The 288,358-nt window shown below is 37.7% G+C and overlaps 9 protein-coding genes and 1 long non-coding RNA gene across 20 annotated transcripts in view; 4 read left to right on the top strand and 6 right to left on the bottom strand.

Annotated features, from left to right (window-relative positions):
• The first annotated feature begins 63,143 nt into the window (after window positions 1-63,143).
• LOC122824498 (cadherin-20-like) lies at window positions 63,144-144,049 on the top strand. Of its 2 annotated transcripts, none has more exons than XM_044105224.1 (12): window positions 63,144-63,331; window positions 116,061-116,363; window positions 121,111-121,405; window positions 121,483-121,602; window positions 128,606-128,773; window positions 130,607-130,794; window positions 131,714-131,967; window positions 134,486-134,622; window positions 136,687-136,808; window positions 137,530-137,647; window positions 140,055-140,306; window positions 141,301-144,049. In XM_044105224.1, exons 2-12 carry the CDS (start codon window positions 116,142-116,144, stop codon window positions 141,822-141,824), a joined length of 2,400 nt encoding a protein of 799 aa, XP_043961159.1. In that variant the 5' UTR covers window positions 63,144-63,331; window positions 116,061-116,141; the 3' UTR covers window positions 141,825-144,049. The 2 variants fall into 2 exon arrangements, with proteins under 2 accessions (XP_043961159.1, XP_043961160.1); XM_044105225.1 differs by lacking the exon at window positions 63,144-63,331 and adding an exon at window positions 107,847-107,994.
• On the bottom strand, window positions 82,640-152,842 carry LOC122824499. 2 transcript variants are annotated; one of them, XR_006369519.1, is made up of 4 exons: window positions 152,588-152,842; window positions 131,774-131,948; window positions 87,936-88,028; window positions 82,640-87,853 (listed from the first exon to the last, which is right to left on the bottom strand). It is a non-coding gene; the product is annotated as an uncharacterized LOC122824499 (long non-coding RNA). The 2 variants fall into 2 exon arrangements; XR_006369518.1 differs by having other exon boundaries at window positions 82,640-88,028.
• Window positions 152,843-159,666: 6,824 nt separating this feature from the next.
• On the bottom strand, window positions 159,667-202,270 carry rnf152 (ring finger protein 152). 6 transcript variants are annotated; one of them, XM_044105186.1, is made up of 4 exons: window positions 185,995-186,131; window positions 179,856-180,019; window positions 179,712-179,779; window positions 160,815-161,714 (listed from the first exon to the last, which is right to left on the bottom strand). In XM_044105186.1, the coding sequence occupies exon 4, from the start codon at window positions 161,595-161,597 to the stop codon at window positions 160,947-160,949; it is 651 nt and encodes a 216-aa protein (XP_043961121.1). In that variant the 5' UTR covers window positions 161,598-161,714; window positions 179,712-179,779; window positions 179,856-180,019; window positions 185,995-186,131; the 3' UTR covers window positions 160,815-160,946. The 6 variants fall into 6 exon arrangements, 4 of the variants coding, with proteins under 4 accessions (XP_043961124.1, XP_043961121.1, XP_043961123.1 ...); XM_044105189.1 differs by lacking the exons at window positions 179,712-179,779; window positions 179,856-180,019; window positions 185,995-186,131 and adding an exon at window positions 201,843-202,270 and having other exon boundaries at window positions 159,667-161,714; XM_044105188.1 differs by lacking the exons at window positions 179,712-179,779; window positions 179,856-180,019; window positions 185,995-186,131 and adding an exon at window positions 169,486-169,505.
• Window positions 202,271-228,559: 26,289 nt separating this feature from the next.
• Window positions 228,560-233,706, bottom strand: LOC122824390. Of its 4 annotated transcripts, none has more exons than XM_044105023.1 (5): window positions 233,590-233,706; window positions 233,204-233,443; window positions 229,808-231,805; window positions 229,496-229,603; window positions 228,560-228,742 (listed from the first exon to the last, which is right to left on the bottom strand). In XM_044105023.1, exons 2-5 carry the CDS (start codon window positions 233,439-233,441, stop codon window positions 228,714-228,716), a joined length of 2,373 nt encoding a protein of 790 aa, XP_043960958.1. In that variant the 5' UTR covers window positions 233,442-233,443; window positions 233,590-233,706; the 3' UTR covers window positions 228,560-228,713. The 4 variants fall into 4 exon arrangements, with proteins under 4 accessions (XP_043960958.1, XP_043960956.1, XP_043960955.1 ...); XM_044105021.1 differs by having other exon boundaries at window positions 229,496-229,606; window positions 233,590-233,702; XM_044105020.1 differs by having other exon boundaries at window positions 229,496-229,606; window positions 233,511-233,622.
• A 2,912-nt stretch (window positions 233,707-236,618) lies between these two features.
• Window positions 236,619-239,470, bottom strand: buc (bucky ball). The gene is made up of 7 exons (XM_044105082.1): window positions 239,283-239,470; window positions 239,052-239,204; window positions 237,558-238,973; window positions 237,380-237,481; window positions 236,917-237,009; window positions 236,775-236,846; window positions 236,619-236,700 (listed from the first exon to the last, which is right to left on the bottom strand). The coding sequence occupies exons 1-6, from the start codon at window positions 239,293-239,295 to the stop codon at window positions 236,815-236,817; spliced, it is 1,809 nt and encodes a 602-aa protein (XP_043961017.1). The 5' UTR covers window positions 239,296-239,470; the 3' UTR covers window positions 236,619-236,700; window positions 236,775-236,814.
• Window positions 239,471-240,125: 655 nt separating this feature from the next.
• Window positions 240,126-250,070, top strand: kbtbd2 (kelch repeat and BTB (POZ) domain containing 2). Its single transcript, XM_044105079.1, has 4 exons — window positions 240,126-240,328; window positions 242,313-242,793; window positions 246,554-246,719; window positions 247,434-250,070. Exons 2-4 carry the CDS (start codon window positions 242,621-242,623, stop codon window positions 248,991-248,993), a joined length of 1,899 nt encoding a protein of 632 aa, XP_043961014.1. The 5' UTR covers window positions 240,126-240,328; window positions 242,313-242,620; the 3' UTR covers window positions 248,994-250,070.
• Window positions 250,071-252,165: 2,095 nt separating this feature from the next.
• avl9 (AVL9 homolog (S. cerevisiase)) lies at window positions 252,166-271,097 on the bottom strand. The gene is made up of 16 exons (XM_044105080.1): window positions 270,843-271,097; window positions 266,008-266,128; window positions 264,966-265,051; window positions 264,751-264,822; window positions 263,774-263,863; window positions 263,637-263,703; window positions 263,518-263,558; window positions 263,403-263,441; window positions 263,241-263,310; window positions 262,296-262,762; window positions 261,252-261,386; window positions 260,954-261,173; window positions 260,763-260,880; window positions 259,801-259,854; window positions 256,044-256,132; window positions 252,166-255,962 (listed from the first exon to the last, which is right to left on the bottom strand). Exons 1-16 carry the CDS (start codon window positions 270,924-270,926, stop codon window positions 255,835-255,837), a joined length of 1,881 nt encoding a protein of 626 aa, XP_043961015.1. The 5' UTR covers window positions 270,927-271,097; the 3' UTR covers window positions 252,166-255,834.
• Window positions 271,098-272,103: 1,006 nt separating this feature from the next.
• Window positions 272,104-273,724, top strand: lsm5 (LSM5 homolog, U6 small nuclear RNA and mRNA degradation associated). The gene is made up of 5 exons (XM_044105219.1): window positions 272,104-272,243; window positions 272,804-272,899; window positions 273,054-273,081; window positions 273,410-273,482; window positions 273,570-273,724. Exons 1-5 carry the CDS (start codon window positions 272,198-272,200, stop codon window positions 273,600-273,602), a joined length of 276 nt encoding a protein of 91 aa, XP_043961154.1. The 5' UTR covers window positions 272,104-272,197; the 3' UTR covers window positions 273,603-273,724.
• A 39-nt stretch (window positions 273,725-273,763) lies between these two features.
• psme2 (proteasome activator subunit 2) lies at window positions 273,764-279,643 on the bottom strand. Its single transcript, XM_044105183.1, has 11 exons — window positions 279,438-279,643; window positions 279,161-279,193; window positions 279,022-279,084; window positions 278,846-278,932; window positions 277,958-278,006; window positions 277,769-277,866; window positions 276,842-276,910; window positions 276,681-276,748; window positions 276,542-276,596; window positions 276,363-276,449; window positions 273,764-274,041 (listed from the first exon to the last, which is right to left on the bottom strand). The coding sequence occupies exons 1-11, from the start codon at window positions 279,483-279,485 to the stop codon at window positions 273,961-273,963; spliced, it is 738 nt and encodes a 245-aa protein (XP_043961118.1). The 5' UTR covers window positions 279,486-279,643; the 3' UTR covers window positions 273,764-273,960.
• Window positions 279,644-280,058: 415 nt separating this feature from the next.
• Window positions 280,059-288,358, top strand: part of LOC122824381 (E3 ubiquitin-protein ligase RNF31) — a 16,404-nt gene continuing 8,104 nt past the window's right edge. The window contains exons 1-12 of the mRNA XM_044104983.1: window positions 280,059-280,231; window positions 281,729-281,934; window positions 282,762-282,908; window positions 284,044-284,199; window positions 284,294-284,350; window positions 284,423-284,549; window positions 285,143-285,304; window positions 285,379-285,523; window positions 285,596-285,741; window positions 286,810-286,931; window positions 287,153-287,425; window positions 287,532-287,846. Of these exons, the coding sequence (XP_043960918.1) occupies window positions 281,731-281,934; window positions 282,762-282,908; window positions 284,044-284,199; window positions 284,294-284,350; window positions 284,423-284,549; window positions 285,143-285,304; window positions 285,379-285,523; window positions 285,596-285,741; window positions 286,810-286,931; window positions 287,153-287,425; window positions 287,532-287,846 (1,854 nt within the window). The 5' untranslated portion in view covers window positions 280,059-280,231; window positions 281,729-281,730. The remainder of the gene's footprint in view (window positions 280,232-281,728; window positions 281,935-282,761; window positions 282,909-284,043; window positions 284,200-284,293; window positions 284,351-284,422; window positions 284,550-285,142; window positions 285,305-285,378; window positions 285,524-285,595; window positions 285,742-286,809; window positions 286,932-287,152; window positions 287,426-287,531; window positions 287,847-288,358) is intronic.

Below are 288,358 nucleotides of genomic sequence, written 5' to 3'. Positions count from 1 at the left end.
TCTGCAGAGTAAGCACTTCTGCAGGTTGGAGCTAAAAACATTTAAATCATTACAGCTGCCTGTTGGTGGAAATTACTCCGAAATCATCCACCCTGAGTTGGTGCTTTGGACCAAAAACAAAAAATCATACCAACTATTTTTCTGTAGTTTCTACTGTGAATCTATTAATACACTGGAAATAAGACAAAACTAACTTTGTTAGCAAGATATGGAAGCTTGTTTTAAGTTAATATTTCAAAAGTTTGAGTTACAGATTATTTAAAATCTTACAGATTAAATAATCTGCTAGTGGAATAAATACATTTCATTAAGGAAGGAAATGAAGTATTGACCCAAGTTAAAACAAGCTCCTACATCCTGCTGGAAACTTTACAGGTTATTCTTGTCTTCACTGAGATATTTGCAGTAGAAACTGGAGAAAACTAGTTGTAAGATTTAGTTTTTGCAGTGCAGATTTACAAACTTCTGTTCTGCAAAAACACAAAACCTCACCAAGTATTTTCACTCCGGTTTCTAGATGTATTGTATAAAAAGAGAAAAGAAACATTTTTATTCTTTGTTTGGTTTTAAACGAGAGTGATTTTATTTTCTGATGGATTATAAACTTTTATGTGTTTTAATTTAATTAAAGGTTAATTCTTTTTATTTTTTTTATGCGATGTAGTTCTTGATTTCATTCAGTTACGTCAGGAAAAAGGTAAAGAGCTCTTCTGACAGACATTTTGTTTTTATCACAGGAAGAGACTCGGCAATGGGAATATTAAATTAATTATTAAAAAGCTGGAGGTGATTGTTTTTTTGTTTTTTTAAAGGAAGACGAAGGCGGGTTTCAGCACATGGGACGGAGAGAGCTGAAGGCCGTGTTCTTTATAAATATCCAGTGATATTTGAAAAGCTTCCCACAGGTTGATTGCTTGTTAAATGTCAAGAGAGAGACATCGTCTCAGGGGACCAAACGGTTTTCCTCTTGAATTTATAATTACAATCAGCCTCTCTCAAAAGACCCACGTTCTTCACTCTGGAAATTGGCTATTTTTCTTCTGAAACTTAATGTGTGTAATTCCTCCTGAAGACCAGATTAAACCCATTTGGATTCATCATTGTTTGGTGAGAAAACATTCATACAACTATAGTAATTCTAGTAATTTTCATCAGTGCAAAGTTACATAAATCCAGTGTAAAAGTTTAAGCTTTTTCAAAGTTTTGCTGAACTTCAGTTCTGGGTTGCTAATTGTCGATAGAAGTATTAAAGGTAATGTCATTTCCATTCAGTTGAGTCTGAAAAATAAATATGCATCAAGACCTCTTGAGGTCCCGCTTTACTCCAATTAACCGAAGAGGAGGCCATAAGCCGTGAACAGAGAAATAATTAAAACGGTCAGTGGGAAATGTAATGATTAGAGCAGCAACATGTGACGACATAATAACGGTCATTAATCAAAACTCTACACGGCTCATCGACCCAAACCATGGATTTCATCTAGGCGGCCATTTTCCCACCAGAAACTAAGCCTACTTCCTGTCAAGTGCTGGTAGAGTTGATTTCAAAGAGTTTAATACAAACACCGGATGGACAAAATTAACCCAACAGGATTTCAGCAAACATGTAGATTCCAGGTGTTTGTTTCTGTTATTAATATTTTCTTTGCTGTTTGCATGGTAACACATTTTAACCGTTTGTCCATTTTGGTTTGGAAGAGTGAAAAAGTTCACTACACTGCAAAAATACAAAAACTTAGCAAGTATTTTTGGTCTGGTAGGTTTGAGGAAACTAAATTACAAGTAACTTTTTAGCAAGAAATGTGAGCTTGTTTTAAGTCAAGAATTAATATTGATATTTTTAAAAGTACTAGTTTCATTGTTATATATTTTTTTCTCTTATAATAAGAGACTTTCCATGTTATAAGTGAAATAATCTGCCAATAGAACAAATACTTTTATAAATCAATATTAAGAAATTATTGACTTAAAACAAGCTCATATTTCTTGCTGAAAAGTTACTAAAACTAAGTTAGTTTTGTCTTATTTTAAGTGAACTGAAATATTTGCACAATAAACTAAACCAAAAATACTTGGTAAGATGTTGTGTTTTTGCAGTGTTTTATCTTATTTTTGTTTTTATTTCTGAAAATAAACTGATTTATTGACTGATACGACCTCATCACATCACCCAGCAGATGCAAATTGAGATAATTTCTTTATCTTTAATTATGGCAAACATATTAAAATCTTCTTACAATAGAGATTGTTGGGTATCAAACATAGTATTAGTATATTAATACCTATTTTTTTCCCCTTTTCTGTTATTTTATACTAGAAAAAGCTCATCTATCCAGTGACTTTCACTCTTGTTGCTAAAAATTGACAACATTTGTTTCTGTGTTTAAACCCAGAGGGTTAAAAGTCTCTGTGATGCTGTCAGGATGGTGGTTTTACCAGCAGGGGGTATCCGACAGGAATCCGATTAATTTTATTCATTTATTCTGCAGGTAAGCATGACGGATCTTTACAAACTCTTTAACAAAACTTTGAGAGTTCAAAACTCAAAAATCTCCAGATCTCTGCACAAGAGACTCTTTAATAATCACGGTTTCATTGCAAATCACTTGAAAGATTTGAATGTAACTGTAATTCGAAAACATGAAAACAAGTTTTTCCAGAATCCTGACGTCTCATATCTTACACTGACTTCACCTCATACAGTCAGATGTTGGGTTTTTGGCTGAAAAAGGGCAAAAATGCATCAAATCCTTAAAAATCTGCAACAGAAAAATTAGGTTGACTAAATTTTAAGGTTTGGAAAGTTTCTTTTCAAATATAAACCTGAGATAAGATGATTTTTATCATCTTTAATTATGGCATTTTTATGTCGTGAAGAAGGAAGTTGCACTCGAAAGGTTTTTATGTTGTTTCCTTCAGTGGTTCTTGGTGGAGCGCCCCCACAGGTGAGGAGGGGAACAGGCTTCTCAAAGGGCAGCAGCTGAAAATGTAACAAATGTGGCAAATCGAACCAAATCTACTTGACTAGATTTGGTTGGACTGGAGGAACATCCGACATGATTGTCAGAAAATGTCTGGATTATTTTTATTTTAGCAGTTGGACCGCTTCTAGAAGCTGAGCAGACCCAAACGAAGTGAAAAAACATGCAAAAAATTTAGAATTTTCATAAAAGCTCCCTTTTTAAAAATGCATGTATGATCAACTCCATCCTGTAAAAGTACAGCCAGAAAGGAAAGCAAATATTTTAAAATGAATCCAAATTGTTCAGTGATTCTTAGTGCAGCACCCCCACAGGTCAGGAGGGGAACAGTGTTTTGAAGAGTTGTTTGACAGAGATGAAAATGTAACAAATATTGCAGCTTTGGTGCCGAATTGAAGAGAATCTTCTGGATTATCAGGTGGAGAAACATCCTAAATCTAAATGATTGTCAGAACATTGGGATTGTTTCTAGAAGCAATTAAAAAAGAAATAAAATCAACTCCACCATTTAAAATAGCAATCAGTAAAACCCTTCCAAAAAATTCAAAATGAATCCAAATTCTTCAGTGGTTCTTGGTGCAGCGCCCCCATAGGCAAGGAGGGGAACAGTCTTTTCAAGAGTGGTTTGACACAGCGAACAGCTGCAGCTGAAAATGTAACAAATATTGCAACTTTGGTCCCAATTCAAACCGAATCTTCCAGACTATCCCGTATGAAAACACCTTCAAACTCATCTAAACATTAAAATCTTTGGTTTTTGCTCTGAGTAGCGTCCCCATACCTGAAGGTATTTTCTCCAATCAACCCCCCGAAACAAGAAGACAGACTTCACAACGTCTACATTTGATTATTCCTGCTCCTAATCAAGCCGGCGATCCGTTCCTGCTATAACAGCAGCGGAGCCCACTCCAGACGCGCTTGATGCGGACGCACGCTGTTATTAATTTGTCTAAAAACAGACCTCATCCAGAGGTGAGCGCCTTTGATATTCAGCCTGCAGGGCGGCAGCAGGCGTGTCAGAGTGCATCATGTCCAGCGTCCTGCAGAGAGGATCCACGTCAGACGCCCAGCTGTAATGGCCTGTAATTAGAGAGCTGATTAGCAGAACTAACGACCCGGGAAGCGATCGCCTCTCTATGTCTTTGGGATGACGCTTGGGCGGCGATGGCGATGGAGACGGCGGCGACTGTTCTCGTTAACCGAGTGAACAGAAACCCAGGTGGATGGGAGGTGTAGGTGGGTTTCTGTATGCAGCGCCGGCCGCCGCAGGCCACAGGGTAATAGGTGGCTCTGGGCGCATCAGATGGAGAATAACAGTGGTGATTATCTTCTCTACCTCCTTGAAGTAATAGATGAAAGTCTCACCATCCCGTAATAGGCTACTTAAGTCTGTCAAGGCAGGAGAAATTTTCAGCCTGTCCTTACTCGCCCGGCTGCTTTCTCCATTTTTTGTGGTTAAATATGTTTTGTCTGAATGACCCTGATCATCAGTCGCTCTCTTCCTTCTCTGACATGAAGATAATCATTAAAAAAAAAGAAAAGAAAAACACACAGGAAATGTGCTTTTAGTTCCCTTCAGGCTAAATCCCAGCAATCAGGAGTCATTTAGGATATGCCAGGCGGGAATAATCACAGTGATATCCACACTATGACATCACTAATGAGGCGGAAGAGAGGGACAAACCCCGAGGTGAACGAGGCGGATAAACGGGTTTGTTCTGCACAGAGACGGCATGGCGGATGTTTTCTGCAAATCACTTAGCATCAAAGCTGCAATTCTGGAGGAGAGGAGGCTAGTTGTTAGCAGCAATGACAGCCTGCGGAGTGCCAGGCAAAACTAATCGCACCCCGATAAAACGACGACGCTTTCCTGTCACAATGAAAACACAAACTACTTTATTTAAAAAGGATCTAATGACATAAATTAGCTAAAAGTTGAGCTGGTCTCATGTTGCTTCTTTAAGTTAAATTCAGTTTTTGGTGTTTTGTGGAGCAAAGATTTTTATTTGTGTCGCTATGGTTTTAAAAATATCAGTAAATCTTTCCAGAGGTCATCAAAGGTCAATCAACAGTGCTGAAATAATTTAGCAATACAAATGAAAAAAGAGGGAAATTAGTAATAAATTGATTCAGCTGAAATTTGGTACGTCTCGATTTTTATTCATGTTATTTTTTGGTGATTTTTCTGCCAATTTTTGAAATGTCTATTATTATTTTTCACAAACCTAATTTTATTTTTTGTTTTATCATTTTTCTACTTGTGATGTTGTGATTATTGTAACTTGCTTTTGTCAGCTGATGTTTTAAATACATAACACACATAAAACCTTGACAACCTTCAAAAAATAATAATTTAAATCAATTATATCAACATCAACATTTTTGTTTGCAATGTTACCATTTCAAAAATATTACATTAAGTTGTCCAAACTTTTTGTAAAATTGTTAACTGAAGAATACTCACTGTCCAAAAAATAAAACAATTTTTGGATACTAAATTCACAAAAAGATTTACAGAAAATCTTTTTTTTCTGCTCAACAACAAACTTAAGCATGAAATATTTTAAATAAACAAAGAAATGTTTTTTTTGTAGTAAAGGAATGTGTTAATCATTGTAGATCTAAAATGTTAGAATAGTTTTGCATTTTTCTGTTATTGAAAGAAAGGATACTACTTAGCTAATTTAGTTTGTTGTTGATGAAAGAAAACCAAAAAATTGAGTCCATTCTCAAGAATAAAAACATGATTGAGGTTTCTCTTTATTTGAAGAAGTTTTAAGAATGTAATTAGAAGCGGATTTGGGTGGATCAAAGTCTGCCTTAGTGTTCAAATCGTTTCCGATCTCAATTAAAAGATAAATACTTTGTGCTGTTTATGCCAGGAGATTTTAATTTGTGGAATAAAGTTTTGTCCTAATTGGAAAAAAAGTCTCCATCTTTTTATGTATCATAACACAAAGTCCATTCAGGGGCCACAAACGGCCCCCAGACCTCATTTTGGACACCTCTGTTTCATGATTTGGCCTCTTTGGAGCCGACCTTGTTGGACTAAATGGTGCAGAAATCAAATAAAGATTACAGCCATGCAACAATCAACTCAAACTTTATCATCCTGCAGCTTCTGCACGAAACCTTGTTCTAAATCAACACATCCCACTGAGGCGCCATTTCTTTTTAACTAAGAACCGCGCTCAACCAGACACAACCTATTATCCCGTTATTGGCTCAGGAGGGGCTGTTAGCCGGGTGAAATGTGCCCCCAGGAGTCATTTCTTTTTTCTGGATTTTCTCCATCGCAGCTTGTTTTCCCAACAGCGCCTGGGTGAAAGTAATCTTCAGTACTGCAGTTAAAACTGAGGGGTTCCCCGATCAGATCCAACACCTGAACCAAACGGTTTCATTAACTCCTCAGCATGTTAGCAGGTTCTACGGTGAGCTGGTAATGAGTTATTTATCTGATTCAGGTGACCTGAAGTAGAAAAACACAAAAACATGGCAGTGTGTAACCGCTGGATTATATTTTAATCTTAAACAACAGACTGACCCTCTGCAGGTGATGTCACACTCCATCATGGCGGACGTCAAAACTCTAGTACAGCTAGCAAAAACCAGACAGTTGGTCGCTTTATTTTGCTTTTATTTTGTTGACTTCACTGTAAAAATGATCATAGCTGCAAAACAGACGAAGATGCAAACCAAACTTATCATTTTATTGTAAAGTGTTGTGTACCAGGCCAAAATACACTAGTAGTTAGATGCTAGCTAGCGCGAAGCTAGCATGCTAGCACTGAAATGCCTCTTTAGCAGGGATTAGGCTGTTACAGTTTAGCAGTTAGCTTCAAAGTTAGCGGGGCAACTAGCATGCTAGCCCCAAATGCTAACACAGCAGAACATTTATTAACTCAAAATATGGAGTAAATAATTATTAGTCTAAATATTGTTAGACTGATAATAAAAACTTTATGGGAATCATCTCCATGTGCTCAGTGGATGCTAACAATTTGGAATTTAAGTATTTTTTTCTATTATGCTACTTTAATTTTATAATATTGCAAAGCATCTTTAAGTACTTAGAAAAGGGCTGCACATAAATTATTATTATTATCACTATTATTGTTCTGTGTTGATCAAAAATGGTAAAAAAATGAATTTTGTTGTTTCTCGTGTGACAAATTGTTAAAAAATGAAGAGATGTCAATACTTTAGAAAGGTGCTGTATGAGAAAGGTTGTAAAACATCTTTTAATAACTATTATTCTCTGTAAAATGGTGATTTATGCATAACATTTCATTACCTCTGCAGTTTCTCAGAATTTATTACTAAAATTGGGTTTGTTTTTGTATTTTCCTCCAGAATTTGGAAGCTTTCATCAAGATGTAAGAAATAACCTAAAGAAATATGGTTCCACAATACTCCACACCATAACAACCCGGGTTTAAAATGCAGTTTTTCCACTTTGTTGAGTGTCACTGCGGGGGGAAAAATGCTTGCCTTTTGCTCCAGGACAAAGAGAAACAGCATCAACCGCCCACAACAACTCCAGATCCACATGCAGCAAAGCAAGTCGCTGTGTGAAATAAAGCATGCGTCTCCGGCTGACACGCTACCTTGCTACAACAGTCAGGTATTACAGCCTGCAGACAAATCACACTGAAGTTTATTATTGGCTTCCTACAAAGTGGATTCAAAAGAGGCGAGTTTCAGTTTTCAGTAAATTGTATACATATTACTTTAGTTTTTAATATTTATACAAACCCACATACCTATGATGACAGTATGGTCATGGTAAAAAGATGTTGGTTTTTGACCAGTTTACAGCAGCATGGAAGATCATGCAGGGGTTTTTTAACGTTTCAGATCATCCAATACGTTTTTTCATTTCAGCCAAAGATGACCTGAGTAAATATAAAAAGTTGTTTGTTTTTATCCAAACGGACGTAGGTCGATATAAAAAAATCACACACCCTCTAAAATCATGAATTCATTGAGATTAGACACATTTTTGCATTATATATATTTTTTCCCCTCCAGGGTTTTTTTTTGTGGGCTCTAGTGTCCCTCATATGACAGTAGGCTGACAGGAAAGGGGGGAAGACATGCGGCAAATGTCGGTCGGCTCCGGGAATCGAACCCGCGACAGCCGCGTCGAGGACTCAAGGCCTCCAAATGTGGGTTGCGCTATCCCCTACGCCACCACAGCACGCCCCACATTTTTACCTTTTTACTGCCTCACCTTTATAATCAATAAATTACTTAAACAGAACCTGTGAGGCATCATGAAGTAGACCAATAGATCTGACCTGAGGAGAGAAACAAAGTCAAACTAATAGTCTGGAAAGGGTTTAAAAAATCTTTCTACTCAGTTTAATGAATCCAATATTCCCATTTCTACTAATTGCATAGTATTTTTAGGTTATATTTATTCTTTATTTGCTAAATTGTAGGCTGAATATACTTTGGGGAACAGAAGGAATAATGTGTTGTCCTTCCTGTTAATGTTGCAGCATCTTGATGTTGCTCAAGAATTTTGGAAAAATATTCTGTGGATTGATGTCGTAGAAGTTAAACTTTTTGAATTTAGTGGGTGGAATGTTATATCTGATGTAATTCAGCTCTCCAACACAAATTCCTGAGTGGAGAACATGAATGCATGAATTGGTAACTAAAAGCTGACAAATACTTGAGTTATCCAGCAAAAACAACAATTCAGAATTAGTAAATATCTTAGTACACTTAAAATAAGACAAAACTAACTTTTCAGCAAGATATCAGAGCGTGTTTTAAGTCAATATTTCCTTAATATTGATGGAAATGATTTAGTTCAACTGGCAGATTATTTCACTTATAGCATGAGAAAATATCTTGGTACGAGTGAAGTTATCAGCCAACAAAACTAAAACTCTTACTGAATTAACACAGCTTTTATTTCTTGGAGAAAAGTTACTTTTAGCTTAGTTTTGTCTTATTTCAAGAATACTAAGATATTTACACTAGAAACTAGACCAAAAATACTTGGGAAGAGTCAGTTTGTTGCAGTGCAACTGCTTAAAAAAGGAATTAAATTCAGGTTTTAGGGTGGCCTAGTCAAAGTCTGGGCTTAAATCTAAAATAAAAGTGTTGGCATTATCCTAAACAGCCTGTCAATTCAAGTCACAGCGATCTACAAGAAACACTGCTAGTCGTCGTTAAATTAAAAATGACTCTTTCATATTAGCGCAGGATTTTCCCTTAATAAAATGAAAACAGACGTTTGATGATCTGAAACATTTAAATGTCATAAATTAAATTTAAAAAACCCCCAGAAGAAATCTGATGCTTTTCCAGCAGGTACTTTGAAGCTCAGCCATTTCAAAAATGATGCCCATTAAGCATCAGAAACCTCGTTTTATACATTACCTGTTATTAGCTTTTATTCAGCTGCAGGGTAATCAACACGTACAGGAAGTGGCGCTGAAAGCATAAATCATCTCTAATGTCATAATCTGGCATTAAGGCCTTGTTATCTTCTATTGTAAGCCAGTGACTGCTGCGGTGCATTATTATGTGTGGACAATTACAAGAATTAAACTCAACATAAGGACGGTAATTTGTGAAACTGTGGCTCGTTTGGTGAACACACCAGCAGCCTCTCAGAAGTCTGTAATCTAGACAGAGTGACCTACAGAAGCATAGTGAAAGCCATTAGAGGAAACTTTGATCGACCTGCTCTGTGAATCATATGAGTGTGTTTTCACCACGGCTGACGAGAGGCAGGGAAACGGCGGAGCGGCGAGGCGTGGACATGACGACTGCAGAGGTAAACACAGATTAATCCTTAATCCAGATTACAGCTGATGGCAGCTGAAGAAAGAGGAAGAGACTCCACTTTTTTACTGTGCTGCATTTTCAAAATAAAGCTAATTTTGTCTGTTACTCCAGGTGAAAGAGCCACATGGTAACGATATTTTCAGGCCATTTCCAAGTCCCTAACTTTTTTTTTTTTTCCCCTTTTGTTGTTTTGTTTAAAAGTAAATCTTCTTGACAAAATCCAATCCAATTTAAGCGCTTTATAACAGCCACAGAAGAAACAAAGTGCTGCACTAGGCTTCAAGCTACAAACGTAGCATGAAACGACGAAGGATTAACCACCATAACACCTGGAAAAACAAACTAGGTCAAAATAATTCTTACTGGAAATAAAAGCTAAAAAGTAAGTTTTTTTCCCACACCTAATAGTCCGGTTGGCTCGTTGGATGGGGAACAAAAGTTGCAACATTTGGTACATTTTCACTTTCACAATGGACTGAGTAAACCAAACTAAACACCTTAAGGAACCTGTATCCCTCCTCACCAGTGGGGGCGCTGCACTGAGAGCCATTCAACAAAATGACTCAAAAACCTCTGAAAAACACACTGATTTCAACTTCCTTCGTAATGAAATGTAAACAAAATTGGTGTAGCGTCAAATTTTAGTGGTTGGACGATTTCTCTTTTGTTGTTGGTAAAAAAACAATGAGTCATTTCTCCGGCTAGCGCTGGTCTAGGGTGCTTGTTTTGGTTGTATTTACCCAGAATGCCCTACGCTGTAGTCCACTTCCTGCTTTTGGAGCTGTATCAAGTCTGCTTGGTGTTCACATATGAATTCAAACCGCACCAGAGTTCACTTTAATCGAACCGAGACCAAGAGTTGGGATTTTCAGAGTTTTATTACGCATTCACACAACACCCAAACAAACCGGACTGTGTAGATAAATGGACTTAAGTTGGATTAAATCACACCAGTCCTGACTAAACAGTACTGGTGTGATTGGAACATAAAAAATAAACCCAAATACGGTTGGAGGGGGAAAATCAACTCTGAAACGCAGCGGCAAAGTTAAACGAATGAGGCAGAGAGAGATGCATTCAGCCTCAACTTGAGTTTTACTGAATGAAATGAATAAAGACGGCTTTTGTTTCCATCTATTGTTTGAGAGCAGGAAATTACCACTACATGTTTCTACTTAAATCCCAACTTTAAAGATATTTTCATATTGTAGTTGGAAGCTTTTCCATGAATTTCACCCAAAAGCCAAATTTAAAACACATTTACTGAAACATAACACTCTTCTATTTGACAGTTAGTGTGGCATGTTTCAGTATTGAAAGCTTTATAGTTCCATTCTAAATCTGGTATTTTCTGCATATCTTCTATTCTGCAGCTACTGGCCATTTTCTACTGGTAATCTGCAGAAAACAGGAAAGTATGAGGACTTTTTTACAGACATTTAAAAAGGAAAGCGATATCTTCAAACTTCACTAAAGGTGATCTAAAATAAATTAATGAATGCCACTATTTCCTTCTCTGTGAATTTAATCATTACTTTGAGTTATATTAAAATGTGATATAACCACGTTTTGTTGCTTGGTCTGTGTGGACGGTGACGAAAAGAGCAAAGTATTATTATTTTTTTTATTGCATTTAGGTTGAAATGTGCATCCCTGTGAATAATGAAATGTTTTCAGTATAACGGTAATGAGAGCGAAAACTAGCTGTGACTAAATTCAAAAGATAAATTAGTACTAATTAAGTTCCTCCAAAAGCCGGAGACTCCCTGATGAGTGGGACCTCTCCAGGTCAGACCACTGCTGTGCAAAATTCAAGAATTAAATGAGATTTACATGCAGGTAGAAGCTCAAGTCGGGAAAGTTTGAGCAAAACTGAACATTTAACATGTTTGTAAATCACAAACAGGAATCAAATGTTTATTCTAATGTTTCCCCTCCACATGCACTGAAGCCGTTTAGACCGTCAGATAAATTGATAATGGAAATTTAGGGCAGGAAGGACTGACGTTTCATTATTTTAATTTCTTTATGGGTCGCCTCAAGCATGCAGTCAAATTGCATTTATTTGTGGCCAGATGAGATTGTTACACAAATAAATCCAACCGTTTTATTACATGGTCCGCTGGGAATTAAATTATAAACTGAAAATGGGCTCCATAAAACCATCGTCATCATCATCTGAATATGAAATCAATAAATCATAAAGCTGCTCTAAAACAGTAATTTCATGCTGCATTTTTGTCGACAGTGTTAATTACAACAAAGAAGGATTGGATCTTTAATTTCCCAGCACATATAAAGATATGGACCAAGAAATTACAAACCTTCAACGGTTAAAGGAATAGTGTTTAGTATGAGTAACCAGAATTTTACATTAATATCCTGGATTTGAATTAAATTTTTGTAATAGTTTATTATAACAACTAGCACAAGGTTTTGTTTTCAGCCTGCAGAAAACAAAATATCTTATCCCAGTTACTCACATTACAAAGAGTAGAAAAATAATCAATACATTGCAAAAATATAAAATATTACCAAGTACTTTGATCTAGTTTCTAGTGCAAATTTCTAAGTACACTTGAAATGAAACATCCATCCATTCATCCATTTTCTTACACCCTTCGTCCCTAATGGGGTCAGGAGGGTTGCTGGTTCCTCTCCAGCTGCGTTCCGGGCGAGAGGCGGGGTCACCCTGGACAGGTCACCAGTCTGTCGCAGGGCAACTAAAGACACACAAGACACACAACCATTCACACACACTCACACATAGGGAGAATTTAGAGAAACCAATTAACCTGACAGTCATGTTTTTGGACTGTGGGAGGAAACCGGAGAACCTGGAGAGAACCCACCATGCACAGGGAGAACATGTAAACTCCATGCAGAAAGACCCCGGGCCGGGAATCGAACCCAGGACCTTCTTGCTGCAAGGCAACAGCTCTACCAACTGCACCACTGTGCAGCCCTGAAATGAAACAAAACTAACTTAAAAGTAAATTTTCAGCAAGATATAGGAGCTTATTTTAAGTCAATAGTTTCTTAAAATTCAGTGCTACTTCCACAGATAAATCCACTTATAATAAAACATTTTTAATCAATATTAAGAAATGAATGACTTGAAATAAGTTTTTACGTCTTGCCGAAAGATTATCTTTGCAGTAGAAACTTTACAAAAACACTTGTTAATATTTAGTGTTTTGCTGTGAACAGGATTTTAAATGATTTCAATCAGGGACAAATTCTGTAGTGGAGTATAAACACTCATATTTTCACTGCATAACTACATTGTGAAGGAATGTGACAACAGCAACATTTCAAACTACCTTCTTTTGTTTTTAATTGGACTTTTGAGAGCCGTGCAAACATTTTCCCATGGTCCTGGTCTTCAGAGTCAAGGATGCTGACTTATTTTCCTCATCTCTGTGCTTTTATATCACCAGTGGATTTAAAAGATGACCCAAGTTTAACAGCAAACAAATCCTTCAACTTTCCCCTTTTTATTCTCTGCTTGTTTGTAGAGTGAAAAACTATTTTCTGTTCTGGCTTTTGATTAGACGCGACCAAAGGGATGTTGAACAAATTGAAGACCTGATTCTTTTTCAAGTCCCTCATTTAGCAAAAAAATACTCTGACTTCACTTTATACCCAGCTGCAAATCAACCAGAGAAGCAAAGAGTTAGGAGATGAAAAACAAATTAAGGCGTGACAGTCGTGTTTTTCTTTCTGTCAAATGTCACAGTGAGCATGTTTTTTTTTTTTAGAGATGGCGGCGAATGCTGGATTTGAAAAAGGAGGAGGAGGAGGAGTGCTTTATTTCTGCAAATCTAAACACGAATCAAAATGAATACCTTGGAGCATTTTCACCATAAATACTTTCTGACGCCAAGTAGCAAAATTATCATGCAGGAAAATATGCTCCATTTTGTCTGAAATTGCACTGAAGGGACTCAAAATCACAGACTTTCTTAGATGGAGGCAAGTTTATCTCAAAAGAAGAAGAAAAGGTTCAATGGGAAATTGGCTGGCAGGAAGAAAACATCATTCTGATGATTTGCATTTATACTGTTAAGAAAAGTGTCGTCAGACCTGCTGATACTTACTATCAGTTTATAGATTGTAAGTTTGTAGATGCAGGAAAACGAAATTCAGCACCTTGAAAATGTGTTCTAAACAACACAGACTAGTTAAATTTGGTCATTTTCTTTACAATAACTGTTTTATTGCATGCTGTTAGTTTTATGAAATTATTCTGTGCCACATTGCAAAAACAAATCTAGCATTTTTGGTCTAGTTTCTAGTGCAATTATCTTAGCACACTTAAAATAAGGCAAAACCTACTAATAGATAACATTTCAGCAAGATATAGGAGATTGTTTTAAGTCAATAATTGCCAAATATTGATGAAAACGTTGTAGCTCCGTTGGCGGATTATTTCCCTTCTAACATGGGAAAACTATCTTGTCATAAGTAAATTAATCTGCCAGTGGAACTAGAACATTTTCTTCAATATTTGGAAATTACTGACTTAAAGCAAGCTCCTATTTCTCACTGAAAGGTTAGAAGACTATCAGGCTGGAAACTCAACCAAAAATAGTTGTTAAGTTCTTGTTTTTTGCACTGCAATAAATTTAAGAGATATTCGTCCTATAGGGCTGGCCACAAATGCCACATCATGCTGTGTGAATGATTTATTTTACCTGCTCTTGTTCAGGGGTGGAAGGACTAACAGGACTGGCACAAACAGGAAATGCATGCCAAGAAAAGTGGCCAACGTTATAAAACACATGTAGTTGAGAATTAACTACAGTTAAAGCTGCAGTATGTGACTTTTACAAAAAGAAATGTTAAAAACCGTCAGTCCTGAGCGTTTAATTTGAGAGATATAATCTGTGAAAAGATCAATGTTCTCCACCTCCTCCCAGAGCTAGTAATGCTGTTTTGAAGAAATGCACCAAAAACAACCAATCAGAGCCACGAGGAGGGGCTTAGCGCTGTCAAACAACCTCATGAACGCACTGCTAAATGTGCTAATGACAGAGAAACAACACAGTGCAGTGAGAAAGCAAACCATAGGAGCTGAAATTGTAAAAAATTCTTACATTTTGATCCCTAATCAAACCGAGTTTGCAGGACTATCAGTTGGGAAACCATCCTAAATGTTTGCCAGGAAATAGCTGGATGTTTTTTTTAGTGATTTGAAGCACATAGAAGCACAAATGAAAGTACAAAAAAAATGCAAAAAAGTAAATTCTACATAATACATCCATTAAAATCAACTACCTTTAAAAATAGTCTAATTTAATACATTTTTATGCTTGTTGTGAAAACCTTGACTGTAGGTTAAAACATGAAGCTGTCATCAATCAGCATGACATAAAAGTTGTAGAAAACGATTATCTCCTGAAATACATAAAGTAAAAAGAACTGAAGGAAGAAGCGGCATTATGCCGGAGAGCTCTTCTTCCCTCAGAGGGGATATAAGGACTAAAACCATCCAGATCTTCATAAGTACTTTCCATTGCAGCAGTGAAGCTGTGTGACCCTCTCAGCTCCAATTAGACATCAAGCCTCTTGCTGAGAATCCCACCCAGCTCACCTAAGATGTTATGTTTGATCTTCATTGGCTCAGAGAGAAATGTTTGTCCCTGGAGGGCCTTCCTCCATCTTTGCTAATTACCCCTTGTCTTCATCTCACATTCCAGAAAGGCTCGTTTCTCCTCGAGTAGAGACGAGGAGAACAAAAGTCTGAATGCTGAAGTGAGCAAATGTTTCCCATAGTTCACCTGTTACCTCTAAACTGGCTACTTGCTTTGTTTTAGCTATTTTGTTTTTAGCACTCTGATGGTCCTGAAAAAAAAAACAATTGAAAAAAGTGTTACTTTTTTATTTCTAAAGAGTAGAGGTACAAATAAAACATCTTATTGTTATTTGCAATTAAGTTGTAAAGGCATCCCTGCAGATCCCTCATATGCTGGATATGAACTGTTTAAACTGAAACTGATTTTCACTTTGCACTTTCAATTCAGCTATAAGTATGAAATAAATTTAATATTTCTGCTTTAAATCAGGAACAAATTGAACACTCAAGAGAATCTGGGTCGATTTACACTGCAAAAACACAAAATCTTACCAAGTAATTTTGGTCTAGTTTATAGTGCAAAAACATCAGTACACTTGAAAAGAGACCAAATTAACTTAGAAGTAACTTTCAGAAAATCATAAGTGCTTGTTCTAAGTCAATAATTCTTTAATATTGATAGTTGCAGTCTTTCAATTACAACATTTGAAAAATGTCTTTATAGCTGTACTAAAATCTTCCCTCAAGAAAATAGTCACAACAATTTGTTTTCGCAGTGCATGTGTTGTGAATTTTTATTTTTGTTTCTCTTTTCTAGTAATTTGGCTAAATTCTCTGCATTTCAATAAAAATAAAAATAAAAAAATCAAGGAAAAACAAAATTTTCCTGCTTAAAATTGTTTTACAAGTCCAGTTTGATTGTTCAGTGATTTGAAGTGTTCACGGCTAATTTGGTGCAGTGAAAATGTTCTTAACATTTTTTCTCTCACTGAGGAATCCTGCACTCGACTGTATTGTGAAGTATGAAATGTCCTGGCCAGAAACAGCTTTCTTGGTGCTGGTGGAATATATTCCCTTGAATTTCAGAACCGACACTGTTCTCTCCCACTGATAAATGATGCAGAGCCATTCCTCACATAGTTCCAGGAATTACATTACTAAAAAATCACCTTTTTGTTCTGCAAACTCGAGCCTTTAGGTTCTCAATCATTAACCTGAAAGCTGAACTGAATTTGTTCTCTTCTGGTGAATATTCATGACACATAACTCAGTTTATATACATAGTTTCCAGTTAGAACCAGGCCGGTTCTGATGTGTTTTATGATCAAACTGGACCCACTTCAAGGCCTGAACATGAAGATACAGTAAATTTGTGTTCAGTCGGCTGCTGTAAACTTTTATTCTCTCCATCTCCAGAGAGAGATTCACAGCTAATTATTTGGCTTTTTTTTTCTGCTTCTTCTTTCGGTTCACCAAAAAGAAATAAATTACCTCTTGGGCTGTAAACTTTGAACAAACCTGAGCCTTCAGGCTGCAAAGCCTCACCCTGGAGACTCTGGTAGATTTGTTATCTGCTGTGAATTTCTATTCTTCCAGTTCGTGTGTATCAGGGTTTCTACGCAGTGTGGAGATTTTCCAGGTCTGGATAACTGGAAAAAAAAATAATATGGAAAAAGTTTGAATTTCCAGACTTCATTATGTTAAATTTAAAGAATAAGAAGCATTTTAGATTGAATTAAAGTTAAATATTTTGGTTTAGTTTTGGTTTAAATCATTTTAGCTTTTATGTTATTAACAAATAAATCAGTCTACTACTCTAAAATATTATTTTTTAAGGATTTTTTTGGCACAGGTGGCCTTTACTAAACAGTAACTTGACAGACAAAATGGAGCAAACAGGTTCACATAAATATAAAAGTACATACATATATAAAAACCATAATCAAGAATAAAGTACTGTTCTATGAGAAAAAGACTATATTGAAATATTGTGCAAATCAACATACTCGAATGTGCAACTGATTTAAAAAATACAAAATTAATTTTTGATATATTAATAATTTATCAAAGACAAACAAAAAAAAGCATCTTCCTCCAAATACTTTCTGTCGTCTTCTTTGTCGTTTCTGCCAGTAGTAAGACATCATGGGACTAGCGTGATGCAAAAAAATTTATTTCAAAATTTCCATTAATCAAATTTATGTTTGTAATTTTAATTTGCACAATTTTATGATTAATTGAATCACAGCTATAGATTATAATGGGTTTAAATGTGTCCAGTTTCCAAACAAACACTGAAATGTCTCTTTACCTCAGTGCTGAATATAACTTCACCGCCAGTCTGTGGGATAAACTGACTCATGTTCGAATCATTGTCTAAGAAAGTTTGGAGATTTAAAGAGTAAATATTCTAGGAGTTTAGCTGTATTAATAAATGAATTCAATAATTTGCAGTTTAACCTAATTTGTGAATTTTTCAGTGGAATCTGACTAAAAATGATCCTATTTGTGGGTTTTTCATGTAGCATATCTAAAATATTCCCCTTGGAAACTGAAAATAAGATGTCAGCTAACAGCTGAAACGCGATTGGTTGGAGTTTTCAAAGCAGCCAATCCAGAAAGGTCATTCATTTTCACTGGCACTGATTGGCTACGCTAAGATAAGGAAGACCTTGAATGTTAGCTTCTGTGCTAATAAGGTTTCCTGATGCATATTTAGTGATTAAATGAATAAAACAGGTAGTAGAAGTGTTTTAAAGATGGTCTCAGCAAACTGAGAATGAAAAATGTAATTAAACTCCAGTCAATTCCTTGAAATGCAGAATTTAATTTTCATTTGAATACCTTTCCATACAAATAGCGACCCCAACATTATTCCTATGAAATTAGAAAAACAAACAATCTCTGCTGACCTCCAGTAGGAACCGTTTAAGGAGAGAAAGATACCAGAGAAAATAACAGATATATATAAAAGATTTTGAAATGTCCGCCAAAATTCCCCTCATGTCTTTCTTTATTATCATAATTTATTTTTAAAATCTTAATATGTAAGTGTAATTAAAGGTGCAGTATGTAACTTTTATAAAAAAAAATGTTTTTTACATTTGTTAAAACTGTCAACATGTTGTGATAGTTTATGAGACAAATAATCTATGAAAAGATCGATTTCACCTCCTCCCTGCGCTGCTATCAACATTGATGACCAGATATTTGCTTTACACGCCTCCTGTGAAAAGATCAACTTGCATAATCCCATTGGTGCGGCTTATTCTTAGTATTCAACACAGGTTGGATATGCTCTGCTAATCATGTGTCTGACAGCTTTATTATGAAAATTTGCTTTCATCTCTTTTTAGAGAGCTAATTTTATTAATGAGCCTTTGGCTGGGTAATAATTGACAACTGCCAAAGACCAGGTGTTTTCCTGCATTTGAATTTCAAAACGGCGCTGGATGGATGTTTGCTTAGGCTGTGTATTCAAATGCTGAGTGTGTCAAGATGAAGGACCAGTTCTGGCACCAGCTGCCTGGCACCACTGACACCCTGATTACAGCACCGGGGGCGACGGGTTGGCCCGAACCGCTCCGGGTTAGCATGTTCTGTCGGTAAATACCCCAACCGGATCAGGACTGTGTTCGGTTTGGAAAGAAGCAAGGCGGATAAATAATGGGGTTCGTGAGGAGACGGTGAGACGGCTGGCTGCTTTTGCTCTCATCTTTTCCCTGACAGCTCCGTGGATGCGCCGCTTTCCTTCTTTTAAGGCTCTACCCTGCAGAGGGACAATTAAAAACAGCCCATGCTCTCTTCTTGACTCGCCGGATGATTATGGAATACTGATGAGAGGTGAAACCGGGCCGATCCGAACAGCAGAGTCCTGCATTGATTTGTTTCTGACTGGATGCAAAAGCCTCCAGAAACTGTGAAAACACACAGACTGATGAGCGGGAGGGGTGGGGGAAATATAAAAAATAAAGTTCAGGGAGGTTTAGTACTGGAAGCAAAACACATTATGGGATTTCTACACTTGAATTTCCCAACTGTTTTACTGCTACCGTGCTGTTTACCTGATGTGTGTCCATTAGAACTGGGAACAAACTCTGCAAAACTCGACATTCAGTGGCTGAAAATCAGTATCTGCTTATTAAACCACTGAGAATTGATTAGAGCCTAAACTTTGACATTTTGGTTCTTTGAAGGGGCAGTATTATGTCAAATTGACTTTTTTGAGCTTTATATCATGTTGTATTATTATTCTTACATCCAGTGGCATCTAAACACTCAGTTCCTCCAGACTAGTGGCTGCAGCATGTTTTCAATAAACATGAAATTGAAATTTGTTTATTTCTCACGATTATAAATGAAAATGAAATCCTTTTTTTTCTATCACACGAGTCACAAGATCACCAACCAAATGTTTCTACTGGCAAAAACAACGAAGACGACAACAAGAAGTGTTAAGAGGATGATGGTGCTGCAAGCTTTTCATTGAGTCGTTGTGTGAGCTTATTCACGTCCGATTTCAGTTGCTTTTCTCATTTAATGGAAACACGGCAGTTGCATAACGGCGGTTTTCCGACATTGTCGGAACACTGACGAAGTTTTGGAAACAAACATTTGTGATGGAAGCTAAACTCTAACATCAATTCCTGAAAGTTTTGGAACTGCCTTGTTGCAAAGAATGTGCTGTACTTTGATTGATTGATTGATTGATTGATTGATTGATTGATTGAATGGACCAGATATTTGCTCGGTGTTGAATTATCTTCCTGCTCAGGGTGTGCTTGGAAGCGTTATTCCTCAAATTAGCAGGGTTTCTGTTATTTTTGAGACACTAAACTGTGACAGCAGAGAAATTCCTAACACCTCTTTCACAACTCAACCGGCTTTAGAAACTTTCTTGACTTTCCTTCCAGCTATTTTCTCTCATCTCCTTTTTCTTCCCCAACAAACTTTGGGAACTTTGTGAGCCTTGGCCTGTCTCACTCCACATGAGCCCAGACAGAATGGGCTTGTCAAAAAACAAACAAAAACCGTGGTTGGACTTCAGCTGCTCTGGATTTACGGTAAACCCTTCCTCCAGTTACGAAACATCCAGTGACACATGGAAACCTCGTCAGCTTGCAGAAACTTTTCAGATTTCAACTTCTGTTTATGAAAAACCAATTAACCAGAGGGGAGCTGTCCTGATTTGGTCATTGAACAAATGTCTCCATTGTTGTTTTTAATGATATGCTTCTCATCTAATCTACACAGAAGCACAAGAGTGTCGTGCTGATTACGGTTGACCCTAAAAGTAATTGGCAGGCTGCTTGCCAAAGCAGGGAATTAATCTAATGTTTCAGAGCGATGATGAATCAAAAGCATTCAGGATATAAATCACAAGAGGCCCAACAAACAAATGAGAGACTGTAATTATCTAGAGGGCTTTGCTTTGTAGCTTCACCTAAGAACACAGAAGTGAAAGAAAGACGATAGCGCTCGTTGAGGATGCAGTCTCAGCAGACCGCCAGGCTGTTTGCAGAAGTCGATGCCTCGCAATTACTTTTCAGCGTCAACCACAATCGACTCAACACTCCAGGCGAGGCGGCAGATTACAGGCGACTGCTTAGAGGGGAGAGCAGGACGGTTGATGGTTCATCATGGAACCACAGCAACATCCAAGGCCCTTGAGCAAGGCAACAGATGTGGTAGAAAAGCTACGACAGAGTATTAGGGTCAAGGTAAAAAAAGAAAGAAAGAAAGAAACTAAATTGAGATTAAGCTTGTAATATTACAAGAATATAGTTGTACAAGAATAAAATTACAGAAGTAATACCAGAATAAGATAAATAACACAAAATATAACAAAACAACACAAGAATAAAGTCATAATATTTCAAGAGTAGTCATAATGCTACCAGAAAAAAGCCGTAGCAGTAATATACCAATAAAGTTATTATATTTCTGGAATAAAGTCATAGTAAAAAATGCAAATAAAGCCAAAATAACACAAGAAAAAAGTCAGAATATTATGAAAATAAAGTTATAATATTACCAGTATAAAGATTATTATCAGTAGAAGGATGCAGCCTGCTGCTGATAATCTGATGTACTAAACTTTCACAGCATTTACATATTTGTAAAAGCAATATAGCTTCACAAGATGCTCAAATTCCTCATTTTACTGCAGTTGTAAGCTTTTTCATGTTGGAGTACTCATAATGTCCCCACATTATTCTCATACGCCTATAGAGTGAAACAAAATCAACCTAATCTCACCTGAGTTGCTAATCTGGGTGACAAAAAAATCCTCCAGAGTTGATCATCCTGTCATGTTTGGTGAAGTTGGAACAGGACCAAACTGCAGACACGAGTTAGAGAGCAACATGGTGGGTTTGGTTAATAAAAACAAAACTCACAGCAACAACAAGACCAGACTTTACAGTCAATATAATTTCTGTTGCAGCTGTGCCTCATACACTGTCTACCATTAGTATGCTGATCTGACACAATGCTAACCTTTAGCACAACTTCTGTATGGTTGCATAAAAGTCTATTTTTATTATAAAAAATTGAAATGAAGCAACTTTTACAGCTTATTGTTCAGGCTGATGGATTACTTTTTTAATGCCCTGCAGAAACTTTGCACCAAATATATGATGTGTCCAGAAAACATTATTACAAAAGTCCTGGCCTGCATGTTTTCCTTAGAGGACATAAAATATTTGTTGCGATAACACAGGGATGTAATTGCATCTTAACATCTTCCAAAGGTCAAATAGTGATATTTCATGGTTTCTGAAGACTTCTTTTAGCCTCCTGCTCTGCTTTTAGGGCAAACTTACCATCTACTGTCTGAATTGTTTGGTTTTGGTAGCTATTTAAAAGATATTTTGGTGAAATCCTGCTTTGGAGATTCACATTTTCTTATTCTGCTGGGGTTTTATTATGATAACTTGACAGTAGAAGAACCCAAGATGAAGAAACAAACAAAAATCCTGCATTTCATCTCCAGATTAAAATTCCTTCTCGATCCGAGACCACATTATCTACTTTCCATGGTGACACTTTAATAAAAGGGTCATGAATTTGTAGCTAATTGGAGCTGTTTCTCGTGTCGACCTGCAGCAGTAAAATGCGACTCCTTGGAAACAAACCAATAATTAATAGTTAAAAGAAATTGTGAAAACAGCGTCTTTGTCCTCGATCACGCAGACAAAGGTCAACAGGAACACGTTTGATGATTTTGTATCTCCCTTTGCCATTTTTTAACATAATCAGAGCCATTTTTCAGAGGTTGTATTTTCTCTGGAGAGTCATCATCAGTTGTAGAATGCAAATTAGATTTCGCTGAATGAATGTAAAAATCAAACAAAATAATCTTTGAATTACAATCATGGCTGGCAAATCAAGAATATTCAGGCAGACAAATGCTTCAAAACAAACGTTTTGATTGATGAGATGCAGTTTGATCTCTGCCAACATGTTTTGCTAAAGGTAGAAGATTTCTTTTATAGGTACATTTGTGGGGGTATTTCTGAGCAAATGGAAACTGGTCACAAAACAGTCAATTGTTGGATGATATTTGGCTGCGAATCGGGAGGGGGCAACGAGGAAAAGATGAGGCGAAGGGAAGAAAAGCCAAATGAGGATGGCAGCCAACACTTTCATGTCCCTCCAGTCCTCTCCTTCACATAAGGGTTTACTCAGAGAAATCTGCTGCCTGTGGTTCTTCATAAGGCTCTGAATTGGCCCTATTGGTTGGATTTGTTAGCATAAAAGAGAGACATTTGGAGAGGGATTATCAGAGGGCCAGACCTCCATGTCTCATCAAAGTGAAAAAACCTGCCAAACAGGCTCATGTAATTCTGACTGTATGCAGGGCGATACGTGCATAGAGACCTTGGGCTCAGCCCGTTTCCATACACCCATATTCTGAATGACCCAATGGCCCCAACTCCAACAGGACCTTGAAAAAGTATATATATGGCTTAATCTGTTTGGGTTTTTTATCTCTTTATAAAAACATATGTCTGCACTGAACTTTCTAGGGCTTTTATTTGAAACACCATCATAAAGTTGTGCATAATTTAAAATTTTAAACGTATATATTTTTAGGTTGTTTTCCAGTAGATTGGAGACCAAAACTGTAACATTTGTTACATTTATCTGCAAACCCTTTAATAAACCTGTTCCCCTCGTCTCCTTTGGGGGAGCTGCACCAACAACCACTGAAGGAAACAACAAAAACCTCTGAAGAAGACACAAAATGTACACTGAAGTGGAGTGGCGTCTGACTTTAGCATTTAGAGAATTTCTCTTTTGACTTAGGTAAAAGACCTAAGACATGGCTAACGCTAGCCCTAGCATTAGCCTTTATTTTTGAGTTAAGCATTTCCTATAACTTCTGTCAAACAAAATAGTGGGAGTTTCATGTTTAAATCTCAAGTAAAGATTAAATATTTTCATACAGAGCAAAAATCTGTATTCATTTGAGAATTTTTGGGAACCAAAGTTGCAACATTTGTTACATTTTCAGCTGCTGTGGTTGTCTTTCGTACTGCACTGTGAAACAAACCAAACCCTTTGAAAAACCTGTTCCCCTCCTCACCTGTGGGGGCGCTGCACCAAGAACTGCTGAAGGAAACGACACAAATGTCATGAACAGATATTCACTGTTTTCACCACAAAAGGTTTGCCTACTCATCAGTGATCACTTTGATTTTCCTCCTCTATATTTCAAATAAAATCAACGGGTAACGGGAGTAATTAACATCTTATATCGTTCTGAATAGAGTCTATTTCAATTAAAATACTAATGATTTATACACATATCACTAATCTCTACTAACTAGCTTTATTTTGCAAAAACCACTCACTATTGGCTGTCTTCTGTGTACCCGTTAGCTAGAATAGCCGCTAATCAGGTATTAGCTAAATAACATACTGACTGTTGGTGCTATCTTTGTTACCGTTGTTTGATTGAGTCAGTGGAAATTGGTAGCTTGAATAAAATTAGCTTGTGTAGCGTATTAGCAGTTGTAAGTTAAAAATCATTGCTATTCTCTCCACTTATAACTATTTGAATGATTAGATCATACAACTAAATCTCTTTAAAAAGTAGTAATTATGCAGCTTTCTCTTAAAACGTATTGTTATTGTTGCACTGTTGAGCTGTTTTACATTATTCTCCACTTATTATCCGAGGCAGCTGGCTTTGAAGTGGTTTGGTTATGTTACAGTTCTTTCAGCTTGTTGTTAGTATAGCTGTAGAGTATCGTTGTTGGCCAGTGTAAACATAAAGTCGTCCTGAGATTATTTTTTATGTCAAGGACCAAATGCTATGTGCGGCTGCTGAACCCCAGAAAGCCTACAGCAGCGGAGTCTGGAGGACGGATGTTTCTGGGTTATATTGCGCTTTTGGAGGAAAAACCTTGAGGGCCCTGGAGCAGCTGAAGCGAAGGCGGTGGGTTAAGCTCTTTAGTTCATGAATGAAAGTAATTACATTCAGTCTGAGCTCCATAACAACACTCTTGTGATTGCTGTTTTTATATTTCTTGTGATGAGGCCTACAAGTTGCTGCTAAGGGACTGCATGGCCGTTTTCTGTGTGGAGCAGATCCTTCACCACTCCATGTTCACACTGACAGAAAAACCCCCCAAAAAATTATGCTTATGACTAATTTTATTACCTTTAAATTAATTTGTAGCATTCCAATATGCATTTTTTGTTTGCCAACTAGAGGTACTGTTATATAGCTGCAAAAGGAATCTATAAAACGTAGGTGTTTATTAACCAACAAGCTCCTTTAATTGGAATATTAGTGCATTTTTGCAGTTCTCCCAACCATCTGGTGTTTATTATGAAGTGTGCAGCTCAGACAAAACAAGATGATTAAAGAAAATGTGGCAAACAGAGCCACAGGCCATAAGCACAGAAGTGCAGCTGTTTATCCAGCTGCAGAAATGCAGAAATATAGCGAGTACTTTGTAGAGGAATCTTTAACCCTTGAACTTTTCATATTTATTACAACCATAAACTTCATTACTGGGCATTTGTGTGACAGAGCGACACAAAGTGGTGCATAATTGTGAAGCGGGGATTTCTCTGCCAGCGTCTTACACCTAGAGACGGAAATGTTTTATCATTCTTTACTAACTTGGATGGAGACCATCTGTGAACACCGGTTTTTCTCATCTTGGCACAGATTATGGACTTTAACTGGGCCATTAAAACAAATGTATAAGCCTTGATGTGAGCTCTGGCTGGATGTTTATGGTCATTACTTGAGTCTTTCAAGTCTTTTTTTAATCTACATTTTAAGCCACTGCAGTTTGCTTTCACACTGCACTGTCAAAAAATCCAAACTAATTAAAAAACCTGTTCCCCTCCTTACCAATGGAGGCGCTGCAGCAAGAACCACTTAAGGAAATGACACAAAAACCTCTGAAGAAGACAACGCAACGTCCTGCTTACTGAGATGTAAACAAAAATAGAGTAGTGCCAAATTTCAGTTGTAGGATTCATCTTTTGTCATTGGTAAAAGACCACGAGCCATTTCTCATGCTATCGTTAGCATTAGCATTGTTTTGGTTGTTTTTACCCAGAATGCCCTGCGTTGCCGTCCATTTTCTGCTTTTAAAGTGGCCTCTGGTTGCATCTGAGTTTTGTAGGCGGACCAGAGTTCCTTTTTTTGGTCCGATTAGTTTCACACTTCCCCCAACCAATTTGGACTTTAAAAAAAATTTTTATTTTTTTTTTTCCCTCCAGGGGGTTGTTTTGTGGGCTCTAGTGTCCCTTATATGACAGTAGGCTGACAGGAAAGGGGGGAAGAAATGCGGCAAACGTCCGCCGGGTCCGGGAATCAAACCCGTGACCGCCGCGTCGAGGACTCAAGGCCTCCAAATGTGAGTTGTGATATCCTCTACGCCACCACAGCACACCCCACCAATTTGGACTTTCTATACAAACTGGACTTTGATTAAAGTGGACCAAACAGGGCTGATGTGAATGAATCCTTAATGTTTTCAGATTTACAATCTGAAAAAGAAAACTATTTACATCAAACTGCTTGGATGTGTTATCAGTGGAAACAACTCAGCAGCATCGTATAGTCCTGTTAAAGATCTCCAAACCTAAAATCTGCAGCTGCAAATAAAAATAAACAGGCTCAATTCTTGGATTCTTTCTGGTTGGAAACAAAAGAAAGAAGCATTAGATCTGGTGAAGGCACCCAGAAGTGGCTTTGCTGCCCTTTTCTTCAGATTTCACCCTTTCTAATGCTCCACTTCATCTCCTCCTCCTCACCCGCGTCTCGCTGTTCCAGTTCTGAGCACCACCATTGTGCTCATAATGGCCTCAGATGCACAAAAACAGATTTAAAAACACATAAGAGGAGGGGTGGAGAGGGAAGAGAAAGAGGCTCCAGAGGTGGCTCTGGTTGCAGTGGCATATTTTTGTTAAGCTTCTTTGCAGCGTGCCCCACAGATATACAAGAGGAGACGCAGCGACACGGAGAATATGCTCGCCTCATTAAAACGACACTCTTAGAGAGGTGAGCGCCAACTAGGAGACAATAGGGATCATAGAAAAAGCCTGCAGCCCTTCACATATTCAAATGAGGGGAATACATGTAGATTTTCAGTTCATTATATGAAAACGTTTGTCGATGCTCAGATAAACAACAAGCAGCCATCAGGATTAAATAAGCAGTGAGGAAGAAAAAGGATCGATTCGGTGAGAGCCATTAGTCTCCAGACAATTAGCACTCATGTAGTCTGCAAGTTGGGTCCAATATGAAAGCAGCAGCTAAAAGGGGAATTAATTAATCAGCTAATTAATCAGCAGCTTTTCCCTGACTTACAAGCAAATGTGTAGAACCACGAGGTTTTCTTGGGTTTATTTTGCCCAAACTTTAATGTTTCGAATGAAACTTTTTTTTTAATTTGCTCAAAGATAATCTGATGTTGACTTCAATAATTATCAGAAAACATTCACACCTCAAAAAAGCAAAATCGTACCAAGTATTTTTAGTTAAGATATTTTCACTAGAAACTAAAAACATTTGAAATCAGACAAAACTAATTTACAAATAACCTTTCAGCAACAGAAATAGAAGCTTGTTCTTAGTAAATAATTACTTAATATTGATGAAAAAGTTCTAGTTCAACTGGCAAGTTATTTAACTTAATATGAGGCCATTTTCACCAATGAAACTAGAACATTTTCATCAATATCAAGGTATTATTTACTTAAAACAATTTCTTATAGCTGTTTTTTAATTTAATTTTAGCTATATTAAGATATTTGTACAAAAAAAGGGGGTCAAAAACACTTGGTAAGATTTGGAGTTTTGCAGTGCATCCAAACCAATCAGGTTGCAGACGCATCAATCCGATATTAATATCTGTATCGGTCCGATATTTAAACTAATTCTAGTGAGAATCTGGCTGATCCATAAGGTCAGATCTATGCAATGCAATTCTAAGCTTTGTGCTAAGAACAACCTGTATTATTTAATTTACATTATATTTTCAGAAAGTATTTGTCAGTTTCTTTATTATTTATTTTTATTGGTTGTTATACTCCCAATTGCAGTAACTGAACAAAGTAACGGTTTTTTTTTTTTGGTTTTTTTTTACTTTTTTGACCAAGCAAAATGTGCTGTACAGGTACAAACTTATCAAATAAATTTGTAATTCAGTACATTTATGTCTATATTTAAAAAAAAATAAACATTTCAAGTGAATTTATTGTTGTTTTTCTGTATCCGATAGGCCCATACTAAAACATCAGATATTGGTACTGGTATTGGAAGTGAAAAAAGTGAATCGGTGCAAAGTAGTCTAACAATTGAAGACGTCAAATTTAGTCTTTTTCACTGCACTTTTGATCCCTTTATGTAGAAAAATTAATACCATCTACAGGAAAAACACATAATTGATATTACACAAATCCTTAAAGGAAACTTTATTACTTGTAACTTCAGAAACACGAGAAGCAAAACGTTACGTTGAAATACCAGCCAAAAAGAGGAATTGTCCAGATCCACATAATTATCCCCTTACATTACAACGTACCAACTGTGCTGCTGGTTTGAACACTTCAACCTTTTCATGCTGATAACAGTTTGTGTCAAAGAAACTAAAAGTAGAGCGTCCGAAGTGATAGAAAAACAACTTGTTTCTATTTAAATGTGGAATCTACGCCGTGGTTTCATAATTTAATATTTGCAGATGGAATATTGTGAAATTCTTCTGGTATGTTTATTGTTTTGTGACAGTAATGAGGAGCGGTGAATTGCTCTCACATCCTGTCACCAGAACACGTCCTATAGAGTAATAATATGGCGAGCTAACACTTATCTCAACACAATAAATTGGTTACAGTGCATCTGAGAAACATCACACTTCTGCAGGCTCAGTCCTTACTGAACTCACTGGATTGCTTTATGCAGACTTTATTCCAAACACACCATTCTTACAGCGCTAATTAGGTAAACATTTCTTCCTTTGAAACACTTATCAAACTCCAAATTAGCCCGTCTGTCAGTCCAGAATTACTGTCATGTTTTTATTTTTATTTTGTTCTCTTGCGTTTGTAATTTAGCATCTCAGAGTTAATCCTTTTGATGTAAACGTGACAAGAACTGGAAAAGTACGATGAGCAACCAGAAACCTGAAGTTATGGATGGAAAAACGTCACCAGTTAAAGGTGACGTTTTATCTCAAGGTAAAGTAATTTAAACACACTCAGATCTAAGGGGAATTTAGAGACACAAATTAACCTCAAGTGGAAGGAAGTCAGAGTACCCAGAAAAACTACAAATGAGCACTGCAAAAACACAAAACCTGACTTTATAGGACAAATATGTTAGAAATAACTGACAACCAGAGCTGGCTAGCAACTAGCTACATTTAAACAATTACATTAACTTGAGTAACTTTTTTCAAAACATATACTTTTAGGAGTATTTTTTACTTTTACTTGAGTAATTTTTATTATAAAGTATTTCTACTTAAATAAAATGTCTGAATTTTCTACCCACTGAGAATCAAACATGTTTTAACCAAAAATCCACCAGAAAGAAACTGATTTAGATTTTTTTTTTCTTTTTCCTGTTTTTGTCATTTTTTGTTACTTATTTGAATTATTGTCATTTTGTCTTTAAGATACCAACATTTCCACTTAACTTCATATTTTGTTCCATCTGATTATGTAATTGTTATTTATTAAATGATTAATAATTTGATCATTTGAGTAGTAAAAATTACATAATCAGTTGGACCAAATATAAAGTTAAGTGGAAATTTTGGTATTTTAAAGATCAAAATATTTTTTTATATATATATATATATAAACTACAAAATAACAAACTCAGGCAAAAGAAAAACATTTCCAAACGAATTTCTTTCAATATAAAACTCAGAAAACTTAAAAAAAAAAAACACAACAAAACACTGTAATTCTATGTCATAATAAAATGACTCAAGTAAAAGCAAAATATAGACAATATAGTAAAAACACCTGTAAAAGTAATTATTTTTCCCAAAATGTTACTCTAGTAAATGTAACTACCCAACTCTGGAACCAATCTTCCAGAAACGTGTTATATTATAAATACCTGTTTTAGTCTTTGTTTTATATTTTTATCTATTTAAAAATGTCATTGCTGTCAATTTTCTAATTGATTCGATTAGTTGGCTTATTTCTAAATTCTACTTTCTCCCAGTGTTTTGCACATTTTAATCAAATCCAAGTCTCTTTTTCCTGTTCTTGAATATTCCTTCTTCTTCTGTGGTGGCCGAGTTGCAGCCATGTTTGATCCAGATTCACCTTTAAATCCCTTTTGAAAGCGCTTGCTTCCCGTTTATTTCTGCTGGCGTTTGGTTACACAACGGGGGGAAGAAAGTCAAATTTGTTTAGTTATGCTTATGTTGTGACTACAAAGCATCAGAAACATATTGGAATATATAATAGGACTCCACTCAGTATGCAAATTCCTCCACAGCAGGTCTTCAAGGCAATCACAGAAACACTCAGCCGCTGCTCTTTGCTTTCCTGGACATGCTCTATTTTTGCACTGAATGGATAAAAAAAAAGTGTTTATTTTCAGAATTATTTGCTGTTGCTGGCTCCAGCTTACAGTTTCAAAGCGGAGGAAATGAAAGCACTCTCTCCTGGCAGACAAACCCCAACAGGAATTTAAATATTGTCGGATCATAATTTAATTATATCTCTGCCAAATTTCACTTTAACCCAATTCTGACGGCTTTTATTCTTGCTTTTGTTGGAGAAAACTAAAACGGGAGGAGCAACATGTGCTTTTCGCTCCTTAGAGGTTGTGACAGTCCTCTCAACACCCCACCGGTAATGGAGGAGTTGCACTGAGGGGGTCATTAGACTGATGAGAGCAATCTGAGTAGATCCAAAGCTTTCTTTGTACACAATTAAGGAAAATTATCCGTCTGCATTTTGGCAGTGCAGCAGACTAATGAAAATGTGTTGCGGTCAGACTTACTGTAAAGAGGAGGAGAAGCTGCATCTCGGGTCACCTGATGTCTTAAATGGAGACTTTTCCACTGAATTATGGGCTCCATCTGCAGATAACGGTTTGAGTTTCTGATATAAAACCTAATTTAGAGAAGATGTCTTCATTAATTATGAATTCAAAGCATGAGAAGAGATGCAGACGGACTGTAATGTCGATGAGAGACGTGTTGCACCAGTCTCTACCGCATGAAAAGGATCACAGGTGAATGAAGGGGTGTGAATAAAACAGATGTGTAACATCTGTCTGTCTCTAAGTGCACAGAATGTCTCTACAGATCTCCATTCTCTTCAGATTTTGATCAAAAAGTGTATGAAATGTAGAGATTACGAACTAATTAGGGACAGCAAAAGATTCTTAAAGGGGCAAAATTGACTTTTTACTGTATAATCAAGAGACTACCTCGACATCAGTTTTTATAAAAAATACTTTAAAAATCAAATATCACTGAAAATTGACTTCCTGATTTAATGTCTCTTTAAGAAGCTCCACCTCCAGGATGTGATCACAACATGGCTCCTCTTTTAAGCCGTTAGCACCGTTTTTACCACTAAGTAGTAGCTCCAATAATGAGCTCAGCGGTTCCACCAGATGTTTGCTAATTGCTGCTGGCTAGTCTGAAGGAGCTGAGTGGGGGAGGAGCTGCGTCTTGAAGGCGGGGCTATGTCCAACCAGGCGTTTTGGACACTTGAATGGTTGCCATGGAGACTAAAGGATTTCTCAAACATGCATGAAAGAATCAAAGAAACACTTTAACTATGTTTTGGATGAGGGAATAACAATATAACATGATACAAATCTCAAAAAAGTAAATTTTACATAGCATTGCCTTTAATAGGGTTAATTTACTTTTTTATTTTATTGTTCATTTGAAAGGGAGAGATCATATGTCATTCAAACACTGGTTCCTAGAAGAGATATAAAATCTACTGATTCAAAACTATTTTGATATTTAAAAACGAGTACAATTCTGGTTCATCTTCAGTCAATTTTAAAGCCTTGAAAATAATATTTTAATGTCAGTTACAGTCTTAAAATCAGATGGTAATGAGCTGCTAATAGAGTCCAAAGGTTGTCCTTCGAATTGGTTCTTCACAGTCAGAAAAAGAAGAATTTAAATCAAAATGAAGTCAAACCACGGCACCAGATGAGTTCTGGGTAGAAAACATTTACAGAAAAAAGCTTTTTTTTTTTATTATAAATGCAAAATGTATGTGAATTATGCCCAGTTTTGACTTAATTACTGCTATCACAAAGTTTTACAGAAATGATCTGTTTTGAGTCTGCTCCAGTTAAAGTATCTGACAATTATTTAAATAATTGATTAATCTCATTATTCGTTTCAGCCCTACTTGTAACCAATGTATTCACAACTGCAGTCAAAGTCTACCTTCTTCAGGGTTTATTAGCAGGCGGAGACGTCAAAGCCCATCAGTGCAACGCCGGTCCTTGCAGGATGTTCTCTACATGGTATCCTAGAAAGCTGACAGAGCCAAACACCAAACAGACAGTGCATACCACCAGTCCCCCCCTCTGCTCTCACGCAGGCGTCGCGTCGTCTCAAATTAGGCCTCCTGCACAGACACAAAGATGTGCGTGTGTCCAACCAGCCTGGAGTCTCCGGGAATCCGGCTTCAAATGTGGCCAGTTTTCATCAGCAGAGTCAGAGCTGCAGGCGAACGCTGCACCTCCTCTGAATCAGTCAGTTAGACACGCACATCGCTTCAGAACAGGTGATATCGCTCCCGAGATCCTTCTGTCACGTTTTCTCCTCATTCGCCATTTGAAAGGCTCCTCAATTTACAGCAGGGACAAGAGTTACGTTTTTTTACACCGTAAATAAAGTTGATTTACGGTTATTTACCGTAGGCTGTAAAAAAATGGCGCAATAAGCATTTTGCAAAGTGAAAGTGAAAAAAATAAATCCTTCTGCAGGTAAAGATTCCTCTGGTTGTTGACTGGTTATATTTTAAACAAAAGTTCTTTACATCTGTTCGGTTACTGAATACGGCAAAATATACAACCAGGAACGGGTTAATTACCAGCATCGAGGTAAACGACTGTTTTAAAACACAACCCTTTCAAAAACTCCCTTTATAGCGCTCTAACAATTTACATTTCTTTAAATAAAAAGACATAAAAAATGCAAGAGGTTAAGTCTTTCCATTGTCACCTACTGCAGCCTGAAAGATGGCTACTATATTTTATTTCTTGTGTCCAAATAAGAAAGAAAACTGAATATATATATATGTCTGGTTGTGAAAACAAGCAACTTTTAAGGGAACATCATTTTAACACTTCATTTGGGAAGCTAAAATGTGTGTTTTTCAATAGTTTTACCCAGATTCAGTAATATTACATTATTAGTTCAGCTATTTTGGTATTAGTAGGAATAATTGTTGGTTTTTGGTTCCAAGTTCAAACATTTAGACCATGTTGGCTGTAAATATTTATGCAAATACAGTGAAACTTTACTCAATGTTACCAGATTGTGTCAACCTCACTCCTCCACACGACTAAGTATGAGTTTAAAATGAAAAGTTCAACAGATTAAATGTTACAAAGAAATGATAATTTTGTTTAAATAAACATCAACATTAAATAGAAAAATAATAAGAAACAGAACAGTTCTTTACAAATTATAGTATTTCTGAATAAGTTTTAAAATTTTCCACTAAAGTATGTTATAGATTGAAATTTCTCAATATTTTGGTTAGCTCTGGGAATTAAAACAATTTTTTCTGTATTTGTTAACATCCTACCTGGCAAGAACACCAAAAACTAATATGAATCCTAATCTGAAGGGAAGAATTGCTCGGTTAATGATTTAATAAGAATAAAACCAGGAACATCTGTGCTGCTAAGCTAACCGCTATGCTAACGATTAACTGGAGGCAACTATTTGGGGCTGTTAACAACATACAGGGCAACACAAAAACCCAATCCAAATCTTGATCTGTAACTTAACAGTGAATAATTTCCCTGTTAATAATTTAATATGTGTCTGTAACATCAATAAAACCAAAAACATTTGTGGTGCTAAGCTAACTTCTATGCTGCTAGTTATTTGAAGGTTGCATTGAGAGACTATCAGCATTTTAAATGAGAGAAAATGCTAATAATAATCAATTTAGAACATTATATTTAGGCTACATTGTCAATTAAATCTCTGTAAATATGAATTAATATGTGAATTCAGGAAAAAAAAAAAGTTGTGTTGTAAGTCAAGCACTGGAAGCGTTTATAGTTGTAGCAAACATTACAGAAAAGATTAGGTTACAAAATTTGAAGAAAATAGTGTCAATTGTTTTTTTAGAAACCGACTGATAAACCGTCAAATAATTTTATTTGTCCAGCTCAAGAATTCAAGGTTTGCGTTATATTTTAATTTTTTGTGATTTACACTTTAGTTTGAGATAACATGTCACAGTAAAATGAAAAAACAAAAAAAACAATGAAAAAGTACAATAAATCAGGTGCACTGTTCCTCATTTAAACCTAACAGTTAAAAGAAATACAATGTTGACTTTGGATTCTCTTGTTTTTACTGAACAAAATCAAAAAGAAAAAAGTGGGAGTAACTAATTTAACATTGGAAAATTGAAGAAACTGTCAAATAAAAGCTAAAAAACAATAAAAATAACAACTTATCTCACCCTCTGGCACTCTGCATCCAGTAATTAGAGAAAACAGCTTCTTGTCTGGAAAATTGATCTGTCAAAGTTGAAGCCAAAAGAAAGATCTTATTTGATGAGGGCGGCTTAGTGTGAATAAATCTCCTTGGCTGTCAAAGTCTTGATCAAAGTTACACTTGTTAAGTTGTATTCAATCATAAACTGTTATTGATCTTGTTCTGAGAACATCCCTGCAGTGCATTGTCTGAGATGATTAAGTGGAACATCTTCGCTCATTTTTCATGTTTCAAATCCATCGCAGTGAAAATAACTGTAGGGTCCAGAACAAGAGCAAATCATGCAATCCTGAAGCTGTTGCCCTGTAATAAAACCTGAAGATTGAAACCAAATAAATCATGACCTGATAAAAGAACAGCTGACCAAAGCTAGACAGGCACAAAGGAACATAATCATCAATCTGAAAGTCTAAACAAAACCCACACAGGTGTCTGGTGTTTCAAAATAAAACAATTGTTCACTCATGGAGAGATCGTCAGCTTTGTGAACAACCTTCCTCTCTGTAGAAGATTAATGGAAATAATTATTACCATTAATAATATACACATGTAATATAAGTAAATAGGTAGGCAGGTACATTGATAGGCAGGCAGTTAAGTGGGTAGGTAAGAAGCTAGGTCGGTAATTTGGTAGGTAGGTGTGTAGATAGGTAGGTAGGTAAGGAGGTAGATAGTTTGGTAGCAGTGACGTGCGGTCAGGGAAGGCGTGGAAAAAATATATATAATGATAAAATAATTTATATTGCTATTTTCACCCTGTAGTTTCTATTATAAAATACTTATTTTTCATTTATCTTAACCAATTCTGATTATATTTTCTTCAAAATCGCTGAATTTTCGCAGTTTCCCATTCAGATGCTCGGAAGAGCAGCAGGTGAAGCAGCAGCTGGGCCTCACCTGGGATTGATCAACCTCTCACTAACTGCGCTGGCTGCCATTCTATGAGAGCATGCTCCTCCTGTCTGAACGTCGCCAATAAAATAATTAAAGTTTTAATCTATGAACTGATTTTTCATAATTTAGCTTATGTATATAATGTAGAATGTTTTTTGTCACCAACTATGTGTGTAACGTGTTTCGTGTGCGGAGAAGCGATCAGAAACGGCAGAGAACAGATTTGAGGCGAGGCAGGCAGTTCTCTTGCCTCATGGCAGGGGGCGCTCATGATCCCAGACATAAAGACTCTACAACTGCAGAGTAAGAGACAGTAACGGCGAGCTAGCCATGGAGCTAGTAAAGTGCAGCGATATATTTATAGTTTTCTCTTCTTACCACAGCAACCATGTATTAAAAATCTCTAAATAAACATTAAGCCTAAAACCATACTACAGCAACAGACTGAATGTTCTGCTCTTTGTGTGAGAAATATCCGAGTGATTTTTATTGTGCCGTTGTTGTCAGTTGCTATGGCAACGAGTCTGCGTAGCTGCGCCGATACAGAGAGCGAGAAAGAAGTGGTTTTGATTTCTTAACGGTTTACCCCTTTGCTGTGGAGTGCAGCATAAAATTAATAATATCTACATGTCCAAGTTTGATTGAGTTAGCGGGGTTATTCTACGGCGGCAGCGCGGCTATGGATCACATGTAAAAGAATTTTCTTTTTGCCCTCCGGAGTTGTCCGCATGCGCAAAATTTCCTCACGTAAACAATAATATGCAGGGGTCTGTATTTACAAATTTGATTATGATTAAGTCAGTGCCTCACCAGCTATGAACCTCACTGCACGTCACTGTTTGGTAGGTAGGTATTTAGGTAGGTAGGTTGGTTGGTAGGAAGGTAGCACGATAGTTAGGTTGGCAGGTCAGTAGGTAAGGCGGCAAGGTAATTAGGCTGCCAGGTAGATAAGAGGGGTTTGGGTAGGTGTGGATGTCGACAGGTAGCTAGGTAGCAATGTAGGTAGACAGACGTGTCATCCCTAAAACACGGACTATATTTGCTTCTATGAGCCTATGGCTAATTAAGACACAATGCCAATCATCACCAATTGACAGCAAGCTACCAAAACAATGACGACGATCAGTTGGTCAAGTGTTTTAATTTTTCTGCACCATGCAGCTGCTTTTCTTTTGAAATCTTCTGGACACAGTCAGGGTGTACTTACTTTCTCACACACAGTTTTTCCACAGTTGCTTTGTTTTTAATCGACAATGACAGTTTGTGTAAAAATTCAAATACTTTTAGAACTTGGTAAAAAAGATAACTGATTTCAAACACGTATGTGTTTGTTTAGGGATTTATTGTCTTTATTTTGGCTTTACAAGCCTCAGATATATAAAAACCCACATGTGCATTTGTTGAATTTTTTTCAGTTGCTGTTTGTCGGACAGTAAAAATCACCCAGACCGCGTTTTACCGCCTTCTGTCTCTGTCGCCCTGCTTTATTTCTCATTCTGCTCCCATCTCTGGGAAAACCCTCCCTCCCTCGCTTCCTCACCGTGTTTCACACAACATAAAGAGACAAAGTCTTTCATCCAGATCCACAAGCCGCTAAAACAAATATTTGTTTGTTGTTTTTGCTCATTTCCCACTCGCTGCTGCGACATGATGTGTGTGTGTGTTAATAAGTAAGACAAGTGTGCCTGTGTCTTCGTTTTTGTGCTTTTATGATGCATCTGCTGTGAATTGGGAACACGCGCCAAAGACAGGTCACAGCTCTCCTTGTATTTGCACATTAAAAAGCCTTGCTGTTTCCCCTCCTTATTATTATTCATTTTTATTCTGTATAACACCAGAAAAGGTCCCTGCAGATGTTCCTCTGGCTTACCGTCAAAAGTTATCTGACTGATATAAGGAAATGTCAGCCGAATCCAAAAGTAAAAACAAGCTGATTATTCCTTTCTGTGAAAGGTCACCTGTGACACTGTGTTTCAGGAAATGTAAGATAAATTTGTGCAACATGAGGTGTGCTCGGCCAAACCTAAGCTGCTCGTCTGCATCTATGCTCCCGCTCAGAAGAAAGACATCAGAGTTGTTCATTTGTTTATAAAATCTCTGGGAGTCTGATAAACTCTGTCACTCAGCGGCGGCTGCAGCTCATCTCAGGACTTTTTGGTGCGTCTGTTCGCCGTTTCGTAATCTCGTGTCTCCATCAGGCTGATTGTGCACATGCAGTCGTTTTGTGCTCTTTCACAGGTGAATGCTTTGCTCCTAACACTCAGAAAAAGTGCATAAAGATTGCTTTCTATGGAGCGCGTTCTGAGCGGCCGGGGAGGTTTGTTTACCTCAGGAAGGCGGTGACTCTCGCAGTAAGAACAAACATGTTGGAGATGTTTTACCTCATTGTGTGACTTTAAAATAAGGCTGTACGCAGCGCTGTGGGTAAACAGAGGTGATAATATGGTAAAAAACAAAATATTCACAGCGGTATAAAGGCAGTCAGACATTATCACCACCATGTTTGACTGGAGGTATGATGTTCTTTTCTGAAATGTTGTGTGAAGGGCTAAAAATACAGAGAAATTATTTCTGCAGGAACATATAAATGTTTTGTTTCAGTCATGCAGTTAATCTTGTTTCCATCCACCTCAGAACAAATCGTAACACTGCAGATGGTCTTTATTTTTGATTCCACAGGTGATCAGTCACCTGAATGAATAAACGTCTGTGCTGCAATTTATTTATTTTTTGTTATTATTTTAACTATCTTAGTATAAAAAAAGTCTCCAGAAGTCACACGAAATCAACTTGGCTTTAATCCTGTTGATTTTACAACTCAGAGCAGCTGATTAGCATCTCAAAAGCTTGAATGCGACTTATTATGCTTCCCTGATCAGGTTAAGATGGGTTTATAAACATGTTCAATATATTTTTTACACCAAATCATTATTTTAGTCTGGTCAATTCACTTCAGAATGAGCTGTTTTAGGGTCTCTGTCACTTTAAATCCAAATAAGCTGCCACTGGCCACGCCCCCATCTCAACGTTTACACTCGCACATGAGAATGGCTGCTAACAGATCCACAATTATACAACCATACATCTTTGAAAAGCAGACGTGGAGTCTCCTGCACAACCAACAAGAATGCAGCAAGTGGTTTCTATATGGCAAGTCAGCAAGAAAGCACTTGTCTTATCCAGCAGCCATTGTACAGCACATGTAGCGATAAAACACAGGTGTCAAACTCCAGTCCTCAAGGGCCGGTGTTCTGCAACTTTTAGATGTGCCTCTGCTGCACCACCTGAGTAGAACAGTTAGGTCATTAAGGCTCTGGAGAACTGATCTACACAAGAAGGAGGTTATTTAGCCATTTCATTCCAGGGTTTTGCACCTGTGGCACATCTAAAAACTGCAGGACAGCGGCCCTTGAGGCCTGGAGTTTGATAAAACAAGCTGACCAATTGTGCTGGGTTTCAGTTTGTGTTGCTAGGTAACGGGGCAGTGCCAACTGATTTGTCAAGTTACGTTCTGGAAGTTTTTGAAACCCCAGCAAATAACAGAAAAACTGTTGAAACACTCAAAACCACTCGTTGTTCTTTTTTCTCCCTCTCTGTGTTGGCTACGCTACGTAGACCCATAGCAACTGACTACGCCACCTTGTTTCAAGATTCAACATCAAAAAACACGCAAACATTTCCCACACAAAGAACAGAACATTCAGTTTGTTACAGTTTTATGGTTTTAGGCTTGATGTTTATTTTGCAATTGTTAAATGATCACTGTGGTAGATTAGCTATTGCTGCTATTAGCTAAGTTAGCATCGCAGTAGTTGATAAACTATCGCTACTATTAGCTAAGCTAATACAGCGGTGGCAGATTGGCTGATTTAAACACTTGCTATACTGACAATCTGTCAGAGTTGGTGTTTGTGTCGCGGTTTATTTTTTAACTAAACAAAAGGACAGAATTCCACAGCACATCTACATGTTAATAGTCATGCTAGCATAACTGACATAAGTCAAGCTTCTCTCTCCTTCGCATTTCTTTTTATAAATTAAAACTTTTCCCTCACCTTGTTACCTAGTTGTTGTCATGTTGACAATTAGTAGCAAAGCTCTGCTTCACTAAACATCACATGTACATTTAATATTTCTACGTTATATTGACAACTTTACAGCTAAGTCCAAGGCTAATTATTGTTAGCAAACAGCTTTTTGGGGGGTGGGATACTGTATGTAAGGTATTTTTGACCTGAATTGAATTGAAATGATTTCTTAATGCTGCAGGTTAGACAGTAACCTGTCCTGGTTGAAATTTATTTTGCATTTATAAATGAAAACATTTGTAAAAAAAAAAAACCTTCATCTACTCGGGTTATATTTGAGTTGAAACATGTAGGTGTGATAAAAACATATCTCTTTGGTTTACTGTTTTTGTAGAGCTTCTTAAATTGTGCTTTATTTCATTTATTTGTGCACATTTTGCCTCATTGAGAGCCTTTAACTTCCAGGTTACAAGTTTTTACAGAAAAAGTGAGGCAATGATACGGTGAAAAATCAAAACATACATTGGTGTTTCCCGCAGCTCCCTGCTGAGTGTCATGCAGATTTACGCTGCAAACCCGTGACAGTGAACACAGCGCAGCGTGAATTTCCCCCTTGCCTAATGATCCAAATTATTAAAACGCCTTTCCTTTCGCAACCTGTTTCATGCACTTTCTTCCAGAAATAATTGAAGAATCTTTTCATGTTTTCAATTAGTTACTTTTTTCCCTCCAGCCTTTGCCTCCCCGGCTCATATTCCTCCTAATTGCTGAAGATTCAGGGTTTGCCTGAATATTTTGTGGAGCATCGCAAATAACAGACTCTTTATTTTTCCTGTCAGTCTTCTACAATATAACAGAGAAGCAAGAGGGAGGTTATAAATAATCACTGAAAGAAAAACATTAATTTTTCCCCTTTCTGCCTCGGAAAAGATACACACTTATTCCTCACAGGGAGTAATTAAACAGAGTATTATTGACACAGCGCAGTTATTCTGGTGAAATTTGCTGCACTCGCACCTGATGCCCATAAAATTCCAGATACTTCAGGAAGTTATTCTGAATTAATTCTTGTTAGTGTTTCATTAATGAACTTTTAAGTGCTTGTGTTTCTGTTTCTGGTCCAGTGTTTGCTTCTCATCATGACTTCTAAGGATTTCCATATTGATCTTCCCAATATTGTATGAAAAATTCTAATAAATTATTTGTCTCAAATGTACAAACACAACAGATTCCACAGTGTCATTATTTATTAAGCAAAGACAAAGAGAAAACGCTGTGAGTGAAAAACTAATGAATCGATAAATTTAAGCAGAAATAATTCTGAGTCACTGGTTTCTCTTTTTGTAACGAACAACGTTCAGCCTGGTCTTCTTTATGTCGCTTCATTCATTTAGAGTTGGGAGTTTTTCTCAAGAGCTGCAACATCATCCTTGACTGCAGAATTGAAGTGCGACCATAAAAAAGCTTTATGTAAATTTCTCAGCCTTCCTTCACGTTTTCACCCAGTAAAAGTCTTAAAACAGCAGCTGAAGATGAACTAAAACTGTGGTTGAGCTCCTTCACTCCCACCACTTCAAAACCTTCACAATAAGAGCCTTAAACACGCCTTTTTGTATTTCAAGTTCATTAAAATAGCTGAAAGGAACTTCTCTGCTTGTGAAAACACAGCAGCCTCGATGCTGGATGGATCACATTAATCACTGCTGGTAAACACCAAAAACTCTGTACAGCAGCCATGAACTGCAAACCACATCAATAAATCATCAAGCACAACTACAGATTTAAAAAAATACAACATTAAGAAAACAGTAGGAAACCTGAGACAGCGCTGATTGGACGATTCCTCTTTTGAATTGGCTTTAATTTGCTGAAATATGAATATTACCAGTGCTTTACAAGAATATTTAGAGTTGGAATAAACTTCACCTTCATTCTTTTTACAGTTTGGCCATTGGGCAATAATGCTGCGTTTTCTTAATTTGCAGTTGTTCTAAGTTAATGCGTTCTTCAGTTTGTAGTTGTTTTTAGCAATTTATTGAAGTGGTTTGCACTTCAGGGCCATCATAAACACATACTTGATGCAACATGATGAAAACACTGCAGACAGAAAAGAAGCAGCTGCAGAGAAAAGTTCAACACATCAAATATTTAATAAATCGTAGGCTATCGCTGTTAAACAACGATCGCTTTAATCAGCGGAAAAGATTTTGTTTGCATCACAGAAATTAATAGTAAATATGATTTCCTGTCAAAAGATGCGTTGTAGTTGGAAGTACCGATTGCAGTTTTCTGGTCTTTCACTGATATTTTCTGCAAGTTGTGTTTAAAATACATAATACTAATTTACAAGAACATTTTTTAATATAAAGACTGATTGAAAGAGAGCATTTATAATTTATGAGAATCAAATTATAAATGGAAATAGAATGTTGTGTTTATTTTTGTTATTGTCTTTATTTATACACACGACCTGTTTTGTGTTTATTGATTTTTAGTTGCTTATGGTATAGGAAATTTACTTTTGAGAGAAAAAGTAGTTTTTCAACGTGTTACATGTTCATTTTAAAGTGTAAATTAATAAAATAAGCAAATGAATCTTTCTATTTGGCCCATGCCGATTCTTTTGTTTTGTTTGAAAAGTAGCAACACATTTGCTAAGTTGACAACAGTAGAATGACGATTATAAATTTAAAATGCATTTTAAAAAGACATTTTGAGTCACCATCAGGCTTTTCTTGGTTATATAATGCTGAAAGCATAAAATAATTGGTGCTATAAATCAGATTGATGAGGTTTTACAGATGAATTTCCTGCTGCTTTTCTTTTTAAATCTATCAAAAACAACAAGAGTGAAAGATTTAGAAGATTTAGAACATTGTAGCGACCAAATCCTTTTTTTTAATACTTTTATACTTCAAACTCTCTTTTCTTCCATTATTTTATCAAAACTGCTTGACAAAAGTAATAAACAGTTTTTCTAAAGTTTGCATAGTTCTCTTGTGTTAGTATTTTTCTAATAACCATATTGTGGTAATTTCTGCATAGATGTTTCTGATGGCTCACTCTAAATGTATATAAAAGTCCAAATGGCCCATCAGAACCGAGGAAGGCGCTACGTTAATGTTTATGGCTTCTACCTGCAGGCCTCTACGTTGATTTCCCCACTTTATTATGAATAAGTCGAAGCCGTTACCAAGCGTCCTCAGAGTGCAGTAAAATACCAGAGGTTGGTATATTGTTCTGTTTGGATTATGTTCAGCCTCCAGTGAGCCCAAACATTTCCTCACTCCACCAAGTTATGCGTCTCACAAAGAAAGATCTGGAGTTTCATTTATGTGTGCAACGATATCTGCAAACGCCGGGACAACTGATGCAAAAATCAAAACAGAAACAGAAGAAGGAGAAGAAGAAGAAGTGAGGTGGAAACTGCATGTTATATTCTAACTCTTTACAGACTAAAAGTGGGATTTATTGGTCCAGTTTAACCAAAAATAAACCAAATTAAGAACCACATTATGAGCTAGAGTCGGTTATTTACCAATTTTTAAATGAAAGTTATGCATCAACGATGATAAATGTGGGAATATATGGAGCAACACTTTCCACGCCCAATTCAAAAACATCAAATATTATTACAGCTGGGAAATAAATATTTTTTATTGACTCACCAAACTTTTGGGTTTTTGAAGATTTAACTTTAGGAAAATCTGGATTTTAATTTTAATTTTTACCAAGGCACTACTTGGGTTTAAATAGTTCAGAGGGCGGCCATCTTGTTTTACAGATTTTAATTCAGATCAACTCTATGGCAAAAAATTAGGACCAGACTAAGATTTTGTTTGTAAATATGAGACTAAAGTCATAACATTACCAGAATAAAGTTGGAATATTAGGAGAATAAAGCCATAATTCTATAAACTCGAACACAAAAAATACAAATCTTTAAACTTAGGAATGTTAAGCATCTTGTGAAGTTATACTTTGGTATATTTGAAAATTATTTTCAGTAATTTATGCAAACAACTGAGTTTATTTCAAAGGTAAATCTTGACAAACTCGTTAAAACAACTTTGTCCTCGTAGTTTAAGACATTTCTTCTGGGAAACTTTTATTTGCTAATAATATTATATTGTTGTAATTCAACAAACATTCTCATAGCCTGACCTTAAGGCTTCATCACACAACTCACAGAAAGGATGACTGAAATAAAATCCACTTTGTGAAAATATTTCCTGTAATTTATTTTCTTAGAAAAGAAAGTAAAAAACAAAAAAATGATTAAAATCAATTAGAGGCAAACATTCATGGAACAGACTACCAGCATATGTCAGAGAAAAATGACAATTTTTTAAAAAGAAACTGAAATATTTTCTGTCTGCTGCTTGTTTTAACATGATTATATGTACTTTGATTTTATTTTTTTTTTAACGTCTCTTAGGAAATAGGGTGAAATTTAGCTGCTGTGCTAATTCCTGCATATTGGTGGTAATGTTGATTAATGTGCACCGCTCTAATGAAATAGATTCAATCCGACATACTGCTGAATCTGTATTTGGGGAAAAAATATTAATGCAGTTTCTTTTTCTTTGTAAAGAAGCGAGTTTCTTTTTAACGGTCTCAGCTGAACGTCTTTTTATGTTGCTACAATGAGTCCGATTAAACTCCTGCCTGTTTTCAGGAAACATAAACTCCAGTAGCGAAGCTGCAATCTGAACAGGCTGCAGGTATTAAACCTCTGAGGCTCAGGAAAATTAAACAACAAGCTGGTTAAATTCTCTCTGCCCTTCTCACGACACAAATTACTAAAAAATAGTGAGGTTTGAATACTCAATCAGTAACAAACCAGATATAAGGTAGGAACTGGTTCCTGCAAAACTGGACTCTTAATTGGGTTTATTCCCTCGAGGGTCCTGGTTAGAGATCATCAGAGAAGGTGAATGTCATCCCCAGAAAAGCTGGTATTATTCTGGTTATATGCTAATCGGTTTTACCTCTGTCCCTCTGTGCTGCAGGGCGCCTTCAGGCAGGAACTTTCTCCCTTACGTACTGTGTTCATACATGTCTATTTTCCTGGTAAATGAAGGTGAGGAAGAGTTTTCCTGCACTACATATGACTATTCATTCACTAAAACATAAATTTTAATGTTTAACCATAAACCCAGCAGGAAGAAGGTTGAATTTAAACGTATTTGTTGCCCTTATGCATTATTTATGTACCAACAACTAAAAATGTGCAGCTCTTTAGATCATGCTGAAATTACAGCAAGCAACACTGATTACAGTTTACTTTTAATTGTAAATTTAATGTTGTTTTTAGTGCATTTTATGCTGTAATCATTATGTAAATATATAAAAAAATGAAATCATGGCTTTATTCGTCAGTTTGCAGACAGCAAAGATACTTTTTTGCTAACTAGGAATAGGGCTTGGCTGTTTTGTAAACTGAATAAATTTGAATAAAGTTCAACATCTGTTAAAATTTTGGTTCTCAGATGTAAATTAAAATATTTATATTCATGCTCTTATTTTGAAGTGACTGTAGGCAGTTTACACAGGAGTTTCATTTCCTCTCCACGTGTTATCTCTCTTTTTCCCCAAAAAAACAAGAAACATCAAGGAACAAAATGAAATAAAACATAAACAGTAGAGAACAAGATATAAACATGAATTCAATGTGTAAGGCAATATAGAATTTGTAATTTATGTCAAAATATGTCAGTATTGTGCTTTTCAGCACATCGCGCCATTTTTATAGCATAACCAACTAACTTTATTACAGTTAGTTGTAAAAATGATACATGTATCAGATATGACTTAAAAAAAATTTACTTTGTAATTTGAGGTCTTGAAATTAGGCCTCTGTCTCTTTAAGAAGCTCCTGCTCTTTCTAAAACGTCGCCTTCAGAAAGTCATCACAACATGGCTCCGCTATTAACCCTTTCACAATGTTTTTGTCAGTGTTTTACTATGAAGAAGCTCATATATGGGGCTCAGTAGATCCACCAGGTATTTGCTAACTGCTGCTGGCTAGTCTGAAGGAGCTCGGTGGAGGAGGAGCTGAGCCTTGAAGGCGGAGCTATGTCCACCCAAGTGTTTTGCATAGCTGAATGGTTGCCATGGAGCTTAAAGGATTTCTCAAACATGTTTACAAGATTGAAAGCAACACTCCAGATTTGTTTTTTTTTTTATGAGGGAATGACATTCGAACACGATGTAAAGGTCAAAAAAGTCAGTTTTACATAATACTGTCCCTTTAAAGTGCAGATATAATGAACTGAAGTTAGCAGTTTACCATTAGCTTCTGCTAACACTTTAGAAATAGCATGTTTACGATAATTGCTTTAGTTAGCGGTCCTCAACTTTGGCATTTTGTCCGGTTTTGAGCCAACAGTTGGTCGGCTAAATATGAATTTCTTCCTATATATTTGAGGAACTACAGAAAAAAATTGTGTGAAACTCCAATTTATTGCTTGAGCTGCTCCAATTTTTCACATCTTATAGAAGTATATGAGCGTGTGTATGTGTTACAGAGCAAAATCCTGTGCAGCTTGTAGAGAAGAGCTTTGTGAATGAGTGGGTAAACAACATTTTGAGTGGTAGAGTATCAAGACGCAGTGTCACATAAAAGTGCTAATCAAATAGTTAATTATTATCCTGTCTTTTCACACTTTCACTGGTCAAATTGCCCTCCAACATCAAATATCTTACAGAGCAATCAAAGAAAATATGTCCTTCACGGACTAAGAGCCAAAAAAAACCCATTTTTCTTTCAGCCAGTGCTACAAACTGGTCAAAACGACCTGCCATCACTCGAGGGTTAAGTAGACGTTTCATGCTTGACAATGTAATGCACTCAGCACTACAAAAATAAATGGTACATAAATTCTTTTAGGTTTTAAAGGCTGAACAGATTGGTGGTTCTGTCCTTCAGAGAGAACAGCAATTGTAGTTTGAAAATACGTCTGCTACAATGAAAGGTGCTTCAGTCACAAAACAGCAAAGGAGTGAAATCACTCCTGCTGCTTACCTGCGGGTTGTATTAGACGCTTTGGAAGAAACTGAAAACTCCTCACAGCAAGTGAGAGTGAGTATTGTACAGCAAATAGAATAAAATTCAAACTTATTTCTGCCACGACGGATCAAAAATGAGAATGGTGGGAAACAATCAGCCGAGGTAAATCAGAGTGTCAATAGTTAGCTTGGCTGGTCAACAGCCAGGACAAATTTTAGTCCAAATATTCTTCATTAAAACTAATAAAACTTTGTTGATATCTGGCCAATGTTGAACAAACACAACTGTTCACGCTTTAAGTCATAAAAAACATTCCTCCAACTACTTCCTGTGGTTCGTTTTTGTGGTTTCTGATGGAAGCAACATCCTGTTGATGACCATGTGACTCATGATGTTAAAAAAGCGTTCCCATTGCAGTTTTGCCAACTGACCCAATTTTGACAAAGCCAATGAACCGCCTCATCCTAGCGCCAAAACGTTTTAAGCTACAAACAAGAGCGTTTTTCAAAATTGCCCTGTTTCCATTAAGCAAATTTATTTCCAAAATACGCAGCTAGTAAAGAGTGATTAACAGTACAATTGTCCAAACTGTTCTTAATGAGTTACTGGTGAAAATTGGTTTGAATTTCACAGCATTTATCTTTGGTGTGGGACGCACTTTCTAAAAATGCTACAAATATTTAGAAAAAAAACTTTTATATTGTTTTATAGTCAGTGTTTAGTAATTACTACATTCATTTAGCATAAATGCTGCCTCATACCATCTGATTTTAGATGGCCTTTAGTGTATTATCACTTTAATTCCAGATAATACAGATTTTCATCAAAATCCCATTTTTTAATTATAAGAAAATATGGAATATTTTATATTAATCATATCAAATTTTACTTTATTCCCACTGTTCTTATGGTTTCTTGCTGCTGAATGGTTCCTTTGGTCTTTTCTTGTCAGGAACTTTTCCATTTACTAGTTATGCTAGCTTGAGGAGTAAAGTAGCATCGGAAAATAACATTTAAATACAATATTTTAACTTGTATGTGATTTTAAAAATTAAAAAGAAAAGATCTGCTTTTGTTGTATGAACCTTCCGCACCTCTCAAGTCTTCTGCTTCTGGTTTTAGTCTGGTCTGCATCCCCAGAACCAGAACCAGAACCAGAACCAAACATGGAGAAGCAGAATTCAACTTCTATGCACCACAAATCTGGAACAAACTTCCAGAAAACGGAAGAACTGCCGAAACACTGAGTTCCTTTAAATCAGTGGTAAAATCCCTACATGTTTAGAGTTAAATTAGAACCATAATTAATGGAATATTGACCAACATGTTGATGTTTAATGGCGATTTCAACAATGGAACTAGAAAAAATTTAATGTTTTTCACAACTGCTGACTGTAAGATGAGCATCAAGGAACTAAAATACGATACACAAATAAACTTGACTGATTGAAATCTCCAATTGTGCAGCTTCATTGTCAATAAAATTGAAAATTGGTTAAAAGTTGAAACTTGACTGGATCATAGATTGGATCTAATACCTTAAAAGAAACAATCAATAATCAGATTATAACATGAACTAGTTCATCCCCTCTGAGGAGAATTAACTTCCTGACTCCTGCAGCGAGGAGGTGAAGTTGAAACTAGGCTAACCTTTCTGGCCTTTTCCCCCCGTGGGAGACGGTGGCAGCTGTATCAAACCTCTGTTGCCCTCCCCAGCACATCTACAGCCCCAAAGCTCTGCAGGCTTCCCTCTCATGCTGCGCCAAAAAAGCCAAGCTGGAGTAATCCCAAGGGAGCTCAAGTTTAGCACCGGCTCTTGGGTCTGAAAATCCACAGAACATCCGCTCAGCCGGATCAGGTGAAGTCGTCCGTTTGCTTGTTTTGTTGTTTTCTGTTCTCATCCTGGTGGACGCGACGGTTTGCCATGACATTTAGGACGAAAACGCAGCACAAAACCTCAAATTCTTCACATTTCCTCCTCGAACCAGCAGGAAGTCACACACAGTTAGCAGCTAATACTAATCATCCGTGGAAAAAACAAGTGAAAACAGAATCAACTGAGACATTTTCTTCTATCACTCGAAGCATCCTGGAAGTACAACAATCACTTACAGACTAATCCCATAAAGCAACTAATCATGCTGCGAGGTTTGCCTTGAAACATGGACGCCAGAAGAGGCTGTAAAACAAACAGAGATGTGAATAAATCATCATCAGCAGAGTTGTTTTTCTGTTAAATCAAACTAATCCCGACCAAACTTTGCAGCACGTAGATTAAACGATTAAATAAAATATACTAAAATGAAACTTAAATAGTTTTTCAGTTCTTGATTAATCTAACTGACCGCTTCCAATTAAACTGTCAACTTATCGCAAGATTTCCGGAAAGCTGAGGCATGACTGAAATTAAAAATCACTAATTATTATAGTTTTACTTGATTGGAATAAAATCCTTCTTACAGCTCATATTCCCCTCCAGGCATGAGGAAAAACTGAAGGATTTCAATTCGTTCTTTATGAATAACTGCAGCGGAGATGTTCTGCGCTTATAAATTATTTATGCTTAATATCCAGAAACGATCTGTGAACTGATGGAGAGGACCGCCGGCGCCTCGTCCCCCAACTTTACCGTTCTGCTAAAAAGGTCAACATCTGCTCTCACCAGTTCATAACACAGTGGGAGGAAGAAGAGGACTGGAAATGAACTGGGGCTTGTTTTAACTGGACATTAGAGTTGGTTTACAACTAATAAACTCTAAATGTGAAGTGAAAAGTTTTACAGCCACGCTGTAATACAACTGAAAAAGTACATCACGATATAAACATTTCATATCAGTCGATATTGATAATTAATGAGTTATGTTTTTGCTTTAAATATCTAAAATATTGTGTGATCTTTTCTGTTTTCTCCACAATTTTCTTCGCATGCCTTCTTTTTATTTTTAAGCAGCTACTCTGGCAAAAGCTGAAACTGCTGCTGCACAAGTTACTCAGCAGGTCGTTGCTAGGTAACAAAAGAATGAGTGAGTTGCTAGGTAACCAAAGAGCGAGCGAGTTCCGTCAAAGCCACCAACATTGCTTTGCTAGTCTTGAGAGATTGAGGAACTACAATATTTCCTCTGCTTAAAAAACAGGAACAGAAAAGTTTTTCACTGTAAAGATGGTTTGTAGTTTGTTTTGCTGCAACCTGACATGTGAAATAAACTTCAGTGGAATTTAAAAACAAAATATGTGTGTAGGTTTATGTCTGGTTGAACGATGTGTGTGCCCAGTAGGGGTTGAACGACTACATATTTCTACATCATGATAATGCTTGATTTTTGATTTTTCTTTTTGGATAGTTACTATAGAGTCAAATTATCTCACTGACTACATGGTGCTTTTGGAACATCACAAGCCAAACTTGTTATGAACGGATCCCGCTTTGGTTACAGCTGAATTCAACAAAACCACTCTGGTATTATTAATTTAGTGCAGAGCGCCACAGCAGGAAGCTCTGCTGACTCAGCAGAAAAACATTGAACCATTTAAGATATTTTCTGTCAACGTCAACATGATAACATTATAACATGGTCGAAGTCGAAATATTGTTGACTAAGTTAAATAATCTGCCAATAGGAACTAAGACTACAAAGCTTTTTTATCAAAGTGAAGGAATTTTATTTACTTTGAAAAAATACGGCATCTTACACTGAACAGCAACAAGTGAAATTCAACTTCATTTAAGGGATAGTTTATGATAAATAATAAGTTGCTGGGAAACCAACATTTTGTCTTTGGAGTGATTGCAATCATTTTTAGATGGCAATTACCACAGATCTTTTATTTAATCAGCAACATAACATCATAATGTATTAGTTAGATCATCGTGACAAAGACAATTTGCTAAGTGACATCCTTAGCGAAGTTCTGATTCTGGTCCAGGTTAGACGGCTCGTGAACCTGAAGTTGACTGCAGCTGCAACTCCATCTCCTTTTAAAAACACTGTAAAACCACAAATATGCATCCATCTACATATCATTTAAACTAATGTATTAACTTATTTTTCTTGTGTCTTAGTGGACGAAATAATGTGCTGTCAGATCAGCACAGGCTGTCACCACCTGCAATCACATGTTTAAATTAGTCGACATGAAATGTAAAAACTTGACGTCTGCTGCTAGTCTTTTATGTCTCTGAGTCTCAGATTGGTTCAAACCCTAGTGCCCAGTTGATTTTTTTCTTTCTTTTTTGGGGGGGATTTTATTGTAATCCATAGGGGGAGCCAGAAAATCGTTGGGAACCTCTGACTTATGGGACGCAGTTTCCACTGTGCTTTTATTGCACGTTGTTGTTCACATCCGGACATTTCACTGGGGGGTGAAAAGACGGTTCTTTTACATGCTATCCATAGCTGTGCTGCCGCTTGAGAACGTCTCTGGTATTATTAATTTAGTGCAGAGCGCCACAGCAAAAAGAAAGATGACAGAGAAAAAACATTGAAGAACAAGTCCAAACAACTCGTCTTCTGTTTTTCTCGCTCTCTGTGTCTGTAGCATTATAACATGGGAAGGAAATATTGTTACAAGTTAAATAATCTGCCAAAGGAACTACGTACTACTTATGTTTTTATCAAAGTGAAGGAATTATTTACTTTGAAACAACCTCAGATATCTTGCTGAAAAGTTACTTGTTTATTCATTTTGTCTTCATTTAAGGTATTTGCAATAAAACCTAAAAAAATATTTGGGAAAATCTTTTGTCTTTGGAGTGATTGCAATCATTTCTAGGACAATTTAGCATTCAGCTAAACTTGTTTTTGTGGTAGGCCTAATTATGGGTAAAGTTTTGATCTTACTGACTTTAAATTGAAGGAAATTTGCTCACTGAACTTGGAAGTTCTGCTCTGGTCCAGGTTAGACGTCCAGTGAACCTGAAGTTACTCTGTCAAGTCTGTAATCCTGCTAACTGCAGGCCGTCTGTTGGGTTTATCGCTGTGCCTCTCAGCTTAAGATCCAATGATAACAGCCAATAATCGACTGTATTATTTACCATAAAAAACTTGTACTTGCACCACGACTTCGTTCTTTCTTCAAATGTTTAAATTAGTCGGTTCTGGATAAATGTAAACCAACAGTAGTTTCTGCTGGAAACTAATAATACAGACTCTGAGTCTCAGATGCTGGATTTAATTTGCATTTTCCTGTTAAACGTGGCATTTCAACATTTCTAATTTGGGAGGAAATACGGTAATCTCCAAAGTAAATGTTTATTTTTCTAACTAGTCCGCACACCAGCGTGATATAAATAAATACTCACAAACACACATCCTCTCAGTCGTGCTGAGAACCTCGGAGCAGACTGACAGTATTTGGCTCAGGAAGGAAAAAAAAAGAAAAGGCAATCTATATTTTTTACTTGATTTGTTGCTGACTGACAGGTTACTGCACACCAGGTTTGTGAGGCTGACAGCTGAACATCAGGTGAGAAAATGAAGAGTCGTGTTGTGATCAAACCCCAACTTCAGTTCGTATCACGTCAAGCGGGATCCTCCGAGTCGGCCGAGCCGTCATCGCTGGACCTCTGCGGCTCTCCGTCATAATTATTCATCATGCCAGCAGCACACAGGTACACAGCAGGCTGGAAGTCGGGAGAACGGCGATTAACCGTCAAAGAAAAGAAAACCGGCTGAGTCCTTTCTGTCCCCAAGTCCCCCGCTGGTTGGCAATGTTGAGAACGAGAAGAAAAGCATCAATCTTGCATTCGCTGTTGGTTTTGACCTTTCGCTGAACTCTTTTGCAGCTCAGTAAAGATTTGGTTTATCATTTGAATAATGCCCAACATTGGTAGGACTTTGGGAGTTTTAGCTAGAAAAACTAATTCTGCAAGAAAAAGTCTTATTTTTAATTCTAAGCCAGTGGTGTCAAAGTCAAATGGACGGAGGGCCAAATAAAAAAATTTGCTACAAGCCGAGGGCCAGTCTGATTTAATCAGTCTGATTAGATCAGACTGATTAAATCAGACCAGACTGATTTAATCAGATTTTTAAATCATTGATTTTTAAATCAATGATTTAAAAAAAATCATTGAAATTTTTTTAAATGACGCATATAGTCTAGTGAACCTAATTGAACCTACTGAAAACCTAACAAATATATTCCAATATGATCAGATAAATAAAGCAATATTTTCTTATGGCTCTGTCAGTAATCTTTAATTTTCAACAGACACAACTGAAATATTTTTAAAATATAATTGGATTGAAATACAATAAAATAAAGTGCAAAAATCTATTAATCAAAAACAACACTTTCATCAAGGAGAAGTAATATGCAGTGAAAACAAATATTAAACTTTAACTTTTAAACTTGAACTGAGTAAAAACTCTAAATATAAACTCTAAAGTTCTCAGTGTCCACCTTCCTTTTGCCATTTTTGATGGGTATCTGAAAGTTAATTTTACAGTTATGCTGGCGACTGCTGTGCTAATAACCCTTCTAGACCGGACGCTAGCTATGACACATCTAAATTTGCAGTACCGTAATTCCGCCACGTAGCGCTAAGTGGAAAAATTCCAACGGTTTCTGAAAGGGGCGTTGCACTTTCCAGCAAGTATCTGGTTAATACGGTAACCGCAGCTACCTGCAGAGAGTGTAATTAATCCGGGGGGCACTCGTTTAAATAGACGGTATATTTCGGCAATAACTTGGTGGATATTGAAAGTTCCGGTTGTTATGGATACATGGGTAAGTACATCATCTCACAGAACATTTAAAGAACTACTTACAGTTCAATTTAGGAAGATATTTTTTTCACTTGCTGCGGTCTGCGGGCGGTTCTAATAGTAAAAAATCTTCTCGGGCGGATGTGGCTGAAGCCTTGACTCTGACATATGTGTTCTAAGCGATGCGCTCTGGTTATCTTTAACTGATGTTAAAACTAGTTTAATGATCTGAAATGTGTGTGTGTGTGCGTGTGTGTGTGTGTGTGACGAACAGGAAAATGCAGCCAAAACTTAACCAAGCAAGTAAGTCATTTGGGTTTAATATCTTTTAATTGCCTTCTTTTCTGTTTCCCTCTGTAACCCCTTCAGATATGTAAAGCTTTTGATACAGAGGCTCATAATTTTATGTGGTAATAACTTTGAAAACTTGCACCTTGAAAACATCCTTGACGGACCTTTTTGATCAATGAAAATAAGCTCTTATCCCATTGACGGCGTCCCTGAACATTTAGAATACATTACTGCTGTTATGACCCTGAAACATTAAGGTCTCGTCTAAATGCCAGTGAATATTTGTAAAATGGTTTCTTAGTAAAATGATCCTATGTGGCTCTAATTAACGCTGCTTGGTTAACTTTACATAAAAATCGTCAATTCATCTGAAGATGGTTTTACTTCTTATTAAAGGAACTAATTCAGTGTTGGAAACCTTGAGATGAGATAGTACTTTATCCACAGTTATAGTATATTTTCCTGCTAATCTCTACAGTTTATAGAAAATGTTAATAATAATAATTTTAAAGGCCCTCTTGATGGCTCCATCTTTTTGTTTACTTCAAATGATGTTTGTTCAGATTTAGTGTGAAAATACTTGAAAAGTTTGTGACAACAACATCACGGGTTGTTTGTTACAAAACCAGGAAACGGACTACAGTGCAGGGAATTCTGGGTAGATACAACCAAAACGTTTGACGTTTCTGCTGCTAATCTTTTATGTCTCTGAGTCTCAGATGCTGGATTTAATTTGCATTTTTCCTGTGTGAAACGTGGCATTTCACACATTTCACGTCTGCGGAGGAGAGAGACGGTCCCCGCAGTGAGAGGCAGCAGCTTCTTCCACCAGTCCGCACACCAGCGTGATATAAATAAATACTCACAAACACACATCCTCTCAGTCGCGCTGAGAACCTCGGAGCAGACTGACAGTATATGGATCAGGAAGGAAAAAAAAGAAAAAGGCAATCTATATAACCAGGAAGCAGACTACAGTGCAGGGAGTTCTGGGTAGATGCAACCAAAACAAACGCACTAGTATGGAGTTAGCGGGAGAAATGGACTGTGATTCTTAACTTGTTCACTACATATTTAAGTTGATAGTTCAGTATTTAGCTTGTAGCTAAACATTTAGAAAGTAAGCTAAATATTTACCTCACAACTAAATAACTGGGAACCGAAGCTAAATATTTAGCTTGCTAACTAAATAATTAGGTTGCTAGCTCAATATTAGGCTTGCAACTAAATAATTAACAAGTAAGCCAAAGATTTAAAGCTAAAATATTTAAATTGCTAGCCAAACATTGGAAGCAATGAAAACATTGCGACCATCCTGACATATTTCCCATGTAATACGTCAGTATTTTTTCAATCTTTCTTCTGGAGTTGCTTGGAGTTACTTTTTTTAACGTCATCCTGGTTTAAATTTTATTTTGATAACTTTGAATCCCTCAATTTGAACCACTCTCACTTCAATGATTGTAAGGACACAAAACACTATTTTTAGGGTTTAAACATGTAAAAATCCCCTTCAAAATGCTGAGTGATTATATTCTAACACTGATGTAATTTCAGACAGCTGAAGAAGGAATAAATGTGATTTATTAATCACCAGGAACTGTTTTTAAACTGAAAAACCTTATTTCTTATCACTTTTCCATCATTGCTAATTTTATATGCTCCAAATGTGGCAAAAAAAACAACAACCAAACAAACAAACATGTTTTTGCTTTGATTTCTGTGTAAAGAGCGTTCACAAACACAAACTGTTGCTTGAAACAGTAATTTTATCAACGTCTGTTTCCTGGAATAACAAGACAAATCCCTTTTGAGGGAGAATCAAACATTTACTGGAAGAGGCATTTTAGATGACGTAATGATGTGGCTCTGGTTCTCTGCTGCATTTCTATAAAACATACAAGAAATTGTTTCAGAATTTGAAACTTTTTCCAATGTAATTGCCATTTTAATAAAATTAATGCACTTTTACAACTTGTGCTTTTTATTTCTTTATACTAGAAGCCTAAAAAGCCGAAGAGGACACTCAGTCCTGTCCTTGCAGAGGGATTTTTACTGTAACAGGAACCTAAATCATTAATCCAGCAGGCAGGACCAGCAGCCACTGCAGATGCTGATCACAAATGGCAGTCGGCTGTGCTGCAGCCCGAAAGTCAGGGACAAACATCCAGCTAAAACCGGCTGCTGTCACGACCAAACCTGACAATTAGGAAGCTGTCCGCATCTTTTCCCAACAAATTGCTCACATGCGATGTTGAGCAGCGGCCCAGTAACAGCCAAGATGACTTCAACCAGTTGTTCTGACTTTATTTACCTCCGGTTGATGCTTAACAGAAACTTTTAGCCACCTGTCAATCATAAACGTCAAGCTTTTTTCTAGGAAAGATTTGCAAGGAAAAAAATCCCTCAAATTTTCTAGAAGAAAATCCGAAATTACGGATTCAAAACCTCAACAAGAAAAAGAAACCTCAAAAATATTTAAAAGATTAATTTTTAGATCAATTTGACATATTCTCTCAAAATAAACTAGAAATGTTAGTTAAAAAAAAGAATTTCAAAACACATTTCAGTCCTCAATAAATTCACAATAAAAATGGAGTAAACTTCTATAAAAAACATGGAAATTTATGAGCTCCAAAGTGAAAAATATGCAAAAAACCCACAAAAAAACAAAACAGTTGAGATCAACTTCACATGCTTTCTAGAAAAAGCTTGAAGATTTCTGAGTTCCAAAGGTCAAACATTTGTGAGCTCAAAAATTTCTCTGTTTTTTATTTTAATTTTCTGGGAAAAACAACAAAGGAAAACAATTTCCTAGCCTGTGAACTTGTTCAATGAAACTCAGAAATGTTCTCATTTCACTTTTTTTTTTTCTCACAAATTTTCAACTCCAAAATTTTACATTTTTTCTACACAATTTCTGAAATTGATAACCCGCTTTTCTTGTTTTGTCATCAGAAATTTTGAACTTTTGGAACTTCAAAAGTGTCAAGTTTTTTGGGTGGAAATGTTCTAGTGCTTTTTCTTTTCTATCTACAATGCCGTTCATACGCCGTGACAGATATCAGTTAATCACGTTGACGCCGTTCTGTTTATTAAATTCCACCATTACTTCAACATTTTCCACATCTCATAAATCACAAGCCCCTAAAGACAAATACAAGTTGGGATTCGAACTCATAACCTTCTTATTGCAAAGCAGCAGTGGTACCACCTGCTGCGCCGCAGTGAATATGATGTTATTCAGCGGCACACAGCTTCTGTGTCACCCAAAAAATAAGAAAAAGAAGTCTTGAGTTTGAGTTGTATGCAATACGAGAATCTGTTTAAGAAAAATGTAAAACATACCATGACATGAATGTTAAAACTAAGACGTTAAAATTTGTTTTCCAGGAAAACAGGTCTGTCACTGTGCCTGCAAAATCCCAGTTTAGCGAGAAGTCGAGCAGCGGCCATGCATGGCTAATCACCAGGGCGCAGTGAGTGGGTTTCATATGGATAAGCAATAATGTATTCGTCATAATGGGATCCTGGATGGAGGCGGAAGCGTTGCCTGTGGGCAGTTTTTAATGACCTCACTGCAAACCCCAAAGCTGGCCCAGAGCCGGGAAGTAACAGAGCCGAAGGAGGCTTCCAGAGGAGCAGCGGTGAAAACGCCCGAGGAGGCAGAGCGCCGCGCCTGGAAACATGGACGCCATCGCTGCCGCCTCACACTACTCTGACAACGGCGGGGAAAGCCAGAATCCAGACCACACACCACCAAATTAATGAAAAAGAAAAAAGTCATTTGAAAAAAAATAAATTTATATATCTGAAAATAAGTTACTTTCCATTTTCTTACTTTCTCATTACCAGTTTTTAATATGAAATGTCAGTTTTATGTTCATCGATTGCAAACAGACTACATGAAACATGGAATCAGAGCATCTGCAAAAGCTACACTGAAGTCAATTAGGTAAAAGATTCAGGCAAAACACCTGTGAGTGCTCAAGTAATCAACTAAGACATCATTGAGAAAGGTTTTGAGGCACACTGGTTAAAGGGAGAGGAAACCCACCGAACCCCTGTTGTGTCGAGGCATAAAGAACAAATCAACAATGTTGAGAAGAAAGGAGACGTCTGAGGATATCAGTAAGAAGGTGGTGACAGCCCATCAGCCTGGGGAAAGCTACAAGACCATCACAAAAAGATTACAGCTTCATCCGTCCACTGTAATCATTTACAAATGGAGGACACTAGGCATCACCACAACTCTGCCTAGAAGTGGACGGCAGTCAAAACGTACAAAACAAAGAGTCAGAAAAATGAGAAAGCAGGTAAAGTCCAACCCACGAATCACCTCCAGAGAGTTGCAGACTCTCTGTCAGCATCTGGAATAAATGTACATGCTTCTACATTGCAAAATTGAATTGTTTGGCCACAATCACAGACGCCATGTTTGGAGAAAAGTCAACACTGCATGGTGGTGGAGATGTGAAAGTCTGGGCCTGCCTGTCAATTTGGACATATTTTCATAATATATCAACTCTTTTGCCAATTTTTGTAATTTTCCTTTCACTGTTGATCCATTATAAATCAAAACTTTTAGAATAATTTATAAATTTTAATAATAAAATGATTCCACATTTGTGCAGTTTTGTGATTGTTTTCCTTCAGATCCAAGCTTTATTTCTAAAAATGCGTGATATATTGGCATCAATATCAGTATCAGACGGTATTAGTCATTTTTATTAACATACAGATATCGGCCAGATAAATGAAACTAAGCCAATATGAACAACTGGCATTTAAAACGGATTTAAAACCCTAAAGAAACTGTTTCCCACATTTTCTGACGCTGTCTTTGTTGTTATTTATAGATCTATTTGTGTAGATCTTCATTTCCGCCTCTGCCTCCGCCAGGCTGTTCTAATTGTTTCTTCATCTCTCTCTCCGGGGACGTATTGGCACGGCCTTATTATCCCAGCAGATCGATGCTGTTTATCGGTTTACGGAGTGAGACATGCAGATTGTCTCATCTCTCAGGGAGAAACCTCAGAAATCAATCACAACCCCCCCGGCCGGTCGCTGTTTTCTCTCTTCAAACTGATGAACCAGGCTGTTTTTCTTCTTCTTAAACACTCAATTAAATCTCTAAAATGTAGGATTCATGGGAAAAATACTGATGATTGCCGTCTTGTCCTGCAGTAATGCTGATGAATGCCAAAATGCAAATGGCCGCCTAGTTAGCATAATCGTGTTAGCCCTCAAGAGGACGAGACGTTTCCACAAAGCTGAGCAGATAATTTACACAAACATCCGACGTCATTTTGTTTCAAAGATTCCTGTTTTTTTTATTGGAAATCAGCTGTTAGAGAAAACAGAGCAAAAAACAACAAAGCGACTGCAGACCTGCGCTTGTATTGATCCCAAACAAATGATTCGACCCCCCACCCACTGCCTGGATTATTGGATCTATTTTATCATTTTTGTTAAGAATAACATTCTTTTTTTAATTACAATTTGCATCTGTCATAGCTGCAATAACAGCAAGACCAAACAGAAACTGCAAAAATAAAAAAATTATTTTTGGTCTAATTTCTAGTGCAAATATCTTAGTAGACTAAATAATAATAAAACTAACTCACAAGTAACTTTTCAGCTCGTTTTAAGTCAATATTTTGTTAATATTTATGAAAAAGTAAAATTTCCACTAGCAGATTATTTCATTTTAAACATCGGAAAAATGTCTTGTTTTAAATTAAATAAACTGAAAAGTCTGTTAGTTTTGACTTATTCCAAATGTACTAAGATACTTGTGTCAATATTTTCAATAAAAGGATCAGAAATAACAAATTGTTTTAATTTAATGCAAACTGGTCTGAAATATGACATCCATGCATTTTACTAAGTTATGTATCAATACTTTTATATTTAACAAGTCGGTTCTGTATTTATTTCCAGTTTCAAAAACATTTCTGACATATCAAAATGATTATTTCTTTATTGTTCATATTTGGCATCATTCACAGTCCATAGAATATATATATTTTTAAAATAATTTCCCTTCTAAAATATGTTTGAAAAACAAAACAAACAAAAGAAAATAGTCTTAATCCCTCATATATTTCACTGAAATAAACCAGATTAGAGATAGAATCACAATAGAGAATCAGAATATTCTTTTAAATATCTAAAAGAAATACACACAAAATGAAATATTATGTCTCTTTTGAGCAGTTTATCTCTTTAATTCATGCTAAAACTGAAATTGTAGGTTTGTCCTGCTCTCTGGATGTAGTTTCCATATTGTGGCATGGCAACAAGATTTTAGGACATTTACAAAACCAGTGAACCCAGTTTCTGAATACGGACTTACGGAATGAAAACGACAGCGGAGATCAGCATATTTTTAAATTTTATTTCCAGTTTTCAAGAGGTATAGTTCTGATTATTTGGAGTTTTGTGGTAGGAAAATGATCGAATGACAGAGTTTCTGCCAAAACAAGAGAATGGAGTGGAAAGTTTCAGAGCGGCTGAGTCGATCTCCAGACGTGTTTATGTACCGGCTGAGGAGGAAACCAGATAGAAATCTCACAAAAAAACTGCAACTGAATTAAACTGCTGTTAAGAGACCATAAAAAGCCTCACAAAGGAAATCTGCACAGCTTTAACCATGTTACTATTTCTACAGGATTATTGCAGATATTACAAGTCAAGGATGGGCAACTTAAAAAAAAAGAAAGAATATTTCTCCCTTTACAAGTTGAATTATTTTAATTCCTCTTCTCACGAACAAAAACATGTTTGATATATAAATTAGAGGGAGAGAGTTGGGATGTTTAGCAACACAAACTGCAGCAGAGGCAGTGAAACCGGCGCACATAACTTAGGTAAAGACACAGAGACACAGATGTCTCATAAAACAATGTTTGGTGTGTTTTTTTGTTTTCTGTGAGGATTTATTTAAATTTATATTCCTGTGTTGCGCCATATTCGTCCTCAGGGAATCAAAAAGCAATTAAGAGTTCATAGATACTCAGATCGATTTCATAAAAAGAGCATAAAACTAAAAACTGTTTTCATTATGACTAGTTAACCAGCTGCATTAATGCACTCCAATTAAAGGTCGAGTTTCTCTAATCTATTTTTATTGCTGCATTTTTACACACCTGAACTCGCACAAGTATTCGAGTTGTTCCTGTCGCCTCAAACCTCATGGCAACTTGTTGGGATTTTACCAACACAAAGCATTATATAAATAAGAATTGGATGAAAAATGAAACAAATTCAGTTCTTTGTAGAGTTTTATATGCTTTGTATGTCTAAGGACTGGAATATTTGCCAATTTTCAGGAGTTCCCAGGTGGATTTAGGTCTGAGACATAGTTCGAGTTACATGTTTATGTGTGCCAAAGAAAAGGGGAATTTTTTAAATATATTTGATAAACCACAAGTCTTTTTATTTCCAGTCTAGGCTGAATAGAAAAAGGTTATGTAACGTTTATAAACGTTGGTTTAGAGTCGTTTTTGTTCAATAAGTTTGTGAAAAAAAAACAAAAACTTAATAAATATCGACTATAGGAAATATGTGGTCATTTTTAAAGTGTCACTCTTATTTTCGTCTTTAGGTCTTAAAATAAAGAAAAATATTGAACATTTACTAAATATTTTTCATCTATTGGATGCTGATGCTTGTGGAAAATGAAGTAGACAAAGAAAAGTACACAGTCATGTAGATTCAGATCAACTGGGGACCAAAATGTGAACATTTGTTACATTTTCAGTGGCTGTGGTTCACTTTCACACTGCACTGAGTCAAATGAATCAAACCCTTTGAAAAACCTGTTCCCCTCCTCACCTGTGGGGGCGCTGCACCAAGAATCACTAAAGGAAACAACACAAAAACCTCAGACGAAGACACTGGGCACAACTTTTTTCTTCGTCCGATTTTATTGGTAGTAGGATTTCTCTTTAGCCGGTGCTAAACTAGCATGTTTGTTTTGGTTGCATTTCACCCAGAATGCTCTGCGTTGTAGTTCACTTCCTGCTTTTGGAGCGGTCTGATTCGAACAGCACCAGAGTTCAAGAAAAGTACTGATACTTGTCATACATGTCATTTTGTTATGAACATTTTATACAAGATTTATTCATGCAAAAAAAGCTAAGATCTGCATTTTGTTATATCAATATTTTAAAAACTTGTTGGTTTTGCTGTTTTTTAGCAAAATTATTAAGAGCCACTAAAGATCCAAAGAGCCACAGGCTAGTTAAAATCCCAATAAAATTCAGAATAAAATACCAAAACATTATTTTTTACTACATTACCTCCTGTTCAACCAGTGTCTACTCTATCCTACCACTTCTAAAATAACCAATAAAACGGATAAAGAATGAGACTATGTGACATGTTAAACTTGTCTGAAACACTCCTGAGTGTTTTAATTAAGACCATTTAATTATTAACTAAGTCAGGGAATGGGGCAGTAAATATTTACTCATTAATCTTACACATTGCTGTTAGCCATGATTATTTTATAAACCAATTTCCCTATAGTGTGTGCTCACGTGTGAAGAATGCACAAGAGTAAAGGGAAAGTCCTTCAACCTGCACTGCAAAAACACAAAACCTTACCAAGTATTCTTGGTAAATATTCTGTTCTAGTTTCAAATGAAAATATCTTAGTAAATCTGAATTAAGATAAAACTAACTCATAAATTGAACAAATATATTTTCAGCAAGTTATAGGAGCTTGTTTAGGGCAATAATTCCTTCATATTGATGAAAAAGAAACTGTGAGTACAATAATCAATAATCGGAACCACCACACTCTCATCAATATGAAGGAATTATTGACTTAAAATAAACTACTATATCTTGCTGAAATGTCACTTTTAATTTAGTTTTGTCTTATTTAAAGTGCACTAAGATATTTGCATGAGAAACTAAGTAAATACTTGGTAACATTTAGTTTTGTGGAAAAGTTACTTGCAAGTTAATACACTTGAGACCAAAAATACGCAATAATATTATGTGGTTTTGCAGTGCAAGTACTTTCTGACAAGGGTTTTGTATATTTTAGCTGTACACTGCAAAAACAGAAAATCCTACAAGGTATCTTTGGTAGAAATATCTTAAGATAAAACAAACTTTTCAGCAAGACATAAGAGCTTGTTATAAGTCAATAACTCTTTAATATTGCTAAAATATATATTGCTAGTTCTACTGGCAGATTATTTCATTTATTCCTAGGTATTTTTCTCATGTTATCAGTAAAATAATCTGCAAGTGGAATTAGCCTTTTTCGTTGAAATTAAGGAATTATTGACTGAAATGGTCTTGCTGAAAAACTGCTTGTAAGTGAGTTTTGTCCCATTAAATATGCTAAGATATTTGCATTAGAAGATTTGATAAGATTGAGTGTTTTTGCAATGCAGAGCACAAAGTTAATAAACTATCGGTTAAAGGGAAGAGTGGGAGTGCTACCTATGCAGTGAAGAATTGTTGGATTTGTAGAGTTAATTCGTCTACAATCGCTGTGGCTGAGCATTGATGCGCGGTGCAGGGATGGGAGGGAGGGAAAGAGGAGGAGAGAGGGAGAGCCGCTGAGCGAGCTCGTCCACTTGGCTGTGAGCGCAGGGAAGAGGCGGAGGGAGAAGGGTCTGCCTTTTCACCTGAAGATTACTTTGTCTCACACTTCGCTCACCCAGAGCGCTGCAGAGAGGCAAGCCGATCGGACTTCTCTTACAGAAACCGCCGCCATCGGAGTCCCGACTGGGGAGAAAAAAAGTGCAACGAGAGGAGAAGAAGAAGTAGTTCTGGGTTTCCTCTTCAGAGGTAGGATTTCATTTACTTATTTACAACCTGCAAGGAGGTAAGTGAGCTCTGCGTCTGTCATGACTTTGACATTGGGAGGTGAAGAAGTTGAAGGGGAAATGTTGAGGAGTTTAGTTGGTGCTGGAGAGATTGGCGTTTGGCGGTGAGAGGAGAGTTGCTGTGAGTGATGGAGGAGTTGGGGGTAAAGAGGTGGCTGGCAGCCGACTGTGTAACCAAGGCAGCTGAGACGAGATAGAGCCAACAGGGGACACTGGGATTTCTATTTTTCACCCTCGCCGCGATGCGTTCGGGCGCTGCCAAGTCCCCTGCCTCATCCCCCGACGGACAAAGATTTCATTGTGCGCCGCTGTGACCGAATTCATTAAGCATCTACCCTTAACTCCCCCGTCTAACTACCCCCGACCTCTCTATTTGCCCTGTAATCAACTCAGCAAGCTGCAGCAACAGTTGAGTTTCTCCGAGCTCTGCGGGAAAAAAACCAACTGAGAGCTCCTGGAGGGACGGCGTCTACCCTGGACCCAAAAAAAGTTTATCAGTGAAACTCTCAGGACACCACATGGGGTCGCTGTAAATGCAAATGAGCGGTTGCAGGAAATTTATGTCATGGCAACTTGGCCAGTTTGCTGTTGCTTCTGGGAATTGGATTCCAGGGACATCCTGCTGGCTAAGGACAAATACAGCAGTAAATGTGGTGGAAAATATGCAGAACCTAAGGAGTATTTTCCAAAAGGCTGTACAGCTGTGGTTAAAAATCAATCATTTTGCATTGTTTATTGTTAATTTTGACTTGTTCTTATCCAGTTGTTTAAGTTTTTCTTCCAATTAATCTTAAACCGCAACTGATTCTTTTATATATTTTTTTTGGTTTTCATTTATAAGCACCCATTTTCTACAGAAATTCCAGCAATAAAGAGAACGGCAGAATCAGTAGGACTGAATGCAGTGTTGTCTCCAGCTATAAATTTCTATAAATGAGTAAATATGTTCATTAGAGTTCATTAGAGTATATCAGCAGAATCGAGGTGAATGCTAGTTTTATGCTTCTAGGTCGTTTTTAGGTGCCCTCTTGTGGACCAAATAAAAAACAAAACACTCTGGATAGTACAAGATTCTGTCGTCGCTTTTCTGAATCAGAACTGACATGATTTATTTTGTTCATTCAAGCAGGTTTGACTTAGGCAGAAAATTTGGCTGAAAGGGGTTTGACACAGTTTCTTTTTGAAAACACATTAAAACAATTGAATTCTTGGGTCTTCAATGGGATAAACAAGCCAAACCAGGAAGGGGAGAACAGGGCAAGCAAAACTGATGGATTTAGGTAGGAAGTTGACAGCCAGACCACTGAGGCATCTCCTGCTGAAAATGTGCTGTTTTATCAAGATCTTTGTTATTATATTAGTGATCTGTATCTGTAAGAGAATCTCTTAATAAATAATATTTACCCAAGCGAACCCAAGCTAATTAGCAGCAGTACCAGTTTATTTTCTGTCCATTGTGTCTGAGCCAAATGAAGGAGAGCGTGTTTGATTACAGCTGCTTTCTGACTACATATCATTATTTGATTTGGCTTTTTTTGGCCCAACAACATGCAGATGTGGGGACACTCGCTGCATGGCTACATTAGTGTAGCGCAGATAAACTCTCAAGACTAATTATGACAACAAAAGTAAGACCTGCAAATTACTGCATTAATAAATATTAAGGACTCGGAAAATCTAGCCTGGTAAAACCATCCTCTTGTTCTACGCTTATCGTCATACGAAGTGTCTGAACTCTCGGTTATTGAGAAGTGATTGGTTCTCAGATGCGTGGACTTTGTTTAGGCTAGCAATTTTACCCAATCACTTATTGTGATGTGTTTTGAGAATCAAAATACTTATAAATGTATCTGTCTGGGATTTGGTTATAAGTCTGATAACTAAGTGCTTCCAATACAACTATTGGTATGTGTTGAATGTGCATCAATCGGCAATAATGGCATATAGCACTAGGTCAGTGGTGTGGTGGCTCTAAGCTAATTCACAAAATTTGTTTAAAATGATTACACAATTATTCTGGATTCGTTGCCACAAGTTGTCCTATGCTATTACACTCTCCTAGCTTATGTATTTTTTATGAAAGTTGGAATTCAGCCTCTTTAGAGAAACCTTTTGAGCATAACAGAAGCTAAAGATTTGTTCTACATGTTCTCAAATTTAAAAAATCTGAGACTGCGCTGTGCTTTTTCTGGTTATTAATGACGTCTGCGTTAAATCCCTTTGGTCTTGGAAACACTACTGGTGATGTCCGTTTGTTTTACTGCCTTAGACTTACAGCTGTGCAATAAATCAGTAACAATATGTACATCACGATTGACACATGATCAGTATCGGTAGATATTACGTCCGAAATAAGTTGAATAACTTCACCAAACTCCAATCCAGAATCACACAGCATTCTGGGAGATGTAGGCAAAGAAAACACTTTCACCGCTCTAAACAAGATGGTACCACCTAACTTGGTCACTCTTTGGTTACCTAGCAACTCACCCATTCTGTGGTTACCTAGCAACAACCTGTTGAGTAACATGTGCAGTAGCAGTTTAAGGTTCTGCCACAGTGACTCAACTATTTAAAAATAAATATAAAAAACGGTTTAGAGCAAAAACTGTGGATAAGACAGGAGAGACCAGATATTTAAAACAAAAACTGTATTTAACTGTATATTTATGGATACTCAGTGATATGAAATGCTTATACCATGGTACATATTTCAGCCATACTGTCCAACCTTCCTTAACTTTCATAGTAATTGGACATAAACTGTTTTGAGATTTCAACGGCGTTTCGGCTGAAATTTGGAAAGTTTGTTCCAGATCATAACTGACTCTAAACAAAATAAACTGGAACATTTTCTTCTGGCCAACACATTTTTTTAAGAAGTAGCAACGACTGTGAAGATCAGTGAAAAGGCTGAATTCAAAAGGACTTTATGTGTTTTCGTTTTACACATCACTCTTTTCATGCCTCTCTTCACAGTAAAGCCGGAGTCATCACCCCTTTAGGTAAAAAGACTGGTACAGGCTTTTATGGGCTTCTTATTGTTTCCAAGATGTGAGACACAACCCTCGTGGTGAAATCAATAGCCCAGTAAATTCCTAATTGAATGACTGCGGGGCTCAGAGCCTGACGGGCTTTATGGGCTACCAGAAGGCGCCTTTGAGCGCGCGGAGAGCATCAAGCACCCTGCTGCCGTTGTTGTGGTCTGGGAAACAACGGCGCGTCAATCAGCGACTGCCTGGCAGGCGACAGTAGCGTTAGCGTTCGCACACCTGCCAAGATATGCTTCACGAGACGAAGAGGGGATCACGTTACTGACAATTAGTTTTTCTTCCTGCTGAACCCGGCCACCATAAAGCAGAGAGGACACCTGTGAGGCGGGTCGTAGGTGTCAGAAAGATGGAGCGGGAGCTTCGGGGTTTGAGCGCAGGAACACGATGAGACTTGTTCTTCGTTCGCCGGTATTGTGCATTGGAACAAATCCTTTTGTTTGAGCTGTAAGTCATCTGTCTGCACTGCTGATGAAGTGACTGACCTCAGGGCTTACGCTGCTGCTGCTTCAACACAAGGAAAAGACAGCAATATGTTGTTTGTGGAAATTTTTTAAATGTCACACCTTTTCGAACAATACACCATCCCTCCTGTTACTTTGTTGGGACGTAGACAATGGAAGGGGTGATGTTTATGAGTATCATGTAAAAGTTCCTCTAAACCTCAGGAAAAATCTAATATTTCCAGTAATATCTGATCAGATACCAAGTGACGAAACTTACAGGACGATAAAGACACAAGTTCACTATAAGAAAAACAATATCTTTTGTATCTTTGGTCTAATTTCTAGTGCAAATATCTTAGTACACTTCAAATAAGAAAAAACGAACCAACAAGAAATAGGAGCTTGTTTTAAGTCAGCAATTTTTTAATATTGATAAAAAAAAAGCTATAGTTTCACTGGCAGACAAATTCACATAAGAACATTTTTTAGTGGTTTTTCATTAATATTAACAAATTATTGACTCAAAACAACTATATCTTTCTGAAAGTTTCATCTTATTTCAAGTGTGCTGAAATGCTTGCACTTGAAACTAGACCAAAGTATTTGGTGAGTATTTTGTGTTTTGCGACATTAACCCTTCATTTTATTTTGACATGGCTTTACCAGACCATAAACTATCATTATAGACTTTGGGTGAGAAGTTTACTGTGTAGATTTATTTTAATTTTCCATTGTGAAATGACTATACAACCATCTTCAACAATGATTGAGCTGGCTGCACAATGCAGTCAAATTATTTAGGAAAACATAAAAACATAATAAATCACACAGTCAACAATTGTGAAAACCATCAATGTTTTATTTATTATGGTTCTAAAGCAACTCTAACTGTCTGTTTTTCAGTTTCCTGGAAGTTTGTTCCAGATTTGTGGTGCATAGAAGCTGAATGCTGCTTCTGCATGTTTGGTTCTGCTTGTGAGGATGCAGAGCAGAACCAGAAGACCTGAGTTGAGTCTGAAAATTTGATACAACAGCAGATCTTTAATGTATTTTGGTGCTAAACCGTTTAAGTGATTTATAAACTAACAGAAATAATTTAAAGTCTATTCTCTGAGCTACAGAGAGCCAGTGGAAGGACTAAAGTTAAAATCTTGCTGTGACATTAGTCCTATAATCCAGGAAATGTCCTTCAGGGGATAGAAGGCCAACTTTGTAACTGTCTTTATGTGACTCTGAATGTCCATGTCACATTTCAGCCTTATCTCCAGGTTCTAGCTGTAACAACTGAAGCTGCTCAGAACATGAGCTCATTGTTTCTCTTGTTGTTTTTAATGTTTCGCCAGGCGTAGCCTCCCAAACCAAAACTGCTCACTGAATTAAGTCTGAATCCACATTCATGGCTGTTGTTCATCTATTATATCAGAATATCGCTAGCTGACACTTTCCACACTGCAATGAGCCTTCACAGAAAGAGACAGCTGCTTGCTACAGCCTCTAAACGCAGACTGGAGATATTAAGACATCGATTTGCAGGGAAAATGAGACAAACACTGTAATCTGTGAAGATAATCTTTCTCCCTGGGCTGATGGTCCTCCACAATGATCCAGAATACAGCAGAGAGAGGAATTAAATACTATTGGAAAAGAGTTATCCAATGATGTGATGTTATGGCTGTGTGGCGTCTCTCTGTGTGCTTCTGCTTGGAGAGGGAGTTAAGAAGATTTTAGCACAAAAATGTTTTCAGTTATTTCAAACTACAAAAATATTAACACCCAAATGTTATAAAATATGTTTTTTAAATGTCTGTTGGAACTGTTTTTATGTCTGAGACTGATAATCTGTGAAAAGATCGATCTCCTTCAACCTCCACCCTGAGTTGCTATTGCCTTGTGAAGAAATGAAACCGCTGCCAGTCAAAAACAACCAATCAGAGCACGGCGGCGGGTCTTAGCGTTGTCAGTTACTTTTCAGAACGGGAAGCCAAGTGAGCCAATGGCGGAGAAACAACTCACCTTTACAGGAAAACCATTTATCTGCTGTCATATGAAGAAGCTGTAGTATACCAGAGAAAACTGAGGGGTGAGCATGATTGACAGCGCTGAGACCCGCCTCCTTGTTCTGACTGGTTAGATTGGGAGAAAACAGAGGAGCTTGATTTTTCACAGATTATTTGGCTCATACAAAACTGTCACAACATAGTGACAGTTTGTGGAAAAACATTTTTATCAAAGTGACATATTGCAGCCTTAATGTATTTTATGGGGCTATAATGTGAAAAGCCAACCAAAACATTTCACAAGTTAGAAATTAAATAATCTGGAAATCTCATTGACATTAATCAATATTAAGGAATTACTGACTCAAATCAAGTTTTTATTTCTTGCTGAAAAATATACTTTTAAGTTAGTTTTGTCGAATTTCAACTGTAGTAGGATATTTTCACTAGAAACCGGACAAAAACCCTTGGAAAAATTTTATGTTTTGCAGTGTAGTGATGGACTCCGACCTTAACATCTGGGGCCACATAAAGACAATTATGAAGTCGGCCTTCCTTCACCTGAAGAACATTTCCAGGATTAAAGGACTAATGTCTCTAAAAAATCTAGAGAAACTCATGCCTGCATTGACATTAAAAAGAATATATAAAGAATGTATGAAGTACTTAAACTGGAAGAATAGCCTTAAAATACTTCTGTGAGTTTATAAAGCACCACAAAACATTAAAGATCTGCTGCTGTTGTATCAATTTCTGGTTCCGTTCTGCTCTGAATCCCCAGAACCAGAACCAAACATGGAGAAGCAGCATTTTCTGGAAGAAAGAGTTTTCTTCTACAGATACTAAAAAAAAGTTGTCATTTGTTCTGAGTTGCTTTTGATTAATAATAAATGGAACACTGATTCACTGAAGTCTGGTTTTAACTGTCATCACTTCCCTGTACGTTGGCACTTCAGCGTTTTGCTTGTTTGTGTTTTATGTTTCATCAAATGAAGCACTTTGAACTGCTTTGACGATGGAATGAGCCAAACATATAAACTTGCTTTATGTTGTTTTAGGTGAAAGCAGGGAAGCTGGTCTGAGTTGCTGAGAAACTGGACAATCATGGGAGAAATAATGTTAAAAAGTGGAGTCCAATCTGACCAGAATCAATAAGTTTAAAGAGTTCGAACGCAACAAACAATTTTAATATTTGAATATTTTTTGAACATGCAGTATTTGGATAGAAAAGTGGGAATTTCTTTGAAAAAGAATCCTTGTAGACAAATTTTATGAAAGTTGCTGATATTTGTGGTCATTTGTACCAATTTTAATAATCAATAAGCATCATTAATAAAAGATAAATCCTTCCTCTTTTCCATTTTAGAAAGATTTCAACTTGTCAGTAAAAAAAACCCCAAAAAAAACCTGTGATAGCGGCACAAATATACAGGATGTTGCTCTCTGTCGTCATGGCAACGGTACTTTGGACGCTACTGTGTGTGAGACTAGAAGAGTCCCGAGGTGAAAGTTCACCTTCCCGAAGTACAATGACCCCAAACATACAGCCAGAGACGCAGTGGAATATTTTAGAGCAAAGCAAGTTCATTTATAAGAATGGCCTCAACCAGTGGTTTTCAAATTGGGGGCCGCAGTCCCTTAGGGTGACACCAGGGGGCGCTGTGAGGGCCTCAGAAAGTTAAAGGAAAGATGCTGAAAAAATATATCTTAAATTTTTCATCCTAATTTTTTTATTTTATCAGTCATTTTTAAAAATATAGGTTAAAATAATTTATTTAAATGCCATTTCTGATGCTCATTCTCTGATGCTCTTCAAGCTGGACAAAATGGAAACGTTTCTGACAAGAAAGACCAAAGGATTCTACTGGAAAAACTGTGGAAATTAAACAAAATGTAATAGGATAAATATAAAATATAACATATTTTTATAATCAAAACAAAGGATTCTATTCTCTGGTAATAAAGTCATAATATATTATCTGATAATAAAATTTTCCGCCTCGTAACTCATGGCAATCTAAAATCTGATGGTTTATGGAAGCAGTTATGCTAAATAAATGTAATAATTATTGAATATTGAATAAAAAACATTCTAAATGTTAATGTTTCTTTACATATTTTCTAGAATTGTCTGTAGGTTTGCAAAGGGGGACCCCAACCAAAGGTTAAGCCCAAAAATAAACCCTTGAAAATTGAGCTTCAAAGATGCTCTAAATGTTGCAGGTGAAATATTCTTTCCATTTCGTAGTTATTCGTAACGTGTGTTTGCTGATCTCATAAAAAATAAATAAAAAATACTTTGAGATTTGAGGTTAAATCAAATGTGAAAGAGTCCAGGGAGCAAAAATACTTTTGCAAGGCACTGAAAACTTACACAGTTTGGGGAATATAGTGAAGAATCCAAATTTCTTCAGCTCTTTGGGTCACATTTGGTTGAAATCAAAGAAAAAGCAGCATGAAATCTTTGCACACGAGGCTCACGTCTCGCTTCTGATATTGCGACAGAAGACAAACTCAGAATTTATCATAAACAGAAGCTGCCGTCTCTGTAATTGCTTTGTTTTTATAGAAGTTTTGTACAATAAACGTCTTCACTGGAGGCACAGTTTGAAACACAGAAGCATCCATTTAGCCCCGGTGGACAAATGTACCGAGGCAGCTGAAAGTACAGCTCTAATTTAAGCTGTCAGTACCAACACAACTAATACAACTCCAGGTAATAAGTTGGTTCCCCTGGGCTTCTGCTGCAGCCTAAATACACTGCAGTAAAGGTAAAAACTGTGCATGAAGTGGGAGAACGAGCTCTTAAATCCCCAAACTGATTCCACATAAGAAGATGCAGATTTTCATTTGATTAACTTATTAAATTATTCCAGTTTGAAAAATGCACCCTGAGATGACAAATCTATTAGAAGGAGAAGGACAGAAACACCTCTGCTCTACAAATTAAACAAATTCATATTTTTCTGCTTTCCTACCCGACAGGATTCATTATTTTCCTACTTCCTAACATTCGGGCCATTTTTGAAAAAAATTAAATAATAATAATAATAATAATTTATTTTTTTAAATTGAGCTGATCTGACATGTGAACCTTCTCCCTCGGTAGTCCTTCACAGCGCTGCGTGGAAACATACTGTTGGTTTTTAATGAACTGCTGGGGAGCTGCGCTTTATTATCCATTTGATTATTAGTGAAGCAGATCCAAACACTGCAGATAATGACGAGCGTGGCTCGTAAAATACATACTGCTCATAATAAACTGCGGCAGCCTGCTGAATTAAAAGCAGAAAATATTGGAGACCGGTCTATAAATGCTGCTGGGGACCCAGAAAAGAAACAAACACGGTTCAAAATCATTTTTTTTTAACGCCTCTCTACAGTCTGCAGAGATAGAAACTACTAGCTGACATCCAGGAGCCTCAAATGTGTTAGCCATTCTACCCGAAATTTAAATATTATCAATTATAAATGCACACAGATTCAGGAATAAGAACAAGAAACTTATTCCATCCTCTTCACTGCCAATTTCTGGAGCTAATCTTTAATAAAGGCAAACTTTGGCACCTTTAGATTGTTCCCAAGAGTGGAAATACCCGTTTGTCTCATCTTATCAGTCCTTTCCCACTGGTAATGTGATCAACTGGAATAAATTCACACACAATCACTGCACAAGACTCCACGGCTGAAGAAAAAGCATGTTCACGCTTGTTTAAAATTTGCTGCAGAAGATTGGGACAAGCCAGAAAAACACAGGAAAGAAACACTGAAGGTAACAACAAGAAAGCCACAGAAGAAGACACTTCAGTCTTTAAGAAATGAAAACAAGATTGGAGAGATGTCAGATTTTAGCGGTTGTAGAATTTGTCTTTGGTAAAACACCACTACTCTTTTCTTCTGCTAGCGCTAAACTGGCATATTTGTTTTGGTTGTATTTACCCAGAATGCCCTGCACACAGTGCCGTGATCCTGGTCTGCTTCGTGTTCATATATGCATTTGAGTTCACTTCAATCGAACCGAGGCCAAGGTTTTCAGGTGTTTTTTGTGGTCCATGTTTAGAGTTTGATTGCACATTCACACCTCACCAAACAAACCGGACTTTTTACACAAACGGACTGGAGTCGGATTAAAGCGGACCAAACAGGGCTGGTGTTCATTCACCCTTAATATCTCAATATTGAAACAAACCTCTCTTACTTTCTATGGTACATTTAATTGTCTGGTTGTTTGAATTGACTAAATTTTCTTGGGTTATGGGTTTGTGTAAATTTATATGGGTCATTTGTCTCTGTTTTATGTATTTTGTGAGTGAGAAACCCAATAAATTTGGTACTGTAACAGACAATAAAACAGCTACATATACCGCGTACGTCCTTTCATTGGACGGTCTTGACCCGAACACCCACAACCCAAATCACCATCGATCTGTTCAAACCTTCGTCCACTCTGTGGATTAAAACATCAGGAAAAAACACAAAATATTCATCTGATCTTTGAGCCGCAATTAACTCAAAATTAAACTTCCCCACACTCATCCATTATCTGAGACCAGGCTAAAAATAAGCAGCTCATCAACCTTCAGCGGAGGCCAAAACGATCATCACCATGAATAAGGAAAACAGATCGACCTTGGTGCTGGCAGACACTGATTATGTTTTATTGCTCCTCCCAACCAAAATGAGCCAAATACTCGCCAATGTACTCCGGCGGATAAAATGGAGCGAGACGGGGAATGAGTTATAGCGTCTGGAGCTGGCGTGCTCCAGTTAACTTTTTTCTATCCTATAGCAGAGCAGAGGATGAGCTGCCATAAATCTGACCCACACATCCATTAGGTTTCTATACTCTGCAGCTCTCAGCATGACGCCTCTCTCCGTTTATTTTAATGTGCTGGGGGTTTTTAACCGCGTATAGCATGTTCGCGTGTGCCAGTTTAGCTAATTAACTGTTTGGAGAAGTGTTTTGGTTTCAATCTGTGCATGAATTTGCTCTCCGAGAGAAATGACCCAAACTGAAGAGGATCCAAGGACAGTCAGTCAGATTCGATCCAAAAGCGGCTCCAGCTCTAATGGCAGCGCTTTAAATGACTAAAGAGACAGAACGCCAACATTAGAAGCAGCACCATGTGCATTCAAACACTGATTATCCTGTAGTCTGATGACAGGGAGAGCATTCAAACAATCTGCAAATTAAACATTTCACTTGTTGAATCCAACAACATAACTAACGCAGTGAGTCCGGCACATTCATCAGCGGCTCCTGAGTTACAACACAGTTTGTGAATCTGGAGAAACACCGCAGTTTCCATCTGGGTAGCGACAGAGTTTATCAATCATCCTTGTGACTCTCAGCTGGTGAGGCAGAGCCACAGTTTACTGCTTCATGTGTGTTAATGATTAACACTTGTTTTAATGGCCCAAATTAGAGATGCACCGATCCAATATCAATATCTGTATTGGTCCTGAAATTCGAAAAAGTTCTCCGCCATTTTTCTTTTCACCGGCGCACATTTCTCCATCTGTCAGCTGTACGGTCTATGGGCCGTACGAAACATGTTTAGCACAATTTTTGAACAAAATACTTGACACTTGTCTTTTCCAGCAGCCATTTTACAGAGCATACAACTAGAAAACCAGCTGAACAACAAAAGGTGTAGATTGGGTTTCGGAGACAATGTGCCCGATCCATAAGGGCAGATCTATTCAGTCTAATTCTACGTTTTGTGCTCTGAGCGACGTCTTGTTTTATTATTTATTTTGCATTACATTTAAAAGCAAACACCAAGTTGTGTTTGCAAAACAAGCCTGCATGCCAGGCTTGTTTTGGACCCGGTGCATATAGTTTATAACCTCAGAGAACAAATTTAATGCACCTGCATTTTCTTTTCTGCACCTGGCAGATTTATGGGCTGCATAGCAAGGAGTGACACGTACAGACTCGCCCAACCTTGTTTTGGTTCTTAAAAGGGCAGTATTATGTGTCATTTTAGAGCATAATCAAGTGACTGTTACCTTTAGTTGTTATTAAAATATTACAAATGTCAAATATGACTTAAAATAAATGTACTTTTTCATTTAACTTCTTGAAATCGGGCCTGTGTCTTTTTAAGAAAGTTCCATCTTTCTGAAGCTCCGCCTCTAAGTTGTCATCACAACATGGCTCCTCTATTGTCCCTTTACGATGGTTTTACCAGCGTTGTACTGAGAACTAGCTGCTACAATTGATGTGCAGCTCCAGCAGGTGTTTGCTGATTGCTGCTGGCTAGTCTGAAGGAGCTGAGTGGGGGAGGAGTTGCACCTCGAAGGCGGGGCTAGGTCCGCCCAGGCGTTTTTCACATCTGAAAGGTTGCCAGGGAGATTAAAGGATAGGCTTGTGAAGAAGGAATATCTTGATAAGCTGATGTAAAGCTAAAAATGTTGATTTTACAAAATACTGCCATTTTAAACATGAAAAAGGAAAATGATTTTACATCTACTTGGTCAGATTTGCAAGAAAAAGAAAACTTGATGCAAAACTTGCTACTACGGTGCAGCCTTGCTGGTGTGTACGTCTTTGTTCGTAACTTGTAAGCACATGTGTGTGTCGGGGCGTTTTTCCGTTGCGTGTGTGTGCTTGCATCAGCGCAGATTGCTCATGAAATGCGACCTCTGGAAAAGTTTCCTGTCCGCATTCTCCTCTTTGAACTCCAATCCATTATCTTCAGATATCAAATTCGCCCCAACAGGTGTATTGTGGTAGATGATACGGGCCCGTGGCAGCCTGCCACAGATGCAGGGGATGAAAGAGAAGATCCGGGTCTGTGCACACACCAACACACTCGCGTATCCACCTTGAGAGTTTGCAGAGAGCGCGGGCCTCATAATGCAGCTATCGCCGGGCTCATCAGCAGCTGTGAAGGAAGTGAATCTGTTTTTAAAGGACGTGTGAAGACGTCTATCTGGGTTCCTGTCGTCATTTTTCTTTCATACCCAGAGGCGTTCGATCGATAGCAAACAGAAACAAAGAAAGTCTCATGCTGTTTATGTGAGACAGAGAAGAGGTGAAACAATAAAACACTGGATTTAGTTGTTGCCTCACAAAGATGCTTTCAACCTCAGTTTTTACAAATTACCATCCTTTGGACCTGCTGCACATTCTGAAACTGTACCTGTACCAGTGGATGATATGAAAACAACTAAATGATGAGTGTAAAACGAGCATTTTGTAGAATGAGAGCCTTCCTGTGAACTTGGTGGAGAAGGAAAACAAAGATAAAAAAAGAAGAAACAACAACGAGCAGATGGTCAGAAACACAACTGTGTGCTAGATGTGTTGTTGAGCAGCTGTATGCCGACACGTTCAATTTAATAAGCTGCAAAAATGCCAGCACTGTTAACAGCTTGTTGCACAGCCCCCTCATGGACTGAAAAGACACTCGCTTGTTCATTATCATCACTATTTTTTACATAAAAGCAGAAAAATCCACTAAGGACTGCAAACTTTGATATATTCTACTGGGATTTAATGTGGTAAAGTAAACAAACTGGCCTATAACAGTGGAAATTATACATTAAAATGGTCTCTGTGGCATCGGCATCTTCATAAACAATCCAAAGAATATCCATTTCCATGTTTCTAAAAGGTGTTTCCAAAACTAAGAAATAGTCACACTGCACCATACAAGAACACGTGACCACCAATAACATACTTACTCCTTGATATTTGTTTAAAAAACTCAAAATGCGTCATTATGACGTGATTCTAAATGCATACAGATCTCAGAAGGTAAAATTTGTGAATGTGAGCGTGTTAAATCTGGATGTGGCTTTATGGCTTTGGGCTAATGCCTGTTTAATGTAGTGAAAGTTCGTCCATCTGGTTGAGATAAATATTGGTTATTCACCTCCAGTCCTGCTCAGAGCTTCTTTATGTTTATTTTATGGGCTTAATTTAGCCAATTTGAGGTTTTAGAGTTAACTTACTTTTACTAAAACCCGTCAAATTAAAAGAACTAAACAATCAACTAATCCTATGATAAATTAAAATGAGTTAAATAGTTTCCATTATGACGATTTTTCGAAGGGTGTGTTTGCTTATAGAGACACCATAATTCCTCATATTTATGCTCGTGGTTGTGTGTGTTTTTTATTATGTGAATTTTATTCATTGTTTTTGGTTGTTGTGTTTTAGTTTGGATACATAAAACATCTTTGACTTACAGTGTTTGATGTTCCTTACATAATTTAAGTTCATTAGTCGGCAAATTTGCATTAACATGCCATTATCAACATATTATTATATCATATTAACATATCAATTTAATGTTCTACAAAATGTGTGACAGGAAAAGCAGGAAGGAAAGAGAAAAAGAAAATAATTTTTTTATACAGTTTTCAATGATTTTTGGTGTTCCCATTCTTAGCTAGCCAAACAAAATGGTGAATTATCGCCACCTTGTGGCCATTGGCTGCTATTCAAAAACTAGATCCACATGTCAATTTCGACAGTCGAGTTTTCTAAAGTTCTTCCCCGGCTAAAAACATTTTAAAATAATATTTAATACAGTCATAAATTATAGACAGATGTGTATTTCAAATATGACTGATTAATTTAGATGCTAATCTTGTTATTGAACTAATGAGATTAGATCTGCAACGATTAATCAATTATTGAAATGAAGTCAATTAATTTAGTAATGGATTAATTGTTAACTAGACTATGGAACAGATTTTAAAAAGGCCACTTACTGTAAGGAACAACATATTCACAGGTGCAATTAAATCAAACTGTACAAACATTTCCCACTTACAATAAAAACAACTTCAGATGTAATCAAGTTTTATCCAAAACTCCTCAAGCAAAACAGTTTTAGCTTCACCCATTTCAGATTTACTAAAGGAACTCTGTTAGTGCATTTTAGGGAATAACATGTTTATTTTATTATGTACAAAAAGAGATGGAATTATTTGTTTTAAAGCACAAAGCATTTTAATGTATTTCTAATAAAAAGGTTTAAGTGGTTAAAAGAATCTGAAATGTAAAATTTTCTTACGCGATTAATCGATTAATCGTCAAAATAATTGATTAATCGTTTGCTAAAACAGTTAGTTGCAGCTCTAATTTCGATGTATATGTAAAGCACTCAGAACCACATAACTGCAGTTAAAAGAGAGATGTTCTAAACATAAACCGTGCTCTATTTCCAAACAAATACTCGACAAATGTTGTTTGTTTTGCTGAGCTCTTGAGAGTACACACAGCTTCAAATTCATCAGAGTTCCTGCTGTTTGATGCAGCCGACATCCCTGGCGCCTTGTTGCAGCAATAGGTGGGAGCGTCGGGGCCGAGCATCTCCCCACTTCCACACACTAACATGGATGAGCCGTTTGATCCCAGGGTTCAAAAGACATCAGCCATATTCTCTGCTCCCCCCACCCCGCTCTCCGTAGCCGATTCTCTCCTTTGAAATAACATTATCTGTGTCCTTTCTGTGAGCTCAGGAGTCTGCAGCAGCAGATGAGACAGAATAGAAAATGTAGAAAAGGAACTACGGCGTTTGTTATTGCCTCTACAATCAGTAGGGCGGATCAGTTATTCTCCCTGAGCTATCGAATGTCTCCTGTGAAGGTTTACCTAAACTGGTGGGAGAGCTTCTTAACAGTTTTTATGTCTTGTCGTTAAAAATTCCTACAGTTGTTTGAGATTTTAATGGATTAAATTGGTTTTAAAGTAGACGTCCTTGGGTTTCATCAAATTATTGGTTGGATTTCAGCTATTAGTGTGATAATCGAGTTTTGGGGTACTTACAACTAAAATGTAAAATCTCTTCACTCTTGGTGGTTCAGCCAATCAGCAACAAGGAAACTGAATGGCGCTCCTGGATTGGCTGCTTTGAAAAACACCATTCAGTCGCGTGTCAACTTCGTATTTCATCTTCCAAAACTACAATTTTGTTCCAAATATTTTAGAAATGATCTACAAAAAAATCTATGTGAATTTTTTCGCAAATAATTTACACCTACATTTCTTCAGAAAAATCTGCAAAAACTGAACCATGAATAGGTGATTAATCAAAAAAATTGGACAATTAATCAGACTTTTGAAAAGTGGCACATCCTGCTGATTTTTTATTTAGTTATTGAAGCATTTTCATGTAAAATTAGAAATACACAAATAACCGATTTGATTCCATCTTCAGATAAGAAAAACATTTTATTGGCTAAAATGCAGCAATACAGAAATCTATTATTGAACAACTGATCATTGTAGATTCATTGACTAAATTTTGCCTTAGTGACTAATAATCAAATAGCAAAACGCGGTTTTGTTTTTACAGTATTTGAACCAGGTGACACGAAAACTCGTTCTGGTTTGAATATATTATTGTTTTTTTATTTTAAATTAAAATGTTAATATTTTTGTACAGTTTCCACTTTATTACTGCTCTCAGTGTGTTGTTCTTTCAGCAAATAAAAAATGTTTCAGTGCCAGTTAACGATGAATCAATTACTAAATTAGTGGACGATCATTACAATAATCAATCATGATTAATTGTTTCAGTCCTACTAAAGTGTGAAAGGAATTATTGGAGATCTGAGACAATTTAAGTCAAATGAATTAAAAAGCCAAAACTATGAAAGGGGCATGAAAAAACATGGGGTTATCATCTTACTTATAGTCATATATTTAGTTGATTGACTGTAATTATTTTAATACCCATCAATAAAATGAAATTATTAACAATTAAGCCAAGCATTAAAGATTAAATTGTGTTAGCATAAGCCAATTAAATCTCTTAATGTAATATAACATTTTATTTTTATTTTGTGCATGATTATTTCATTAATATTATTAATATTTCTAACATAATTGCAGGATTTGTTCTTTAAATGTCAAACAAGTCCTTTCTGCTCGCGGTCTGGTTGTTTTACTCATTCACATCCCTTCGCTTTACCCAATTTCAGTCGTGCTCAGGAGGAATTAGGTCCCAATATTCCAAACATTGCTGTCTAAATGTAGAGAGCCCTGGTAGGAGATAGAAGATTCAGTCTGTGTAACAGAATGGACTTTAAATTACCAGATAGCATAGATAGCCACAACTGAGGGACACAACAAGCCTCTCAGGAATCAGAAAAACGTGGCAAGAGGGGGAGCAGGTCATCGTTAGAGTGGGTCTGAAAGCAGCAGATGTGGAAATACTCAAAATTAGGGATGAGAAGCTCAGGACATTAGGGTCAAAGATCAAAACTAAAAGTAAAGAAGTATAATGGTGTGCAAAATCCAAAGTTTTTACGTAAAAGAGTTGAGTTTTTCCTGTGGAGACAACAGTTGTTGCATGGTCGAGTGGACAGAGGTCTACGTGAGTGAAGATGTAATCATGGTTTGACAGCTGTGGAGGAGCTGAAGAGGCAGATGACAGAACAGCTGCAATTCACTTCAGCCACTTTTTTTTGTTTACTTCTTGTCAGTTTACCGACTTGCTCAGTGACAGGACTGCATATGAGGACAGAAGGATGCTTCTTTTTTTATATACACAACTTTACAGGACAAAAATACAACTTACTTACAAATATCTAAGGTGTTTTCTTTCTTCTTTATTGTGCAAATTGAAGGACTCAAATACTAAACTGGAACAACTGCCTAATTTCACTCTAAAAAAAACTGTACTGACCCAATAAATAAACATGGTGACTATATCAATATCCCACTGTTAAAGGATATATTTATATATAAAAAATCTTTTGTCGAAATCTTACCTCAGGTAACTATGAGTATATTTCAAGCTAAGAGCTTTCTGGAATAAAATACTACTTAAAATGCTAGCAGAGGCAGCTTAGCTTTTATAGCAGTTTGCTTTGATCACTGTTAGCTTAAGTAGTTTCTTATATTTTCCTGGACAAATGTTAGACTGAAAAGTTCAGAAAGTCTGAGCCTAATAAGTTTAAATAGATGTTAGCTTGAGTAAAAGGTACAGAGTACATCTGTTAGCTTTAATGGCTATTAGCTTAATGCCCTCATAGCTTGTTGGCTGGCATCTTAAAAAGACGCCAAATTATGTAATTTTAAAAGCTGCAATGTTGAGTAGCTATTTATTTTACATTCAATAATCAATTAATCAAGATTAATCTGTTTAATCGTTAATCAGATTAATCAAATTATCACAATCAGTCATTTCAGTCTCCCATTAGCTTTCTAACAAATGAACTTAAATTATTGATGAACCCATGAATCTTTAAACTTTAAAATATTCAATGTATGCTTAAGATTTACTAAAAGATTGTGAATTAAGTTTTGAATTTAAGTTTGAGTAAAATTAAATTCAAACGTAACTAAACTTTACTCAAGTTTAACAAAGTTTACTCAATTAAAATTTGAGTAAACTTTAATTCACATTAGAATCTGGATACTCTAGTTTGTAACCTATTGCTTAATTGTTCTCAATTAAAGACGATTAATCATTAATCTGAGTAACCAACGCTTCAGGATTAACCCGATTAGTCATTTCAGCCCTAAAAGGGTGAAGAATGCAACATTAACCTCAAGTAGCTTCCTAAACAAATGAACCAAAAATAGTGTTGAACCAACAAATCTTTAAACTTTAAGTTGTTCACTGTATGCTTAAGATTTACTGAAAGGATATTGAATGAAGTTTAAGTAGCAGAAAAAAGGAAAAAACCTTGGTGTTAAACTTTGGTTTGGCTAGTGCCAGTTCTGGCCGGGCAGATTCAGAGGTAATCCCTCTCTGCCATTAGGAAGCCAGAAGCCTGTGGTGAAGAGCATGTTTAACATCTCGACTCTTCCTACTCCACTATGAGAGGCTCGGTCTTGGCAGCACAGTGCTCTAAGATCAACACAAGGTTGGTGGCCATCTGGTTAACAGCAGAGAAACTCCTCACCAGGCCAAAGCCGGCCACAGCCTGGGCAGAGCCAACCAAACAAGATTATATCAACCGTTTCATGTGTGGGATGGTTTACGTCTTTAAACACAGAGGTGATGGGCTTTGTGGTCTTATTTATGGCAGCATTTATCTGTGGGAGAAACACAGTTTGTGAAGGCCAACAGTCTCCTTCATCAGAGGGAGTCGGGTTTGCGAGCCAGTCAAGGCTTTCCACGAGAAGCAGCTCACTCGAATGCCATCATTCTCCTTCGTTATAGTTGTAACATGCCCTCCCTGGATCATCATGTCCTCCAAAGTCGCTACAAATCATTTTTACGGCAACAGAAACATCTATTGTGATTGCATGCCCTTCTTTTGGCAAATGTCATCTTCATAATAACACCTGGGAGAGCTGGCTATGCTGTGAATATGAGCGCCACGCTGATGCGGCCAAATAATCGGCGCGAAGTACAACCTCGGGGGGCGGTTGACTTTTACACAGCGGTGACGAGTTCCTGAGTGCATAATGAAAAGATCCGAGTGCAAAAACAGGAGGAAATACTGAAAAAAAAAAAAAATATTACCAAGAATTTCTGATCTAGTTTAGAGTGGAAATATCACTTGAAATTAGACAAAACTCCAAGTTACATATCAGGAAGAAATAGGAGCTTGTTTTAAGTTAAATATTCCTTTATATAGATAAAAAACTAATAGTTCCACTGGCAATGTTTTTCATTTATAAAATGGAAAAAATGCCTTGTTATGAGTGAAATAATCTACCAATGAAACTAAAACTTTTTAAATCCATATTAAGGAATGTTTACTTATTTACTCAGTCTTACTTGTAAGTTAGTTTTGTCTTATTTCAAGTGTACTAAAAAACATGCGCTAGAATCTGGACCAAAAATACTTGGTAATATTGAGTTTTTGCAGTGTTGGTTATGCTGTTAGCTACAGTCAGGCTGACTTCTGCTTTGCTTCGCTGCTCAGTTTCATATTCATCAAATGAAGAACATCCATCATGCTTCCTCTGCATGCGTTCTTCGCCGCGCAGTGATAAACACGCGTCAGGATGCGGAGACGCATCAATACGATCGATCCGCTGATGGATCACACCGGGGGATGAATTACTCGCCGACAATTAGCTAAACAGGTAGCGGATTGATCTACGAGCGGGAACGGATCCTCGTTAAGGGAATGTGACGCCGGGCGGTGGCGAAGCTGGAGGAAGAGAAACGCCGCAGAGATGCATCGAGTGTAGTGAAGGGTGAAGGGGAGGCAGGAAGCCTCCCTCTGAGACGACATATCTGTAACTCAGGATGACGCTCCGCAGGCCCCGAACGAGAGCGTTCCTCGGAGCGCCTGTCAGTTTGTGTGCAGGATGAAGTTTGACTTGCAGGGTTTCTGGAACATATTGTTTACAAAGTGCTGCTGGAAGCTGTCTGCGCGCTGCACAACCCGGGAACATTTTGTCTCTTTGCATGCGACTTGCAGGATTTGCCTGTTTGTTGTGGCACATTGAACTTAGGCAAATAGCAGCTTTTATGTGCTTTAATCCCGCAGCACATAATAAGTGTAAGCAGAGAATTTACCAGACAAATATGAGTTGAGGTCAGAGACTGGAAAACAAAACAAAAAGAGTCCATCTCCAGACAAAGAGTGTCTCTCAATTGTAATTACATTGCTTTCTGAATTAATTAGCTTCCAACAGAATAATACTTTTTAAACTGCACAGCTGCATTATCACCTGTACTTGTTTCAAGTCAATAATTCCTTAATATTGATTTTTTTTTAAAGTACAGCTTCCACTGGCAAATTATAAATCGATATTAAGTAATTATTAACTTAAAACAAGCTCCTGTTTTTTGCTGACAAGTAACTTTTCAGTTCATTTTGTCTTATTTCAAGTGCATGAAGGTTTTTGCATTTGAAAATACAACAAAAATACTTGGTACTATTTTGTGTTTTTACAGTGTAAACACCGAAACCAAGATAACAACTAACAACATCACTAACTGCAAAAACAAAACCTCACCAAGCATTTCTGGTCTAAATTCTGGTATAAAAACCTCAGTACACTTAAGATACACTAAAAAACTTACTTACAAAATATATAAACTTCTTCAATATTGATTTTTAAAAAAAGATCTAGTTCCACTTAAAACTGGCGATGCACGATATATCGGCCCCAACATCGGTATCGATGTAAAAATGAACAACCAACATTTCTTTTCATCTCATCGCTGTTTATTTCTGGTACTTCTTTCCTCAAAGTGTTGAAACAGTGGTAAAATATATATAATAAAGATACATATCACTCATCAGCCATAAAAACAATATTAATATTGGTTATTGGTATTGGCCCAAACTTTTATATTGGTGCAGTTTTACTTAAAACGCCCTATTTCATCGATATTAGGGAATTATTGACTTAATAAAGAAAGAAAGGAATGGAGAAAGGATCCCTATATATGCAATGCAATGACACTACAAACTGTTGCTTAGACTTTAAATTAGTCCACTAGATTTATTTATCCAATTTAAAATAAATGTGATTTATATCAGTTTAAAATAGACTATAAGCATCTTTCATCAAGCACTATATTGTAAAAACTGTATAATTCTCATTTATAATTCAGAAAAAAAACCAGAAGTTTAAGGAGTTAAAGAAAATCAGCATCACAGTGTTTCATCAGCCTGGTGGGCTGTCAGGCTTTACTTGCCTCCCTGCCAGGGTGAGCATTGTCTGTTTAATAATTTCAGCATTTTTTTATATTTGTCTTTTTAAAAAACTTTATTGTTGTTGTTTAGGTATTGCTAATTACCTCTTCCAATTATCAAGTGACATTTTTAAATTTACTATCAAATGTTTTAAATTCTTTGACTGAAACTTGTCAGGGTGCTGGATGCCGTAACTCGGGGCTTAGCAGGTTTTCTGGGGGAAACTGCATCATTTGCAGCAGTAATCATGAGGCCTGTTGTGTTTCTGTAATGAAAGAAATCTAATTCTGGCAACAACGGCAGGTGGAGCGCCGCTCTCCTGACAGACATATGCAGCTATAGAAAACCTCAAATTGTCGCCACAAATCATTATGTGAGTAATGAAACAGCACGCCCCGCACTCTGCTTCTGTCTTGATGGAGATGAATTAGAAGAAGAAAGAAAAATTGGACGCCGGAAAAAGAAAAAGCTAAATAAAAAAAGAGAAAGCAGCAAGACAAGTGTGACAAGAGAGACGGCGGCGGCGGGTGAGGAGCTTCATCCATTTGGCTTGGTGGGCGAAGACACAAACACATTCAGTCTGAGGGGAGTAAAGTAGACTTCAATCAGCTAAAAGGTGATAAAACGTAATTAATTCAATCACCCACACACACCGAGGCGCTTCCTGCACGAACGCATTCACACATGGGAGTTAATGGGAAGCGACGCTCGCTCTCTTTCTAAGCCTTTCCTTGTTATTTATCAGCTGCTCGTCTGATTCTGTGGTATCACAATGGGAATCGGCGCCATTAAAGGGCTGGTAGGTCAAGGAAAGGCTAAAAGGAAGGAAGGAAGGAAGGAAAGATTGGGAAAAGGAGCCAAAGAAGGAAGGATTGTTAAAACACAGGCAGACAGAAAGAAATAATTATGTATTGTAAAAGTAAGAAAGGAAAAGCATAAAGAAGGAAGGATAGAAAATGAGTGAAGGAAGGATAGACCATTTGTTCTTAGTCAAAGGATTGATTGACGGAAGGAAAGATTGAAAAAGACTGAAAAAATAAAGATGCAGAATGGAATCAAAGAAAAACAGGAAGACGAGAGAAAAGGAAACATTTAGAAACTGAACTGCTGACGGCTGCCGCCATCTTTATGGTGCGCCTTCTCCACCATTGATCCACGCCGCGGCGGCCATTTTTTCTCCAAATCTGAGCATCTCCAGAACCCAGCAGAAAGAGAAAGAGTTTGACACTGGGAGAAAGTGCAAAGTGAGGATGTACCGACTCTAAATACGAGCCAACATCAGGCTTCTCCTTGTCAGGCAGGTGTGAAATATGCACCGGAAAAATTAGCTGTTTGTCTGTGAAGTTGATGCGCAGAGATCAGAGGAGTGTAATTTGACAACGGGAGGTTAAAAAGTCTCTGAGCTGGAGTGAGAGACTCCATGCTCATTTGTAGAAGGAAGTATATCCCTGAGAACTGTTTGTTTCCCACCGGAGCACGGTGTGAGGAATGAGAACAATGGCCGCCGAGAGCGGAGTCGTGTTTCCGTCTCCTATGACAACCAGCCGCTGCGCTCCAGGGAGCGGCTGGTGTTACAGGAAATGGTTTGTCCTCCCCAGAGTAACCAGTGGATCACTGTCACCAGAGAATCCAGCAAATTACTACAACAACCTGAGTGGTGACTACAGTGGCTCCGAAGGGTCAAACTGCAGGTTCAGATTTAAGACTTTTAAAAACATTTTTAATGGCATCAAATGTAATTTAAGACCCAAAAAACTAAATGTAGAGGATGATTGGAGAAGTTTATTGTATTACAATCGTGTATTTAAAACCGGGAACCTGGCTTTGGGCCACAATAAGGGCAAGGAAAGAAGGAAGAAAGGAAGAAAGGAAGGAAACAAGAATTGTAAAAACACAAAAAAGAAGGAAGGGACAGAGAAAAGAAGGAAGGAAAGATGGATAGAAAAAACCAAAGTAGAAAAGCAGAAAGGAAGGAAAGAAAGGACAAAATAAAGGAAGGAAAGGAAAAAGGATAGACTGAAAAAACAAAGGGAATGAAGAAAGTAGGGAAGAATTAAAAATCGAAGGTAGGAAAGAAGGACAGAATGAAGGAAGCATTATAAAAAGGAGCGAAGGAAAGCAGAAAGGACTGTAAAAAGGAAAATATGCCAACTGATTAAGCTGAAATTTAAGACTACAAATATAGAAAATGTTTGGAGAAGTTTATTGCATTATAATCAGGCTGATTAACAACTGTTTCCCTGGGATTGTGCCAACAATAGAGGCAAAGGAGCTAGCTAGCAATGGAATATTAGCAGCTAGCTAGCGATAGCCTCAATTGCTTCAAGTCACAGATTGCAATGAAGATGTTTCAAACTTCTTGTCTGACAGAAAAGTTCTGTATGAAATGAACATTAATTAGTCCTGATACAACAAAATCTAAGACCCCCAATTGATGTATTTAAGGCTAATTTACTTTTTTTGTATGGATTTAAGATATTTTAAGGCCTTATTTTTGTTTTACAAAGCAGCTGAGCTGTTTGGCTAAACCTCAATAGCGTAGAAAAAGACTGATGTTAGCTTCTGCAGTAGTGCTAATGGCTCCCTGTGTATATTAATACATGTTAAGGTGTATTTGGTATTTGAACTATTAAAATAGTTGTATGCAATTTGTAGAGGCAATATTTGTGGATTTTCACTATTTGCAGTTTCTCTCCAACCTGGACTGAATCATTGTGAACAAAATTCTTCTTCCCAGTGAAATATATTAATTACTGATTGTATGAATCTGTTATTTACTCTGTTTCTGTGTCCCTTTAGGGGAGGAATCGCTCAAACAATTATATTTTATTTCAAACATTAAAACATTCTCCACGTTTCTTACCATGTTTTCCATATTTGATTACTGCCAAAGTTGTTGAAATCAAGACGTTTTACCAGATGGTGAGGATGTTCAAAACAAATAAATTCAGAGAATGGCTTCGACAACACAACAACATTCAATGTGAGATTTTAAAGTTTCAATAAAGCAAAGAAATGAGTGGAAGGTTCTGAAGAATCAATGACATTTAACAGTGAAAGCCATTTAATGTGACCACATTAGATTGGGTGATTCAAATCTAAGCATTAAATAAACAAATACATTCAATATTCGGTGGAAATTAAAAGAGGAGCAAGGTTTTAGTTTTACCATCTAACATTATTTTAAAGAGAAAAATTATGTGACTTGGCATCAGTTCAATACAATAAGCTGCAATGTATTGCGGCTTTTCTGTCATCCAGCTAGTCTAAGAGTATCCAATATTTTTTAGTGTCTAAGATCTATTTAATGAGCGTAAATGAGATTAGATGGTAAAAACAATATTTATAATAACAGATTTTCCCTGAGATACAGCTCAGCTCTATTTCTGTGCAGCAGCTGCCGATTTTTGCTCTGGAACAAAATAAAAGCAAGCAGTGAGAAATATTGTGAAGAGCGCAGGTTTCTGTTTAAATGTGGATAATTACTTTACCACCTTTCTCCGGCAGTTGCGTTGCTTTAATGCTCATAATTAATTTCATTATTTCCCGCCTTGGCTGTTGAGCGCAGATTAGTTCTGTCTCCGAGTCTGGAGGATGAAAAAAAAATAAATTACAAATTAAAAAACGCAGTAATTGCTTATGACTCTCAGAGCTCACGTTAAATTATAGTAAAGCCAACGAATTAGAAAATATCCAATTGCCTTTAGTTAAATATAAAACTGGCTCTTGTTTCTGCTGGAGCTTTTTTTTTTTTGTACTTCGGCTATTCAGCTTTCTTCCCGTCTTGGTACTGAAAATGTGATTTTATCCAATCTAAATATAAAGAAGTGGGACAAAAGTAAGACATTTGGATGATGTATAGTAAGGAAAGCAAAGTTTATCGACTCTTTACTGTCCAGTTTCTTTATCCAACCAACATTTCAACCTTATTCCAACTGCAAGGTTTCTCTTCCAAGTTTGATTTCTGATTAAACTCCGATATGAAGATGGTTTACCTGGTTTTAAAATGTTCTGGTTTACATTGCTGTTAATAATAATATGTCCAACATGGTGCTTTAGTGCAATCCTCTATGCTTCCTGTTTTTGGGAGCTGTTGCTTGAAATATTGTGAAATGTTTCTTTTTGTTTTTAAAGCTTTTCTTCTTGAACAAAATCAGAAAGAGAATGGGACAATATCTAGCAAAGGTGTCAAGATTGGAAATTGAAACCAACATTATTCTAGCTAAATATTTGCAAAAAGTGATCATTTAACCTTCCTTTATGGCTTGAACCAGAGGTAAATAAAGTTTATCCTTCTTTCAGTCTGGAGAATGTTCAGATTTTATTTTATTTCAGTAACTAAATATTGTATCACTACAACGGTGTATTAGGTCCGTTATCAGCAGAAGGAAAAATGGGTAAATTTCCACATAAAAAAAATTCGGAAAATTTCAGAGATTAATTTCAGAAATTTTCAAGAAAAAGACTTGGAAATTTCTGAACTCAAAAAGTTGAAAATTTGAGAGAGAAAATTCAGAAATTTTTTGATGATTCTCAGAAAATTTTAAAGTAGTTTTTAGAAAATTTCTGAGTCTCAAAAGTCTAACTAAATTTTTGAGTTGTTTTCTATCAAATTTAAACTCAGATATTGCCAAGTTATTTTTGTTTAACAATTTTGCGAATAATCTCAAAATGTCCAAAATTTACTTTTTTTTTTTTCTACAATCTAATATGCTGTCGTACATCACGCGTTCAGAGTGAACAGAAAAAGTAAAAGTAGTAGTAAAGTGTTTTGACTATAATTAATGTATCCCAAAGTGAATGTAGTCATGAAATTAAAGATGTACGACGTGGAAGAAACATCACACTTTTTATTTTACATCTGAATCTCAAAAAGTGCTTTCTAGTTATTCTCCTGCTTGATAGAAAAGCTAAACATTGAACATTCAGGCTGAAGAACATTTCTGAACTGAAAAGTGTCAACGATTATTAACATATTTGACACTTAAAATACTCCGTCTCAAACCGCTTCATTACCTACAACTGTTGGAAGAGTCAATATTTGCTCATTTTGTTGACTAACTTATTTTTGGGGAACCATAAAAGAGGGTTGTTGTAAAAGTAAAACAAATGTGTTGTAGTGCCTCCCGATGGGGTTTTGTTCTTGCCCTCCTCCCTCAGTCCCTGGTTTGCTCTTACTACCTTAAAGTGATGGAGTGCAGGCAGCTGCTTGTTTATTTTATTGAAGTGTGCCAAGTTAGCCATTAGGCAGCCATTATGCAAATGTGTTTTATTGTGATGTTGGTAAGTAGAAGAACAAAACGTCTGATCTGCAAAGGGAAGAGTTTCAGTTTTCAACAGGCAGAAGGAGCTACTGCCTCTGATGTGGCAAAGTTCCCCGGAAATAAAACCAGGACATTTTATTCCCATTCGCTGTTTATATGTGGGGTTTTTTTTTACACAATTCACACATATTCACAGCAGATAAACTACATTTGGACATTGCTTTTGTTTGCTTAATTCTCCAAAAGTCTGACAATTGATAAAAAAAAAAACCAATAACTTATGAGTTCCACTGGCAGATTATTTTAGACATTTTGCCCACGTTATAAATGTTAATCAGTTTATATCTTACTGAAATGTTACTTGCAGTTCAGCTCTGTATTATTTGCAGTGTACCAAGATGTTTGACCATGAAACGAACGAAAATACTTGGTAAGATTGTGTTTTTGCAGTATAGTGATGAACTTCAGGGTCACATAAAATGGTCACAAAGTCGGCCTTCTATCACCTGAAGAACATTTCCAGGATTAATGTCCCGACCAAATCTGGAGAAGCGCATCCATTCGTTTACCTTTAGTCGCATATATCACTGTAAAAATTGTGAGATTTAATATGAAAGTTTTCTTTTCATGATTCAATATCATTACCATGATTAACTGCACAAAATCACAAAATCTTGCCAAGTATTTTTGGTCTAACGTCATGTGGAAATATCTTGGTACACTTGAAATAAGATAAAACTAATTTACAGACAACCTTTCAGCAACATACAGGAACTTGTTTTGAGTACTTAATTCCTTAATATTGTTTAAAAAAAGTTATAGTTCCACTGGTAGATTATTTCACTTACAACACTGAATAAATGTTTTGTTATAAGTTAATTTATCTGCCAGTAGAACTGGAACCTTTTCACCAATATTAAGGAAATTATTGACTTAAAATAAGCTCCCATTTCTTGCTGAAAAGACAAAACTAACTTACAGCTAACTTTTCAGAAAGCAATATGAGCGTGTTTTAAGTCAATAATTCCTTAATATTGATGAAAATGTTCTATTTCCATTGGCAGATTATTTCACTTATAACAAGACATTTTTCCCCATGTTGTAAGTGAAATAATTCTCTATACTATTATACTTTTTAATCAAAATTAAAGAATTATTTACAGAAAACAAGGTAAGATTTAGTGTTTTGCAGTGTATTGATTAAAATAGACTCCTCTTACCTCCAATCAAGCCATGCACAAAATGAATTGTCACAAAAATCTGACATCATTTGTTAAATTAATAATCTGAACAATTATTTTGTTGTTGAGCTGGCAAAAATATTCGCAATTTAATTTGTCACCACTGATGTGTCGCTGCTTTAGAAGCCCAGTAATTTGGAGCGCTTCTCTTTAAAGACATGTCCTGAACCCTAACATCACACTCTGTTGTGTGGCGACACTCCCTGGCTGGAGGCTCAGTATGCGGCGAGCTCGGTGTTCAAAGGAAGAAAAGAAGTAATCTGTCAGCGGCAGCAGAAAATCTACCTGAGCGGCACATCAGAGGACAGGTTGTTAAGAACGGGTCACAACTTCAGTAACAAGATCTCCACACAGCTCCATCAGGAAGGATGAGAGCGTTACACGGGCTTCTGATGATGGCTCTTTGTACGTATTCGGGTTTAAATGCGGCTCAGTGGAAAGGCAGCGTAACGAAGGGTGACCCAAATAGACGGATGAAAAGAAGAGCAAAGATCACAAACAAAAAAACATGCTTACTGATGTTTTCATCTTAAGTTTGGAGATTTGAAACAAAGTATTGCCTCTTAATAATGATGGCCTGACTTCTTAAAGGTGTGGCACCATGTAAAATCGACTTTTCCTGAGCTTTACATTGTGTTATAATGTTATTCTCTTGATTGCATTGATTCTTTCGTGAATGTTTGAGAAATCCTTTAATCTTTATGGCAACCATTCAACTGGATGGACCTAGCCCCGCCTTCAAGGCGCAGCTCCTCCCCCACTCAGCTCCTTCAGACTAGCCAACAGCAATTAGCAATCATCTAGTGAAACTGCGCATCTATAATAGGAGCTACTTCTCAGAGCAACGCTGGCAAAAATGCTGTTACAGGGTTAATAGAGGAGCCATGTTGGGATGACTTCCTGGAGGCGGAGCTTCAGAAAGAGCAGGAGTTTTTAAGGAGATAGAGATCCAATTTCAATGAGTTAACTTATGAAATCACATTTCTTTTAAGTCATACTCGATATGTATGTTATTTTTATAACAACTGACGGGACCATAGTTGCTTTAATGTGCTATAAAATGGCTCTATGTGCCTGGAAAACACAAAATACTGGCCATTTTTGTGACTTTTTCTGAGCATAAAAATAAAGGCTCATTATGTGACAACAAAACTAGAAAAGTTTCCATTTTAAATGACCCACATGCAACCTGTTCAGTTGTAGCTGACAATTTTTCCACCAAAAGCCTCTGATGTCCAATAGGAAACCAAATCTTTCTGCTTCACGAGTCTCTGGTGCTTCTGATACTTTTGTAATACGCAAAAAAAATCTGACTCATTTCAAAGTGAAAAAAACCCTAAATATTAATATAGTAAGAGGTTATATATTAGTTTCTACAAGTTTTCTCAACAAAAAATCACATTAGTGAAAGAGATGTGGAGATAAAATGCGGCAATGCGGCTCACTTACACTCTGGAGGATTAAATCTGTTTTGGTTGGTTATGCTCTTTTTAGGTTTTAATGTCTTTGAACAAAAAGTCCATCTGAATTTTGAGTTGTGATTGAAGACCAATCGCTTTAACTGTAGAGCATGCAGAACATGTAATCTTTCATCTATTTGTAGTTTATTTTATGAACTTTAGAGTTTCATGTCAACCGCCTGGGAGCTAAATGAGCTAATCACTGAAATAAATAAACCTTATGAACCTTGACAAGTTTACAGTCGATGGATTCAACATCTCATTAATATATTCCAGGTAAAAACTAAATCTCCATTTGCTGTCAAGTCCTTGTATATGAATGAGCACAAACCTAAAACATGGAGAGGTTCTTTTGGGATGTCTGCCACTACATCCAGTAGGATTACACAAGCTGCATATTTTCCTTTGAAGAGCAAAACAATATCTCAAGGTTTGGAAATGGAAAGATTTTGGTTTAACTCAACAGGAAGTTAAAACCTCATGGCTTTAACCATTATGAAAGAGAGGAAAATAGAAAGATGTTAAAAGAGTTCAGAGGTTTCTCTATGGTAAACGTTTAGAATTGGGCGACACAAGGTGGAGGCAGTATCATGATGCGGAGAGGTGTCTTCAAAGCAGGTTTAAGTTTTCATATATCCACTTTGTAGTTATTTTTTAAAAAGCTCCTTTTGACGTTTAAATCCTGACTTTGAAGGAATTTATCATATTGTGACAAATTTCTTACTGTGATAAGATTTGTGATTTATTATTGCCATGATAAATTCCTAATTTGGATGTTTTTTTAGAGGGGTCTCAAGTATTCACAGATTTTAGTTATTCCTGGTCTCTAGCTAACACTAATAAAATGGGTCCACTGTATTTGAAAACATGAAAAAAGGTGATTTTTGTGTTCTTTAATGCAGTTTTTGTGTAATGTTTGATATAAAAGTGCCGTGTTTTTGAGATTTGAATTCAAGGTCAGCATTTGTTTGTGAGGCCTTTTATACAAGCACATACAGTCACAGTCGTATAATTTATCTCTAAAAAGATATTGCATCTTAAAATACTTTTTATTGCAACTTTTTAAGTACTGTGATGCATAATCCTTCAATTAGTATACTCTAAGACGTTTAGGTCAGAATTAGTGCTAACCACTAAATTTATCCTTCATTATGGATATTAACGGCCGTAATGAAAATATACAAACCACCTAATTTATGTAAACTGACTCACCTTAAAGGTACAGTATGTAACTTTTGTAAAAAATATTTTTTCTACATATTTGGTGAAACTATCTTGACACTATGAGACAGAAAATCAAGCTCTACTGCTTTCTCCCAGTGCTAACTAGAGACAACCAATCAGAGCCAGGGGGCGGATCTTAGCACTGCCAATCATCCTCGTTCATCCTCTCCCCCTTCCTTTCTGCTACAATACAGCTTTTTCCCCAGTTGTGAATGCTAAGGCTAGTTAGCATGGCCATCTAAGAGTTGTTTCTCTGCCATTAGCACATTTAGCTGCGTGTTCACGAGGATGACTGACAGCGCTCAGACCCGACTTCTGGCTCTGATTGGTTGTTTTGGTGCATTTATTAAGACAGCAATAGTAGCTCAGGGAGGAAGTGGAGGATGTTATTTTGTTATCTTTGTCATATTGTGACATGGCAACAGTTCTAACTAAGAGTTAGTTTTGACCTATTTCAAGTGTACCAAGATATTTACACTAGAAACTGGACAAAAATACTTGGTAAGATTTTGTTTCCACCCAAACCTAAAATAAATAATGAACTGAAACTGACTAAAACAAAAACTTGACTACCTTTGACATGTAAACATTAATAACAAAAACCCTTCCTTTAAATGGTTCAGAAAGTGCAATTAATTCTGGATATAGTGTAAAATAAATAATAAAGCACAACGTCACTCAGAGCATAAAGTGTAGATTTACACTGAATAGATCTGCCCTTATGGATCAGGAACATTCGTCAACTGTTTACGACAACTGGCAATGAGTCTCTATGATCACTGTGACCCACTTTTCCTGAATTGTTGAATACCTGAGGGCTTTCACACCTCTTTAAAATCACATTAAAGCATCTCCTTTGGATTTAAATATATACTTTGACTGGGCCGCTCAAAGAACTTAATTTAGTTTTTTGAATTTGAGCTTAATATCATTCTTTTTTTTATTTTTGGAAAAGAAAGTAGGATCCAAGTTTCCCACACCATCAGTGTTTGAGCGAAGTTTGAGATTCTGAACTAAAAATATGTGTTTAATTACATATAATTAACGATTTAGCAAGAGGATGATAACTTTTTCATTTAGTATCAAGATTTTTGAATGCACTCAATTTGTTTGATTCAAACATTCAGATGCTGAAAACAAAGAACAGAGGAAATACATTTCCCCAGTTTTGCCTGTCTTTGTTGAAAAGGAAGCTTTTGATGGCGCTTTTGTTACATTTCTAATTAGCAGCATTGTGTTTGTTTTGTTCAGATGAGCGACCTTCGGTTTCTGTTCTTCTTTATATTTAAAGCCTGACCTAAGCAGCAGAGTCATTCTTCTTAATAAAAAAGATCTTTATCTTTCTGCACTTAAAAAAAAGGTAATTTAAAACAGAATTAAAGGCCAGCAAATTGAATTTAAGGTAGTAAAATGGCCAAATGCCGTCTGCTTCCTTCGGTGCGGTTGTGCCTGCCAGGAGCAGGTACGGAAACGCTGCGGTGGCGGCGGCTGCCACTGAGATCAGTGTCTGTCAAAGGAGAGGATACACGGCTAATATGCGGCTGTCTAATCCTATTATATATAAAGGCATGGCTATGATGCTGCAGCCCAGGAGATGCACTCCTCCATCTTTGGACCTGGTTTCTATATATGGACTTGACATCAAGCGACAGAGAAATTCAGATTTCTCCTTTAAACTGCGGTATGTAATATGTTTTTTACATGTTAGTTAGCAGCCTTACATTAGTATTTGTTCCTCTACAGATTTCTTCCTTCGTTGCTGTTTTATTACATGTAAATGTTTTAGATCACCAAGCAAACTTTAATATTGGATAATGACAATAGGGATGCACTGATACACTTTTTTCACTTCCGATGCCAAAACCGATATTTAGGTTTTAGTGTCGACTGAAGCAGAAAGTCGATGTCTCATAAATGTACTAAATTACAAATCTGATAACTCTGCACCTGTACAGCATACTTAAATACACCAGTAGCTTCACAATCTTGGTCAAACGCGTAAAAAAATTACAACACTGCAAAAAAGCCAATGTCTTCTCGAATGTTTTTTTCCAGTTTCTAGTGCAAATATTTTAGCACACTTGAAAAATGTTCCTCGTAAGTTACTTTAGTCTTTTCAACAAGAAAGAAGAGCTTGTTTTAAGTCAGCAATTCCTTAATATTGGGGAAAAGGTTCTTGTTCCACTGGCAGATAAATTCACTTAAAACAACACAGTTTTTCCATGTTGTAAGTGAAATAATCTAGCAGTGGAACTAGTACTTTTTTAAAAAAATCAACATTATTATTGACTTTGAACAGGCTCTTTTATCTTCTGAAAGGTTACATAAGAGTTAGCATCTTTTCAATGCAACAAAGCTCTCCAGTTACAGCAATGTTCTTCTGTTTTAAGCTTCATAATAATATCACGGGAGCAGAAAATGAATTCCTTCGTAGCTCGTAGTGATTTATGCTGCCTGACTGAGCAGGAGGAAATTTAGTTTCTTATTCAAGGACACTGCTGGAGCACATGTGGCAGTTGACGGACGTGAATCCAACCTGTGAGCAGGCGAGTTCTTTAAAAGGAAGAGCTGATGCAGAGGGGGAGATAATCTCATCAATGAAGGGAAAGGTCAGCCAAAAACGGAGCTGAGATGGATCACATTTCGTACCATTTACAAAGTTTGGAGACGTTTTTTTACTGTTTACTGGAGATTAACAACATTACTGCGACATCAAAGCTTCAAATAGTAAAGAAAGTTGAATTTCTGCAGCCATATTTCTATAATTTTGCTCGTTCTCTGGTTATTGGTACTGCTGTTTCAACCCCAATCCAATGATCTTCCCTACAGTAATCAAGTTTTTCTGTGTAGCACATTTCAGCAACAAGGCAATTTAAAGTGCTTTTTCTCATAAAAACACAAAAATAAAGTCATAAAAACATTGTACAGCCACCAATTGAGAAACCAGAAAAAAACATATTTTGTCAAGTGCCATAATGAAAATGATCAAAACACACCAAATACGCCGCAATCTCAAAACACAAAGTCTTACTAAGTATTTGGTCCAGTCTCTGGTGCAAATGTATTCATACACTTGACTTAACTTATGGCTAACTTTTCAGCAAGAAATTGGAGATTGTTTTAAGTAAATAATTTCTTAATATTGATGAAAAAGTTCTAGTTCTGCTGGCAGATCATTTCACTGATAACACTGTAAAAATGTCTTGTTATGAGTGAATTTATCTGGCAATGTAACAAGTACTTTTTCATCAATAATACGGACGAAATAAAAGTCTTAGCGCTGTCAATCATGCCCAGAAGAGCTCGTCATGAATGCTGAGGCTAGGTGGCATGACCACAGAGGATAAACGGTTTTCCTGTAACTGTAACTTGTTTCTCTGCCGTTAGCACATTTAGCACGAGGTTTACGAGGATGATTGACAGCGCTAAGGCCTGCCTCTTGATTCTGACTGGTTGTTTTTGTAGCATTTCGTCAGACAGCGATAATAGCTGATCAAAAAGGTCTCTACATGGTGATAGTTTTAACAAATATCTAAAAAACATGTTTTATTAAAGCCGCATACTGCAGCTTAAAGGTTGCTAACTGTCAACCAGACCAGATGACACTTTGCTTAAAGGCTCCAAACGCGCCGGTAGGTTAGGGTTCTTGCTCGTCTCCAAGATTTTCTTTCAATCAGAAGAAAGATTTCATCAGATAACTTGTCCAAACTAATCCAGGTCTTGGAGTCCCAACTCCATGGTGGAGTACATCTGGTTCACTTTGCATAAAAATACTCCTTCAGGTAGAAAATATCCCTCCTGGTCAGTTCTTCCAATTATGAAGTTTAAAACTGTCACATTCTGCTCCTAATACATAATGCCAAACTGACTCTCTGACTGTAGCATCTCTACTAAATTTGAAAATGTCACTTCGGTGAATGTGGATGTGTCACTTATTCCCAGGTTCTGCATAGAGGATGGATTCTGGATTAATTTTCCAGCAGATAATGCCCACATCAGTCCCAGAAGTGTCACATCTTCAAACACTTTGGCAATTACTCCCAACTTCAGGCGTCTTCAGCCCGCTTTGTTCAGAGTTCGTCGCTACCAAAAACATTTCCAAGAGTGTTGGGGTAGTCTTTGTCACTTCCATAAATGAGGTATTAAAATTCCTCTTTTCTCTCTGAAGCCGTCTATCCAGCGTAATAAAGTAAGGCTCTCCGTTTGGAAACGAGCAGCGGCGGCGTCGGAGGGAACAACGCCTCCGGATTCTGCAGCACTGAATTCTGCCTTGCCGCGGAGCCGAGCGCAGCGGCGGAGTCATTAGAGCAGTTGGGGAGATGATTTCAGATCAATCTGTCAGCGGCTCCCGCGTTGCTGCCCCAGTGTTGCATTAATGGGGACGTTATTAAATCAGCACGAGAAACAGGTGCCAAATTTTACTGGGAATCAAGCTGCCACTTAAACCTTTGTTTCATCCCACTCTCCCAATTTTACGAATATTTTTTCCTCTCATAGTTAAAACCCTACCAGCACTTGAAAAAGAAAATTTTATCATTTACTGAGATGGAAGATAAAAGGTTTGCACTTCAATACATGTGGAAAGAAAACAAACCGTTTCATCCTGAGATGTAATCTAAACATAAAAGCTTTATCTTTGTAACTTTTCTGAACTTTGTTCCTGAGGTAAAAAAGGGAGAAACAGAGAATCAGAGTCAGCTGAAAATGATACGTTACATCCTGATGGAACAATTTAACTGATTTCTGAACAAGCATCCAAATTATTAAACGGAAACAGGTTGATGTTTTTTTTGTGAGTTTGGATTACTCAGATAATGTCACAGTCTCAAAGTGTTTCAGCATGCTTTGTTATTGTTTTAAGACATTTATTGGTATTTCTCGTTTTTATAAAGTTACTCCTTGCAGTTTGTTGGATAATCTTGTAGTTTATTCGTAATTTTGCTCGTTTTGCACCGGGGCTTTTGTTTCACACCTGACTCATTTTCATGTTAATTCACTTTCAAGTAGTAATAAAAATCTTGTGCGTACAGCTTAGTAATTAACAAAATCATCAAAAGTTAATTCATTTCTGTAAGTAAATTAAAAATGTTTTATGTGGAAGAAGGAGCACGTGAAATTTTATCCAGGAGGCAATCAGTGATCTCATCCATGAGAAGCTCCTTTAATCAAGTATGATAATGGAAAGTTCAGTGGAAGGAAAAAGTGCGATGGAAATTTTTTACATAAATCAGGACAATGGCTTATTTTGGGAGGGAGCAGGGTAAACAAGCATTTTACTTAACATAAATACACAAATGTTTATGTAACCTTACATGTTAAACAATGGAGTTGCTAGGTAACAGGCAGAACTCTGCTGGGGTTGCTAGGTAACGGGTTGAAACTGCTAATTTTCTAGACACCAAAAACAAGCTAAGTGGTTTCTTTTAAGTACTTTGCTTTTAGGAGCACTTGGGACCCAAATGAAAGTAAAGAAAACATGCAAAATTCAACAGAACAGTAGTCTAACACAGTATTGTACTGATTGCAGAGTTTTTATGTTTCCTTTAGGACATTAAACAGTTTTCTGTTCCAAAAAACTGTGTAAACCAACGCGGTGGGATGCAGTTATGCGTTTTGGTGTTGAGTTGGATTTTAGGAAAACAATCTTTTCTTCTGCCTCCATCTCTCAGTTATCATTCAAGGTGTCGAACTTATTGCTCCCAAAACATGAAACAACCTGAGAAAAACAAAAACACCTACCCTCTATTCATCAGCAGCACCTTGTCAAAGGAAACATGAGGGTGGCCTTTCAGATAAAGTGCAACAATGAGAAAGTCGTGTTCTTTGGTAAAAGGGTTCACTGCATAAGTTTTACCTCTGGGTTGTGTGAGTCAAGCCACACTGTTCAGGATCTGAGAATGCAGGACCTTTGGAGGTGAGCAGGTCCTGTGAAGCTTTTAGTTGCCAGGTGACAGAGGAGTAAAATGATTCTCAGACCGAACGCGCTGCCGCAGACCTGCAGGTGGAAGGACGACCTCATAACTGTCCTAATTGATTTTTTCATGCTCCACTGGTTAACGAGGAGCCGGCCAAGATTGTGGGCGACAGCTCCATCTCCAGCGCAGCACATGTTTCACAGGAGGAATATAATGGCTGCTTGGATTCAGGGTTTTGGAGAGACAAGTTTTCATGCGTGCAGCTTCTAAATGAATCCTCGGTTCTGATAAGACAGGCTTGTTTTGGATTTGGACGCGTAGTTCCCCGTCTGATCACTGGATCAGAATTGAACTACCAAACAAAGGAGACGTTTATTCTTGATGTGTTTGTTTCTGGTTAACTCTGGCATCCGATGCATGTACCCCAACCGCATACCAAACATGCAACGCAGTGGGAACACTCCCCCTAATTGTTATTCTATTGATTCAGGGAAGTGGGGGTAGGGACTCAGTCAGACCTGATGATATGAGACACGTGCACGTACTGCTGAACAAAAGCCATCTCGCCGAGAGATACAAGATGGAAAAATGACTCTACATTTGAAAACAGTCGAATCAAAGGCCGATTTAACCCTTTCAGATCCCACATCCACTGGAACATTGGTATTTCTGGGCTTACGACAATAAAAAAAATAAAAATAAAAAATGGGGATTTTGTAATTTGAATTATTTTTACTGATTAGTTTCTCGTTGACCAACGACATAGTTCATTGTCGTCCAACAAGACAAGCTGAGCGTCCATTTTCCATCAAAAATCTAAATTAAAGTTCATTGGCAGTCTAATAATAAATTGCTCTTGTAATTTTAAATATTTCCAGAGATAGTATTTGAAGCTATTTTTAAAAGATTTTCCATCACTAAATTATAGGATTTTTTTCCCAAAGTTGAATGTCCAACCCAGTGGTCATCAGGACTTATGATCTATTAACTCTTTCTTCTTAGGGACAACAAAAAGTAAAAGCATAAAAAAATAAGACAATTTGAAATAAAGTTCAATTATTTAGTGTTACCATGCAAAGAGAAAAAATTATCAATAAGCATTTTGTAGCTTATTTTTGGTTTCACATTTTATTTTTTTTTTTTGCTTTTATGTTATTTATGTGTATAAAGTAATTTTTTCCTTTTATTTTAATGATGAAATGGAGGAAAAAGTAGTGTTTTTGCTTTGAAGGGGTTAAAACATGTAATCTTGGGATGCTAGTTTTCATTGTCAGAGACTTTAGTTGTTTTCGTTAGTTGCGTTTAAATAATGAAACGGGGCATAATTTACCAGACGGAAGAGTTTAATAATTCAAACATGTTTCGTGTTAATCTGTGTTTCTTGCTTGCATCAGTCACAACATTTGCGCTGCTTCAGAAGTTAATTCCCGTCTTTCATTTGGGATTCAGTTGAAGAGATGGGGGTCACAGGAGCAGAGCGGCGCAGCGGTTATAAGAAACGACAGAGCAGGGAGGGGTAAATATCAGAGCAAGATGTGCTGCTCCTTAGGTTTGTGGTCCTGCCGCTTCAAGGCACCACGTCTCCTCTGCTCCTGTCAGCTCACCAAGGCCACATCCCAGCCGATCCCCGCCGGAATACCGCATCAAACAGCCCGGGGAGCCTTTTATCCTAAACAGAACGCCGCCTCGTGTCAAGGCGCCGGCTCCTCCACCAGTCGCACGCAGATGGCGGAGTTTAATGCGGCGGAGAGAAAGTCAATAACTCTGCTGAGGTGGCGGAGCGCAAGACATGAGAGGGGAAACGGTGAAAAGGTCGGCAGGGTAAATGATATCCTGAACGTTGACATAGACAGAAGCGCAACTGGGGGACGGGTCAGACGAAGCCACGCTAAGCTAATGTCAAAGGTCACTCTTTTAAGGCAAAAAAACCCCACCAGAACTTGGGGTTGCGATAAAAAGGACTTTGACTCAGAGTTGCCAAGATTTCACGTGTCTAATTTTATCAAGAACCATAAAATATAAATTAATTTTCAGTGACAACATGTCAGGATCTTACCTGCTGTAGAAAACAGACCGACTTCAGTCCAAATGTTAGCTTAACTCTGTATGAAAGAGTTAAGCTAATAAGTAGAAACTTAAGCAAACCGCTCTTTGCCACTACATAGGTCAAACCAAAAACAAGCTAACTGCTACTCATATAGACAATTAGCAAACTATTCCCTAAACTAATTGTTACTGAAGCTAATTTTCACTTAAACTGCATGATTTAAGTGAACAACCGATCAACCTCATCATTATTCAAGCTAAAAGTTGACAAGCTAACATTTATTTAAGCTAATTGCTACTCAGGTTAACAGCTGCTAAAGCTAAAAGTTGACAAGCTAACATTTATTTAAGCTAATTGCTACTCAGGTTAACAGCTGCTGAAGCTAAAAGTTGACAGGCTAACATCTATTTAAGCTAATTGTTATTCAAGCTGACAGCTGCTTATACTGAAAGCTGGCAGGATTTACATTTACTTGAACTTATTGTTTTTTACGCTAACAGCTGCTAATGCAAAAAATTGACTGGTTAACACCTACATTCATTCATTCATAAAGGAAATACAAAGCTCACAAACAGTACTACAATCGCTAATATAAAGAACATATATTAAAAGATTTAAATTCTAGTTGAAGTTGTTACTCAACGTAACAGTTGCTAACGCAAAAAATCAACAAGCTAATGTCTAATTGATGCTAAAAGTCGACAGAATCACATCTACCTCAGCTAATTGTAACTCAAGCTAACTGTTGCTAAAACTAAAAGTTGACAGACCAATACCCATGACTTGGCCACCTTACCACCACTTTTTAAACCGTTTCACGCTGCATTAAACAACAATTGTACCCAAATATACCACAAACAGAGAACTTGAAGCCATGCTACTTAAATCCTTAGCCAACTCGTACTGCAGTCCAGGCAGTTCTCCCAGAAATAACCACTGCTTTAACAACAGATTTGGAACATATTGTGCTGCCCGAAAGTAAATTGTACAATTTTTCTAACCGAAGGTTCTTTGCCTGCACACAACAAAAATATATTTTGAGATTATATCAAGGCCAGAATGAGTCATAGCCAAGAGGCAGCAGTATATGCTCAGCAATGCAGAACAACAGGTATAGTTCAACTTTATGGCACAGATAACAGTTTTATAAGAAAGTAATGATGGCTAAAATACTTAAAACAACTCTCAGTAAACCACTTGAAGTTAGATCCAGCTATTTGTATGTTTTATACTTATTTCTTTAACAAACACTAACAGCATATAAAGCAATTCTTGAAATAGAAAACTGAACTATCAACAGTAGAACTACTTTATTTTTGTTCATGATTATATGAAACTATTTTCTTTTGTTTAAAGGTATGGTCAGATAAAGAGCACACTGTTGATGAGGATGCCCTTTGGATGCAACCGATTCTTCTTTTAAAGGTTATTAACCCCATGGAAGAAACATAAATTCTTGACAAATCGTCTGATGCTGAAGTGTTATTCTACCTTTGGAGATGAAATATCTCATCAGCCCCAACTTTAATGAGACAACGCCTATATGCATTGTTTTACATTAGTGCTCCAATTTGATTACAAATGCATTTGCATCTCTCAATTGCTTGAGAATTAAAAAAAAACAAAAAAAAAAAAACAAGTGCTTGCGTGGCCTGTGGCACTGCTGGTGTTTCACAATTAAGGCCAACCATGTTATATTTATCTTTTCACCAATTACTGTAAAGGTTACGGAAACTTTACTTGTTTTCTTTTGGGCTTTCCCATCAACAAAGATGCAATGACTTCCCAATCTAATTTTCCTTTGTTGCAACTCGCAGCCAAAAACACAGACATGAAAAGCCCGAACTGTGGATCCCAAAGACACAGAGTAGCTCTTTGTACCCCAGCTTGTTCTGCTGCATGCCATTTTTAATCTTGGGCAGAAGGGAAGAGAGCTGCTCCTCTTATCTTAGATGACATGGAGGCTTTGCTCCCAGTCTCTGGGGCTCTCTCGTCTTGCTCTTCTGAAACCTAACCCTCTTTTATGCTCTTCCCTCTTGGTGGTTTGGTGGCAAAGAGATACAGCGAATGAGACTGGCTAACTTTTGTTTAGCTTATTCCATCTGAAGTCTGTTACATGATACAGGGTGTGAAAAGGCCGGGTGTTGCCTTTCTGCGGTAAATTGTGTGCTTGCCAACTCCTGTTGATACTCTTAGCTCTTCTTTTATTGCCCAGGGCCAGTGGAAGCTTATTCAGCAGGTAAAGAGAAGTTATGATTTGGAAAATAAATTACTGCTCCTTATTCCACATCTCTGAAATGTTCCAAATTCATGCAGGTCCTGGCAATAAAGGAAGGTTTTATAGTGCTGTGAAAAGATTTTGATCCACAGACTACTTTGTCTTCTTACAAAATATCTGCCCCATTTTGATGAACAACTTACTGCACGACAAGAAAAACTTGATGACTTCATAAAATAGGCTAAAATATCTCAAAACCTGATATAAATCCCAAAATAGATGAGAAGTAAAGTTTATTTCCCATTACTAAATTGTGCAAAACTTTGTCAATATTCCATTAACGCCAAAAAAAAGCACATTTCGCAATTTCTATGTTTCCATTAAAGAAGAAACACAATTAAATCACACGCAAGTACATTTGTTTGCAACTTCCTATTTTCTTCTACTTTGTAGCTTGCACCAGTGGCAACATCCGGTTGTTGATCAGGTGACTCAAGTGTGATGCAAAAACAAGTGTTTCCATTGAAATTTTCCAAAATAAACCAAAAAAAAAAAAAAACCCACCTCATCCTAGTGACAAAACATTTTAACAAACAAAGGACGAGTGTTTTGTTTTTGTTTTTCAGAATTGGTGAAAAGCAGTTTATTTTTGAAATGTCAAGTTGGTCGATGGGAATCCAGCTAGTGATATCCATCACTCCAGAATACATTATATATTTCTAAAGTTTTGAAACTATACAGTGAACTAGTTATGTAAAGAATATGTTTTAAGTCAATATTGATGAAAAAGAACTTGTTCAATTGGCAAACGTCTTGTAACAAGTGAAAAACATCTGTCAGTGGAACTAGAATTTTCTATATCAAAAATAAGCTATTATTGTCTTAAAACAAGCTCCTATATCTTGTAGAAAAGTTAATTGTAAGACAGTTTTGTCTTACTTGGAGTATACTAAGTTATACTTGGTAGGTCTTTGTGTATTATTCTAATGTCAGACATATGAGGAAGTGGATGCAGATGTCATGAAATACTTCTTGTAAACCAATCACTACCTCTATGTAGGTCTAACAGGCATGTAATGTGCTTTTCTCTTGATTGTTGGGAGTTGCGATAAAATCTTCTTGTAGGTGTGGAAACAAGTTTGGCCTTTATAAACCGAGTTAAGAAGAGGCGTATTTGTGTCCCTAAAACATCCCGCCAAACCAAAGTCCAGAAACATGCAGAACACAAGTGTATCTAATCTATTTCTACGCCATATCCAAGCTTTTGTGCCGAGGCCTGGAGGGACTTGTTTTCCAAACGCCTGCAACTATAAAAGACTTAACTGACAGAGGCGCTTCCATGAGTCCAATGGGTTCAATTTGTTTTGCTAATCATTACCAGCTTCTCCGCCGCAGTAATGGGAGGTGTCGTTCAATGAGCTTCAATGCCACCCTGTGCATGGATGGTCCAGACAAAGAGGGAGCCCCCTGCCTTTATTTTTCTCTCTCTTTTTTTTAAAGGGGGGTCCAGTCAAGCATTCACAAACAGATTGGTAACCAGTCAGGTCTTCAAAGAGACAAAGAGAACGGGGTGGGCCGCAATGATGGGTGGGTGGGGCGATTGTGAAGAAGAATGACCTGCCAAATGAGAAAGAGGACTTATTGAAAGGGACAGAGTGGGAGAAAGGAAAAACATATTGAACCGATGGAGAAACTCAACCTTTTGACCATCTGCCTCAGTGGGTGACAACAGCCTTCATCTGTATTTTTAGAGCAGTGCAACACACCAAATTACTCTGTCAGAAAGATTAAGGAGAGTCAATGGGCTGTCGAGTGGAAAAACAGGGCAAAGTCATCCCAGTGTGGAAACTTTGCATGTTTGTGTCTGCAGCAACTTTATGGCGTCAAGGAAATAATTCTGAAAAATAAAAAAAAACAAAAGCCTGAGAAACAAATTGTGGAATAAAAATCTCATTTATGTTTAAACATGGTTGAGTACATCTCCAAAATGATTTCAATTTCATCATCCTTTTCCTCCTGTGGAGAAATTTGCAAAGGACATGACTGAAAACCCGTTTTTTGCTGCATTGATTCCATGATTGCTTTAAAGCATAAATGCTATTTTCTCCCTCTGAGCTAAACAAGAATTAGATCTCCATGACTAATCTCCCAGTGTGGGTATTGAGTTCTGGTCCGAACCTAATATTTGAGGCTTTTTCTGCAGATTTGGAAAACTAATTATGCTTTTTTCAGTAGTGAAGAGGCCGAAAATAATGCAGGTAAAAAGTACTCTCAAATTCACACAAGGCTTAAAGGTAGCGTAAAAGCTTTCCTTCTAGCCTTGGAAAAATCTGAAGAAAAGTCTGATCTAAAAGTAATTTTAATGTTGACTTAAGCTACTCAAGTAACATTTAGACAGCTAATAGGTATTCAGGTTAAATGTAATTAAACCAAACACTTAAATTTACTGCTAAAACCCTTACACAAGCTAACATGACCTTTAAAGGTTATTTAATGTAACAATTATGCAAGCTAACAATTGCTAAAGACAAATGTTATTCAAGCTAACTTTTACTCCAGCTAACAATTATGCAAGATCACAATTAGTGAAGTTAATGGCTATTCAAGCTAAAAGCAACTCAAACTATTGTTTACACAAGCTAAACATTACTTAAGCTAACAACTAATTAAGCCAAGATCTAAACCGGAAATAGATACACAAGATACGAAGTATTCAAATTAAAGGCTATTGAAGCTAACTACTACTGCTAATAGATGCACAACCCAACAAGCATATAAGCTTGAAGCTATTCAAGGTAATTTCAACTCAGCTAACAGTAGAGAAGTTGATGGCTATTCAAGCTAAATGCAACTCAAACTCAAGTTACCCAAGATTAAAGGTACTTAAGCTAAATTAAGCAAGTATTCAAATTAATGTCTACTCAAGCTACCTGCTACATAGGCTAACAGTTACACAACCCAACAGGTATAAAAGCATGAAGATTTTCAAGCTAATAAGTTCTCAAGCTAACAGTAACAGAAGTAAACAAACTAAAAGACAACTGAGTTTACGAAAGGATAGAGAATTAAAATTTCTTACTTGAATAAGCAAAACCGAGAACATAGTTCTTTCTGGGAGACATTTCACACTTTCAAAAAACTACATTTGTATGCAACAGTTATCAAATATCCCCTAGAAATAAGTTCTATGCAGATGATTTGACACAAACTGGCAAGAATTTCCAATCCAAAACCAAACCTCAATTATCGGTACAGCTGGATAATGTGGCTCAAAAACTTATCACAATACAATCATTTCATATCAGTCGATATCAACAACTGTTGATAATAACTGAATTGTTTTTAGTTTAAAATATCTGAATTAAAACTGGTGGTGTGACCTTTTGCACAGTTTTCACTCCACACCATGTTGTATTTTTTTTTAAGCAGTTATGACCCACGATGCCAAAACTTGAAACTGATGCTGCTCAAGTTACTCAACAGGTCGTTGCTAGGTAACCATAGAGAGAGTGAGAAATTTGTTATCAGATTTATTATTTATTACTGATATTTATTGTTATTGATTTATTGTCCAGCCTTAAACATGCTAAAAACAAACAGGATTAGACAAAGAAGAAGTCATAAAGAAACAAAAATGAACTATAATGAAAAACCAGAAACGATCATAACCCTGAGTACCACCTAGAGCTTCTTTCCTCTCATTCCTCCATCCCATCTTCGCCTGATTTTCAACCCCCATCCCTCCCCTCTCTGTAATTTCACCCCTGCCCTGCTGTCAATCCCACTCCCCTCCCTCCGCTCCATCTACTTTCTCCTCCTCTCCTCTTTCCGCTGCTCGTGGTGGGAGATTGGTGGATTACGCCGGAGTAGGGGGAGAGGTTGTCACGCTGATTGTAAAAGAGAGGGACAATAGGTCCTTTAGTCTGATTGGGTCCCCAGGTTGGCAACACCCGAGATGAGAGTGCACAGGAAGCCGCTATAGAGGCAGTATGAGAAAATGCACGTTTATTTATATGTAGATGGAGAAGAGGGGAAACTTTACTGAGAGGCTAACAAGGGAGAGCACGCACTCAAGGTGACTTTAAGAGAGATTTCATACCTTTAAGAAAAACATCAGGCAAAGGAAAAGGAAAGAAAAACTAGCAGAGGAGAAGGAGACAAGGCAGAAATAAATTTAAAAAAAGGTAAGCCACTGACTTATTGAGTTTTGTTTTCATTTTTTAATTTTTCACAGATGCTGATGAATTTGCTTTATATGATATTAAGTATCTGCAGATAAGTAAGAGGTTTGCATGCACTTTGGAAAGTTTGAGGTTTAAATTCTGAACACGTCTGCACTTTTGCCTCTTCAAACAAGCGACGGCATCTGCCTTTTACGGAGCGTCGTTTGGCATTCAGACCTCATTCCTCAGTCTGAGCCAAGGTTCTACTCTCCCAAAATGAGGACTCTCTTTTTTTCCCATTTTACTGTCAAACCCATTAAAGTACAGCCTGTCTTGTAAGGAAGAAAATAAGATACAAGATTGGCATGTGTACCCCGGCCAGAGCGTGGAGACGTTTCTTTGATATTATCATATCAGGGGAAGGCGGTGAAGACGGGCTTCGGGTTGAGATATCTTCACTGACATTTGCAGTGTTTGACAAAGAGCTTTAAGAGGACATGAACCTTTTTCTTTCTAAGGAGATCCAATGTCATGCTGTTTAATTAGTGACACAGATTGCAAACTTTTCCAGATGATGCTTATGAACGGTGACATCACTTCTATACACCAGTGGCTGGGATGAATGCCAGTTTGTGTGATTTAACTTATACACAAATGATGACAGTTTGTTATTTCTGAACTACAGAGGCTCTCTAAACTGTGGACCCTCCTCTTTTAAAGAGAGTTTAATGCAGAAAATTAAACATTGGTAAGCCATTTCTAAACTTTTTTCATCTTTAATATTTGATCTGCTGAAAACTAGAAACTGCAACTACCTAATTACATAAATGAGTACACAGTAAAACTAAGGGTCCATTCACACCAGCTCGGTTCAGTCTAATGAATCCAACTCCAGTCCGTTAGTCTAGAAAGTCCGGTTCGTTTGGGAAGGTGTGAACGCACAATCAGACCAAAAGAAACACGCATTGATCTCGATTGAGTCTGGTATGGTTCGAATGGTCTGGAGACGGTCCAAAAGCAGGAAGTGGACTACAGTGCAGGGCATTGTGGGTAAAAACAACCAAAATAAATGCGCTAGTGCTAGCAGGAGAAATAGCTACAACCGCTAAAATCCACTCCATTTTTATTTACATTTTGTAAAACCAGAAGTTGTGCTCAGTCTTCTTCAGAGGTTTTTGTATCATTTCCTTCAGTAGTTCTTAGTGCAGCGCCCCCACAGGCGAGGAGAGGAACAGGTTTTTGAATTAGTTTGGCTAATTTGACACCGCGCAGTTTGAAAATGAATCACAGCAGCTGAAAATGTAGCAACTTTGGTCCCTAATCAAACTGACTCTAATGGACTATCAGGTGGGAAAACATCATAAGATTTCATCAAAACAGATTTTGATTTAATTTTAACTTTGACTTTCTAGAGGATTTCGTTATCTACAGACGTTTTAATTAATGAGAAATTAAATTGATAATAAAGGATTACACTGCACAAAGATACCAGTCAGGACAAGAGAGAGAGAGAGAGAGCTAGATAAAGGTAGAGATAACTTGAGATTGAGAGATTGATCGCTAGGCAGAGTGAGATAGCTTGAAATAGAGATTGATAGCTGGAGAGAGCGATAGCAAGAGTTAGCTTGAAAGACAGAGGTAGACATAGACAGATACAGAGACAAAGCTTGAGAGAAAGAGATAGCTAAAGAGAGATATAAATAACTGGAGAGAGATAGCTAACTAGAGAGCCAAATCAATATATACAGACAGAGAGATGGAGAGAAATAGAAAGCAAGATAGACAAGACAGACATTTCTCCAGTTTCTTGTGTTCCTTTTTAGGAGTCTAAACCCAACCAAAAGATTATTCTACAAACTATTAATTTAAGGTGTGTAGCTTTAAATATCTCACTGAAGTTGAAGGACACTTTCCAGAAACATTTATCATGGTCTCCTGTTTTAGATCTACTATAAATGTACCCTAAAGAGGAGGGAAAGAAGGAAACAGATGTTTTAAACAGCAACACAGATGTTTAATTGGGCAAAATGTGAATCAGGTTTGCGGTTCAGAAACCCAACTGGTGCACAAATATTAGAAAAGGGGTAGATGAGAAGAGGAGGGAAGGCCGAGTAATTAGAAACACCTTGCAGTAAACGAACCGCAGGGAGGGGGACGAGGCTGCGGCGTGCACAGCTGCACGACACCATAACCCCGGGAGCCCGCCACAATTAAGAGAGGCCGGTTCAAAGCCAGCGCCTCGGTCCTGGGGGGGCAAGGATAAGAAGGCCGACACACAGAGCGAGGCACGTTCTGAACTCTGATTCAGACCAACACAAACAGGCGTGTGATGTTGGGAGAGTCTGGTCAGGATGCTCTCTGCCTTTGAAGGCTGCATTCCAGCCCTGAGAGCCAGATAAGAAACTGGGTCCTTCCTCCAGGCGCTGATGGGATGGACCTTTCACTTTAAAAACCACAGAACCTGCATGGCTTTCCCCAGACCAATCCACAAGCTGTGCTGCTCATTAAAATCTGGGAGAGCAACTGCACAATCAAACTTTAATTATGTTTCAGTTCGTAAACTGAAACGCTTCTGCATGGAGAACAAACATTGGACGGAATCATGGAACTAAAAAAACCAAAAAGGAATTCACAACAGAACACAGAATTTCACAAAATTACGCAATTTTACCAAACTGCATATTGTGGACATTAAGATTTAAGAAATTTCTGACTTTAACAAGTCAAACATTTTAAACTTTCTCCGCTGTAAACCAGGGATCTCCACAGTTTTGAGAGCCACTGCAGGTCAGAAATAAAGAACTGTCAACATTTGTATGTCAGTTTTTTTCTGGAAAATGTCTTAGGTCAAAAAAACTCTCTGAAACACCAACAGCTTTGCCAGAAAATTAATAAGTAACTCAAATTTTAGCGCAAAATTCAGTGCCACAAAGTTCTATGAAACGGGATAAAACTGTTTTGTACATTTTATGAGTAAACAGTTGATTGGAGGTGCAAAGATGTGACGCCCCTCAAAAACAAGGAAACGAGCAGCTGGTTACGTCTGCTAACTCTGGAACATTTAAGTAAATCACTAGAAGTGAGAGTTGAAGAAAAAAAGAAGCAAACTTTGCTAATTTTTGGCAAAGTAATACTTCAACAGAGATAAACAATGATCCTGATCATTATGGAAGTGTGAACAAGCTTTTACTTTCAATAGTTTTCATTTTCTCCATGTGATAATTATTTTGGTGTCAAGTTCAACTCTAAAACAGTTTTTTTAGAGATCCTTAGACTTCCACAAAATGTTTGAGTTCTTCCAAAACACAAAGTGGAAACACTTTAACATCTTATTAAGCCATTTGTCTGTTAAATCACAGCAGTCATAGCAGGAAACGTTGACTTCTAGTTAATTTTCTTTCATTCACACCATAATTACATATTACTTGGTTTAATAAATACGGTCAAAACAGCAGAATTTATTTTTTAAAAAGTGGAATTTGTGCATTTAGTTTTAGATCTATAGCTGTCTCTGCTCTGACCCCGTGCAAAATCAATTGTGGTTAACAAATTGGCCGTGACGTCTCACCCCACCATGATGGGCGGATCCAGTTTTTATGGACCCGCCCACTTTTTAGGGCGCTTTTTTCCACTGTGGGAGGCCTCTCTTTAAAAGCTGAGGTTAAGTAAAAGTAGACGTGGCCGGTGTGAAATCAACACTCCATCACGGTCCGGACCGACCCAAACAGACCTGAACCACACACAGAGGCTCCTCTGGATCAGCAGATCAAAGTTTGAAGGCTCACTCAACTTTACGAATCAGATAATTATTTCACATTTAAACTAACCCAACAAAATTAAACGTGAAAACGTATTAAACTTTAAAAATTCCCCATATCAAAACTTTATCTTATCTTATATTTTTAAAGAAGACTTTATAACTTATCCTGGCTCATCTATCCGAGACTTAACTAGTTTGCTTTCTTGTGTTTTTGTTGACATATTTTACGTTTTAAAGATAAATACAAACAAAACAGAAAAACTGCTAAAGAAACTAACAGTTTTTTAAATTAATATTAAGGCATTACTGACTTAAAGCAAGCTCCTATATCTTGCTGAAAGGCTATCAGAGTTAATTTTATCTTATTTCAAGTGTACTGACATACTTGCACTAGAAACTAGACCAAAAATACTTAGTGAGTTTTTGTGTTTTTACAGTGCAGCATCTGCAAACGCATCTCTACTTCATTATTTTTATAATTCTGTTGGAAAAACATGAATTATTAAAAACAATCTGAGCTTCTGATCCCTAAGCGGTCATCGTGGTGACTTCTCACGTTGCCAGCGTTTGATTTCTGATCAACCCGAGTTTCATGTGTGCAACCGCAGGGATGGCGCCGGTTTCGGCTCATTATTCCAACAGGTGGAGCGGGTCACATCCAGCTGAACCGTGCCGCTCGCTCGCCGTTTGTTTTTCTCCCTCAGTAGCAGAACTCACCTTTCTCCCTGGTGTCGCAGCGGTTTGATGTAGTCTGCTGTTGACAGATCGCAGTTAATGGAGCAGCAGGTGGACTCGGAGTACAATGATACAACAATATGGCCCGTCATTTTCTCACGCCAGCTGCTCCCCCCTGACAATCACAGCCTCCTCCGCCGTCACTCAAACTCTTCCTCCGTCTCGATAAACACCTCTGCCTTTCAGGGCTTTCTCATATTTCAAAACAAACGCACGACAAATTGGATGGCTCTGCGCCTCCTTTGCCACGGTGGCTTTTCTTACAGGGTTTTCTAGATAACAACTCGAGATTGGATTATTTTTTCTTCAGAATGCAGAAGGCAGGAGGGGAAAAACTCCTCTTAGTTGTAAACTTTTTCATATGACCGACTGTCCAGGGATTCCTGCACATGAAGAGGTTCAAAACTTTTCCAGATTCAACTTCCAGAGTGAGGTAGGAACCAAGAAGGAAACAAAATTAAGGCTACAAAGAAGGAAGGAGCGAAGGACATGAAAAAAGATGGAAAGACATGAAGGACGGAGGAAAGAAGGAAGGAAGGACTGGAGAAAGGATGCAAGGAAGGAAGGACAGAAAGACTGGAGTGCATGGGCAAGAAAGTCAAAAGGAGGGAGGAAAGAAGGAAGGACATAAGGAAGGAAGGATAAGAAAGTCATGCGGAAGGAAGTGAGGAATAAATGAACAAAGGAAGGAAAGAAGGAATGAAAATAGGACATAAGGACAGAAGGGAAGAAGGAAGGAAGGGCATGAAGGAGGGAGGAAAGAAGGAAGAAAGGGATGACATCAACTAGAAAATCATAAGGAAGAAAGTGAGAAATGAAGGAAAGAAATAAGAAAGGGAGGAAAAAAGGAAAGAAGCAAATAAGGAAGTAAGGGACAAAGGACATGAAAAGGTATTTATATGGAAAGAAATGAGGAAGAAAGAAAGGACTAAAAAAGGAAGGGAGTTCAGGCATGAGCAAGAAAAAAGGAAGTGAGGGTGATAGGACAAGAACACGGAAGTCAAGAGGACGGAAGGAAAGAAAATGCCACAATGGAGTATGCAAAAAAAAAGAAAGCTGGAAGTAGAGTTTTATTTACTTTCCTCCAGATTGAAACTCCTTTAGATTTTCTACAAGTGCAGCTGCTAAATCTATGGCAGCAAAAACTGTTTGCAGGCATCAAGATGTTCTGCTGGAGCCGTTTCCCCCATTTCTTGCTGAAAAGTTACTTGAAAGCTAGTTTTGTCTAATTTAAAGTGTACTAAGATATTTGCACTACAAACTATACCAAACTTACTTGGTAAGATTTTGTGTTCTTGCAGTGTAATAAGGCAAATACTCATTTATCTCAAGTGATATTGACTTTAACCAGCATGATAGCATGTTGCGTGTTTTCCTAGCATCACGCGCCCTTCGTAGGAACCCATTTATCCCTTCTGTCATCCGTCAGCAGCTTGTGAACCAGCTGCTTCCTTAAACAAGCGAGATACCATCACATTACCAGGAGAAAGGACTGTGAAATGTTTTATTTTGCACGTCGCCTCATTAAGCTCAACAAAACGGAGCAAAACGGCCTGGGTGAAGGTCGCGACCTTTCACTGGGCGTGGCTAGGAGCGGGGACTTCATAATGGAGACCAGGCGGCATGAATGGGCTGAAAACGAAGGGAGCAGCCGGGTCGAGGGTCAGTCGTCCTGCTAAGCTGAGTTTTCTTTAACAAACACACACCAACGCACACACACATTGGCCAGGCGCCCGCTCACAATGCAGCCAAGCCTCCCACTATTCGCTGCCTTTTGTGGCTCTACCACAATGATTAACTGGGTTTGGTGATTCAGAGAGTCTGCAGAAGCACAATGCTCTCTTTTACAACACATAATGGAGTCGGTCCATGAGTCAAACAGTCTGCTTTTCATTCCTTCCCTTTGGAGCACCAAATTTTCCTTTCTGCCCCCCGCTTGCTGCCTTTTCACGCCCCTTGTTCTGGTTTCTGCCGATAAATTCATCTATTTTTCCCCTCAAATTCATTAAAACAAGAAGCAGGCTGCCTTCTTATACATATAAACAAGAAGCATATGGAAATGTACAAAGTCAGGCTGCGACTAACAATCATTTTAGTGTCCAATTAATCGATAATCCGGACGATTAATCAATTGTTCTGATGATTAATCAATTAATCACATTTTTAAAAACTGGCATATTGCACAGATTTTTCATTTTACCACTTAAGCTTTGTATTATTTATACAAAATTAGGAAAACATTAAGAGATGCAAATGAACAATTGAATTCCTTTTTTAAATGAGACAACATGCAATAACATAACATGTTTCCATTAAGAAAATTTATTTTCGAAACATCAAATTGCGCAATTATGTGGTCAGTATAATGTTGGCGATTATCTCATTTATCAATTAATTGGGATTAATCCGATAAATTGTTTCAGCTCTAATGAGAAAGTACCGATCAATAAGTTCTCCTGGAAGAAAACCAGGAGAACCAGTGATGTCAGAGAGCTGACGTCACTGGTCTTAAATATTCCTTTGATTTGAGGAGAAATGTGGATGCGATGGCGTTCAGAGGCATGAAATCTCAAGCAGTCATAGGGGTTTCTTACAGCTGAGATACAGAGGGAACATTTGAGAAAACAGTAGCGTTCTTGTAATGAGCAGCGCGAAGCACTGAAGGGAGCTTGTAGAACATGGTGCGAGTGCAGCTGAACAGGAGTGTTGACAGAAACACAGCAATCTCAGAACATCACACCCCGGGCCAATTACACGAGGTGTGAAGGAGCGCACCTCTGCTGATGACAGGAAGGGGAGGAAGGAGGAAAGGAGTGAGGCTCCTTGTGAAGACTCACTGTCCAGAGCTGGAGGGAAGCAGCAGCAGCTTGGCGGGTTTTCTCCGGCTGTTAATGTATGCGTCATTAGAATTTGGGCAAACCGTTTTAAATTTTGAATTTTCTGGGAGGGACACTGGGAGAATTTAAAAATGAAGCAAGGTTTGGTGAAAACAGCCCTGAAGGCCGACTGGAGCACGTTCCCCCCTGCTGTTCGAGTAAACGTTGCCACTCCCGCTGATCAACTCAGATAAAATAAAACCTTCTGATCACAGAGTGGACGAAATCTGGTGGCGGTTTTTCTAACGTCAAAGTTTGTTTCACGTTGCCTGGAAAGGTTACCGAGTTCCTACAAAAATGTTTTAATGATTATTAAAGATAAATTCCCAACTGACTGGACATATAGAAAGTCGGATGGATGGATGGATGATCAATCAATAGATGAATGTATGTCCTGATATAAACTTGTATTTTTGACGTTTTTCCTTCTCGTACCTGAAGTAGAACTTTGTGAACACCAATCAGCCGGCTCCTTGCTAGCAACAGGTGAACGTTCTGGTCTCTTTGTGTCCTCTCCTCCATTCTGTGTGACTTTACTGGGCTCAACGGGATCCTTTCCTATTCAAACACACACAGGCAACCCAACAAAACCTCAGCAGTGGAGAAGTAATCTTGATGCTGAATAAAAGGACGGCAGCTTTATCCCCAGGTTTCCAAAAATAAAATGATGGAGACACTCATCTGTCCTCTCCTTTTCTTTTCTTTTCTTTTCTCAGAAAGTCTGCTGCGGGAATCAGAAAATAAGAGGAAATAACACGTGAACAGCACAAGTCTGTTCAGCATCGCTGCATTTCACAATGGGGGTCCAAGTGCATCTTCCAGCCACTGTGGGCAGCTTTTTGCTCCCTGTGACCCTTTGCATTTTGACCCTTCTGCCTCAAGGCATCCTGGGTAAATCAGGAGACGAGGAAAATACCAGAAGCTCTGCGCTGCTGCAGAGGGTGAAAAGAGGATGGGTGTGGAATCAATTTTTCGTCTTGGAGGAGTACACCGGACTGGAGCCACTTTACATTGGAAAGGTCGGTGCTGACTGCCAGCATGGCTGCACACACACACACACACAGTATATATATATATATATATATTTCCATACATATATGACAACATGAAGGTACAACCTGAGGAAACGCAAGGTGAACAACTTTTCAGTGTGACCTTTTCAGTCAGTGTTGCTGGTGTGAAGAGAAGCTCAGAGTAGGAGTAGCTAAGTTTCCAAACTTTCAACCAGAGCAGAGTAACAGATCTTCCAGAGAGCTCAGCAGCCTGAAGGAGGATGGATGATCAGACGAGAGGCAAAGGGCGGCTTCAAAGGTATAAAAAAAAAAAAATCCAGATTTAATCCTGAGGTCTTCAGGCCCTCAGCAGTGCTGTCGTTGGAGCTTTGACATACCCCCGACCAAAGAAACGGGCAAATAACATGCTCAAAATAGAAAGGTGAGAGGATTATTGTCTGATCTGGTTTCATTTGACCTGAGAGGGTATAAACAGGTAAAACGGGAAGTTTTAGCAGACTGTGTGAAACTTTAGGAAAGACTTACTGCTTGCAATTTAGAGGTTTTCATTGTTCATCCCCCTTGGAACTACATTGCTCTGTTCTAACCACATAACGCTGTTACAATTGTGCAAAGCTTCTGTATAATTACACAATGCTTCGTTATAATCATACAATCTGATTATAATTGCATGATTATAACCTATTGTAATCATGCAATGTTTTGTCATAATCATGCACCACTGCTTTCTAACTACATAGCATTCTGTCCTAGCAGCGTAACGCTCCGTTCTAACCACGTAACATTTCTTCGTCACATAACGCTCCGTTCTAACCACGTAACATTTCTTCGTCACATAACGCTCCGTTCTAACCACGTAACATTTCTTCGTCACATAACGCTCCGTTCTAACCACGTAACATTTCTTCGTCACATAACGCTCCGTTCTAACCACGTAACATTTCTTCGTCACATAACGCTCCGTTCTAACCACGTAACATTTCTTCGTCACATAACGCTCCGTTCTAACCACGTAACATTTCTTCGTCACATAACGCTCCGTTTTAACCACGTAACATTTCTTCGTCACATAATGCGCCGTTCTAACCACGTAACATTTCTTCGTCACATAACGCTCCGTTCTAACCACGTAACATTTCTTCGTCACATAACGCTCCGTTCTAACCATGTAACATTTCGTTATCATGTAGCGCTCCATTCCAATCACGCAATGCTTTTTTTCTAAACATGCAACGTTTCATTATTATGTAAGATAAACTGACCTAAAGAAATTTAGCAACCCGTGTGTTTTTCTCCTTTCCTACATAATACTTTTTATACTCACTTCTACTCTTTTTACATTGAATTACTTAACATTTTTAATAATGTTCTAATTAACTGAGATACACACATTCTTAAAATAAGTGCTTTACCGAGTAATATTTCATATCTGGTGGTTCAAACAGTTCAGTCACCAACAGAGGAAATAGAAAACATGAAAAATATATGGTATAGCCTCATCTTTTAGCATATTTCACCTCGATTCAAAGCTCCTCTGAGCTGTTGTTCAAAGCCTTTAGGTTGGGAGATGAAGCAGGTAACTAATACCCTAAGTTTTTAAAGCCCTAAAGGGATTAATGCAGGTGAAGGAAAGTCTAAAAGCAACAACACTGCTTTGATTAAAAAAATTCACCTGAGCCTGATGAGTTTGCAGGTTGGAGTGCAGGTGAGGATGAGGTCCAGAAACAGAAAGGGAACGCTGCATTGTCTGCTGCAGGGGAATGATAGGTGTTGCAAAGAGAGCTGGTGAAGCATCAGTGGCATAACAACAAGGAGCTGTTTTACAACCCTGTCTGGGTCTCTTCTTTCAGAGGCCACAGATGATGAAAGGCCAGAGCCAGCGTCTTGAAAGCAGTGTGTTTTCAGATAGAGTGCTGAGCCTGTGTGCTCGCCTGTTGATTGTATACGCTGCAGATACCAATGGAGGCATTGAATTTCACTCTGCCAACGTGATGGCAGTAAGTACTCGTCATCATACAGAGAGGCCCTCTTAGTACAAAGTAAAGGCTGATTGCACATCAACAGGCTGGCATTTGCACTTAGAGGCCACAAAAGGCTGCTGATTGCGCCACTGGGTCCATAGCAACAAACAGGGAGCGAGCTGTGATTACAGGTCTGCTGCCTGTTAACAGATTAAAGTTATGCATGTGACCACACACCACCCCTCTGGTCTATAACTGGACATGTACAGGACCTATCAGTTTTGGATTCAACAGACATGCTGCAGAATGACCTCACACATTCAAAAACTGCTGACAGACGATGACTACCATTGGTTTTAGCTGTCAAGTTGTCAACGTAACTTCAAATCTTAAATGTACGCATAATATAAAAGGAAAATGGATGCAGGGAGTCGATACGAATTCTCCAAACTACGACAACTAGATAATAAGGTCAGGAAAAGGTTTTAATCAAAACAGTGAGGGATATGGAAGTAGGCCAGTTATGCTAGCTTGACTTTGACAACCTTAACATGTAGATGTGCTGTGCAGTTCAGTTCGACCCACACTGCAACTCCAACAGCTCGTCGGTAGAGCAGGTGTTTAAATTTCTAATTTGCTAATCTGAAACCACATTGCTAATGTGCTGTTAATTAGCTAACACAGGCACAGCTAATCTAACACAGTGATTAATAATCCCAAAACAAACACCAAGCCTGAAAACATAAAACCGTAAAGGACTGAATGTTTTGTTCTATGTGTGGGAAATGTTTGCATATTTTTTGGTGTTGCATCCTGATACATTGTAGTCAGTCAGTTGCTATGGCGACAAGTGTGAGTATAGCATAACCGACACAGAGAGCAAGAAAAAATTTGAATACATATGGTTTCGAGTTGTTCAACCGTTTTTCTGTGGGTTTTTTCCCTTTGCTGTGGCGAACTGCACTAAATAATACCTACAACTCTGGGTTTTATTTTGTTAAAGGAGTTAAGTTCACATGCCACAGAAAGACATGTTGGAGATACTTCAGAAGAATGAATTTCAAATAGCTTTAATAATGTATTTGCAAGAAAAACAATTATACCAAATGTTTCTTCTTAATCCTATATGGCATTCTAAATGCCTAAAGCATGCCATTATATCACCACCATCCTAAACCAATGATAACAAGACGGGTCAATGTTTTCCTGTTGTTTACACCAAGTTCTGACTCAGCCGTTGAACTGTTGAAGCTAAAATTGAGACTTATTAGACCAGCCATCAATTGTTCTCCAATGTTGGGGAGGCTGTGTGAATTGTAGCCTCAGATTACTGTTATTGGCTGACAGGTGTGGGACCCAGTTTGATTTTCTGCTTCAAGCTGTTTTGTGTCCAGATGTGTTATTCAGCGCACCTTACAAGTAAACAAGTGGATGTTTGAGCTCCTTTTTCTACTTTGTCATCTTGCACCAGTCTGCTCATTTGTCCTCTAACATCAACAAGACCTTTTCAACCACATAACTGCCGCCCACTGGTTATTTTCTCTTTCTAGGACTACTTTTTGTAAAACAGAGATTTTTTTGTGCTAGAAAATATCAGTGGAGCAGCAGTTTCTGAAACGATAAAGTCACTGAAATCCACTTTCTTCCCTGTTCTGATGCTCACTTTGAACTTCACCAAGTTATCGTCACCACAGCTAGAATCCTGAATGAGTCTGCCATCGTGTGATTAGAAAATTCTATACTTTTGTTAACCAATAAGTGTAGCTGGCTGGTAGGTATATGTGTCAAAGAATGAGAGCAAAGAATTTTCTCAACGCATGAAAGTGAAAATGGCTGACAGTGGTGCCTGCTTCCTATCTCTTAAAATTGTTAATGAAGTGTAAGTTCTGGTATCTGATGAGCAACTAATTCAATTATACGAGAACTGCAGAAGGAAACGGTTAAATGACTTTGGTCTGTATTTTTTATGTATTTATATCACTTAAAAGAACAGTTGAAGGTCATCTGCATATGTTGTAAACTTTAAATTCAGTCATAAGCAGAGGAAATTTAGGCACATATTGTAAGTGTTGATGCATAAATTAGCATAATAAACCAACTTTTTGATTTCTGCTCACACTTGTCATTAATCTGAGTTTATCGCCACCTACTGGTTATTTATAGTTTCTGCTGTCTTGCCTGATCAGAGAATTTTGTTAAACATGAAAACCTTCCATTGCATTGTGATATCGTTACAAACATTCTTTCCAAGTTAGTGTTTCTTTACTTGGATGTTAGATTTCATACAACTTTCCCAGAAACTAACTTCATGAAGTTTGAATCTGAATTTATCTACATGCAATCATCCAATCTGGTCCAGCGCCAGCTTTAATTTGAAAGCTTTTATCAGCCAATACTGATAATGTGCTGATAATATTGTTAAGCCCACATTTCCACAAATAACTGCTGATTATTCTCTGTTTAAATCAGCTCATGTTTATCTCTGCAGGCATTTTTTTCCTCCAATCAGTCTGTTCTTCAGGGATTGAGGCACATGTTAACTTGGACAGAGATCATAAGGCTGATTTGGCCTGGAAAGTGATTTGGTTGTCTTATCTTCATGTTTAGCAGAGCAAGGCAGCTTTATTGTTGTAAAACTGGGAGATGTGACCCATTTGAATGCCCTCAAAAAACACATCGCCGCCCAAAATACTGAGCTTGTGGCTGAATTTAGAAGCATTCACTTGCAGATTGTTGGGATCAAATTGGTCATAAGAAGAGTTGAATTGTCTTAAAGTGTTGTTTTCCTGCAGCTCCACTCAGACATGGACAAAGGTGACGGCTCCATCAAGTACATTCTGACGGGTGAGGGGGCGGGTACCACCTTCACCATCGACGATAGCACCGGGGACATCCACGCCATCCAGAGGTTAGACAGGGAAGTGAAGTCGCAGTACGTTCTCCGTGCCCAGGCCCGAAACCGCCTCACAGACCGACCTCTGGAGCCTGAATCTGAGTTCATCGTCAAGATCCAGGACATCAATGACAACGAGCCAAAGTTCCTGGATGGTCCCTACCAGGCCACCGTTCCAGAAATGTCCAGAATAGGTAAGCAGAAGGGAAAAGTCATGGCAGCTCGAGTTGTAATATCCTCATCAAACCATCTCTTCTTCCAATTTGGTCAGGAACGTCTGTGATCCAGCTCACTGCCACAGACGCCGACGACCCCACGTATGGAAACAGCGCTCGTGTCGTCTACAGTATTCTGGAGGGGCAGCCATACTTCTCTGTGGACGCAAAAACTGGTACGACTGCAGACATGCTGCAAACCTTCCTGTTTGACTTTCAGCATCACGGAAGTTGCTTTTTTCACATTCTGGTTTACATATATTACAAAGTTAGAAATGTAGCTTTTCTACAAAGTTAAAGGAAAAGATCTGGAGCATTTAAGTTTCTACACGTGTAAATTATGGTTGCAAATTGTCCCAGACGTTATTGGTTGTTATTGCGATAATTGATAATATAGTTCTTTTCAGACCATTTTCAAGTAATACAATGGCAATAGCATAATAATCCAAGTACACATTCTCAAAGATTAATAAACTTTAAATTCTAATGAACTTCTAACACTGGAACTGGAAGACATTTTAAATATCCAAAATAAATACACAAAACAGAAACAACTAATAAAATGAATTATGGAGTCTCCTTTATCCAGTTTTTGATAGAAACAGAAAAGAGAAAAACAAAAAAATCATGCAAATTGAAATGACTGAGATCACTTTAATTTATCATGCAGTTAACTGATTCATTGCTTATTGCAACAGGCCTATATGCACATGATTTAAATTATGATTTAAAGTTGCAAGTTTAGCTTTCCTACAAACTTACAGAAATAAATCTGGAGGATTTAAGTTTCTATGTATTAAAAGTGGAATTTGTGTACAGAAAAATAATTTCTCAATTTAAAACTTGAAATAATGGCAGAAATGCATAGAAACATAATTTTATCTTAAGTGTCTATTTAAAAGCCACTCAGAAAACCTTTTGAACAATCCTATCCAGACATGTTCCAACTCCCAGATTAAAATTAGGCATTCAATCTGTATCTTTACACCTTGAAATGATTTGACAGTGATGATTTAAATCAAACTGTCCAATCAGACGGCAGATAATCAAGTCATTTCCTGCTCATCAGGTCCTTCATTTAAACAAACCTTACTTATTTCACCTCAATCATCAATCCAAATTCAATTTAAACCAAGGAGTGAGCAATTATTCAGCTTCATATTTCCCTTTATTCAACCTGCCTCATTTTAATCTAAGCTACACCACTGAAGAGAAGCTTAACCACTGATGCATATAAAACTACGTTCACACAGCATCCTTTGCTGAAACCAGATTTTTTTTATTTTTTTTTTGCATGGTCGTTCAAACTACTAATTAAATGTGGCCGCGGTTTACGACTCCAAAGCGACTGGCAGAAGAACAACGTATTTTTTCCAGGCCTGCATGTGTCCTTTCTGTCTTGTAACCCAAAGCTGTATGGAGCTATACGGAAAACAGAGAAGATTGTTGTCACTTTGGAAATTCCTGCAGGTCATTCGGTAATCTGTTTGCCTCTTGGTAGAACAGTTTCCATCTCATCTTTTCATACGTTTTGCATAACTTTCCAGTTTTTGTGATGTCCTTCTTGTCCCATGTTTCCTTTTATTGGTGACAGTTTAAACTTTGTACATTTACATTAAGGTGGAAATGTTTTGTACCCTTTTCCTGACTGATGCTCTTGAATCTGTTTTTTGGGAGATTTTACAAAACATGTGCCACAGTACAGGGAAAATCATTTAAAAATAACTTTTGCATTTAAATTTTTACAGGTTTGTCAACTTTTTGAAGCCACTTGTAAAGTAAAAACCTTCCTGCGGCTGCTGCTTTTTCCTCCTCTCTGTCACCGTTCTGAGATGCAGCTGCAGTGATTTCAGTGCTCGTGTTATGCCCCCTGTGTAAACCAACCAGCTCAAAATGTGGGGAGCTCAGCATGGCTCTGGTTGTTGCTACGAAACTACCCAACATGTTTCTTTTGTTGCTACATATAAAAGCTCACTCATGGCAGCTGACAAAGGAGACGTGTTAAGCTTAAAAGTGTGACTTTCCTGTTGATAATGAGGACAGAAGGCAGTCTGTAGTGTGGAAAGAGGCTTCCTTGAAAAAACTTTCAGCTTATAATTGAAATCTAGCCTCTTAGATGTGTTTTTTTAACCAAGCTGTGTTGGTTTGATTTCAGTTATTTGGCTCTTACTCTGTATTCTTGGCTACTGCAGGGTCAATTCTTCAGGCTCTGATCATTTCTATGAAACTGTAGTTTCATCTGGAGTGAATCTTTCCAAATGTAAACAGATTTTTGTTGGTATTTTTTTACAGAAAAATGTGAGTTTTATTTTCAGGTATCCACACGTAGATTGATTCAAAAGAAAACAAAGACAACATCTCTGTTTTTCAGTGACTCACCAAGAACTCTCAAAGGCTGCAAAAATAACTAGAAAACAGGAGGAAAAGATATTAAGCATAAAAATGAACTCCAGACCCGCATTATACCAGCAGAGGAGAAAATTGGAGGAAATCTGACCAAAACAAAAAAGCGCTTGGAAAAATATCACAAAATAAAATTTGTAATAAAGTCTTTGGGCAGCAGCCTTGGATTAGTTATTAAAAACCCGTTAGATGGGAATGCTTAGAGAAGCTGAAGCATCTCAAGTGGACATACAACAATTAACAGTAAGCTCAAGGCTGTTCTGGTTTTCTGTGGTGAAGAGAGAACTTGTCATTCACCAGTGAATGTACATTCCAGTTTACCACCATGGTGATACTGGGTTGGATCCACTTTTCCCAACAGAAGTGCTCTGTCTCCAGGAACAGACAAGGTCAACAACAAAACTCAGGTTGACTGCCTTTAAACGAGGCTCAGATCATCATAAGAAAATGTCTGCAAAATGAAGGCTGTGGCTGGAATCAAGGCTAATCAAACAAGGAATGTTTTTGTCATGTCATTTATGCGCAAGCTTTCAAAAAGTTGCCAAAAAGAGATAAAGAATGTGAGTTAGGTGTGTTTCTCTTTACTGGTTTGGAGAGAATCGACCAGGCGACAGGACATAATTTAATAAAATGTTGATGCTACGTATGGCTGCAACAAATAGGATGAAAAGGTTGCAAACTGGCACACATCTCAGAAAAATGTAGAGCCCTCCCCTCCAAGCTGGAGCTCTGAACTTTGAAATTTTCTGAGTTTTGTACTCTGGTAAGGGAAAGTTCTCCGCTTTAGAACTTATTCAGTAAATGTGTTTCCATCTCCCTTTTAGCACATTAACTCTTCCAGAAAAGCCTAAAACCACCTCAAGCAAGACCAAAAAAAATTTTCTGCTAAATTAAAGCTGCAGTAAGTAACTTTTATAAAAATATATTCTTTTTATAAATTAGTGAAAACCATTACTTTGTATTGACAGTATAGTATAAGACCGATAATCTATATAAAAAAATCAGTCTTCTTCCAGTGCTCCCAGTACTATAGCCAGGAGGAGGGTCTTAGCACTGTCAATCACCACTGTGTATGTGCTACTCATCTCCTCCCCCTTCCTCTCTGCTACGCTACAGCTTCTCCAGACAGCAGAGGCTATTATTAAACCTCAGGCTAGTTAGCATAGCCACTGATGGCAGCGAATAGTTTTCCTGTAACCAGAAGTTGTTTCTCTAGAATATTGAGCAGCATGTACACAAGATTAATTGACAGCGCTAAGATCTTCTTCCTGGCTCTGATTGGTTGGTTTGGACCTTGCGCATTTTTGCCATTAGTTACAGTAGCACAAGCAGGAACTGGAGGGGTTCAATTTTTCTCACAGATTATGTGTCTCATTCCAAACAACATGGTGACAATTTTAACAGAAAAAAATAATTTTCATGAGTAAAGTAGCTTTAAGGGATTTACTTTTGCCATCAACCTTTTCTAATGCTGAACTACTAAATATGCATTAAAAACACAACGCTTCAGTTTCCTGTTGTTAAGCTAACAGAAGAGGCACCTACAACCTTATTCAATGTTCAACCTGTTGTGTGACCAGAGATGCGTTCAGCACACCTTGCTTGTAAACGAGTAGATATTTGAGCTCCTGTGTCTACTTTCTATTCTCTTCTGACATCAACAAGGCGCTCTTCATCCACACACTGGATATTTTCTCTCGTTAGGTCGTATGGTTGTTGTCTGGCTGCAACAACCATGCCAAGTTCAAAGTCTCATAAATCTCTTTTCTTCTCCATTCTGATGCTCGCTTTGAACTTCAGCATCTCTTCAACACTTCGAGATGCAAAAGGCATTGAGTTGCTGCCATTTCATTGGTAGAATTGCTTATGTATTTGATAATTATGTGATTGAATAAAGAAATTAAATTAATGCACACTGTTAAAATTAGGATAAGTGGGAGATAAAATATTTCTTTTGATTGTGAATCTCATGAACTCGATTAATCAAGAGTGTAAGATTTATTTTAATCCCTGACAAAAATTAGTTTGACTTGATTAAATAAGAACCTTTGAGCAAAGGATACTAAAGCTCATGGGCATATACTGTGTTATTTATCATGATAAATTTAAAAAAGATTTAATTTAACATAGACATGATAAATTCCTAATTATGTTTTAAAAACCAAAACCATCTGTGATGTCAGGATTGTTATTTTTACTATTTTCTCCACTATTTGTGCAATGTGCATCAATAAATACCAATAAATTTGAAATTATGATTAAATGCAGTTAGACTGTGCAGTTTAGTGATACAAATCGCTCTTGTTTAAGTGACTGGTGTTCTGATGGTACCAAAAGTTCCACAATACTACCTCAGAATATTGTGATAAAACCTAAAGTCCTTATCGTCCACCCATAGTGCGGGATATAATCATTGCCCATCATGATCAACGGAAGAGAGAGTTTGAATTTCCTCCTTTTCAACCCGTCTGGCACTTGGGGTCAAAGTTTAGGTGTTATTTTGAGCTTTTGACCTTGTTGCCATGGTTACGAAGCACAACAACTGTTCTAAAATAAATTTTAAAAAAGTAAGAGCAAAAATCCTTCCAGTTGCACAGCATCCAGAACCGGGGGGAACAATTATCCAAACATGCAATTCATGTTGTTGCCAAATTCAAAACAATCATAAATTTGGCAAACAAAGCTAATTCCTAAAATTGTGCAACAGATCTCCAGGAAACACTCATACTGAGACATCTTGTTGAAAAACTAACTGTTCTCTTAACGACCTTCATGATTTAATGCTGGCATACAAAAACCTTTTAGTTTTCCTGTTTCATTTCATCCGACAGCTCCCCGTCAATAAAAACTCAGCATGGCTCTTGAGCAATGAATCAGCTTCCTGGGTTCCACTGTAAGTGCTGCCTTTAAGGCTTTTACTGATGTCAACACAATATAAAACTCAAAACTGGAGCAGAAGACATCATCAGCTGACCCAGACTTCTTGTTTTCTGCGTAGCTGTTGGTTTTTATGAAGACTACACTCTGGTGAAATAAGTGTGTCGAGTCACAGGGTGAAGGCCAGCCACATGCACTGAACTGTTTCTACTGTAAAACCTGAGAGACTTCACAAGTACATCCCACACAAACAGCACAGGTCTCTGCCAAAGCATCCACTGCTATTTGAAGCTTACAACCATCAGCTTTTATATATTTTATTGCCATTTCAACTCTTTTTTTTATTATGAATTTAATCTCAGTTGCTCTGTGAAGACCCAAGAGTTTTTTTAAAAGAACATTACAGAACAATTAGCTTTAATAAGAATCCACAGCACTGCAAAAAACAATATTTTACCAAGTATTTTTGTCTGGTTTCTAGTGCAAATTTCTCAGTACACTTGAAATAAGACTAAACGAACTTACAAGTAACTTTTCAGCAAAAAACAGAAGCTTGTTTAAGTCAGTAATTTCTTAATACTGATAAAGTACTCATTGCATTGACAGATAAATTTATTTTCTAACAAAATAAATTTCCGTGTTACATGGGTATATTTACACGAAGTACTCTGCTAATGGAACTAGTCATTTTTCATCAATGTTAAGGAATCATTAGCTGAAAACAAGCTCCTATTTCTTAATGAAATGTTATCTATAAGTTAGTTATTTTACTTAAAGTCTACCAAGATATTTACACTACAAACTAGACCAAAAATACTTGGTTAGATTTTGTGCTTTTGCAGTGAACGGAAAGGTTGGACAGGAAGTTATGGATTAATCAGAGTTAAGCAGAGAACCACAGTAACTCTGGAGTTAAACATGCAATAATCTGCTTTTAGAGGGAATCTAACACTGAAAACACCATCCTCATGGTGAAACACAGTGGTGACAGAATCATGCTGTGGGAATGCTATTCTTCCCATAGGACAGGGATGGTGGTCAGTTGATGGAGATAAACTGTCAACCAGAGCTACAAAGAAGCATAGATCAAATGATATCAATGTGTTAGATTGGCCTAGTTAAAGTTCAGACAATTTAATTGAAAACTGGTGATAAAAGGCCAACTTTAATCTGTAGAGATTCAGAGCTTGTAGATAATTACAATCAAGAATGGTCCTAAGAAATGTTGAATCAGTGGTGATAAATGTAAACGCATCCTATGGTTTTAATAATTTTTTATTGCCAAATACTTTGTTTTGATCTATTTCATAAAATAGCAATAAATAAGATTGCAGGGTTTGGTTGGCAAAATGTGGAAATGTTAAAAGTGTTAAACACTTTTTAAGGTTTTCCATGCATTCAATTTTTTTCTGTTTTAGTCCAAGTTCTGGTTTTCTTACTTTGTTTTTTTTTTTTCATCTTCTTGTTGTATGTTGTTTTTAATATTTTTTGTAGATTATTTTTGTAGGCATTTCTCCTGCACAAGTTTCAGGATGTCAAGTTTCATACCACTAAAATTTATAATCAAGCACTACATCTATTGTGAAAACACCCAAACCGTTAAGTTAGGTTTGTTTTCTTTGAATTGTCCCTGGCTGAAAGGTGCTTTATAAGTAAAGTTGCATGAATTTTATAGTGAAAGTCTATAAAATTCATGAATATGCGCCACCAAACATCCATTTATGTGCCATTACTACATTCAGTCATTAACTGATGAAAATAATGTAACCAGAAAATAAAATTAAAAAAATCTATTCTTCAAAAAACATGAAGGGGAACAATATTTCATGGACACACTCTGGAGCAACTCTCCTTCTCTGAGCTTTAATTGACCCCGTGACCTTTGGTTTCTGTTCCCAGGTGTGGTCCGGGTGTCCTTAGCGGACATGGATCGAGAGACCAGGGAGAACTACACCATCCTGATCCAGGCTAAAGACATGGGCGGACAGCTGGGGGGGCTGGCGGGGACCACCACCGTCAACATCACGCTGAGCGACGTCAACGACAACCCACCTGTGTTTGACCAGCGTAAGCAAAACACAGAGTGTGTTTACGATGCATCTTCACCACCATGACACACTTTATTACCTCTCCTCGAGTTTTTAACAGCTCATTTACTGTAAGCAAATGGCTGCATGCACAGCCTGCAGCTTTGAATATCTGAAGCTGCTGCAACAAACCTTTGTTTTTACAGAGAGATATGCTTTGAGCCTCCTACAAAATATAAAACAAAGCTCATTTTTAAATAATTTTATTTTACAGATATTGTGTTTAAAGGGGCAATACTTTGTAAAATTGAATTTTTCCAGCTTTTCATCATGCTGTAATGTTATCCCCTCACCAAAAACATTCCTGGAGTGTTTCTTTGATTCTTTCATTCATGTTTAAGAAATCCTATGATCTCCATGGTAACCATTCAGTTGCGCAAAACGCCCGGATGGATCTAACTCTGCCTTTGAAACATAGCTCCTCCCCGACTCCTTCAGACTAGCTAGAAGCAATTAGCAAACACTCGGTGAAACTGCACGTCTGCTGAGCTCATTATAGGAGCTACTTCTCAGTGAAACACTGGTAAAAACATTGTTAAAGGGTTTATAGAGGAGTCATGTTGGGATGACTTCCTGAAGTCGCAGTTTCAGAAAGGGCAGGAGTTTTAAAGAGACAGGGGCCCAACTTCAAGCAAGTACAACACAACGTCAAACTTTAAGTCATATTTGATATATATAGGAAGCATTTTTATAACTAAAGGTAACAGTGATTTGATTGAGCTATAAAATTTAATCATATTCCTGGAAAATACACAATACTGCCACTTTAAGGGGACATAACACCCTTTATCTGGGATGTGCTTCACTCCTTTTTGTTGAGACCGATTAGGAAATATTCATGGATCCAGAATTACATAAAACGTCTCAATTTTAGCCCAGTGCATATCTGAACCCCAAGCCAACCAGAGACTGCTCCAAAAACAGGAAGCAGACTTTGGTGCAGGGAATTCTGGGTAAATACAACCAAAACAAACCCACAAGTTTAGCATTAGCAGGAGAAATGGCTTGTGGTCGTTTACTGAAGACCAAAGAGAAATACTACAACCGCCAAAATGTCACGCTACTCTGCTTTTGTTTCCAGTTAGTGAAGAAGGAAGTTGAGCTCAGCATCTTCTTCAGAGGTTTTTGTGTCATTTCCTTCATTAGTTCTTGGTGGAGCGCTCCCACAGGCAAGAAGGGCAATAGGTTTTTCAATCAGCCTGGTTTAATCGACAACGCAGTGTGAAAGAGAACAACTGAAAATGTAACAAATGTTGCAACTTCGGCCCACAATTGAACCAAGCCTACCAGACTATGTCATGGGAAAACATCCTGTGATTCACTGCTAATGTTCTGAATAGATTGTGTTTTTATTCTTTATTCGGTGATGCGTTTCCTTCCCAAAAGGCATCCGGGTGCCGAGTCCTTCAGTCCAGCTCCATGTTTAACTCATGATAACTCCCCTTTAAAACCCGGGGTTGTCTCTCTCTCTCTTTGGTCATGTTTAGATGGCTGATTCATGGCTTCAGTCCCCAAGAAAAAAAAAACTCACCACCCACTTCCATCATAACTAATTAGCTCTGACCAATTAGCACTGTCACTTAGTGTAGGTTTGATCAGCTGCCTGATCACACCACTCTGGGCAGCTGTCACCTTTTCTTTGGCATTAGGCGGTAGATGAAGCCCTCGCCGGCCCATAAGGCACCGTTTCAGGAGTTTATGGAGCCATTTATGTTTCTCTGATGTAGAGTCAAGCTGCAGTTCCGATACAAGAAAGGTGTTTGGCTCCCTCTAGAGGACAAATGAGTGAAATGTGGCTGGTTTGTGTTGTCAGGGTTGTATCAGATGAGCGTGCCGGAGTCGGCCCCCGTGGGCTCGGTGGTGGGCCGGATCTGGGCTAAGGACAGGGACATTGGGGTCAACGCTGAGATGAAATACAGCATCATCGACGGAGACGGGAGGGACACGTTTGACATCAGCACGGACGCCACCAACCTCTTTGGCATCATCACCGTAAAAAAGGTAAATATTTCAGCGCAGATATTAACTGATTTCCTTAAAATAAGTGTTGATGTTTTGTATTTTGCTCATTTCTAAATCATATATAATCCTGAGAGGTAGCCATTGATGCCACAATTTACTGCATATTTGAAAAATTATTTGAAATATATTCAGTTAAATACCAATTCAAAAGTACATTTTTGCTTTTAGCTTCTCTGAAACAATTATTTTGCCTGTAAACCTCTTGATTTGCATTGCTCATTTGTTGTGTGCGTGGGTGTGTGCGTGTGTATATTATATGATTTTTTTTCCCTTTATAAACATTTGAAAATGTCAAAGTGGTGGCTTTCAAAGAAACAAGAAGTGTTTAATTATAAACAGACATATTATTGCTAATGGCAAAATATAGCATGTAAAGGTTTCTAATATTATCATTAATCATCGCAATAATTAATACAAATCATTGTTATTTATTACAACATAAAATGAAGCTTTTATACAAGTTATTTTTTTTAACGATTTAAACCAGTACAAATAAATAAAATATACATGATATGTCACAATTTAAATTTTATTTTGTTTCTACATTTATGTGTATTTTCACCTTTTATCTAACTAATAAAGCTTCTAAAAATTATTATATATGTAATTAATAGAATTATGCATGTCATTAAATTATGAAAATGTAAAAGGATAACAGCAGCAATATAACATAAGTTTAACAAGAAATGCTATTAAACTATTTTCCAAAAAGTTAATATACACAGTATAAATAATAAAAATAAATATACGTGCTTTTAATAAAAAATAACTTCTTAAGTTATCGACCCACTTACTGGCTTAAACTAATTTCTGCCTCATTTAGTTAGTGGCTTGAATGAAATGCGGCCATTTTGTAAATCAAACACCATAATCCAGATTACCTGCTTCTCTGTTCAAGCCTTTAGACTTTGAGAACAAGCCAAGCTACACCCTGAAGGTGGAGGGAGCCAACACCCACCTGGACCCGACCTTGCGGCACCGCGGCCCCTTCAAGGACGTCACCATCGTTCACGTGAGCGTGGAGGACGTGGACGAGCCCCCGCTGTTCGGCTCGCCGTCGTACTACATCCAGCTTCTGGAAGACGCCGAGGTCGGGACAGTGGTGAAGACGGTGTCGGCGCGAGATCCTGACGCTGCAAACAATACAGTGAGGTGAGAAGAAGTGGGAAAAACACGTTCACACAAAACAGTTTCTTATTTTCTCCTTTTACAAATTCAGTTTTTATTTGGGATTATTTCAGGCAGTATTTTTCTCAAGTTGATTTACGTCAGTTTCCCAAAACTACAAAAAATTTTTGGATTCATTTAGGGGGTTTTTTTAGATAAAGTTTACAAAAAATTTAATTTCACGTCATCTAAACATATGAATAAAATTAAAAAGTCGTTTTTCCAAAAGAAAATTTTTAATTCTCTTATTTTTGGCAAATACAAATAAAGAAAACACTCAAGATGCATTCAAATGCAAATGTCAAGGGGAAAAAACAAGATACAAACAAAGCGGTTTCGAACTTATTGCAACCGATTTCTATTTAAAAACAGAAAAATATTGAAACTAACAAGTATTTTTTTAAAGGTCAGAATTAAAACTTTTTATAGTCTAAGCAAATTAACCAGACTCTAAGTCTTCCAATCAGTTTCAAAGTATCCAAGGGCTTGAATTATATGTAATGTTACCTTTGCACCACCAGAGGGCAGAACTATGACACACATTAAAGCTGATCACAACTGAAGCCTCAAAGAAAAAACATACTGACCAATATGTGCTTTTAGCTGGTAAAAATAACCAGTTTGACCAGTTTGAAATCTAACCAGTACACAGCACTGACTTTTTGTGTTTTAAAAAAACAGATGTTGGTGTTCGGATTGAACCGTTCATAAACTGATTAGACAGGAAGGAATCTCAGCTACCCAATAAAACTTCAATTAGCTTCAATATTAAAATTTAATTATTTATCATACATTTTTTCTTAAATTAGTCATTTTTAACTTACCCATTTATTGCCTGTCGTTTTAATGTAAAGAGAGGAAAGGGTAGTAATTTTTAATTATTGTTCTTATACTAACATGAACATGTTTATGTTCAAATGTAATTAATGGGTTAGTATTTTAGTCAAAGTTTTTTATTTATTTTTTTACTCCAATTTTTTTAACTATTGTTCATATACTAAAATTTATTGTTTAAATGTAATTCACGGGCTAATATTTTGTGTTGTTGATTTAATATCTTTAAAAGTAAACATTTTTATAATTTTCCAATGCTCTTAATTAAAAATATCTAAACACCTACTAAAAATGTCAAATTAAGAATGTCAAATTAGTGGCATATTAAAACGTATTAGTGTTTTGATTTTTGTGGATTATTTTAGTTTAGTTTAAAAATATGAACTGATAATTTAATACAAACTTTTTACATTTTTGCTCTTAAACTTTGCAAAAGAAATATTAACAATAATCTCCATCACTGATTGATTGGACCGTGATTTTTTAAACAGTTTTGGCATAATTACACCAGTTTCATAATTTTTTTAAGGTTTGTGACTAAATTAAGAAAGTTTTCTTCATGGCTTCTTTATGTCAGTGTTCTGAAAAAAATAAAAAAATTCAGCACTGTTTTTCTGTATCGAATTGGTATCTGACGATATTAAACCTCAGATATCTGTATCGGTATCAAAAGTGTAAAAAGTGGATTGGTGCATCCCTGTGCATTTTAGTGTGCAGTAGTAGCGCAAGTTAACAAGTTAATTTGTAATTCAATAGATTTATGTCTGTGTTTAAAAAGAAACATTTTAAGTCAATTCAGCGCTGTTTTTCAATATTGGATCGTATCGGACGATACTAAACCTCAGATAACGTTAACAGTATTGGAATACTTAAAAATCCTCCACAGGAAAGGGTTAGTGAAATTTTTCTTTGTAGAAATTATCTCACTTTGAGAATCTCTCATATTCAGCTGTCAGCATCCTGCTCCTTCCTCTGGGTATCTTGCTTGAGCTCAGCTCACTCAGAGGAGCTGTTGTTGGAAATCGGCCCACAGTGACAGAAGATGAGCCAAAGCAGCTCTCTGCAGGTTTGTGTTTTCCTGCCGCCTGTTTGGCACGGGGAGCAGATACTCTGATTAAGCCTCCAATCAGGAACGGCGTCTCCTCGCTGCGCCTGCAGGAGCTGCCAGACGCCTTATCTCCCCGCCGCACACACGCATGCACACGCAGCATTGGATACGAGCGCGCGGCGGCCCTCAGATAGGATTACAACACCACAAAAAAAAAAAACACGCAGAAGCACACTTTATACAGCGCTGATGTGTTGATATCACTGCAAAAAGCAAATCTTATCAAGTATTTTTCATCTAGTTTCTAGTGAAAATATCCTAGCACACTTGACATAAAACAAAACTTAATAAAATTACTCAAGTAAAAGTAAAAAGTACAGCAGAGTAAAGATACTCCTAACATTAAATTTTTTCAAAAAAGGAAATGTAATTGAGTAAATGTAGCTAGTTACTACCCAAAACAGGACAATATTAAGTGAATTTTTCTGCCAATGAAACAAGTACTTTCTCATCAATATTAATGAGTTATTGACTTAAAACAACCACTAGACCAAAACTTCTTCATAAGACAGTTTATATGCAGTGTACCCATTGTTTGAGGTGTCATTTTTTGGTTTACAGGTACTCCATTGACAGGAGCAGCGACCCCGAAAAATTCTTCTACATTGAAATCACTTCCGGGGCGCTGATGACGGTGCGTTCGCTGGACAGAGAGGAGGTGGGATGGCACAACATCACAGTCCTGGCCATGGAGATGAGTGAGTAGAAAAAAACCTGGAGTAACTCCACCAAAATCAGAATACGACTCAATTTGTAGTAGAAATACTTCCTAAAGATCTGGAGCAGGCTTTCGCAGACTGTGGCCCCCTAGTGGTCTGCAAGGTACTGCATATAAACCACCCGTTTATTTGTCGTGATGTCATAGAGCGATGCCACAGCTAGCTTCCGAAAGATTGCATTTAAAAGTAAGAATGACTAAGTAAAAGTAAGAAAAACTGAAGTTACTGGTGGAAAGAAAACAACACCAGGATTTTACTTATATGACCAAAGGAAGTATTTATGTGTTATACACAAATTATTCGATTCTTTTGAACAGTTCTCATTCTATGCCATAAACGAGTCTCTGTTGGTGAGGATTTTTATTCTTTATTACTTTTTATGCTTAGTTATAATGCTCTGCTTGCACACCAACAGCTACTGTTTTTACTTAATTAAAAATGAATTCATTTGCAAATAAAATAGATAAATACAATTGATGGAAAAAGTTTTTCTTTTCTTCCAAAGCAACTTGAATCTATTTTTATTTTACTATTATTCTAAGTTACAAAAAGCCCTAAAATGTTGCTAATGCACACAACACAACTTCTTTTATTGATTTTCATGTGTTAGACATTATTGGAACGCTTAGAATCCACATTTTCATGTTCATGGTTTTGTCATGACCAGTCACATTCACAAAAAATCACCACACTTATCATTAAGATGAACAAAGAAGACTACAATAAAATGCGTTAATGCGGGGCAGTTTCAAGTTAGGCGAGTGTCTGTTAAAACTTTTTCAGTGGTCCTGAAAAAGTTTAACTCCTGTTGCGCAACAGCAGACGCACCAAGTCACCTTCATCCTTCATCCATTGGCTTTGTTTGTCTGGAAGAGTCTTTGTTTGCTCGACACACCTTAAATGAGGCGGTTATGGAATCACCGGCTGATTAAATAAGTTCTCACGTGGCGGCTAATTGAAAATGAGACGTTGAGGGCAGCAGTAGGAAGACCTGGTGAGGCAGAGCGTGGCAGGAAGGAGGAAACGATGAAGAGGCAGAACGAGAATCAACAGGAGAACAGAGGGGAGCCGAATGAGTTGGAGAGCAGACAAAATACAGTTACACACTTCCTCCAGTTTTACTCACAATGCAATAATAATCTAAGAAGTTGGATAAATATCTACGTTCACCAGTACATGATTATTATTCAATCAGAATATTAAAGCATAAATATAGGTAATAAGAATATTAAAGTAAGTAAGTAGGAATCTTTCATTTAAATAATTGATCAAAAACTTTACGTATATTAATATGTTAGATTTAGTTCTGGGCTTTGACTAGACCAATTACGACTGAGAATCCAGTCTGACTGAGCTTGGTGAAAATCTGTCCCAAAAAACTTCAAACGGTGATAAAAGGTGTAATAAATGGGTCTGATTTTAAAGATACTACAAAGCAAAACACTTCAAATCATCTATTAATTTCCTTTACAGTAACCCAACTGTTATGCACCTCTTTGTGTTTGTCTATCACATAAAATCCCAAATAAGTACATTGAAGGTTGAAGCTATGAAGACACAAAGTATAGGAAAGTTTAAAAATACTTTTTCAAACCAATGTAAGATGCATTTTTAGTCAAAAGAAAAAAAAATTTATTGCATCAGCAGCAAAATAAAAAAATGACAACTGAATTTTTTTCCTTTGAGAAGACATCAGTAAATGAAAGAAATGTTGACATTTAAAGTGGGCGGAGCAATCCCACTCTGTAGGTCAGACACTATTAGACCCGTGGAGCTTTGACCTCCAGAATCAAAGTCACATTGCTGACTGATCGATCGTGTGATGAAACCTGAGAAAGTAGTTACCGCCCTCTAATTGTATTTTTATAGCCCATTACACAGTTGGTTAAGGTATGCAAATCGCTGACTGTAATGAAGAGTAATAGAATTGTGATGGGAGCGTGAGAAGCGGTAATGTGCTGCGGGTTGGCAGTAAATGAGGGGAAGATTAAGCAAGTCCCACCGGGAGCTCAACACCTTACAGCATCTTCGTGTTTTTTGCAGATAACCCCACGCAGATCGCCAGCGTGTCTGTGGCTGTGAGGGTGCTGGACGTCAACGACAATCCACCGTCACTGTCGCATTACTTGGAGACGTTTGTGTGTGAAAACGCCAAAGCAGGACAGGTACGGAGACCAAAACTATAAATCTAACGGTTTGGTTTATTCACACTTACACAAGTGAGATTTGTGTTGAATGGGTGGCATCATGTGATTCTTAAAACATCAGTGGATGCAGTTTGAAAGGAGTCTTGCTATCTCCACCAGCTGCCCAACAGGTTTTTGGTGTTAAAGGTTGACAGCAAATTTTAAAATATGACTTTGTAATTATGTGTTATTGGAAAATATTATTGACAATATCAGCTGCAGTCCTAAAAAAGGTAAACAATAAAATAAAATCACCAATTTTTATGCACTTTAGTGGATCGTAAACAACCTGTGCAGTCCTGGTTACATTTAAAAGCCACTAATAGGCAGTAAGCAATAAATCAAATCATAAAACGAGGTCAATAATTTCCATTTGCATAATTTATTGTTTTTCTCTTTTCTTTCACTCTTTCTGCCAAAAACTAGATGGTAAAAGTCTTCAATATGGTGCTTTTATGAAGGAAGGTTTTGTTTACAGAGACTTCATATTTCACGTTATTTGTTGTCCTGTCTTTTGTTTGTTTTGGATATTTAAAATGTCTTCCAGTTCCATTAGAATTCACAGTTTGTTGATCTTTTAGAATATGCTACCGTTACTACTATATTACTGGAGAATGTTCTGCTATTTCATGATTATCCAGTAAAATCCAGTGAAACTCTGCGGTTCAGAGCAGTAATCACACCCGTCGCTGTGTTCCAGCTGATCCAGACCGTGACGGCGGTGGATCCAGACGAACCTCTGGGGGGCCAACGCTTCTACTACAGCCTGGCTCCGGAGGCCGCCAACAACCCCAACTTCACGCTGAGAGACAACCAAGGTAGATGATCTAAAACACTGAGTGTGGCGGCGTTAGCTGCATGGAGCCGATCCCAGCTGTCCCTGCCGCTGCCAGTAGAGGACAAACGAAGCTCCCACATGGAGCAGCAGCTCAGGCAGCTCTGCCTGAACGCCACACCGTTTACTGTATGAAGGCAACTGCAAAAAACTAAATATCACCAAGTAGTTTTGGTCCAGTTTCTAGTGCAAGTATCTTAGTACACTTGAAATAAGACAAAACAAATTTAAAAGTAACTTTTCAGCATGATAGAAGAGTTTGTTTTGAGTAAATAATTTCTTCATTTTTATGAAAAAGAGCTAGTTAACTGGCAAATATATTAGTACACTAGAAATAAGACAAAACTAACTTATAACTAACTTTTCATTAGGTGCAGAAACTTGTTTTAAATAAATAATTAATTAATATTGGTAAAGAAAAAAAAAAAGTTAGTTCCACTGGCAGATTATTTCACTTATAACAAAAAAAAATTTCCATGTCCCAACAAGAAATAAATTAATTGCATGATAAATAAAAATGAACTTGACCATTTTCATCCTAATGATTAATATTTTACAGCAATTTTATCTACAGATACAATCTATTTCATTTATTGTATTGATTGTGCGTTTATTTCTGGTTTTAATTATTGTAATTGGTCGTTTTATTTTTAATTGTTCCCGTGTTAAGTGCAATTAATTCAAGTTTACTGATCTTTGAGAGGGCAAACTTGCATTATTATGCCACTACTACCATTTTATTACTTACAAATGGTCTCAAAACAACAATATAATGGTTGTAATTTCTTTGCCAATTTATCGTCCAGCAAAATTTGTTATTGTGTCAAAATACTCCACATCCTGCTAAAAAGTTGCTTGTAAGTTAGTTTTGTCTTATTTCAAGTGCACTAGAAGCTACACGAAATACTTTGGAAGATTATGTGTTTTGTAGTAAACGTACAGCATTTTCAGTTTTTAGGTCTTAAGGAATTAAGTAACTCCCTTTAGTTTTTACCAAAAATTAGTGTTAAATTAGTTTTATAGATTCAATTTCTATCATAATAAAGTTCCAACAACTAACATTATCTAATCTCCTCCCTAACCAGCTGTAGTATGAGCATCTTATAAGTGTCGGTGGCCCTAATAGCTCTGGATGCAGTAGCTGCATCTACTGGATGTAAGTCTGGTGCTTAAATCTCCACAGCTGTAACATCCCTGAACAACCATCTGTGACTAATTACTATGAAAACTGCAGTTACTTCATCCCCACTGATTCTAGGGCTGCAACTAACGATTATTTTAGTAATAAATTAATCGGATGAAAAACTGGCACATTCTGCAGATATTTTATTTACCCACTTAAGCCTTTTTTTATACAATATTAGAACTACATTAAAAGTTGCACATAAACAATTTGATAAATCTTTTTAAGAAAAACATTTTAGGCAGTAAAATGTTTGCTAAACCTAATAAAAACTTCTGCTTGACTTATCAATGCAGTGTAGAGCTGATTTGTTGATTATTTTATGTCTATTAACCGATTAATAATCGGGCAGAACCATAATAGATAAAACATTGACCAAAAGTTTGATGTGTAACGATGGCCCTTGATAAAATGTAATGTTTACTGTGTGTGTAATGTGTTGTCTTTCATAACTTTGTAATTTTATCAATCATTCAATTATTTGTATAACACATTTCAGCAGCAAGGTGGTTCAAGGCTGTACATAATGAAAACAGAAAATTACAAAGTGATAAAGAAAACACCATACAGTCAACAACTGAACAAACATTACATTTTGATGAGTGCTGTCACACAAATTCATGCACATCAAATATGTTGGTCAATATTTCACTTATTATGGTTTCTATGACGTAAAGCTCTTTAAACTGCTTTGTTGCTGAAATGTGCTCTACAAATAAAGTTGGTTGACTGATTGAAAGCAAAAGATACTTAATAGATTTTTATTTTTTTACATAATTTAAACCTGGTGAAGCTAAATCTGAATCTGCCAGAACTGTTTCAGATAAATAAGTTTTATCTAAAACATATTTTCAGATAAAAAGGTTTATTTTATCTTAAATGCATTCTGTATGTATTTGCTTTAACTGTGTTGTTTTTCCAGCAAATTGACTTTTTTGAGTCTTGTCAATTGCAAAATAAGTCAACGATGATTTCAATAACTGATTAATCACGATTAATCGTTTCATCCCTAACAAATTCACAGTGAGTCTTGAGCTTCTTATGCTACATTACTGTGCAGAAATTATTATCCAACTCAGAAGGACTCCAGTAAGAAGAGATCTATTGATAAAGACGGTTTTAAAAATGTCCAGCGAATGCTGGATCAAGACTTTCACCTTCCCTACACTCAGCTGTCAGAGCTGAACCTTATCTCTGCTGTCTCCAGACAACACAGCGTGGATCCTGACGCGCCGCGGCGGCTGGTCCCAGCAGGACCAGACCGTCTTCTACCTGCCCATCTTCGTGTCCGATGGCGAGCAGCCAATGCAGACCAGCACCAGTACTTTAACCATCCGGGTGTGCAGCTGCGACCAGGAGGGAAACGTCATGTCGTGCAATGCCGAGGCCTACAGCCTGCCTGCCAGCCTCAGCAAAGGAGCGCTCATTGCTATTCTGGCCTGCATCTTTGTCCTGCTGGGTGAGTGAGCACCTGGCATTGCAACTTGTGCAAAAAAAACCTTCCAGAACAAGTTGTTTCTTGTGGTTTTCCTTGAACAAAGCCACCAGTGGCTCCTTGAATCTTCTCCACTGGCTCTTAATAACTTAGCTAAATATGAAAAAGAACCATTTATATTTATATACAGAAATTAACGCTGAGCAATTAATTGATTTCAACAATTATTCAAATTTTTGACGATTTAATTTGGAAAAAACCCAGATTTTCCAAAAATTTAATCTTTAAACACCAAAGATTTGAGTATTTCCCATTGTACTACAGTAGATTTTTGTTTAGTAAGGGATGACAGCTGTAATTCCAGTATAATGTGGTAGTACAAGTGTTAAAAATATAAAAAATGCATAGTACAAAAAGTTGTACATAAATATTCTTGTAAGGTTTTGTACTTGTTAGAAAAAATAATCTAGGTTCATTTACTTATGAGTTTAAGGTAATGTTTTCATATTATTATTCTGTGTGATATTTACTTAGCTTCTTACTTAGTTTATTTCCTTTGTAGTACATCATAAACTGTTTTAGGATGTTTGCCTGGAGGCTAGAATCATTTACACATTCCTGTGTCCTCAGCTGATTTGCTCAATTTACTATCTTTTTAACTACTGTGGTCCTTGGCTGATTGTTTTATCAGCTTCCTGTGAAACTGATTGGTAATGGTCAGCCTCGTGTCCTTGTAAGGGCATGTCAACAGAAGGTTCCAGATCATCCTGTAGTTAAGGTCTTTGATCCATTGTGTGAAAAAGCCAACCTCTTTCTTTGTAATCATAATAAAAGGCAGTTGGGGACTGAGAGCCAACGGAGTTGATCCCAGACAGTGTTTGACGACGGTTCTCCGTGTCTGGCTCAGCTTCCCTTTTCTGCAGAAAAGCAATTTGTGTCTCTGGTTGATTCCTTGCAGGTTAGGAACTAAAATAGACCCAACAGTACTGACGTCCACATTTTTTTTTCTTTTCACCAGTGATGATTCTCCTCATGCTTTCCCTGCGGACACATCGTAAAAAGCCCTACCTCTGCGACGAGGAGGAAAACGTGCACGAGAACATTGTACGCTACGACGACGAAGGCGGCGGTGAGGAGGACACCGAGGCCTTCGACATCGCCGCCATGTGGAACCCCAGGGAAGTGCACCACCCACTAGGCAAGATACGGCAGGACATGATGCCGGAGATCGAGAGCCTGTCGCGCTACGTCCCTCAGCCGTGCGTGATTGGCGTGGGCAGTGGCGAGGACAGCAACGTCCACGGTTATGTGCTGGCGAAGCTCCTGGAGGCCGACCTGGACCCCTGCGCACCGCCGTACGACTCCCTGCAGACATACGCTTACGAAGGCGAAGGCTCGGTGGCCGAGTCGCTCAGCTCACTGCAGTCGGGAACATCGAACGCCGACCATGAGTACGACTACCTGAATGACTGGGGGCCACGCTTTAAAAAACTGGCAGAGATGTACGGAGTGCTGGAGACAAACACGCCTCCCATGTGGTAGAAGGAGAAGAAAGGCAAAACACAAATGAGAAGACAAAGCTGGGACGCCGGTATTCTACATCCGAAGGCTGGATTAGCAGCAGCCTTGAAGGCCTTCACGCCTGCAGAGGCATTCTGAGCTGGGTTCAAATCTTCTTCAAAGATGGGCTGAATTTTGGGGCCTCATGGGGCCCGGTAGAGGAACAGCTTCAAAGCACATGTTAACCCCATCCTCGGGTCTGAAACACCTAGAGACGGAGCCCCTTTGGTTCAAAGTGTTTGAGCTGGAGATGAAAACTCCCTGCACCACAGAGATGTTTTCTTCTGACAGAAAGTCAGTGTTTTGATGTGTTTTTGGTCCTAATTTACTCCTTTGTTTCAACTTTTGTATTTATGTTTTAATTTATTTGGGTTCTTCAACTAGCACTGTGCGTAAACTTAAAAAACATCACATATGTTGTGACAGTAGACACCTTTGGTTTGCTAGGAAGGAGCTTTCAATGCTTCTAAAAGTCCCACCATTGGTATAAATTACCCTTTGATATAAATTACTGGGTTGGACATTGCATCACTATCGTGTCAGTGATATTTATATCCACTGAGTTGCAAATATCGGTTGGGAAAATGACACGATCACACAAAGAATTTTTAAAAAGAACACTATGTTTTGATAGGAAGTAGGTCAGTTATTCTAGCTTGACTTTAACCGCAACATTCCAATGTGTTTCGGTTCAACTATCGTTAAAATAAGGCAAGCCACGCACCATTCTGACAGATCATCAGTAGAGCAGCTGTGAAACAATGAAAACAAATGCTTTTGAGTTGTTTATCAGTGTTATCTGCACTGGTGCACTGCAGTTGCTGTAATTTCTAAAAGTTCAATGAACAACAGAAGCTGAACTAAATGCCTTGTTTGTTTGCAGAATGTCGCAATATTCATAACAATTATCAAAATGGATTAAATATTTCGTAAAGTATAGCAGCAATTATGTAAAATTAAACTATTGTCCAAGATAAAGGAGAAATTTGTTTATTCAGTCAAGATGCAGGAGAGGACTAGAGAAAAACCAAACTAAATCCAAATGTACATCTAGGGATAATACATACTGAACATAGTAATACATTTTCATAAAAATCAGATAAGAAATAAGGCCGTTTCAATTTCAAATGTGGGCTAAACTTCCTCAATGTTCTGCTAATGTCAAAAAACCCACAATTTTGCAACTGCGGTGTTTCCATTAAATACGAATTCAATTAACACAATTAAAATCACACATGACTAAGTTTGTTCACAGGAGAAGTCCTGAAAAATTATGCCATGCCATCATCATCCTCCTACTACTTCTTTGTTGTTTCTTTCTGGCAGTAGTAACATCCAGTTGTTGATCATGTGATTCCTGTGATGCGGAAAAAAAAGTGCTTCCATTGCAGTTTTGCAAAATAAACTAATTTCTATACAGCCAAAAAAATTCACTTGATGTTGGCGCAAAAACATTTTAATAAAAAAAAAAAAAAAAGTTCTCTTTTTTCCGTAATTGTCATGTTTCCATTAAGCAAATTCATGGAAACGCAGCTGGTACGGCTTGTGGACATGACTGCAGAGAAATGGCAACGCTACCTATACCGGCTAATAAGTGATGTCCAATCCAGTGATATACATCAATGGTAACGCTGTATTCTCATATGGGTCTTTGATGTGTTTATTGTGATATTGTCTGTTATTTTTCACCCTTTTGTATTAATTCCCAGTTTTCTTGAAAGCATAAAGATGTTGCCATGAGGCAGGGTGGAGGTTTATCTCAACAGAAATCTGAACGAGCACACGACCAAGTCGCCTTTCGTTTCCGATCCCACCGCCGTGCCAAACGGAGTCCGACAGCAGAGAGGCTCCAACCGTCACGTTGCTTTTCTCTGGTGGAACCCTCCAACCGATTGGGCTGCAGGGACACTTATCAACCTGCAATAAGTGCCAAATGTATAAAGAATAAAAAAGACTTTTAAGAAGAAAAAAAAAAAGAATCCAAGAGACGGAAAAACCAAAATATGAAATAAGGATTTTAGAAACTGAGAAAGATGTAAAAAGTGCTTTTTCATTATTGAATTGGGCAGATTTACTTGAATTCAATATGGTGAGTCATACTACACTGAGTGGTATGTGAATGTAGATATTTTTTGTATTCTTGTTAATAAAAGCTTTTTAAAAAAATGTTTGTTGTTGAACGATAATTAAGCCAAAGTTTAGAGTGAGCACCTCCATGAAAACACCACAAGCAAAGACATCAGCAGTGGTGTTAGGGCGAAACTGGGCAATTATTTGACGTTCAAAATGTACCCAGTCAAAAAATACTTCAATTATGCAAACAAGTAAAGAGGTATAAATTATTATTCCTTGAAAAGCTCTTGACTTATGGTTAGCACTCCTTTGCTAACCAACAAAAATGGAGTGGCGTTAGATTTTAGCGGTTGTAGGATTTATCTTTTGTTGTTGGTAAAAGAACACGATGTATTTTTCCCGTTAGTGCTAGACTCTTACATTTGTTTTGGATGTATCTACCCAGAATTCCCAGCGCTGTAGTTCATTTCCCGCTTTAGGAGTGGTCTCCAGTCTGTTTGGCGTTCACATAAGCATCCCAACTGCACCAGAATTCACTTCAACTGAATATAGACCTATGTTTGTAGGCAGATCAGAGATTGCTTTTTTGATTGATTATGCATTCAGACTTCCCCAAGCAAACAAGACTTTTTAATAAATTGCAAAGGAGTTGGATTAAAGCGGACCAAACAGGGCTGGTGTGAATGCCTATTAGGGTTAAGAGGTAACCAAAAACTTGGTTGGGTTTGTACTAGTCAAGAGATGCTGAGAACATTCAGAATAGGTCTGACCTTCAAACGTTTGACGACTGGATTTTGATGTAATTTCCTTGTTTTTGCTACTGTACCCCAATGACAATATGTGGAAAAGAAAGTTGAACTGTTTTATATTCTTTGAATGTCATTTTGTAGTTTCCCAAACTGTCAAAGATGAGAAGGAGAATCTGCACTGACTTCTACTGTATTCTCATCTCTTCAGCATACATCTCTTGTCATTTTTCAGCACACACAGCTCACAACCCAGAGCCCCTTTCCTCCTCACTGCCCTGCTCTGCACCATCCAGCAGTATAAATTAATCCCTTATATCCAGATGCAACACCACGGCATCCTCTCCTTCACATTTGCCCCGCTGTCGACTTCTCCCACAGCCATTTTCAGAAAAGAGCTTTGCCACCGAAAGGCTCTGTGGGGCTAATTTTGTCTTAAGCTCCACTGCTCTCCCTAACAGACAATGGAGCTCAAACGCTTCACAATAATAAGAAGCCTTGCAGCTCTAATCCTACTGAGGGTAAACCACGGCAAACCCACTGAATCATCCCCTAATGCCGAATAGAAAAACACTTCGCTCTGCTGGAAATTAGGGCGTGCAAAGAAAACTCCCAGGCTCTGGAGACAAGAGCAGGTCAAGCCAATCTGACACATGAAGAGTGAAACGTACATTTAAAGACATTTTTCCTCCAAATATTCTCTTCCTTCTAGCAAACATTGTATTAGTTCACACATCTCACAAAAACTGTCAAATATGCCAGTGGAGGGTTGATGATTTGAGCTGATTATGTATTCATAGGACAATGACAACTTGAGGTGTTTTCTCACCATTAGACTTGGTTCGATTGGGGGACCAAATTTTCAGCTGCTGCGGTTCTCTTCCACGCTGCCCTGAGTCATACCAACCAAACTAATTGAAAAAGCTGTTCTTCTCCTTGCCTCTGTGGGGCGCTGCATCAAGAGCCACTGAAGAAAACAACACAAAAACCTCTGAAGAAGACATTGACTGCAAGTTCCTTCTTCACGAAATGTTAACAAAAATGGAGTGGCGTCAGATTTAGTGATTGGAGGATTTCACATTTGTTTCCGGCAAAAGACCATTTGCCATTTCCTCCGCTAGCACTAAACTTGCATTTTTGTTTTGGTTGTATTCTCCCAAAATGACGACTAGTGACTTTATAGAGACATATTCTGTAATTATATTTAATTAATTAATTAAATACATAATAATAATTTTTTTCTTGGTTTGTTTTATTTTTGATTCTTTGGTTTTTTTGTGTTTTCCCCATAAATAATGTCAGTGGAAGCTCAAAATATAGTCTGACACATTTTCAGTCCTCACTAAACATTTAAATAACGTTTATCATCCATATATTTATAGAAATATAAATATCCTGTGATTTAGATTAGTTTATGAAATAAAAATAATATGCATATATATTCCTTTTGTTTACTTTTTGGTTTTGTTTTTCCCTAATATTGTTAGTTGTAGGTCAAAATAAAGATAGAAACATTTCTTTATTTCAGCCGTTTCAGTCCTCTGAATTCTGTAGATGACCAGATATAGATTTCCTATAAACGGCTTCAGTCTCTTCAGAGTTTGTCCTTGACATGTCTGCTCTGTCCTTCATCAGATCTGAGCAGGATATTGAGATAGAAATAAATGTCTGAGCAGCACAGCACCTTTTTGTAAAATTCTGAACTCCTGTGTTTTAGTTTGGGGGAAATATGAATATTTGATTCTGCTAAGGCAGTGCCCTGCAGCTATTTCACACAAATTAAAATCCCATTTCCTTTCATTACATGAGAACTTAATTCTATTAGTTCCACTGAAAAACATTTCAGCAGTCAGCGGCAGCCAGGTCTGAGGAGGCTTTAAGGGGCGAGAAGTCCTGATAAAGTGCTTCAGAGGTCAGTCGCCATCGCCGGGTGAAGGAGAGGGCAGAGGATTCGCCTCAGGCTACGCCATCAAACAGGAGGATGAAGAGCAGGAGCTGTCATCATCGGTCTGGGATTACAGGATTTCACAGGGGAGCTGCCAGCAGACATCACTCTGCATCCTCCAAGCACGTCACAGAAAACCAGCAGCTGCATGAAGCTGCTGTCCAAGATAAATCTTTATCTAAAGATTCACCTCATTCAAAAAGTGGAGTTTTATCGATTATGCATTCCAGTGTGAATCCAAACTGATCGGTAGAGCAATGATCTTCAGAAAATTAAACCTCAATGTTGGGACACAACTGGGTCTGCTTAGATAACAAAATAAATTGTTGCAGACGTTACTGTGATAAACTTTCATATTGTTGTTTTGAGGCCATTTTCAACTAGTTTAATAGTAATAATGGCATAATAAATCAAGAACACATTTTCACAGATCAATACATTTTAAATTGTAATAAATCTTTAATTTTCTGAGTTTCAAAACTCAAACTTTTCAATTTTTGGAGCTGAGAATTTTTCATGTTTTTTTCTAGAAAATTTTCTGATATTAATCTAAAAATTTCAGATTTTTTGACAGAAATTTACTCCTTTTTTTATATCTACAGTAACAATATTATTCCATTTTACATATGACATTTTCTGGCAATATGACTTTTTTTTCTTAGAATAGACTAACACTGACTCTGAATGTCCTGATTTATTTCATGTTACCTCTACAAGTAGCGTTAGGTAAGACTCCGTTTCAAAAGTTTCCTAAACAAAGATATTTGTCTTCAAAAAGATAAACTGAAACATGTCACGAAAATAAAATATTGTTAATTTTTTTTTTTTTAGAAAACTAGTGTAAACAGCTAAAATTATTTTTTTTTTTTTAATTCACAATCTATTTTGTCTTCCCCGTTCTTCTCAACAACTGATCTAAATGTTATGCTTTTGCAGCTTTCCCATCCTAAGATCCACTGAGACAGAGCAGCAGTTGCAACAGCTGGTTAAACATGCAGGTCTATCTGATGGATACGTCCATCCACTGAACTCCGGATAAAGCCGGATTTGGGGTCAGAAATTGCTTATCTAAACAGAGAGCTGCATGACACCTGCTCTGAGAATTACATATTTTTGTTGTGAGCGTAGCCTCCTTTAATCTGTCACGCCACCCATCCAGCCTCCATGGTGCGTTTATTAAGGCGTAAACAGATCAATGGCTCTCTGGGAGGCAGACATGGAGGCTCAGATGCTAGCAGTAGCAGCTTATACACAAATGTGAATCAGGTGTTGCTGACAGAACTGCAGAGAGACTGTAGCACCAGTAGGATCGTTTTACATCATGAGCTACATTCAGCGCAAGGGTATACTGATGACAAAAGGTGCAGAAAAAAATAATACATATACTAATGACATTTTTACATAAGTAAATGTGATTAAATTAAGGCTGCACAATCAGTGGGTTCAAAGACTTCTTGGAGAACAAAAATAATAGCTAGATAACATATTCTAAATGTCATAAACTTGCATTTTTCATGCTAATGTAATATTTAGCCAGTTGGACAGAGTCTTGTGGCAGATGTGCACACCAGACACTAATGACGTTACCCAAACTGCCAAAGGTCACAGAGTGATGGAAGCAGATGACAAACAGAGAAAAGAGGAAAATAGGCAACTACTGTCACCAATGCAAGATTTCTTGACACTGACGTTTATTCTATTAGTCACTTGGAAAAAATTTAACAAGTAAGGAAAAATTGCTTCCAACGGTGCAAGGAATCTACGGTACAATGCTGAAATTCGAAGTCCAGACAGGCAACAATGCTAATAGCTGCAAAAATGTGGAGTCCCCACAATAGTTTTGGAAAACAACAAGTGAAAACAATTTGGAAGAGAAACATTATCAAACAGAGGGGTATCATACAGACACGTTGACACATCCGGAAGTTTTTTGCATGTGCACAACGCTGCAGGACGAAAAGACAATTTTTTACAATCTCGTTAAAATAAAGCCTGGAGATGTATGTATTATTAATTTAAGAAGCACACAGCATATATGAATCATGACTAAGAGTCCAACAAAAAGAAAGTATATCGACACTCTTGACCAATGTTCAAGAGAAAGTTAAATCAACAAAATGGCTGTCAGGATCCCCCATATGAGACAAGATATTAAAAAAATGTTTAAGAATGTGGACAAGCTGCCTTCGATCTCATACAATAAAATAGTTCACTACTTGGTGAACACGAAGCGCACGTACACCATGGAGGAGCTTCAAGGCCTGAAATCCACTGACGCATATAATCAACGTTTAAACAGCTTTGTAAAGGACTACGAACTCTTTGTGTGAATAACAAGGTTCTGACTGGCAGAGCAAGTACAAGGCTACACGTCCGTCTTAGCTAGCAGATAAAAGCTACATCAGCTAAGTTAATTTTGCTAGTTCAGAAGTAAGTGCAACAGTAAATATTTTCTTATCTTAGAATTACACAGAGGTGGGTAGAATACTCAAAAATTGTAATCAAATAATAGTTATAATGTACTTAATTTGTTTTTAAGTTAGACAGGAATGAGGCAAGAGTCAGTTCTAAGCTTGTGGCTTGTTTCCTGTTGTCATAGCAACTATCATGACAGTTAGCTATGGCACCTACCAGTATGGCTCTCACCTACAAAGTTCCCAGAATTGTAACGTCACATGACAACTATATATGACTAGCAAAGCACTTCAATCCTATTTCTTGTATACATCATACGTACTTTTAAGATTTAGCATGTTATGTGGACAAGTTGACAGCTAAAACTAATAGTAGCTCTAAACAGCGAGAAACTTGTCTATATATTTCCACTGATAGCATCTGCATCTTCAGGTTGAAACACCCAAACTGGGTTAGTAATATTTGACAGATCTTTGGGAAATTCTCGCCTGCAGGAGGGAAAGATTTGCTTTTAAAGAATCCAAGGCTTCACCAAAGTGAGAAAACCAGACTTGAGTAAATGTTGGTGGGACAGATGTAGCGCTTGTCTGATGACTTTGATGGAAGGGGATTAAGTGGAAACGGCTGGCCCAGCGTTTTTACTCTATCTGATGGATTAGACAAGCCGAAGCAAAGGCTGTGTGAGGGAAAGCAGCGCGTTTCTCACAGAGCCAGTCTCACTCAACGCTTCATTTCAACAGGGGGCGAAGGAAACAAGTGTGGAGTATGTGCCAGAGGATGGAGGGATGCAGGTGTGTGTTTGTGTGTGTTGGTGCATAATTCTGCTTGTCTGCTTTTATGATTGTGAGCATAAAATATGCAGCGCCTGCAGAAAACGGCTTGCAGGCTTGTGTGATGATAGCACAATAAAGGTTTCTACAGTCGATATTCCAGTGTGGACCAATCATTTGTCTGTGGCCATGCATCGCTAGAAACCATTGCGATCAATATGGGCGTAAATAAATTGGAAGACCAAGGGGAAAACATCGCACGACTCTTCAAAATGTGAGGGATACTAAGAAAAAGGGAGCTATGCATCTCCACTAGATTGCTTCTTTACGTTGTTTAAAACACTTTATGATTAAAGAATATGTGTGATGGTTAAAAAAAAAAACAGTTTCCTGGTATAAAAAAATATTAATTTCTACCCATCACAACTGCATTAATTCTTCTTGTGTCACAGCTGGCGGTCAAAAATCTTATTTAGGTTAAACTTGATAGACAACAAAACACTTTTCATTGAGATCAGAGACTTGATACCGTTTCCAGTTCCAGCTCCAATTTGTGGAGAAAAATGTAGCTGGATGGATAAAATCTGAAAACAAACCCGGAATGATGTATAGAGCTCTGGAACCGACGTCACTGCGTATGTTACCGTCTCGCGCAGTCGCTCAGCGCCATCTTTAAAGGCCACAGACCAAAACAAACTTTATTCCGGCGTTTTCATTGCGTTACAAACCGCAGTGAAGTTGTTTTCAGGTTGGATATTAAATTTCCACGCTCCGTGGACTAAGGGGCATTTAGCTCAAGGTTGGTCCGATTTATGAGCGCTAATTCCAGCCAGCTGTTCTCTAGCGCTCCCTCCTCAAGCGCTTGGACATTCACTTGGGGACCATCAATTTCCGAACCAAACACTCCTGTAAATAATGCCTTGCGACCAACTGATACTGAAAAGTGGCAATTTATGCTACTACACGAGGCACACTATCCTCTCTTAAAATTTTAAGTAATATTCAATATTTTAAATAATTTTAATATTAAATATTATGTTTTTTTCAATAGCTTCCAAATCATGTGCTACATTAACTCAAAATAAATGTGAAATTGTTCTACTAGACTGTATAGATTAAGCACATTCATCTTTATTACATTTTGACCTCTTTTTTATTTTTTAACTAATTTTATATTTAAAAAATATTTTTAAAAGATTTAATAAAATGTATTACATCAGATGATCATCACATTTGTTAGCTGTAATGTTCAATTACATACAATTCTAGGACAGGATCTATTTCATTAAATGTTCACTTCTTACCTGAAATTTGTTAAATACAACAAATATTTACTTAAAGTGTGATCTATTTCATAATATTTACCTTTATTGTTTACTCTCAAATGTTTAATTACACATTAAATATTTACAGATGGGCTCTTTCATTCGGTTTGATTGTTTACATTAAATGTTTACTGCAAAATGTCTGATTATGTAATTGTTTACTTTAATCACATAAAATGTTTATTAAAATATAATATTTCATTACATGTATGTTTATTACCAGAAATATTTTAAATATTAAATTTTTACTTAAAATGTGATTCATTTCATCACCTGTTTACATGCAACTTGAAGAGCTTGAATCAAACATTTCATGAATGTTTACCAGATTAAATTATTAAATAAGAGAAAATTGCCACTTCCAACTGAACACATATTTCAACACAAATGGTTCATGTTCCTCTTCAGAGTGTGCAGCCTTGCTGAGCTCCTCTCCTGGGGTTTCCTCAGCCTCTCCAACTTGCTCCTCTTCTATAGCCTACGCTACTGTGTTTTATTTACCTCTTCTGGGGTAAATAATGAAAACAGAGTCTCTGTAACTTGCTCCCCCACTTGTTGATCCACAATGGTTTTACTGTATTGCCTCTTTAATTTACGTGCATGTTGGTCCAATGTTGTGGCCTTTACCTCGCAGTGACCCATATTCAGCGCTGGAACCCAGTCTGGATTGAGCTAATCGATTTCATACATCAGTTTGCCTTGAAGAGGACATATGGGAACACACATCAGCATTAATACTGCAAGTTTGACAACACTAGTAAAATAGTTTACTTCACAATAATGGAATAACCTCGATGTCCTCTGACAAAACTCAAACTATGCTACATAAAAAATATAACTTTGACCTAAACACGTTTGACCCACTTAAATTAACTTAACCTAACTGAACTTGAGTACACCCAGAAAAAATCATAGCAAAAAATTATGACACAACACCAACAAAGTGAATTTAGACACTCACCAGAATGGACATGTCTGGAGCAAACTTTGTAGATATCTTGGGATGTTGGAGAACGTAATATCAGGACGTCTCACCGCTGATACCCAGACCATTCATCTCCTTTTCGTTAGCGCCGATAGCTTTACCTCCTCGCAGTGAAACGAAAGTCCGTTTTACATCTTTTTACCGTTTCGGTCGCGTGATCGGACATTACACCCAATAACGCAGCAAGTTCGTACCATTGCTAAATAATTTTAAGTAGCTTAGATTCAAAAATATCTGTGAGACAGTTGTTTCTGTCGGTTATGTTATGTTTTTCCAGTTTCAAATCTTTTATTTTTTCCAACTCCAAAATTATTCTTCAATTTGATTTATTTAAATCAGTTTTGTTTGTTTTTTTTCATCAAACTTGATGACTCCAATTTAGCTCCATACATTTTAAAATGAAGCACATACAATATGTTAGTATTCAAAACAAGTGCAGCAAAACCAGCCCAAAATAATTGGGTGTTAAAAGTCGGGTTGACTCACCACTGCAGTTGAAATTCCTCCACATCCAGTCCTTAGGTCTTCAGAATAGGTTCGCCACATGTTGGTTTCTGTAGCTAAAATTAAAAAGCCATGTGTTTGGGAGTGGCGCCTTGGGTAAAGTAGTCAGGCGTCCCATGGTCAAAGACTAACAGACTGTCCTGAGCGCATTTACCACCCCGACCCATTTACAGCGTTTCTTCTCCTTTTAAACTGCCAAATAATCCCACAAGTGTCCGAAACACTTGTGGGATTGATATTTTCAACATTCTTCTTCTTCTTCTTGATTTTATTGGCGGTTGGCAACAAACTTTAAGCAGCATTACCGCCACCTACTGGTATGGAGTGTGGTTCGAAATGGACTATCAACTTATATAAGTATTTGTATCTTCCTACTCCTACCTTTAATATATAATTTAACTAAATTAATTTCCTATTTATATATACCTACATACTCTCATCCATTTTTATATATATCTTTATAATCCACCCCCCTAGATCATGCACCCATTCACACACACACCTATTTTAATCATATTCTTTGAAATAATTTAGTTTTCTTTAAATATCCCATAATTATTTGCATATGTTTACTCCCCGAATTCTTCCTCAAAATATCTATCAAATTAATCTTTTCCTTAATACATTCAAACTCTCCTTTCATACACCTTCTTTCTCTTATGGCATTCTAACATAACATGTTCTATCGTTTCATATCTGTCACAATAATCACATTTTCCATTATTATGTTTTTGTATTTTAAAAAGTGTATAATTAAGACCTGTATGCCCTAATCTTAATCTTGTTATCACCCTTCCCTCCTTTCTATTTCTTCTTTCATTTCTTTTCTCTCCTACTATCTTCTGTATTTTATAAAACCATCTTCCTGTTTTTTCTTTATCCCACCTTTTTTGCCATTTTTCCATCAGTTTTTCTTTAACCATACTCTTTCCCTCATATTTACTTGTTTTAACTTTAAAACTAATATTTATTTTCAACATTCCTGGAAGCTATTGAACATGAGTTAGCTTCTTCGCCCCTTCACCACTAATGGAAAGTTCCAGAATTCTCTGGAGCGCCGGGAAACGCCCATTGGCTGAAACTCGAGCTGTGATTGGTTGATCAAACTGCCTGTTGTTTGAATTACTTTGCAACGCTAGCTATCTAAATCACTTCTGAAAGTTTTTGTACGGAAGAGAGCTAGGTCAAATGAAAAAAGTAAAAAACCTAAAAAAAATCTGATCAGAAAAAAATTCCACCTTTTTGTGACTTGTTAGAAGAAAAAAGTAAGAAAAATGTAAGCCAACTGAAAAAAGTTAGTTTGAATTTGTTATTTTACTTTTAGTTAAAATGTTTTTGGTCGAGTTGTATTGCATGTTTGGACCATTTTTTCCTTTGGTTTGGATGTTATGTAGCAGGAAAGATTCCTGCTGTTACTTTCTCACTTTCAGACAATTGTTATAATGCATACCTGTGGCAACAAGGAACTGTTTTTACAACTGGGAGAGGAGCAAAGAGGAGCAACAAAAGCAAATGAGGTGGATTAGCAGTGCTTGTCAAAGATTTCATCATAGCAGCCTACTGAAAGAAATTTTCAGTTTGTTTTGAAGCAGACATATGCTTCTTCAATTTCCTGTGTATTCCCCCTTGAAAAATGAGGCTACAATTTATAGTTTACAAAGGTTAGCTTTGATATGAAAATTAGTTTGATGATAATTTTTACATATTTGATTTTAGCATTTTAAAGCAAAATCTGTCATTCAGTGGCTCTTTAGCCGACATATGTTGACTACTTGCGTTAATGTGTATGTAGTAGCAAATAACTACATTATACAGTCAATGTTTGAGTTGAAAGAGAAACGCTGCATCTTTGATACGTAACACTCTTACTGTCTGAACTGAACTACTAATTTTACATTTTTAGAGCCCTGTTGGTGTGGGGGTCCTAATCAGCCTTGGGCTGGTCTGTATGATAGATATCATTGCCACAACCTTGTCCTCTTAATGATAGGAATAGACAGATGGACAAAAAACTGAATTTAGTTGTGAAATATCAAGGTTGAAAAAGTCAAGATGTGTCATCTAGATTTCCAAAGCAGAAGGTGGAGGCTGTAAGGAGTTTGTGATCCTTTTACTCTAAACAATACTCCAGTAAAGGACTTAAGTTGAAGAGGCGAGGGCTTACTGCTGATATACTGAACCATCTGTTGTTTACACCCCGGCGTTACCTCATGGGCATCCTCTGTGAAGAAAATGAGACAAAAGCACAGGAGCTGATGAGTGCTCTCGAATTTAAAAGCCCTGGTTTTTATTCATTTAACATCCCCTGATGAGAGCCTGAGCTTTCCTCCCTGTGAGGTCTGCAGCGACTTAACCAAAGTCACAGAAAGTTTTAGACTAAAGATATGCAGTGAAATGGAGAAAACTGAAGATTAGCTGTGGCAAATGTCTTGGAGCAACATGTACATATTGTGTACGTACTTGGTTTTCAGGTTGGTTTCCACAATGGGTAGAAACAGTGAGGGAGAATATTGTTGATTATTGCTTCTGGAAGACAATAACCAAATGTTTTCTGACAAACAGCAGAGGAATGATTGGTCTTTTACTGAAAGGAATTAGTTCAATGGACTAAATTACATAAGAGTTTAAAACTGTTTGCATCTCAGTGAGTGGAATAAATGAGCTTGGTGGAGAAACTTTAAGTATTTCATGCAGCTGTTTACCAGTTTTGTACTTATCTCAGCAGGGATGTCAACCCACTCCTCCATATAAAACTTCTCTAAATGTTTTAGGGTTCAAGGCAGCCTCTTGGCAAATCAAATCACCATAAAAGATTAACACCTTGCTGCTCTAAACTGTGGAAGACACATTGAACATCCTGTGTCAATTTTGCCAGTAAGGCCCTTAAATGATTCAGAGAAGTTGTTGGGTGATTCTAAAACTTAGCTGGTTGGGAGAAAGGATGGTTGGTTGGCCTGTTGGAAGAATGGTTGGTTGGTTGGTTGGTTGGTTGGCTTATAGGATAGTTGATTGGTTGGTTTGAAGGATGGTTGGAAGGAAGGTTCATTTGATGGTTGGTTGGTTGGTTGGTTAGGAAGAAGGTTTGTTGGCTGAAAGTATGGTTGGCTGGTTAGTAGGTTGTCTGGAAAGATGATTGGTTGGTTTTTGTTTGGTTGGTTGGTAAGTTGCTAGTAGGTCAACAAGAAGGTTGTTTAGTTTTGGTTGGCTAGTTGGTTGGTTGTCTGGGAGGATGGTTGGTTGGTTTTTGGTTGGTTGAAATGATGGTTGTTTGAAAGGATGGTTAGTTGGAGAAATGTCTTTTTAATAAATGGTCATGTTGCTCCCAGTAATGTTTGAATAAATACTTGAAACTGTTGCCATTTTAGCAGTGTGACCTTTTAAACACCTCTTTAGCAAATAAAACATTAGAATCCATGAGAGTATCCAGCCGGGTGCTGAAATAACTTACAGCTTTTGTGTTACTGTTCAGGCTACAGTTCAACCTATGACAAACAAAGTTCTGTCATGTTTCCTTCAAGTTATGGAGGAAAAATGTTCTAATTTCCTCTGGTCTGATGGAAATTTTCGAACATGTAAACCTCTCATAAGCAGAGATTGACATGCTGTCAGGACGGAAATGAGCTCCTTTATACTCTGCCAACCCCACAACACCAACCATCAGTTACTGAGGGTCGCAGGTGAACAAATACAAGAACCTCACACACGCAGACTAATTAACCTGTCATTATATCCACACCTGAAGCACCAAAATTGCTTTTTCACATCTCTCACATTTAGCAGCTGCAGAGATTGGAGGTCATTCTTCTGAAGTTGCCATTTTTCAGTTTGATTGCATTCAGTTTGTGAAGCAGAAATGGTTGCACAAACACAGGAGAAAAATAATTATTTCTGTGGCCAACAGAAAAGCTATTTTAGACGCATTTTACCATTTTCATAATTCAAACTCCTCGTCTAGATGCTGATTGTTGGTTTGCTTCTCTTCATAACAATGGAGAACAAACAACAAAATCCATCAGAACGTGTTGCTCTATAGGAAATGGTGCTCTGTAATGTGCATTATTGATTGATTCTGCATTGTTTATGAAATTTTAAAACATAAACGTGAATTAGCCCATGTACTGCAAAGGGATTTTAGCAATAGCAGACAGAAAAACACAGCCCTCTTTGAGGATCTTTAGCTCAGCTACACTTTCAAGTGGAAATACCATTTAAAGTTTTAGGAAGTTATAGAAAGTTGGACTTTACCAGAAAAAACTAGTATTTAAATAAGTTTTATTGCTTTTATACAATCCCACTGTAAGTTTTATGTCGTTTTTCCTCTCAGAAGTTGATGATGTCACACTCTAGTTTTCAACCCTGTGAAGTATCCAGAAACCTTTTTGATCAAACCACTTTTATGTTCACAGTTTCTCCTCCACAGATACAATTTACATATCAAAACGTAAGCATTTCTCTCTGTTTTCACCCAGTGTACCTCTCTCTGGTTTAACAGATTCTGTTTTCTTTCAAATCCCACCAGAGTGCAGAGATCCCTCACACAAACTACAATTCACTCCCATCATATCAGCACTGAATTTTTCTTTCAAAGCTGGAATTGAACATTCTTCTTTTACCTGTAAAATGGTAAAGAAAGGTAAAAATGACTGTGTATGGCAACCAGAGGGTACGGCACACAGCAGCCTGAGAATTGTTTTAACTGACTTTTGGTTTTCAAACAGCAACTGTTTGTTTGAGACATTGATTTGTGTCTGTTTTGTTTGTTCTTCTCAACATAGTGGAATCACCAAAGCAACAAGTGATTTGACATTTTCTGTATCTGTGGTCTTTATGGCATTGATTTCATTCTTTTATATGTTATTCCTTCATAGTTGCCTTGTAACTGAGAGTAATTCTGCAGTACTCAGAATTAATACACATCCAGAAGAACTTTTAACTTGTACTTTCAGGATAAGGTTCACAAATACCCTTTAAAACTCATATGCCTAGCTGAAGGAAACTCTCTAGCCTGAATGTGGAAACTAACCTTTAATAAACACGGTGTTCTTGTTAAAGCAGCTTAAGTCACGAGTTCACACTCCTTTGAAACAGTTTTGAAACAGGTTTCCTGTCCTAACACATCACAGTTCGAGTTAACACACAACGCTTCCCTCCAATCTTTTCAAATATTTAGGTTTTAAGTTGTCAGAAACACTGTGCGGCAGTTCACTGAAAAATTTATATACCTATTTATTCACTCAGTTGCACACTGCCTCCTACAAATAGGAACCATCACTGTTTTTAACTCTCTTCCCCTTCCGCAGCATGAGGAAGCAGTCTGATCTTCTGCCGGGCTTAAAGGGATGACAACCTCTGCTCAGCTTATGTGGAAAATCCAGGATACATCCTCAGCAGAGCTCATATAACACAGTGACACAGGAAAACAGCTCCTCTGAAAAGCATTTACAGTAATGCTGTGTGTCAGAGATATGGAAAAAAACTAATTTTATAGCTCTAATATGAGAGAAATGCAAATGATCTACAGTGAAAGTGAGGGCTGGGAAACAGCGATGAGTTACGTTCAACTCTGAGGATGGGATGGTAGAAAATAAATCAGAATATTAGAAAGTAAAATTACCTCCAGACTCTCTACCAGTCTTTTTGTAGCAGCTGCTTCGGTATTGGTGCTATAAAGATAAACTGAATTGAATTAAATCATAAACTCTAATCTCTTCTTCAATTATTATTATAAAATATAAGTTAAAATAATTTCTTTAAATGTTTTTTAGCATGCTCATGTTTCCGATTGGCTGCTAAGCTACTTTGCTCCTCAAGCTAGGACAACAAGTGCAATATGGTTGAGGAAAAGACCTCATGTCCAATTAAAACCAAAAGGTATGAGGCGGCATTCATGCTAAACAAATGCAAAAATGATTTAAATAGGAAATAAAAGCGAGAAAAACTTGTTTCTTTACATATTTTGTACCATTTGTGGGTTTTGTAAGAGGTTACCCGGTCAGAAGCTAATCCTGTTTGGGTCATGTCCTGCAGAGGTTTGGGAACCCCAAGGGTATGTAAACTTCTGGTTTCACCTATATTCAAATGACTTTGTTCTCTAAATTTGGCTTAGTTTCTAATGCCAAAACCTACACTGAGCAAATTTGTTGCCTTGTAAAATATGAAAGTAAGCTACAACTTTGTTTTGCTGTTCACATTTTTTACAAATGATTTTTCAAACATCAGCTGTAAAAAAAACCCCTAAAAATCAATAATGTTGCTTAAACCAAAGTAACAGGAAACTCCAGGAACTCCTCTATCAACATTCTGAAAATGCAGATTTACGTATTTCAATGTTAAGCCTGGCAACCAGTGCTTTCACGTCCAGCTTAGCGGTGATTAGCACCAGTTGGAGGGGGTAACTTTTGTCAGTGTGAATGTGAACTAGTTTGTTTTCATAAATCATTTTCAGGTTTCTCCTTCATTGTGGATGGTGTGAGTTTTTGCATTTGTGTAAAACAAAAACTATAACTTTTTATTAAATTAGCTCAATGGGCTATAAAGTAGAACGAAAAGCTGCTTGATCATTTCAGTGTGATGTAAGTATTCATCTACAATGAAAATGAAAGGAAAAGTGAGAATCTTAGAAATTTTGTCCAGTCTTTAGGCACTTGGAGATAAACAAAACCCTTCAATGATCCTTAGAGTAAAGAAATAAACACCAAGCATGTGGAGCTCTTCATTAAGAAGCGCTGCTGCTGCTGGCTGTAGTTAACCGAAGTGGCATGCTGCAGAAAAGTTGGCCCCTGAGGAATGTTAATTACCTCTGTGACAATAAATCCATAAAGATTTGAAGAAAAAAGAGATTCCTGAGGATAAACAAAGAAAAGGAGTGAGCTATTAAGTTCAGTCAGCTGTGAAAAATAGGATTTCTGTTAGATAAAAACCGGAAACAATTGACTGATGCCAGAGAATGTAAAGTTTAAGAGATAAGAAGCATCCAAAGGTTGAAGGATAATAGCTCTCAAGGATATAACTGCTTGTTTGGCACAACCTAAAAGCCTAAATACACAAAAAACCCATTGAGATTTGTGAGGCTTGAACAAACAAATGTTTTTAATTAAAATATAAGTAAAGCAGTAAAAAGACTTCTATTGTCTGATTTAAACAAAAATTCACACTTTTACAATCCTAAAGCATCTCAGAGCTAGTTGTGTATAGTTCAGCTGTACAATATACTGCTCAACAATTCGGCCTATACAGGTTCTTTAACAGGAAAAAAAAAGAAAATCAAATGGGAAGGTGTGGATGTTGATTCCCACCGAATCCGAGAATAGTCCATGTTCTGGATTTTAACAGGGATCTATTATGCAAAATTTCCATTTTGCATGCTTTGACTCTTTCATTTAGGTATCAATTGCTCCTAAAACAGCACAAGCGCTTAAAAAAAATCCCAAGTTGATGTTTTTTGGTGTTTGAAAAATTAACCATTTTGAAACCTAGAATGTAACGTCACAAACCAAGCTGGGCTCCACGATGTTTGATCAGCTGGTTGCATCACTGTATCAGTACAATGGCTGCTGAAAAAGACAAAATGTTTAGTTGTTGACTTACCATTCAGAAACCACTTGCTGCATTATTATTGGTTGTACAGGAGACTCCACTTCTGCTTTTCAAATATGTACGGTTGTATAATTACGCATCTGTTTGCAGCCATTTTATTGTGCGAGTATAAATGTTGAGTTGGGGGGCATAGCCAGCACGAGCTTATTTGGATTTAAAGTCACAAGGCGTCCTAAAACAGCTCATTATGAAAGGAGCTCAAAATAGACTAAAATCCCATCATATAAGAAGGACTTTGTGCAAACAAAAGTAACAAACATATTTTATACAGACCATAGACCTATCCTAACCTGTTCAAGGAAGCATAATAGGTCACCTTCAAGACACAGCGCTCAAAGCCTCAATATGGCCAATAAAAACACAGATAACTGATGAACTTTTACAAACCACAGAGCAAACAGGCGTTCCAGTCACTTCGAGTGTAATGGGTGTCTACGTCACTCTAGGAAAACACAATCAGCTGTCTAAAAACAGATCCACACTGACTTTCAGAAAGTTCTTGAAGAAAACACAAAGATGTGGCAGTTTTTTGAACCAACACATAGCTGGTGTAAAATATCCATTTTCAGTTTTCATAATTGAAAACAAACAATGCTGACAGACAGTTTGTAAATCTCCTTCTCGCCCTCGTTGTTCCCTCATCAGTACTCCATCGTTGCCTGGTTTTCCTGTGTTGTTAAGCTATGTCTCCACTCCTCAGAAGAGTTTGGGCAACTGAGGTCCACAGGAGGTCAAATCGACCTCCTCAGCCGCAGGAGATAACAGTGAAGCGTTTGGAGATGCAGGACATGTTGTGCAGCACGATTCCCAACAGGAACAGCAACACACACGCCACCAAAATAACCGTGCAAACGCCGGACCATGTGGAACCCTTTCCTCCTCCAACAGGGCCGGGAACTCTCCTCTCGCCTTCGCTGCCGTCCAGCCCGACGCTCTCCAGGCCCATCGCCAGGCCCAGAGGCTGCTGTTCAGCCACGGTCACCACCGTCATGCCCTTCTGCTGGCTGCCAGGAAGAAAGCGGCAACCCAGGTCTCCCGGCAGGCCGAGCGCCCGCTCCTTGCTGACCGGCAACGGCAACATGTAGCAACCATTGCTAGGGAGGCGGATGAAGACAGGCGTATGCTCCGAGGCGTGAGGTATAGCGATGACAGTGATGATGTCCGGGTCATCTGGCAGCTGGGAGACGGACAGGCCGGGGGGAAGCTTGGTGACGCTGCGGCACCAAGGGCAGCGGATCTCCTTCTGGGTGCTGCGCATCTGGGTCAGGCACACGGAGCAGCAGGTGTGCCTGCAGTCCAGGAGTTTGGGTCGCCGCCGGGGGCTGTAGTAGTTAAAGCAGATCTGGCATTCCAGAATGGAGTCCTGGGAAAGAGTCTCCATGTTGGAAAAGTGCATCCAGCAGCCAGTAGCTTCAGTAGTAGTTTCAATGCAGAGCAGATTGTGATGTTTTGCAATCCAACACCGTCCTCAACTTCACTGTCGTCAAACCCTTCAGTTGGCGAAATGTTCCATCTGCAACAGAAGAAGAAGAAAGACCAGTCTTTAGAAACTGCATGCAAAATAAAAGCCTCTCAATCACAAGACAAGGGCTGTTGTAATAAGAAAGAAATCAATTAATCATGTAATGAATTAAAATTAGTTCAAGAATTTTCATTTGCATGATTTATTGTTTGTGCATTTTGAATTTAGGATTTAAAATAATCTTTGTAAATCTGCTCTATTCAAAACTCTTCAAGTGGCAGTTTTACCTTCAAATTAACTTCAAATTATGTAAAAACAAACAAAAGAAAAACTCCAGTTAACAACTTTCTGCAATTTTACTATGCATCAGTTAATCTATAACAATTAACAGATCAGTCTTACACTGTACCGCAGTCAAGTCAAGCAAAAAGGGCTGAGCTTGTTGTTCTGATGCTTGACCACTTTTTATCTGCAGATGGATTTTTCTGCAACAAATAATCAGGAGTTTGCTAAAGGAATGCAATGTTATTGCAATTTATGGAATAAAATGTTTGTTTTCTAATTTAAAAAAGAAATTCAATTACTTGCTTTTTTTGCATCTCCTCATGTATTTCTAATATTGTATAAAACAGGCAATAAAATGTGCAGAAAGTGCCAGATTGGTATCCGATTAATCAATTAATTGTCAGAATAATTGGCAGAAAAATCAACTACTAAATCAATTGTTAGTTGCAGACTAAAAGATGTCATTTGCAGAAAGAACCGCACACTTAGAGCAGCAATGAATCCAAAACTGAACAATAAATACAATTTACATTTATGGTTAAAATAAAAGAAAAAAAAAGACTGTACATCTGTTCTACACAAGACTCCTCAAGTTTCAGTCTTGGCTTCAAATTATGCAAAAAGAAATTTCATATTAAGAACTTTTTTGATACCCAATTAATTGGTTAATCCAAGACACAAAAACATGGCAGATTTATATCCTATTAATCGCTAGAATAACTGATTAATCGTCAGAATAACTGATAGAATAGCTATTTTCTACAATAACTGTTAGTTGCAGCCCTATATTTAGATATAAGAAACAAGTGGCACTCGTGTGAATGATGCAGACAACGAATGCATCATCCTGCAGGTGACTGCAGCAGCAGTGTATTCATGAGATCCTTCGATATTTGTCTCGACTGTGGCTGTTTCCTTTTTCCCCTTCAGGCCACACACTCCAGGAACCCCTCCATCCACATCCGACTCTTCTTGCATAATCACATCCATAGCGTTAATTCATATGGAAGCGGCAATAGTTTGCTTTTACAGATGATTAAGCCCTGTCAAAATACCACCGTGGAAACAATGAATACCAAACAGGGCCAAGCTGTCTTTACGTTTTGTTTCTCTGCCCAAATTGTCAAGTGTGAAAACTGCTGATGAGGGAAAAAAGGGAAGAAAAACAAATAGATTTTCCTCTCTCTCTTTTTCTTTCTACGCTGCCATCACAACAGAGACGCTGTCCCTTCAGGCGTAAAAAGCGGGAGAGGACAAAGTGAGATGGAGAGAAACGATGATAGAAATGGAAAAAGGTGACCACTGATTGTCTCGCAATACTGAGCGTCGGTGTCCCTTATCAGAAACAAGATCTCAGGTAATTACAGCTGTCATGGCGCCCCGTAGGGACACTGATGCAGCAGGAGAGAGATAAGAAGAGGTTTCACATCAAACATGTTCAGAGCCGATCATTCAGTCCTGCTGGCGAGGTTCATTTAAGTGCAGATCAAACTCGACCTTGGATGGAAAAACATAACAGGACCAGAAAAAACATCAAATATCTTCTCAAATCCTCTCTGAATGTAAAGAATTTCAGTATAGAAAGAAAGTATGCCCTCTCACATTTCATAATAATTTATTAGACAAACAAGAGCAAAATTGAAAAGCCGTGCATGGATACAAGAAGAACACATAATGAATTTTATCCTGCTTTTCTTTCCAACATTGTTTCAGAGTAGTTAAGAGTCTCTCTCTCTTAAAAGGGTGACATTATGTATTTTCCAGACACAGAGGGTCATTTTATATCACAATCTAGTAACTATTTCACCTTCAGTCATTATAAAAATACTGTAAATATTAAACATGCTTAGTTTTTGTCTCCTGTTCTGTGTGAAACGTCTAGAAGTAATCACAACAATGCTCCTCCTTATGCCATTTCCAACTGTTTTAGGAGCAAAGAACTGAGAAGTAGTTCACAATGTGCTTAAATTTTATAACGTAGTAGCTTTTAATATACGTTTTTACGTTTTCTGAAAATATATTTTTTAAATATTGCTCCAAAATTGAAACATATAGCTGACAAAATAAGAGAGTTTTGACGTTATGATTCAGTTTTAAGGTGTTTCCACACCTAAATTCTGTTTGATTGGTGAAAAAATTTGCAACATTTGTTACATTTTCAGCTACAGTTGTTTTCTTTCCCACTGCTCTCAGTCAAACGAACCAAATCCTTAGAAAAACCTGTTCCTCTTCTCGCCTGTGGGGGCGCTGTACCAAGAACCACCAAAGGAAACGACACAAAAATCTCCAAAGTCAACATGAAGGCAACTTCCTTCTTCACAAAATACAAACAAAAATACAACAGTGTCAGAGTTCAGATTTTGTAGGATTTCTCTCGCGTTTGTTTTGGTCGTATTTACCCAGCATGCCCTGCGCTGTAATCCACTTCCTGCTTTTGGAGCGGTATCCGATCCGCTTGGCATTCACATTATGTATTCGAACCGCACCAGAGTTCACATTAATCAAACTAGGATGAAGTTTGTAGGCAGACCAGAGTTCAATCTTTTGGTATAATTGCACATTCACATCTCAAAAAACGAACCAGACCTTCTAGGGTCGGATTAAAGTGGACTAAAGACGGCTGGTGGGAATGAACCTCTGTGTTAAATAGGAGCCGTGATGCCTGCAGCCAGTAAAGACTTTACTTCAGCACCAAGTGTTGAGTGGATCCTCGTTAGTTTGCCAGGTCAATACCTCGTGAGTGTCATCGACTCCAGCTGCTCAAGCCTCTCCATCCTCTGCCTCCCTGGAGGCAAAACACTCCCTCCTTAACCAAGTCTGGAGGCCAGACCGCTCACTTCTTCCTCCATGGCTGACCTAGTTTCTCCACACCGGCTCAAAGTAGAGAAAAGGTGCTGAAAAGTCCAACCGGTTTCACGGAGCGCTGAGGGAAGATGGAACAGACGGAGAGGAAGGCGGAGGATTCCCACTGACAGTCGAGGGTTTTACCAAGTCCTCTCCTCACAGATATGGATTAGCTTTGATCTGACTAAAAAGCTTTGTGGCCCAGTATTCCCATACACTCTGCTGCTCCGTTTTGACTAAGAATCCTTTTTTCCTCTACACAAAATCTTCAAACTTATCATTTTTCAAGTTACTTACTTCCTGTTTCTGCCTCAGCCACACATTTTCTACATGTTAAAGATAAAACAGAAGCTAAAATACCTGATCTATGAATGCCAATACCAACAAAATGAGGTAAATTATGTTAAAAAAATCATCTACTGTGCTTCCTTGAACAGGTTAGGATAGGTTTATGGTCTATACAAAACATGTTCATTGCAAAGTTTTGCACAAAATCAATCTTTTATCAACAATTTAGTCTGCTCCTTTCAGAATACGCTTTAAAGGGCCTCTTGTCACTTTAAATCCACATAAGCCACGCCCCCAACTCAGCCTTTACACAGGTAAAAATGGCTTAAAACAGATTAAACATAAATTTAAAAATAGGCAAATTTGAATGATTATTGATCCCAACAGTAAACTAAGTAGATAATAGCTTAAATAAATGTGCAATTATGCAACCAAACATCTTTGAAAAGCATTAGTGGAGCCAAATGCATAACCTACAGGAATGCAGCAAGTGGTTTCTACGCTTGTCCTCCCCAGCAGCATACATGCAGGCCAAACATGCAGGAACTCCTTGGGTTGCTAGGTAACGGGTGGAACTTGTTTAGGTTGCTAGGTAACGGGGAACTCTGTTTGGGCAGAACTTGTTTAGGTTGCTAGGTAACGGCTGTGCCCTTTGAATGTGACTTAACAAGCCAGGGGTTTTTAAAACAGCTCATTTTCCAGACAGCAAAAAACATTATGTTATTACTAAAAACGTTTGGGTGTTGTTGCCGAGACCCAAATGGAATAATAAAACATGACGAATGTAAATTTTGCACAATAGTTCCCCTTCAATATAAAACAAGATGCTCTAAAACCAGAAACCTAAATGGAAAATAGTTCAATTCCACTATTATAAATGGCTGGTTTTGTTAAAAAACTTTTTCATGAACTGAGTTGCTGTAAAAAAAAATTTATACAAGGCTACAAATGACCAAATACAGCTGTTGGTCATTTTAGCAACAGTTTTTATTATCTGATAACAACACGTCGTCGTTCAGATAAATGGAGAAAAACCTTTTTCCTTTGCGTTTTTTTAGAAACATTTCCGAGATCGTAAAACAACAGAGAGGACCAACTCTGTCTGCAGCGTAATGATATGATTTATCGGTTCAACTGAGCAGTAACCAGGGCGAGCTGGCTGACCCACTTTCTCTCACACCCACCAACTGTAGACACAAACACAGAAATATCCAGAGAAACGAACGTCTGAGGGAAAGTTTTCCAGTCTTTCATGCGGTTTGTGTGAAAGCTTCTGATTTTGTAGCTAGAGGACGAAGAGTGACCGAACAGCAGCCGTAACGCGCCTGGTCCACCGGGAAGCGCCGCACACCTGAGGACACAGACAGGAGGTAAAAATAACCGCACATCCAGCCCCACACGGCTGACATAATAAAATAGCTGGAAGCTGCACGAAGCAGAAGATTGTTTTCATGCGGGAAGCCTCGGGTGGTGTGAGCCGCTGAAATGTCAGCGCGGCGGTGACGCACAGAGGGATGCAGCTTCAAACGTGCAACTTCGTTATGGATGTGTGTCTTATGACGGCGTATCACGGCCATTATAGGTAGAACAACTAAGGAGGATTTCTGCCATAAAACAAAAACATTTCTGAGTTTTAAAAGCCAAATAGTTATTAGAAAAACGGGGAAAAACAAAAATTTGAGTAACATCAAAAATCTTCTAAAAAAATGTTAAATGTTGAGATTAATCTCCAAAACTTTCTAGAAAAAGACTTCCAAAAGTGGAAAAATTCTGACTTTAGAAACTGAAAGTTTTTTCAGGAATATTTCTCTGTGTAAACTAAAAAAAACATTGTTTTTGTTATTGCTAGCAAATTTTGTACTTTTCAATTGAGTTTCAAAAACCAAAAGTTTGCAAGAAGCCCTTAAAAATTTTAAAATTAATCTCACGCATTTTTGGCAAAAAAAAACTTTGAATTTGAGAAGTCCAAAATTTTCCAGAAAAAAAACAGAAAAAACAGAAATTTTAAAATTAATCTGAACTTTTTTTAGAAACAAGAAAATTTCTTAGTTTTAAAAGTCAAAAATTTGATAGAAAACTAATAAATATTTTTGATGGACTTGATCTTAACACATCAGCATCAAATTGTTACCAGTAGCAGGACTTTGAAACAAGTCTATGTCTCATGTGAGATCCTGATAACCAAGCTTTCTTCTCCTCATTTTAAATGTTTTTCTGCTTACACTATGACTCTATTTGATAACAGTCTGTAGTGCAACTCAGAGAAGGAAGGACTGAAATAAAAGCCACATTTTGGAAAATATTTTCTGTATTTGTCATTTATTTTCTAGAAAAGAAAGTGAGAAAAATCTTATCTGGTATGAAAAAAAAGTCTGAATGTTTTTTTGCGCCACATTGGCCAGTAAGGGAGATTTTTTTTGTCTCACTGGAAAAAATGGATTTTTCAAGTTTTTAGAGGAAGATTATTCTTGATTGATTTTGGGTTGCCAATAAAAAACACATTTTAGGACTGAAATTGAATGTTTTACTCCAGCACAAACAATCCCCAGAGAGTTTTCTGGAGGTCAGAATAAAGTATATTTTCTCCTCTCTCTAAGAAAATGGCACGTCGTCCTTGCTCTGACCCTCCTGCCAGTATAAATATTGATAAATGCCACCCGCGATAAGCCGATTTCATCCAGTTCTACATTATCTGACCAGCTGATTTATCTGCACTGAGTCCAGATTTGCATTCAGACAGAAGTGCTCACTTCTCCTTTTCACCTCCATCGTCCTTTATTCTCACCTGATCCGCAGCGGAGGAAACACAATAATATTTCACAAAATGGAATCGTAAACCTCAGCAGCTGAAAGTGATTTACAGCAGCTCACGGTCACATGACAGATAAATGGATTCTGACTGCTGTAAGAGTGGGTTTTAGTGAGCGATTCATCTCTGTTTGCTTTTACTTCCTTTTATTCTCCAGTCTCCGCCTGACTTGGTTGAGCTGGTGGGATTTTTGCATGAAGATAAATAGGTCAGGAAACCAAAACACGGCTTCCTCCACGGAGGCACAAAGATGGCGTGGTGACCTCCTCACCCAGATATCTCCATCTGGACTGGAGATAAAACTCCTCTAAAGTGTCTAACAGCCGAAGCAGCCATGCAGAACCTAAAATAAAACCGGATCAATTAACTCCAACTGGATGTTTCACGGAAAAAGATCAAACTGTTCTTCAGAAATGTTGCATTTCATGGTTTATATCAATTAATGAGTTAATTTAAAGTTGACTGATCTAACATTTTATTTACATTTAAAAACCTGAGCTTAGAAACAAATATAACACTGAATGAATTAACAGAAAATTGTGATTTTCTCACATTAGACCCATTTATAAAACATAGCAAAACAGTAAACTCCCAGGTTGATGTTTGAAGAGAAAAATAAAAGATGAAAAGAACAAAATGTGTAAAAGGCATAAACAGAGGGACGTTCAAGCAGAAATTGTCTTAAATTAATGCTGCAATTTGGCACCATTAACTCACAATCACCCTCAAATTCATCTTCATTTATTGGCACAATGTTTTACTAAATTACAATTATGAAAATAATTGTTTTGTTGCAAACTAAATATCAATTTTCATCAATGAAAAGATATTTATATTACAAACTGGAATCAAACCAGTTGGAGATGGTTTGCTTTGGAAGCCCAAAACGTTTTTTGTGGCCAAATATTTGATCCATACAACCATCGCCAAAAGACGTGGATTCCAGGAATTGATGTAGTTTCCTGTTGCACCATGGGAGGTGGAGACCGGGGTGAGGCGCATCATGTCAGGGCTTAGAATTTTTTTTCAGAGAGAACTTGGAGATCTGACTTTCAAAAGTAAAAACTCATAAATTTAGTGGGAAAAATAAAATAAAAAATTTGATTAATCTCAGAAATTTTCTAGAAAAAAAAACTTAGAAAAGTCAAAATTTGTTAACCTTTGAAACTGAAATTTCCATATTTTTTTTCCTTCAAAAATTTTGGAGATTAACATAAAAAATTTCATATTTTTTTGAGCAAATGTTTGATTTTTCAAACTCAGTGTTGGAAATGTACTCTTTTTCTGTTCTATCTGGGATCGCCCTAATATGCTGTCATAACCCAACCACAGAAATGAGAACTATTTAGATTCCCAGCCAGCGCCAACACTTCAGCACGTCGGAAACTAAACTCTTCAATCAAACCCAGTGCTGCTCTTTTTTTAGCGAAGGCAGTGAATGCATCACGACCTCACTTCCTGTGACTATGGGAATATTTTCACATCATCGAGATGCACAGCAGGACAAGCTGTGAGTGTTCATTCACTCTGCAGAAGCTTAAAATGAAACTCAGCAGGGAAGCGCTCCAGGTCGAGATAAATAAATAACTAATGCACCTTATTGGATATTCATCACATGCATCGGCTTCTGCTTAACCTCCACGTTGAAGCACGAATCCAGAACGTCAGGCACGCTGCCGGGGGACGGAGGCTGGCACATCGTCGCTGGTTCGTCAAAGATTTGACCCAAAGTGGTTGAAAAAATCCCTGAGGGGATGGCACATTTTTGGAACTGTCTTCAAACTGTTTCAGGTACGACAGCGTGTTGCAGATAGAAGAAAAAGAGTTTAAAAAAAACTTGTAAATTTATGAGTTTCAAAAGTTGAAAATTTGCTAGAAAAAAAAAATCTAAATTTTGAGATTAATCCAAGTTAAATAAGAGTAAAAAGTAAAATGTTTGCAAGATAAAACTCAGATTTTTTCTTGAATAAATCAGAAATTTCTGAGTTTGAAAAGTCAAAGATTTTCTAGAAAAAACAAGAAAATATCTGAGCTCTGAAAGTTAAAAACGTTTGACTTGAAACTCTTAACATTTCCAAAAGTTTAAAATATTTGACTTTGGAAACTCAGTAATTTCAGTTTTTTTCTAGAAATGTTTTCAAATTAATTGAAAAATGTTTTGTTTTTTTCTAGCAAATTGTCAACTTTTCAAACTCAGAAATTTACAAAAAAAAATAGAAACTCTGTAAAATTTCAGAATTTTTCTCAAACTTTTTGAGGTTTTTTTTTTTGAAGAAATCTTTTTTACAGATAGACAGACAGGTAGGATAGTACATTTTCAAAAATCTAAAAAAATTATTTAACAAGTTCTTATATCTTGATCAAAATGTACTTGTAAACATCTGTTTATCGCCCAGCCCTACCCTAATTATTCACCCACGTAATCATAAAGTAGGTCATGCTGTCAGTTCCAAGCATCCAGCAATCCAAGTGAATGAAGCTTCATCAGCGCAGACAGAGCGTTTGCATGTATGAAATTGAACAGTATTATTGTTTGGTGACTGATTACCTCGATCTGAATCTGACAACATGATTGGATTGAATTAATTTAATCTGGATCCAGTTGGATTCCGTACAATTAAATACAGATTAGGCCTGTATGTTTTGGAAAGAGCCTTAATCGATAACAGTTGTCATGTTATCAACCTGTGATTGATAAGAAATAAGCAGAACTTGATTGAAATTTTGTCAAAAAAATTTTTTATGTAAAGATGTTTTTTATCAAGGATGATTTAAGACAAGAAAACTGTATTTGAGCAGAAAAGCAATTAAATTCAGTCCAAGTAGTGATTAAATGAACCTCATAAACAACCAAATAAACGGATGATTCAGCAAGTCACACCAATAAAATAAGATACAGGCACAAAAAAGTAATTTCTGACAATCTGCTTACATTTACACTTGTCCCCCTGCAAATAAACAACAAAAAAGCAAAATAAAATAAAAAACTGGCAGGAAAACAATCTTTACATAAGTTCAGGCTACGCATCTTATAATGTAGTCCCAACCCTACACAGCATAAGAAGCCCTTGACAGCTTCTGTATAATTCAACGACCACTTTAACCTTCATGCATTAATTTCCTCTCTGCTGTAAGTTAATGTGAGATAAGTTTCACTGCCGTTAGCCGTGATCCTGCTGAAGTCCCACTAAATCTAATGGACAACCGCTATTTTCTATTTAATGCAACACCTAAAATGCCAATTAAGCAGAATTATATTACTCCAAAATGACATGAATGGATTCAAGGAGAGTCAAGAACCACAACAAGGATGTGAGCTGTTGCCTGGTAAAACTGAGTCCAATGAAGGAACATCTTAGAGATACTGACCAGCAGACGCAGTGACAGTCAGCATCGCTGCAGGATCACCAATACTGACAAAACAGTTCACTTCCTGTTGGTGAGACCCGGAGATAAACCAGTAACAACAAAAAACAACCAGATAAACCAGTGACAGCAAAAAACAACCAGATAAACCAGTGACAACAAAAAACAACCAGATAAACCAGTGACAGCAAAAAACAACCAGATAAACCAGTAACAGCAAAAAACAACCAGATAAACCAGCAACAGCAAAAAACAACCAGATAAACCAGTAACAGCAAAAAACAACCAGATAAACCAGTAACAGCAAAAAACAACCAGATAAACCAGTAACAGCAAAAAACAACCAGATAAACCAGTAACAGCAAAAAACAACCAGATAACCCAGTAACAACAAAAAACAACCAGATAAACCAGTAACAGCAAAAAACAACCAGATAACCCAGTAACAACAAAAAACAACCAGATAAACCAGCAACAGTAAAAAAACAACCAGATAAACCAGTAACAGCAAAAAACAACCAGATAAACCAGCAACAGTAAAAAAACAACCAGATAAACCAGTAACAGTAAAAAAACAACCAGATAAACCAGTAACAGCAAAAAACAACCAGATAAACCAGCAACAGTAAAAAAACAACCAGATAAACCAGTAACAGCAAAAAACAACCAGATAAACCAGTAACAGCAAAAAACAACCAGATAAACCAGTAACAGTAAAACAACCAGATAAACCAGTAACAGTAAAACAACCAGATAAACCAGTAACAGTAAAACAACCAGATAAACCAGTAACAGTAAAACAACCAGATAAACCAGTAACAGTAAAACAACCAGATAAACCAGTAACAGTAAAACAACCAGATAAAACAAAGATAAACCATAACAGATAAAAAGATGGTAAAGTAACAGATAAAAAAAGATAGATGATGAATGACTGATAGATGGATGAATGAAATGATGGATGATCGGTTGGTTGGATAGAAAAAAGGAAAAATGGATGGAGGAGGACTGGATGGATGGATGGATGGATGGATGGATGGATGGATAAAAGAACAATGGACTGATAAGAAGAATGTTCAGATTGATGGATGGAAAAAAGACAAATGGATGGACAGACAGGCAGTCAACAGATGGATGGATGATTGGATGGATGGATGCTGACTCAACAGTTTGATGGTTTGGTTGAAGATTGGATGTTGGATGGACAGACAGATAAAATGGTTGATGGAAGGATGGATGGATGATGTAAAAAAAAAGATGGATAAAAGGGTGGTGGATGGATGAAAGGTGAGATAGATGGATGTAGATTTTGCATCTCATCCTTTGTTGCTTTTTAACATTTTTTAAATAACTTTCTCTGTTTTTGATCCATTTCAAGCCAAGTTGTGTTTTCTCTTCGTCTCTCTGATTGTCCTACTTTCCCTCTGAGGTCACTGAATCATTTCATGGTCATGTTGCTCTAGATTACAGCCTGTTGATTGATTTTGTGATTATTCAGGATCACAGTAATGTTCCTCCGTCTCTGAAGGGGCCTTCGATCTTTAACAACGACGTCTTTTGTGTTATTCATAATTTCCCTCCCTGTCTTTGCGTCCCCATCTCTGTCTTCCATTTTAAATCAATTGTAATTTCAAACAGAAGCTGCATTTTTTCCAAGAGTCACGTGCGAAGGAAATTGATTAAAGGAAATCTATAGGAGTAAAGCAACATTCGTCTGACACCTGGAAACTCACGGATTATTAAACTGTCAAGACTTCGGCCTGAAAATTCAATAGTTTGCACCAACAGTTACAAAAAATATTAACTGCTTGTAGATTACTGTAGCTACTACATCTTTATTTCTCAACAAAACATCGACGTAGGGTACATCTCCAATTGGTAAAGTAAATTTTCTTATTTGATCAAATCCACATATATCTCTTTACTTGGAGATAAATATAGACAAATCATATTTTGACATTAAATTAGATTTAGGCAGAATAAATGATGGCTGGTTGGTTAGAAGGTTGGTTGGGATGTTTGTTTATTAGTTTGGTTGGTTGAATGACGGAAAAAAGAATGATGGGCTAATAAAAAGGATTAGTGTTGGATGGATGCTGACTCAACAGTTGGACAGATGGATTGATGATGGATGGTTGGATGAATAGAAAGATGGATGGATACATGATGGATGTATTTAATGCGTTGTAATAAATCTTTTCTAGCTTTCTTACATCCATCCATCCATTTTCTGTTCACCCTAAAATCCTGCAGGCGTCTGCGCAGTTCTGAACTTTAACCGTAGGAAAGAGTTTTACACATAAAGCAATTTATTTTAAATGTTTTTATCATTTCCTTTTTTAAAACTCTAAATATGAACAAATGTTATTACTTCAACATAAAAACATTAAACCACAGACGAGGTTCCCGTAGGCGACCGGGGGCCCGCGGGCCCCGTGTTGGTGACCCCTGGGTTTTAGTATGCAGATATATATATATATCTATATATACACACACACACACACACACACACATATATATATATATATACATATATATATATATATATATACATATATATATATATATATATATGTATATACATATATATATATATATACATATATATATATATATATATATATATATATATATATGTATATATATATATATATATATATATATATATATATATATATATATATATATATATATATATATATATATATATATATATATATATATATACACACATATATATATGTGGTGCACCTAAAAATCCCACCACAATCTTTTGTTTTTTTTAAAATTAATCTTAAATAAGTTTCAGATATAATTTATTCTATGTTCTAAAAGAAATATAACAAATTGCATTTTTGTTTACAGTTTTAATGCTTTCCTGGGGTGGGGACGGGAGTGGTAGCGGTGAAGCGGAACCTTCGTTTGGGGGCGGGGCGTTGCTTCCAGGTTGGTTTTGGGATGGATTTCCGCTCTGCCCCAAAAGCAATCTGGAAGCTAAAGATAGCGCTACGCTTCACTGCTGACTCCTCTCTGTTTTTCCCTCTAGGTCAGTACATAGTGAAGAAAGCCCACCGGGACAACTTTGTGGGATGTTTGTGTGTTGCCTGACGGGTTGTGTCTCTGATCCGCTGTTGTGTTGGTGTTTTCGGGCGAGGGTGGTGTTGCTGTTGTGCCCTCTCGCTCTGTGGACCGTTATGTTTCGGCTTCTTCATTTGGGACCGTTGAAATATAACGTCTCTTTTTAGGACCGTTATATTTTAACGTCTCTATATTTTAGAAGTTTTATTTAGTTTTTTTTTTTTTTAAAAGGAAAACGAAGAAATGCAGTAGAATTACACTCCGGTTTTGCGGCGGTTAATTTCTTCTCTTTGATGTATATGCCCCGGTTCTCGTCGACATTCAGGTTGATTCTTTTTGCATTTCATGAAGCTGGACCAGTGGGGTAATGTGGAGTGATTTGCTTTTGTATAATATAAAGGATTTGTGTGTTCACAAATAAAAATAGAAAAGCAATCTGGAAGCTAAAGACAGCGCTACGCTTCACTGCTGACTCCTCTCTGTTTTTCCCTCTAGATTGCATCAGTACTATTACAATAGTTCTGATACTCGGGACCTGTAATATATATATATATATATATATATATATATAGATATAGATATCTATATATATATATATATATACAGACCAAACATTTGAACACACCTTCTAATTGAATTCAATAGAAGGTGTGTTCACACGTTTGGTCTGTACTGTATATGATTACATGCTGCCTGATCGTATTAATATTAGGGATTACTCACATTAGTTATCAGTGAGGACAGATCTGGTTAATTCCTATTATGTGATCAGACGTTGGTGAGGTGGGACACGCCAAAGCCTAAATTTGATTGGTCAGTTTGCTTTTGTTTATTTCACGGGGTGCCATTTTTCTGTAAGCTAATAATGAATGAATGGAGTTTGAACCTCCTGTAATTAATAGATCCCGCCTGAGCTTCTTCTTCTTCTTCTTTATTAAGATTAGGGTTGAGATTAGAGTTTTGTTTCCACAGAGCCACTGGGAACATGCACAATTCCATTCAGTTATGGGGCTTTAATGGGATATTGTGCAATATATCGACTTAGCAAACCATCCATCCATTTTCTGTTCACCCTTGTCCCTAATGGGGTCAGGAGGGTTGCTGGTTCCTCTCCAGCTACGTTCCAGGCGAGAGGCTGGTTCACCCTGAACAGGTCACCAGTCTGTCGCAGGGAAACACAGAGATATACAGGACACACAACTATTCACACACACACTCAAACATAGGGAGAATTTCTAGAGCCCAATTAACCTGACAGTCATGTTTTTGGACTGTGGGAGGAAGCCGGAGAACCCGGAGAGAACCCACCATGCACAGGGAGAACATGCAAACTCCATGCAGAAAGACCCCGGGCTGGGAATCGAACCCAGGACCTTCTTGCTGCAAGGCAACAGCTCTACCAACTTGCGCCACTGTGCAGCCCTGTCTTTTAGTAGTTAGAATGAGATTTTCATGATAAACTTGTATCTTCTCAATCTAAAAAAAATATAATCTTGTTTTTCTTCTTCTTCTACCCAGAAACAGACTTTGGATCATCCATCCATAATTATATCTAAACGCAGCCAAGTTTTTAGATGAAAATTCTCATTTTTATTGAAGTGAAGAAAAAAAATTTAACTTTGTGCTTCCATTTTGGTTTCTGCAGCTTCTAAAAGCGACACTAGCACAAAAAAAAAATCCTAGGCGTTTTTTTTGGTGTCAGGAAAACAAGCCATTTCTAAAACCTCACAAATGTAACGTCGGCATAAATGTACAAAAGAAAGTCAAATATGTTTTTAAATATAAGTAGAATGAAAACTGTTGGCTGACGGGTCACCGCTGGCTGATACCAGCAGATATCTAAGATGTCTCTCTAAGATGTCTCTCCAGAAACTAAAAGATCCAGGGTGGCACCCAGTACCTCAACGTCCCCGACTGGTACATATTAATAAATGTTCGACCGACTCTTTGGAGTATGGTCGGCGATTCCGTCTCTCCAGTTGTTTCGTCTGGGTTTTTCTTTTCCATCTCTTTATTTTGGGGGACCTCCTTTGAGTTTTGTTCCACCCTGGATCTTAACCGGTCGCTCTTCAGCTTCATCGCCACGATCTCCATGTTTAATTCATTATTTTGTTTCTGCATCCAGTTCAACTGTTTAGTCTTTTCTTTCAGTGAAACTTCTAAATTTTTTCTCATTGCCCGCTCTGTTTCGTCCAGTTCAACATTTTGTCTGGAAATAGTGTCACAATTTTGTTCTAAATGATGAATTGTCTTTTTTGCTGCATCCAGCTCCACAATTAAACTTCTTGTCTTACTTTTATAAAATTTGTTTGATTTGACAAGGTTCTCATTTTCAGCTTGGAAACTTCGTTCATTGTTATCGGTGCAGCTGTTAAGTCGTTCAATCTTCGTCCTCAGTTTATCCACTGTGATTTGAAGCTGCTGCTTCTCCTTCTGCAGCTTCAAACAGCTCTTCTCCAAACTATTTACTTTACTCAACAACAAATTCTGATCTTCCATGTCTATATTCTCTATATTCTCTATCTTCAGTATCTTCACTATGTTCGCTGTTTGCTGCTAGAAACTGCAAATGAATTTCTCTGTGGAATCTGAGAATACAAAGACAGTCGCCTGTGATGTCACAGATGGGTTGAGTGACATCACTGTGACATCACTGTGACATCAAAGCCACAAGAAGTCGGTTGGGTGTGGAGGGAACCAGGGAAGGGGGGCGGGTGGGGGGGATATCTTGTTTTTTTTTTTTAACTGTATAACAGTTTAACAACAGAGTTTTGCCTCATTTGTTCTGATCAAGTAAAAACAAATACAGATAAATTTATTCAAGATAAAGAAAAAGTTAAGGATCTTTGGTTCCAACTGTACATTCAAACAACACAGATTTCATTTGTTTTAATAGCTTTTTTTGTTTTTGATAGTCAGGATATAAAACTTAACTTCATTGTAAAATGCAGCAAGGCTTTGTCAGGAATAATTCAAATGAATTTTAAGTTAAAGATCACAATGTTACAGATCAAAGTAAAGTGCACTTTCAAGTTGTATCTAAGTTTAATTAACATTAAAATCAATTAAACTTAATTGATTCAAGTACTGTTTCAATAAACAATGAATTGGTTTGCCATGTTCTCTGTCAGCTGTTTTCACGCCATCACTCTTCCCTCGTTTATCTCGGTTAGCGTGAGCGACAGCTAAGAGGATGGGAGCGTCGCCCAAACAGAGGAATATTTAACCAGGGACGGATGAGGCAGATTTGGGTCGATAAACTGATCGGCATGAAGCTCCGACTCACGACGAATCCATCAGGACTCACCGCAGACCGGAAACTAAAGTAGCATCAGTCATTCATTCATGGATAAAACAACAAATAAATATCAAAGTTTATACTAGTTTGGTGTTTTCATTATAGTTAAGTTTTATTTAATTGTGACTTTTTGTTTGTCTCATTCAGTTTTAATTAGCTTTTACAGTGTTTGCCAGTTTCTATTATTAGTTATTATTAATTAAATGTTTACTTTTTATTAGTCATAGTGGCAGTTTTAGTGTTATATTTTGGTTAGGGAAGATATGAAAGGAAGGAAGGAGAGAAAGAAGGAAAGGAGAAAAGACGCAGAAATGGGTGGTTTTATTAAAACCTTGTAAATCTTTTCTAGAGTTTAGAATAATATGAAGATCATTTTAACCTGAAAGTTTTCAGACCAACGCTTGTTGTTCCTCTCGCGTTGCCATGGTGACCATCTTTCATATTTCTGCATATTCTCTCTCCTGCTGATGGTCTGTCTGTGTCGACAGTCATCCAGGTGTTCATGCTGCTCTTCCTTACCTGCATGAACACCTGAAGCAGAAGCTGCTCACCTCCGGAACCCGCGTCAGACAGAAACAGCCCCGCCCCGCCCCACCGGCCGGCTCACGCAGAGGGAGAATCAAGCACACCCCATCAACGCTCGGTTTAGATAATGAGCCCCGCCGAGGAGGATATGGATTGCAGAATCTGCAGGCGAGGCGGATAAAGAGGGATTGAGCGGAGGAGCCACGGCGGCGATTTGTCAGGATTAAAGCCGGACGGCGAGTTGATGCCGCGGCATCAGGTGTTGCTCATTACTGCAGGTGGCGGCCGTTTGGTTCTGTCAGCGAGTCCAGGACGTCTGCTGCGCTTAATCCCAACATAATCCAAGGAGGACAGGATGCAGTCTGCGCCTTTTCACTCAGGAATTATGACGGAAAACTATGGAAGGGGGTTAGGGACGCTAAATTAAAAGATATATTTTTGACTTTATTCTCGGAATTCTGGCTTTAATCTTCTTTGAAAGAAGTTAGAATTCCAAAAAAGTTTAAATTCTGAGATTAAAGTCAGAATCCTGGGAAATAAAAGTTTGAATTCTGAAGAAAGTTAAAATTCTAAAAATCAAAGTCAAAGTAGTGAGATTAGAGTGAATTCTGAGGACAATAAAGTCTGAATTCTGTGAATGAATTGAATATTTTGAGAAAAAAATTGGAATTCTGAGAAAGTCCAAATTCTGCAAATAAAGTCAGAATCTTGAGTTTGAAATCAGAATTGTGCTGTTAAAGTCAAAATTCTGAGATTAATGTCAGAATTATTATTTAGGTTTTTTTATGGACCTAATCCTCTGTATGATTGGCAGGATTGAACAACCGGCTTTTAGAGCTTAAACCTCCAATTTATCAGTTATTTCCAATTGATTTCCACCAACATCTCCACATCCTGAGCTGTGAGACAACAGAAACGTCCTGAGATATTTCAAACTGAATAAAGCTCAGCTACTCACGCTGTCAGAGTTTCCCTAACGACCCGTTTAATGAGAGTTAAATGTAACTGATGACTTCAGAGCGCGGCTGAACCAAACGCATTAATCAGCGGTTTCAAAGAGAGAAATCAATCGTGATTCAGAAGGTGAAAATCAGACACTTCCTGCTTGATGCTTTGCTTATTTTCTGGTGAAAATGTTTTAGGGCTGAAACAATCGGATTAATTGTGATTGAATGATTAGCAAAATCATTGTCAACTAGTTTAGTTATTGTAAATGTTGAAGAAAAAGTACCAGCTCCCCTGGCAGATTATTTAACTTATAACAGAAAAAATGTTTTTTTTATACGGTGAAATAATCTGTTAGTGAAACTAGAACTTTTTCAAGCTCATTTTTCCTTCTGAAAAGTGACTTCTAAGTTAGTTTTGTCTTATTTCAAGTGCATTAAGATATTTGCAATAAAAACTTACAAAAGTACTTTGTATTTTAGTGTGAAAAAAGATCAACTGCATAAAACCAGACTTCTTATTGGCTGATTTTTGTGCTGTAAACCCAGTTTCTCTCTCTTCCTCCACTTCCACCTGAGCAAACACCAGAGAGACGGCGTCCCAGACGAACCTGTGATTATCCGCTTGCAGCATCATCTCTCTTTGAAGCTCTTTGCACACGAGACAAGAGCTGCGCCGCTGAGAGAGCCGGACAAAGAAAGAAATGTCAAACATTAAACACAAACACTGAGCAAACACAGCTGACATGTCTGACCTTCAGAAACGTCTCTGGAGGCCAAACACGGCTACATTTGCTCGCATGCTTTCAAGGTATCTCTAATGGAACCGCCTCACAATCGTCTGCCAGCCGCTGCGTCGCTGCAGGAAGCTTCCCAGAAAGGAGTCAGAGCTGCAGCGGAAACACGACGACGCTTCGCCCTGCAACCCGCAGATACCAGGCAACATGAACACACAGCGGGAAGATCTTACTGAGTTTTATTCACTTTGTGGTTCACGGAAACCAAACTCATCATTTAGTCACTGTTTACATATTACTAACACAAATATAACCAATTACTTAGAAATTCCATCAGTGTTCTTCTACTTATCCAGAGTCGGGTCGCGGGGAAGCAGCTTAGAAATTATTTACTGAAAACAAACTCCTGTGTCTTGGTGAAAACTTGCTTGTAAGTTAGGTTTGTCGTATTTCAAGAGCATGAAGATCTTTGCACTAGAAAATACTTGATAAGATTTTGTGTTTATCTTTGTCACAATAAATTTAAAAAATGATGATTTAATTAACCCCCTAATCTGTCCATGTTGTCTGGATTGTTAGTTTTTATCATTTTCTTCACTGTTTTTTTAGTGGAAGTATCCATAAATACCAACAACAGGGATGTTTTTTCCAGAGCAGTATCTATTATTTCTGTGTAATGCAGTCAGAACCACAGTTACCTAAAAACAGCATAATAGTAAAGATCATTTTATTTATATAGCACATTTTCAGAAACAAGGCCAAGTGTTGCTGTTTCTAATCCCTGTTCTGGGTTTAAGTAAGTTTTCTCTGGACTTTTTAAGTATTCACACAAAATATTGAGATAAAACTTTAAGTCCATATCATCCATCCTTGATGTGGAAATTATTTATCCACCATAACTTTAAAGTTAGGAGTTTACTACCAGCAGCTGCACCGGCTGCAGGTTTGTTTTGTTTTTCTTGCATCTTCCCGTCACACTTCCATATCTGACAGCAGCACAGGTGTGCAGAGAGGAATGAGCAGCAGTAACACCTGCTGAGGCATTTTTGCACAGTAACCCTAAATGTTAATGACTGCAGCAGTTGGTGAGAAAATTGACAGACTAACAAGCTCCGAAGACGCCCGCAGAGTTAATCAATGCCAGGAAGAGATAAAGGAAGAAGAGCGCCTGGCCCACGGAGGGAAGCGAGCGGCGAACCGCTTCCAGGAAATCAGCTGTTTTACTGGGATTGATCCGAAACGCTGCAAATCATCCGAGCGCGTAAAAAAACCTCCTCGAATACAAACAGATGGGGGAGTCGGCGCTACAGAGGTCATAAATCAGCTGCTTGGCATCGAGTGTCAGGACAGCAGATGTCTTTCAGTCACCAGGGCGGCGATAAAGCCGACAGCATCAAAACATGGATCAGGCTTTTAGGTGGAGCAAACACACGGAGACACACACAAACACATTTACTTTACACTCTGTAGAGCTAAAATAAAAACCAGAGACTGTTTATCACACCAGCAGACTCCTGTTGTTTGTTAAAAATTGTTCCCATAAAAAGTATTCACCACCATGGATGTTTTAGCCTTTTTGTTTCTTTTAGGAATCAATCATGATTGAGGAAATTGGGTTTTTAAAAAGGAATTTTTTAAAGCTGTTTAATTTCAAAGTGAAAACTTAATTCTACAAAATAATAGCAGTTAAATGGGACATATTATACAAAATTCACATTTTGCACGTTTTTATATTTCCATTTTGATCTCTACTGCTTCTAAAACCTGAAAAAAAAAAACAACAACAAAAAAAAAACACCCAGTTGGCAATAAGAAAATGTTTTTTTGGTGTCTGGAAAACGAGATGTTTCAAAAACCTCCGGAATGTAACATCACAAATCAGCAGGCACTTTCCTGTTATCAAGCAACCCCAGCAGAGTTCCACCCGTTACCTAGCAACCCCAGCAGAGTTCCACCCGTTACCTAGCAACCCCAGCAGAGTTCCACCCGTTACCTAGCAACCCCAGCAGAGTTCCACCCGTTACCTAGCAACCCCAGCAGAGTTCCACCCGTTACCTAGCAACCCCAGCAGAGTTCCACCCGTTACCTAGCAACCCCAGCAGAGTTCCACCCGTTACCTAGCAACCCCAGGAGAGTTCCACCCGTTACCTAGCAACCCCAGGAGCGTTCCACCCGTTACCTAGCAACCCCAGCAGAGTTCCAGAATGATTGATCCGCTATTTTTACCGCTGTACAATGGCTGCTGGAAAAGATAAGAGTTAAGAAACCACTTGCTGCATTTTGGTTTGTTACACAGGAGGTTCCATTTCTGCTTTTCAAAGATGTGCGGTTGTATAATTGCACATCTGTTTGCAGCCATTTTCACATGGGAGTGTAAACGTTGAGTTAGTGGGTGTGGCCAGTGACTACTGTCACTTTAATTCCAGAGGATTTAAAGTGACAGTAGTCTCTAAAACAACTAATTCTGACAGGAGATAAAAGTATACTAAAATCTCATTATTAATGATTTTGTGCAAAAAATGTACTGAACATGTTTTATATAGCGTAACAGGTCACCTTTAAATAATTATTGAGCTTGTTTTAATTTATCACGTGATTAACTGATTTATTGCAACAAGGCTGGAAATCCTAAAAAACCCTGAAAAAAATAAAAATCTGAGGAAAACGATCAAAACAATTTATAGATTGATTGTAAAATCCGTGGCCACCTTCCCTGGTTATCGACTGCTCACCATCTGGAGTTTCTTTTTTAAAGCATCAAAGCGGAACATCATTTATTCGGTGAGCAAAGTGAGAATGGAAGCGAGGAGGGGGCCTTGTTTTGATCCGGCAGCTTCAGCCAGGCCGCCTGAGGAGCGGAGATTATCAGCGGCCGTCCGGGTGGAGGCAGCGCTGCAGGACCGGTCCCAAAACACGCCGAGGTTTGGCCTCTGGATGCAGATAAAGCTGTGCTGCTTATCGAGCGCCACGCAGAGAAAACCAATCCCAAAAGCAGCAGTCTGACACAGCGCAGCTGCTGCGCTAAACGCTGCAGAGAGGCTAAATAATAAGAGGGAGGAGAAGAAGTTATTCCTCTTACAGTAAACTGGACGGTTTTCTTCTAGACTGATCTGGAAAAGGTTTGATAACCTTCAGTAAAATCTAAAAGTGCACTCCTTTATTTTCTTACTTTGCAGTGATTCTTGTTTATTATGTTTATTTCTTGTGTCTGGTTATTCTTTGTTCCTCTAGTTTAATTATGATCCATAGTTATTCACTAGTGTTGGATTCCAGACGTGGACAGAGAACCTAAAAACTTTACTAAAGCAAAAATTAGCCATAAGAATAAAAATATATTTGGTAAAAAGTCTACTGATCAAATGATCAATTACTTAAGATTTAAAAATTACATCATCAGATGGACCAAAATATAAAGTTAAGTAGAAACTTTGGTATTTAAGGACAAAAATTATAATAATTCATATAAGTAGCGAAAAAATAAAATCAAGTAAAATAAAATGTTTGCAGATCTTTTTCTTTCGACAAAAAACTTTGTTTTTGATCCAGAAATTTTATTAGCAATACTTAATAATAAAATTACTCAAGTAAAAATAAAAAATACTCCTAAAAGTAAATTTTTTCAAAAAAGTTGCATAAATGTAACTAGTTAGTACCGTACTCTGTATTCTCTCCCTCTGCCCTACTTCCTGTGGTTTTTTGCTCTGCTCTGGCTCCCTGTGCCCCCTGTGACCTCCATTAATTTTTTAAAATTCTTTAATTAAAATCCACAAAAACACATCTGCCTGTTGCCTTTAGGTCCACTTTCAATCCACACATTATGACAGAAAGAAGGCAAAGAAGATAAATCTGCTGCTTGAAAAGACAGGAAGAGGAAAAAACTTAAAACTAAAATTAGGTCAAAAGGCTTCGGCTGTTAGAAAGACTGAAAATCAGAGGAACGTTAATTCAACCCACCGAAACAGGATGGATGGATTTAAAGATGAATGGATGGATGGATGGATGGATGGATTTAAAGATGGATGGATGGATGGATGGATGGATGGATTTAAAGATGGATGGATGGATTTAAAGATGAATGGATGGATGGATGGATGGATGGATTTAAAGATGGATGGATGGATGGATGGATGGATGGATTTAAAGATGGATGGATGGATTTAAAGATGGATGGATTGAAAGATGGATGGATGGATGGATGGATGGATGGATGGATGGATGGATGGATGGATGGATTTAAAGATGGATGGATGGATTTAAAGATGGATGGATTGAAAGATGGATGGATGGATTGATGGATGGATGGATTTAAAGATGGATGGATGGATGGATGGATGGATGGATTTAATGATGGATGGATTGAATGATGGATGGATGGATTGATGGATGGATGGATGGATGGATGGATGGATGGATGGATGGATGGATTTAAAGATGGATGGATGGATTTAAAGATGGATGGATGGATGGATTTAAAGATGGATGGATTGAAAGATGGATGGATGGATTGATGGATGGATGGATGGATGGATGGATGGATTTAAAGATGGATGGATGGATGGATGGATTTAAAGATGGATGGATGGATGGATGGATGGATGGATGGATTTAAAGATGGATGGATGGATTGATGGATGGATTGATGGATGGATGGATGGATGGATGGATGGATTTAAAGATGGATGGATGGATGGATGGATGGATGGATGGATGGATGGATGGATGGATAGATTTAAAGATGGATGGATGGATGGATGGATGGATGAATTTATGGATGGATTTAAAGATGGATGGATGGATTTAAAGATGGATGGATGGATGGATGTTCAAACAGACAGAATAAACTATTAAAATCTAAATATTTTTCTTTCTCTCGTTGTTTTCCTCTTTCCATCCCGACCTGAGCAGAACTTTAACTTCCTTCCAGACTTTTCCAGAACGCAGGAACTCTTCCAAACGCGGCCACAGCTTTAAATAAAATAAAAAGGCGAAGTGACTCCTGTCCCGGCGGCCCGCGGGCAGTAAAGGTCAGCCCCATTCTTCATCAGCCCCATTCTTCATCAGCCCCATTCTTCATCAGCAGAGCGGTCATTTAAAGCGAAGCAGGAAGACACCTGCTGCAGACGGCGCCCGACTTCCTGCGCCGTCCAGCAGGTGAGCGTCCGCTCCGCTGTGAGGATAAACAGCACCTGCTGCAAACTGCTGAATATAAATGCGGTTCACTCCGGGAGCGCTCGGATATTAACGCCGACACCTGTGGGACCCTCCTGTTGCCACGGCGACCGGCAACAGCTGCCGCAACAATAGAGTCACATCGTCAGCGGCGGATTCGGCGCTTCCTAAACAAATTAATCCGGCGCAAACCGCTGACGCCGTAACCCTTTAATTACATCTTTCACTGCAAGACGTGAAAATAATATTCAATAACTCAATCTTCATGTCTTTGAGTCACTGCTTGACCTTCTCCAGAAGCATAATGCTCATAAAGGTAAACAGAAACAACATTAGCAACAATTTGCTTTAAACAGTCCGTCATAAGAACAGTGGGTGTTTAATTTTTAAAGTCATATTTTTTAACTGTTATTCATATATTTATGCAGTTTCAAACTAAATTAAATATTTTCAAATTAAATATTTAATTAGAAAGTTATACATTTAGTTTGATTGCAACATGAAAATGTAATGTTAATTTGCAAAAATAAACATTTAGTTTGCAACAAAAGCTAATGAAATGTCTAAATTAGAGCCGAATATTTAGTCTGTAAACTAAATATTTAATTTTCAAATGAAATATTCAGTTAGAAAGCTACATATTGCGTTTTTGTATTGAATTATTTGTAAAATAAATATTTAGTTTGAAAATATTATTTTAAATATCTAGTTAGAAAAATAAATATCTAATTTAGAGCTAAATATTTAACTTCAAATAAAAATATGTTGTTAGAAATCTGCACATTTAGATATAAATATCTAGTTTGAGACCAAATATTAAGCTCAAAATTAAATACTTTGTTTACAATCTAAATATTTAGCAGACTAGCAAAATGCGTTAAAACCGTTTTTATCTTTGATCTTGTTATTCTTTTTAAATCATACACTATTTTTGCAATTATGACACACAAAATGAAAAAAATAAGCCTCCCTGGAAGAATTTCAATACTTAGTCTTAATCCACACTGCTGAACCGCCATCTTGATAGGCAAGCGCAGATGGACCTTGGATCTTTGGGACCAACAAAATTAAACTGATATTGAAACTCTTGACTGAAGTGCAAGAGAAAGTTACAAAACTATCAGACCAGAATGTGGCTTGTTTATTGTTGTCACAGCAACCCCAAAGCAATTGTCTTGACAGTTACAGATAACTACCAAGATGGCTGTCAGCTACAAAGTTCCTGGAAGTGTGACGTCACATGAGATCTACGTATTAAAATGGATTGTGCAGCAACAACTTCAACTAAAACTGACGCAGTCCCACCTTTCCACCTCTTGCTCCTCCACTACTCCATCATCAGTCTGGAACATTTATATCTGGGTTTTCATTCTCAGGGCAGACAGAGAGAAATGTCAAGACAACAGAGACATGGCGGCTTATCCTCTTTCCCTGGCCTTTTCACATCTCCTCCCTTTCTCCTCTGCCTCTTCACTCATTCTTCGCCCCTCTCTTTCTCTTTTTATCCTGTCATCTCCATTGTGAGGAGCGTCCGCTGCTCCGCAGAGCCGCCGCTGTGGAAGCATGGCAGGCGGGAGGAGAAGAATAGAGATGCACAATGGGAGAGCAGGATTCAGATGGGTGACATTTAAAATTCTGTCAGAGGAAATTCAGACACGGTCCGGACCTGAAAACACATCAGTGCGACAAAATTAAAGGGTTATCAGGAGTCTCAAAGAGAAACGGGCAAAGTAGCAACAAAAAAAGAAAGAAAACAAAAACTAAAGACCTGCAAATAATTCAAAACATCACCTGTGCATTCCAGCTGTCATGGATTCAACTGTGACCTATTGTGCTTCCTTGACCAGTTTAGGATTGGTCTATACAAAACATGTTTGTTACATTATTTGCATCAAGTCATTCTTAGATAAGATTTCAGTCAGTTGATTTCAGAATGAACTAAATGTTTACAGTCACGCATGAAAACAGCTGCGCAATTATACAACCCTACATCTTTGAAAAGCAGAAGTTGAACCTGCTACACAACCAACAAAAATGCAGCAAGTGGTTTCTGGATGCCAAGTCTACAACGAAACACTTTTCTCTTCCAGCGGCCATTGCACAGCACATAAAACCAGCTGACCAAACGTGCTGGAACTCTGGTTGCTTGGTAACGGTGCAGTCTTTGGCTGGTGTTGCTAGGTAACGGTGCAGAAGTAACTAGATAATGGCAGCAAAAAAACATTAAATTTTTCTCAAAAAAGTTTTTTAAGTATTTGAGCTGTTTTAGGAACAATACAAACTCAAAGGGAAGTACAAGATAGATCCTCTTTAAAAGAAATAAAAATCCTAATGTGAGTGAGTAGAAAATAGTACTCAGAACTGTTTTTGATTCAATTTCAGCACCAATAGCCCAGTGCCAGATCTGGAAAACCCAGAGAGCCCTCAAACAGAACCTGTCTGAAAACAGGAAGCAGGCGAAAAGATCTCAAAAAGCAACGCATCGCACCCCAACTGATCATTTTTAAAGAACAAATGAGAAAAGTTACTGACATCCATCAGAACAACAGCAACAGGTTTCCAGGACTGTCCAGGTTTGGGACCTGAATGGGTCGGACGTCACTACATCCTGTTATGACCGAAGACGGGTTGTCGTTTTGTCCGATAGAAACAGTTACTTGGTGTTTGGCCGGTCTGTCGGTGCGTCTTGACTCACTTTCCTGGCTTTGTTTGTTTTTCTCACGCAACTTATTGGGAGAGCGAAGGTGGAAACTCACTACTACCACTTCACTGCAGAAACACAAAATCTGACCAAATACTTTGGTTCAGTTTAGTGCAAATATCTTAGTACACTTGGAATAAGACAACTAAATGACAAGCAACTTTTAGCAAGAAATATGAGCTTGTTTTAAGTCAATAATGTCAACACTGATGAAAAAGTTCTAGTGCTACTGGCAGATTATTTCTACTTATAATGAGACATTTTTTCCATTTAATAAATGAAATAATCACCTAGCGGAACTAGAACTTTTGATCAATATTAAGAAGTTATTGAGCTAAATAAACTCCTATATCTTGCTAAAATGTTACTTTTATGTTGGCTTAGACTTTAATTGATTATTCAGATGATTAATTGATTACTAAAGTAGTTTACAGTTATTTAAATAATCGATTAATCATAATTAATCAGATTAATCATTTCAGTTGTAATTGAGATGTTGCCGATTTTTCGCTGAGTCGTCATATGTCTGTTTACCAACTCTTCTTTTCCGGATTTTCTCTCCAGTTTACACAAAAGGATTTCAGGCAAAAGAAAAAAACTGATCAACAACGCAAATAATCTTTGAACTTAAACTCAGACAGTGATTTATTTCAAGCTGAATTTGTGCGTCGCTGGCCTGCAGCTTTTCTTCTCATTATGAAAACATTACAGTCTGACTCCTCGTCCCGCTTCTTTCCTTTTAGGTTTGGAAATCTTCGTATAGATCCAGAACCAGCTGGTCGTGTTATTTATCTCCCAACCATTACAGCGCCATCCAGGCACTAAAGCAATTAATTACTGAATTATACCATGCTGGCGCACAATGAGTGCAACAGGCCCGTGGGGCTCTTTTCTCATTACCAGGTACACACTGTCCTACACAGAGGAAGCAGTGGGGGCTTTTAATAACATTTAGCATTCAGATTAAACTGCTGTATGCAGCCGATGCTCCGGCTTCCAGAATCTGAGCTCCAAAGTGGGATCAATTTACAATCCAATTAATTCAAATTGTGTGGAAACATGCTCACAAGGAGGAAAACAATCCGCTGTCCCATTAAGACAAACACGAACGAGGAAATGGAGGAACACCCAAAGAGACGGACAGGACGGAGTTTATAGCAAAGAACGAGACATCAGTGAAAGGTTTAGCGCTTTAACTTAGACAACTGGGTTTGACGTGGATGTGAAATGTGCTTCAGATCCAGATCTGAGGATTATGCTCTGCATGAATTCATTAGAGCTCAGCAAACAGCTGAAAAGTCCTTCAAACAAACAGAGGGGTTTGAGAAAAGCTGCAAACAGGAACGAGGAGGAGCGCAACATCAAATACCGAAGATAAACACCAAACGGATGTTTGGAAATGTTGATGAATGACAACATTAGCTGTACTTTTCATCCGGTTAGTTGTTGGTTCCCTTCAATCAAGAGAAACAAATAAAAAGAACGTCTTAAAATTACAACAAAAAAAGTCATTTTAACTAAAAAAATCTTCAAATTTTATGTTTGAATTTTCAGTACATTACTACTTCATTCTCCTGATATTGTGCCTTTATTGTCATATTATTCTGTACTATTGTAGCTTTATGCAGGGGAATGGGTCAGGGTCAAAAAATAAAAAATAAAGAATTTGGACTCAAGATTCTGAGAAGAGTCAGAATAATGAGAAAATCAAAATTTTGAGAAAAATGTTACTAATGAAAAAAAATCAGAATTCTTAGAAAGTCAAATCTAATTCAAAATCAATGAAATCAGAAAAATGTTATAATTCTGAGAAAAATTCACAATTATGATATTCACCTTTAACGAAATAAATAAAACGAATTCTGATTTATTTTTGAAATAAAGTCAAAATTCTGAGATTATAAAATCAGAATTCTGAGGAAAGTCTGAATTATGTTTTTTACAGTGACACTGATCATCCTCCGTAATTATGAATTCATTTTCACAATTAAAAACTAAAATCTGATCCTGACTGTTATATAGAGCCGACCTGAATTCAAAGTGTGACAAACAGAAGCTGTAAAACATCCTTGTCAAACAAATGGCCGCCCTAGTCGCTCCGAACTATGAGAACTATGAAATCGATGTGTTGCTCAAATCGGCCTACAACAATCAATAAAATAATATCGGCCCAGTTCTTCACGGCAGTGCATCCTCGTTTTCTGCAGTCCACGTGTAGCTGAATCAGTGCGTTTCTCTTTATGTGTGGGTTAATTAAAACGTCTCAGAGGGGTCAACTGGTGCCACATGCTGCCGTCAACCTCCCCGCCAGCAAGGTGCTTGGCGAGACAGCGCCGGCCTCCATGGAAATCCACAGCCACTGAGGCGCCTAATGTAGCAGAAGGGGACGCAGCACGGCCCGGTTTGTCATCCTGTTGGTGTGCTGATTCAGACCAAATACCAAGTAGAGCAAAAACAACAAAGGTAAAGTCAGAAAACCCTCATCATTGCTGAAAAAGACACACAACTGAAGGAAAAACTGATTTTTAAATCTGCTATACATGCAGCAATCAAGTACAGGATGAATATGTAAAAGAAAAAAGAAAAATTATTCATCTGAACACCTTTTCCTCTTGCATCTTCGGTGCCCATCGCTTGTTTTATGTCCAGCAATGATCTGTGGAACGAATGCCAAGTGTATAAATCTGACAGCGGGGGACAGAATCACTGGCAGCGGTGAGCAGCGGTAAATCCAGAGACACTACATCTTTATTATGGTGCAAATGGACGAAGCTCACAAAGAACCAGCCGGAAATATGAAGTGGTGAAACAAAAGATAAGTGGTAAAAGGGAAGAGAACAACGGCACTGATATACATAAATAAAAGTAATCACACATTTTGTGACAAAATCACAACATTTTCAATTCTAAAAAACTTTCTCCTACTAAGTTATTGAATAAATAGATATACTGTATGTGCTGATGCTACATGGTAGCATTGAGATGCTATTTTAGGCTTGAATTGCTTTGCTGATAAGCTAACTCCTGTTAGCACAACTTGAACACAACAATAGTCTTTTCCAGCATCCAATCACAAAAATTAACCCCCGATGGGCCAGAGTGGCTTTGTCGTCCATTGATCTTAGCGGATGTGGCTTATTATGCATCAGATTTACAGACGTACCAGAAACACAAAAATACTAAACAAGAAAAGTTAAAAACACAAACATAGATTTCAAATAACTATTTTTGTTCTAGTTTCTAGTGAAAATATCTTAGTACACTAGAAATAAGAAAAACTAACTTAAAAGTAGCCTTTCGGTTTGTTTCAAGTCAATAATTTCATAATATTGATGAAAAAATACTAGTTCCACTGGCCGATCATTTCACTCATAACATGGGAAAAATATTTTGTAATACGTGAAATAATCTGAACTATTACTTTTAGCTAGTTAGCTAGCAACAAAACTAGTAATCTAGCTAGCAACAAGCCTAGCTAACTAGCTAGGAACAAAACTAGCTATCTACACAGAAACAAAGCAAACTAGCTAGCTAGCAACAAAGCTACCTAGTAATCCAGCTAGCAACAAGGCTAACTAGCTATCTACGGAGCAACAAAACTAGTAAGCTAGCTAGCTACCAAGTAACAAAACTAGCTATCTAGATAGAAACAAAGCTAACTATCTTTAGAGCAACAAAGCTAGCTAGCCAAATACACAAAAACATAATATTCCAAATATCTTTAGCAAATAAAAAACATATGCAAAACAAAATTAACTGATATTCAAACACAAAATATATACATTATTGACTAAATTGAACCAAAATACAAAAAATAACATTTCCAAACACCAAAGACGACCATCTTAAAAACATCACAAAACCTGACATGTTTTTAAACTTCAAGGCTTCCAGACATTCAGATTTTATGCTGTGCTTCAAATAAATTTGAATAAAAGTCATAGAGCTCGTCTGCCTTTCATCTGCCCTTCGTCTAAACTTTTCCTGATTACTCATCCTCACTTCCACCTCGCTCCGGCTCACCTCCGTCACACCACACCCCTCTGGGTTCCTGCTCTCTAACGCTGGAAACGAAGCAGCGGCAGTGACAGCAGGTGTGTTGTGACTCATACTTTTCTACAAAACGTCCTCTCAGAAAAGCTGAGGTCATCCTGAAATATATACCAATGATTTCCACCACTTTTCCACTGTGACATAACCACAATTTAATGAAAATCTCCTTACTGGGACATAATGTTCAGTTCTGAGTAGGAGAAGAGGCATTGGTTCAGTAAAAAATAAGTCTGTGTTGTTAATAGAGTTGGGATTGTTCCAGTTCACCATTGTTATCAGGCTGCAATGCTGAGGTCATTACAGGGATTTGTAGTTGCATATTTTTGCTGAAAATAAATGGATCAATTTTGCAATGGATTCACAGGCTAACAGCCAAACAGGTTTGGAAGAATTAGTAATATCTATCAAATAAAACTGTATGTGAAAGGGCGTATTTTTAGCCAGTTTTCTAAACTTTAACCATAAAGAGAGTTTTTTCAGGCAAAAGTAAAGTTTTTAATATAGTGAGTGGATAATGGAGAGCTCCAGCGGCGCCAGCTAACATCAAGACAGACGACAACGAAACTCCAGAGCCGTTTTCGTCAAAATAATCCCATCTGTTAGTTACGGGTCAGATTATCTAACTTGGGCTACAACAGGGAAATGCAACCCAGATCCAATCAGTTTTCCCCGAAACCCACTCAGAAATTTAGACATTAATCTAAAAAAAGTTCAGACAGAAACATGAAAGTTTTGGAGGTTGTTGCGTCAAAAAGTTGTTAAATAAAAAATAAATAAATAAATAAAAACAGGAAAGATGTCAAAAACTAACTAAAAAATTTATTTAGAAGATCTTAGAAATTTTCTTGAGAAAACATGGAAATATGTTTCAAATGTCAAAAATTTTCAGAATGTGAATTTGAAATCTCCATGATTTTTTTGTTTTTTGAGGAAATTTTCAAGATTAATCTCAAATTATATTAGTTTTTTCTTGAAAATTTTCAACTTTCTGAACTGAGAAATTTCCAACTTTTGTCTAGAAAAATTCTGAGATGAATCCTTAAATTTAGGATTTTTTTTTCTGAACTTTGTTCTCAGAAATTTCCATGTTTTTTCTAGAAAATTCCTGATATTAATCTCAAAATTTTTGGGAGTTTCCGATTTTTCTGAGGTTTTCCTGAACATCTCTGGGATTAATCTGAAATGTCAGATTTATTTTATTTTTTTACAGAAATTTACCCCATCTTTTTGTTTTCCGTCTACAGCAGCCCTAATACGCCGTCATCTGATACGGATCAAACGATTATGAAAAAGTGTTTGAACGCTTCCATAAAAGCCGTGATGTGCTGCGGCGGCGGCGGCAGTCATTTTCTCTGATGATTTCATGAAGAGCAGCTGTAACCGACTGTGGGAAGTCGTGATAAATAATGAAGGCCTGTGTGCGCTGCTGAGGCGAGGCAGACAGCTCCAGATGTTGGAATAAAAGATAAGTGGGTCAGGTGTCTAGTTGAGGCCCGATCAAACTGTGACATGAGGAGGAAGATGAACTTTTGTCTAAACCATGAAACAGATGGTCAGAATTTGCTGAGACCTATAAAGCAAAGCTAAGTGGTGAGCGTTTGACTGCAGTCCATTAAAGGTTAAGAGGTCAAGTGAACGACTGCAGGGCCATGTTGTGTGATAAAGACCTTCACAGGTTTTCTAACGCAGTCTGAAATACCAAACATCAATCACAGTTCACACCTGGCTCAGATATAAATCCCATGGATCATCACCTGATCCCGCTGCTTAGCGACACACACCTTCAGACCGATCGTCAATCATCCCCGGATCATTAGACTGTAACTCTGGAAGCGCCGCCTTCGCTCAGACATTTTGGGAAACGTTTATGAATGCCTCATTAAATCACTCCATGGTAACCGCAAACAGAATCGTCTTAAATAATTCCTTTATAATGATTTAAACTGGCAGATTATTTCACTGATAACATGGGAAATTTTATTGGTATGCATTAAATAATCTGCCAATGGAACTAGCCTTTTTTGTATCAAAATTAAGAAATAATTAACTTAAAACAAGCTCCTACATCTTTCTGAAAAGTTACTTGTAAGTTAGTTTTTGTATGAAAATATTTGCACTAGAAACTAAACAAAAATACTTGGTAATATTTTGGGTTTTTGCATAGAAAAACAAAGTAAGAAGAAAAAAAGAATCACTGAAAATCTGGCAGTTATAACTACAGTGAAAGGTGATTCTACAAAGTATTCACTCAAATGCATGCCACACTTTTCAGGTTTTTATTTGCACAAAAAAAAAAAAAAAAAAAGTGAAATAATTGTGCTGTCCAGCTGACCGTCTGTGATCCACACAGAGAGACTGAAGCTCAGCGCTGCATTACTTGGATGAATTTAATTTCCCATGAGAGAGAGACAGAAATACAGAACAAAAAGTAAAAACCAGGCAGAAAAAACCCTCAAAAACTGAGACACTTTCTGTAAAACTCCACCTAACAGCCTCTGAAACCGTATGAGGGGATTTGTTGCTGCTGTTTTCTCATTTCTGCTCCCCGTCTCTCCATCCAGCCTCCGTAATCCTAAATGGCCCTCGCGCATACGCAGGGCCCCATTTATCGGGCCCTAATGACTCTGGTTCTGATGGACGCGGGGAACCTGTGACGAGGAATTCCTGAAAAGGATCCAATCTGAATCCATCACCGTTGCTCCCGGTGGCCCTGCTGTTTAGAGGGAAGCGTCTCTGCTGATGATGGATGCCGTTATTTTCCGCTTGCTGGGTGGATTGTAAACAGTGACGAATGGTGAGGGCTAATGCGCGGCGTATTGTCGGAGGCAAATCATTTACCTTGCTTTCACAATCCGTTAGAGGAGAGAAGTTGGGAATGTAAAGCGGAACAAAGATGTTGCACTGCAAAAACACAAAATCTTACCAAGTAATTTTAGTCTAGTTTCTAGAACAAATGTCTTGAAGTTAGAGATGAACCAATCCGAAATCAATATCTGTATCGGTCCTAATATTGACAGTCTAAGTCTATGTTTTATTATTTGTTTTACATTATATTTAAAATTCCTAATTGCACTTTCTTTCCATTTGTAAGGTTTGTTACAGTTTGATTATGTCTGTTTCAGTTCAGCCTGTCACAATAAATCAACTAATTGATTAATTGGATGATTAGTTAAACAAACTCAATCATTTCAATTTGTGTGATTTATCGTTTTCCTTTTCCCAATGGATGATAAAACTCTTCAGTCTGGTGTTTTGGTCTCAACTAGCCTTTTTATGCAGGACAGTTTCATTTGCAGAGACTTTATAATTCAATTTATGAGTTTTATTTTCTGTTGTTTTGTTTATTTATTCTGGATATTTAAAATATCGTCCAGTTCCAGGGCTAAACATTCATTAAAATTTAAAATGTATCGATCTTTTAGAATGTGCTCTTCCATTATTATTGTGTTTATTATTTTAAACACAGATTGAAAAATTTGCTTTTTTTTAATCTGAAAGACAAAATAAACAGTTTTTCCTAACGGATGTTGACATTTGTGGACAATAATGTAAAACAAAAGCTAAGAAAATATTACTGGTACCTTTAGTGTCGTTCTGTTGTGTAAAATTAATACAATTATTCCATAAAAACTGGAAAACTGCAAAAAAACAACAACAACATTTTAACCAAAGCCATTAAAATCCAGCTGAATGGTGGAAAGTTGGGAGCAAAGCTGCCTGCAGATACAACTGAAACGATTAATCGTCAACTAATTTAGTAATCGATTAATTGTTAACAGACTCTGAAAAAACATTTTGCATTTAGAGAATTTGAAGCAGGTGAAGCTAAAACTGTCTGGGTAGAACAGATTTACAGACAAAGAAAGGATTTTTATTTTAAATAAAAAATGTCTGTATTTTTGGTGCAGTTTTGGCTTAATTACTGCTTTCAATATGTTGGTCTTTTAGAAAATTGCCTTTTTTGAGTCTGTGTATCCCAGTTACACAGACAAAGTGTTTTTCAGTGTAACGCAATTTCTGAACTCAAAATCTTGTTTTCTTCTACCACAGTAAAACTGAATCTTCCTCATTATCCAGTAGAGACAGAAAACTAACAAAAACAGAAAAACAGGTGGGTCCGATGCCAGGACAGTTTGACCTCAGCGGGAGAATCTGAAAGTATTTACATTTTACATTAAAGATAAAAACTCTTTTGTCTGTAAATATGTTTCACTCAAATCTCTTTGCAAAGCAGCTAAAGCTTCACCTTGTTGAGATTTACTAAACGATTGCTACATGATTTCATTTTGGGCAGTAAAATGATTTAAATACAGAATTAAATCATTTGTTTTTTAGCCTACTTTAATATATTTCTAATATTGTTTTTAAAAAGGCCAATTTTTCATCCTATTAATCGATTAATCGTCAGAATAATTGATCCTCCACCACTCTAGCATATAGCGCACACCGACAGTTAATGTTGTGACACGGCAAAATCTGAAAATTTTCAACAAGCATGAATTGTTCTGCAAAGCTACGCGTCAACACTGTAAATATTGACTTTCTCATATAACAACCGTTGTGATAATTTGTCTCTAGTCATTCTGACTGGCTGTCTGCTGCACATGCACCGACTCAGGGTTTCCTGTCACTTCCTGTTTTGGTCTGCTGGGTTTGAGCGAGACTAAACAACTTCCTTCTCTCAACCTTATCTTCACACAGAGCGAAACTCACAGTGCAGATAAGAATTGTGAAATTATTAAACACAGCGGAGGGAAGGTACGTGTCTTTTATGCTCTCATAAGCTCAAAACAACCATAAGAACACACAACCAACAACTTAGATAAGAGAAACAAAGACTTAAGATGCTGTAAAATAACCAAGAAATGTCCAAATCTTTCCCAACGCCACTTGGGACAAGAGCGTAAGATGTTCAGACCTTTAACTAAAACAGGAAAAAAGATAAACACTCCAGGGAGAAATGGGATTAAATCTGGGAAGAGAGGAAACAAACTCAATCAATATGCTAAAAACTCTTGACAGAAATCACCCAAGAAACCGTAAAGGCCGTTTTCTCCCAACAGATGGGAACCAATTAGCCACCTGACTCCCAGAAAACACTTGGGCAGCCGTGTGGAGCCGAGATGCAAATGAATCACCAGAGGAAGGTGGAAGTGAAGTGGACCTGCCAGCATCCTGGGAGAGGAGAAATTAATGAAGGAGACTGAGGAGAAGGAGGAGGAGGAGGACTTCTGTAAAACAGGGAGAGAATAAAGCAGGAAATGATGTATGGCGAGCAAGGAGGAGCGGACTGAAGGACCCAGAAAGGTTAACGCTACAAGCAGCAGAGGGCAGAAACTAAATCCAGACAAATTCAACTGGAAATCAGACGTCAGAAAACCTTCCAGCAGCTTTACTTCACACAGAAACAAACGTGGTTTCATCTACAAATGCACTCAAATGGTGTAGAAGGTCCGCCACACCAATTGGTGGCGCTGTAGCACTGCCAGACAATGTAGTGGTAACGTAAAACTGAAATTCCAGATTTAAAAGGGCATAGTGGCAAAAACGAATACAAAATAAAGAATTGATGAGTCTGGTTGTGTTTCATACGATGGTGTATTAGAGCCATTCAATCAATCAATCAATCAATCAATCAGGTCTGTTTGTGTAGCACATTTCAGCAACAAGGCAGTTCAAAGTGCATTAAATCATAAAAACACACAAATACAAACTCACAGAACACACCACACAGTCAACAATTGACAAAAACAGGGAGCAGAAATTTTCAGATTAATATCAGAAATGTTCCAGAAACAACTTGGAAATCACTGAAAAGTTAAAAAAATATTTTGACTTTACGAGCTCAAAAAAGTTCAGTTTTTTTCTACGACTTTTCTGAGATAAATCTCAACATTTCTGAGACTTTTTTGGTGAAAATTTACTCCTTTATTTTTCAATCTACAATAGCAATTAATACGTACAACGTCCGGTCTGCCAAGACGCCACATCCATGAGAACAGACAGCCGAAACATCAAATAAAAACGTTTGCTGACATGCCTGTGGTTATTTCTGCGTGGATTGTACTGATGCATCCCTGTTTCAACAACAATTCACTGTTATTAGCTTTACACGCTAACCATTTTCATAACATTACATTAAACTTCTACTTCTAATGCATTATTATTCTAATCTTTAATCAATTAATTGTCAGAGAAATTGATGAATCAGAGTAAAAAAATTGCAACATTCTGCTTATTTTTTATTTATCCTGTTAAATGTGAACAGATCCACATTCAAAGAGTGAATTTTTTTTGTAAATGTTTGGTTTAACTGCAGCTCTAAATACGTTCTTTGTTGAACAAATAGCCTTTTTTGAGTCTGAGCACCTCAGGTAACAATTAATCGTTTGCTAAATTAGTTGCCGATTATTTGAATAATCGATTAGACACGATTAATCTGCTTAAACAGTAATATATTTTTCAGTGTAATACAATTTCAGAAGCCAAAATCTTGCTGTTTTTTTTTTTTCTACCACAGTAAAACTGAATCTTCCTCATTATCTAACAGAGACAGAAAACTAACAAAAACAGAAACACAGGTGGGTGAGATGCCAGGACAGGTTAACCTCAGCGGGAGAAATTTAAAGCAGCGAACGCATCTTCAACTCGGCTCCTTAATAAAATTTAAAGGCAATGTTTGTCTTTATATCCTCTGGCTCCTCACACAAGTCAGGCAGCAGTGAGATAAAGCAAATACCTTTAAGTGTGGGCGATATTAAGTGACATATTCCTCCTGAGGGTTCAGAATCCTATAGATCTGCATAATCAGGAGCGTTTCCAAGACTGACATAAAGATGAAGGAAGAGCCTGGATGAGGTTTGCAAAAATCTACATGCATTTACTGCATGTTGCTTGTGTTTTCTATCAGAATCATGATGTTAGGAAAATTAGGAAGTTCATTTGGAAACAAAGACAGCAGATTTCTCCTATAGATTATTGATTGTCGATAACAGAGTACTGAAGCAGGTAAACGGTGTTGATGCGAAGCGGGATCCATTAGGTCCAACTGAGAGAAACGCAACAAAGAGCCAGACAACAAAAGACTTTAAAAGAAAATTTAGTACATTAGCTTCTTTATTAGCCTGATGTTGGAGCTCAAATGTTGCATTTCTGTACAAAAACACCTTATGACTAACAATGAATCAATTATTCTGATAATTAATCAATTAATCGGATAAAAAAATGGGCTCATTCTGCTGGTTTTTCATCTAACCACTCATGCCTTTTTTATGCAGTATTAGAAATACATTCAAAGATGCAACTAAACAAGTAAATCTATTATTTTTTTAAATAAGAAAGGAAACATTTTGTTGCAAAAATGCAATAGCAGCATTCCTTCGGTGAATGCTTGATAACAAATGATGCAGCTAAAACATCCTCCTAACATGAATACACCGTACTGATTAATCAGTTAATCAGTTATTAACTGATTAATCAGTTAATCAGTTATTAACTGATTAATAACTGATTAATCAGTTAATCAGTTATTAACTGCTTAATAACTGATTAATCAATTAATCAGTTATTAACTGATTAATCAATTAATCAGTTATTAACTGATTAATCAATTAATCAGTTATTAACTGATTAATCAGTTAATCAGTTATTAACTGATTAATAACTGGACAGCAGAAGCTGCTTAATAAGTGTTTTGTTTTTACTGAATATAAAAAATGTGAAGTTAAAACTATGTTTTTAAAGGGATTTTTTTTTCATCTTAAATGCAAAATGTTTATATTTTTTGCACAGTTTTGGATTACTTACTGGTCTGAGTGGGTTGTTCTTTCAGAAAAAAAATACTTTTTTTAGTCTGTAAAGTTCAGTTAATTATAAATGGATTACTAAATTAGTTGACAATTATACCAACAATTGATTAATCACGATTAATCGCTACAGACCTGTTTAGATCCTTAAAACTTTTTTTATACTTTTCATTGCAAACTATTAAATGTAATGTCTTATCACCACTTTGTATGAGAAAAAAAAGACAAGGTAAAATTGCTAAAATGACCGATTTTGTAATTAGAGTTCACAAGTTTGTAAATTAATCTCAGACACAATGCAGATGAAATTCTGATTGAAGATTTGCAATAGCAAACATATAAAAGGTCGAGAGCAGAATGAAAATTTGCAGCCTACATATAAAACTAATACAGTCACTCAATTTGAATACACCACGCCCACATTGAGAAAAGATGAAATATCCTGTCAGAATATCTTTTTCCACCTGGTAGCCAAGTAGATTCAGTTTGATTTCAGACCAAAGTTGCAGCATTTGTTACATTTCATATGCTGCAGTTTGTTTTCTCATTGCACCGAGTCAAATCAAAAACACCCTTTGAAAAACCTGTTCCCCTCCCCGCCTGTGGCGGCGCTGCACCAAGAACATCTGAAGGAAACACAACATGAAAACCTCTAAAGAAGACACTGAGCGCAACTTCCTTCTCAACAAAATGTAAACAAAAATGGAGAAGAGCTAGATTTTAGTGGTTGGAGGATTTCTTTTTTCTGTTTGGTAAAAAGCCACAAGCCATTTGTTTTGATTATATTTACCCAGAATGCCCTGCACTGTTGTCCACTTCCTGCTTTTGAAACAGTCTGCAGTCCGCCTGGCATTCACAAATGTATTCAAACCACATCACAGTTCAGTACAACCAAATTGAGACCTAGCGTTGTAAGCAGACACCGCCACAAACAAACAGGACTTTCTAGACAAACAGGCTGGAGTTTGGCTAAAGTAAACTAAACCAGCCTCGTATGAATTAACCGTAACAGGCTGCAGAAGACTGGAAACTGGGGTGGGGTTCCAGCAACACACCCATCGTAAACATGCAGCCAGGGGTACAACAGATGGTTCATATCAAATTATATTCATGTGTTAGGTGTCCTAGTCAAAGTCTAAACCAATGTTCAATAGCAACATCTGTGGCAAAACTTAATAAATCTTGTTGGAAGATGCTCTCCAGCTAACCTGATTAAATTTAGACTATTTTGCAGAAACATTTGCTTGAGCTTCAATTCTGTGGTTGTGCAAAGCTTGAAATTTGAGACAAAATTACAAAAAAAAGGCATAAAAGAGGTAGGTATAAAATTCCCATTGTTGAAGGGATAAAGAGATATTTGTAGGAAATCAGAAGCCAAATTATTTATCTGGATTGAACAAATTCAGAAAATGCCAACTAGAACTAATTTTTCTGCCATATTTTGGCGCCCCCTGTGGCATGGCGCCCTTATTCGTCGCATATAGCGCATCCGCACTTTTTGCGCCACTGACCTCAATCTTCAAACAGCACATCTTGTCCAAACAACCGTGCAATTACTCCATCTGACAGAGAGCAACCTGCTGACTGTCGCCTCCACAGAGGGACACAAAGAAAACCCAGGGAAGAGGAAAAGTGCTCACCAAGCAGTAAAGGTTTACAGCTTGTAGAACAAGGACCGAAATGGGCTCAAACTCTCATCCGAACACACTGATCCTACAGCCAATTACTCTGACTGAGAATTAAAGTGTCTTAAATATTGGCTGGAGTCCGGCAGCTGTTAAAGGGGGCAAAAGGATATCAGGAAGAAGATTCAGAAACCAGGATATGAACTGATTTTATATTAAATAAGCTTGTATATCTTAAGATAAGCATCACAGATGTTCCTTGAGCCTTAAACTTATTAGAAATAACCAATCTGAATCAATTTTACAACAAAAAGCTGATTGTTTTAGAAGGGGAATGCAGCTACAAAGTGGCGGAAGAGAGATGAAGCTTATCAGAGCCACAATCAGGGTGGAAATGTGGCCAAAAGAGCACGAGGAGCCTGAAAACAGCAACCCGGAGGTGACAGCGCAACCAAACAAAGAGATTAAAACTGCGACTCAATGCATCTTAATATCTGGAGCCTAACCATCGCGCTGTGTGGCAGCAGATAAACAGGATGCACATGCAAAAGTCTGCAGACAAAGCCACTAAATGTCACGTTGGGTGCAAAACAACGCAGAGACAACTTGTTTGTTGAGATTCAGGATAAAATGTGAACACATGAGCACTCACCGTCCTCTGGTCCGCCCAGCCGGCCGTGTGTCGGGGCTCCGCTCCGGGTTGGGAAGCAGTTGGTGCGCGTCTGGGCTTGTTTAGTGGGTGGCGTGGCTCCTCACCAGTGTTTTCCACCCACAAGGAGAGGATATCGGAGAAAAAAATCACAACAACACAGCAGAGAGCCCTCCCACTGCTTCCACTCCTCCTGTTTGTGCCGCCGGGTTTAATGCGCTAAAACGCGTCTGCAGACGGAGACAGGAAGCGGGCGGAGCTGAGAGCGGCTCCGGCGGACAGCCTGGACCCCTGCTGCACCGCTGCGCTCCGGAGGCTGGCAGGCTGGGTGAAAAAGGAAGAAACGTCCATCCTGATGGGGCGTTGTGGTACTGCATGTTTCAGAGCGGGTCTCGCTGCTCACCGACTGCTCAAATGTCAGGTTTACATCTGAAAATGATTATTAATTAATAATCACCAAGTTTCAGCACTGATTCAGGTGCATTCAAACAAATTACAATATAATCAAAAAGATCGCTCAATCCAAAACCGGACGCTCATATATATCTTTTATACACTGAAATATATATACACAGTATATAATTCAATTTGTAGATAAAAACAAGTGAAATTAAAGTGACAGTATTATTTAAAATTGACTCCTTTTTTCAATTTACATCATTTTCTAATGTTATTCCCTCACAAACAACATTCCTGGAGTGTCGATTCGATTATTTCATGCATGTTGGAAAAAATCCTTAAATCTCCATGGCAACCATTCAGCTGATGGTTGCCTTCAAGACGAAGCTCCTCCCCCGCTCAGCTCCTTCAGACTAGCCAGCAGCAATTAGCAAACACAGGGTGGAACCGCTGAGCTCATTATAGGAGCTGCCGCTCAGTGGAGGAGCCATGTTGGGAGGACTTCCTGAAGGTGGAGCTTCAGAAAGAGCAGGAGTTTCTTAAAGAGACAGAGGTCCAATTTCAAGGCGTTAAATTACAAAGGCATATTTGATGTAGATTTTTGATATAAACAAATGCAGTTTGTTAAAAAAAAAAAAAAAAAAGTTCTGACAGGATACAATTTCTTCAATGCAAAGGAGTAAATACTTTATTAACAACCGGTTTTCTAAGAAAATCATATATTTCAAGCAAAACCTTTAAACCTTGAAAATAAATTGACAAAAAGAAGCTGTTGTAATTCAAAAACTAGAACCAGGTGTCCGAGACACTAACACAGAATGAAACTTTAAAAAATCAAACAGATTAAATTATAAGTAAAGCTTAAAAAACATGTCAATTCTGTTTAATAGTTCATTTCCTGTAATGTTGCAGCATAAAAAGCTAAATTATCTTTTTGTTTTATTGGCAAATCTAATTTAATTTGAAATATTAAAAGTTTGTGTAATGTATTTTCACTCCGTTGCTCTTTAAATTAACTTTTAATATCAAAAAGAATAAGTCTTGGCATGAAAATTATTATAATTGTGAAATCCCTCCAAGGAGATAAAGACTATAACAGTCAGCGTTTTGTTCCTCTGAGTGTTACTGCAGGAGGTTTGGATTTGCTCCATTTCACCACCATCACATTAAACAATAGAATTACATGTTGTGATTGAAAAGTAATTAAAAACAGAAGCAATTATGCTTAATAAGAAACTAGCAACAACACATGCAGGGACTGGTGAGCAAAAACCGAAGCTCTTTAATGTTTCAGAGGCTACCTGAGTTCACCGACTATATCGTAGCAACGAAAGTATTCTTTGAAATATTAGCTTTAATTAAGGAGGATAATGAATTTAAATTTCTCATGCATCAAGCTTCAAATATGGCAACCCTTCCCAGGAGTCAATAAATGTCTGATATTGCTTCAGGCTGCAAGACACTTTGGGAAATCTTCTCCAAGAGTGAGTTAATGAAAATAGATAAGCCTCTGAAATGCTAATGTTGACTTTTGGTGCCTAAATGTGGCGGCAGCTCTTGGGAACCTGCTTCAGAGAACGTCGCGCTGTTTGTTAGAAAGATTTATCGCTTCTACCTTACAGACACGATTTTCTGAATCATTCAGAGACAAATTGATTTACAGGAACCAAAAAGTTGCATCTTGAGGTCATTTTCAAGTTTCTCTCTGTCCTTTATAAAAAATGTTTGTGTTTACCCACAAAAACGCTGAGCGTGATCAAACTCTACATGTTCAGAAACGGATTAGTGCTACTTCAAAAAATCTGACATTTCTTCTCGAAATTATGACATTTTATACAAATTATTGTTTTTTTCAGAATTCTGACTTTTCTCAAAAATGTTTTACATTTATCCAAAATTCTGACTAACCTCAATTTTTTATTTCTTTCAGATTTTTGACCGTTTCAGAATTCTGAAATTTTTTTCTCAGAATTCTGTTTCTGACTTTTGACTTATTCGCTGCTTTCAAACTTTTTTCCCTCTGAAATTAACATTGTTCTTTCAGCATTTGGAGTTTAACCTCAGAATTTGATTTCTTTTTTCTGAATTTTTTTCCGATATTTTTTCAGAATTCCGACTAAACTCAACTTTGACTTTTTTTTTAATAGAATTTTAACTTTTTCAGAATTCAATTTTTTTTCTCAGAATTCTGACATTTTTCGGAATACAGATTCTAATCTCAGAATTCTGATTTCAATCTCAGAATTTAGATTTTTATTTTTTTTTTTTTTTAGAAACAGAATTGTTTACATTTGTATTCCCATCAAGCAGATCTAGCCTTAAAACATTAAATTCACTAAATAAATTTGGGACAGGCTAAAGTGCAGGTTTACAAATCATTATTATTATTGATGACTCATTTTTGATTAAATATTATTGATTAATCATTATTATTAATGATTATTCTCATACTAAAAACATAATTGGCGTACACCCCTGAATGTTTGGTTATTGATTAAAATTTTGACATTGATTCACACAGAGTTAGAATTCTGAGTTTAAAGTTGGAATTTAATGTAATCTCTCTTTCTTCTTGGCCCTAATCCTCTCCCGTATCCACGTGTGGCCGCGCCGCTGGCAATTAATTAGGGAGGAAACATGCAGAGCCTGTCAGTCATCAGCACAGCATGTCAATGATCTGACCATCAACGACTTAATTGACGTTTGGAGGACAGACTGCTGGCTGAATCAGCAGACAGAATGCAAACTTCTGACTTCATCTGTCTCAGTCGATAACTCTGTTAAAGTTCATCTGATGATTGTTTTTTTTTTTTCTAATCTGTGTTGTTGTGGCGACAGGAAGTTTTAGCTTAAATAACTGAAATAAATGGCTTAACTAATGGAGACGTTGTCAGGGGATAAAGGAGGTCATTCTTTAGTGCAAGGTTTTTTTAGCGTTATCTCAGGTTTTAGGTCATTTTTGATAAAACCACCAATCAGAGGGCGACACCGGTCATAACTTGTTTAATTTAAACGAATCCACAGTTAGCTGCACCGATAGATATAGACAAACAGTAAAAAAATACTGTTGGCTGTTTAGTTTTTCTAAATTTAAATAAAATATTGTGCCAAGGACATTACAATGTTGTTGATGGTGCAATGCATCCTGGGTAACTCTGTCCAGCCAGAACAGTAATTTTTGTGCAATAGGTAATATTTAGCCCTTTCAAAGAGCTGGTGTGATTTGGGGACCAAAATTGCAACATTGGTTACATGTTTAGCTGCTGTGGTTCTCTGTCACACTGCACTCTGTCAAATGATCCAAACAATTTGAGAAACCTGCTCCCCTCCTCACCTGTGGGGGCGCTGCACCAAGAACCACTGAACGAAACAACATGAAAACTTCTGAAGACACTGAGCTCAATTTCCTGAACAAAATGAAGATTTCTAGTGGTTGTAGGATTACTCTTCTGTCTTTGGTAAAAGACCACAGGTTATTTCTCCCGCTAATGCTAGCGTAGCACTTTTGTTTTGGGTGTATTTACCCAGAATGCCCTGCTTTTGGTGCACTTCCTGCTTTTGAGAGGTCTCTGGTCCACTTGGCGTTCACATATGTATTTGAACCGCACCAGAGTTCATCTTAATCAAACTGAGACCGAAGTTTGTAGGCTTCATTTCGACCAGCCCGGTTCAGTCCGCTTTAATCCAGCTCAGGTCCGTTTGTTTAGAAAGTCCAGTTCGTTTGGGGAGGTGTGAACTCTGGTCTGCCTACAAGCCTCAGCCTCGGTTCAGTTGAAGCAAACTCTGGTGCAATTTAAATGCATATGTGAATGCCAACCAGACGGAAAAACGCCTCAAAAGCAGGAAGTGGATTACAGTCTGAGGAATTCTGGGTAAATACAATCAAAACAAACACACAAGCCCAGCGCTAGCGGGAGAAATGGCTCGTGATTTTTTGCTAAAGAGAAATCCTACAGCAACTAAAATCTGATGTCTCTCCACTTTTTTAACATTTGTGAAGAAGGAAGTGGCTCTCAGTTTCTTCTTCAGAGTTTTTGTGTCGTTTCCTTCAGTGGTTCTTGGTGCAGCGCCCCCACAGGGAAGGAGAGGAATTGAAGCAACCAATTGCTTCAATTCTGTCCTGATTCAAATAGAATCCATCAGACTTTCAGGTGGGAAAACAGCCTTAGATGCTGATTCTCATTCTCCAAACAAACCAAACTTTGAACTAGAGTTTAATCAAAGCGAATCAAAGAGAGCTGGTGTTAATGCACCTTAAATCTAGTCAGTTTCCTCTCTTTCTTTGCTCGTTTAACTGAGTGATCACAACACGTTTCCTTTGCACAGATCCCAGAAATCAGGTCAGCCTCAGTAGAAATGGGACGAGGGCTGAGATCAAAGCTGGCACACTCCTGCAGCTCTCCTCTTTCCTGATTTTTACATCACGAAGCGTCAGCCGCCTGCTACCGTTTCAGGTGAAACAAAGCGACTGAATGAGGGTGAAGTGGGAGTTTCTCCTCGACACAGTTTGAGTTATCAGAGTCGGAGCGTGCCTGCTAATTACATTCACATGTTGGTTTCAGAAGCTTCAAAGGCCGCTCCTCCTCCTGCATAAACTTCAAATTGCCTATTGTGTTTTCAGCTCGACGATCCGAGTGATTTGTTGTGACAATTTCCAGAATAGTGAGCTTTTGGTTGGTTTTCCTCCCACTCAGACCCACCCACTGCCACCTTCCTTATTTCTTCTTGTTATGTAAAGTGCGTGTCAAGTGTTAGTCTCGTGTACGTCAAGTGGAAAGTGTGTGTGCACGTCTCGTTCCCAAGACAACTTCAGGAGAAAGAAAAGTTGCTCTTCCTTTCCATTCAGGGAAGTTTGTTTAAAGCTTTTTTCCTCTTTTCAGAGGCGGTGAGTCATCTTCTCGTTTCCTTCAGTTTGAAACTGGGAAGAAAAAATCCTGTGGGAGGCGCCGTTTTATTCTCAGAGAAAGGATGTCAACCATTCAGCAATAATTCAGACGGACTGTAAAATAGATAATAGGAGCTGCAATTTCTTGATTCACTAATCTTTGAATGTGATTATTTTCTGTTTGAGGATACAACGCAAGTTATTTCTGCAGGCTGGATGGTTGAATAAATCGCTTGTAACCAAGCATTTATCCCTCAAAGTTGGATTTTTTGTGGGTTTTTCTCTAATCCACAGGTTTAAAATAACACACAGCATAAATTATACACAAGCCAATCTTGTGTATAATTTATGCACAAGCTGTACTTGTGCATATAGTACAAAAGTGATTTGTGCACAAAAAGTCTCTGCATACATTATGCACAAGCTCAATGTTATCTTTTTTAAATTCATGTTCAGTAAATAAAGATGAGAATATTTAAAAGTAGACGGTGACAAAGAAATGTGTTGGTCTTTTTGTAAAGTCTAAGAAAATATCTGGTTTCAACTGTAAATAAAGTTTTCCAAATAATTTCTACGACGGTGTGAAACGACCATTTAGGACAGCAAACATTAAACATATATTTCCACCAAAAAATATCAGATTTTTTAAATAAAATTTCTGAGTTTGAAAAGTTGAAATTTGGCTGAGGAATAATAAATTTCTGAGATCAATTTCAGAGGGTTTTTTTTTTTTTAGCAAATGTTTTAACTGTTCAAGTTCAGAAAATTTGTTGGTTTTTGAAAATTTTGAGATTAATCTAAAAAAAATAAAATAAAATTCTAGCAATTTTTTTGACTTTTCAAGATTTGAAATTTTCCTGTTTGTTTATTCTGACATTAATATAAAAATAGTTTTTTTTCTAGCAAATTGTTGACTTTTCAAACAATTTGCTTTCTTGTTTTTACTAAAAAATTAATCTCAAAATTGATGTTTTTTTGACAGACTTTTTCTATTTTTCTTTTTTATTCTATCTGCAGAATCCCTAATAAGTTGTTGTAGGTTTTACAGGATGTCATCAGATCTCCTCCGGTTCTCTGCCGCTCTCCGTCTTCCAAATGGCTCACGGCTTTATTAAATACTCTCTTTATATTCAGGTCCGAACTGCGGCAGAAAGGAAATGGCACAGAGGAAAAAGGTTGTGTTTATAAACCGGGTCGAGTTTTTCTTTCACAGTCGATGTGGATAATTTCCTGGCCTGCTGGTTTCACATGATGACCTCTTGTTTGGTGACCTTATCATGTTTTCTCACAGAGTCATAGAAACAGGGGATCAGTGCTGCTGCTACCTGGAAATTACATGACATGAACTCACGCAACACACCATGCAAAGTATTCACACTCTTTGACCCTTTTTCACATTTTGTTCAGGTAAAATCACAAACTTCAACACATTTCATAAGGATTTTATGTTATATCTGAACACAATCTAGTCAGAAACTGTGAGAATTAACATTAAGTTCAATATCTTGAATAAATATCCTAATATTCTTAAATAAAATCCACTTCTTTAGCAAACGGAGTCTGGCTTGGTAAATTGAATTCAAAAACAAGTATTTCTGGCAGCAGTCAATCTTGCAACCAATCTGAAACTCCCTCTGACTGAAGACTGTCATGATTTGCTAGCATCTCAAAGACAAGCCAACAGAAAGAATATTTCACATCAACATGTTCTGTTGCTGTGAAAATAACACCATCAGCTGCTAGTTAGTGCTGCTAATCCAGCTCCTTTGCTTTTGCCGCTCCTCTTTAAATCTCTGTCTGACTGCAAGGTTAGAAAGACGTTGGAGTAGGGGATACAAGCCTTCATGATGGATGGAACAGATACTTCAAACTTCCTCCTTCTCTCTTCTTCTCAACTCCTCTGGGATTTGAGGGTCAAAGTTCAGGTATCACTTGAGCTTTTGAGGCGATAATTAGCTGCTCCTGGTCGTAAACGCAACGCCTTGTTATCATTATAACCTCTCTCCAGATGTAAACTCTGCAAAAACACAAACTCTCACCAACTACTTTTGATCTACTTTCTAGTTTCTAGACTTCAAATAAGACAAAACTAACTTTCAAGATACTTTCAAGATACAGGAGAGTATTTTAAATAAATAATTTCTTAAAATTGATGGAGAAACTATTGGTTCTGCTGGCAGATTATTTCACATATAACCAGATATTTTTACCATGTTAGAAGTGAAATAATCTGCCAGTGGAATTAAAACTTTTTCCATCAACTTTAAGGACTTAATAACTTTTAAAAAAAAGCTCCTGTATTTTGACAAAAAGTTACTTTAAAGTTAATTTTGTCCTATTTCAAGTATCTGCATGAGAAACATTGGTTATTTTTTGTTTTTGCAGTGAATGAAGTGAAAACAAAAATCTTTCCAGCTGCACAAACTACCAAAAATTATGTTTAAATATCACATCAAAACTAAAGTAACAGAGCTGCTCCAACATATTGCTACTATGAGCATGTGTTGTTTCAAGGCAGCTGATAAAAAGTTAACTCAGATAAAAGTTTTAGTTTTGTAAAAAAAAAAAAAAAAAAAAAAAAGTCGTTTTTACTGTGGCTCTGAAAAGAAGTTCAGAGGTAAAAACCTAAAAACTGATTTATTTCCCTCTGGAAGCTCAGCTTTCCTGCTAAGCCAATAGAAAACTCATCTGTTAAATTTGTCTAACCAGTAAAACTCTGTGAGTGTCTCATCCGCGGGATCCGATTCGTCCCTGCAGACCTGCCGCCATGATGACGACGTTTGATTGCAAACGTTTGTCTGGCACTTTCAGTGATTTATGGTTAGCAGGACAGCATGTGGAGGCTGACCTTGTCCTCTTTGTTTCACCGTTCCTTCTGGGAACATTCATGCTGCGTTCTCTTAGCAGGAACCAGGAGAGGCAAACAGGGTTTTTTTGTTACAACATGCATTTCCCACAGTTTGCATCAGCCTTGGAGCAAAGTGCTAACACAATGGAATATGTTGCTGAGTCTACTGAACACGCTAACTAGCTTATTGTTCAAAGTGATGCTGTTATCATCAGATTTACGGAAGATTAGAGATAAAAAAGTGACTTCCTTCTGCAAATTTAAGATGTATTTTAACACAATACCTAACTGGAAAAACATCAGAAAAGAACCTTAAAGAAACAACATATATAAACTCTTTCAACAGACAGAAAGATGATTCACTGATAAATATTTAAGATGGCTGCCTGGGAGTCACAGAAAATTAATTGATTCATTCAGGTGATAGAAGGCCGACTTTGTAACTGTCTTTATGTGTCTCTGGATGTTCAGGTGTGAGTCCGTTATCACCCAGATTTCAGCCTGGTCTCCAGTTTCCAGCTGAAATGACTGAAGCTGTAAAGTTTGTTCCTCTTTAGGTTCTGTGAAACAATCTTAATTTTTCATCAATATTAAAGAATTATTCACTTAAAACAAGCTGAAAAGTGAAAGTTACTTTTACATATCACATATTTTGTTTTGTTTCTAGAACAAATATTTTATTACCTTTGAAATAAGACAAAACTATCTTACAAATACCTTCTCAGCAAGATACAGGAACCTGTTTTAGGTCAATAATTCCTAAAAGTATTTTTCTTAAAAATATTTTTTTTGAAGATTATTTAACTTAAAACATCGAGAAATGTGTTGTTATATGTAAAATAACAACCAGTGGAACTAGTCTCTTTTTTAAAATCACTATTAAGGAATTATTTACTGTAAACAAATTCCTATTACTTACTAAAAGTTTCTTGTAAACTAGTCTGGTTTTATTTCAAGTGCACTAAGATATTTGTACTTTAAACTAAACCAAAAATTCTTGGTAAGATTTTGTGTTTATGTAGTGTTGGAAAGTAGAGTTGGACTTTTTGGCTTCAAGCTCAATTTAAATAATGTATTTTTCTTCACCTGGAGAAAAATGTTAACAATTTTAGAACCTAATGAAGACTAAATTATCTTAATTTGAAAGAGGGCGTATACAGGGATACAAATAAACCAACTTTATGTTTTGCGTAATATGAAATACGCTTGCAAATATAATCCTGAAGTGAGTGAAAAGTGGCAGAACATCTGCTGCCTTTGACTTCACCTTGTGACTGGGGTTTCTCCTCTGGCCTTCTCCTCCTCCACCCACCTTAAAACGAAATCTTCCAATCAAATTCCCCTTTCAGTCGGCCCTTGATGAGGAGGAGATAGGAGTTAAGGTGACCTGGTTCTGAATGAGCCTGCCGGGTCTGTATAATTGGATACACTCGGATGCGAGATTGAGTTTATCCCAGGTTAGAAAAAAAGAGAAAAAGCATCGGAGAGATCCGTTCTGCTCGGAGACGGATGGTTGTGAATGAGGGTAATCGCTTTACAGAGGCAGAGACGGGGCCGCTGCTCCTCTTGCCTCCAAAATAACAATCAGTTTAACCTGCAGCTGTTGTGGCTAACCCACTGAGAGGTAAACACACAGCAGAGGTCCACTTCATTTACCCCTCGCCCCTGTGAACAAACTGTTTACAGGTAAAACTGCTCTGTTCCAGCGTGAAACACCAAAATAATGGCAGTAAGACACTTTTGGAAGATTCTACGGAATGCCAAAACGCTCAAAATTAAATAAACACAAAAACAATAAGTATGTACATGAATAAACAGCAGGTAAATATATAATTGTGAAATAACTGAATGAATAGTTTAAAGAGTTTTGAAATAAAAACAGCTGGAATTAAATAAAAATAACAACAGTATTAGATATTATTGCATGGGAAAGGATTCACAATAAAGTCATCCATCCATCCATTTTCTATTCACCCTTGTCCCTAATGGTTTCAGGAGGGTTCCTGGTTCCTCTCCAGCTATGTTCTGGGCGAGATGCTGGTTCACCCTGGACAGGTCACCAGTCTGTCGCAGGACAACACAGAGACACACAGGACACACAACCATTCACACACACGCACACCTAGGGAGAATTTAGAGAAACCAATTAACCTGACAGTCATGTTTTTGGACTGTGGGAGGAAGCCGGAGAACCCGGAGAGAACCCACCATGCACAGGGAGAACATGCAAACTCCATGCAGAAAGACCCCGGGCCGGGAATCGAACCCAGGACCTTCTTGCTGCAAGGCAACAGCTCTACCAACTGCTCCACTGTGCAGCCCTGTCTTTTAGTAATTAGAATGAGATTTTCATAATAAACTTGTATCTTCTCAATCTTCTCAATCCCTTAACAATAAATTATTTTTTATTTTTTAAAAGAGACTGAAAAATATTTCACAATAAAGAGTTTATTCATTCAGTCATCAGATAAAGACTACAGTAGAGTAGGATGTTTTCTATGCAAAATTCATATTGTGCACATTTTTGTACTTCCATTTAAGTCTCACCTACTTCTAAAATCATCTTACAAAAACAAAACAGCCTGCCGGTTTTTGGCAACAACTTCAAATTAGCAGTTTCAATAACTTCCTGATTGTTAAATCACAGAGCGCAGTGCTGTGTTACCTAGCAACCCCAGCCGAGTCCCGCCCCAAGCAGAGCTCCAGCATGTTTGATCAGCTGTATACGCTGCACAATGGCTGCTGGAAAAAACAAGTGCTTTGTTGCTAACTTGCTATTCAGAGACCACTTTCTACATTCTTGTTGATTGTGCAGGAAGCTCCACTTCTGCTTTTCAAAGATGTACAGTTGTATAACTGCGCATCTGTTTGCAGCCATTTTCACGTGAAAATGTAAACGTTGAGTTGGGGGCGTGGCCAGCAGCATCTTATTTGGATTTAAAACAGTTTGTTCTCAAACGTATTCAGGCTATTTAACAAACATCTAACATAAAATTACTTAATTTGTGCAACCTGAAATGAAAATATTAGTCTCTTGCTATCATAATAGAAACAAAAGTTCTGCAATTCACTCTGACAAAATGAAAAATATTCCTGCAGACACAAATTTCTCCGATCACATTCAGTTTTTCTTTTGGTAAGCTAGCATGAACTTTGACCTCATATTACCGCAAATAAATAGTTGTTTACATGCAGTACCTTGTGAACCGCCAGTGTGATAAATCATCTAAGAATGATTTTGTGCAAAAAACAATTAGCAAAGGCAAGGCAAGGCAAGGCAACTTTATTTATATAGCACCTTTCAGCCAAGGACAATTCAAAGTGCTTGTACAAAACAAGTTAAAAACAACAAGAAGATAATAAAAAGAAAGTAAATTAAAGCCCAAGCAGATTAAAAATGTACAAAATAAAATATTACAGTTTGAATATAGTTAAAAACAAACATCTAAGAATAGGCAATGTCAAATAAGAAGGTTTTTAACCTTGTTTTAAATAAACTCAAGGTAGGGGCAGTCTTACAGTGAGCAGGAAGTTTATTCCAGAGTGTTGGAGCATAAAAACTAAAAGCTGCTTCACCATGTTTGGTTCTGACTCTTGGAATAGTTAGAAAGTTTGATTGTGATGATCTTAAAGGTCTGAGTGGTATATATGATTGGAGAAGATCAGAAATGTAGGCTGGGTTTCTATTATGAAGTACTTTATAAACCATTAAGGAGATTTTAAAGTCTATTCTTTGAGTAATGGGTAGCCAGTGCAGGGATCTTAGAACTGGACTGATATGCTGATCTCTTTTTGTTTTAGTCAGGACTCTTGCAGCGGCATTCTGGAGAAGCTGGAGCTGTCTTATTGCTTTTTTTGATAATCCAGTAAAAATAGCGTTGCAGTAATCGAGTCTACTAAAAACAAAGGCGTGAACTAATTTTTCAGAGTCTTGTGGGGACATGAGTCGTCTAACTTTAGCAATGTTTTTTAGATGGTAGTATGATGTTTTTATGATAGATTTGATGTGATTATTAAAGTTCAGATCAGGATCCATGATTACCCCCAGATTCTTGGCTTCATCAGAGCATTTTAATCCAATGGATTGAAGTTGGGGGATTATACTTAATCTATGCTCTTTTGGTCCAAACACTAATATTTCAGTTTTGTTTTTATTTAGTTGGAGAAAATTTTGGCCCATCCAGACATTAATCTGCTCAATACATTTGGTGAGTTTTTGAACTTGACTGTAATCTCCTGGTGAAAGATTAATGTACAGCTGTGTGTCGTCGGCATAATTGTGGTATTCTATCTTATTATTTTGTATAATTTGAAATAACGGAAGCATATAGATATTAAAAAGAAGCGGCCCCAGGATGGAGCCTTGGGGAACTCCATATGTAATTTCATTCAGTTTGGATTTAAAATTGCCTATGGACACACAGAAGGTTCTATTGGACAGGTAGGATTTAAGCCAGTTTAGTGCTATACTGGAAATGCCAACCCAGTTTTCTAATCGTGATAATAGAATTTCATGATCGACTGTGTCAAAGGCAGCACTCAGGTCAAGTAAAACTAATATTGATATTTTATTACGGTCAGTGTTTAGACGGAGGTCATTGAATATTTTGACCAGCGCAGTTTCAGTGCTGTGATGTTGACGGAAGCCTGATTGATAGACATCAAAACAGTTGTTCAGGGCCAAAAAGCTATTGATTTGCTGAAAAACAATTTTTTCTAGTATTTTAGACAGAAAAGGTAAGTTAGATATTGGTCGATAATTGCTTAAATTTGATGGGTCTAGATTATGCTTTTGGTAAGCTAGCATGAACTTTGACCTCATATTACCGCAAATAAATAGTTGTTTACATGCAGTACCTTGTGAACCGCCAGTTTGATAAATCATCTAAGAATGATCAGGTTAAAGTGGGTCATCAAAGGTAAATTCTGTTTTGGGGGAGACATGTTTTGTATTGTCTATAGACATAACCTAATGAAGCACAAGGTCACCGTCCATAAAATCCACATTCTGCCCTTTACATGTTACACAACTTTAAATAAAAGACAAGTTTTGATTAAACTCAAATCTTTGTAAGAGTCTCCAGATCTCAAGTGGCTCCTCTGGCAGCAGCAGCGTCACGACGAAGAGCCCGACTGAGGGCGTCTTTTAAAAAGCTGCGAGTCTCTCACTTTGTCTCTGCGCTTCCTCAGCCAAAATATTTCTCACATTTTTCTTTCCTCAGTCTTTGATCTGTCCAATTAATTCTCTCCTCTTTCTCAGGCTGTGGGTGATCAATGATCTCTCTCTAATTTACTTGGCGGATCGTACAGCTCAGTGTGCGGCGGTTACATGTCAGCGGTTGCACTGTGTAAAACGAACAGACTCTATTAACATCTGTGTTGTGGCCTGGAAATGAGGCAGAAATTAAATTTTGAGGTCGACCGCTTCGTATTTCAGAGCGCTGACCTTCACTTCTCATACTAAGTGGAGATGCATGAATGCACAGAAGGCAGGAAGCTAAACTGCGTCCAGTCCTGCAGGGGATTTTAGAGGTTACTGCACCAACTCCATAAGTCATTAGGAAAGACTCAACACTGTAACAGCTCAGGTCAGAGTTAATAAAATAATAAAAACCAACAGAAATGTTAAGAAGAACAAAAACACAAATAAAAAATAGTTTTCAGGAAACTAAAGCTGTTATTTTTCTTCCTTTTCCATTTTAGGTCAAATGAAAATCATCTTCTTAAAGGGCCAGAATGTATCACTAAAACCCATTAACAAACTGTTAATAAAATATTAATAAGCATCTGTTTCTGCATGCAATAAGTTCTTGCTAACAATAAACAATATTGATCACTCCGTCCAGAATGTCGTGATTGTTTTCGGGGGTTTTTTGGGGTTTTTTTGCACAGATCAAGAGCAACATTTATGCTTATGTGTGACTTTTTAAGGGCCACAGAAAGAGCCACAGCGGCCCAGATTTTGCCCCTGAGCCTTGAGTTTGACACATGGATTTTAATTGGGTTTTAATTGGGTTTTGATATCTGCAGTTGTGATTTGTAATTGTCGGCGTTTTGATCACCAATATACGCTGTACAATGGCTGCTGGAAAAGACAACTGCTTTGTTGTTAACTTGCTATTCAGAAACCACTTTCTGCGTTCTTGTTGATTGTGCAGGAAGCTCCACTTTTGCTTTTCAAAGATGTACGGTTGTATAATTGCGCATCTGTTTGGAGCCATTTTCACATCTTTATGTGAAAATGGCTCCAATAACTTCACTTTGCCAAGATTTTGCTGCTAATCTTGGCAAAGTGAAATGAGAATGAGTCAAAAAATATGAATAAATCTTCAAAAATGACCAAAAAAAGTTGCAACATGAACACATATGAAACCAAGACTTGCAAAACAACGAGAGTCAGGATGACTTTGTCCCAAAGACTCTGAAAAAGCCTTTAAAAACGTTGCTAAGGCCTTTATTGGTTCCACATCAGCGGCTGCTGGTGTGCAGAATAAATCGGAGGCTGTATTAATGTCTGTGACGCAGCCTGGAAATGAAGCAGAAATTGAATTTTGAGGCCGAGTGGTTCTTATTTCAGAAAGCTGACCTTCAGGTCTGATTGTAAGAGCAGATGGGTGGATATATTATTTATATTTTAGATTTTGTGTACAGAAGCGGTCACGTTTTCTGCTCCAGCTGCATCCGCGGATCTAATGACCTCATTAGGACGAAATACCTGGGGATGAAATTTCATGCATTTTGAGATGAACCAAACCATGAAAGGAGACGTGCGTGGCTTCACACCTGGTCGGTTCCTCCACACATCGGCTGCATCTTTTTCTCCACACCTTTGATTTCAATTCAGCGCCTCTAATCCATGATGGAGGCACAGCGGGGTCTCCGGAAATCATTGGCTGGGTCAGATATTTTCCTCTACAACAGGGATTATCCCAGCCAGCTTCCAGAAAGCTAAACATTCAAATAAAAACTCTGTATCTTGTCTTCACAGGCCCAGGGAAGCAGGCAGGGGATCAAATCTCAAGGTTTATTCATCAAAGTTAAAGGGATAAACTAGTTTGTGTGCTTCGTAAATCATTCAGGATTTCTGTATCACAGATTTAATTAGGTCAGAAAAAGCGAGCATGTTGTTCTGCTCCGATTGTTTCCCGTTTTTAGTTGTCAGTTCACAGAGGAAACTTCAGCTCGGTTAGCAAACCGCACGGTCCTCGCTTTCATCCCGTCTGTGCCTCAGTTTCTCCGTCTCTGGAGGAAAAAGCAACATGGTTTATCGCTGGAGATGCACAAATGCAGCGCCGCTAGAAGAGGCGTTTGGTGTCTCTGTGATTTAAGCTGCTGTTTGGGTCGGAACAGATTCCAGAGTGTTTGATCATTTTCTGCTCAAAGATACTCATTAATGATTATCGATTCATCTGAATATCTATAAAGATATTATAGATATTTGTTGGTGGGCAGGAAGGATGTCTGGTAGCACTCAGTGCTGCAACAAGTCTGAAGATCCCCCTGACTGAAGACTGTTCAGTCTCATCTTTGTCTTGACATGCTAACAACTCAATATCAAGGCAGCAGAGATGATATTTTATAAAAATATGCCCTAAACTAAATATTTACCTTGCAAGCAATATTTAGTTCAGTGCAAAAATAATTAGTTTACAAGTTAATATTGAGCTCTAATATTTGTTTATTAAGCTAAATATTGCTAAGTATTTAGTTAGCTTGCTAACCCAGCTAGCTGATTGTGCTGCTGAGTTTCTGACAGCAGTTTCTGCTTCGTCTCAGATGGACTCTGTATCTACTAAGAGTAAAGCTGCAGCGGTTCCTCTTTGGGCCCCATTTGGTTACATAACGAGAATTAGCTCATTCCTCCATCCTGCCCGTTTTTGTTTACTTCCTGCAATCATCTCTTGCAAAGAACTCTGGCTCTGGTCGCCACATCTGCTACGTGTTTCTGTCAATTAGATTGTTCTGGAAGAGGAACAAGTCATTGCTCTGCGGTCTCTGCAGATTGCTTGCTACACATGTTTGCAATCTCCCTCTTCCTGAATTGGCATTCCCCCCTGCTGAGTTTGTTTGGGTAAAATGTTCGCCCAGAATGCGGCGCTGATTACCTCTGGGTGTGGCAGCAGCAACCGCCAGGAACTGAGCTCACTTATTTGCAGCATTTGAACCTGAGCTGATGTGTTGAACGAGTAAATATTATGATGGTAATCATGTGGATAATTATTCCCATGGCAAAGCCAGGCTGAATCTGCTGAGCACCTCTTCAGCAGCAGAACTGTCACTTCATCCAATTACTGCTGCTGAATATTCATGTCTGGAGGCAGGTACAGGTCGCACTGCAGCAACTACTACACGCAAAACGAGCCCAAGGCTTTAAGAAGAAGAGTAATGTTCGGAAAACATGCACAGTATAGACACACACACACACACACACACACGCACACACACGCACACACACACACACACACACACAAAACATATTTTAAGCCGCCCCAACATTGGACATTGGCTACTGCCAATGTTCATGTCATTTTAGCAGTTAGCTAAAACTGAAAATAGAGAAAACATTTTTGTTAACTGAAATACATAAAAACAGAAATTAATTGGAAAAACTATAACGCTTATAAAACTGAAACATAATGAAACTAAAGATGTAGTAGTTTTTGTTTTTGTGTTTGTGAATCTATTTGTTAGCTAATGAACAATTTGAAAAGTTATTCATGTTACTTACTTGAATAACTTTTTGGAAAAAGTTACTTTCAAGCATATTTTTACTTAGCTGTACTTTTTAATTTTACTTGAGTATTTTTTTTACTGAAGTTAGTATCTCGTTTGTGAAAACTGAAGTTTTACTTATTTTTGACTTTGGGATAAAATGCACCACAAACTTGTGTGCAGAATGCAAAAGGAAAACAGGTCAAACATGAGCTTCCCATCTCTTTCCATCCCTCTTAATAATCAAAAACTTTTCGAAGAAAGAAACAAAACTATTAGGATTCTTTTAGAGTTCTTTTCCTGGAATAATAAACTCGTCTGATTGTGTCTTTTTCAGTAGCCTGAATGGTTAACAAAGGGCCGTTTTCATGCGCAGTCCCATAACCTTACATAAACAAACATAAACACGCAGTTATAGATTGATTTTCAGTCAGTTTTCTTTCAGAATGTAGAAACACGTTTTCACCGAGATTCTTTAAATGTGCAAATTTAAATTGTTCTGGTCTATGTTGTACCGAAAATACCATTTATTGTGATTTAATGCAAAAGAACATTTTCCCCTCATGTCCTCTAGGGGGCTCCGTAGAGCTCAAATTAGCTGATTGGTTAAAATATTTGGTTGAGAAGGGGCTAATTGATGTTTCTCATTGCAGTCTGTCCTTCTCGTTTGCCAAAATAAATAAAATAAAACTGAACCGGGTCCGACGAGGCGCACTTCATAAACACAGGTCATTTTTCAGCTGAGGGGCGTTAAAGTGCACCAGCCTCAGGTGTTAACATGGCGGCTGATCTATCTGCCGTCAGCTCAGGAATGCTGAGCCTGCAGCGCGAGGCGCCTCGGCGGCGTGATGAACCTGTTCCTCCGTGCAGGAAACAAGTGGAATCCGCTGAAATCTGCTGCTCCCCTCCGGCTCAACGCGGCGCCTTAGGACCTTAAAGCACGGCCATTTTCACTCTGCTGACTCAATATGCAGCCAGGCAGCACGACTTCATGCTGGAGTCCTTTAGGAGTAAAGATTTATCGCTCTTATTGTCTCTTACTGTCTGCAACTAGCGATTAATCGATTAATCAGTTTTAAAAAAACGAGCAGATTTTTTTTATACAATAGTAGAAATACATTAAAAGATGCAAATATTTCTTATTCTTACACTGAATTATTTTTCACATACTGTAATAAATAATTCAGTAGTTACATATATTACTTTATTTATTTGCTTGTTTGTTTTTTAAAGGTTTATTCTTTTTTTACTTATTTTTAACATTATTGTTGCTTGGTTTTGGTTTCCTTCATCATTTGTAGCAAAAAGTAAAAATAAAAAATACTTCCAACACCAACATAAAAAAGCTCAACGCTTTCTGGGTTAGGGTTAGATTGAAGAGCAAAAGGTGATTTGTTTAACAGAATTTCAACCAGGTGAAACTGAAACAAAATGTTTCCGAGTGAAATCTGGTGCACAGATGTTATTTCTGTACAAAATTATTTAAAAATAAATCAGTGTGGATCTGCCAATACTTTCTTCAGCTGAAGAGAAATAAAACTAAAGTTAAAGAGGAATGATCTAGAGATAAAGATCTAGAATCAACGCACAAACTAGAGATCAGGTTGAACTCTGACCTGAACATTCAGAGACACATAAAGACGGTTACGAAGTCGGTCTTCTATCAACTAAAGAACATAAAAGGACTAAAGTCCCAGCGAGATCTAGAGAAACTCATCCAGGCGTTTGCATTTAAAATACTTCTGTTAGTTTATTAACTGAATGGCTTAAATACATAAAAGATCTGCTGTTTTTTTTTCATCAACCTCCCAGACCTCTCAGGTCTACTGGTTCTGATGCAAAGCAGAACCAGAACCAAACACGGCAAAGTAGCTTCAGCGTCTATGCATCACAAAACTGCAAAACAGGCAAAACTGTCATCATTTTCCCCGATTTCCCAACACAATGCTTATTTTTCTTATTTTTCTTCCAGTCATGTAAAGCACTTCAAGCTGCCTTGTTGGTAAAAATGTGCAAATAAGATTTCTTTTTAAAATGCCATGAAAGTTATATTCCTTTTAAGATATATTCCTTCTTATTGGTTAAATAAACTGTCACCCAACAAAACAAACTCACATTTAATCACGTTTGCTTTCTGTAAATGTTGTGAAGAAGCAACAAGCCAGTCGGTGTTTTCTTTCACTGCTACATTTCCTCTCTGCTGCCAACATCAACGACCTTCACGGCGTTCCTGCTCAACCGAGCGCATGGAGCCGAATGTCGGAAACCCCGGCGGAAATCAAACCCTCAAACGAGGAGGCGATGATGGAGCCACAGCTACACTGTAAAAAATACCCAGCACACACACACACACGCACACACACACAAACAGCACATGCATACAAGAGCCACTGCAGGCAGAAAAGTACAATTCTGACAAAAAAAACTCAGAGAAAAATTCTGGAAAAATGTGGAAATGTCCAAGTTTGAAAAGTTGAAAATGTTACAAAATATATTAACTTTGAGATAAATCTCGGAGGATTTCCAAAAGTCAAAATTTTTTACTTTTGAAACTCAGAAATATCCAGAAAACTGAAATTTTCTAGAATCATCTATAAAAAGAAAAAATCTGAATTTTTCTGGAAAATTTGAACAATTTTTCAAAAGTTGGACATTTGCTTGAAAAAAAAAAACAGAAATTTTTAGAACAATCTAAAAATAAAACAATATTTCTGATCTCCACAAGTCAAACACTTGCACAAAAAATTTATCTCAGAAATTTTCTAGAAAAAAGTTTAAGAAAATTTCTGTTCTTTTCTAAAAACGTTTTAGATTAATCTCAAAGTTTCTGAGTTTGTTCTGTGTGGAAATGTTTGACTTTTTGAGCTCGGAAACATTCTTGTTTTTTTCTAGAACATTTCTGAGATTAATTTTTTTTAAATCTGAGTTTTTTGGTTTAAATGTACTGTAGCGATTCTGTGTTTTAGTTCTGCAGGGGTCCATGTGGTTATGTGTATTGTTATAAGTTGCTTTGTGATCCTTATTATTATGTGTAGAGTTTTGGGTTTCCCCTGTCTGACTCTGCTGACTCCTGACCAGTGATGTCAGTAACGCGTTAATTTGTAACGCGTTACTGACGTCGGACCACTTTTTTCAGTAACGAGTAATATAACGCGTTGCTATTTCAAATCGAGTAGTCAGACTACAATTACTTATCAAAATCACTGTGCGTTACTATCTTCTTTTGTAATTTAATCGTATTTCCTCTACTCGTCTTGTCGAGTGACCGACGTCTCTATGCGACAGAAATGTAAATTTGGAGATTTTGTTGGTGGAAAAACTGGAACTATTTTGAGTTTCTGTCGCCAAGTCCGATTATTATAAGCGGCTTTGGGCTTCCTTTTTTTTAAAAAGTCGCTGGCAGATTTAATGAGTGGCGGGTTGCGCCTTTTTTGGCTCGTTTTTGAACGTGAAGTTGCTCATTTGGGTTTGGAAATAATCAGAGACTCATAATAAATCCCAGAATTTGTCCGTCATTAAGAGAGTTTTACTCAGTCTCTCTCTCTGTCCATCATTTCCCGGATGATCCGTCCCGCTGTGTCTTTGTTAATGTTTTTACCGTAATGCAGTTCAACCTTCATAGTTGATGCAATAATATAATCAAGTTAGCTTTTTTCAAGTGGACCAATCATAAGTATGATTAAAGTTACTTTAATATTAAGATAAGTGTCACAAATCTGTGCAGCCATCTGAGCTGTGGAGCTGCTGGAGGTTAGTGCTGAAAGTAACTAAAAAGTTACTTTTAGTGTAACTTAGTTACTTTCCAAATCAAGTAGTCAGTAATATAACTAAGTTACTTTTTCAAGGAGTAATCAGTAGTCCGATTAAAGTTACTTTTTCAAAGTAACTATGCCAACACTGCTCCTGACGGACCAGAACCGGAAGAGGAGTTGTGTTAGCAGTGAAGCTATCAGTTGAGTCTACCGGTTTGTAGGAGGTGAGCTGCAGCTTGTATTTATTCTAATAAACCGTTTTCAACATCTGCGGTGTTGGCGTCATCACAGTATTAATTTTTTTTCAATATAAAGGCCACAATATGCGGTCTTACTCTCAGGGTTCAGGTGGGTGGGAGTGTCTGACTTCCAGCTGTGCAAAAAGCTCAGAGAAGAGGAAATGTTTCAGTCAGTCTGGGCGCGTCTCACCGGAGAGGTCGGCATCCTGCACCAAGCTGCTGCTGCTGCTGCCGCGTCAGATGACTGATGGATCAAACCACCAGGAAAGTCGCAGCGGTCTGCTGAGTGACTGATGCCGGCCTCCTGCCTCTGGGTGTGGGCCGGTCAGCCGTAGCAAGGCGCTCTAATTGGGAGTCTGGATGACAGAAGGGATCTTTCAACGAGGGATCCATCATGTCGGTTAGGGAGCTGCAGAGACCAGACGGCTTTGTCTTCAGTGGAGGAGGCAGCCAGGATGGACTGTCTTGATTTAAAGAAAAATTTAGCTTTTGATTTAGTTTGCATAAATAAAGTTTTTGTCTTATTGTTTTTTAAAAACATAATCAGTATTTGCACTTTAACTTGTTAATTTTGATTATTTATTTACATATATTTCAACTCCTTAAATGTTTTAACGCAATTAATTGCGACCGGAACCTTTGTATTCGCGCATTCCGGTAAATTTGACGCACATCCACAAAACGGCATCGATGGTCGACAAAGCTGCTTCTTTCGGCCCACTGGGAATTAATTTCTGCTTTATCTGGCCGATCTGGATGCTGGAAAAGACTATTATTGTTTTGTGCTAAAAGGAGTTAGAGCTTAACTTTAGCAAGGATGCACTGAAAAAACACAATCTTACCGAATGATTTTGGTCTTGTTTCTAGTAAAAGTATCTTACCACTCTTGAAATAAGACAAGTAACTTTTCTGCAAGATGGAAGAGCTTGTTTTAAGTTAATAATTCTTTAATATGGATTAAAAAGTTCTAGTTTCCCTTGCAGATTATTTAACTCAAAACATGGAAAAATTGTGCTAAAACTGAAATAATCTTGAAGTAGAACTTTTCATCATCATTAAGGAATTAATAAATTGAAACAACCTCCTATCTTGCAGCAAAAAGTTAATTTAAGTTAGTCTTGTTTTATTTTAAGATATATGCTCTAAAAATTAGACAAGAAATACCTGGTGGTGTTTTCCATTTTTGCAGTGCAGAGCCAACCATTATTGCCCAAGAGTTTTAATTTTACTGTCTTTCTACACTACAGGAAGTTTATCCGGTTTTGTTTATGTGATGTTACATTAAACTTTAAATAAAATGTCTTCATTCTATAAGTGACCAGGAAGGAATCAGGGAAATTAAAACATTCAGGAATCATTTTATGGTTTATTTTTTCATATTAAATGTACATGAAGCTTTCAGCAGCCAGTCGTCAGGCTGCGTTTACCAAAGTGATAATAATCCCTCAGGGTTGCATCGTTTTCTACTCAACTGTAAAAGACGGCAGAGCCCTTGAAGAGAAACTGTCCTCGGAGTAATCGTGTGTTCTGATCCCACTTAGTCATCTGTGCAGCATCAGTGATGAGGATTTCAAAACGCCTGAACCGTGGAACCGACTTGACAGCTTGACAGAATCCTGCAAACAGTTAAGGACAAACGATGGATGCTCTTAACCTCCCGCAGCTCCGACAGGCATCTGAGACACAACCTTACGCCGAGCTGAACACCGGCATCATGTTCGCCTGATGCAGGAGCTGCGTTTTCTCAGAACAGTTTAACCTTCAGCTTATAGAGCTTGACATGGTAGAACAAGATTTGGATTTTCAGATTCCATCCATGCAATTCTCTGCAAAAGATATATTTTTTAATGTTAAAAATATTAAATGATGTTGGATATTCACTGATTTAAGCACCTCGGCTGGTTTTGTTTGGTTGTAAGCTGAACATAACTAGACGCTTCAAGTCCCAGCTTTGCTAATCCACCTCATTTGCTGCTGCTGCTGCTGCATTAACACCAGCCTTGTTTAGGGCTCTTTAAAGCTGGAGTACGTGACTTTTTTAAAAGTTATATTATATATTTGTTAACAGTGTCACCATGTCATGACAGTTTGTTATGAGACAGATAACCTGTAAAAAGATCGATTTCCTCCACTTTCTCCCTGAGTTACTGTTGCTGTCTGAAGAAATGGACCAAAAATAACCAATCAGAGCCAGGAGGCGGGTCTTAGCGCTGTCAATCAACCTCCTGAATGTGCTGCAAAATGTGTTAATCGAGAAGAAACACTTGCAGTAAAAGAAAATCAGTTTTTCCATCATCATTGGTGGCCATGCTAAGTAGCCTTAGCATTCAAGACAGGCTATGTTGACAGGGAGAAGATAAACTCCGCCTCCTGGCTCTAGCTTAGGGGTGGCCAACCCTGGTCCTGGAGAGCCGGTGTCCTGCAACTCTTAGAGTCTCCCTGATCCAACACACCTGAATCCAAGAGCTGAATCACCTCCTCAGTGCAGTCAGGTTCTCCAGAGTCCTGCTAATGACCTCATTATTTGACTCAGGTGTGTTGAAGTAGAGATACATCTAAGAGTTGCAGGACACCGGCTCTCGAGGACCAGGGTTGGCCACCCCTGCTCTAGCTGGTCGTCACAAAATAAAAACGATTTGAATTAGAGAGACCAATTAACCTGACAGTCATGTTGTTGGACTGTGGGAGGAAGCCGGAGAACCCGGAGAGAACCCACCATGCACAGGGAGAACATGCAAACTCCATGCAGAAAGACCCCAGGCCGGGAATCGAACCCAGGACCTTCTTGCTGCAAGGCAGCAGCTCTACCAACTGCACCACTGTGAATTAATTACGTATTTTTTGAATGAATGAATAAAATATTTTGGAGTATTTCAGTTTTTAAACTGTATTTTTATTGTACAAATTGCGAATCCTTTGCCCTTTTTAGCTCTATAACAACCTCACCAGCCGCCATCACCTCCTACTGTAAACCCCTGAGAGCCAATCTCTCCGTCACATTTACCCATAATGCAGACATCGTAAAGATGGAGCAGCGGAACGAAACAAGTCTGAGATATGAGCTGTGAGAACATCCACTCTGGGCTTTAGATCCGATCCCTGAAACGGGCAGATCTGGAGGGAAATCATGCGACGCGCTCCACCGATCCAGCTTTCCTAATCCCATCTGGCTTCCAAGAACCATTCCACGCTGATAACCACAAACCGCTAAAGAGCAACTTTCTGTGAAATCCAAAACCTCTCCACCGTCTCCGCTTCAAACAAAACACTGAGTAGAAAGTAAAGTAGAGGTGGGTGGAGTAGCACTACTACAAGGAACTTTTACTCAACAAGAAATAAAAAGCAGATATCCAAGAAATTACTCAAGAGTAAAGAAACGTTTGGTAAAAAGTTTACTGAAGTTCAGAGTGACTGATCAAATAACCAACCATTTAATATCAAAAAATTATATCATAAGATATAACATTAGAGCAGAAAATTTAGTATTTTAAGGACAAAAATGACAATAATTTATATAATAAAATAGGAAAAGAAATAATTTTTCTAATTTTTATTTATTTTTTCAATAAAAATAACTTATGAAACTAACAGAAACTGCAGGTGTGTCTCCATGTTTGGTGAATTTTTGGTTAAAACATGTTTGTTTTTCATTCAGTGGACAGAAAATCCAGAAATTTCTACTTAAAAGTAATAAAATTACTTACCGGTAAGTAAAAGTAACAAGTACAGCATAGTAAAAATACTCCTAAATGTGTGTTTTCTCAAAAAAGATACTCAAGTAAATGTACCTAGTTACTACTGAACTCTGTAGGTTAAATACAGAAAATACCAACTAGAAATAATTTTTTCTGCAGTCAAAATTTTTATAATAAATTTACTCAATATTAGATATCCAAGAAATTACTACAGTAAAAAAGTATTTGTCTCAAGTTCTGAGTGATCAAATGATCATTTAATATTTAACAATTAGATATTTGCAAGGTAAAAATTTTGGTATTTTAAGGATGAAAATTACCATAACATAAAAAAAAAATAAAATCAGGCAAAAGAAAAATGTTTCTAATCAGTTTCTTTTAGGAACTTTTGGTTAAAAGATGTTTGTTTTTCATCCAATAGGTAGAGAATCCAGAAATGTTACTCAAAATTAGAATTACTTTATAATAAAATGACTGAAGTAACAGCAAAAAGTGCAAATACTCATAAAAGTCCAATTTAAAAAAAAGTTACTCAGGTAAACATAATTGAGTAAACATAACTAGTTACTAAACACTCTGGACGTATTGAGCAAGCCGTGTAAGTGGTGGCCTATTCCAAGGCCCTGAAAGTCACATCAACTCCCACCACAAGTCAACAGACAGAAACTTGGCTCCTGGTTTCACCTCCCCTGCAGCAAGGAAGCCATTATGGCAACACATTACATGCTTCATCCAGAGAACCGTCACTACAGCTGGTTTCATTACCTGAACGTCTGGCAGCGTCGAGCAGCTCTACTGGTCTGCTCCGGACTGACTTACTGTTTATTCAGTAAATGTGTATTTAAGCCCACGGGGAGAAACGCTTTGTGCTTTATCAATAATGTGCGCCACAACCACTTTAGCAGCTTCATAAGAAAAATTGCTGGTCTAATTATTTCTTTTTTGTTTAACTAATTCAGCCCAGAGGCAAAAAGCCGTTTCCCCAAACATCATTAAGAACTTGTTCTCGTCATTTTTGCTGACCTAATCATCAAAAGGGCAACAATGTTTATTTTAGCAACTTTTCATTTGTTAAGGTCCAAGTAAAGGTGGGACCATGTCTAATATTAGTCTCTTGTTTTAGGTAGGAGGTTTGAAAAGGTTGTAGTATTGTAAAGCAGGAACTGTAATAAATTAGAAAGCTGATTGAGTAGAAAATGTGGTGATTAAGATCGACCAACAACCAGTGGGAGTGTCTGAAGTACAGATTTTTACCCAAGTTTACACAAACAGAAAACTAAAACTGGTTTTTAAACCTTTTCTTTGGACAGAATTTGTAAGACATCTCCAAAAACAAAATGAACAATTAGATCTGTCAAAATGATATTTTTTTCTGAACAAATCATCCCAGAAGTGACTGCACTACATTTAAATTATATTAAATTATTAATTATATAATTATTAATTATATTGCTTTGAGACCATTTTCAAGCAAGTTGCATAATAATGGAAGAACACATTCTGAAACATCAATAAACTTAAAATTAACAATTTCCTTTCATGTGGCACTTAATGTGAACAATTAAATTAAAAAAATGAAAATCCACAAGAAAAACAAGCAGGCCCAACATCTGGCTGTGATCGACTCAAACCTGAACGTTCAGAGCCACATAGAGATAGTTATAAAGTCGGCCTTCAATCGCCTGCAGAACATTCCCAGGATTAAAGGACTGATGCTTTAGTAAGATCTAGAGAAACTCATTCTTGCCTTTATATTTAGTTTCATTGAACACTGCAACCGTCTTCACAGCTTCTGCCTTTAAGGCAAAACAAAAACCCACTGCAGTTGATCCAGAATGCTGAAGTGGTCAAAATGTTGCAGGTTTTACCACAAGACATCAGGAATTCACAGAATGGCATCGACAGAAGACCTTTCATTTAAACATCTGGAGTAAATGTGTCATAATTACTTAGATTTAACTAATTTCTCCACACCAAACTTTAACACACTTCTCTTCCTAAAATACAATTTCTGTCAACTCTGCAGATGTTAACTAAAAAGAAAAGCCACAGCTGACAAATTATGCTTTCTAGTTTTCCTAGTTCTTCTAAAAATCAGTGAAATAGAGACGTTTATTCATCTGATTAAGGGTTTTCTGAACGGAAACAGCTCCCTCTGGTGGACAAATTGAGGAACAAAAACTCAAGATGTTTGCAAAAAGTATTAAATTGTGTTTATTTCAATATGAATAAATAGTGAGCATTGTGATTATTTACATATCCAAATAAAGTGTAAAAGACTTAATTTAAGTGCTGATCATTAAAACAAACAGTGGCTGTACTTTAAATTGTGCTCTTGTGCAAATCAGCATCTCGTTTCTTTTGTGCAGATTCCTGAAAAAAAGACAGGAAAAAAATTTTTAAAATTGAGACAATAAAACTTAGACCATATGCTACTAACAAATAAGGAAATAAATGAGTTAGACTACATGACTTGAACAAGTGTCCTGTTTCAAAGTAAATGCTTTATATAGAGTAAAATATACTTTATTGTTCCCAAGGGGAAATTGTCGTCAAGCTACCACAACCATTAATGTGTGGACATTAATTCAAATAACCATAATATAAAATGTATAATATATATATGCATAAGAATGTTATTGTAAATAATTTAAATATGACTAAAATACAGAAATAAAAAATTAATCTATGAAGGAATCTGGAGATTTATCCAATCCAAGTTAAATCTTTTTTTATCTGCTTTTTTCCTCCTATTCTTTTAAAAGAAAAATGCAACAACTCCTTTTTCTTTTATGCCAAGTTTACAAACAAAGATATACAATTAAAAGCACATGGCTTCAAGTTTTGACAGTCAGCTTTTAAATCTTGACCTGATCAGCTTTTAAATCTTGACCTGATCAAGAATCTTTTTGTTGCCAGTTCAGATTTTTACCAATAGGCCACCAATTAGATATTGATCAAACTAAGCAGTGGAAAAACCACTTGTGACAACTGCTTGATTTTAGCCTTTAGCATCTGTGTTTGTTTTAGTTCATTACAGCTTTCTAAGTCTAATATCCCCGACTTTAAGGGTATAGACTACAGGTTTTTGTTTTTAAACGGTAAAGTGAAACATCAAAAACAAACCTTGTGATTGTGGTTGTGTTTTCTTGTGATTAATAAAGTGTTGTGAGGTGGCTTCCTTCAAGAAGCGGCCTTTGTAAGTGTTGAGCGCTGCATCTCTCCATGACCTCTCTGCTGGAAGACAGTGAGGTCAGATGTTAGCCCCTGCTGTTCTTAAAGCTGCTTTAAATACTGAACTGAAAACAGCTCCATGAAAGGAGATATTTTTGCTTAACCAGATCTAGAAATCTTTAACTGAAACTAGTTTAAGATTCAGAGTCCCCATGACACTCATGAAATAAATGTAGCCCTATGGTTTGTTAGTTGTTGGCTTACCAGTTTGCCGTTTGGGCATCGGGTACATCTGGTCCAGGTTACTCCATTTTTCCTCGTGGGAAACTGGTGCGTCACAGTTCTCGTCAATCTCTCGGATCGTGTTCCCATGCGGACATCGGCGGAGTCTTTCCCAGCTAACCGACTGATTCTGCAGATCGTCATGCGAGCAGTTGCTCTGTCTCAGCCTTGGGTGGATTGTCATAGGACTTTCAGTTGCCATCTGCCTCAGTGCCAGCGGCTTCTTGAAGTCCTGTCCCGTTCGACATGAACTGTTCCCAGAAGAGTCGCACTCTGTGTCATGTCCATAATGGGGAGAACAAAGATCCGGACTGGAATCTTGTCTCATGAGTTGCCTCTTTGTGTGAGATTTGCAGGTTTCACATGTCGGTAAAAGGACATTGTTCCATTGCTGGAAAGGAACAGCTTTCCTTTTCAAGCTTCGGCCTTCACACACCGAACTTGGAGACGTGTTGATCCTACGTTTTGCCGTACATCTGGTACAGAGTCGCTCATTGTTGGACCACCGAGAGCTCAACATGTTCTCGTTGAAATTTCTGCTGAGGCAACATTCATGGTCAGAAAAACTTTGTCGATCCACTTTGCCTTTGGGTTTGTACTTCTCTTTTGGTTTCCGAACATTAGGTTGTTCTTTGTAATCCATGTTAAGCTTTCTTCTCCTTTTAGACACATCCAGACTATGGAGATTCCTTGGTCTGTTCTGCTTCATAGGAGCTAGTGGGATCTTTTTGGAGTGATAGCTATGATTAAAGTCAGAAATCCAGCTGGTAGAGGGAAGGTAAGCAGGCAAAGATTCAAAGGAGGTGTCCTGATGATCTTGGTCATTTGTAGTTTCAAGCTGGTGATGCTCTCTGTCTGATTCCAGAGGGGAATTATCTAGTAGAAGGATATTGGCTGAAAGACTTTCCTCTGCTGCGTTTGTTAGCTCAGCCAGTGGAGAAGCATCTGTAGCAGGGTAGATATTTGCTTCAGACATCTCTACAGAGGGGACAATTTCCTCTAGTTCAACCTTTGCTATTGCAGGCATCTCTGTTTCAATGATTTCCTCAGTAGGAACCTCCTGTGTTAACATTATCAACTCCTCAGTTGAAGCATTCAGTGTTTTATTGGAAGCCTTCATGTAGGCATTTTGGACAGGGGAAGTCACGAACGATTCCTCTGCTGACCAGACTGTGGACTCAATCTTTCTCAGTTCATCCAAATATGTTGGATCAAATGGCACCTGAACAACTTTGAGGTTAAAGCTTTTTGAGGTCGCACTCAAGTCTTCATCAGTTGAAGTCTCTTCAGATTCGTTTACAGACACAGGATCCATTTGGTTCATGGGATCCTCTAGAGAAAGGCTCTTCTCCCCAGTGTTTGGCTTCCCACCTAACAGGGTGTCTGGACAAACATTGAGGTCCTGCTCAGACTGGTCTGCTTGAAGGTCGAGACCCTCATCCTGCAGGATAGCACTCTGGGTAGGAGAACTACACTGAACCAGATCCTGGGAAAAGCTGTGGGACATTTCCGCAGCCTCTTGAGCGTGGAGCAGTTGGAGTCCCACTGGTGTGGTGCAACATTCAATCGTCACCTCCTCTGTCTGAATCACCAAGGTGCTTTTTGATGGTTTCCCCATGGTGGAAGAGGGCACCTTCTCTTGGGGCTCTGAGGGGGATTCCTCCGTTTGTACGGTGAAACCCTGTGACTGGAGCTGATCAGTAGTGGTGTTGTCGGTGGAGTCGCCACTGGACCTTGGGGTGCTGGTCCTATGAACTGAGAGAAGCGGCTCAGTTTGAACCTCAGAGCTGGTCATTTCTTTCGACGCAGAGTTGTGTTGGTAGCGAAACCTGCGGGCATGATAGGCCATGGTGTGGTAGTACTGGGGGTTCAGCATTCGTCTGTAGTCCATAAGATGGAGGTGGGTGTGGGGAACAACAAAGCCAGGCGGCTCCATGTAGGGGTTCGGCTGATAGTGGGGCATCATTGGCAGGCCAAGCCCTTGACCACAACAAAACAGAGATATTTAACGTCGTCAAAAAGGAAAATATATCATCCTACTAGTCAAATTTGTAGAGAATAATGACAGATTGCAATACATGTGGCACTCTGTGCATCTAAAGACATGACCAAGGCTGAGGAGGGAATATTAGAAAGCTATAGTACCAACAGTAGTACAACTGTACACTTCAAATGAAGCAATGGTGCAAAACCCAAGATCTACAATTTTATCCGAGATTTTTTTTATTCATATTTTCAACCATGAAGTCTTTAATTTGATATCTTTAAAGATGGAAAAGAAAACTTTTGCAGAGATAAAGAAACCATTTCCAAGTAACACCACTACCTCCCCAGCACCTCAAACCAGACACCTGTATTTCCTGACTTGCACTACATGTTTAGGCCACCAGAGGGCAGTGACATAGAAGTTAAGAAAATCTTGCAATCCTGGACTAAAGTTAACATTTTGAGCTACTTTTATCCCAAGTCTCTCAAAATGTCAGTTCATTTATGCATTGTTTGTCATTGAAATTTCATATGTTTGTTTTTGCCTACCTCTCCTTGTTTTCTATTAAGATAAATGGACCTAAAACAAACTATCAGTGAAAGCATCTCTACATATGAAAAATTAATAGCAACTAGTTACTTTCTGAGGTGTATAAGGACACATTCTGGACACAGGTGTTGACAGAGGTGGGCTGAGTGCTCAAAAATTGCACTACTTAAACATATTTTTACTCAAGTAAAAGTAAAATGTAGCCATCCAAGGAATTACTCAAAAACGAGTAAAAATATACGTTAAAAAGTTTACTCAGGTACTGACTAACTGATCAAATAATGAATTATTTAAATTTTGGTATTTTAAGGATAAAAATGACAATTCACATTTGTAACAAAAATATTTCCACATCAGTTTGTTAAAAAAAAAAAAAAAAAACTTAGGAAATTTTAACAAAATCTGCTTGTGTTTGTTAAAAACACCTGCAGGTGTTTAACTCCAGAAACTCACCGTTTCTGCTGAGTTTTTGGTTAAAACACGTTTGTTTTTCATTCAGTGGGCAGAAAAATCTGTAAATTTTACATCAGTGAAGAAATATGTCATAATAAAAATTACCCTCAAGTAAAAATAAAAAAAGTACATCATAGTAAAGATGCACCTAAAAGTACTTTCTCAAAATAGTTACTCAAGAAAATGTAACTGCGTAAATGTAACTAGTTACTACCCAACTCTGGATGTTGAATACAGAAAATGCCAACTAGAATTTATTTTTCCTGCCATCTCTCTGGCGCCCCCTTTACCAGAGCGCCCCTGCGTAGTCTCTGAAAGTACAACCCCACTCTTCGCGACAGAAATGTTAATAATCCATTTGCCCGCCCCGAAGAGTCAGAGAGTCTCACCTAAGCCGGGGTATCCGTAGTACGGGTTGTAGGGCATAGGCATGGCTACCGGCCACTGCAGACTCTGCATCGGCAGGTACTGCTGCGAAGGCTGGATGTAGAAAAACGGCTTATGGTGCTGCTCCTCCGGACGAGGCGGACCAGGAGCGGCCGGCTCAGGTCCCAGCTTCGGGTTCAAGTTTGGACCTCTAGGGCCCAGCCCGAAGGAACGCTGCAAGTTAGGCGTGACTGCTTCCATATCTGAACAAAGAGAGACACGTATTACTGAGGAGTTAAGATTATTTCCTGGGGGTAAAGTTGCACCTACATGCAAAGGAGAAGAAAACACCCGCAGAGAAACCGGATGAGCTTTACTTTATGCTTTCAAGTGGAAACCAAACACTCACAAGCTGCAAAGAAGTTTCCGCTCCAGGTGATGTTCGTCCAATTAGAGCTTAATAAGCTGCTGTGTGAACCAATCACAGAGGCTTATTCCGAACAGGTGTTTGTGGTACCGTTCACTCACATGGTCCTGGAAAACACAGCTGTGATCCAAACTAAGAATCAGATTGGCTCTAATGACACACAAAGGCTTAAAAAGTCAAATCCTTTTGATTTTTAAACATCTCTGATAGAATCTGTTTTTCTTTGGACAATCAGAGGTGAGTAAAATTTGTACACAAATAAAAGTAGCACTACTTAACATATTCAGGTAAAGTTAAAAGTACCCATCCAAGAAATTACTCAAGTGATGAAATAATCAATTATTTAATATTTTTAAAATTACATAATCCGTTACCTTATATATATATATATATATTTGGAAATATATATATATATATATATATATATATATATATATATATATATATATATATATATATATATATATATATATATATATATATATATATATAAATATATATATATATATATATTTGAAATATATATATATATATATATATATATATATATATATATATATATATATATATATATATATAAGGTAACAGTATTTTAAGAGGTTTTTATTTTTGGTTTTTATTTTTGTTCACAAGTGTGAGTTATGAAATAATCCATTTGAAACTCAGTTTCATTGACAGAGATATATCTGAAGCATATATATATATATATATATATAATAAATAAATAAAATGAGGCAAAACAAATTTTGTTCCAAATCTGTTTCTTTCGATAAAAAAACTTATGAAACTTTAACAGAAACTGCAGGTGTGTGTCTGTCTGGTGAGTTTTTTTGTTAAAACATGATTGTTTGTCAATCAGTGGGAAGAAAATCCAGAAATTTTACTCAAGATTAGCGATGCAGCATATCAAACATACTCCTAAAAGTAAATAAAAAAAGGTTCCTCAAGTAAATGTACTTGAGGAAGTTTGACTAGTTGCTACCCAACTCTGCATATAATTATCAAACAAAACCAGTTTGTAATGTTATATGGAATCTTTCTGTTTATTCATAAACTTTGGAGAATAAAACAACCTGTTCTAAAACTCAACTGCAGATTAGGAACATTTTTCCAAGGATTAAGAATTGTTTTTTAAGCATCAACATGTTCAATTCTTTAATATTTTGTTAAAAATCTTGGTTACTCTTCTAGATGACAACCCTGCTTATGATGCTCTGCTTCTTCTGTGGTATGACTAATAACTTGTCAAATCAATCAAAATGGGATCTGTATCATTATGACAAACTCTTTGTCTGCATCTGTTAGCTCAAAGATTCAGATTTAGACAGGGGAGGATGTTCAAACGGTTGGTTTTAATAAAACAACTTTCAAAACTCAGATATTCTCTCTGACTAGAAGATCTAAAATAAGACATTTAACCACAAATGTAATCAGCATCTCAAATGTTGGAAGATGTAAATAAATTGTGTTCTATATTTAGAATATGTTGGTGAGTATCCAGTTAAATAATTTTTAATTACTTCAGAAAGTGAAACCCATGTATCATATAGTTTAAATAGAAATAGAGCATTTACTGTACTTTTGGTTGACTTACAGATAATGAAAACCTCCATTCAGGATTTCTCTGAAGCGCAACATATTGTAGTGCTGACTTCTGATGTCCTGAAGAAGCTGGATGTTCACAGGCATAGTCATAGAAAGTTGGTTGGAAGGAAAACATATGCTAGGAAATGGCACAACAGAGAATCACTTCAAAGAGTAGACTGAGGCATTAAGAGTCATTGTGCTACAGGAGAACCAGAACTGGATCATTATTCTCTGGTCCAAAGTTTTCAGATAAAAGTAAAGTTGGTGTTTTATTTGGAAGTGAAGGTCTCAGTCTGGTGGAAGAGTGGAGAAATGCAGAATCCATGTTGCTTGAAGTCCAGAGTGTAGTCTCCGATGATTGTCTGGTGTCTCCATGCCGTCTGCTGGTTCTGGTCCACTGGGTTTTCTGAAGTCCAATCAATGCAACCATCTATCAGGACATTTAGAGTATTTCTGTGTTACTTCTTCTCACAAGCTTTATGGAGATGCCAATTCATTTTCCAGAAGAACATGGTGCTGACCCACAGAGCCAAAGGTACCAAAACCTGGTCCAGTGACCACCGTGGTACTGCGGGTGATTCACCAGCATACTGGTCTAACCAGAACCAGAGACTCAATGGAGTATTGTCAAGAGGAAGATGACCTGAAGGCAGCCATCATACCAACCTGGACATCCTCAACTCCCCCACAGGTCGACGATGACCCCCACAGGTCGACGATGACCCCCACAGGTCGACGATGACCCCCACAGGTCGACGATGACCCCCACAGGTCGACGATGACCCCCACAGGTCGACGATGACCCCCACAGGTCGACGATGACCCCCACAGGTCGACGATGACCCCCACTGTGCTGCGTTGATGCCCAAACTAAGAACTGCGTGCATAAAAATTACTGTTTTCAGGAGCAGAACTTCAAATTGTCAAAACTGTCTTAGTCTGAAGAATATTTTCATCTAAATATTTGCAGAGATGAGTTTTACAGTTGCACCTCATCGCTAGCATAGCTGCTAGCAAAGGTACTGTCAGGATAGGCAGTATTTGAAAAATCCCACTTAATCAAATTATACTAAAAATAGCCTGTTTATTAGAAGTTTCCCTTACTGCATCCATTGGGCATCTGATTACTTTTGGAAATGAAGTAATCAGTTCACACAAATAAAACTTTTTGGTGTGAAAACTACAAAATTCAAGCTACCCAAATCCATTTCAGGCCATTAACACTTCTACCCCTTTAGGATTTCACATTTAAAAAGAGCAAGCCATGGTGGCTGGTTTAGAACAAAAGCCCCACAACAAGCTTAAATATTTATATTTTATTGGACTGACCCCAAACAGTGGCATCTTCAACAACCTTTAAGCCCATTTGTGAGATCAAGTTGTCTTTGGTGAAAGGCAGCATCACTGCAGATTTTTTTTTTTTCCTTTTATACAACTATGCTTCTTGTGCAGTGCATTACACCTGGTGCTCCATTATCCCTCAACCTTTACACCTTTAGGGGGGACCTGTAAAAACAAAAAGTGATAAACATGCAAATAGATGTTAAGACTATTGTTCATTTGGAATGATTGCCACCTACAGTTCAATTCATTTTGTTCAAAACTCAGTCAAGGAAAACGTCAACATCTTGGTTCTCCTCTCACTGTGGAGCCTGAAAAACAAATTAACATTTTACATTCACATAATGGCCAAAAAATAAACCCCTGCTCAAATAAAAATACCTCTTTCCCAACTTAATGGAAGCACCTCTTCTTCACCTTCCTGATCATCATCTCTAGGTCTGTGATACATCACCTTCCACTGAGGGCTCATTTCTACATAGTTGGGTTAAGAGAAAATTCAACAGATAAAAAAAAACAATCTTTGACTCTTTTACATACAAAATACAAAGTAGAACAGCACATGCCATTAAACTGAGTAAATCAGTCCCTCAGGGATGTGTGCTCAGTCCCATGCATTTTGCTTTTAAACATGACAGTTCTTTCAAACTGAAGAGACTCCTCTTCAGAGTCTCCAGCTTCATCAAGTTTTCTAATGAAACCAGCATGAAGGACGTTAACACGAAAAAGGAAATTTAAACCATTGGTAAGCCAAAGAGTGTTTAGCTGAAAAAAAAAAAAAACTATAGAAAAACTTAGTTTAAAAAACTAAAGAAATTGACAACTTGGGTGTGCGAACTGTTACCTTGTCGTTGCAGAGGGGTGGCATGTCTTCTACGGGGAATCGCTTCTCCAGCCGGCCATCGGCCTTGGCCTGTCGTGGCCACATCCGCTCTGCAGAGTCCATCTGTGAACAGATTTATGGTCACATCCATTCCTCCTGAATGTTTAAAAAATAAAATAAAAAAAAATTCACAACTTACCCTGGCATGTTCTACACTGCAGCTCCCTGCTGTCCAACTCCTCGGTTTCTGATTCAGCAGCCTCCTGCTGACAGGCCTCATGACTCTCCACCTGTTTCATGGAGTCTGGCATCCCTTTGTACTGGCCTTTCTTATACCAAGGTTTAGCTAAATGTCTTTGGACAGTTTGAGTCTTCCTTGGTGCAGAATGCTTCCTGACAACCACTCTAATTGGTTGCTCGCACCCTCTCCCATATACACCCTCCTCTTCAGAGTCTCCAGCTTCATCATGATACACTTTGGAGCTATGGATTTTGTTCCTGCTTGTTCCCTTTTCCAAGTTTTTCCCACAACAAGCACACACAACCCTCTTTGACTTCGGTGACCATGCATCCTCTTCATCGTCTGCCGCTGGAGGAGATCCTCCAATGACTGCCGAAAATCTCCTCCCGGTGTACATATGCTTTGGGAAGAGATCCGTGTCGTCCAGATCTGTAGAGAACATTTCATCTCTGGAAGACAGTTCATCCAAAGATGGACTGAGGACACTCATGCGCTCATGTGTAGTCTGCATGGGGAGGTAGTTGCAAAGGTAAGGGGCAGCTGGGGATGAGAGCTGCACAGCTCCAGGAGAAAAAACACCATCAAACGGTAGCTTGATGATCTGGTAGCCTTCATCAGGTTTTATTTGATCGCAGGAAGTCATGGAATCTTCTACCTTTGAGACTTTAGCCTCTGTTAAGACCAGGTGACTGGAGGGAAGTGAAGATTTGTGGTCCTTCTCAGCATCACAAATTGGAACAGTCACCGAGATATTTGATTGAATATCTGGGACCTCCATCTCATGTGAGACAAAGTGTTCGTCTGGTGCCAACTGATGGAGATATTCTTCATGAACTGAAGAGCTGTCAATAGGCAGCTCCTCCTCCAGTCTTCCTGTCCAGGCTCCGTCTGGGCTCAAATGGTCCAAAATAACTTGACTGGACTTGCCATCATAAACCCCTCCAATGGAATCATTTGAAGTCACACCTGGAGACTCCAAAGAGCCATGATTTGGCTCTGATGGCAGTGGGTGACCCTGTTTTTCAGCTTTTTCTTCTACAGGAGAAAAGATACCTGAGGATTGAGAACCAATGCCAGAGTCCTGCTCTCGGTCGGTGCTGTGAAGCTCTGTGGCTCGGATTTTATCCAAGCACTCAATTAGCTTGTTTATGGCATCGCTAGGGTCAGTTTGAGCCCCTGAACAAGCGGTCTCACGACGCCCCGGAGGTTGTGGATGGTACTGTTGACGAGGTATATCTCCCCAAGCTGGTGCTTGGAATCTAGGTTCAAACATCCGCCTGTAATCTACAGGATATAACGGGGCATGTGGTAAAACAAAGCCAGGGTACGGCATATAGGGGTACGGATGCAGACTGGGGCGGCCAAAGTTAAAACCTATAAACAGATTTTGAGAAAAATGCTCTGAGATTTACTATATGAATGCATGATCTACATGTGTGAATGGCTGAATACCTGCAGGCGGTCCAAAGTGGCTGTATGGGTTGGTAAGGTGCCAGGGAGGGTAGAGATAATACGGCTGAGAAGGTGGCTGGACGAAGAAGAAAGGTCTGGGATGGGAGCTTCTCTGAGCTCCACTGCCAAAGGGGGGAGGCTGTTTGCTTGGATCTACAGGAAGGATTCAAATAGCTTCAAACCACACATTGGTTGAACTTAATTTTAAAGTTATAAATAAAAACGACTTACCTTCCATTTTCATTCACGATCTCGCTGACTGTCGGAAATAAAACACACAGGGATGAAAATAAATAAACATCCCCAAGTTTCAGAAAAATAAATAAGTTACTTTAACAATTTCTGATTGAACAGGAGTAGAAACGTGTCGCTCTATGAAGCCCGAACGTCATTTCTACTGAGTAAAAGCCGAACTGCTGCAGCCAATTAGTTATATAGCAAACAGCTTGCGACCCGTCAGGAATGTTGCCTTCGGGATCAACCGGGAGCCTTATGTTAAAATAAGTTTAAAAAAATATATATATGTAATATTTATAATATTAAATTATTGCGTAAATATATAATAAAAAAACACATTTAAATCCATTTAATGTAGATACTTGGTTTGCTTATCTTTGGAAGGCTATTTAAGATATTTTAATGTAATCTCCTGTTTTCCTATTTTTTCTTAAAAGTTTCCACCACCTTAAAGTATTATGTTACTTTTTAATTGTCAATTAAAAGTAAATTTTTTGTGTTTGATGAATTTTTAATAGATGTTAATGCTTTGTTTCTTGAATAAATTTTAACACAGGCGAAAAGATTTCCAATATTTATCCACTTAAATCTATGCGTATAATTATGACGGAATGTGTATTTTTGTACCCTTAATATTTGTTTTTAAAATTCAAATTGTTTGTTGGAGAAGAAGTCCAGCTTTAAAAAAACAATTTCTTTGTCACGAAGAGATTTTAACTTTCTTTCTCTACTGTGCTATCACAATCTATCCAGCAGAGGGCGCCATGTCTCCATGCTACCGTTGTTTTGTTATTGTCTGTCCAGCAGAGGGCGCAATTTTTCCTTTCAAAAGGGCAGGTCACTGGGTTTGAGTGCAGTATCCTCAGTTGGCCTCTGCTCTGTAGAGGCGCCTTTGATGCGCTAAGAGGTTTGTCCGCTGCTCGGCGCCGACTCATAACAGTCTTTATCGTCTCAGTTCGGCCTCAAGGGTCCAGTTTACTCTTCATACCGACGGAAAAACATCAGGACGGTTCAGTGAGTGGAGCTCGCCGACGATTAAAGTAAGGAATGTAGTATTTTTTTCCTTATCGGAGGTGTTTTACGGAAGAGGCGATGTGTAGCTCTGGCCGTTATTAGCTTAGCTGATGCTGTCTGATTTCCCTTTCATGTTTTTTGACACCATAATCTTCTGTCACAACACCAGAGCTGGATGGTGGTATCTGACTCCTTTCTCACTGACAACCAGGCAGTGTGCCCCAGCGGGTGCCCCGTTAAACTGGGCCGGAACTGTGCAGAATGGGGAAAGCTATAGCTACCATGCTAATGCTAACATGCTGTGAATCAGGCTAGAGCCGCTGGTTCGGTCCTGATCATTTTATTTTCCTCCCAGATAACCAGAAACTCCGCTATAAAGCAAGGGCCAATCTGATCACGTCTTTTTGTTTTATCCAGGCCAGAATGAAGCCACTCAAACGGGTTGTTCCTATGGCGATACCGTGCTAATGTAGCTAATTAGCTTTGGGCTAACAGAACATGTTAACGGGACAGATTCGCAAAATGTCAGCCTCAAGATCAAAATAAACCGGCTAGTTAGCTGGGAGTGATGCTGACCTTGGCAGCTGCATCATTTCAAACAATTTTAATGAAGATTACAATATGAAACCTTGATTTTGCTTAGAAATTGTATTAGAGCATAATGTTTTGTTTTAAATAAATTTGGATAGGATTGCTTAAAAACCTGCAAGAATTAGTCTAGCAAAACCAGCACTAAGTTGTGTAATATTAAAGCCAGATTCTTGAAAAGACTCTTAATTTGTGAGAACAATATTTAAGTATTTCCATATTAGAAATGAAGATGAAAGCCAGAATAGTTAGAAATTTGGTCAAATTTGGGAAGAATTGGTTTGTATTAAATATAAATCGTTTATGCTGCTTTTGACATCATTTTATGTTTGATTTATGAACTGCAATTTTCAAACTGAAGTCCAATAAAAGTTTTTAAAACCACAGAAAAGAATATAAACTATTTAAAACACCTGGAGTTGCACTGATCAGGCCTTTTCTGTCCAATACCTGTTTTACAGTTTTCTAGGATTTATAACCTTATTTTCTTTGTTAGGTCATACTCCAAACTCTTAACACAAAAAATTATCAAAGACTTTTTCTGTTAAAATTGTTTTTATTTTGCTAATATTGTGAGAACATTCTTGTAATTGAGCAAATAATTTTATAGCCTGGCTCTAATATTTTATTGTACAACTCACAGAAGGGATGATTGAGAAAAGTCACATTTTGAAACTATTTTCTGTCTAGAAAAGAGAGTGGGGGAGAAATAGGATCTGGTATGAAAATATCTGATTTTATTTTATTTTTTTTAAGCCAAAAAATCAAAGGAAAAAAAATAATGTCAGAGATTTTATTTAGAAGCCGTATTATCAGGACAAAATGTTTGTTATTGGACGGCTCCATCTTCCCACCTGGTGTAAAAAACCTGCTGACTTCCTCTTTAAGCACTTTGAATTGCCTTTGCTGAAAATGTGCTATTTAAATAAAATTACCTTTTATTTCACTGTACAAGTGAAAGATAAGTTGTATATTTTGCTTGCATGCCTCCTTTTTATTCATTAATTTTCCTTATTGTGATATAAATAAATCAAATTCAAGTGTTAGGATTAGGTGAACATAAACAAAACAAAATGTGCAAAGGCAGAAAAGAGTCCAGTGTAGTCCAAGACAAAGGAGCTGGTTTTAAGTCAGTAAGTCCTTAAAATTGTACTTGTTCCATTGGCAGAATATTTTCACTTATTATCAGTTATGTTTACCATGTCATGTTATAAATGAAACCAGTGGAACAGATTTTAAGGAATTGTTGACTTCTATATCCTTCTGAAAAGTTACTTATAAGTTACTTTCTTATTTTAAATGTAGTGGGATATTTGCACTAGAAAATGGACCAAGCACACTTGGTAATATTTTGTGTTTTTACAGTGTATTCATTTTAATAATAATTCCTGATCAAAATAAAAGAACACTGTTGTTTTCCAGCTGCCCTTGATGTGACGGCGCCGCGGCGGAGTCGCCCTCTCTACCTCCGATCGCCCTCCGTGCCTCGCCGCATGACGTCCGATGACCGCTGACCCTCGGAGGGGAAACCCCGTCCTCACCCTGCATCCCCCACTTCCTGTGGACTCCTGATACCGCCGCCACCGTCTGACATCTCCACCTGTTCCAGTGGAGGTGTGGAGGACCAGAGAATAAATTTCCCCTTTTCAAATTTCTCCTGGTTGGTTTGAGTCCGGTTCTGCCGGCCACGCGAGTTTTCAAAGCTGGGGCGCGATTCCTGGGATGCAACCATGTCGGGTCTGAGTGAGCGCAGGCCGGTCAACACGGACTACGCCGTCTCGCTGCTGGAGCAGCTCAAGTTCTTCTACGAACAGAAGCTTCTGACGGATGTGGTGTTGCTGGTGGAGGACGCGGAGTTCCCGTGTCACAAGATGGTTCTGGCCACGTGTAGCTCCTATTTCAGGTGAGCAGGCTGCTTTATTTAACTGTTACCATGGTTTCCTCCAGAGTATTATCAGCCTGACGGGCCACCAGGCTTTACCTGCCCCTGCCAGGCTGAGTGTTTTGAAACTGGGTCTGTCTCTCTTTTTTTTTTCTGTTGTTTTCTTTATTTAATTTTAATATTTAAAATGTCTTCCAGATCCAGTGTTAAACATTCTTTGTAATTTAAAGTTTATTGATCTTTCAGAATGTGTTTTTGTGTCATTATGCCATATTACTTGAAAATAGTGTAAAGAAGAATATTTATCATTTATCGCAATAAGTTCTGGGACAATTTATTGTCGAGAAAAATTTGTTTCTGTGACAAGTCTACAGAAACAGTAGTTTTATTTTGTCCACTTCTGTATTTTCTTTGTTGTTGATCTCATATTTACAAAATTTCCTGTCAACTTGACATTTTTTAACACTAAAACACAGTGGGGCAAATGATGAACTGCCCCACTGCCCTACCAGAGCGCTTAGCAAGATTTCTGGGGGAAATAAAAATATTTTTGTGGAGATTATCCACTTTGAAAATCAATCTGAAAAAGTTTATTTATAATTTTTAGATGGCTGTAACATAAAACTATAAGCTAATTTTAGGGGCTATAACTATTCAGAGTTGGTGAGGTGCAGGTGGGTTTTTTCAGGAGAAGAACAGAGTTATCAGTAGTTGTTGTTGTCGCTCTTTTTTTTCTTCTGGGCAAAAATATTTGCCAAAATTAGCCAAGCTGTATATTTAAATACCGTAACGTTATTGGCACACAGGTAGAGAAGAGGCGTGGAGACTGTTTAGCCAATCAGGACGCAGAACACAATGCACTGTGAAAAAAATAAAACTGCACAAAAAACTCTGTGAGGCCGTGTTATAGCGAAGGTTCACTGTAAACCAACATGACAACAAAACAACAGAGCCAGTTGAGTATCATACAGATTGGATTCAGTAGTACAGGAATGTTACCATATGGCAAAATGCCTGGGTGGACCTAGCTCCGCCTTTGAGCCGCAGCTCCTCCTCTTAGCTGGAGTTGCCACCTCACACAGCCGCCCTCCCCCACTCAGCTCCTTCAGACTAGCCAGCTGCAATTAGCAAACACCTGATAGAGCTGCTGAGCTCATTATAAAAGCTAACAGTCAAAAGGTTAATGATGGAGCCATTTTTTCAACTTTATATGAATATCAACAAAGTTTTGGGTAAATTTGTAAAGGAAACGCAGCTACTGTCGACTTGAGCTCCTGGGCCGAACAAAATCACGTGAAGGTCCACCAGTGAGCCCCCGGACCGCGCTTTGGTTCCAGCTCCTGTTCTCCAACCAGTTCCTGGTAGATTCAGGGAAAAATTGAAGTAATTGCTACCAGACGTTTTGCTCTTTCATGCGCTCAGCGTTGCATAATGTAATGCTGCTGCATAATGAGATGCAGCAGTCTGTAGGTTTCAGCTGGAAATCTGCTGCATCATGCCCCCTCCCCCACGCGTTGCCTGTCTGGTGCGAACAGAGTGTTTCCCCCTCGGGGTGCGGAGGTGTCGCTGCGTTTCCGCCAAACTCCTCCTGCTTCCTCTCCATCCTCCACGCCTGGCTTCAGGGGGAGCAGCCGGACCGCAGAGCGGAGGCGGAGGGAGGGAGAGTCTGGTCACGTAGCTCTTGTTAAGAGATGGAGGGGTAAAATGGGTAATTCCGCAGGGTTGCGTAATACAGCCTGGCAGGTTTAGCCCCTGCTGAGGCCAACACACCCAAAAAAACCCTCCTCTGTATTGTTCGAAAATCACATTTCTTCTTCTTTTTACGTTTTGGTAACAAAGAGCAATGAAATCCCTGATAATTTGAGTTGTGTGTTGATGTTTTTCTGGATTATTATTTAATCTGTTGCTAAAGGTGAACCGTAAATGTTCAGTTTGGAGGCAGAAACTGGTGAAATGTTTTCCAGATGAGTCTGTTCTCTGAATGAAATGAACAATCATGCAGCAGCTGGTTGACATCATGCTTCCCACCAGAAAGCGGATGGTTTTATCCCAACAGCAGGTCTATCTGGTCTTCATCCTGAGGAGGAAGAGGAGGAGCTGGAGCCTTTTGATTGGCTGCTGGGGTTTCAACATGGCGGCGGTCTGGTCAGGAAGTCTGGAAAATAATTCAGGATTTATAACTGGATTCACTTTCAACATGGAAGATGTGCATCCATCCGGCTGTTCATCCATTCATTCATCGTTTTATCCAACATCCATCAATCCGTTGAAGTTCAACCATCAATCCATCCGTCTCCATCCGTCCATCTGTCATCCAGTCTGTTTGTCCTTCTATCTGGATGTCCAACTGTCCCTCAGTCTGTCCATTCTTTTGTCCTTTAATCTCTCACATCGTCAGCTGTCGCCATGGCGACCAGTCCTACCCTCATTCTAGGTTTTAATCTGGCTTACTGGCTTCAGGATTCCTTTGGCAAAAGCATCTTGTGAAATCAACCAAAAATAAAAATGAAGAAGCTAACTTGCTAATTTATAGGTTTCAGACATGCTAAAGTTGCCAGATTATGTCACAGCTGAGGTAAAAATAGCTGATCGGGAATAGATTTTCCTCTCTGATTTGATCACAGGTGCTCTGGTTAGTGCACCAGTTGCATCAGGAATCCCCTAAAATCAGAAAGCGCTTCTGTTTTGTGTGAGAAATGAAGGAGATAGTGAATCCTGACATTCCTTCATAATTCTAAATAATTACTTCAGTGGTTTTCAAAACGTCAGAGCTGAATCTTTCACTTCAGAGTTATTTCAAAAAGGTGCTGTTTTTCTTTAAACTGTCGAGGCTCAGTAGTTTCCTGGTTGTTGGGGTTACGTAACTCGCCGTGTGGACGCTGGTGTAGAATAACACGGGCAGCGCGGCGGTGTTGGGACTCCAGCAGCGGCCACTTCCAGGTACCCAGGCTCCGGCTGGGAGCGTTGGCGAGCTTCCAGCCGTCATTACGAGGCTCTGTGTGTTTTTAAAAGAACAACGCCAGGTTGTGAAACAGCCAGCATGACCCAGTTTGGAGACCCAAACAGAAACATCTGCTCTGACCTGGTCCAGTCTCAGTTTCTTGCACTTTAGTGTGACTTAATTTGACATATATGAGAAAAATGACCAAGAGAGGGCAGTAAAGATTAGAAAAATCTTGCAGTAAAATTTGATGCAGTAACATAGAAATGTGGCTGATTCTAGTCCCTCTATTATTACAATTCCTAGAGGTGAATTATCTGCCTGGAAGCTTTGTTAAAATGTGCTGTACTGTAGCGCACTGGGTTCCAGACGGATAATTATTTGAGTTGCGCTACACTCTCAATTCCACCAATGAGTCTTGATGAATGCTAAGTGCTATTAGCACAACTTAGAATGACTAAACTTATTGTTTCATGGAAAGAGGTGCATCCTCAACCTCCTGTCTACCTCTGTCTTATGTTTTTGGTTCTTTTGGACAGGCTGTATTGTTTCCCTGGACATGTCTGGGTTTTTAGTGATTTTGTGCAGTTTAGTAAAACAAATCACACTTTTTTGTGACTTGTGTCCAAATGAAATGTATTGCAAATGAGAACGTTTTTCAAGAGCAGCGTTTGTGTGCTTTGCACTCAGTTATACAGTTACCTATAAAAGAAGGAGGAAATGGTTCTTACTGCCACTTTTATTGTCATTTTATCACAATATTTTGTGATGCTATTATAATAATAATAATAATAAGTCCGTGTTGCCCAGCACTGCTCACCGCTTGTGTTTGCACTGCAGAGCGATGTTCATGAGCGGCCTCAGCGAGAGCAAGCAGACCCACGTCCACCTGAGGAACGTGGACCCCGCCACGCTGAAGATCATCATCGCCTACGCCTACACGGGCCACCTGGCCATCAGCGACAGCACGGTGGAGCCGCTCTACGAGACCGCCTGCTTCCTGCAGGTACGTCTCAGTCCCTCGCTCAAGTATCTTAGCATTTTGTTGAGGTACAAACACAAACTTGAACCCTCCATAATTTGGCTGTCATGTAACTAAATAATCAACGAGGGACTGATTACTCAACCTTGAGGAACCCCAGAGGGACTTTTTCATAAACGTTACCAATCAAGAGAACAGTGTAGTCAAAATCCAGTTTAGTTCTGGATTTTAATGTTCATCAGTGTTCTGCATCAAGTCTTATGGCGCTTAAGGAAGACAAATTAATCTGTCCAGATTTCTAGCTATAAAAAGTCTTGCGTCGTTTTACTTTTACCTGGTTTGAACAATATGGCTGAAAAACTTATCATGTTATCAGTGTTTCATATATTGATAATTATTGTTTGTTGTATTAAATATCTTCCACTGCAAAAAACAATATCTTACCAATATTAATGAAAAAGTACTAATTTCATTGGCAAATTATTTCACTTTAACAAGATATTTTCCTCATGTTTTAACTGAAATAATCTGTCAACGGTACTAGTACTTCCACATGAATATTAAGAAATTACTGATTTAAAACAAGCTCCTATTTCTTTCTGTAAGTTAATTTTTTCCTATTTCCAGATATTTACACAATAAACTAAACTAATCATCCTCAGTAAGACTTTGTGTTTTTGCAGTGGGTGTGTAAGGTAACCTCATTGGACAGATTTGTGATGCGTTTGTCTGGTTCAGGTGGAAGACGTCTTGCTGCAGTGCAGAGACTACCTGGTGAAGAAGATCAACGCTGAGAACTGCGTCCGCATGCTGAGCATCGGCGACCTCTTCAGCTGCAGCGAGCTAAAGCAGAGCGCCAAGCGCATGGTGGAGCACAAGTTCCCCAGAGTTTACCGACAGGAGGCCTTCCTGCAGCTCTCCCATGAGCTGCTCATCGACATCCTGAGCAGCGACAACCTCAACGTGGAGAAGGAGGAGACGGTGCGCGAGGCGGCCATGTTGTGGTTAGAGTTCAACATGGAGGCACGCTCGCAGCACCTGTCCTCCGTGCTGAGCCAGATCCGCATCGACGCGCTGTCGGAGGTGACCCAGCGCGCCTGGTTCCAGGGTCTGCCGCCCAACGATAAGTCGGTGGTGGTGCAGGGCCTCTACAAGTCCATGCCCAAGTTCTTCAAGCCTCGCCTGGGCATGACCAAGGAGGAGATGCTGATCTTCATGGAGGCCATGTCGGAGACGCAAGGCGAGAGCTACGTCACGTCGACGTCAGCGCCTACGACGATAGTGTGTTACAGCCCGCAGGCGGAGAAGGTGTACAAGCTGTGTAACCCGCCGGGAGACCTGCAGAAGGTCGGGACCCTTGTTACCCCCGACAACGACGTCTACATCGCCGGCGGTCAGATCCCCCTCAAAAACTCAATAGCCAACCATGGCAGGAGCGGGAAGCTGCAGGCCGTGTTCCGCTCGGTCGACAGCTTCTTCTGGTTCGATGCGCAGCAGAACGCCTGGGTGCCGAAGACCCCCATGCTGTGCGCCCGCATCAAGCCGTCGCTGGTCTACTGCGACGGCTACATTTATGCAATCGGCGGCGACAACGTGGGCGGGGAGCTGAACAAGCGCACGGTGGAGCGCTACGACTGCGAGAAGGATGAGTGGACTATGATGAGCCCGCTGCCCTTCGCCTGGAACTGGAGCACCTCGGTGGTGGCACACGACTGCATCTATGTGATGACCCACGACCTGATGTACTGCTACTTCCCCCGCGCCGACGCCTGGGTGGAGATGGCCATGCGCAAAACCAGCCGCTGCTTCGCCTCTGCCGCCGCCTTCGGTGACCTCATCTTTTACATCGGCGGCCTCCACGTGGTCAGCAACTCCGGCATCCGCATGCCGACCAGCACCATCGACGGCTCCTCGGTCACCGTGGAGATCTACGACGTCAACAAGAACGAGTGGCGCCTGGCCGCCAACATCCCAGCCAAGCGCTACTCGGACCCGTGCGTGCGTGCCGTGGTGCTGCTCAACTCGCTCTGCATCTTCATGAGGGAGACCCACATGAACGAGCGCGCCAAGTACGCCATCTACCAGTACGACACGGACCTGGACCGCTGGTACCTGCGGCAGCCTGTGTCCGAACGCGTCCTCTGGGATCTGGGGAAGGACTTCCGCTGCGCCGTAGGGAAACTTTACCCTTCCTGCTTGGAGGAGTCTCCGTGGAAACCGCCAACGTACCTCTTCTCCCCCGACGGCGGTGAGGAGTTTGAGGTGGACGGAGAGCTGGTGACCCTCCCCCACGTATAGCTTCTACCTCCCCCCCTCCATGACATATTGGAGGAACATTGAGGAAGGGGGGGGGCTGTAGCGTTGGCGTGAAAAGTGAGAAAGGTCCACCGGACTCAATTCCCCTCAAATATAAATCCATTCTCATTTTGGTTCTGTTTTATTTTGTCAGTGGTGACATCTGTTAGATATTATGTCGGTCATACTGTTTCTACAATGTGATAATCTCAAACTAATTTTGTGATGATGATGATGCACTTAACTGGTAAACCTTCTGGTTAACGGAAACTGTACCAAAATCTCTTCTGTCTGCTAAAGAAATACTCCACAGAAAATCAAAGATCACTGCAACTGGATGTTGAATATGAAGATATTTCAGCGCCTTCTTGTTTGAAGACTTGAGTTTAGATAAATATTTATGCAGCTTTAATAAAATAAAGTTCGGAAAACGATAAAAGTGAAGCAGCTGGGCTCAAAGGGAATAAACTGGGTGGTTTTTCAGCTCTGGGCCGGATCGTGTCCTCGTGTTGCCTTCTCATTTGTTTAAGTTTTTTCCCCCTAAGAACTGGAACACATAAAGAAGGAAAATGTGCTGCAGGGTTTTCTATAAATATAGTTTATGATCCATCTTTAAAGGAAAACAACAGATATTCCCTATTTATGGGGAATATCTGTTTGGCTCTCAATTCATGCTGAAAAAAGAAACAATTTCACACGTCTACCTTTTCATTTCAGTTATTCCCTTTTTTTGTAATTCATGTTTTAAACATTAAATAAAGAAAGATGGAAACTTTATTCATACCCAGAAGGAAGCCAAAATATACTGAATCGCAAAAATCTGCTTTCATGAAATATTGGATAGACTTTCACTGCCTTTCTGTCCACATCTGATGATTATTTTGTATTATAAAAGTAGCTGGGCTAATTAAAGTTGATGTTTACAACGCAGTTTTCACCAACCGGGCTGCAATTTCGGTTTTTCTAACCTTCGGCGACTCTAACCACGTAAAATCTAAAATATCCCAACAAAATACAGTTTGAAATGTGAAGAAAAGTCACCAGAATACTCAAGCCTGATGTAAAATGTAATTTAGTTTATGTTTTTGTAGACTGTATTTAATTTGCTTCATTTTGGGGACGTCAGTTTGAATCCTTTGGCTAATATTAGCTTAAGCTAACCAGTAAACCGTCGTGTACGGTTCTTGTTCGTTGTTGGGTCATTTGACAACCGGTCAAAGTAGAAATAGAGCAAACTACGAATTAAAAAACTATTTTAAACCGTCAGCTTTCCAAATACCGACGAACTGAACAGGAGTAGAAACAAAACGGTTCTATTTGGCTCCTGAAAATTGTCGTTGAGGGAACAACCAATCATATGAATCCGTTCGTCATCCGTCACCATTTCGTTCATTCATACTTCCGTTTTCAATCATTTCATACCTACGATCTTAAACCATTACATATTAGTTTGTATATGAGGAGTTTTTTTATTAATTACATTCATAAACATGCTCAAATCCCAACATTTCAATTATTCGTAAATTGATTTTTCACTTATTGTGGTTTGGTATTGTCATGAATAAAACTTGATTAAACCATATTGACTAAGCAACCAACACATATGCAAACATGCCTGAATTAGCTAAAATAATCTAATTGCTACTGGTAGTATTGGTTACTGGAGTCATAAAACCACATTTCCCGACAATAGACTAACATTAAAAGTGTAGACTAACAAACACATGGATAGTCATAAATCATCCTCTTTTTTTTTTTATTTGGCCGAAAACAGCACAGAAAAACAAAAATTTGTAAAAAAAAAAAAAATAAAAAATGTATGTAGAAAAATCACATTATGGAAGCCTCCCATAATGTTTGAACTTTGATTTTTAGCGGAGTATTCCTTTAAAAATAAATGGGATCATGCATTTTCTTAAAAGGCCTCGCAGACGGAGCGGGTCGTTTCCGGGGGGAAACCGAGCGGCAGGTGGAAGAAGTTTGATTAAAGACGGGGTAGCTGCAGGTCCAGCCACTCGTAGCCCCGCCTCCGCCGCTTGAGGCTCCGCCCTCTCGCTCCAACTGACCCCGCCCCCTAATTACGTCACGTCTGCTGCACACAGGTCTTCCACACAACCAGCAGTTCACACCTCAGTCTGTCTCTGTTTCTTTCTGTGCAACAAACAAAACTCCACTCGCAGTAAAAAAACAAACAGGTTCTGGGCTCATGCATTTTTTTATTATTTCTAAGCTGCTGAATTATATAAATGTATAAAAACTATATTTTTCATATGTTTAAAACGGCTGTTTTAGTGTGGAAGGGATGGGTGGGCGTAACCAGGTCTATTTTGTATTAGTGTCTTTCTTTTTTATTATTTAATACCCGACATTACTGTAGTGTGATTGTCTGTAGATCTTCATCTTCTTATCAGATTAAATTTTTTCTGGATAAGTACTGAGAAATCTTGCTGCTGATTGGCTGAGAGAGGAGAGAGAGCTCGATAAAATGTTGGGTGGGGGGTCTTCCTTCTAAAACATCTTTAAAACATGAGCACAGGTGCTACATGACAAACCTTACTAGCATGTTTGGCTGCATCATTTTTCCTTTGGCACTGTATTTTGGATGAACGTTAATTTATTAAAAAATATACCAAAAACGTTCTGCAAATGGCCTCTGGTGTTTGGTTTGTTCATACTTCAATTTTTAACACTTTTCATACCCACATATTTAAACTCGTATACCTTACATACAAGGTATTTTCATTAATTATAGCGATAAAAATGCTCAAATTTGAACTTATTCATAGATTAATTTAAAAATATGAATCTACAAATAGATTAATTTTAAGTCATTTTTAAAACAAATTTATAAATAATTTAATTATTTTAAAAAATTTTCAAAAAATATCCGCCAGGAGGATTTTATAGTGCAGTAATTTGCTGACAAACTGCTTCTGTGTGAAAAAATAAAATGAGATCAGTTCAAAAGGCGACAAAATAGATTTATAAACACGAAGGATATTAAATCTAGAATTTCAGTATGTTTTAGTTCTATAAACAGTTCCAGTTAATTATAGTTTTCCCATTAATTAGTGTTTTCTCAATTTAAGTTTTAATTATTTCGCTGGTTTTAGTTAACTATATCAACCGTGTTATTGACTAATATTTTAAGACCAAAAGGCCAGGAAAATAAAAATGCAACTTTTACTTATTTTTAATACAGCAACATGGTTCATCACTTCCTTCTCTTCCAGAAAAATATTTCAGCTTACAATACATTCATTCAGTTTAAATACAAAATGAAAAGATATCAGATTAAAAAAAGAAAAACAGCACAAAGGATCGAAAACATTTAAAATCAAACAACTATGTGGAAAAACAACGTACTGGTCGATCATGCTCACTGGACGACAGTTTGCAGCATGGAGGGAAGCGATCCTGAACGCACCTCAAAATGTACAGTTACCAGGTAAAGATCCACACAGACAATAATGGCTGCTTTGTGCAAATAAACACAGTGGTCCACTTGTTCCAGTGTTATAATGACACAACATGGATAGATTTCTTTTTGATATAACACACTACACATCAATAAATAAGTCTTCAGGCTATTTTAGGTCTTAGTAAATATAGTTCTTCATATATATATTCATTTAAAAGTAGAAAAAGGTCTGGGAAATGTTACCAACAGAGGATGTTTTTACACCAAATCATTTTGTTCTCAATGATTTCTGTAGCAGCACTGTGGTTGTATCAGCATCAATGTTCACTTTAAATAAAAGTCTATTTAACGCAGCAAAATTTATAAAAATAATCCCTTTAATCCACTTTAACACTCAAAAAATGCTGAGGTTTAATTTTAGCATGGTTTTAAACTATGTTTTTGGTTTTATTGAGTGGTAATACAGTTTAAATTATTGACCTGCTTACTGGTTAAACTTTGTAAACCGCTAAATATTTCAGTTTCAAAAATATATAAACGCAACTTTAAATACAAGAGCTGGAAAAAATATATATAAAGAAATTGCAGGTTAAAAAAAACCCCAAAAACATAATATATAAAAATCTACAAAATAATAATTAGCAAATTTATTATAAGGCTTCCCTAAAACATAAATAGTAGCTATTTTCAACCACTTCCTTATTAGCAGTGCTGATAACAGTGTAGTGTGTATAACGTACCAAAATCCAAACAAATCGTCATCAACACAGACTTTGTGTTAAATAATAAAATCAAATAATATATTTGATTATTTGATTATTACAGTTTTTAGGCTCTTATTACGTGGAAAGTTTTAAAGTTACTTACCACACATTTCAAATTTTTTGTTAAGGTAGCCAAGACATTTAGCATTTTAGCTGGCAGGCTAATGCTAACTGAATTGGCTTAAATTGCTAAAAAGTATCAACTTTTACATTTTTGCATAGTTTTTATGCTTTGAGATAATTTTTGTTTTGAATCAAATGTTTGTTTGTATAAAGCTACTTATCCTACCAAAACTGTTAGCCTTGCTGTCAGTTTTTACTACCTACAAGCAAATGTGTTGCTAATAATTTTATTTATGAAACAAATACACTTATAAATGTATTTGATGAGCAATTTTTTTCATAATTTATTTCAAAGTTTAAAGAAAAAACAAAGAACTGAAATTTGGTAGAAATTTATTTAGCACCTGCAAGTTAGCTAAAATAAATATGACCCTTTTTAGAAGTTTATAATGGGAATTTATTATATAAAAATATATATAATAAAATACTAAAGCATTTAGCATTTTGGATAGCATCTAACGCTAACAAAATCTACGACCTAATGATTGTAGGAACATCAACGTCATTGAATTCCTCGGTTAAATTTTGATTTTTAACTGGTTTCTGAGTAAATTGAGGTAATTCTTTTGTAAATATGTGCATTTATGTATAAATCTAAACACACATCACCAGCTAAAAATTTTTTGATCCCTTCGTTAATTATGTTATACAAAAGATCAAACAAAAAAAAATAAACCCTGATCTTAGTGTTCAAATAAGCATTTTATTTTTCAAATTTACTGACATACCATTGATAAACCTGAATTTTTGTCCTTTTTCTTCCAATTTAGTAAAAATAATAAATTTATTGTAAACACAGAAGTTTCTGTTGCACTTTAATGACTGAAAGTTGATTAAATTTCACATAATTAAAACAACCACAGTGTCACAACACAATCATTGATGAAACAAAAATCAATTTCAAATTGAATTTTTCCCATTTTTTTAAGAGTCACTCGAGCTGCTGAGTAAAATCCCACGACCATTTAAAAGGCATTTTAAATAACTTTTCCAGCAAAATGTTGACAAACTGTAAAGTACGAAGAGGGAACACAGCAACACCAACTGCAGCACTGAGACTGTTAAACCTCAAAAAGCCTCTTAGATGATCAGTTTTTTATGAAAGCACTGCCAGGTTCCACCTCACAGTGATTTTGGGCTGCAGAGTAAATTTACCGCCTGCAGGTGAATCCAGCAAACGGCTGGGCTGCAGAAAGCCCAGAATCCGGGTTTATCCGTCAGATTCCCATTTGAATTTGATGACTAGAGATTGTTTTTATGCTCACATCCGTAATCTGTCCACTGATGCCAAGTCTTCACAGTCAGACGGTGCATCAGGGCCATTGCAGACAGAAAAAAGGAGTGAATTTTCACCCAAAAAACCCTGAAATTCTTTTGATTAATTTCAGAAATTTTCTGGAAAAAACAAATAATTTCCTGAGCTCCAAAAGTTAAACATTTTTTACTTTTGAAATTTTCAAGAAACCTTTGTGATTAATCTACATCACAAAGGTGACATTTTGTTTTTTCTCTTGGAAATTTTAGATTTTCCAAACTCATACATATCAAAGATTTTCCCAAAGAATTTCAGAGGATAATGTCAAAATGTAAGTTTTTTCTAGAACATTTTTAACTTTTGAAACTCAGAAATGTAATTGTTTTTCTACAGAATTTCTCAGAGATAGCTCAAAATGTGATCTTTCCTAGAAATCTTTATTTTTAAAGCTCAGAAATTTTCAAGACTAATCTCAAATTTTGAATTTTTTCTTGAAAATGTCTTTCTTTTGAAACCCAGAAATTTCAAAAGTTTCTCTAGAAAATTTGCAAAACTAATGTCAATTTTTTAGAAATTTTCTTAGATTTCTCACTTTACAAACGAAGAAATATCCCGGGGTTTTTTCTACTAACTTTTTATTTTTGGAGCTCATAAATGTCCTTGTTTCTTGAACATTTCTGGGATTAGTATCAAAATGTAAAATTTTTCTTGGAAATTTTCCACTTTTTAAACTCAAACTTCTTAGTGCTTTCTAGGAAATTTCAGAAATTAATCTCAAAATTTGAGTTTTTTTCTAAGAAATGCTTTTCTTTTCAAACCCAGAAATTTTATAAGTTTTTCTAGAAAATTTCTGAAAGTTGTGAATTTTTTTTCTAAAAGATTTTTGACTTTTAAAACAAAGAAATTTTCAAGTTCTTTCCGGAAAAATTCTGAGATTAATGTCAAAATTTGTCATTTTTCTTCCCCAGCGATCTCTTTGTAATTTTGGAGCTCAGAAATGTTCTTGCTATTTTCTAGAAATTAATTTCAAAATGTAAGTTTTCTAAAAAAGATTAAACTTTTCAAACATTTTTCCAGATATTTCTGACATCAATGTAAAAATTTCACATTTATTTCTAGTAAATATTTGACCTCTGAAAGTCACTTCTCTTTCTAGAAAATTTCTGAGATTAATCTCAAAATTTCTGAAAAATTTGGCGGAGATTTACTCGTTGTTTTTTCTGTCCGCTGTCGTTGCTAGGAGTTGGAAAGAGTCGCTGCAGGACGTTTGGATGCTAACTGTCATGGCTTCACCTCGGAGGCCGGTTCTGGACCTGAGGATGGGGTCAAAGGTGAAGGCTGAGCCAGCGTGGAGAACCAGGACGACATCGCAGACTTGGCGCTCGTTAAGGCTCCGCCCACCGACTGACCTGATAAAAAGAAAACAAATTCCATCAGAAATGTTTTTCTTTCAATGGAGCTTCTTGTGAGACGTTTGGAGGTTTTCCCACCCACTGCCTTCCCGGTTTGGACCACGCTGCGGCTGGTCGTGATCATGGCGTTTCCGATTTTTTTCCCTCGCTCGCTGTTCTGCACCGAACTGCAGAAAGAAAAAACAGAGTCAGAAATTGGAAAACAAACAACCTTGTCGTCTTCAGGGTGACGAGATGTTTAGATGTTTCCAAGCAAACTAGACAGAAATGCAGCTACTGAATACTGCTTTATTCTGTTGAACATTTGGAACAGTGCATACTTTTTCCTTCCACTTAACTTTACATTAGCAAATAAAAAAAAAATTAATGGTTTTGTGGAATATTCAGAGTTTCTGAATAATAAAATCTTCTGCTGTCATTATCTGTAAGCCATAATTAAAATGAACCGAAACAAATGCACCAGACACACTTTTTCCTTCCACTAAGCTTTCCATTAATATGATCAATAAAAAATCTTTAATTGGTATTCTAAAATATTAAAACAGGATTTTGTGCTTTCATTAGCTGTAAGCCTCCAATAAAATTAACAATTGCAAATGCATCAAACACACTTTTTCCTTCCATAAAACTTTCCGTTAAGAACATTAATTTAAAAAAAAGAGTTTGATTAGTGTTGTGAAATATTCAAATTTACTGAAAAACAGAATTGTGGGCCTTCATTCGCTGTAACCCATCAGCACACTTTTTCCTTCCACTAAACTTTACATTAATATGCTTATCTTACAAAATCTTTTTTTTTTTTTTTTGCTTTTCTAATTTTCAGAGTAGAATTTTGACCTTTCATTAACTGTAAGCATCATTAAAACTAACAGTGAAAATGCATCTGCCATACTTTTTCCTTCCACTAAACCTTCCACTACTCATAATTATGAGTAATGGAATTTTGTGCTTTTAACAGTAAGCAAATTAAAATAACCAGAAGCACCCTTCTTCCTTCCACTCAACTTTCCATTAATATGCTTGAACTCTGAAAAGGCAGCATTGACATTTTCTGCTCGACTTTTCACTCTGAGTGAAATAATGTCTCATCAGTTTGACTTTTTGAATTAAATCGATGAAACGGATTCACTTTTGAAAATGTGAGCTGATCTCAGCCAAACCTTCGGCTAAACGCGGCAACTCAACCCCTTCACTGCAGGATGATGTCGACCTTTAACCCTAAAGTGTGTTTCTGGAGAAAAATAGGTTGCTTCTGTGTCCACTCTCTGTCTCCTGCCTGACCCAGATAAACATCTTATGTGCTGCAATAAAGAAAGATGTGATTGGCCGGAAGCATTTGGCTCGTCACGTGACTCGCCTCCTAAAACGTCTCTGCCACCAGCTGCTCTTTGTCCAGGAACAAGCTTTGTTTTTGCCCCCAGGGCTTCCACACCATCATCTAGTCAACTGTAGCTTCCCACTTTCTGCCTCTTTTTTTATTTTTTATTTTTTAGATCCAGCGACGAGCCGGGCGTTTTTACTTTCATCATCCCGACCCGATTCCACCCTTCGTCTGACATCCAGGTTCAGGTTATTAACTCTGTGTTTACTGAGGCAGGAAAAACAGACGAGTGTGTAAAATATTCAAAAATTAATAATGTTTGATGGAAGCAGAGAATGAAATATTCTCTACTAGAAAATTAGATAATTAAATACAGAAAGAACAAATCAATCACTTTACATCATGGAATATTAGCATATTGCATATAAACCATGCTGTGGCGTCCCTCAGGGATGTGTTCTCCAGCCCTTTTTCTCGTTTCAATGCAATGTCTTGAAAATGTATTCACACTTTAAATTAGTTTTTTCCCCATAAACAACAACAAACTTCGGTCTACTTTATCGGGATCGACCAACACAAAGCAAAAGGAAGTGGACATTTGTTTTTAAAAACAATAGAAAATCTGAAAAGTGTCACCATTTGTTTTCAGATAATAAAATCTACTGATCCCACTACTTTGGTCTATCACATTAAACTCAAGTGAAACACACTACAGTGAAAAAATATATATAGTTTCTAGTGAAAATATCTTAGGACACTTGAAATACAACAAAATTATATTATATTGTAAGTAAATATTTACTTATTTATTTTAAGTAAATAATTTTAACTTGTTTTAAGTGAATAATTTCTTAATATGTATAAAAAAACATTAATTAAACTAAAGTTCCACTAATAGCTATTTTTTCATGAAATATTCTGCAAGTGAAATCAGTAATTTTTCTTCAATATTAAGGAATTACTGACTTAAAACAAGCTAGTACATTTGAGGGTTTTTTATTACTTCAAGTGAACTAAGATATTTACAGTAGAAACTAGACACTTGGTAAGATTTTGTGTTTTTGCAGTGCATTTCTGACTGCATGCACCTGAACATGGTTTTATTTTACTGGATGCTTTAACTGGACGCTGTGAGCCGAGCCGACCTTCTGCAGCTTGTTTGTTTACTGAAGCTTTACGAGAGATTTCACAGCCGCTGTGACACCGAACACCTGCAGGTAAGACGAGAGCCGCGTTCAGCGCGTCAAGTCCGACTTGCTCCTCCTGGTTTGGAGGGTAACTCTACCTGCGGCGCGCCACGCTTCCTGGAATGAAAGCGGAGCCGAGGGCCGAAGGAGTCGGCGGCTCCGGCTCGGTTTTTCAGAATGAAGCGCGCTCATTATTAATGACCTGCACAGACATTAGGCTGCATGCTGTATTCATCAAGCGTTCACAGCTCACTGTTTCTGATTTATTCTGTTTTTAACTCCTCATATGATCACATCAAACCAAAAGAGCTTCACAGAGTTGGATCTTCATTTCCAAACAGGCAGTAATGGTTGAAGGAAAGTCAAACTGGGAGGAGGGAGACTGGAGACTTTTGGTTTTGTTTTGCTTTTATCGACCAACATGCTTCACACATTTTAAATTTTAATAATTGTTGGGACCAACAATTATTTTAGTACTGGATTATTCTATCGATTATTCTGATGATTAATTGATTAGTCAAATAAAAAATGTGCTACATTCTCCAGGTGTTTAGTTTAACCACCAGCCTTAATTATGCTAAATTGAAAATACATTAAAAGATGAAAAACAACAATTCAGTACCAAAAATATTAATTGTGTTGTCTAAACTCCAATAAAATGTTTGTTTGCAGGCGTATCTATACAGCACAGAGATGATAAAAATAAAAAATTATTACATTTGATTAAAGCAATTAATAATTGTACAGGAAAAAGTGCTTAATGTTTTTTGAACCAGGTGAAGCTAAAACTGCCACATGAGGAGTTCTGGGTGGAATATCTTTACAGAAATATTTCTGTATGCATTTTTTTTTTTACACTTTTGAGTCTGAATGCTCCAGTTAAGTTATTAGAAAACACAGAAAATAAAATCCAATCATCCGTCTTCTGATCTCCTCATTTCTGAGCCACTTTGGGGAAATGTTAAACGTACAGTTCATGCAGGATGGACAAAGAATTAACAGAAACTAAAAGCTTTTTGTCAATAAAAATGATAGAGCTTCCCTGTCTGATGAAATAAAGAGCCTCATCCACCACAAGTCGTCACTGATGTTAAAAGAAGCAGCAAAAGTTACAGAGAACCTTCTGAAAATGATCCGTGATGTAAAACTTCCTCAATGTGAGAAATCAGTGAATTGTTTCTTCTTTTGGCCACTAGAGGGCAGCAGATTCCTCGTTTTGAGTTAATCTTTGAAGATTAGAGACAGATCTACAGCTGTGTTTGTAAACATCTAATTTAAAGATTTGCCACATTAGACGCTGAAAGCAGGAGAATAAAATTAAACTCACTGTGAGAGCCGCAGTTTCACGTCTCCTACGCTGTACTGGCCCTGGAACGGGTGGCTGCAACAGAATGACACCCAATTAACTTCATCCTGCCTCATCCTTACCACAACACATGGAGAGTAACTTTAGAAATACTATATTTATCTAATATATGCACCATATTTAAGTGCCCGTATCCTAGTTTTCCTACAAAGTTGTTTCTTGGTTTTTTTTTTTGTTGTTGCTACTGCAGGTGAATTTACCAGAGAAACGTTCCTGAGGGATTAATAAGGTTCAATCTAATCTAATAAAAATCATTTTAATGCAAGGAGCAATATTCAGAATATTCTAAAAAATTTACTTTTTAAATTTTTAATCAAACTAGTATTAAAAATAACAGCAAATCAATGTTTAATTTCTAATAAAAACACCAAAAGATTTTTCTTGTTTTCCAGGATTCCAGTTCAGTTTCTTTTAATGTGGACACACCACTGACTACTGCTAATTGGCTAACAGCATATCTAACTTTTCATTTAGTGCTTTCGCCAACACTGATGTTAGCGCACTTAGCTTCCGTTGAGTTTTTTTTATTTATTTGGTTAAATAAAGGCTGAGTTTTAAAATTTTAGTTTAATAAATTTCAACATCTGTGGTGAAGTTTCAATTAGTTAGATGTTTATATTCATGCTCTTATTTTGAAATGACTGTTTACACAACACTTCCTTTAGTATTAGCTTCTGCTAACTTTAGTGTTAGCCAAACAAATGTTTACCAATAGTGCTAAAGCGTTAGCAGATACTACATATATTATTAGCACTTTAGCATTAGCAGAACTAGTGTTTATTGCACATGCGTTAGGGTTACCACACATAACATCTTAGTTAGCAATTCCCTCCATAATTTAATAAACATATTTGCCATTAGTTAAAACATGTTCATTTCTCTTCCTGCGGTACCATATGAGGTCACCGGGTCGGTCCACCTACCCTGGAGTGATCGCTGTCATGCCGGGATGTTTGTTACTGAACCAAACCCGGAAGTTGTGGGTGTTTTTCCACGCTCCAATGAACGGCGCCCCATAATCGGCCAGCAGCCTCTCATTATCTGACAGAAAGAGGAGAAGGAGTCAGGCTGGGATGAAATCACGACATCACAGGATGTTCTCCAGGTTTTCCACCTTGCTGTAGCGCAGAGGAGAGTAAGGAGTGCAGGTAGAGGGTGAACTGGGCTCTGATCCACTCGTCTCCTCCCTCCCAGCCCGTCCCGTCCAGGAACACGTCGTCTCTGTTCTCTGTCACGTGTTTCACCAGGTAATCTGCAAAGCGCAGGTCAGCCGTCGTCAGGCTCAGGATCTTTCGTAGTTCTGGGTCCTGGATATGGATCCGAGCTTCCTCCACCTGCAGAAGCAGAGATGTTCACATTACTGCGCCTGCTTTTCTGATTAAACACAGGCGGCGTAAATAAGCAGGATTCACTTCAACGATGGCGTCACTGAGGTGCCTCTGCTGGCGGAAAAGGATGTTGGTCGCCCCGGCAACGAAGCCTCGAACTGTGACGTCTGACAAGAGGTGATGCTGCTGCAGAGCCATATAAGGCAGGCACAGGTAACCCTGGCAACGACACAAGCAAAAAGAAAATAAACCGCAAAGCAAGTAACCTATTATTAAAAATTTCCATTTTGTTTGTCTTTGAACTCGCATTTTGCTCTCAACTGCTTCTATAACCCACCCAAGGGTGTTCTGGCAACAAGTTAATGTTTTTTTGTGCCTGAAAAGTCGCATTCGGTTACCTAGCAACCCAAGCAGAGCTCCACCCAGTTTGGTCAGCTGGTTTTACCGCCGTAAAAAGTGTTTTGTTGTTGAATTACCCTCCAGAAACCACACGCTGCATTATTGTTGATTGTGCAGGAGGCTCCACTTCTGCTTATCAGAGATGAACGGTTCTATAATCACGCATCTGTTTGCAGCCATTTTTACGTGTGAGCGCAAACGTTGAGTTTGGGGAGCTTATTTGGATTTAAAGTGACAGTAGACCCTAAAACAGCTCATTCTGAAATGAACTGGCCCAATTGAAATCTCATTATCTATGAATAATTTTATGCAAAAAGCTGTAAAGCTGTAATGGACATGTTTTGTAGCCCGTAGACCAGGGTTGATCAAAATGTGCCCCGAGGGCAATTTGTGGTCCTGGGGATTATGTTGAGAGTCAAGAACGCTAAAAGTTGGACAACAAAATAGAAAAAAACTGGAAATTATCTGATTTTCTGTAATGAGGCTGCAGTCTGAACCCACTTTTATGTTTTGGATCTATAAAGACATTGAATAAAAATGGGTTTTTTTTGTTTAGCAGGTTAATCTCAAACCAAAAAATATATTTTTTAAATTTTTAATTGAGTTAATTTTCTGGCCTGCCATTAACTTACATTTTGCTGGTTTTGGACATTCCTTCCATACATACATTGATCCAGTTACGGAACCTCAATAAGTCCCTCTAGAACCAGGACAGCTGGTTTTATTTACCTTAGTGAAGATGGGGAGCGGCAAGCCGTACTGATCCTCCTCCAGACCCGACACCAAACCCTGGATGATCCCTCCCTGACCGCTGACCCCCAGCGGCTGCATCGTGATCGGAGTTCCTGGTTTGGAGTCGAAGGCGTCCAGCATATCCGACCCGCTGCTGCCAGCTGCAGGTTCTTTGGGTTCCCCCAACACGCTGGGGTCCAGCGTCTCCCAGTCGCTCTCTGAAGACTCTGGAGAGGTGCGTGACGGCGGTTTGAGGTGGTTGCTGTCGCCCTCCACGTTGTTCCCCGACGACAGAGACTCCGCAGCCGGCTGGGTGGCCTCCATGTTGGCGTGGGCGATGTCGGTGACGGACACGGAGACGAACTCCTCGGCTCCCAAGGCGCTCTCCACCAGACTCAGGTCGTCTGACACGCTGCTCTTTGGTTTGTAGTGCGACGAATCCACCAGGCCGTGTTCGATCATACCTGCAGAAACACCAACGGAGAGACAGTAAGGTCACATCGTGGCATCATGGGGTCAGCTGCCACACCTGCCAGGAACTGCTGGTGTGGCAGTACCAGCAGCTTCCGGCTTCGGTGGGAACTGGCAAATGCGACAAATGCTGCACCTTTTGTGATAGACGAAGTGGCTTTTCTGGCAGGTGCCACAGCTTCTGTGGCTGATGTTCTTTCATAAAAATAAAGTAGATTTTTATGAAAATGTATAATTTTTGTTTTTCAGGTTCCATAAAAGAAAACGTGTTTTCTTTAATAGGAAAAACAAAATTATTCCTATTTATACCCTATAAATAGGAATAAATTGATGGCTCTTTAAAAATTAAAACAAATTTCCTTCAGTAGATTTTTATGAATATGTATAATTTGTGTTTTCTAACATTTGTGGTTTTATTTATCTGGACTGAGGGAGTGAAAATGGCTCGGCTGTTCTCTGGGAGTTACTGACCCGGAAAAAGTGACAGAACCGTCATCAGCGCTCCAACCAGCCTGTTTACAGGAGAAACATAGAATAGGACCTGCAGACAGACAGACAGACAGACAGACAGACAGTTCTGTTTGATCACATGTGGAGAACCAAAACAACAGAATAAGATTTTACTTTTCTCACCTTCTTCTCCAACAGAATGAGCTTGAAGAGGATGAGAACCTGCAAAACGATGAAGAATGTTAGAAAATGAATGAATGTTTAGATTTCAGCATCTTGTGAGTGTTTTTGTTACAACCTTGTTTTGAAAGTGCAGGATGAGATCTCTTGGTGATAAACCTGAGGAGAAAAGAAACTAATGAATGAGGAGTTTTCCAGGATAATCTGAAGCGTTTCTGGAGGTGGGAGTCTGCGTACCGAGATAAACCTGCGACCCCTCCAGAGCGGAGCCCCTCAGGGAGCCGTTCATGTGCTCATACAGCTCCTAAACAGGAAGCCAGGGGTGGTCACAACAGGAAACAGGAAGTGAACCTCATTTAGTGTCTCAGATTCACCTTCAGGATGGAGATCTGGGAGAAATCTTTCTCCTCGAAGTAAGCGTGTGTGATGAGCTGCAGCTTAGCTTGGAGCAAACCGTAGAGAGGCTGGAGAGAGAGAGGCAGCAGTGATTCAGAAACATCATGACCCAAACATGGAGGAGGATTTTCCCCCGACCAGGACAAAGATCCAGGAATCACTGAGGTCCCTGCTAACTCATCAGATCCACTGATTGCAGTCAGCTGACCAGCAGCAGCTGCCAGTAAATAAACTGTGAATGACCAGAGAGAGAAAAATGATTTTATTCAAACCAGATTTATTCCTGGACAGCAGAGGAGTTAAAATAAACACAATAAAATTCCCAGAGGTTCAGAGTGAAACTCAAAAATCTGACAAAGTTTCCAGAATTGTTTCTTTTTTTGCTTTATTTTAAAAAATTAACTAAAGGTTCACAAAAAATAACTAAGGAAGTGAGTGAGTGAAGGATGGATGGATGGATGGATGGATGGATGGATGGATGGCTGGATGGATGGCTGGATGGATGGATGGATGGATGGATGGGTCGGTGGGTGGGTGGACGGTTGGATGTTTAAATGGACGGTTGGATGTTTAAATGGACGGTTGGATGTTTAAATGGACGGTTGGATGTTTAAATGGACGGTTGGATGTTTAAATGGACGGTTGGATGTTTAAATGGACGGTTGGATGTTTAAATGGACGGTTGGATGTATCTTTAAAGTAAAACTCTTCCTGGTTGGTCCAACTTGTTTTAGAAATGCAGTTTTAAACTCAATTATTAATTTAGAGAAGATGGAAAAATAAACCCTGTTAATATTATTAATTTACTGTTTTCTGTTCCAAACCTGGTATGAACTCTGACCCCTGTTTTCCTCTTTCCATTCCCCCAGGCAGGTTTGCTGAACCGATTGATTTAAGTTCAGTCTGATTTGATGCGAAGTCGCGGTTTGCTGAGCTGAAGCTGAAGGCGACTCACCACTCGACTGAGGACACAGACGCTCTTCTGGACCGTCTCCCTGGTAACGTCCGCCTGTCGGACCTTCAGGGCCTGAAATCACATCCACATCGATGAAGAAGAAAACAAGCAGGTAACCCAACAGTTTCCATCAACATGCAACATTTAGATAAATGAGGTCAAAGTTCAGCCTGTAGAGTCCTCTACAGTATTTTATTTAAATGAGTTTCACTAACCTTTGCTTCTATTTGGCGATAACAGGACACTCCATAGACGCACTTCATGTCTCCACTGAGAGGCGGCAGGTGAAAATACACAGTGTCTGCAGAACAGGAAGAAAATAAATCAAGCTGTGTTCTCACACCTGACGGTCCGGTAAACACGGTTTGATTAGGGCAGGTGTGGGCAGTCCTGTACTGTATTCTAGGAAGGGAGCGACACAGCGCAGTCTTAAATACCATCAGTATTTAAGCAATATTAACTTTATGTAAACCACTTAACCTAGTTAAAAAAATACCTAAACATTTGACAACCAATAGAAGATACAAAATCATGTTTGAGAGTAAAAGCAGTTAAGGTGGACTCCTTCCCTAGACAAATGATGAACACAGCTCAGTCTGCCAAAGAATTAAATAAAATTTACTAAATATTTTTGATATTTTTCATATTTATTTATTTATTTTTTTGATGGGACCAGGTGAGAAAATGGATGTTTAAATTAACGCTAGAGAATAATTCACTCCCCATTGAGAACCATTCAAGAAAATCACTAAAAAAAAGGCAGCTAACAGGATAAAATATATTTCTAACAATGCTAAGTGTTGATTTGTGTGACGTTTTGGCACAAAACTCCACTTTGAAGGGTAAATAGAAGCAATTTAAACTCATCGAAAATGAGCACACACGCCTCCAAATCGCACCCTGCCAAAACCCGTCACAATAAATTTTGCTGGATGATAAATTGTCCCAGAAATTATAGCGATAAATGATAATATTGTTTTTTTGAGACCATTTTCAAGTAATATAATGGCAATAATGTAATAACATGCAATAATGTAACAATGATGCAATATTCTCAAAGACCAACAAACTTTAAATTCAAATAAAGATTTAACACTGGAACAAAAAAACAAAACACAAATAACAGCAATAAAAATTAAATGTGAAGTATCCGTACACTAAAAATAACCATAAATACTGAGAATGATTCAGAAAGCCAATATTTGAATGGTTTTTCACTGCCTGTGTGAGATCTCTGTGGATCCTGCGGCGCCGTACCTTCCTGGTAGTTGTGGGCTCCATCGGGCAGAGCCAGGAAAGGGAGGTACTTCCACTCCTCCGGCAGCAGGCTGCTGTCGTGACCCTCGTTTGGCATCAGCGGGGGGTACGAGAACTCAACCTGGGGACACACACGAAGGAAAAGCTTGATAACTTCCAGTCGTTCAAGAAGAAAGTTTTCATTTCTTCATTTTTCAGATTGTTTTGTTGAATCCAGCCGGATGACGTCGGTTTGTACAAGAGAAGATATGGACATCATCTTTCTGACCTTTCAACTCTTCCCAGATTGATGGGCAGCAACAATTGCTTTGCTCTCTGCTTGCAGCTGATTACTTACAATTATTCTGACAATTAATTGATTATTTTGACGATTAATCAATTATTTTATGATTAATCGGTTTTTTAAATCACCATTCGACGTTCTACAGATTTTTCATTTAACCAAATATATTAAAAAATAAAAATATATAAACATTCCTTTAGTAAATTTGAACCAGATGAAGCTAAAACTATCAAAGTTTGGCTCAAAGATATTTAGATAAAGCTTGAAACAAAATGTATGTAATTTTTGTATAGTCTTAGCTTAATTACGACTGAGCAGGTTTTTTTTCCAGCAAATGGCCTTTTGTTGAGTCTACATACTTCAGTTAATGATTAATCAACAACCAAGTTAGTTAACGATTATTTAAATAATCGATTAATCGTTTCAGTCCTGCCAGTATGCTAAAGTCCTGCTACAGAGATGATTTAGCTGCTTAAACCTCCTCTTTAAAACGTCTCGTGTTTCACAAAACATGTTTGGTTTCCATTGAGCTCAAAGAAAACTCTCACTCTGCGGCTGCAGTGCTGAATTAAAACCTGTTGCTCCTGAACACAGCACACACCCACAAACAATGACTCAGTTCTGCAGGAAAAACAGGGAGCGACTCCTCCAGGCCGAGGCGTCCAAGCCTGACACGATAAGCAATAGATCAATTAATCACTTGATATTAATTAAAAAGAGATGGGTAATTTCCATTTGGACAACAATCTGTAAAGAAATGCTTTCCTATAATATTGTTGAAAAGCCGACATTTTGAAAAATGCTGCAAACATTTAAGAAGTAGATACTTTCTGCTTTTAATTTTTATTTTTACTTGAGTCTTTCCTGCCCTTTTTGCCTGTTTTCCCTGTCTAAAGAAGAATGCTTAATCATTTTTTGCATTTTGGTTCCAGAGATTTCATAATCCATTTTAATTATTGTTGTTCTGTTAATTTATTTTCCGCTATTTAAAATATTTTCCAGTTGCATTGTTAAATGTCTTTTTAAGAAATACAGTTTTGAGCCTTCAGAGGATTTTCTTGCATTAATGCCATTATAGTATACCGGCTCTAAAAATGGATATTTGCTGAAAAAACAACAAATTCAGAGCAATAATTAAGCCAAAACTATACAGAGTATACACAAATTTTGCATTTAAAAGGGAAAAACCTTTTTTTTTTATATATATCTGTAAATCTGTTATATTCTGAACTCATCAAGTATCAACTTCACCTGGTTGATATTCTGTAAAATAAATTTCCTTTTAAGCACCTTTTGCTGTCCAATTATTAATTTAAAAAAATAATCAACAGATGTTTTATGCAGATAAATCCTTTGCTACAAATAATCAAGTGTTCACTAAAAGAATGCTATGTTACTGCATTTTAGGCAAAAAAAAAAAACAAAGTAAATAAAATATTTGCACATTTATATTTTTTTATGTTTTTTAAAAATTTTGTAAAAGTGCTCATGTGGTTAGATTAAAAGTATCCATAAAGTTTCTGTTTTTTCTATCCAATTAACTGATTAATCACCAGACTAATCAATTACTAAAATAATCATTAGCTGCAAACCCAGTGAGAGAGAGAAGGCCACAAACCCAAATGTCTGATGCTCAGCAGGAGGCCGCTGACCCTGATCAGATAACCCCAGAGCAGTTTGTCCTCGCGCTCAACTTTACATGAGAGAAAAAAAACTCTCTCTCTTTTTTTAATCTTTCAAGGTGGAGAGCAGCTGCTCTGAGGCTGCAGAGCAACATGATGCAGACAGATGGAGAGCGGCGACAACACAGAGGCAAACTGTTAGGTTTATGGCCGTCCGTTCACCATGTCATACATTTTAAAGAAGGGAACTAGAGGACGGATACCTCATGTTCAGCATGTCCACTTTCACTGATTAGCAGATGGAGGAGACACAAGAGTTCTTTACACACAACGTCTGGGCTGAGAAATTAATTTAATCTGAAAATGTGGCTCAAAAACATGAAGCTAGGTGTTTCATTCATTGAATTGTTTTTAAAAGGCTGGTTGTGATGCACTTTATGCTAAAAACCATCCAGAAAGTAGTTTTGTCATGTCTAGTTTCAGAAATATTTGACTTTTTGATTGCTTTTTTTTGGATTACTAAGAAACATGTTAAGCAGAGATGCAAAGAGTTTTTTTTAGCTCATTCCCAAATCAAACTCCCAGTTGAGAAACATTCAAGAGAATACTCTTAATTCTCTATAAAAGTAGCCAACATGATCAAATCAATCCCATTCCTGCCGTTTAGAACCATGAAAAGTGTTGTGTTACGTCACCTAATTTGGCACAAAACTACAATTTAGTGGGTAAATTAAAGCAACTTAAACCCATCTAAAACGGGTGCACACACCTCCACATTGCACCCGCCTTGACATGTCACAATGACAAATTTTCTGGTTGATACATTTTCCTAGACGTTATTGTGATAAATGATAATATTGTTGCTTTGACACAATTTTTCAAGTAATATAACAGTAATGGCCTTAGAACACAAACTCTACATTTTAATGAACATTTAACTCTGGAACTGGAAGAGACTTTAAATATCTAAAACAAGCAAACAAAAACAACAGAAACAAAAAATAAAATGAATCATGAAAATTGTCCCAGTTGAGCTAGACTGAAGATTTCGTCATCCAGTTTTTGATAGAAAGAGAAAAACAATAGAAATTATTGACCTTGTTTTAATTTCCACCCATGTGCAAACTCTGCGCAACTTGTGCTGCTAAAGTTGGCAGCAACTAATGCAACATGGTGGTTGACCTACAGAGACTTCACCAGCACAAGAAAGAAAGTCAGGTAGGAAATACAATAACGTCCACCATCACAAAGCACTCTGGAGCAGCACTTTCCGAAGTTTTCAGCTTCTGACGCACAAAATTAAATATTTAATAATAGTATTATTTATACAACATATAAATAATACACATTATAATGTGTATTATTTATATAATACACATGCTTTATAACTGTGAATTTGGTAATTAGGTTAGTTTCTGGGGCTGCACAGTGGCGCAGTTGGTAGAGCTGTTGCCTTGCAGCAAGAAGGTCCTGGGTTCGATTCCCGGCCCGGGGTCTTTCTGCATGGAGTTTGCATGTTCTCCCTGTGCATGGTGGGTTCTCTCCGGGTTCTCCGGCTTCCTCCCACAGTCCAAAAACATGACTGTTAGGTTAATTGGGCTCTCTAAATTCTCCCTAGGTGTGAGTGTGTGTGCGCATGGTTGTTTGTCCTGTATGTCTTTGTGTTGCCCTGCGACAGACTGGCGACCTGTCCAGGCTGTACCCCGCCTCTCGCCCGGAACGCAGCTGGAGATTGACACCAGCAACCCTCCCGACCCCATTAGGGAAGAAGGGTGTAAGAAAATGGATGGATGGATGGATGTTAGTTTCTGATCCCAACTTTGCAAACTGTGCATACGCCTCCAAATTGCACCTAATCTCACATGGGGTGCTAACTAAAGGGAGTTAGATGTTTTTAGGAAGAGGTTTGAACACACTGTGTAAGAAAAACATTAACGCAGTAGCTATAAGGATATTATATTTCTGGTTTCAAACATTCAAACTCCTTGAATCCATGATAAAAAATTAGTTGCAGTGTCTTTCAGTGACTTTTACCTGATAAAGATCTTCGTCAGAAAGGCGCTAATGCTCAAGGAGAATTACCATGATGATAGTAAAGAAGTGAGAAATTTGGCTTTTTTTGCAGTTTATATTGTTTTCTCAATATTAAATAACAAAATGTTTATTTGTTCTAATTCTGGAACTCTACAAAATATATTATTTGCATGCAATGCAATAGTTTGTGACTCCTGGAATTTAACGATTAATATTACACGGACACACTCATATTCCAATTACAAAATATCTGCAATTTATTACTGGTTCTTAACTGCAGTGAATAAATTGCTTCAAATTATGCATTAATCTTTGTTCAAAACATTGATAATGTTGTGTTTTTATTCACAGTTATGCTGTGGAAGTTCAAGTCTAAACACAACAAAACAACAAACCATTAGGAAAATTTTTACTAAGATTTTGTTATTGCTACAATGTTTTTAAATTAAACGTGCAGATATGTGTGTCAGTAAACATTAAATCAAAAAGGAAGTAATCTTGTTTTTCAGGAAGTATTTCACAGTTTTGATAAATATGCAACTGAAACAACTGCAACAAAAACAGACTGGGCGGCCCATCACCTTGCTAATCAATTAATTAATCTTAAAATGATTAAAGTAAACCGGATGGGGGAATCAGGCGGAAACACTAAACTGTAAAAATATTTCAGTTGGAAATTGAAAGTAAGTGAATCCAAGAGCAAACAGCTGATTATTCATCTCCATACCCATGAAAGACTCCAAAATAATTCTTATTATTTACAATATATTATATAGATGTTTCCATAGAGAGGGTATTATTCCCACACACGTCGGGGGTCATTTTAGTAGGAATGCGACTTTAAATGACAGATAGTTAGCCGGAGTTAGCATGAAGCAGGAGGTTTGAGTAGCTACCTGACAGCCCTTCTTATGGTGAAATCCAACCACCACGATGTGCAGCACTGGCCCCTTCATTTCGTCTCTGCCCTGAGACTCCATTTCTACCGTTAGTGTTCAGTTCTGGCAGTCCAGGCTCGGTTTCCCCTCGGGAGTCCGGTGTAAACAGCAAACAGAGCCGAGGGTTAGCCTCGAATCTGTCACACACACAAGAAGCAACAACAGCTACAAACCTGAGCTGGCTCGACTCACAACGGGAACTAACGAGACGGTTCCCTGCAGCGTACTTCCGCCCTCGCTTTGCCGCTCAATGCTTTATAAGAGCGTTAGCACAAAGTTAGCTTTAGCTTTTAAGACACATTTATTTTAAATTGTTTTAAAAAATATATCGATTAATGTAACTATTTCTTGATAAACTTTAAGGTTGTTTTCATTTGAAGTCTTGTAGTTAAATATAAATGTATATTAATGATAAATACTTCAAAATTGTTTTAAGAATCCCATGTTCTAAGTGGCGCTACCAAGCTACATAGATTTAGTTCAAGTCAATTCATTTGTGATTATTATTGCTAGATAAACATTCTAGAAAAATTAGAGAAAATCTAAAGCGACAGAGTTTTAAATCTCTAACTGGACTGAAAGTATCCAACTGGAATTTCTCTCAGTTCAAAAATGTTCTTTGAACTTTGTTAAAGTGTTTGTAGATGTACTTGGTAAAGTTTTTTTGTTTGTTTGTTTTTTAAATTAGGGGTGAACAAATTTATCTGCCAGAAAACTGCAATCAGTGCATCCCTAGAGTAAATATACCCTTTGTTATTGTCGTTTATAATAGTGTAACATTGCAGGTGTAGGGTGTTCAATCTCTTTTACTTTTGTTTATGTTTTATTTTTATTTTTGGATAGAGTATTATGCAGGGATTCAAAGCACTTGTTCACCGATGTATTTGTGTAAATGCAAATTAAGTTCATTCTCTTTGATTCTACTTGAATTAAGACATTTTATTTTGGGCCTTTCTCAAACTAAATAAATGGTAGGAACCAAATAAAAGCAAATGCTGCGAAGATAAAATGCAACATTTTGTTTCCCTGACTCGGTAGAGAACTATCTTGACTTTCTGATACATTTTCTTTGAAAATGTCGTCATACATCAACTGTTTCAACTAGCGCCATCATGTGGAGTCAGGTAGCATTTCCCAACGAAAATGTTTTTATATATTAAAAAACTATGCGAGTTTTGTTTCCCTTTTTTTGTAAATAAGCGTCTACTATTTTATATAAGCCACTATACAATTGATTGTGGCATGCCCGATTGCTTTTGCCTGATTAAAATTTAAATCTTCGGTCGATTGATTTTGACTGCTTTCGATTCAAGATGGCGGCTACACCAGCAACGAATCCTTCACAGTTGCTCCCACTCGGTTCGTAATAATCTTAATTTCTGTGTTTTTCTGATTCAGGTAGCAGAACCTCCGGATGTAGGTCAGAAACAATAAAATAATAAAGTCTGTTATGTGTTTATTTTAAATTTAATGTGGCGCAGCCGCGACGAGCTTCATGTTGAAGGGTCAGATGTGATGAAACGAGTAAAGCTGCCATTTATCAAACACAAGTTTTGAAAATAAGACGGAATTAGAGAATACAAGGTTTTGGGCTGAATTCAGTTTCTAATGGTACATTCACAGAAGCAGACATTTTTCCAAGATGAACGCTGCTTTAACTAATTAGACACCTGTGTTTTTGTCAAAATGGTTGCTCCGATAGCAGTCAGTCCTGCAACGACTCAGAAGACGCCTCTGACTAAAGACTGTTGCTAAATTACTTTCATGACATGCCACAGTCATATGGTCCTGGATGATACCATCAGGTGTTAGCTAGCACTGCTAATCCACTTCTTGCGCTTTTGCTGCTCCTCCTTAAATCTGGTATAAAAATGCAAATGCATTCCAACAGATGAAATGTGTTTTACTCGGTTTTCCAGAGCTTGTGGATAAATGTATCGGCTCCAGGATACACATAGTGATGAAAACAGACAAAGAAATCGTCGGCACGCTGCTCGGCTTTGACGACTTCGTCAGTATCCTTTCTGAGACTCACGCATGGGTTCTGGTCTGAAACCACCAGGTGTTTGGTAGGTGAGGGCTGGATGACAGGACAGTGCAGCTACACCTGTAGCCACGCCCCTTACCTGAGAACCCTCATAGTTCTGTTCCTTGACTCTTGACTTTCAGACATGGTGCTGGAGGATGTCACCGAATTGTAAGTTATTTTTACACATTCATCCATCCATATTCATCCTATTCATCTGTTTGTTCATCCATTTAATTATCATCCATCCTCTATTGATGTCCAACCATTTATCCATTCATCTATCCACCCAGATCTGTATTCATCTATCTATTTATTCATACATACATTCATTCATCCATAAAAATGGATGGATTAATTCAATCATCCATCCATTTATCCATACATCCATAATCCATCCACATTCATCCATCCACCCAGATCCCTATTCTTCCATTTTTCACTATATATGGACGTTCTGCTCATGGTTCTGATCCGGTTTGGTTCTGGTCCATTGCAGTGAGATCACCCCAGAGGGAAGGAGGATAACAAAACTGGATCAGATCCTCCTGAATGGGAACAACATCACCATGGTAACAAACATGGCCGCTGCTTGCTTTCGGTTGGGCTGCATTCCGTTTCTCTGAGTGATTCACTCTGAAATGTTTCCCCCTCTGCAGCTCATCCCTGGAGGAGAAGGACCCGAGGTGTGACCGCCCAGCCGCCTGCGTTCGCTCCTCACTTTAATACTCTCTGATTTTGTAAAAGGAAAATGCTTTTTGTTAAGAGTTTTTTTTTTATTTTGTGTTTGGTAAATAAAAGATGCATCATGTCAGGTTGTTTTTGTTTCAAATAAAAGAGGATTTCCAACAGCTTGGAATAAAAAAAAAGTTCTTTATTTATTGACAAGTTCAATTTAGTGCAAATGTTGGATCAGAAATGAAGTGTTGCAGCAAAGTAATGAAGTAATGAAACCAACATCTAGGTAATTATTTTAGGACTGTGGAGGGACAGTTAGGAAACTCCGGTCAGACTGGATTCAGTTGCACAGCATGATTGATTTGTTGACAATCAGTACATCGACGACTTCTCCTCTCCCTTCGGATTGGTCACCTTCTCCAGGTTCTTGGTGATGATGTCATAGAGCTCAGCCTGAGGAAAATGGATGAGAGAAATTATGTTTCACATTTTAGGCTTTTCAATGGATTTAAGCTGCTTTTTAACTCTTATTTAGAGGAATATTTAAGCTGGATGATAAATTTATTTTCAGTTAATATAATTTTTGGATTTTGAAGATTGAAATTTAGGAAAATCTGGATAGATTTCCCCATAAATCAGAGTGATGTCAGAATGCCCAGGGCGGCCATCTTGTTTTACAACTTCTCTGTATTTGGACTTTGAATTCAGGTCAACTCCACAACGGAATATTAGTATTAAGTCACAATATTACAATAATAAAGTTAATAAAAGTCATTACTTGAAAAAAGTAAAATTAGGAAAATAAAGTCATTAACAAAATTGATTTGTAATTTTAGGAAAGTCATAATATAACCAGAATAAATTTATATTACCACAAAGTTATAATGTTAGGTGAAAAAAGTCCTAATATTACCAGATTAATTTAGTAAAATTAGGAAAATAAAGTGACAATATTAAAAAAAACAAAGTTGGAATATAAAAAAATAAAGTATTAATAGTTTAAGGAATGTTGAGCATCTTAAGTTATACTTTGCTATAAATTTGACAGATTATATTTAGTAGAACTACTTTATCTTTTAAAACATCAATTTATTATCCGTATCAGGACTTTGAAACAATTGTGCAAATAACTATATTTTGAAAAAACACACTCTACTACACTCACATCAGATCTTGATAAATTAGGGGTTTTTTTTATTAAAATAAAATTTTTTCTGGTAATATTCTGGAAAATTGCATCTTTATTCTGATAATTAAACAAAACTTCTAGTAGCTTGGCCTTACTCCGGTATGCAACTCACAGAAGGTTTGACGGAAATAAAAGCCACTTTTTCAAAATGTTAAAATCAGGAATTCAATTTGGTGTAATTTAATATGAGGTCCAACAAACCGCTTGAGGGAAAAACTGCTGTGAATCTGTTTTGTGAGTTTCCTGGGAGACCGAATAAACAGGGAGAACAGGTTGTGGCTGGGAGGGTTTCTGTGTCATTTTAAACTCAAACATGTCTGGTATATTTTGTGTTATTAATGTAGCATGGAGCTTCCGTACATTTTCTAATCAGCATATTTTGTGGGATTTGTTGCCATAATGACAGAAATAAGGGTAAGAAAAAAGTATAAACAAATTCTTTGTATTATTTAGAAAAGTAAACCCAAACACTGCTGTTAAAATATAAATCATTATGAAACCGGCTACTTCAGGACGCCACTTGCCTTTAAGAAATACGATCTTTACTGCTAAACAGCATAAAATAACTTATTTATAATAATAGTTTTAGATATGTCAGTAACAGTAACAATTGCAACAATATTCTACGTTTCTAGGGATTTGTAAACATTGTTATTGTTGCTGCAATAAATAACAATTAATCCAGAATTAAATAAGAATTTTTCACAATAAAGGATCCACCTTCAAGTACCAAAATGGAACAGATTAATAATACTGGAATATTGCCCTGTAATACACATTATCATATTTATTTAACTTTAATTATAGTGATTGTTCATCCACTATAATTACAATTAAATAAGTACTATATTGATGAGTTAACTACTTAGGTTTAGTTGTCATATATAATTATGGATTATACAGCTAATAAATGTATAAGGGTTATATTGATATGTATATACTTCCACCCATTCCCTTTAATATGTAAAACACAAGTTATGACATTATGCTTCATGCTGTAAGTGTTTTCTGTATATACTTTTAAAAATTAACATAATTTGGTCATCAGCTTAGCCAGGTTGCCACAGATTTTCTGAACACATTGCAAAATTCTGCCATATCAACCTTCTATTTAGAGTCAAAACTCGGAAAGTCCAACTTCCAAGTTGGAAAAAAAAAATAAACTGAAACACCCACCCACACGTTTTATTTATTGCCATAATAGTGTTGGCTATCTATAGCAGGGAAGAGTTGGAAACATAACTGGAATGCGGAAAAGTGCGAAATTACATCCCTCCAACTTCCCAGTTACGATTTCCCATGTAAATGGAACGCATCATGTGGGTACTGCTGCTTTATATTTGACGCGACTGCGCCCAAGTGTCAAAGTAATGATGCAACGACAACATTTAATCTCAAGCTATTTCTTGCCTTTCGCGCTGAAAAAGATTCACTCACATCGGCATGCTGGATGCTTGAAACAATCCTTAGGACATTTAGATGTTTAGTTTCTTATGTGTGTTCTACATCTAAGCAAAGAAACTACAACATTACAGCTTATTTATGAGTTTCCTTACATTCTAATAAGTTTTTTCTATTTACTTACATAAAATCCACGGATGTCCAGGACGATCACTCTGATCTCGGAGAAGATTGCTTCGTCCTTCTCATGAACAAGTGAGCGGTAGTCCATCTGACGGCAGAAAGAAGCTGATATTTTAGCACAATGACAAAAACATTTAACATAAATTCACATATGTTTATCCAAATTAAACAGTTTCGTACCACATGAGTATCTTTGGAGGCTTTCGCAATGGCATCCCCCCTCTCTGAAAAGTACCTGTTCAAACAGAAACAACCACAGCTGAGCGCTAATACAAAACCTACCAGCATACTTTACAGAAAAACCTCATCCTCGTCTTACTTGTTGATGTTGGTCTGAAAACCATCAACTTTGGTCTTAACTGCAGCGATTCTTTCCAAGATCTTTTCCTGTGGTTCAATTACAGATTTCAAGTTTAGATGGAAAATTGCAGGAACAGCCGAACCTCGTAAAGTCAACGCAAAGCAGAAGAACTGACGCACCTGGATGGCGACGCCAAAGTCATTTCCATCCTCTATTTTGGGAATGAGGTGCTGGATCCAGCAGGAAACCTGCAGACATCAAATGGAAACATCAATGAATTTTCATCCGTTCATCTATCAGAGGACTTTTTTTTTTTTTTTTACATTTTAGGAAACATTTTAATAATCTTCCTTGCTTTTTTATTTTAACTATTGATATTAAATACAAATTTATTCAAGTATGGTAGAAATACTTTAAAACTTTACTAAGATAAAATTTAGGTTTGCAGAGACGGAGCCGACTTTCCCATCATTCAGATCGAGGGTCAGGAAAAAGGCAACTAACATCTATGCAGACCACACATATGCTGGACATGAACTGTTCAGACTTGTTGCTGCTGCCAATAGATATGCGTACTGTTCCTTTAATTATTTTTTTTAAGTATGATTTATTTCTGATTTTTAACAACAATAAACACCATATAGAGATATTCAAGTAAAAACTTGAAACAGTAATTAGAAAAATAAACAAAAAAACTGTAAATGACAAAAAAACAAAGATAAACCAAAGCAAATGTTACTGCAATAAAATGGATAAAAAGTAAATAAACAGAAAAGGACAAATATTACAGAAAATAAAACATAAATTAGTTAAACAGAAAGCAAATAAAACAGGGCATCTTAATGTATTCTGCACTATTGTAATTGTTATAAGAGTTAGAAAAAGGCTATATGCCGTTACAACTAGGTATGCTTTTTTTATTATTTATTCTAAACCTTATATGTTTATGCCTAAAGTAAAAAAAACTAAAAATTCTTTGTTTTTGCCCACAATTTTGAGCAATAAAACCAATTCTTTGCTGTAGTAAAACAGATAAATAAATCTGAGCATCCACAGTAATTACAATAAAATCCAAACCACTGATAATCTTTTGGCTGTTTATTTACCGCCAAGATGGTTTCTCTGAGATCCATGATCTCCGGCTTCACTCTGTCCAGAAGCAACTTGATTTTCTCGTTTCCTTTGATGAAGCCACATTTTGGAGCTGAGGGACACAGAAACAACAGCTGAAAGGATTTTTCTCCTACTATACAGAAATATTACCTTCACAAACAGAATCATCCTGGACGTTTTACCTTTCTTCTTCTTCTTCTCTTCCTCCTCGTTCTTGTCCGTTTCCATTTCCTGGAAGATAAACGTCAGAAATGTCAGACTTTTGGGTTTATGTGGAACCAGGTTGTCCTTTTGTGCAGCTGTTGTTTGGGAATGTATCACTAATAAAACACAGATTAGCTTATAAAGAAAAGCAGAACATCTAATACATATTTATTTCACAGTAATTATAGAGGGTGCCAATAATTCAGGCACTTGTTGTTTTGGAATAAATTATTTCTCACCACTGGATTATTAGTTCCTACTGAATAAATATACAAATTACAGGTTAAATGTTTTTAGGATGATGCCAGTGAACGAAGCTCAGAAGGAAAAATAGAAACTGAACAAACCAGTTGGAAAATATGCAATAATAGAGAAGTGAGGAAGCCGTTATTAACTCTTTAGGTCAGCAATTCTTCTAAGCCCTTTTTGCATAATATAACAGTTCTGTCCACATTTGACATAAAATAGCTTATAATTTAATTTGGACATGAATTTAAAGAAGCTGTTGGGTTGGAATCAACATTTTTCTTTAGCTAAAATGCTTGAAATTGTGTTTTCAGTGACTCAAACCAGCATAATAATTCATACCACAACTGCAAGAATCAAAAATATACTTAGTTTTTACTAAAGAAGCAAAGAACGTGTGACAATTATTGATTTAATTACCATTTATACCTCAGTAATTCACGATTTGAGCTGGATGAAGTTTAATTTTGCTGTATAGAAAGAAACTAGACTACTAGAAAATTACATATATGAAGGCTGAAGCACATAAATGTGTGACTGCTGTCCACAAGGAAGCATGCATAAATAACAGACATTAATTCAAAGTGTTTATGACTAGAACAAAGGAATGAAGGGATCACCTCGTCTTCTGGAGCAGGAGGATCTGGGATGGGAATATCCAGAGGAGCCTGGAGTGAGGACATGTCTGTGATGCTGAGAGCATCATCCTGGGAAAAACAAAAAGATAAATTTTATTAAAATAGTCACCCTGGGGGGGAATGGATTAAAAAAATAAGAAATAGTTTGTATACTGAACCCTGAGGAGAGCGTCCAGCCGAATTATTTTCACAGGAATAAAACTGGAAAACAGATTTTCAGCCTGGAATCAAAAAACAAACGCAGGAGGATTAAAATGGGAATTATTTCAATTTTCTGGACAATCGAGGGACACAAACCTCATGATAGATGGACTGACGGAAGTTTTCCACCTGTGTTAGAAACAAAAAGAAAAATAGACCTGCTGAGTCACGTTTGCAGAAAGCTTTATGGGTTTACTTTCGCTTTCCTCTGAGAAACGGGACTTCCCGCTGCTATTACAATCAAAAACAACTTCCTTTTACATGTCATTACAGCCGATATTTACAAAATTTGCACAAAAACCGAGTTTCATTTAAAAAATAAGTTTCAGTCCAGCTCTTTAAGTCCTGCCTCGATCGGAGCAGATCGACTCACCTTGACAGCATTATCTCTGGTAATTTTCAGGGTTGCTGCCTTTGACATGATGAAACTTTACCGCTTTTAAAACAATAAGATGTAGAATAAATAAACCCACAGAATGGATTTTAAATATATATTTTCTACGCGGCTGCAGCGGAGGACTTCTTGTCTCGTCCGTGTGTGAGTTATTTTATTTCCTCATTTAGTTTACTTTCGATTAAACCTCGCTCCTCCCACCAACTGTGTCCCTCCTCTGCAGAAAGTAGTTCCCAAACGACCTGCATTGAGAAGGCTATTACTGAGCATGCGCAGAAGAAATAGGAAGTTAATATGCCTCAATTAGCGTAACAGAAATGATCTAAAACTAAACTACAATATATAAGACGCGTTTATTTCGTGTTGGAAATATTTCACATTTCCAACACGAATCAATAAACATTACATAGCAGACTAAAGGGAAACGTATTTATACTATTTTAAATGTAGTTGTCATTAATAAAACCACAAAATTTTCCCTTTCTTACTTTAAAACCGACTTAAATTGGCTTTTGGGAGGTGGAAACTTGGCAAGACTGATAATCCACTTTTACTTTGAAAAACAAAATAAAACCCAAACCGGAAGTACATTTTAGTCTGCAGTCCTCAAATTTGTATTTCCGCATGAACAGTTGGTCACACACGGACAGAAGTGTCCGAGTAAGATGGGGTGTGTTAAAGACATTATTGGGACAAAATAAAGAATTAAAAACTCTACATTTAAGCGGAAGCAGAAAAAAACCCTGTCAAAATCAGTAGAAAGAGCGACAGCGGTGAGTAGACGAGCAAAACAGCTAGCTTGTTGTTTTCTCTGATTTCAGGTTTCACTTTCAGCTGAACTGACATTGCTTTCTTAACTTGTAATCGATTTAACAGCGTTATAACACAGTTATAAAATGTCTCATTTGGTTTAAATAAGCAGCACTGAAACTGATCCTTTCGCTTTTCTCAGCTGTTTATTTCTGTAACTAATGTTAGCCCGGGTTGGAGTTTCCCATTATGTCATGTAGAGTTAATTCAAATGTATTCAGACGGACATGGAGTGTGTACGCCATGAATGTGTGACATTTTTCCTGCTAAAAAAATGTATTATGACATGAATAGTTTTTAATCTGTAGTATCATTTAATGCAACAAGAGAAAAGTGGTTACTACAAAAAATGTTCTTTAAATATGGTATAAAAATTAGTTTCCTTGCACAGATAAAGAGCAGAGATGAGTTTTCACATTGGTATTTCCTGGAAAACACAATTAGTTTTCAAGCTCTTATTGGTCTCATTTACTTTTGCCGCTCCTCTTTAAATCTCTGTCTGATACTGACTAAAGAATAAGTGAAATAAAAGCAAAGAGAGCATGCAAAGTTAATAGTTACAAACATTTTGTGAATTGCTCTATTTAGGAAATATAAACAACAAAACAAGGACTGAGTGAAGGGAGTTTTCTATAGAATAGAAAAACAGAGTATATAAATCCAATGGGATCAGTATCTCTAGCTTGTGTTCAGATGATGAAAGAGAAACAGCTGAACACTAAAACAATTAGCCACAAGTACATACTATGGGAAATAAAAACAAAAATGAATTTAAGTTAAAGGTTGTAGTAGAATTGTAATCAATAATAATGTTTGAGTAATTCAGAGTGGAAAGTTTGTAAAAAGGGCCATAATTCATGTCAGTATGAATCAGTATGAAGACAAAGAACAAACTTTCAATTTTTAGCAAATAAAACTGCAGCTAGTTTCTGCAAACATGGAGTCAGAGGAAAGCAGTAACATTAGCTGTGTTTCTATTACAGATGTGTGCAAAACTTTGTTGATATTCTGCAAAAAATGTAAAGAAAAAACCAAGAATTTTACAATTAGTGTTTCCTTTAAATAAGAAAAATAAAAATCATATGTCAACAAGTTTGTTTACGCAATAAGTAAGTAAAAAACATGCTGGGCCATAATTCTCCAACTACTTCTTTGTCGTCTTCTTTGTGGTTTTTGCCAGTGGTTAACACCCGGTTGTTGATCATGTGACTCATAAGAGGTGAGAAAAGTGTTTTCTTTTGAGTTTAGTGAAATAAACCAAATTCGATACGGCCAAATCATCCTAGCAGCAAAACATTTAATCCAAAAACAAGTTTTTTTAAATTGGAATATTTCCAGTAAGAACATTTATTTTTGAAGTGTCAAATGGTGAAATTATGTTCAGCAAAAAACAGCTTGTCTGTGCCTTTAAAAAGCTGTAACAGTTTATTAATCAAACTGGTATCTTTTTTCCCCCGCAGCGATGAGCGGCAGCGCTGAGTCGGTCCAGATGGAGGAGGTCCGGCAGAGAGCCCAGTCCCTGCTGTCGTCGTCGGGTTTAGCCCAGGATGTGAAGGCTGAGGTCCTGACGCTGGCCAGCATCTCTCTGCCTGTTTCAGAAAAGTACCGCCATCTGACAGCAGAGGAGATGCTGAAGGAGAACACGGCCGGTCGCAACAACCTCGAGGTTTCTCTTCTGTTCCTGCTGCTTCCTGTAACCCGGCTGTTGATTTCTGTTGTTCCTTATGCAGCACTGGGGTCACAATTTGCATTTGTCCTGTTAATCTTTAGCTTTGTGATCCACAATATTAGGAAAAATGTGTACCATTTAAGTAGTTCTTATCAGTTTAGAGCACAGGTGGTTAGAGTACCCAGAAATTATACTCAAGTAAGAATAGCAAAACGTCAACATAGTTTTACTGAAGTAAAACCTCAAATAAGAGAAAAAAAGTATTTGGTAAAACGTTTAATAACTGATCAAATGGTCAATCATTTAATATTTAAAAATTACATAATCAGATATGATTAAAATAATCAGACATGATTATATTAATATAAAGTGTAACTTTATATTACACTTAAAATAAAGTTAAGTGTAATTTTTGGTATTTTAAAGACCAAAATGACAATAATTCATACAAGTTACAAAAATAACAAAGAAACTGTTTCCAAATTAGTTTCTTTCAATAAAAAACTTATGAAACTTTAACAGAAACTGCAGTTGTGTTTCTGAGTCTGGTGGATTTTGGGTTAAAACAAGTTTGTTTTTCATTCAGTGGGTAGAAAATTCTGTAATTTTACTCAAATAAGAGTAGAAATACTTCATAATAAAATGACTCAAGTAAAAGTACAAAGTACAACATTGTAAAAACACTCATAAAAAGAAAAATGTTTGTAATTGAGTAAATGTAACTAGTTACTACCCACCCCTGGTTTGCAGTTGAACGTCAACAGAATGAATGTTAACTGTTTGTCATGTTAATATTTTTGCTTTGGTTCTTTTCTCCTCGCCAGGCGTCGGAGTCGCTGAGTCGACTCGTCAAAGCTCTGAGCATCCTGGAGAAATACGGCTGCAACCTGACGAGTCCCACCAGGCCCAGATACTGGAGGAGCGTCAAACACAACAACCCCGTCTTCAGGACCACCGTGGACGCCATCAAGGTGAGTACAACCCACAGACGTTCCCCCAGACTAACACAATCATGCTGCGCTGCCAGGCGTCTGTTTATTTAATCTAAATAGCTTTTTTATAGTGACAGTGATGGAGAGTTCAGGTTGATACTCTGAACTCTATAAAGGCTGAATTATAGTTTCACTTTTAGAGGTTTGCAGTGAGACTTGTGTGAGTGCGTTTATATGTCACACATTCGCTCATTATGTGTTCTGGCAGTTCTGCAACTCGATAAAGTAGAAGAGAAAGATATTTTGATGTTTGAGATAAAAGTATAACACATATAAAAACTGAATTTAGATCAACAAACTGTACAGTAAGGGCAAAATTACAACATCAAATACTGTACAGTTATTGAAAAGGGTGTCCTTTAATCCAAAAAAATGTGTAACTGAGTAGAATAATTAAACATTTACATGTGCATCAAAAAACACCAAACTATTTACAACAAGTGTGTGTAAATAACCTATGAAAAATAATAAAGACCTGATGAGGGTTGAATTGATTGTTGTAATAAATCCATGTTTGAAATAATCGTAAACTACGTTAGTAATACATTAATAATTAACTGGAGTCATAAAAGGCAATTTGTTGAAAGAAGAACATATTCAGAGCAGCAATTAAGCAAAAACTTAACAAAAATAAAAACATTTTGCATTCAAGATGGGAAAAAACCTTATTAGTCTGTAAATTTGTTCTACCCAAAACTCCTCAAGTTGCCTGTTCAGCTTCACCCAGTTCAAATTCTGCAACAATAAAATCTCCTATTGAGAACCTTTTTTATATCAAATTATTAATTGGTGAATCCAATAAATAATCAGCAGATTAACCCGACACTGTGTTGATGCTAAGTCAACCAGAAAGGACTAAGTGCAGATGCACCTGTTTTTGCATTTTATGCTGTAAAATGTATATTTTCTTATTTGAAAAAGGAGTAGGATTATTTATTTGCATCTTTATCTATTTCTAACATTTTATAAAATCACATGAAAATTCTGCAGAAAGCGCCTGTTGTTTCTTTTTCTGTCTGATTAATTGCTAAAATAATTGTTAGTTGCCAGGACTTTAGTTTCTCCCGACATCAGAAAATGTTTCCTCTGCGTCGTATTTCGTTTTGCTCAACAGGGCGGCCGGAGAGTCCTGTTTCTGTACGGATACACCAACCAGCAGATCGACGGCCTCAGCTTCCCCGACGAAGTCACCGAGCCGGACTGTGACGTCGTTGCCGCGGTGACGCTGGAGGTGATGACGCTGCGCACCGAAGTGGACATGCTTCTGAAAGTCAGTCCTGTCTCCTGGGAAAACCTGCTTTTTGTTTCTCTTTCTGTTCTGGATGAGAAACCCAGCAACTTTGTTCTGTTGTCTGAACCTCCAGGGCGTCCATCCTCACCCAGAATGCTTCAAAGACATCATCCCGGGCCTCACCCTGCAGGTCAGGAGGAAAACACAACCCAGGCAGCTAGACTTCAGGAAACATCCTAAATGTTCTGCATTTCTTCTGCAGAAGGAGCAGACTGATGACTCAAATCTGCCTGCAGACGACGGACAAGGAGATAAACTTCAAGCTCCGCCCCCTTTAGTTAAACCGACTCCTTTACCCAGGCAGACCCAACTTGCAAAACCACCAGCAGGTGAGTCGGTGTTGCTCAATGAATAATATGAAAGGAGCTTCTTCTGGAGAGTATCAACAAGTATATTGGAAAATATTCACGTCTCAGTTGAAGTCTCACAGCTTCAAAAGCCCAAAATTAGCTTTTATCATCTGCAAAGTCAAAAATAAGCGTGAAAAAACATTCGTTTACAGGTTTTAATTTCCTGGAATTCCCACTTTTCCTTATCTTCTGATAAAACTGTTATGTGTTTTTATCTGCCTGCAGTTATCGCAACAAAACCCGGAGAGCTTCATCTTTTGATGATGTCACTGGCAGCTGTTAACAACACAAACGCAGCTTAAAATTTAGATCATTTGTAACATTATTTTCAAATGACACGTTTAGGATAACATAAAACAACGTTAACGTTATTGTAGCAAAATAAAATTGAGATGAAAAAACTGCTATTGCAATTTAAAAGCCTTTTATCTTGGTGTTTTGGTCAAATTAAATTTAGGAGAGTAAAACAACCTTAATGTCTTTACAAAAAAGTTTGGTGCAATGAAAAGTTTCTCATTCATTGATCAGGTTTTCGTCCTGCTCTAGTCTGACTCTGTCTCTGCTGTCTTCAGCGCCCCCTGCAGTCGGTCAGTGTAATCTCTGCGGCGGAGCATCCACACTCGTCTGTCCGTCCTGTGAAGACAAGCCTTTCTGCGACGCGTGTGACGACCTGTATCACCGCCACCCGTCCAGAGCCAATCACAAGCGAGACAAAATACAGAAAACCCAACCGGGTGCGTCGCGCTGCTAAAACAGAACTGATGCTTCTTTTGGATTTTAGATTTCTGAATTTTGTCTTGTTTTGCAGAGAATTGCAGCATCTGCGGCATTTCTTCTGTGAGCATCCAGTGCTCCACCTGCATCCAGAGGCTGTGTTTGAACTGCGACCGGCTCTTCCACTCCCATCCGGACCGCAGAGGACACAGCAGGACCAACCTGGCCGCCGCCTCAGGGTCAGCGGAACACGCCTCGATGCCATCGCTGTAAGAAAAACCCGGTGCTAAGTGTTGCTCTTGTTCCCCCAGTCCGTCTCCGTCATCCTGGCAGTGCGCTCACTGCACCACCGTGAACGAGATGCGAGCCGTCCTCTGCACAACCTGCGACCGCCCTCGACTCGCCACTCCTGCGATCGCTGGCCACGACGGTTCCGGTCCGACGTCACAGAACACCGGTGGGCCTCGGATACACGAACCTCCAACATGCCAAAACAATAGGGGTCACGAACTGGACAGACGCTTTCTGTGGTGTCCAAACGTTTTGTCCTCAAAAAAAGTTAAAAGCACCTGAACACTGTAAAAACACAAAGTCTCACCAACAAGCAAACGTCGTAGCAACGAGACAAAACTAATTTACAAGTAGCTTTTCAGCAAGAAATAGGAGCTTGGTTTAAGTCAGTATTTAGTTTTGAAAAAGTTTTAGCTCCATTGGCAGATTATTTCTTTATAATAAGACATTTTATCCATGCTATAAGTGAAATAATTTGATATTCAAGATGGTTTTACTTAAACATTTTTATCTGGCTGAAAAGCCACTTTTGAGTTAGTTTTTCCTTTCAAGTTTTACAAAGATATTTACACTAAAAACTAGACAAAAATACTTGGTAAGATTGTGTTTTTACAGTGCAGGCCTCTTTTTTAAACTTTCTATTAAATGTAAAAAATCTGTTATTATTTAATCTTTTCAATAAACTAAGACATGCAACATTTTACTTTTTTTAAATGCAAAACATAGAAATGGTTGTTTTATTTCTATTTTCTTCTGACCCGAAGTCCAAGTAAATGTTGCTGGATGTTTGTGGTTCTACAAAATTACAAGCTCAAAAACCTGGACAATGAATAAGAAACTTTTTTTGTATAATTTTAATCTTGTAGTTGTAAGATCTAAAGGAAATGGGGAGAAAAAGTGTTCACAGCTAAAACTCTCCTCATTCTAGAAATGTGGGCCGAACAAAATCATCCAGAGGGCCACAAATGGCCCTCATGCCATATCTTGAACACCTCTGGTGTTCACACACTACTTATATAAATATTGAGACGTTTATCCAATTTGATTGAACATCTGTGTGTTAGGAGTTTCTCAGCCTGACTCTTTATTTTTTATTTTTCTGTCCCACTAAACAGATTTAATTGGTTTCCAGTTGAATTGCATTGGTGTTTATATTTGAGCATTCCTCCAGGAGAAAACCTGTTCTCATTATGGAGTTAGTCGTTTTTATTTGTTTCTGTTTGTTTTCCCTCAGAGTGGCAGTGCAAGAGCTGCACGGTGGTGAACCAAGGCAGCAGCATCCTCTGTGAAGTGTGTGAGCGCCCCCGCCTGGCCACTCGCCCGCCTGTCCCTCCAGCGCCAGAGTCTGGATCAAAGGTCTCTGCTGACGATGTCGTATTTCTGTGTTTAAACGTTTTATGGATCATTATTAGACCTGGTGCTGTTTGAATGTTTATAGCATGGAAGTTTACAAAATTATGGGATTCAGTTTTTTTAATTTTGCTTTTTTTTTTCCTCTCCTTGTGTCTAACTTCCTGTTGGAGCGCCCCCTGGTGGTTTAGTTTCTCTTATATTATTATATATTTGGGTTTTTTCAGTGGACCTGCCAGTTCTGCACCTTCGTGAACTCCAAGCCCTCGGTGGTGTGTGAGATGTGCAGTCTGCCGTCCAAAGACGCGTCTGCCGTTTCTGCACCGCAGCCGCTGCAGCAACCGCCGCTGCCGCAACCGCCGCTGCAGCAGCCGCCCTCCTTCACCAAGGAGCAGCCCGACCTGGGCGCGAAGCCGCAGCCGAAGCCCCGAGCCAACCTGGATCTGACGAGGCAGAAAACAATGAGGGAGGACGGACTTGCACTCATCCACCAGATTAGAGTAGGAAACACACTCCTTCCTTTTTTCCTTCCTTCATTCTCTCCTTCCTTCCTTCCTTCATTCCCTCTTTTGGTCCTTCTGAACTCTGATCCCGTTTGCTCCTCAGGAAGCGGAGAAGCGCGGCGTCAGCCCCGAGGAGGTCTACGCCGCTCTGAGCATGTGCGGCGGCAGCAGCACCAACCCCTGTGATTGGCTGACCTCAGAGCTGCCGCACCTGCTGGACGAGATCTGCGCCATGGCCGCCTCCGTCCAGCTCACCTGCAGGCCGGGGAACGGCGGCTCGGCGGTTCTGGTGGATCGGGACGGGCCGGAGCAGAACGGCGTGAAGCTGTCCAGAGCCGAGGCCAAGCTGGCCTGGCTGGCAGCCGGCGGCAACAAGGACAAGGCTGTGAGACAGCTGCTGAGGGACAGACAGGTCAAGGTAGGACCCTGACAACGGTTGCTATGGAGATGACCTGCAGGAACCACGATTCTAAGGCTGAAACAATTAATTGGATTAAATTCAATCAATCGATTAGGGAAATAATCGTCAACTAATTTAGTCATCAATTAATCGTTAACTAGAGGAAACATTCTGAAAAAAAAAAAACATACTCAGAGCCACGATTAATCCAAAACGTTGGAAAAAATATACACATTTTGCAATTAAGATGAAAGAAATCCATTTGTCTGTAAATGTGTAGAACTGTTGTAGATTGATCCGGTTCAAATTCACTGAAGGAATTTGATATTATTGCTTTGAGAGAATAAAATGTTTTTTTGCCTCTTTTGACGTAATTCTAATATTTTATTTAAAAAAAAAGCTTGAGATTAAATAAAACAGCTGTAGAATGTGCGGTTTTCTATCTGATTAATCGTTAGAATAATCGATTAATCAATTAATCGATTACTGAAATAATGATTAGCTGTGATTGAGATCTCTTCCTGTTTCGT

The sequence above is a fragment of the Gambusia affinis genome, linkage group LG21 (assembly GCF_019740435.1).
Source record: "Gambusia affinis linkage group LG21, SWU_Gaff_1.0, whole genome shotgun sequence".
NCBI lineage: Eukaryota > Metazoa > Chordata > Actinopteri > Cyprinodontiformes > Poeciliidae > Gambusia > Gambusia affinis.
Note: the sequence above shows the minus strand (reverse complement) of the source record. Positions and strands in the feature narration are given on the sequence as shown.

What these genes read in the sequence shown, in the direction of transcription:
- psme2 (XM_044105183.1), bottom strand. Translation starts at nt 279,485, where the DNA reads ATGTCAAAGGCAGCAACCCTGAAAATTACCAGAGATAATGCTGTCAAG. An exon ending in TTTCAGACCAACATCAACAA is followed by an intron (nt 276,597 to 276,680) that starts GTAAGACGAGGA and finishes CTGTTTGAACAG; the next exon opens with GTACTTTTCAGAGAGGGGGG. An exon ending in TGGACATCCGTGGATTTTAT is followed by an intron (nt 274,042 to 276,362) that starts GTAAGTAAATAG and finishes CATTTTCCTCAG; the next exon opens with GCTGAGCTCTATGACATCAT.
- avl9 (XM_044105080.1), bottom strand. Translation starts at nt 270,926, where the DNA reads ATGGAGTCTCAGGGCAGAGACGAAATGAAGGGGCCAGTGCTGCACATC. An exon ending in AGCCCACAACTACCAGGAAG is followed by an intron (nt 265,052 to 266,007) that starts GTACGGCGCCGC and finishes CCTGTTCTGCAG; the next exon opens with ACACTGTGTATTTTCACCTG. An exon ending in TCATTCTGTTGGAGAAGAAG is followed by an intron (nt 263,311 to 263,402) that starts GTGAGAAAAGTA and finishes GTCTGTCTGCAG; the next exon opens with GTCCTATTCTATGTTTCTCC.
- lsm5 (XM_044105219.1), top strand. Translation starts at nt 272,198, where the DNA reads ATGGCGGCTACACCAGCAACGAATCCTTCACAGTTGCTCCCACTCG. An exon ending in CGGCTTTGACGACTTCGTCA is followed by an intron (nt 272,900 to 273,053) that starts GTATCCTTTCTG and finishes CTTGACTTTCAG; the next exon opens with ACATGGTGCTGGAGGATGTC. An exon ending in CTGGAGGATGTCACCGAATT is followed by an intron (nt 273,082 to 273,409) that starts GTAAGTTATTTT and finishes GGTCCATTGCAG; the next exon opens with TGAGATCACCCCAGAGGGAA.
- buc (XM_044105082.1), bottom strand. An exon ending in GCAGTGTAGAACATGCCAGG is followed by an intron (nt 237,482 to 237,557) that starts GTAAGTTGTGAA and finishes ATCTGTTCACAG; the next exon opens with ATGGACTCTGCAGAGCGGAT. An exon ending in CACCCCTCTGCAACGACAAG is followed by an intron (nt 237,010 to 237,379) that starts GTAACAGTTCGC and finishes CCAACTATGTAG; the next exon opens with AAATGAGCCCTCAGTGGAAG.
- LOC122824498 (XM_044105224.1), top strand. Translation starts at nt 116,142, where the DNA reads ATGGGGGTCCAAGTGCATCTTCCAGCCACTGTGGGCAGCTTTTTGCTC. An exon ending in AAAACGCCAAAGCAGGACAG is followed by an intron (nt 136,809 to 137,529) that starts GTACGGAGACCA and finishes GCTGTGTTCCAG; the next exon opens with CTGATCCAGACCGTGACGGC. An exon ending in CTGCATCTTTGTCCTGCTGG is followed by an intron (nt 140,307 to 141,300) that starts GTGAGTGAGCAC and finishes TCTTTTCACCAG; the next exon opens with TGATGATTCTCCTCATGCTT.
- LOC122824390 (XM_044105021.1), bottom strand. Translation starts at nt 233,441, where the DNA reads ATGGAAGCAGTCACGCCTAACTTGCAGCGTTCCTTCGGGCTGGGCCCT. An exon ending in CTACGGATACCCCGGCTTAG is followed by an intron (nt 231,806 to 233,203) that starts GTGAGACTCTCT and finishes GTTGTGGTCAAG; the next exon opens with GGCTTGGCCTGCCAATGATG. An exon ending in AACACAACCACAATCACAAG is followed by an intron (nt 228,743 to 229,495) that starts GTTTGTTTTTGA and finishes TCTTTTTTTCAG; the next exon opens with GAATCTGCACAAAAGAAACG.
- rnf152 (XM_044105189.1), bottom strand. Translation starts at nt 161,597, where the DNA reads ATGCACTTTTCCAACATGGAGACTCTTTCCCAGGACTCCATTCTGGAA.
- kbtbd2 (XM_044105079.1), top strand. Translation starts at nt 242,621, where the DNA reads ATGTCGGGTCTGAGTGAGCGCAGGCCGGTCAACACGGACTACGCCGTC. An exon ending in ACGTGTAGCTCCTATTTCAG is followed by an intron (nt 242,794 to 246,553) that starts GTGAGCAGGCTG and finishes TTTGCACTGCAG; the next exon opens with AGCGATGTTCATGAGCGGCC. An exon ending in AGACCGCCTGCTTCCTGCAG is followed by an intron (nt 246,720 to 247,433) that starts GTACGTCTCAGT and finishes TGTCTGGTTCAG; the next exon opens with GTGGAAGACGTCTTGCTGCA.